The sequence below is a fragment of the Hirundo rustica genome, chromosome 21 (genome assembly GCF_015227805.2).
Source record: "Hirundo rustica isolate bHirRus1 chromosome 21, bHirRus1.pri.v3, whole genome shotgun sequence".
In the NCBI taxonomy this organism is placed as follows: domain Eukaryota; kingdom Metazoa; phylum Chordata; class Aves; order Passeriformes; family Hirundinidae; genus Hirundo; species Hirundo rustica.
The window spans coordinates 2,106,307-2,314,040 of NC_053470.1; the positions used below are offsets into that span (position 1 = coordinate 2,106,307).

The 207,734-nt window shown below is 48.6% G+C and overlaps 3 protein-coding genes across 9 annotated transcripts; all 3 read right to left on the reverse strand.

Annotated features, from left to right (window-relative positions):
* Nucleotides 1–7,878: 7,878 nt before the first annotated feature.
* On the reverse strand, nucleotides 7,879–21,069 carry RLIM (ring finger protein, LIM domain interacting). 5 transcript variants are annotated; one of them, XM_040084058.1, is made up of 4 exons: nucleotides 21,015–21,069; nucleotides 11,503–11,691; nucleotides 10,592–10,675; nucleotides 7,879–9,755 (listed from the first exon to the last, which is right to left on the reverse strand). In XM_040084058.1, the coding sequence occupies exons 2-4, from the start codon at nucleotides 11,669–11,671 to the stop codon at nucleotides 8,221–8,223; spliced, it is 1,788 nt and encodes a 595-aa protein (XP_039939992.1). In that variant the 5' UTR covers nucleotides 11,672–11,691; nucleotides 21,015–21,069; the 3' UTR covers nucleotides 7,879–8,220. The 5 variants fall into 5 exon arrangements, with proteins under 5 accessions (XP_039939992.1, XP_039939994.1, XP_039939995.1 ...); XM_040084060.2 differs by having other exon boundaries at nucleotides 21,022–21,058; XM_040084061.2 differs by lacking the exon at nucleotides 21,015–21,069 and adding an exon at nucleotides 20,446–20,465.
* Nucleotides 21,070–25,165: 4,096 nt separating this feature from the next.
* On the reverse strand, nucleotides 25,166–25,582 carry LOC120762056 (uracil phosphoribosyltransferase homolog). The gene has a single exon (XM_040084063.2). The coding sequence runs from the start codon at nucleotides 25,577–25,579 to the stop codon at nucleotides 25,310–25,312; it is 270 nt and encodes an 89-aa protein (XP_039939997.1). The 5' UTR covers nucleotides 25,580–25,582; the 3' UTR covers nucleotides 25,166–25,309.
* An 18,071-nt stretch (nucleotides 25,583–43,653) lies between these two features.
* NEXMIF (neurite extension and migration factor) lies at nucleotides 43,654–206,402 on the reverse strand. Of its 3 annotated transcripts, none has more exons than XM_040084263.2 (4): nucleotides 206,349–206,402; nucleotides 91,269–91,403; nucleotides 51,665–51,789; nucleotides 43,654–47,989 (listed from the first exon to the last, which is right to left on the reverse strand). In XM_040084263.2, the coding sequence occupies exons 3-4, from the start codon at nucleotides 51,738–51,740 to the stop codon at nucleotides 43,695–43,697; spliced, it is 4,371 nt and encodes a 1,456-aa protein (XP_039940197.1). In that variant the 5' UTR covers nucleotides 51,741–51,789; nucleotides 91,269–91,403; nucleotides 206,349–206,402; the 3' UTR covers nucleotides 43,654–43,694. The 3 variants fall into 3 exon arrangements, with proteins under 3 accessions (XP_039940197.1, XP_039940198.1, XP_058279257.1); XM_040084264.2 differs by lacking the exon at nucleotides 206,349–206,402 and adding an exon at nucleotides 205,593–205,681; XM_058423274.1 differs by lacking the exon at nucleotides 91,269–91,403 and having other exon boundaries at nucleotides 206,349–206,390.
* Between the last annotated feature and the right edge of the window lie 1,332 nt (nucleotides 206,403–207,734).

Sequence of the window (207,734 nt, forward strand, 5' to 3'; positions counted from 1 at the left end):
AGAAAAAGAAAGAACAAAGAAAGAAGAAAGAAGGAAAGAAGAAGGAAAAGAAAGGAAGAAAGGAAGGAAGGAAGGAAAGCAACCCCCCCATTTGCAAGCTCCTTTGAAGGGCTTGAAGGATGCACTGAGGAGTGGCAGGAGATTTTATTTATTAATTTTTTTTTTTCATCATCCCCGCGTTGAAATGCAAATCTTTCCCAGAGCCGTCGCTCCTCTGCCGTTATCCAAAGCAGCAATTTGGGAAAGACCCCTTCCCGGGGCTGCTCCAGGCACACCCGGGCTCGGCAGGGCGGACGCGCCGGGCTCTCCAGCGGTACCCGGCCCGGGGGAGGAGGACGCGCCCGCAGCGCTCCGCTCCGCTCCGCTCGGGATGCGCCGCTGTCCTCCGGGAACGGGGATTTAAAAACGCCGGCGAGAAACAGTCCTGAGAGCGGGGCAGGGCAAGGAGAGGCAGAGAGGGGTGAGATCTTAGGGAAACACGGCCCGGGGGAGCGGGGAAAGGAGAGCGAGGAGAGACACCCCAAAGCATCAGCATCCCCGGGGTGAGGGCAGAAATCCCCGGGGATGCAGGAGCGTGGATTGCCTTTGGAGTGCGAGCCCGTGCCGGCCCAGGCTCGGCGCTGCGCTGGCTTTAGCCGCGCTCTGTGCTTTGGCACAGCGCTAAACCCAATCAATCGCCTGCAGCCCGCCCTGGAAACACGAGCGGCGTCCGGGGGATTTTTGGGCAGGGTGGCGCAGAAAGCCCCTCCCGAGCCCCGTGTCCCTCCCCCGCCGCCCTGGCAGGCTCCAGCTATTGTTCTGGCACGCTGCTCTTCCGCCCAGCATCGCGATTCGGTGCCTCTGAATCTGTTCCCGTCTCATCTGGAGCATCGCTCAGGCCCCGGTGTACGTGGCCGAGGCCGCATCGCCCCAGCAGCGCCTGACGCCCTCCTGCCCGGCCCCACGGGACCCAGGCCGTGACCCCAGTCCCTCCTGGACCTGCTCTGCATCCTCACAACCGCCGGGTGGTTTGGCTCTCACCCGGTCTCTTCCTCCACCTGTGATGATGGTTAATCCCATTCAGATGAGCACAGTTCAAAAGCCTTTGTTTTTTGGGGTTTTTTTTCTCACCCTTCAGTGTTCTTTCAGTTAATTCCCCTCCTTTATCCCTTCCCATCCTCTGTCCTTTATCCCTTTCCATCTTTTCCACCCTCACCTTTCCCTCCTGGCCATGTCACACTTCCAGGGAAGATGGACAACCAGCACTGCTGGATGCCAGTTGGCAGTGAGGGGCACTTCCCAGCCCCTTCCATCCCATAAACATTTCAATTTATTTAGATGTGTCTTTGCAAACTAAAACACAACCATCCCAAAGGTGCCAGCAGCAAAGGCTGAGTAATTTCCAACTTTATTTAGGATTTATTTTGTTTAGTTTAGCAGTACCCAGAGAGATTAACCTATTTCTTCCACCGCATCTTTTCCAGCCCTTCACCTGCATGGTGAGCAGAGAACGATGCTCAGGGCAGGCACACACTGGTCCCACCTCCATTCCATATATCCCTGCTCTGGAGAGGAACCTTCTGGGCTCCTGAAATTAAGTTATTTCGAGGGTTTTACTCTTATAAACCCTCTGGTATCTCCAAACCCACTGGGCAGCCAAGGTCCGGCTCTGCAGACACAGGGCAAACCCTGGGGTTTGTGTCTGGAGAGGTGCCAGAAGTTGTTTCACTGCTCTGAAAGAGAAGATTAAAGATGTTACTAAAGCCAAGAAACCAAAGCAGGCACTTTGTCCTCCATGGCATTTTCTACAGGAAACAACAAGCAAAGCTGATGCTCCAGAGCTCAAACCCGCTGGCCTCACACTTTCAACCTGGAGAAATCACATTCTGCAAACGCACCCTGAGAAACCAAACCAGTGTAGACACATCCCTGCTGGACACCAGGGGCCAGGCTGGCTCCTCTCCTGGCTGTGCCGGGGTCACAGGGAACGTGCTGCCGCCCAGCATCCCCAACACCCCAACACCCAGGCACAAGGCACCTCCTTGCAAACATTCTCCTTGAAATCCCAGAACCCTGCTGGTGCGGGGTGCCAGAGCTCAAGGAACCCTCCACAAATGTGGGATGAAGTAATCGTTGTTGAGGGGACCTGACGCCTGGATTTTCACATGCTCGGCTTAGCAGGGGATTTATTCAGGGGCACTGTTGGAGCATGTGGCAGCAGCATCTCATTAGTGTCACAGACAATGCCCAGCCAGTCCAAGACTAAAAAGTAGGGTTATTTTTCCCTATGTAAATGTATTGTAAGAGTTTAGGGAGCCATGACACAGCTGAGTTTAGATTTATGATATTAATAGTCCCAGGACAGGTTCAATCACTCTTGAAACAGCTGGGAAGAGCAAGGAGGAGCAGCTAGCCTGCGCTGCTCTCCCCTTCTCTTTGCAAACACTCCATCCCACTGACAAGGGGTCAGAAAAGGGGAGAAGCCCCCCAAAGGATGGCTATTCCTGTCCCCCATCACTCTGGGATGCACAAGGTCACAAAACACAACCTTTCTCCTCCCACCCAGTAGCAGGAGCAGCAAAGCAGCTAAACATTCCCCTGAGAAGGTCTGGATGCGCCATGGAAATATATCCTGAAGGGAGGAGGTAAGACAACGTGAAAGGTTACACAGTTTAAGCACCAAGAGGGAGGAACAAGGTTATATAAAGTTTTACAGGTCAGGACAAAGACCTCAAATATATTAAAGAAAATAAACAGAGGGATGAAGTCAGCCGCACGCGAGCGCCAAGGCTGCGCCAAAAGAGCGCCAGGGCTCTTTAAGAAATTCGGGGGTTGATCAAGAGTTTTTGAGGAACAAATCCAGGCTTACCCAAACAGGAGAGCCTGCAGGGAGATGAGGGGCTGGAGATAGCTACCAGGCAAAGAGGTCCAGATACACAAAGTGTGGGAGTCCCTTCACTGAAATCCACGCAAACACCTGTGTTAAACACCCAGTTTCAGACTGAACTGAACACTCAAAGATCAAGAAGCATGTGGGAATGAATAAAAAACCCCTTTATCCAAGAGCTCTCCCTATGGAGAGTGAAGCTGACTCCATGCATCCCCCGAGCTCACAGCTTCTCCTTGCTGGAGAAGAGCATCCCTTGCAGTGCTGAGGAGCATCAGCCCAGCCGGGACACTGAGCCCCTGCCCTGGCACCCCAAATGTCCTTTTTCAGGGACACAACACCTTCCTGGCCCTTCTTTTGCACCAATGCCATTGTGCTGCTCTCCGAGGAGCTGGACTAGGGGAGGGAAGCATGGATAATAAATACAGCTTCCCACACCCTAATAACTTCCTTCCCCCTCCAGAAAGTGTTTGCACATACCTCGGCTGCTAATTTTAGGATGGAGCTTTAAGCCACATGTGAGATTCTCCCAGAATCCTGGCTGGATTTGCAGGGAGACTCAGTCCTGACTGCTCTGAACGGAGCCCTGGTTCTGATGGGCACCTGGAGTCACAGCTTTTCCTTGGAAAATAAAGATGCTGCTTTTGTATCCTACATTAGCCACTGCCAGATATACAAAGTCTGGGACATAGAGGGATTTATTTCTTCAGTTTCTGTCCTAACGCAATAAATTCTTCCGAGAAGTTAATTCTGTACCATTCCAGCTCCTTCCTTTCTGCCCCAAGGGGAAAGGAGTAAACAAATTCCTACCACATCCATGTACTCCAGCGCATTCCCACCGTAAGAATAAACCCAAGGAGTGATGATCGAGCACAAAATGAACGCTTCATGCATTTTATTGAGTCTATTTAAATTTGCATTATAACACCTTACATAGGGAACAAACTCCTCCTAAACGTTAGCTGACAAACCTGGTCAAACTGTGCCCAACAACCTCTGTGTACCAGTTTGTATTAAACAAGTCCAGTATAAACAAATGTAAAGCACTGTACAAAAAAAAAAAAAAAAAAAAAAAAAAAAAAAAGTGTCACATTCACAGTGGAATTCAGGGCTTCCCAACCAACAGGCTTCCCAGCAGAGTGAAATACAAAAAGGGGCTCAAATATTGTAGCCAAAGGCAATAAAACCAGATATAAATCAAATAAATTCAGTGGTATGTTCCCCCGTAAGAAAAAGGAGATACAGTCTATCTGAGAGATTGGGAAGCTCTGGAATAACAGATGCAAACCTCTTTTTTTAGCACACCATTACTTATTTGTACTTTGGGTACGTTACCATTAATTGTGTCTCTTCAGCCTCCTGCTTCCCCCCCAAGCCGAGGGTAAACAAAAAGCCTACTGTACATGAGGGCTGGAAATATTTCTGAAGTTGTTCTAAATTCCCTCCATGTGGCTCCGAGCCAACCTTCATCCAAAGCTCCTCCTCCTGGGAGAAGGCAGAGGAGCAGGCAGACATTTCTGACAGCTGGGCTCCTCCTCGGCTCCTCGCCTGCTCACACAGAGACCCTTTCCCAAACTCCCACGCACACAACCATCCCAAATTCAGGGTGAGACCAGGGATGGAGGCTTGTGAAGGTGTGACGGTTCAGAACCCCGCTCAGCCAAACCTGCACCTCTCTTCTCACCCCCGCATTCTCCATCCCCTCACTGGCAGGAGGAGACCGCTGGGTCACGGATCCACCCGGGAAAAGGGGCCCGTGGAGTCCCACATTTGCATAACCCGGACAAGTGACAGGAAACTGGGATGCCACTCATTATGGGCCATTGTGCCAGCTCTGGTGGGAAATCCCTCCGTCTGCAAGTGGACACAATGGACAATTACGGCTCCTTCAGACCCGGAGGATGTTGTGTCCTGCAGCTGCCGTGCCCGCGCGGCAGCGCTTCCTACAAAAGGCCTTTAAAATTCCCTGATTTCTATGCATGAAATACCTACCTCATGAAATCGTTTGGAAAACAACACAAACGCCTCCAAGTTTTCCGCAAAAAAAAAAACCAACAACAACCCGGGTTTGTTCGAAGAAATAAAAAATATGAAAGGGAAATCCAACCAGCGCCAGGAATTCAATCTTTTCACAAAACCCCAAATAATAAAAAAACTTAAAGTGAGTACCCGAAGTCTGTGTTTGGCTCACAACGTGAATTAAAATACGAACTAACAGCAGCTCGTAACTAACGTAATTATTAAAACTGTGTGTTTGTCACAAGGCTTTGGCCTTGCTGTGGGCAGGGGTCTGTCCGGTCAGAAAGGAACGAAGCTCACGCACCAGGAATTCGGATATTTGGGGAAAAGCCCCACGGTAACCAACGTCGGGCAATGGCCAGGAGAACCCTCCGGAAGCAGCAGCCAAGGCGGCGGTGCCGCGGGGAACGCGGCTGGCGCTGAAGGCAGGTCCCACACGGTGGCACTGTCACCCAGGCCACAGCGCACGGGGCTCCCTCCGCCTCCCCAAAGCCACCATTCCTGCCAGGCCGGCCCGGGAACGAGCCCAAACGCGCCCTTTTAACCCTTCATAACCCTCCAGGCACGAGTGAGGATGCTGCATCCCTCCGGAAACACAAAAATAATAAAAATAAAAATAATTTTTAAAAAGGAGGGGAGAGCTAAATGCACGTGTTCACTATCAAAATAATTCATGAAATGTAAATTAGTCTAATTATGAAAGCGGTTCACATTTTGTAAGCAACTGAAATGTTAATATTGGCTTTTCCTAACTCCAATCTAAATTTAGATAAATAGAAATTTAATTACCCTAATTAACTGAGCTTACATAAAGAAGATTTTGCCGCAGACAACGAGCCCCCAGCCCCTTTAGCACACTCAGCGCTGCGAAAGGCAGAGAAAACCACGGAGAATGCTCAACATCTCCCAAACTGAGATTAAATTATTTGTTCTTGGTATCGTTTGGGAAACCTCCAAGATTTTATTAGTTGCTCTTGTTACAGAAAGATAAAACGTTAAGACATGCTATAAGCTACAACAAAACTGTGAGGGCGGTTCGAACAAGGTGGAAATTCCATGGAAAAGGTGGGGTGACAGGCACCACAGCCATGCTTAGCGTGGGTTTGGGATAATGGGATCCCTTCCTGATGGTCACCAGCTCTAGCCTGGGATGATCACCTCTGTCTTTCATCATCTGACACCGTACTCATGTAGAGAGAAGGTTTTTTTCCTCCTAATTCTACGCTCTGTAAGTCTGGAAGTCGCAGCTGAGAGCGAGTATTTGCTCTGCAAAATTCAGAAGTGTTATTTTGCCCTGAAATTTTGGCACAGAGAAACCCAGCACCCAGAACCAACAGCCAACTCCAATTTTACAGGGATGGAAAGGAAAAAAAACCAAACCCATGAGCTGACTGATTGTTCTGTTCCCAAAGAACCCTCGTGTTCCCTCTGCCATGATGGCACAGCCCACCAGGAAGAGAGCTCAGCAGCCACTCAGGGTTTCCCACTGAAACAACAGCACAAAATACACATGGAGAAAAAGAAATTAAAAAATTAATTTGGGGATGCTGTAGAATCCCGAACTAACTGATAAGATGTTAAAATGGCTTAGAGCAGCGATTATAGTTTACGTACCCACCACTATAAAACACCAAAAATGTGTTTTAATTAGGAAAAGAGATAGGGCAGCTTTGGTTTTGTCATCTGAGGAACAAGCAACATTTCCCATCCAGCCAGCAAGAGCAGCTCATAACCCTTCAAGAACTACTGCCCTGGAGTGGAAATAAAAGCCACTCTCCCCTTGCACATGTAAGCCAAGAAAAACCGCAAACCTTAGAGAGTAAAACAAAGAAGGGGTCACTGAGGGCGAAGGATGTTTCCCCACACACGCACTCCGATGAGAGCTGAGGTACGTGGGCCAATTCTCAACTGCAACGCAGACGTAATTTTAAAGGTAAATTCATTTTCCTTCTGCCCAATAGGAATATAAAGAGCTTGTTGGGTTTTTGCTGCTGTTTTCAAGGATCTGCTACACATTTCAGTGCACTCATTTTTAAAGGTAACCCAATAGGAAGGATGTGCCTCGCAGTTATTCCCTGTGGCAGCTGCACCTCAGGCTACCAACACCACACCACTCAACACATCCAGAGGTTACCAATACAGCCGAAGCTCGTGGAGAATTAAAAACCGGCCTGTCCATACTTGTTTGCTGAAGTTACAACGTTGCCTCAAAAATTGAGAGCAAAAGCTGATAGAAAAATTGGGCACAAACCTCAAGTGTAAGAGCCAGTACACACGGGTTTGTATTATTCCATAATTGCAACCGTACCAAGAAATAACCAGCCATTAGAACAGTTTCTAATTTTTATCTTTTTTTTTTTTTGGTGGCATTACTGAGCCAAAACACTGCAATTATAACATTTAATTTCCGGGTTTTTTTAAATGCAACTAAATGTCTAATCCAACTGTTTTTATGTTACAGTAGCTGTTCACATAAATAGTACAGATATGCACTGCTCTTGACAGGTACACAGTCACAAAAGCAGCTCTCTCGTGTTCAGTTTGCTCTCTGTGTGGTGGGGTCTGTATGAAAAGCATTCTTGATTTCCAAGCATGGTACAATTTTAATTCTTAATGCGTTAGTACAACAGCGCATTGGAAAAGTACTGAGCTCCTACAAAAAAAGCTTTACAATTTTAAAACGGATTTGTTTTTTTTTTGTTTTCCTTTATTTAAACAAGCATAGGCAATTCTTATATTTCCACAACAAGATAAATATCCCAATTACGCTAACAGCTCATCCTACAGCGTGCCATAGTGATGGGGAAAGGGCTAACATTAGTGTTATTTACACAGACATGTCCAATATTAACCCAGGAGGAAAATTAAAAGTATGTTCAAATGTGCAATTAAATTATTTTTTTCAGAGAGTTGGATTTCTTGCAAAAATTCCTCTGTGACTCATGGACACTGAGCTGGGATAACTTCTCAAAGAACTCCTCAGAAGCACAATCTTGAGGACAAACTGTTTATTGGACTGGGATGGCAAGGGCTAGGCAGGAGAAAGAACTGAATACTCTTCACAAAGAAAAAAAAAAAAAAAATTATTTTGAAGTGGGGAGATGTCTTTGGACAAGTGAAATTGAACACCCAAACCGACTAGAACTCGAAAAACCTAATTAAAGAAACTTTCCAATTCCCAAAGCTTGAATCCAGAGAAAATGCTTCAACGAGGGAAGATTCACTCCGAGTCATTACTATACATTGAGGTACCACTCAAAAAGTGGCCATAAAGGAAGTGACTTCTTTGCCCATCACTATCACACCAGCTGCCCGGCCATCGACTCAGCTCTCCTTTAGACAACGCTCTCTCTGTTCCCAGAAGCTAAGACTGCTCTGCGGCAGATGGGGCAGGTGGAGTTCTCCGACAGCCAGCGGTCGATGCAGTGCACGTGGTACTCGTGCGAGCACGGCAGCTTGCGGAGCTTGTTGCCCTCCGTGTACTCTGTGATGCACACGCTGCAGGTTTTCAGAGCGTCGCTCTCACCGAAATTCCTCATGGCTAGGTTGTCGATTTGTTCTTTGGTGAGTCCTCGCGGCTGGTCGTCGTCATCTTCGTTGAGTAGGAAAAACTGTGCAAGGCTAAGGAACGGTAGAGAACTGCTTTCTTCAAAAGTGACCGATCCCCTCATATTCCGGCCTTCCCGCCTGGCACCAGATGTTGAACTAGCCTCGTGCCCACCCTCGTACACCTCCCCTGAGCTAACATCTGCATTCTCACCGCCCGAGGTGCCCCCGCCTCCGCTCTGCGGCTCGGAGCTCTCCGCGTTCTGACTGGGAGCCGGCGCACCGGGATCTGCATCGCTATCGCTGTACATGAAATAGCTGAGCTCGCCGAAGCCCGTCATGATCTGCCTCAGCATGGTCTGGATGGCGACTGACGTGGTCTCGCTCAGGCCCGTGTTTAAGATCCTCCGGATGGGAATCCTGATGGTGCTGACGTAAGTTCTCACTCCGGCCCGCTCGGAGCGGGAGAAGGTGCGCCGGAAGCCTCCGCGCTCGCTCTCGTAGGTGACCGTGTTGTTGGGGGTCTGGGAGCGGGAGCGGGTCCTGTTGGCTATGCTGTCCCGCTGCCGGTACTCGCCCGGGCGAACTCTTCTCACCTGCAGGTCAAGCACTATGGTGGGAGGCCTCTGCCCAGGAGCCGTGGACTCGCTGGCGCCAGTGCTTTCCGAAGAACCTGCCGCTTGAGGAGCGGGCCTCGTTTCAGCGGGGGAAAACAGAACTGCATTTTCACTTGGCACCTCAGTCCCCACCGTGTGCTGCCTTAACGTCACGTGCTGCCTGGTTCTAGAGCTGCCCTCAGCCTCGCTCGCTGAGGACTGGTCAAGTGTTTGAGATGATGTGTTGTGATGAGACCTACGAGGGGCCTCACTCACTGCATTAATAGGTGACCTACTTCTATCAGTCCTAGCCCGCGTCCGCCGCTGCTCTGGACTCCTGCTCCTGGCTCTCCTCTGCCCTCTAGGAGGGGAAGCCTCCTCAGCCGTCAGCTCCTCCGCACTGCTCCTTTCTGATCCAGGCTGCCTTACAGATGGTGATTCAGACCTTGGAATTTCAGAGTCACTTTGGCTGTTTTCCAAATCCTCCCCATTGGAAGGCTCTACAGATGGCTCATTCTCAGTTTCTGGATTCGTGTTCCCATTATTACGGTTGACATTTATTTCCAAACTGAATCTGAAGTCTCCGCTATTCGGGTTAGTCCGGCTCACTGCTCTCCAGGACTGGTTTCCTCGCTGCCCACTTCGTGTCGTATTTCCCGTCTGTCGGACTGAATTAAGCCAGTCTATTATAGAATCTCCATTTGAAACATCTTCTGCGGACTCTGCACCTGTGAAAAAGACAGGGAACTACCAAAATTAGAGTACTGAGCTAATTTTGGAACCATCTTTTCCAAGAACATAATTACTTAGCTTAACAAGTGACAATTTAGAAGTGCTGAATCCTACCAAGTGCTACTGTGGTTTCACAGGCAGTGTGACAATTTTGTAACTACCAGAGCTCTTCTAAGGGAGCAGGAGTGGACATTGCTCTAATATGGACAGATAGGCTGCAGCCATCACAGAGCAAACAAGTAATCAAAAGAACACGCATTTTCTATCATAAGTAAATGGAAAGTCACATGTCAGGTGTCATACCGCATCAATATTCTGTGTTTTCCTTTCCAAACAATTAAGTGATCTATCGACCGTGAAACAGAGAATTAAGTTTGTCCTAAGCTTTAACCTGCAGAGCTTTATAGCAAATCTGTCTCACTGAAGAATGAACCCCAGTGGTCAGCTCTGAGCATCCCCCACCAATCTCTACAGAAGGGTGACTACAAAAACAATGCAGCATCTTTGGAAGGGAAGAATGGTGAATTAAAAAAGAGGGATCGCCAAAACGCATCCCAGAAGGGAGCAGAAAGAAAGGCAATCTCAAAAAAAACGAAATCAAAAAGAGAAATAAACCTAAACGAAACTTTATTTTGATAGAAGTAAGAGATGCGTTATGAACGAAATCTGTCCCGAACTGACCTCTGCAGCAGATACCAGACATAAGGTTCACTGAGTTTTGAAACAAAGCTCACCTTGCACCTGCCTAGGCTTAACTTGTTCCACTCCTGCACTCAAGTTAAGGTCCGTACGGGGTGCTAAAGTTAAGAGTTTTCACAAATACTGTATATACCTCTATTCTCATCACTGTTTTGCTGTGGCGGACCTTCTTTAACTTGGTGTAGCCTTCTCAGCAACTCTTCTTCAGTAATTTCACCTTAGAAAATAAGCAAAATTTTCCAAAAATATTTCCAAATCATATATGTATGGCAAGCATTAACAAAAGCTTCTAAAGAAGGTACAAGCCACTGCTCTGCTTGCGTTCTGTCTGATTAAATCCTGCCAAAATGGCACTGCCAAGCACGTTGCTAAGGGGAAGTTCAGACGCTTTAGCACTGTTGTCCCAAGTAAGTTTTCCTGAAGCTGAAATACCCAACATTTCCAGCCTATTCAAGAGAGATGTGCTCTCTGGTTCTGTAACCTCTACAAATGAGCAGCAATTTTTGTCATCCTACACCCATTTGAGTGTTCAGAGTGAAATATCTGAGGTTAACACTTCCACAAGAAGAAAAAGGTTTAAAATTACTTAAATCATGGTTTGAATTAGGTATCAACGTATAAAGAGGAAATTTAACAAGTTGATTGAGAGCTGACATCAAAATGCCCATGCAGAATCTCATACCAGACTACTTACCCCGGTTAGAAACTCCTAACCTCACCAGCACAAAATCTGCACACAGATGCTTAAAGGAGATTTTGTTGTCCATCTAAGGGTTCATAACTGGAACTGGGTCAAATCTGGGAGTTTCTGCCAAGCTGTGCAAACACCAGACTTTTGTATCTGATGAATCCACGCCATCCTACATCTCCACAAGTCAAGGGACCACTTGAATTTAACCATGCACAAATTAGCAAGAAGCTACTTCCTACCACAGAACAGGGCTGCAGCACACAGTTGGGTGAAAGGGCTTCAGGAGAAGAGAAAATGACACAAATTGCCTACAAGCAACTCTAGCAGGATGGACACAGGCAAGCATTACCTACCTGGTGTTCCTAGCAAATTGTTATCTCTCATAAGCCTGTAGTCCTCCTCACTCAGGTTGTTCACAAACTGATAAAAAGCTTCTTCTCGATCTAACCGATCCAGCTGGCTCTGACGTTGGGCTTCTGACTGATCAATACTTCCTTTATCACTAGAATCTGAGCTTTCCATCTTGATGAGTAGAAGAGTATCTAGAAGAGGAGAGAACAAAGCCTTCATCGAGAGCAGTGAAATACAGCGTGGAATTCAGGCACGTTTGCGATGCAGAGTGAAGTACAGGTTAAAGCAGTTCGCTAATGAAGCTTCAGTTAGGAGCAGGTTCACCAACACAGGGATCAAAAACAAAGCATGAACCTCCTCAAGAAGTAGAAACAAAACCGATGCCCATCATTGCCAAATGCTCAACAAAGCAGCAAGTCGAACACAGAATATAATCTGCCATAAGCCTTAGCCCATCTTTGCATCCACATAGTAGGTGACCATGATTATCTGCTTTTTGCATAAAATATTCCTAATATCACAACTGCCTCTCCAAGCAGCCTTACAGAAATTCTGTAGAAAGCATAAGCCATCCTTGATCACGCTCTCTGAGCACAGGATTATACGTTCCTTGCTTTTTCCTGCCTGCTACAGAAACACCCTCTTCACCATACAAGTGAATTTTAACAGAATGAAGTGGTTATGAAGAACTCAAATAAAGAAGATGCTGTGGAACCCTATGCACAAAAAAGGGAAAGGTTCTCATTCCCTCAAAAAACAAGAGTTTGTAAAATTAACTTTACAGTTTTACATCAAGAGAGGAATTTGCTTTCAAGTTTCAGCTTTTACTGCACTACTGATGTTGATGAGCAAATTTCCAAGACAAAACTCCAGCATATACCAAGTACATCACTGCTTTAAAGAGCTGTCTTCCAGGCTGCATATTTTTAAATATAACCTTCTCATATTGTTTTTCATTTGGATGAAATACTCGACAATGTCTCTCTTTCAAGGAAAACAATCGATGAATGCCGTGTCTGTATCTGATAAATATTATAAGGAACACATGCAAATGCAGGAGACATTCTGGCACTGGCTGTGCCATTCAAATACATCAAATGAAGATAAAATAACCACTTTCCTTGATCACTCTGCCTCACTATTTGCAGCACCAAGAATTTTCCTGTACAACTGGTAGAATCTAGTTACTCAGAGAGGTGATTAAGAAGCTAATCCTCTGCATGCTAAAAAGCTCTGCAATAACATTCCCCATCAGAAAACATTCCTTTCATTTAAACCATACTTCATGTGACACAGAAATACTGGAAGAATAAAGCTTTTCTGCATCTCACTGGAAAATTTCCAACACTTAGACATCTGTCTAGTGCAAAAAGCATCTTTTTTTGGTTTGTCAGCACAGCTGTCAAGTCAAGACTGCCCACAGTTTACATTAGTGCTTCTCCAGAAGAGCAGCACTGCACGATCTCCACAGGCACTTTATTTCAGCTGCTACAATGAAAATTAAAGTGCACCAACAACCTCGGTGTGTAGCACCAGAAAAATTCCACAGGAGAGGACATCCCGTTACTGCAGACTTGCAAATTATGAAACTGCTGTTCTGACCCTCTTTGTCTTCAGTTCTGATGCAGCAGAACTTTAATTTTAAGTTCATTATGTTAACTTATTGCCACTCGGTGCTACTGGTGCTGTTTGGTTCTTTGAAGTCCTGCCATTTTACCAATTACACCCTTTTTTTCACGAATCAGGAAGCAGCAGCAATTACCAGGGTCACTCCTGAGTCAGATGGGAGCCTATCAGCTTTCTGTGCATTTCTAAATCCCCGGTGCAATCCAAAGACTGCAGACTGGCATGTGACGCGTTGTGTTCTGTGACGTGTAAACACAGATAAATGACCCCATTCACGGGACAGTTGAGCAATAGTTTCTGCAGGTGTGTTCAGCTCTGACCGGGCTCACTTAGGAAATCTCTGTGCCCTACACATGCCAGACACGTATTTCTAATGAGAACACAGCTTCCATCAACTTTTTACAAGCTTTCTGAAGCAGAATTATTACTCCAAGTAGCATTACTTAAAGACATGCTGGAGAAGGTACTTTTAAAAGCAGCTCCCACTGGTTCTGGTAATATCTGAAGTCTCAAGTAGAATAAGAGACTTGCATCCAAACTAAAACCTTAAAAGATCCATCAGTTCTTTGGGAATATACATCAAACTCTAAGCAGCATTCCCTTTTTTTTGCAGTAACAATGACACAAAGTCAACAATGAGAAAATAAAGACAAGTAACAAGGAGCAGCACTAAGCTTTGTAAAATATTTTACCGCGAATGACTGCCATGGGATTTATTGACCTGGAAACACATGGAATGTCTTCAGAAAATGACAATATTAACATCTTTGTAAGCACTAGACTAATTCTTCAACAGCTTTTAAAAAAGAAAGATGCACTACGCAAACAAAACCTATCATTTGTTTACTACTTATTTACTACTTTCCTTTTAACTGAAATTTCCAGTGTTTGCAGGCACCTTGGCTATCTAATGCCTATGTGATTCAAAGATATATGCCTATTCCATTTCAGAAAATGAAGGGGCACCGTTCTTGGTCAGAGAAAAAAGGAGAGTCAAAACAAGTCAAACCTCCTTTTTACCAACAGGCTGACACACAGTTCACTAGGTGATTCTTTAGGAAATGTTTGGAATAAGTCAGTACTACTTATTAAAAGGAGGGTTTGCTCCTCTTTTCTTCTCCATCAGCTCCTATCCTCCCTTTTAACCATAAAATCAGCTAATGGTTAAGGCTGAATAGAGTTTACTGCTAAGAAAAAAGCCTCAGAGGTAGGATCTCGAATGAAGAATTTAATGTACATGAGGACTATCTCTGCTAGTGACAAACTGCTGTATTTCCTACTGCAAGCTACTAACAGGTTACACCAGTCCCCCATATCCTCATTTCAGGATCCCAGAAATGCTGTGAATCTCTATGGGATGTTTACACTGATGGAAATGCAGATGGCACAGAAACACAGCAACAACACGTTCTCCCTACCTGACTGCTGACAGCAAATGCGATGATAACTCTTCAAACCACAGCTCTGATATTAAAACCAGCAAATGAAAAACAGGGTTTCTACCCCAAGGCTGCTGCTGCTTTCTATCTCCTCCCTGTGCACTCAGCTCATTGTGCACATTGTCCAACATAAGCCTCACCTCCCAGCCTGCTGCAGAGCTCTCCACGGCCAGACTGAACTTACTGGAATGTTTACGCTGCTCCTGCCTCAGCATAGCTCCATAGAGCCCATCTGGCTGGACAGCAGGATTTCCACGGCGCTGCACAGAGAGGCAGAAACAACTTGAAAATCTGCCCCTGGGGATGCTGCTCTCAGCTCACACCCTGCAGACAATCAAGACTGGCTGAAGGAAGCTAGTAATACAGGGAAGCCTGATGAAGGAAAACCAACAGGTGTACTATTAGCTTACAACAAAATAACCAACATTTGGTTATCTAATAAGCAGGTACAGTTCAACTCTGCTTTTCTTTCTTCTAGTGTAAGGCTTTGTACTTATCCAAGCTAAAAGATTCAGAATTTCCTCCTGTAGTGTCCTTCCTTGTCAGCACTGAGTTGACACAGGGTGGGGAAGGTCACAATGACGAGCAGGAAGTTCAGATCTGCTGTTTATTGCAAACTTCAGCTGAGATACCCAGATATGAAAATCTCTTCATGGGGAAGTGAGGGGGTGACCACATAAAGACTGCACAAAGCAGAGAATCAGAGATAGGATAAACAATTTTCTCCTTTAACAAAAAAAAAGAAAACCAAAACCTTCAGCAGCTGAATATCCTGACAGAGTAACTACAGTGAATTCTTAATTGGTGTTCCCATCCTGCCACAAATCAGAAAAGTACCTTCCCTGCAGTTACGCTTCAACAACCTCAGAGATTTCTGAGCACAAATGACTGCCTGTCTCCCCACTGCTGCTCCAGACTGCAGTAAGCCCACAAAAGCTATTGTTTGTTACACTCTTTTATTCAAGAGGAAGTAATACTAAGTTTTTTTTGGATAGGGACGATTTAAGACTACTGGATATTCCCTCAATAGTGCAAAGTTATCATTCTTACTGCGTAAGAAATATTTTGTTTTCATGCCAGGTTGTGTGTAAACTAAATCCAGTCAGGAATGTGCTACTGCCTTCAATCTATTGGGACAGCATGCAGGGATAACATATGTGTGTCACCCAGTTACCTTCAACACTAACACAGCCTATCTCCACACTGCAGAGCACTTGTGGACTACAGGATTCTTCCCAGAGAAAGTACTAATGGACCATAATGCACAGTAATAAACCCCTAGTTCTTCCTCCTTCAGTAATGTGCAGTATCTCCTGACATTAGTTATCTGTATGGAACACCAAGACACTACCGTAGCCAGCATTCCTGTGGGTTTTTTTTGTATTTAAAAGAAATCCCATAAAACATTAGAACTCTCATTAAATCAGCTAGGGAGAACTTAGAAAATCTGACAAAGCCTGAAATCACTCACTGTCAGGGTTAAATGAAAGAGCGATTACCTTAAAATTAAAATCTTCATTAGATTCATGGGGCAAGCCTCAAATTTTAACAGGACAAGGCATGGAATTTAATTAAACTGAAAAAAAACCAACTCAGCTGATGAGTCAGGTGTGCAGCAGAACTCCCCCATGTCAGTGTTACCGGTATTTCAACCTCACCTGAGAATCTCTCGTGCCCTGTATGGCAGGAATGTTTCCTGAGTTACCTCACGTCCCAGCAACACAGTTAATACCTCTGGATAAACAAAAAAGTGGATGGCAGTGTGGGTGTTCCAGAGATGTCCTCAGCAGAAGGCCAGCTTCTCATTTATGATTCATACCCTCATCTTAATAAGCTACTTCAACCGGTAGAGCACCTTGCTTACTTGCAGTCTGCAGAGCTGATCAAACCCTTGGACTAAAGGAGTGACTGGATGGAAGCCAGACACACTGGTTTGTTTGCTTTGGGTTGTTAGAGGCTATTTTCCCTGCCCAGCTTGCAGTGAACATGCCTCAAAGACACTCCAGCTCAAGAGAAGCACAGCACAGCTGCGTGTCCAAGCGCTTTCCACGAACTGTGACTTCAGCAGCCCTGACGTGCCATGGCAGCACGGCCCCAGCCAGCCCTCGCTCCAATTCCGTGTCTCAAATGACACAGGAACAGCAGCTAGAACAGGCAGTCCTCTTACCCCGGCTCCTTCAAGCACAAACAAAACCCACTTCACACACAGCACTCATCCAACCCACTTCATTTTCCTAGAAGAATTCAGAGTTTAAGAACAGTTTCCATGCCAGTCAGTATCCAATTTCTCAATACTCAAAACTAGCTGGAAATAAGACATAAGAGAAACTACATTTTCATCGTAAATATTTCATCACTCAAATCTGCAAGCTCAAAAGCAGAAGCAAAATCTTTCCGTGAATCCCATCATTAAAGGAAAAAGACACCCTAAGACTGAAATGAAAGTTATCTATTTGCATTATACAGGGAGCTTCATTATGTCAAGTTTATTTGGCTTTCTCTTTTCGTGCAGGTGCACAAGTTTCCTTCTGTGATCACATTGAAGGCTTTGACACTACAGCTCCAACACACTCATCTCCATCTCAGAAACAGTAAAAAGGAACAAACTTTTCTAGTTTTCAAAATGCCATCATGAATTTTGGGATCTTCCCCTGTTATTCTGATTTTTTTTTATTTCCACCGGGATGAATAGCAGATTGAGGTTCTTACCAGATTTTTAATAAACCTACCACAAGTTTTAAAATCAAGAACTCCGTATGTCCTCTTTAACTCAAAAATTATCATGAAACATGCACCGCTCGTGGAAAGCTGGAAGGAAGTTTTGTGTTCTGTGGAAGTGTTCTATGAAAAGTGCTGTAAAATTTAAATGCCACTTTAACGAGGAGTGTTAAACATCAATTCAGCTTTTTCACCACCCCAATGTGTTTCAAAGCAAAGGCCCTCAAACAAGATGTCATTCTGAACATACATTTCAAACAATAGAAAACAAATGAATACTTTTGCAGAAGAGAGGCAGAAAGTTCCACAGAATAAAAAAAACCCAATAAACCAGAGAGGAAAAATACTTCAGCTGAACCAACTGTTGAGATAAAGAAGAGAAATTCTAACAACTCCTGATAAGTCAGAAAGAAGTGAGGAAATCAGGGCAGAGCTTAGCAATTCCAGAACACTGAGAGCATGTGGAACCAAGATGGAGCTCTGAAAATAAAATGTGGTAACAACTGCCAAAATGCCGGGCTTTGCCTTTTATCATCTGCACTTACTAAAATAACACTTTTCACATACAAGTAGAAAATAAAATGAAGATAACACTGCATTTGCCATCAAATTCATACAGCACAGAAGAGAAAGCTTGGTGTGTATGAGGTGCAGCAAGTTTCCAGCACTGCAGGCTCATGAAATGACGCCCTTTTTACCCAGAAATGAGCTTCCTGCTGGGTCAGCAGCAGAAGGACCACTCTGAACTCAAAAGAAGCTGCACACAAGTAACCAGTGCTGACCCTGAGAGGCAGCACTAGAACAGGACTGATGTCCAAGGACAAGTAGTTTTGACTCCTGAAGAAACACAAGCTGTGGTTAGTGAAAGCACTAAGCCGATCAACACTCACTGACTTTCAACTAAAAAAGAAAAACCCAGTTTAAATTCACTGCTGAATCTTGCTGTCTCCACACAACTGCTGCTACTGCAGGCACTGCTAACAGTAAAAGGGCAACAACCAGAGAATCACTGCAACCACAATCCACAGAGGAATTCCAATATGTGCGTTCCGATTCTTGTTGATATCTGGTGTCCAACAAACACAGAGGTGGGAAATAAAATGAAAGCAAATTTATTTGAATTTAAATAGGCATCTGTGCCACGAGAATTCCATTACTGATGCCATCCCAAGGCAGGGAAACTCCAGCATTTTAACAGGACTACGTGCACATACACCTTGCACATCGAGACCCAGAGTGCTCTGAGCACAAGATGATTTTAAATTACTGAACTAAGATAAAATGTGTGCTGGCTTTTCCAACGTTCCATAATCATCAGGTGGTTTTATGAGGATCCAGCCCTGCACACCTCCCTGAGTCAAAAGCTGAGGCTCAACACTGCGCAGCAGCCAAAAGCTCCTAACAAGTACCTCATTAATACAAACCTGAGCAGTCTGAAGGAGATGCAGGCTTGTGTTTATGATCTTACCTGCAGCCAGAGCCTGTGCAAAGGCAAACCAGTCCCTGGGATGCCCCTGGCTATCCCTACTCAGCACACTAAGCTCCTGACTAAGTTACGACACTGCTAAGCTCTTTACAAGTTTTGGGTTTGAGAAGAACAAGACTCTCATAAAGTATCTTGAAGATGGAAACGTTCACATTTGGTTTTATCCCTTCACGAATAATTTTTGCAAGCTCAGCAGCTGATAAATTTTCACCAAGACTGAGATTTAACCACAAAACCTTGGATAAACACCCAATAATCATGTCTGGATTCAAGTGCTTCAACACATGGAAACTGAAGTTCACTTAAAAAAAAAAGAACTGAGGACACTCCAGTAATGAGTTAAGCTACATTAGGCTGGACTTAAAAGCAATCTTTAGACTCAAGTATATGGAGTCATAATGTTATGTTACATTAGCTATGGTTGTTTAAAAAAAGTACTGCACTCCACTGCAACTGGAATCATTCTACTAGGATCAAGGGATTTATTTTGATATATTCTCACAGGGAAGAGGAATAAAGGAACAAGCAAAGCAGGTATACTGATACAGAGGTGTTATGAAAATATTTCCATCTAAGGATCACCCTATCCATTCCTCTAAAAAAACTCAGATACACATACTGGAGACAATACACTTGCAACACTCTTGTCCAGGAATTCAGTAATATGGAAAATAAATATGATGCAGATGGCAACCACTACAGGCTTGAAAAATAGTGGTGTGTGGTTATTTCAGCGACAAACATTTACCCAGTCAGAGCTGCTGATGAAGGGAACACTGCAGTTATTGTGTCTTAGTGGTCTAACATAACAAGAAACCCTCAATTTTATAATGTGTGGTGTGTTTTCCCTTCCCAGGACATAATTCTAAGCTATCATTATTTTAATTCCAAAATGGTAAACCTGTAGAGGGAACAGAGTCACTTTAAGTGCTGGGTGACCACTGTAACAAAACTAAATATCTGACCCTCAATTAAGATAATTAACTGCCCAAGAAGCAGCCAACTGTTTATTTGTTTTAGAAAGACTTGACAAGTCGCTGCAATTAAAATTCAGGGACAAATGAGTGTCAGAAGTTTGTTTGAATATTTGACAATTATTTTCAAGTTGAAATTACCCAATACTACCAATATGGAGAGGAAAATAAACGTGATGTGTGATTACACTATTGGGTATTATCAAGTTTGTATTCTTGTTTAGGAGCTTTGCTGTATCGAGGCTCCACCTTCCCAAGGAACAGCAAAATAATACTATTATTTTAAAAATTCAGGTTTTTTTGCTCTGAAACCACTTCTCAGGCTTCTACTGCACAGTAAAGTAAAGACGCAGAACAAATCTTATAAAAAAACCTTAACTGTCACTATATAGATATTTATATATATACACACACACATATATATACATATACACTCTGTTATACACAACCTGATATTGCTCCTCAATCAAAGCAGATCACTCAAGATAAACACATACATCCAGCTGGACTTGACAGGGGTTTTGACACAGAGAAACAGAAACCTTAAATGCCAAGAAACGGCATTAAAAGGGGCAGGGAAAAACTTGGACAGGAAGCTAAGGTGACAGAGCAAGGATGACGTGATTAATCGCGGAGAAACTCAGCACAGGAATAGCAAACACTACAGGTCTGAACAGGTCACAAGATGATCCAAAGCCTCACACAGCAGGATAGGAAGAGTTGTCCTTCCCTGTCTTCCACAACAAGGCTTCTTGCCTCAACTCACGGGAAGCACGGCCTGAAAATACAGCCCTGAAAAGCTACGATCCCTTCAGGCACTGAACTGTGGACGAGGCCCAGGCTAGCAGCTATAACCCTCTCCCTCCCTCCACCCCTCCCAAAAGGAGCTTGTTCCAATTCCTCCCCCAGCCCAGCCGGACACCCGGAGGGTGCCAGGCCCGCCTGCCCTCCCCGGGGGCAGCGCAAACCCAGCTCCAGTCCCTAGAGGAGGATCGGGGTCGCGGCGAGAGGCCCCGCCAGGAGAATCCCCGGGGTGACGGAGCGCGGCCCATCCGGGCACACCCGCGCTCGGACCGCCATCACCCACCCCCGCTCCCTCACGGCATCGCGGATGGAGCCTCCCGTGCCCCGCCGAGCCGCCCCGCCGGCCCCGAGCGGGGACTGAGGGGCCCCGCGCCCGCCCCGGGCGGAGGCCGCCGCCGCCTCCCCCGGGCCCGGGCCTCTCCCTTCCCCGGGCCATTTTGAGAGCCCGCCCCCGCCCCGGCGCTCACCGCTCACCGCCCGCCGCCGCCGCCGCCCGCCCGGCTGTGGGTGCGCCGCTGCCCGCGCCGCTCGGGGCTGGGTGCCGGCTGTCCGCGCTTCGCCCGTGCCGCTCCGCCGCCGCGCCGCCTCCTGCCCGCTCAGGCGGCCATTTTCTGCTCCATTGTTACCAAGGAACTGGGGGCCGGAAGCGGCCGCCGGCAGCCGGAAGTGGAGGCGCGCGCGGCCCCGCGCAGGCGCGGCCCGGGAGGGCAGCCCCGCCCAGCGCGCGCGGCCCCGGCCCTCAGGGGCCGCCGCCATTTTGGCGCGGGGCAAAGGCTGAGGGTGGGGCAGGGTGGGAGTGTGGCTGCTCCTCAGCTCGCCGCCCTCAGGGAATGTGGACGGCCCCGGGGGGTCAGCGGTGCCCGCCTGTGGTATGGCGCAGCGGGAGGGTCCGTGTCGCCGCGGTCTCCTAAGTGTGAGGTCGCTTTTTGTCACCTCAGGCAGAGGTGGTTCGGTGCAAGGCCCATGGTGGCCAACAGTCAAAAAAACCACAAATAAATATTGTCAGTACTGGCGTCTGTCGGTGAGGATGTTCACCTTCCTCTCCCTTCTAACCATGGACATTCCTTCCCCTCTAAACATGGGCATTCCTTTCCCTCCAAGCTTTAATTCCTCTACCTCTAACCATGGACATTCCTTCCCCTCTAGCTATGGCAGGGTTTCCCTCCTCACATGGCGATTACTACATACAGTTGGCATGCCCTATGAAAACTAAGATTCTCCTGTTTTCCGACGTGAGCCTTCATTAATTGAATGCCAGACTTCCCATGTTATGTAGGGTTAAGCACTTCCGCAGTTCTCCCCCTCACTGATGAAATTATCAAGGGCAGCTGAGTTTTCAAAGATCCCATTTTAATGCCCAAAATGTCATATCTTGCGAAGGTCTTGCAAGGAAGTAATCTTCATGATATCCAATACCTAGCGAAAAAACATATTCCTGAGGATTTACACCATTTCAGGAAGCCCATGAGACATCTTTGTTTTTCCTTTTGGTGTTTTATTATAAAAATAGCACTGTCAAGTTGAGGGGGGTGCTGCATTTAAGGTTGTAGAAATTGTTGAGTTTCTACTCAACAATACATGCCCAACTTCTAGTGTAAATGAAGTGTTTTTATAGATTCACACTTGAAATTTCTCCCGTCAGACTTGAGAACTCAAAGGCAAGCAACAGTGTTTGGATGAGAAAACAGGGCAGGGATGAGTACAGGGCGTATTTCTCATCAGTTTTACTTGCCACAGCCTGTGACCAGGAAAGGAGGATGCCAAAATCCTTAGTAATGGGGAGCAGGAAGGAGTCCCACTTTCATCTGGAGCAGGTGTAAGTTCCCAACTATATTTTTGTTCAAATAACCAGTGCGTGAAGCAACTGAGTTCATTACAGCTGCAGGACAGGTGATACTTGATACGCCACATAGGTGGAGTGATGGAGAGGTGATACCTAAGGCAGCATAAAACTTGCTTGCAGAATGTTCACCTTTTATGTTTTTAAAAGTAAATTGGGGTTGGGAGAGTGAGTTTAGATCAGACCAGTCCTTTGCATCATTGCTGAAGTTACAGTTATATTTACTGCAGGGTCAAACCATAAACGAACAGCTCCACTTTGACTGCTAAATGTGAGTAAAATTAAAAACAAAAACCTATGAAGAGTAATGTCACAAAACGATTTTGTTGTTCTAATGCACCAAAATATTTGTCATTGGGAAAAGTTGTCTTGCTCCTGACCCATAACAAATGGATGTTTATGTAGGCAATGCTCCAACCCCTAAAAATTCTAGTGGCTGGAGAAACTGTATCCCCCAAACAGAGACCCCGTGGCTGAGCGTGTGGGCACTCCTTCATATTTGACAGGCACCTTTGAAGCTGGCAAAAAATCCATTCCACTGTCAAATGTGGATAATTCAGGGAGCAGGTGATGGGCACACAATTGATCCAGTTTATCGTGGGAAGCCTTGTGCCCACGATTGATAAGGCAGCCGCCAGTGCTGCTGAGTATCGGCAATTAGCACAGCAGCAGGACATTCCTCAGTGTCACCTCAAAGGAAATCGGGGGCGAGGGGACTGATCATCCATGAAAGTGAATCCTGCCTTTTCTCCCCACCTTTTCTGGATGCCAGGCAAGGTCAGAGCAGGATAAACGTAGCTTTGTTTAGACACCAGTAACCTAAGCAGCAAAATATTAGGGATTATTGAGCAAACAGGAGGTGGAGCATATTCCATTTGGATAGAGGGATAAGATTGATGGTTTATGCTCCTGGAACAGCCTCCCGACGTCTGACACATCATTTTGTCTGTCTCTTTCCCCCTCAACAAAATACATTTACTTGATTAACCTTACCAAAAGTCTTTAAATAATCATCAAATGGCAAAGCAACAGAGGAATAAAACATTCTTGTTCATGCCTGTGGGTTGAGCTCCGACCCTTGAGGCAGACATTTGCCAGTTTGCTGGGAGATGAACACCTGTGAGGAGCAGAGATGGCAGCTGGATCCCGCTGTTTCGCACCTTCCTTAGCGGGAAAAGCTCGGAGCTGAGGTCCAGGGCACACAGCCAAGGAAAGGTCTCTCCCTTGGTGTGATTTGGTGGATTTATTTGCAAATGCCCTCACAGGGTCGATCAGGTACAGAATAAGCTCTGATTTTTCAAAACCACTTCATGGATTTCAGCATCTACTTGGCATTAATGACAATTAATGACCTGTGCGCACACATCTCCTTAACAGCTTTGACAAAATTAGGATCGGTGTAGCAGCATATTTCAAAAAGCTTGTAGGGAGAACTATATTTGCCTTGAGAACTTTGCAGTATAGGGAAAAATCCAAAATCTATAGCAAAAGCATGGTGTAATTCCTATGAAAGTGTTTTCTATTTGCTACTATATATATAGCAAAAGAGAATTGCAACACTTTTCCATGGTAAGTTTAATGTTGTTTCCTTCAATGAGGGTAAATAAATTTGCTTTAAATTCCCCAGGGTTTGAAAAACTGCTTATTAGGTATGCAGTGATAGATGGAAAAAAATATTGGTTTATTTTTTTTTTCTACAAAGATAATAAAATAACTTACTCACAATATAGCTAAGTAATAATCCAAGTGCAGTGAGGTGAGGAAATCTGAGTCTCTTAGGAGCTTCTAAACCTGAGCAAAAAAATTAAAAATAAAAGACCCACCAAACTCAGATCCTCGTATACTCAAAGCAGAGGCAGAGCCAGGAGTTGAGCGGGCAGATAAAGCCAGCTGGGTGGTGTAAATGCAGGAATTCTGGTTTTCCCCAGCTACCTGGGCTTAAAGCTGGGCTGCTGTTTACCTTTTAAATTGACTTCGTCTTTCTGTAGCTTCTGACAGAAAGTTACGTGCAAAGTCTGTGATAAATGCAGGATGTGTGAACTTCTGCTGAATATGCTTAATCCCAAATGATTTCTCCGGTGTTTACTGTCAGTACCTAGTTAGGTGCTATAAATCCAGTTGCACCTAAAAAATTCAGGCTACAGAAGATGAAGCAGTTAAAGCAGAGTGTGGCAATTTATACAACCCCAACATGGAGCTGCTTGTTCATGTCACCAGAGTGCTTTGTCACTGCACCTGAGCCCTGCTCAGGCCAGGACTAACCAAAGTCAAGTGGGAAAAAGTGAGGTTTTCTTTTTCTTTCCGGTTGTCAAAATTGTCCCAGGCTGCCCAAGAATATCCATGTGCACTTGAATTATGATTTTGTCCTTTCACCTCTGCAGGTATTAATCCAAGAAATGTCTCCTGATGAAGGAAATTCATCTCTATCTGGAAAAAGCCAACTCTGCCAGGTTTTAAGCACAGAAGCTGGTGGATTTTATTAAAACCCTGAGGCAAGAAAGCTCATCTAAAACAGACAAATGGAAATTAAAAGCTCCATAGGTAGGACAGAATAAAATCCTAGACTTGAAAAGTTACCTCATCTTGATGAACTCCTTACCATGCTTACCAGATAAACTTTTTTTTGGCTTTCACTTTATTCAATTTTAAAGTAATTTGCTTCTAGGATTATAACATTTGTCAAAAAGCATCTTTTAGTAGTGTGAGAAAACCACTCTTCGAGTCTTTTCTCATGGCAAAACTTAAAAAATTAAATTTATATCCAGTCTTAGTCTCAGCCATTCTCCCAAAAGCAGCCATGCCCAAACGATTTGCTCTGCATTCCCACCGGTGCAGCTGAGTAATGCGTGTCCTGGCACAGCCTGATCAATTCCCTCCTCTGTCACCTGTGTCCTGGCACAGCCTGAGAAATCCTCTCCTCTGTCACCTAAACCAAGCAGAAAACCCAATCAAAGCCCCTGAGATGTGGAAGTTTTCCTTCAGTGCAGGCACTTGGCGTTCAGAGGAGTCGGGCTGTCCGTGCTGCGGCCGCCACTCACTCAGGATCGGGTACATGAGCAGCACTTTCCTCCTGTAGATGTCAGGGGGGAACTTGGCGTAGTACACCTTGGCTCGCTGCGTCTCCTCGTCGCTCTGGATCAGGATTTTCCCGATGCGGATGGATCTGCAGCAGTCCCGCAGGCCCTGCTCCATGGCCTCCCCTGCAAGGAGCAGCACAGGCGCCACTGAGAAAGGGCTCGGGGAGAGGGGCTCAGGGAGAGGGGCAGTGCCAAAGGGGGAGTGCCAAAGGGGCAGTGCCAAAGGGATGGTCCCCAAAGGGATTGTCCCCAAATGGGTAATCCCAAAAGGACAGTGCCAAAGGGATGGTCCCCAAATGGGTAATCCCAAAGGAGCAGTGCCAAAGGGACAGTGCCAAAGGGACAGTGCCAAAGGGACAGACCCCAAAGGGACAGTGCCAAAGGGATGGTCCCCAAATGGGCAATCCCAAAGGAGCAGTGCCAAAGGGACAATGGCAAAAGGGATGGTCCCCAAATGGGTAATCCCAAATGGACAGTCCTAAAGGGACAGTGGCAAAGGGACAGTGCCAAAAGGATGGTCCCCAAAAGGACAGACCCCAAATAGACAGTCCCAAATGGACACACCCCAAATGGACAGTCCAAAGGGACAGTGCCACTCCTGTGCTGGTGAACAGTTCTAAGCATTTAAACACTTGAAGCTCTTCCCCTTTTTCCTGTTTCCAGCAAACCGAGTCTCCTCGGCGTTGCCGAGCCCCTGGGGTTGGTGTTCCCGCCCAGCTGTGCTGAGCTCTCACAGGAGAGAGCTGGAAAGCTCAGAAGGGGCGGGTGGGATCTGGGGACATCCCGGTGACAGAGGGTGGGGCAGAGCCCCAGGCCGCTGGATTTGACAGCGCAGATCCAAAGGTTTGCCCAGCACTGGGCAATTCCAGGGACTCTGCCCCCACGGAGCGTGGCTGGGGTGGGGCCCTGGCTCTGGGCACGAGTGGGGAACAGGGGAGGGCACCTGGGCCCTCCCAGGGAACAGCTGCAGGGAAGAGGCCACAGGAGATCTGCTCCAGCCATTTGTCTCCTTAAAGGTCAATGGGAGATATTCCTGGACATTCTGGTAGCAAGGATACCTAAGAAAAAAATAACAAAATAAATAATAAAGCAATAAATAATTTCAAGAAATACTGTAACATTATGAAAAGCAGGCTTTGTCCTGTTAACCAAATATTCTCCTTAATACCATAGTTTACAGTAGTAGTGCTGTTAGAAGAAACCTTCAGCCAGTAAGGGACCAGACCTTGTCTTTCACTGTACTTTGATTGAGAAAGAGGAATGGTGTGTCAATATGACAAATATTAATTGGACTGAAAACCAACTGATAGGTCTCCAAGTGTAATTGTAAGCAGAACACTGAGCACGTCAGAGCTTCTCTCCTGCTGGATCTTGACCCCACAGCGCTTAATGTGTGATCGTTGACCTGCAAAAAAATGCCAAATCATTACTGGTGATCTGCAGCTGCACAGAAGTGGGGCAGGTCGCCAATACCAAACCTAATCTGGATCACTTAATGAGCTGAGTTTAAATAAACAACATGTTTTTTGTGCCACCAAATGTAAAGTTGTTAGCCTAAGAATAGAGCAGCAGCTGGACGAAGGGGTGGGTGACAAAGTCATGGAAAGCAGTGACTCAGATAAGGAATAATCAGCTGAAGATGAGCTCCTAATGAGATGCTCTGCCAAGGGGAGCTAATGCTTCCAAGGAACCACAAATCGAGGCACCAAGGAAGATAAGCGAGGTTTTATTACCTCTGTGTGGGCTCCAGGAAGTCTTCCTTGAGGGCTGGAAAACACACCTTGGTGAGAAAGCACCCAAGGAACACAGTTTGCTAAGAAATAAAAGGTGAAGGGACATTTTAAATGCAGTCTCTGGGAAGGCACATGATAGATTTAACCCTAAAGGGTGGTGAGGCCCTGGCACAGCCTGGAATTGGGATTGTTCAGGGCCAGGTTAGATGGGGCTTGGAGCAACCTGGGATGGTGGAAGGTGTCCCTGCCCTGGCAGGGGGTGGAATGGGATGATCTTTAAGGTCCCTTCAAACCCAAACCATTCTGGGATTCCATGACTTATCTGGCAGAGGGGTGTTTAGTAGCTGGACATCAATACAGGTCGCTGTGTATTTTTAGGACTAGGGAAAGCTGTCCCCTGGAACAGTCCACACACGGTTTGCCGACTGTGGCAGAGTGCCTGTCACTGGAGAATCACTGGAAATACTTACTGAGATCATTTTCTTTCCAAAAGAAACGCTCTGGTCTGAACAAGCATTAATTCAGAAGAATCCGGTGGCCTTCATTAGGCAGGAATTGGGAGCAGGTTATGAGAACAGCTCCTGCTAGATTTGTTCTGGATAAATACAGAAACCCTGTGGCTGCAGGCAGGGGCGAAGGGAGGGATGAACCAGGCAGCACAACCTGCACACTGCCTTGGCTGGGCTGCCTGTGTGCTCCCAGAGAGGTGAAAAGGCTATTTTTACCTAACCTATCTCCCACTCCCATATTCAACACTTCTTTTTTCTCTGCATTATTAACATTATCAGTGTGAATCCTGGCTGCTCTCAGCAGCACCAGCTGCAGGGCAGTCAGTGTTTGCAAACAGCCACCAAAACATGCCTCAGACAATCCATTGCCAAGCCTTTTGCTTTAACGCTGGTCTGTAAGAGCACCATCAGCCCCTGGGAAACTTAAACCCATTACAGAGCGAGAATGCAATCAAGCAGCATCAGCTTTATTGCAGTCCCTTGGCATTCGGAAATGTCAGGTGCCCACTGGGTCTTGTTGTTTAGGGGAAGCAAAGACTCTGGGCAGGCTTTATTGCTTCATTCATTTGTGTGGAGAAACCAGGATGGAGTTAAAATCCTTAAGTGAAAAATTCGGGGAAGAAAAAGTGGGAAACACAGAATGGGGCTGGAGGAAAAGAGAGATTTCCAAGATTTTTTTCTTATTCAGTGTTAATGGTCACCTTCTTCCTTACATCCAGAACAGAGTGCTGGTGGTCACTTACCACTCCTCATCTTGGGGTGTGATTTCTGACATCTGGTGTGCAGTCTGAGACTGTGTCGGTGACTGGGTACTGGTGCCTGGTTAATCCAAGGGATAGCAGCGGGGAGGGACCCGGAGCGCCTTCTGCCTGTTCTGTTTGGCAGCTGTTTCAACAGCAAATGCTAATTCCTCTCTCAATGTTTTGCTCTTTCTGGGAATTTAAAAATAACTTGCCTAATGAAGCAGTGCTGAGCAGCTCATATGTCCAGACAGATAGGAGTGATATGCTTCAGTTCAGAATGCAAAGTCGTCTGTGGTGGCAGTGCCTTTGAACAAGGCTCCCAAGGCCCTTTTTCAAATAATCCCAGGACAGGCTGAAATTAATGCTGGAAGAAATTCAGAGAAAGGGGGGGAGAATCACGTCAAAGAGCCTGGGACTTGGGAAGACATTTCTGGGTGAGCTGTAATCAGACCCATCCTATGACATCCCTTTAGCAGTGCCATTTAATTACTCCTTTACAGACAGGGTTTGATGTATGTGTGCTGTAGCAGGGACATCCAGAACATGAAAGAAAAACGTGGCACTTACTGAAGGCTTTTCAAAGATCAGTGGAGCTCCTTGTCCCTTGTTAGAGCAATGAGAAACTGAGCAGAGTGACAAAACTGCCTGTCCAAGAGCAGCCAGCAAAGCATGAGCAGAGACAGGCTATGGCAATTTTCAGCTTCTCCCTCAAAAACACCTTGTTTTGTTACACATCTTTGATTTTCCATCTCCTGGGCCGGGAGATCACCATCCTCGTGTAAGTTTACCCTGCAATGAGCTCACGTGCCTCAACAGGACCAGACACATGAGTGTGACTGGGATATGCAAAGAAATCACATGAGAGATGAGAGATTTTCGCAGAGCAGAGGGTTCCTCTGAGAGACCTCAGGGCTGAGCCAAGGCGGAGAATCAGGCGGAGAGCTCTCTCCCTGTTTATTTCTTAATTTTTATACATTTGCGGGTCTGGCTGAAGATTGGCTTTTGGAGTTTCCACCTCTCAGCCAACTGGCCAGACCAGCCGTCAATTACAATTGTTTTCAGGTTAGAAATATGCAAACAAAGGACAGAGAATGAAAAACAGAGGATTTTTTTTTTTTTGTTACATACGTGGGAAAAAGGTAGAAACTGTTCCTAATATTGTACAGTAGCTAAAAGGTCTGACTCCATTTTTATGAACAATCAAAAGGCTTTAAAAAACTCAGAAAAACCAGGGTGACACATGAGAACTATGAAGGGTGAACATCCATCAGGAGCTGGAGGAATGGTTACAAAAGGAGCTGGGCGCGATGTGCTGGGAGGCAAAATTGCTGTGGAAAAGCAGGCATGGGGGCCAGGGAGATACCTGGCTTCTTCCTTTGGGCCAGGACTGGGGTCAGAAAGTCTCTCCCTGCCCACTTGGAGCAGCCTTAGCCTCTTGCATTGATTTGCTACATTATTGTTTTCTTGATCTAAAATGAAATCATATGCAGTGCCATAATACTTTATCAGAGTATAAATGTTAGTCTTTCTAATATTTAAGTGATAAAATCCTATTTTTTTCCCCAGCTAGATGAATGATCATTACATTCTTCAAACCAACTCTTATTTTTCTTTAATTGCTTCTGATACCTTTGGCACTGTTGAGTGACAGGGTCTGCTCTCCACCCTTGGGGGCTGCTAGGGGGATCTCGGCAATGTCCCCATCTCCACAAGAGGAGATAACTGATCCTAAAACACTGGTGGTTTTATTTGGGGCAGAAAGGATGAGGAAGGTATCTGTCAGAAGATTTTTCTGCACTGAGATTCATGGTACAACCCTTTGTTAACCCTACAAAGACCCTAAGATCTGTATTGTATACAGCACGTCCATATGTTTTCATTGAACTGTTCTTAGAGTGCAATTCATCATTTCCCTCGGGTCCTGCATCAAATATGCCATGCTGCAAAAAGATGAAATGAAGCCAAGCCACAGGGATCATGTGTTACTTTGCTCTGTAGTCATGCCAGGGAAATGAAGGACTTCCACCACTGGGATTCAACTGCTAAAACCCAGGAGCTTCTGTCCCTCTGTACAGAATAATGTATTTCAGCATCATCCTTCATCCTTCAACCAAGAACGTGGCCTGTGTGATGTCCAGGGCAGTTCAGGCAATGGCACATTTCCTCTTTTTGTGCTGGAATCATAACCTAATTCTTAACTGTAGCCCTAAAATTAAACTGATGATTGCTCCCAGCTTGGTCACCCAGCCACTGTTCTCCTTAACCAACACGAGTCTCCACCTCAGCGTGTTCCCTGTAGGATTCCAGACTTCACAGGCTTGGCAGTAATTGGGAGATCTGCACCTTTCTGTTCTCAAATCCCAACCCTAACGTCAAACCACCTTGGCCAGAGCTGTGCAGTGACTGTCTCACTCACACCAGGAGCTCTTGGATTCAGTCAGAAGAGTGACTTTTCAGCTCTTGGTTTCCACCATCTTGGCGTCATAACCCCAGCAGAAAATGGAAGCATCTCAGAGTGGTCCTGCCAGGCACCCACCTTGGAACAGCACCAGGGCACAGCAGGTGCCTCAAGCCCAGGATCCAGACCATGTCCTCAAGGGACTTGGGGTGATGCTGAATCCCTCTGGGCACAGGGGCAGCTCCAGGCACTGCTGGACTGGTTCCCCTCACTGAACACCACACCAGGGGCTCATTTCAGCGAGAAAGATCCTAAATAATCTCCACAGCCAATGCCAGCATTTTGCAGCGTTATCTGATGGGAGATGAAGGAGGGATACATTCCTTAAAAATAATCCTCCTGGTGGTAAACAATGTGATTAAGAAGGCTGCCTAATTCTCCCCCTCGGTATTAAACTGCCCTGCTTATCCCTGGCTGCAGCTCTGCCCCTGTCCCTGCCCTGGCCTGTGTCCCCTCCTCTGCTGCAGCAGGGGCTGGTGTCACATAGCCCTGTTTTAGCAGCTGCCTGCTGTAAAAATGTGCCCTTATCTCTCAGACTGCAGTTTATGCTCAGTCTCTTTATTTCCCTTCATGTAATCATCAGACATTTCTGCGTTTTGTCGTGATAAATACCAGACTGTTGAATCGCTGGGGCTGCCAAGAATTGCATCTCAACATAGCACAAATAGAGCTGCTATTTTTTGCTTTCATTCCTTCCTTTAGTTTAACATTTATTCCTGCTATTGTTGTCCTTAGGAGGATAAAGAAGGCCACATCTCACTAGCCAGTTGCTCCAAATACATTAGATTAAAGATTAAATAACAGGATAACCGAAGGCTATGAAGACTATATTAATACATTGAGATAGTCAAGCAAAGATGTGATAATGTGCTATTCATTATACAGGTGCGCCAGTGCTCACTACAGGATAAAATTAGATTGACTCATCTGCAGGTCATGTACCTTCTGCAGCTCAGAAGCGGCAGAGCTTTGCTTCTCTGCGCTGAGACAGGAGTACGTCAGGCGCAGCCCTGCCTTGCACACAGAGGTGTCTGTGCTCACACCACACCGCACAGGACAGGCCACCAAGGATCCTGGTCACCACGGCTCAGGACATTTTTCCCATTCCCGCTCTTTAAATGCCGTAGGTTTCTCTTTCCCCTGCTCTCAGAGGAGAGAAGATGCGCGACACGCAAAGAGATCCTGGTGCTGGGCGCCTCCCTGAAGGGGTGATACCGAGAGGCAAACTCAGCTCACACAAACAATCACTGCCAGGCAGAACAGGCAGCGTGGCTCCGTGTTCCCTGTTTTCCTTGATATCCACATCCCAGCTTGCAGCCACCCTTCTTGAGGCACGTCTGCCACACACCTGAACTGTAAAACGCCTCTTGCTCCTGAGAGCGTTAAGTACTTTTCTCTCAGCGAGTGGATTTGCTGTCTGGAACTGCCTTTATTGCCACTCACCCCTCTCGTTATTTCCATTAAAATGCTGGAAGCCTAATACTGCATAATCATGTCGTCTGAGATCTCAAAATGAAATCAGAGGGTAAAGAAAAAAGAGGTGCAGGTATAGACAAGAAGTGGAAGCGTCTCTTACGCTTCTTGTGGAAAACAAAGAGATGCAAGATGTAAAGTCCCACAGAAAGTCGCTTGTGTTTGTTAAAGGGATCAATAAGTGCCTGCGCTGTCGTTTTGGCTGCCTGGGTTATCTCCCTGGGCGGCTCATCTGCAGGAAATGCTCTCAGATGGGTGTCCTGTAGGTGTATCAGCTGGCTGGTCTCTCTGGATAACAATCACTTCCCCTTCTGCATTTTAAGATGGCTCAATATATAAACTTTAAAAGAAAAATCCACTTAGGAGTTGTGATACCCTGTGGCATCACACAAAAAGATAAAAAAAACCCATTCCATTTTAGCACTGTCAAGAAAAGGAACTCCATCCCACCAAAAACCAGCACACTGTCCCAGTCCTGGGATGGGGAAGGCTCTTCAGTGACAGCAGATGCTACTGGAGAAAAAGAAACCCAGACACACTTGCATTGCATTGAACTTGTTGGAGCTTGATATTTTTGGAATCCTTTTTTTTTTTTTTTTTTTTTTTTTTCCTCTCAATTAAATGAAATTTGTCACAGAGTTCAAAAGTTATGGAAATGGTCCAAAAGACAGGCTGGTGATGCAATTGCAGCAACTCTATTTTCTTGGCAAATCAACTTAAATCCCCTAATGACTGGAGAAATGATGCCACAGCCCATTAGTTGGTGGCCACTTACATTCCAAGGTCGCTGTCACTGATGAGAGGGAGAGGATGGCTGAATCCTTCCTTTCTCATAATTAAAGCTCGCGAGCTGGAGACTCATTTCTAATGTGCCCCTTTCTATTGATCTGTAATGCCACTTCAGAGATTCTAACTAATAATATTAGATTTTCATCAACTCAGATTTGGTAGTGGATGTTGCTTTCAGCTGAAAGAATGGAGTTAACGGCCTCTTTCCTTTTTCCTATTTATATTTTAACTGCATTGTGTGAGAATAATGTAACACCTTCATTCAGACAGAATTAGTCACTGACTTTATGTCGAAATCTTCAGCTTGTAGTAATCTCACCCACATTCAGCCAAGCAGGTAAGCACATACTGAAGTCTACAATTAAAATCCTTAATTAATTCCTTAAATTAAGCACATACTTAAATGCTTTGCTAAAGAGGGATATAATCTTCGGCATGCTCAAGATAAAGTGAATGTTTAAGTGCTTTATTGAACCAGTGCTTTTGCTGCAACACGAGGTACATTTGCCAAGCGAAAGCTCCTCCTGTAGGTGTAATTCCATAAAAACTGGGGGGGGTGGGGGAGCCTGTGGGCATTTATCAACATAAACCACATGGCACCTGTCCTGACAGATCACCCCTGGAATGTTGGGAGGTGTAAGAAACCTCTGGGATGGGATGTTGGCAGTGGATCAGCTGTGCTGAACAAAGGACAGGCCCAGCTTGGATGGCTGCTGGGGTCTGCATGGCTGAGATTTTGGGCGGGTTTGGGCTCTGTGTTGACTTTGTGGAGGTTAAATGTATTTCTGAGTTTAAAATATATTTAAGAGAAGCACTTACAAATACCCCCCACCAAGAAATTCCCATTTTTCCCCCTACTGACTTCCTTGCATGAAGAGACACAAATACATCCACAATTTATGTCATTACCTGCCACCTTCTAGAGGCCTCCAGCCTGCCAGTGCTGCAGGTGTTCTAAACTATCCTGTGGAATTGTCTGCAAAATTCTGTTGCTACTTTGGGACGTGATGAAGGCCACTGACCAACCCCAGAGACACTGAGGAAAGGCTGGTGTCACCCAGGGCAGGTTTGTCCCCAGCCCAGTGACAGCAGCTCCCACTGGCAGCACAGAGAAGCTGGTGATATTGAATTACATCCCAATTAAAACCTGCCTCTGCCTTCACTCACAAGGAGAAGCCACATGTGCAGAGACATGGATGACGGTTCATCCAGAAGCTACAAGTGTTTTAATTATATGTGCTTTGGCATACTATAATACAGTAGATAAACACAACCCCATTTAACAGGTCCTTTCTATAGCATTACTCTGGTGGATGAAGGCTCTCTTGTTTAATTGTGGTTTTGGTACCACTCAAGCCAAACGTGGACCGGCCAGCGTGGGGTTGTGTCAGCACCTGAGGAAGCACAAGATTGAACAGGGTCCCCAAAATGAGTTTTTGAGCAACATAACCCTGATTATAGAGGAAACGTGCAATAATAGCCCAGAGAAACAGCAGACTTCCAGTTTGTTCCAAACCCCGTCCAACCTGGCCTTGAACACTTCCAGGGACGGGGCATCCACAGCTTCTCTGGGCAAACCTGTGCCAGGGCCTCGCCACCCTCAGTGTAAAAAATTTCTTCCCTACATTTAGTCTGAATCTACCTTCTTTCAGTTAAAACCATTGCCCCAACTCCTGCGGCAACAGGATCTGCTATAAAGTCTCTCCCCAAGACTCGCACTAAGGAGCTGGAACTCTTTCCAGCCCATGGGTCACGGGATTGATCCCACACAGGACAGACCTGATGGTTTTGGTGGCCGTGGGCCTGGCCCAGCCCTCTCTGTGTTTTATTTACTGGAGAGCTTCTGGTGCCAGATTAAGCTCAGCCCCTCTCAAAGCTGAGCTGCTGATGGGCTTCCCTGGACCATGGCCCTTCTCCAGCCCTGCCCTGGGCTCCCGGCACCGGGATCCACACGACCACTGGAAGCACCAAAATCCCTCCTGTGCCCCAAATTCCACTCATCTGAAACCCCTCTGTGAACACAGGCAGCTCATAGAGCTACCAGCTCTGCTTTTGGAGATTATTTCCCAGCCCCCTGCCGCAGGATCCAGTTGCTGAACACAGTGTTCATGTCCTGCTTCCTGCTGGCCGGGCTGGGAATGCCCCAGCCTGAATTAATGCCGCCCTCCTTCACTGCTCCTATCAAGTGCTAATAAAAGAATTGTTTTAAAACAACTAAGCTTTGAACCTTTTCCACGAGAAATGAAAGACAGTGGCATTTCACTGCACACACCTGCTCCTTCCCAGTCTGGGAGCGTGCGGGACAGGGACCTGCCCAGGGACAGCGGGCTGGGAAGAGGCTCTGCTCCCTCCGAGCAAGCCCAGCCCCACCTCTGCACCCACAGAAGGCGGAACCTGAACTCTGGGTTGACGTGGTGAAGTTTCCATTTCTCGATTAAAAGCAGCCCCACTGTACAGCAGAGGTGATCCAAGCCTTTTTCCCCGCTTTTCCCCATCCACAGCCGCACCTCTGTTCCTGATGTGCTTCACACTAACGAGCGTCAGCCCAATTAGGCTGGGCCTGGAGTGCCCTGGGAGGGGGCAGCCAGACAGACCCTCATCTAGAGCAGTGAGTTGGGTAAAGAAACGATTCCTAATATTCAATAAATGGCAGTTTTAATTTCTTCTTCATACATGATCTTAAAATGAGATTTTTAATTTTTTTTATTTATTCCATAAACAATATAACAAAACTCAGCAAGTTAACAATATGACGTTTTCACCATACAGAGTCAGTCACAAATATTTAAAACCTTTGCAACAAGAACAACAAAACCCAAAATATTACAAGAATAATTTACAAGAGGATCTATAAAACAGCAAAGCGCTCACAAATTTTCCAGTTTCCTTTACACAATATCACTACACTCTTTCACAACATTTCTTTTTATTACAAAATTCCCAACAAAAGTTTAATTTTTTTCTTTGTATTTTGGTTTTTAAAACCAGAAACTCTTAAGTATACATCCTTTTATTAACACCCGAAGGTGCAAAAAAAGGGAAACCTCACACATACAAACACTTCACAGCACTTTTCTAAGAAAAATATACACTTACAAAATATTTTACAAATTGGCACACTTAAAAATATACAAGATTTTGTAGGCGTCTTAGAGTGATCCTTAAGAATTATACTTCAATTGACTCTACAGAATATTTATAAAGCTTATTCTAAAAGAAAAAAGGCAAATCATTTCCAAACATGTTAAAATTGCAGTGTAAAATGTGGAACAGAAATGGATATGTTACATTCATAAAAAGGGCCATTTAATAGTTCTTAAATGCTCAAGGGGGGGAATAAAAGTTTTCTTTAGCACCATAAAACAGGAGCAACTTCCTAACGAGGTGCCTCTAGTTCTATGGAAGGGAACTCAAGGAGCAGTACATTCACATCTCTGGAGGCAGCAGTCGAAGTGCCCGGCCGGTGCCGGGGCAGCGGAACAGAGCAGCTCCTTGGATTTCTACCCTGCTTCCCACCGGGAGTAAGAGACAAAAGGAGTTTCACTGGTACCTTGGTTTTGTGTGTGTGTGTGTGGTTTAGTCTAGGTTTAAGTCTTCCCTTTGTGCTTTAGAAATGGACGTCTGTCTGTCTGTCTGTCTGTCTAGCTAGCGAAGGGTAGTGAAAAGACCAATTTCATTTCTCGTTTCCTTTTGCACCAAGTGTTTAAAGGCTCAGTAAACGTGTCTGGCAACCCAAGCGTCCTGCGAGATGGAGGGAATCCTCCTGCTTCAGATCCCAATTCCCTTAGATGGCTGTTACTCCACTGTCATTAGTGTCACTTGTTTACCTGAGAAACAGATTTGAAAAGCCTTGCTTCTACCACAGACATTGTACTTGGTTTATTTTATATATAATTTTTTCTTTTTTTTTTTTCCTTTTTTTCTTTTTTTTCTTTTTTTTTTTTTGTTTTTTTTTTTTTTGCATTATTTCACACGCTGAAGAGATAAAGAGGCACATTCTCCAATAGATGTCAGCGGTTTGAACCATGCAACCTCCACTGGACCCCCTGGGAGCTGCACAGGCAAAGTCCAACACACCAAATCGAGAAAGTAAAGACCCAGGGCCTGATCCTGCACCAACCCAAGTCCACGCACCTGATCCTCTTCCCACTTACACTGACTTCAAGGGAGTTTTTCTTGGGACTTGACATCACTGGCTGGGAAAGCACTTGGAGCACGGGAGCCCCCGGGAGTGAGCTCCCAACTAAGTGCTTTGCTAGATCAGCAGCTTAGGGAAAGAACACGGTCCAGCAGCTAAAGGATGACAATGCTTAAAACATCTTTATTTTGGTTCCTGGCTTGTTTGGGACATAATGCCGAAAAAATTGACAGCGATCCTGATTTTTTTAAAAGAGCAAACGGTGCAGCAATGGCTTCTCCAAGCAATCACCAGCCAGCCTTGGCTTCTCCTCTCCGACCTGACCCAGCCTCAGCAGGACAGCACAGCATGGCAAGGACAGCCCTGTGGTGGCCCCTGCCCTCTTCTTTTTCCTCTTCCTCCCAAAATGCCTGGCTACCTCTGATCCACAAGTCATTATTCCCAAGAATTTATTTTATGTTATTTTCAAAAACATCCACCCTCCTCTCCTATGCAAAAAAAAAAAAAAAAAAAAAAGCAAGATGTAAACCTGGTAAGATTTATTCTGTAATAAAAACCCTAAAGGTTTTTATTGGATCCCCATCACTGATGTTTTTCCATTTACAAAACCTCTAAATGCAATCTATGGCCATGGGCTGGGTTGGCTCATGCTGGGTTGCTGCAAGATCGCTTTCTGCAGGACATCTGTCCTGTTCCTGTGCCATGGGAGACCTGTGCTCCTGTGGCAGAGCAGCAAGAACCACCTTGCCCTGTGTAATTCTCCTCTCAAACGGATTTTACAACCTTTGGAAGTGGCCAGTCCCTGCTTTCTAACGCCAGTGTCAATTCTAAGTCCCCTAGATTGTGGTGACACCGAGGCTCAGCAGCACTGCTGGCACCATCCTCCATCCTGCACCGGAGTAGGAGTGAAAAGAGATGAAGCAGAAAAGACATCTTAGGGGATGCTGCAGAATAAACATCTTTTTGTGGCTTGGCTTCATTGCTCCCAAGAGCCAAACAAGCTCCTGGAGCCCAACAATAAGATGCAAGAGGAGGATGGAAGTTGCACTGGGACTGGGCCGAGGTGGGAGCCAGCACAAGCAGGGGCAGGGATGGGTGGGACCCACATCCCAGTCCTCCCACAGCTGTGAGCAGTGCCATGAAAAACAAAAATGCAAACGGAGAACAAGAGCTTGTATGGTGAGGGATGAGGCAAAGGTGGGAAGTGAAAACCTTGAGGTAGTGATAGGCAGGTGGAGATGAATCCTAGGGAAGTAAAGTACCGGCTCTTCAACGAGTTAATCAACAGGATCCCCTGGGAAACTGCCCTCAGGGAGGAGGGAGCAGAACAGAGCTGGCAGATCCTTCAGGATGCTTTTGACAGAGAGCAAGAGCTCTCGATCCCCAGGTGTAAGAAATCAGGCAAGGAAGGCAAGAGACTGGCACGGCTGAGTCGTGACCTGCTGGTGAGGCTGAAGGGCAAGAGGAGATGCACAGACAGCAGGAGCAGGGACAGGTAACCTGGGATACTGCCAGGCTGTTCAGGGCTGGGATGAGGAAGGCCAAGGTGCAGATGGAGCTGAACGTGGCAAGAGACATAAAGAATAACAGGGGCCTCTACAGGTGCGTCAGAATGAAAAGGAAGGGTCAAAGCAGGTGTGACACAATTGGCAGACTGGTCGAAATGGTTGAGAAGGTTGAGGCAACCTCTCCTTCCATCTCCCTTGGGTGGTGGAACCACAGGACAGGGACTGGAGGAGTCAAGTCCCTCCCACTGTAGGAGAAAATCAAGTCTGTGACCACCTGAGGAACCTGAACAAACCTAAGACTATGGAACCTGATGAGATGCATCCCAGAGCCCAGAGGGAACTGGCTGATGGAGCTGCCAAGTCACTCTCCACAGTATCTGAAAAGTCCTGGCAGTCAGGTGAAGTCTTGGATGGCTGGGAAAACAAAAACATTGAACCACTGCCCTGTCAGCCTCCCCTCTGTGCCTGGGAACACCATGGACCAGACCCTCCTAGAAACTCTGCTGGGGCTCATGGAGGACAGGGAGGTGACTCAGCACAGCTTCACCAAGGGCAGGTCCTGCCCGGCCAGCCCAGTGACTGCATCCATGGACAAGGGAAGGTGTCGTTTGTCTGGACCTCTGTAAAGCCTTTGACACAGTCCCCCACACCTTTCCAAACTGGAGAGAGATTTGAAGGATGGACAGTTCAGCAGATGAGGAACTGGTTGGACAGTCACATCCAGAGGGTAGTGGTCAACAGCTCACTGCCCAAGAGGACATCAGTGCTGTCCCTCAGGGGTCTGTACTGGGACCAGCACTGTGCAGCATCTTCACCAGTGACGCAGCCACTGGGATCCAGCCCCCTCAGGAGGTCTGCAGAGGACCCCGAGGGGTGAGGTTAGCACACCTGAGGGACAGGGTGACATCCACAGGGACATGGACAAGCTTGAGAAGTGGGCCCAGGGGAACCTCGTAACGTTCAACAAGGCCAAACGCGATGTGCTGCACTAGGATGGGGCGATCCCTGGGATCCACAGGCTGGGGAATGAAGGGATTTAGAGCAGACCTGCCGAGAAGGACTCGAGAAAGAAATTTTTTATGAGGGTGGTGAAATGCTGGTTCACAGGTTGCCCAGAGAGGTGGTGACTGTCTCATCCCTGGAAACATCCAAGGTCAGGTCAGACAGGGCTCTGAGCAGCCTGGTCTAATAGAAGATGTCCCTGCTTTTTGCAGGGGAGTTGGACTAGATGACCTTCAAAGGTTCCTTCCCACCCAAATACTCTATAAAGATCAAAAGGGAGGAGGGGAATTGGTTGGCTCAAGGCAGTTTCTGATTTTTGGGGTCAAGCATCAGAATGATTTTTTTTCCAACACAGGGAAGGGGCAGTGCCACACAGTGATGGACCCAGGCTCTTGAACATCTCCCAGTCAGAGATTTTTGGAGGAAATGGGATGATCCCCAAAGATGTCAGCAACTGGAATAGTAGAAGGACTGAAGGAGAGCAACAAGGCAGCTGGAATTGTGATTAACACCAACTCTGAAACACCCAGCTGGGCATTCATGGATAAAACAATCAATATGTTTTATGCCTGATCTTCATGCCCTATTGCACATTCCTCAAATGCAATAATATTGCTATCCCATCCAGTACAAGGGGTTTTATTACGAGTCCCATATATTCATAACATTAAGCATAAGGAGCACAGTGCAGGCCAGGTGAAATGTGCTTTCAAACGTTGGTTCTGGGTCAGAAAGGAGGTCTGTGCCACATCCCAGCCCTGGCCTGAGCTGTCTCTGTAAGAGCAGCAGCCAGAACATCCACAGGAAGGGAGCTGCCAGCCCCTCTCCTGCAGCACGTGGGGGGAATGCTGAAAAACTGGGATACGCCAACACCACAGCAGTGGTTGGAGCTTGGAGGATCTGATGAGCCTGTGAACAGAAAAGAGAGCTGCTGGGGAAGCGGGGAGAGCGGTGGTGGCTGCAGCCAGCCCAGAGCCCAGGGATGGAGCCCTACCACAGCTCTTGCCTCCAGAGTGAATCCTGAGCATCTTCTGGATCTCCCTCCTGGAGCCAGAGCTGGGGTGGGACGCTGCATGCCATAGAGCACCAGGGACCACTCATCCAGAGCAACTCACTCTGGGCAATGCCAGCATTTATTCCGTGAAAAAATGAACTTACAGGATGTTTTTTTAAATTACTATTTTTTTTTTCCTCAGAGTTCGTCCTTTCATCTATTAAATAGAAAACGATGCAACTACCGAGCTGTTCTCTCTGGGATCGCAGAGCCGAGCCAAGCTGCACCCCAAGATCTTTAAGAACTGAAAACAAGATTCTAAACTAACACTCTGCATCTCCACTTTAAGTGATCGCTATGCTTTTCTGCTGAATTAACTTCAACCAATTCTGCTGCTTTGCCCGGCGCGTGGGTGGGAAAAAAACCAACTTGTGAGGAAACCTGAGCCCAGCCCTGCCCTCTGTGTGACACCACGTCTGTGCCTGTGGCCGTATCAGCAACGTGATCCGTCCACTGCTACAACGGCTCCTCTTCCTCACCGCCTGCTATTGCATAAGGGGTCCAGGCCTCGCATCCCTCTGCTCCCAATTGCTCCCAGGGCTCTTGCATATCAAGGTTTTTCATGAGAAATCAGCAGCAAAACGCACAGGCTCTCAGTTGCACAAGGAAAATAGATCTTTGTTGGGTTCGTTATTCTCGTGGAGGGCGAGGGTGTGGTGAGGAGGGTTACAAATAAGGCCTTTTGAGGATACATTTAGCATTCAATACTTAAACGCTGTCTTAATAAAGTCCAGTCATGATCCGGCCCTGATCGGTGAGATCACAAATAGCTCCGTTGGCTGTATTTGTTTCATGAACTGAATCAAAGAAAAGGTTCGGAGTTGTATTTTAAATGAATGACTCTGCTTTTGAAAGTTCAAACTATATTGGCATCGCAAGGTTAGACATGGAGGAAACACCAAAGCTATGATGGGAGAGCGCTTCCGACAGGCTCTGCATCGAAAATGTTTAAGAAACTATTCAAAGGAAAAGTGAATAGCACTCAATGTATGAAATGTATTAGTTCTGTTTTTATACCTATTTCAGAATTTATCCCAGGTTCTTATAAAATATATAAAACTGAGATACAAAGAATTAGCAATGTAACTTTGCATTTCAAATGATCTTCAGCTACAGGTTTTGCTTTAAGAAAACAGACACTTGAAAAGCAGCTGTTCTGTAGTCTCTAGATGCAGACACTTGAGTTCCTGGCAAACTTACCGTCAGTGGTTTTCTGAACTCCTCCACCATTGCAACTCTCTCCTATAATGAAACTCAACATTTCACCATTAAGTTTTTTCTGCTCGTGGTTTCAAAGAGAGGACGTTACCATTTCCCAGCATTGGTTTCAAAGTTCCTTTTTTTTTTTTTTTTTTTTTCTCCCCCCCTTTTTTTTTTCCTTTTTTTTTTTTTTTTTTTCTTTTCTTTTTTTCCCTTTGTGAGCTTTAAACCACAGGGTGAATCCATGAAATGAGGTAAGTAAATTTGGCACATTTTTAGTCATGTCCATAAAACTTTTGGTAAGTTGTATCAGTGAACAATATCGTTTTTCATCGTGAGTTACAGGTGCTTTCGAAGGGGGGTGGTTAGTACTTAACAACTGGAATGTTTCTAGTAAAACCAAAAGGCATAGCTGCAGAAAACACTCACAACCCAATGTTGATAGAGAAGTAAAAATATATACAATACAGTCACTTGTTCATAGTTTGGCACAATTTTTTTGTTGTTGTGGGTAATAGTGCATAAACTACTGTACAACAGTATGACTTTTAAAACAGTCTTTCACAGAGAATACCAGATTAGGTTTGCTTTCAAATAATAAAATTCCCACAATTTTCAAACTCTTCAATTCAGCACTTACATTTCAACAGACCACAAGGCAGATTTCGAAAAAGAACCGACGGGGGGAAAAAAAAAAGAAAAAAACAACGGGGGAAAAAAAAAAAAAAAAAAAAAAAAAGGTAAGAAAAGAACCAAACATCAACCGTCTTTCTAGAAAAGGGAGTCTCTTCTTCAAATACAGGAAAACCCAAAAATGCTGTTTCTGCTTTAAGAAGAATGGAGTCTGATTCCCTGCAGGAAAAAATCAAACATTTGATGCCATCTTAGTTAGCTCGTCTGGAGTCACCACGACGGAGCGAACGCGCTAAAGGCGGGCGGGTAGAGAAGATGCAGCTTTAGATGATGCAGGTTAGGAGACACAACAGCAGAGGGGGCCAGAAAGCACTCAAAAATTGCCACGTGAAGCTCAATTAGGAACGAGTTCTCATTTGCAAAGTAAAGAGCCTTTAGGTTTTGAGATCTTGGCTTTTGGATGCAGAACCTCTTTTTTTTTTTTTTTTTGTGGTTTATTTTTTACAAAATGTTCCCAAAAAAAAAAAAAAAAAAAAAAGTCTTTCCTCGTCAAAATCATTAAAAAGAGCATGAAATCATGTTTGTTTTATTTTTTTAAAGTTTTTTGTTTTTGTTTTTCCCCCAATAAATAAGTAATTAAAAACTGAAGAAGCCAAACAGCAGAAAAGAGTAGCCTTGTTAGTTTTTTTAACCCCAGCCAAGCCAGAAAATCGGTCATTCTTTTAGGTAGCTTGCAAGTCAGAAGTATTTTCATGCATTTAAAAATAATAGAATTAAAAAAAACCCCAAACAAACAAACAAAAAAAGAAACCAACCCCAAAACCAAAACCAACCAAAACTGTAAAAGGGGAATGTCTTTTTTTTTTTTTTTTTTTTTTTTTTTTTCCTTTTTTCATGCAAACTTTTGCTTTCAGGAAGGAAAAACTGAGGAACAGCGGGCCTAGCAGGTGGGAGGGAGGTTAGGGGCATTCCAGCCAGTTTGGTGCAGCATTACCTCAGTTTCTCAAAAGCAGCTGTCACGGGTGGGTCCTTGTGGGGCTGTTCGCGGTCCGTCCGCTTGATTTTACAGTTCTCATCCCTCAGTGATTTCGAACTGGATTTATGACGGTAGAGTTTTTTATGGGTAGGTCCATTATTGCCTAAAGTGCTCAGGTTACTATAGTTTTTATCAAAAAAGGGAGCGTGAATGTCCGTGGTGAAGCCGGTGGAGCAGTTGGGGCGACCGGAGTCGCAGCTCACGGCTTTGCTGTTTTTGCTCGAGCCCTTGTTGTTCGACTTGTGGTTCTTCGCCGCCCCCGGAGAGCCACCGTTCGCCTTCTTCTTCGACTCTTGGGACGTCCCTGCCAAAATTTTAAGAGTTTTCAATTTCAGGCTGTTGGACTCCGGCGACCGGAATATGTCTGGAACGCTGTTGTGGCCGACGGGCCCCCACAAGGGCTCGATGGAGGCCATCATAAACCTCTGGACATCGGCCATTCCCGACGCGATGTTGGACAGGATGTTGGAAGGTTCCTCGAACTCCCTCTGGTCGTCGTCCAGGAGGCTGGTGGCGTTGCCCAGGCTGGCTTCCGACCAGCCCGTGCCCCCCTCTTTTCCCAGCGCCCACTCTCCAGAGAGCCCGTTGTGCTTGCCCAGCTTCACCCCTGCCGGGATGCAGTGCTGAGTGCCCTCGGCCACGCCTTTGGTGGCCGTGGCCACGGTGCCCAGCTGAGTGACCGCCCTGCCACCAACAGCCGGAGCCTTCTCGCCGTTGACTCCTGCTGCGCTTTTCCCTTTCCTGGTGGATTTGGGTGCCTGCCTGGAGTTTTTCCCTTGCGGCTTATCGGTTCCTTTGTTGGTTTTGGGTGATTTTTTCCGGGTGGCTTTCTGGGAAGAGCTTTGGTTTGTACCCACATTCTTGCTGGATGAACTTTTCCTCTTCGATTTTGACACTTTGCTATTGGTGCTAATTTGACCAGATGGCTCATTAAATGTTGACAAGCATGGACTCTTTTCGAGAAGGCTGACAGAATCTTCATCGTTGAACATATGGAACTGGAACTGGTGATTATTTAAAGCAAACCCATTATCTGCCTGATCCTCGGTCTGCAGGACCCCACAGTTCCACTTGACCTTCTCGGAGCTGTTGAGGGAGGCCTGGGGGCTCTCCTGAAAGCCCTTCAGGGTGCCCAGAGGCTTGGCATCAGAGCCAGCTATCTGCGGGGACAGGTTGGGAGTGTCTGGAGGGGACATCTCCGAAAGCGATGACTGGCGGAACCTATCAGGCGTGAAGTTGGAAATGTCTAAAAGGTCCGTGGACTCCTTCAAAGGGGTGATTTCATCTATGCTCTGCTGGATCACTAGCTTGGGACTGCAGTGGGCCAAGAAATCATCATTAATATCATCCTCGCCGTCCTTTTCACAAGACTTTAAACTTAAAGAACTGTAATTGCTAGAACTAACTGACAATGAACCCACTGAATCAAAACTAATGAGCCTGCCATCATCCGTATTGAGTGTACCTCGTTGGAAATGAAAGCGCCCCTCTCCATTATTGAAATGACATGACTGGTAAGAATCATCAGACTGCACTTGTTGGCTATCCGGCATGTAATTTTTTTGGTATAGCAATTTGCCGCTATTCAGATTGACTTGAGCGTATCCAGAGGTGGGGAGGCCATCCGTGCCCGGGGCAAACTCGCTCGGCATTCCGGCCGCCTCCGGCACGTCCCTGGGGAAGTCCTGCCGCTCGCTGCCCTTGCTGGCCGGCCACACGCTGCCGAAGCCGCCCTGCTCCATCTCCAAGTGGCCGGGCGACTGCTGCAGCTCCGACTCGGAGGGTGGGGAGAGCACGCAGCTCTGCGCCGGCTGCAGGGACGGGAAGGGCTTTTCCGGCGGGACGATGCTGGGGAGCGGGTGCTGCTGCTGCTGCTGCTGCTGCTGCTGCTGCTCGGAGGCGTGCTGGGCAAAGTACGGGATACCGGGGTTGCTCGACAGATCCGAAGCATCTAACAACGTCTGCAGATACCCTCCGGGGATCAGGGGTACATTGGCGGTGATATTAGCAGATGGCAGAGGCTTGTCTGAAGAGGAGGTGGATGGTAGGAAAGGAGAATTTTTAGCAACCTTATCCTCGTGGCACTCTGGGAGATGGGAGCTGTCTGAAGCACAGGGACTGTTTTCGTCCTTCAGACGCGCTGCAGAGTCCGGGTTTTCCAGGGCTGGGGAGTCCTCTGCCGTACTGGCGGCAGCTTTGATCTTCTTGCACTTCAACCTGGCTTCACTTTTGAATTTGATTCTGCGGAGCACTTTCCGCTCTGTCCCCTTGTGCTCCCGCTCCTGCGGTTTGCATTTCACGGCGATGCCCGCGATGTCGTGGACGTGTAATCCGTTGGCACAGCTGGGGGTGGCGATGGCTAACGCCGGCAGCCCTTTCAGGCCTACGTCCTCCTTACTGCTGCAAGGCTGCTTGTGATCAGAGGAGCAAGAGCCCAGCTTGTTCACTGATTGCTCGATGGCTTTAATTCTTTGAATCCGATGCCTGTTTGCTAGCTTGCATTTTCGCTTCCGTGGGTGAGGGAGGAACGAAGCATCTGAGCCGTTAAGATAGAAATTCTGCTTGTGGTAGAGAGACGATCTGAGCAAATCCAGCCGGCTCTGCTGCCTCTCCTGCCAGAAGCCCTTCAGTGGGGCCAGCTTCTTGTATTTGCTGAGCAGCTCCTCGTTCAGAGTAACAGTTGTCTCGTTGGCATCCACTTTGCTGAGCTTCACCAGCATATGCTTCTCCCCTTTAAACCTGTTAATGATGATGTACTTGATGATCACGGGGGGCTCCTTGCGAGAGACTTTTCGCCGTTTCTTGGGGCACCACTCGTCGTCGTCCTCCTCCTTGGGCCCGTCCGGGAGCCACTCCTTCTTGTCCAGGATCTTCTCGTTCTCGATGGAGTCCACATCGTACAGGTAGTCGTCGCTGTATCGCACTTTCCTCTTCGCCCGCAACCCGTAGTTCTGCTGGATGAAGGAGCCGGAGTGGTCCCGGGCCAGGTACCGGCTGCAGTCCTTGATATCGCGCAGCACGTCGTAGGAGGACTCCGTGCAAGTGCTGTCGTCGCTGAACTCCCCGGAGTCCTCTGTGGAATTCACCGAGTCCAAGAAGTGGCTCCTCTTGGAGCCCATGTACTGCACCATCTCTGTGCTGTTGCAGGATTTATTTAAGGCAGCTTTCTCCTCCTCCTCACCGTCCTCTTCCTCGCCATCCTCCTCCTCCTCCCCCCAGATGATGCCTTCCTCGGACTTGAATTGAGAAGGGTCAGTGGCACCGCTGGGCCCCCTTTTCAGGGTGCTCCTGCTGTCCCTTTTGGTGCAGTTGCTGAACACGCTGGGGAAGAAGTTGAACTGGGCGTCCTCTTGCAGGGTGGTGGTCTTCTCCCGCACGTTGTCCTGGAAAGATTCGTATCTGATCTTTAGGGAGCAGACGTCGCTTCCCAAGGTGGAATCGTCATCGTCGAACATGTAATTGTCCACGTCTTCCTCAGAAAACAGATTTACAGAAAGCTCATTTTTGGAGCAGAGGTCAAGCAGCTCAATTTTACTTTCACTAATGAAAGATTCAAAATAGCCCCATTCCTGGTTGGGATTTGTTAGTAAAGGTTCCTCACCATTGCATTTGTCTAATAGTAATCCCTCGTAATAATTTTTCTGAGTGGGGTCCTCTGAATCACTGTCAGATTTTTCTGCATCTCTTTTGTCCGCTGCCCTCGATTTATGCATAGGGAAGCTTAAAAGCTGGTCTGAAAGCAGTTGATCCCCATATCTCATGGTTTCTCCTGTGCTCATGCAGTGAATCCCTATATCAGAGACCGAACAGGTGTCATAATCCCTATTTATATCCCCCACTTTCAAGCTTATTCCCGGCTCCGCATCAATGCCGTCCTTGGATTCAATAAAGCAGCCCAGACAGGTCCGGCTGGGCTGCATCAGGCAGTCTCCCGTCAGCGCCGACATCCCCCCGGGCTCCATCATGCTGAAAGGAGCCTTCTCGCAGTCGCCCGGCAGCGACCAGGAGCTCATGCCCTTGGTCACGCAGGACGTGAGGGAGATGGCGTGGGCGGAGGAGTCGTCCGAGGCGTGCTCGGGGACATCCGTGAGACGCAGCGGCGACGGGGGGCTCAGCAGGCAGGGCTTCTTGGCCGTCAGGGCGCGGTGGCACGCGGGGCCCTCCCTGGGAGCCGCGCTCAGCGCCGGGAACGGCGCCGCTGCCTCGGCGGCGCTGCAGGGCCTCTCATCGCCGTCCAGGGCGTGCGACTCTGCGGGGACGGGGGAAAGGTAGAGGAAGAGAAAAGACAGAGGGGTTACCGCTTTTTTAACCGCCCTGGTAGGTCTCAGGCTCGCCAACCCCGCTCCCCTTCTCCCAGGGGTTGGTGGTGCCTTTTCCCAGGTGCTCCTTTGGGAAGCCCTTCCCAGCAGTCCTTCCCTGCTGGATCCAGTTAACGTGGTGATTGATGCGCGTGGAAGGCGGAGGTAAACACGCTGCTCCCTGCAGCCAGCTGGAAGAGGTACAAGAGCACGTTTAAAACACGCAGCCCATCCGCTCTTCCCTCCTCATATCCATACGGTTACCTGGAAACTGCCTCTCAAACCTCACAATGTTATTAAAAAAAAAAAAAACAAACAACAAAACAAGCCTAATAAAAATGTTCTCATTAACATTGAAAAAAATTAACAGGAAAATAAGATTCTTAAAGAAATAAAGCACCACCCCAACCCCGCGGGGTCTGAGCTTGCACACACCTGAGCTGTTTTACTGCTCCGGAGTCGGGGAGTGATGGCTGATTTTAAAAACCCAGCAGTCTTTTTGTCACTGTCCACGCCAAGGGAAGGCAGAAGATAGCACAGAGTTTAAAGCAATTATTGTTAGAATTATTGTGGGGTTTGCCATTCTTTCCTAATCACTAAAAACGCTTTTTTAGTCATGTAAGGATTTTTTTAAACCTAAGGATTTTTTTAGTTTTACCTCGTCGCGCTTCTTTTATGGCAGAATAAAGTTATGAATGTACTTTTATCTGACTCCTGGCTCAACGGACGGTATGACCCTTGAAATTTAAATACGATGTCTTTTCATCCATGAACACGCTCTGATATCTCTGTATTAAAAAAAAAATATATATTCCAGTGAGTGCATTCATCCCAGCCAGAGAGCTCTGCCGACTCGGAGCCTGGTGCTTTTGTCACGGCTCAGGTCTTTCCTTTTTGGTGGCTCCACTGAAGGCGGAGGGGCGAGAGCCGAAGCTTTCCAAGGAGGGACAAGTGCTTTAAAACACAACTGGAGCACCGGGATGTGGCATTAAATGGGGCATGCAAAGGGATTTATTTGGCTGCTGCGACGCTCCGCGAGTGCTGTTATTCCGAACTGAGAGGAAGGCGAGTCTCCTGCATCCTTGGCAGCCTGGGGAGGGGAGGTTTGTGCTGGGTACCACCGGCACGATGGAAAACCCCCCAGGTGGGGAGGACGGAAAAGAACAGGATGCCATGGAAGGAGAGGGGAGCAGGAGGTCAAAGCCCCCCTAATTTCATCCCAAACGCTCCCATAAGTTTTGTGCTACAGGGGCCTTAGGGATGGAGCCGTCAAAAAGCACAAAGTGCAGCTGGAGCCTCACGGCGCTGCCAAGACTTTAAACCTTTTCCCAAAGACTCCCTAACTCCAAGCAGAAGAGCAGTGCAGTGCCTGCCATCATCATCAACATGAACGACTTGGAGAAGGCCAGACTGGCTTGCTTGAAAATGGTTAAAAAAAGAAAATAAATAAAAAAGCTGATTTTTTGAGTCCCTCCCACCAGTCTTCAGATCAGAAATGCAGAGGTGGTATTTTTTTCCTTAAGCACCAAAACAGATTAACCAGTGCAGTTCCACTTCAGAAGTAAAATAAAATAAAAATCAGCTTGGAGCTGACAGGAAGCATGGAAAATTTCAGGATAAAAGAAGAATGTCTGTGAATGCTGTAAGACTCAAAGATGGGGGAGGCAGAAAACTGAAATTCAATCTCAAAAGCTGCATTCAACAGGCCAAGCTGCTATTATATAAAATAAACTGTCTCTGGGCGTTTCTTTAGGTTTATAGTTGTGTGAGTGAACTTAGCTCTTGTGAAATACAAGTGCCAAAACCTGATTTTCTGTGGCTCTGTATCAGCCTAAAATCAGGCCTGTGTTCAACTGATGCTCCAAGGGAATACAGTTCACACGGAAAATGCTGGAGAAGCAAAACCCCTTTTCCCAGTTTCCCTCAGCATCCACCCGACAGCACATGGGCAAGGGGAGGTGGCAGCTTCCAGAGCTTCGTGCTGGCTCCTGGCCTTGGATTCAGCACAACTCCCACACACCAGCGTTCAAACGGAAAGTTTAAACTGACAGAGGGGAGGCTGGGATGGGATGTGGGGAAGGAATTCTTGGCTCTGAGGGTGGGCAGGCCCTGGCACAGGGTGCCCAGAGAAGCTGTGGCTGCCCATGGATCCCTGGCAGTGCCCAGGGTTGGATGGAGCTGGGAGCAACCTGGGACAGTGGGAGGTGTCCCTGCCCATGGCAGGGGGTGGCACTGGATGGGCTTTGAGGTCTCTTCTCATTTAAAGCACTCTATAGTTTTATGTTTAATTAAAGCACTTTTTAAGCCCTGTTTAACTGAATTCCATGGAAGTGGTATGAGGTCCTAAAAATTCCCTCCTTACTGATCAGGGCAGCGCTGATTTTGTTGTCCACTGGATCAGACAAAGGGACCACGACTACAGAATCCTTTTGCAGCTCATGAGCTGCAGCTTTACCCTGTGTAGTCAGGAAGAAGATGGAAGGAGATGGGCTGACAGGGACAGATACCTCCCAAAATACGTCCCAGGGGCAGGTGTGAACATGTGCCTCACCTGCCACCAGCACGAGCTGTGGGGTCCTCACGGGCACCCACGTGACCGGAGCTGCTCCAAGGTTTTGGTCAAGAAAAAGAACATTTGCCTTTACCACCTTGTTCAGAGCTGACAGAAAGATCTGAGCATATGTCAGAGGACCAAGTCCTTGATACCCAACAGGATCAAATTTATACAGAGATAAAATCTATCTATGTATCTATCTCAAGATTTATGGGCCAGTACAAAATGTAAGAAGCCATGAAATCAAACACAAAACACACTGAAGAATGAAGGCATCAGGCTGTGCTTGCCCTCTGCATTTACTGTGGCCAGAGATTGCAGTCCAAACGACCTCAGAAAATGCTCGGAGGCTTATTTATTTCAATCAGGCTTTCAGACAGCTGAGCACTGTTACTCCTAATTAGTTATTCTGAAAGCAAATATAGAATCGATGAAATAGATGCAAAGTTGGGCATTTTGGGAGGCTGCTGCAAGGGGCTGCTCCTTCCCCACCCATGTTGGTGGCTCCCAGGAACACGACCTGTCTGTGCAGAAATGGGACTACAGGATAGAAAATCCATGTGCTGGGTGATGGGACACAGGCAAGAACGAGCTCACAAATCCAACCTTCCCTTCCCACTAATCCTGGTTTCTTTCTCCTACCCAACCTCAAATTTTCCCCCAGTTCGTAGGGACTAAGCATCCTTCAGCCAAATTTTGCTAATATTGGCTGATGGGATCATAATGTTAAGAGAGGGAAAGATTCCCAATAGACAGAGGGGCTACAAAGTCCTGGATGATTTTTTCCCCCCCTCCAAGAAACCAAACCAAAACCTCTAATTCAAACTGCAAATGCACATAAACATTTCCAGCCATGCCCATGCACAGGTAAAAGCAGCTCTTGTTAAGGCCTAAAAAGGTGTGGATTTATGGCTGGCATGATTCCTGTGCAGAGAACACCCATTTACTCCCCTGCTCCACACTGCAGAGATACCCAGAAACTGCTAATATTAAATGCACAAAAGGGATTAGGAAAACAAGTTGGCTTCCAAGTTGTCGCTGCTCCCTCATGTACCATAATTAAGTTCCTTACCATTTTCTTTCACCCCATTAATCAGGATAGTTTCTTGGTCTTCTGAGGCACAATCCTGCTCTTGTTGGTCATCCATCAATTTAACCTCTTTCTGTTCACTCCATGCCCCACTGCATCTGGCCAACCTGCACATTTCCAGAAACACAACCACAGTCAGTGCAATCCCCAGGATCAGCTCAAGGAACCGTGAATAAAAAATAACAACAATACAACACCCCCACACAGCCTCACACGCTGCCTGCATCCTCCTTAAGAGGACAAATCCAATTTATTTAGCTTCTCAGCCTGTCACTTTTCCACTCCAAAAGCCAAGTCCCATGTTCTTTCAGCAAGGTGAAAATGTTGTCTACCAGCATTTCCTTCCCCAAATCCTGCTCTGGGAGGTGGAGAGGTGCTTGGCACCTCTGCTGGACCCTCCCCATCACCCAAAATTGCTGTGCAAAAGCACATTAGTGATGTCCAGCCAGGAAAAGCCCATCCGTCTCCAGATGGATCAGTGCAGAGGTGAAGGAGAGGATTCATCCCAGCTCGTCAACAGCAGCTCTGCGATGGGGCTGGAATAAAATGCAGATACTGGAGTGACAGCTGCTCACCCTCACTATCAGCCACTGCCCTTCCAAGCATGGGCAGGCATGAAAAACTTCCCCAAAAAGCAGTTTTTTGTGGAAAAGTATCCCCAGTCCCACTGTTCACCACGAGAGCTCCATCCTTGGCAGCCCCAGGCCCCCAGGACTGCCCCTGCCGAGTGAAGCTCCACCTGCAGTCCAGGCTGGGCTTGGTGGGGCTTCACCAGAGCCAAGAACCTGAGGTGAGGCTCCAGCCCAGACCTTCTCCCTTCCTCCCCTGAGGTCCCCTCACCCTTCAAAGCCACCACCTGACTACGGAGAGGGACCAGGAGCAGGAGCAGCAGAGTGATGCAGCTGAAACCCGGGCATGGGGGGCACTGGAGAACCCTCACCAGTGCTCCTGACTGACAGAATTTCACTTCTTGGACTGCGAATTCGAGTCAAAATCTATTTTGTGCCCTTCTGGCAACTCAATCTCAATTTTTTCTCTCTCACAGAACAGGTACCAGATTGCAGCATTGGTTTAGGTGTTTTTCTGGGTTTGGAGGTGTTTTTTTTTTTTTTTGTTTGGCTTTTTACTTTTCACATCAACATTTGTCAGTGTCTGCTGTTCCCACAGCGCTCACTGCCCTGGGGTTCAGCAGCCAAACTTCATTCATATTCAGATTTGCAGTGGAGTCCTCTTAATTAACGTGAAATCTGTACAACCGCCTTAGTAAGTGAAACCTTCACCCAACTTAAAGATGTTGTGACACCGAGAGGAAGATAAGAATAACAAGCATCAGTAACTCCGTTCCTTTGCATATTTAGAGGAATATTTAACTAACCCCGAGAGTTTTCCTTTGATGCAAATCCCCGTCTCAAAGCTCTCCAACGCCAGGCGGTTTGCTGTGGTAATGCCCCTCTCCTGCCAGCACCCTCCCCACACCCCGAGCTCCCTCTGTGGCCTTTCATCGCTGACACCTGGGAGCAGGAGAGACTCCGAGAGCCAGAGCAGAGATCAGAGTCATTTCTCCATGAAGGAGATTAATGCCTGAGTGTGGAAGGTGCTCTGCATCCGCCGCTGACAGGCTACAGCTTCGTGCCTCCTTGCTACCTCCTGCCTGTTAGATGCGCCTCAATTAACAGAAGTATCAAGGAATTAAGCTTTTAGAGTATCTATTAATGAAAATACTAATAAAATGTCGTCAGCCTCGGGAGAGCCAGAGGGGTCTCAGGACAACAGGGAACCACCACCGGGCCGGTGTGGCTGCTGGGGAGGGGGCTGAGGTGTCCCAGGATGGTTTGGGTGGGAAGGGACATCAAAGCCCAGCCAGTGCCAGCCCTCCACAGCTTCCACCACCATCCCCAGGCTGCTCCAAGCCTGGTCCGTGAGGAAGAAGTCCATCTTTCCCTGATTCTGATGGATACTCAAGGGCCAGCCCTCATGGAGAGAGCAGGGAACAGACGGGGGGCAAGCAATGAGCACAGAGACAGCCAAGCAAACAGGCACAGAGGGGGAGTTTACAGACCTTTCACCTCCCAGCATTATGGGTTTTTTGGGATGTGTGTGCACAAGGGGGAGGGAAGCACACCGGGGACGTTCCCAGTGGATGAGATCTGAAGGCTGGAGAAGACAATGGAAGACAATGAAATGCAACAACAAAGGGGATGTGCTTGGGGACAACTCTTTTCCTCCACTGCAGCGACCCAGAGAGCAGAGCTGAGCTCCAGAAAGCAGCTGGAAAGAACTGAGGAGGGTCCAGATGGGGGATCTTCTGCCAGGGTCAGACAGAGATGAAGTACAAATGCGACAGACAATTCAAATTTGCTGAGACCTGCTGAACCTTTGGGACCAGGGTGACCAGGAAAGGCGAGACCCCAAAAGGGACGGGGAGAAACTGCAGCAACTGGGAAAGAAAAGCTGACAAAGGGGCTGGACGTGATGCAGAACAGGAAGGGACAGAAGGCTGGGGATAACAAAGAGGAGGAGAACAGCTGGGTCCCAGGCAGGAAAAACTTAACCAGGAGAGATCTGGGGGATAAAGACGGTGCCCAGAGAATGGCTGGGTAGCAGGAGAGCACAGAACATGAGAGTCATCTGCAGACTGAGGTATAACAGGGAGAGAATACAGATTTCAGATGGTGCCGGGCCATTGAAGAGAGGCACGGCTGGGGTCACGCTATTATCAAGAGCTGGCAGGAAGAAAATCAGGCACCAGCTTGAAGTTTATGAACCTGACCGGAGCCAGAGTGGATGGAGGAAGAGGATGGCGGATGAAGGATGAACTCCAGGCCTCTGGAGGAGGAGGACGGGGGCACAGCGGGGCTGGCTGTGCTTCAAGGACAGGCACAGCACGTTCAGACACAGGCAAGAATTCAGAAGCACTTCTGCTGATTGCACCGTGGACTTCAGGGCATCGGCCTGCTAAGATCACAGCTGGCACCACAGAAAGTCACTGGCTAGCAAGGAGATGGAGCAATAGAGAGCAAGCAGTGGAGCTGAACAATAATCCAAGCAGTTTCAAGCTCAAGATGGACAAATTAATGGACAGAAGGACAGGATGCAGAGCTGTGGTAGCAATGCACAGGGCTCAGTGACCTGGAGAAACCTTTCAGCCCTATGGCTCAGGTCAGGTGAAAGACTGCGAGTGCCTCTAAAAACCCTCAGCGTCACAGCTGAGGAAATCCCCCATTCCTAACAATTCCTGTCAATTTTCCTATTTCTAGTGCTAACAGGGCCATACAAAACCTGCCAGTGACCAGCCCACGAGCACATGTCTGGGAGAACACATACACAGCACCACAATGGACCCTCTGCCCCAAACCTCCTGCTGCCTTCGAGCAGGTCCTTCAGCCCAGGGCGCCAAGAAACCCAGAAGACCCTTCTGCTGTCTCTTAAAACACCTCCAGAGACACTCAAGAGGTTTTATGGGTGTTGGTGTTGCTGGAGTAGACATGCTGGAGAATGATGTCCCAGCGGAGGCCCCACCAGCTCCCTCTGCTCCCGAGACAGAGCAACATCCTGGTGGAATGTCCCTTCACCAGTTCCTTGGAGTAAAACCAGATTATTTCTCGTTCTAGAAATTCCTAGAATCGCAGAATCCCAGTACAAACAGGGCTGGAAGGAACCCTTGAACAGAGAAGGGAACACCCAAACTGCAAAGCTAAAAATCCTGAACACATTCCCTCACCCACCTCCAGTCACATAAATGATGGACCTGCTGTCCACTTAAGCCCACCCAAACATTTGGATTTAAACCATGTTCCTGTTAACACTCATTTTACAAAGACAAAAGGGGAAATGCCATCCTTTTATACAACCAAAAAAAAAAAAAAAAAAAAAAAAAGAAAAAAAAGCTTCCTTGTCAGCCAGAAAACGCCCATTTCCCCCCAGACTGGTGCAGCTCTTCTGAATGGATTCATTCACGCTGTCAGAGGTGCCATGGGGAGATGCCATCCCCTTCAGCCTCTCCAGCTCCACAGATCCCCAGCTGCCAGACCAAGGAGGAATTGTGACAGTTCCTGGAGGTTTCCTCCATGGAAGAGGCACAATTCCACAACTTGTGGAGAGGTTTTCTCCCCCTGAGGACTCCCTGCAGACTCTGCTTTGGGAAGCAGCAAGGATTTGGCTCGTGGCATTTCCTAAGAGGATCAGGGATGGTCACAGCGATGCCCCGGATGCACTTACAGGGGATAAAGCAAACGAGAGTTGGTCATGATTGCCACAGAAACCAGTGCTTGGCCACTTAAATCTATGCATTTACACCTCTATATGATCTATAAATACAGATATTTATCCACTGCTGGTTGGACATCACCCCATTCATATTTCCTGGGTACCACCAGTACACCATAGAGCTCAATACTCTCTGCCCAGGCAGAGGAGGGGGGGAAAAAAATTCTACCAGGTAAAAATAAGAATCAGCCCATGAGCCTGACTGAAAGCCCAGCTGCAGACGTGGGAATTCTGTGAGGCGGACAAGATTCTGAGCTGCTGATGGCTGTTCTGCAATTAAAGTTGCAAGAGGGCTTCATCCTCAAGCTGAATGAACAAAAGGTCACTCACACCCAGACAAAACCCAGCGTGCCAGATCCTATTTGCACACAGCTTCCACACCCTGAGTGTTGTAGCTCATGAGGGAAGAGGGAGTATCCAAAGTGAAGGAGAATTTTTTTATGGAGAAGTGGGGGAAGAAGGCCAAGAAAGTGAAGAAGAAAAAGAAGAAGAAGAAAAAGAAGAAGAAGAAGAAGAAGAAGAAGGAGGAGAAGGAGAAGGAGAAGGAGAAGGAGAAGGAGAAGGAGAAGGAGAAGGAGAAGGTGAAGGAGAAGGAGAAGGAGAAGGAGAAGGAGAAGGAGAAGGAGTGGCTTTTTTTTTCCTGCAGAATTGTGAATAAGTGCAGGTGTTCTATATATGCAGTTGTATCTTTCACAAAAAAGAGCTTTAGAGAAATTAATTACATGTCAGCGCCTCTGACAGGTCTTTTAAGAATTGTGATACTTTTGAATGAAAACATTATATACTTAAAAAGAAATACCATGTAAATGTCTCTGAGATATTTACAGTCAGTGGAGTAATAGTAGGAGAGGATTCAGCTCTCCCCGTGCACGGGGGATGCTGAACACACCGTGCTCCTCCTACCCATGTCTCCTGCCTGTGCAGGACCCCAGCAACTGCTGCAGCAGCTCAGAGCAGAGCTCAGGGCCAGGGACTGGCTGGGAACAGAACCCAGGCTCTCCCCAAAACGCTGAGCCACCTCTCTCTCCATCCCTGAGCACCCAGCTCCTCTCAGCAACAAGGGCATCACACACCTCTCCTCCTGTGCTGGGCACCTGGACCTCTGAGCCAGGTGATTTTCTGCTTGGTTGGTTTTTTCTTGGCTTCTTTCCCCCTTTTTTTTTCCTCTTTAGTCCCACAGCAGGACAGAGGACAGAACTTCCCATGGAGAGATTGTGGTGAGGCAGCACCAGAAGCCACAGCAATGCCAGGCTGGTCGTTCACTGACCTGAGGGATGCTGTTTTCCTACCAGGTCCTGGAATTCCCTCATCCTTTTCATTCCAGGGATGCCATTTGATCCTTGTTTTTCACTAAAATTTCATAACTGGGGGATGAAGTGCTCAAAATTTTCACTTGCCAGCAAATGAGGGTGCATTTTAATACTAACAGCTCTTCTCTCAGAAAAGCTGTTTCCATGAACTGACAATTCTACCGAGGCTAAAAGTCTCTGATTTTTGCCCAGGATATGGAAAAAATGCAAAGCACCTGAGGGTTTCCAGATCTGAGAGGGTCAGAAAGGTGAAGTTCTAAGGAAAGGTACAGTCTGAAAACATCCTCCCACCACCAAGTGCTGCTCCACTCCACAAAAGGGATGTTGGACTTGAGGGTTCTGGTTTCGAAGCTGTTTTCCCAGGAAAACCTCACAAGGAAATTGCATCTCCCAGCAGTTCCCTGGGCTCTTCCTATCATTGATGCTGAGCACACCGGAGAAAAGGGAAGGAGAAATAGGAAACAAAGAAGGGTTTTGTGGGCCAATCCCAGCAGTGAGACATCTGAAACCCCGCAAGAAGGTGAGGCCTGCCAGAGCCAACGTTAGCTGAGAATAGGTTCAGGTATAAATACAGATAAAAGCCTCCAATTAGGAATAAATCCGGGGGGGAAATAAAGTTGATTTAAAGAAAAGGAGCTTGCAGAGAAAATGGAGAACACAAAAACCATGAAAAGAGGAAACAATTTCAGAACTGGTGCGTTCCCAGAAGGTGTAAAGGATGGATGAGTTGTTAATATTCATAGCAAGCCTCCACTTTTCCTCAGCTGAAAGCAGATGCAACAATTACTGCAGAGCCCAAGCCCCAACTCCAGCAGACCCCCAGATATGATATTAAGAACAGGCAATTTAAAGCCAGCTCTCAAATAAATGACAGTTTCTGACCTTACTCTGGGAGGACATAAGGTGTGAGTGTTTCAAGGCCTGTCACAAACAACTTTAAGGCAAAAGGAAGGAAGTGAACAAAATTACAGCCTTCCTGACAAAGCACATGTTAAATACCAAAGGAGCTTTCTCTGTAAATGTATTCTCAGACATCAAGAGCAGCAGCGTATCACAAAGGGAAAAAGGTGGCAATTAAAATCCTGGAGGAGCTGAAACGCATGAGGGAACGTCTGAAATGTGGAGGGCTTCAGCATAATACTGTCCCGGGTTAGGGGAGGCAGAGCTGCCAAAGCCCAGGGAGGAGAGCTCCAAAACGCAAAGCAAGGACGGGAAGAGTCAGGGGAGAATCACTGGAGGGGAGGGGAAGCCCGTGGGGAAATGGAGAACAGAGAGACTGAGAAAATGGAAGGGGAAAGGATGGGCCAGGGCCACAAACAGAGGTTGCTGGCCTCAGATGAGCACAGCTCCACCCCACGTCCCCACAGACAGCCATCAAGAACCTGAGAAAACCTCGATGATTCAAGGAAGGAAGAATTAAATGTCCCATTTCACCAAATGTGGGATGAATTTGCACGTGGGGCCGGGTAGATACTCCCCTGGGAACAAGGAGGGTGAGGAAATGCTGGAACCCGGGCGGGCCACATGAGGGTTGCAGTGAGTGCACCCCATTTTGAGGACAAAAAGCATGAAGAGAATTCCTGCCTACCAAGAGCAAGGGAGGGTGATTAAGAAGAGTCGCTGGGGTTTTTTTGGTCATCCTCTCATATTTTACAGAAGTGGAAGGAAATGAAGCGATAATTAGTGTCAGCAGCTGCATAGTTTTGAAAAGCACTGGCAAGCCAGGGGGAGATTTTCATCTCCTGAAAATGAGTAAGAACACAAACTTTGGTTCAGCTGTGATGGACGGAAGTAAAAACATTCCTAATTAACAGAATCACAGAATGGCTTGGATTGGAAAGGACGTTAAAGCCCATTCCACCCCTGCCATGGCAGGGACACCTCCCACTGTCCCAGGCTGCTCCAGCCCCAGTGTCCAACCTGCCCTTGGGCACTGCCAGGGATCCAGGGGCAGCCACAGCTGCTCTGGGCACCCTGTGCCAGGGCCTCAACACCTTCCCAGGGCAGTTTTTCCTCTTCATTCCTCATCTGAATCTCCCCTCTGGCAGTTTAACCTCCCCTTGTCCTGTCTGTCTGTCTGGAAAGCCTCTCTCCATCTTTTTTCAAAGCTCCCTTTAAGTAGCAAAGATGTCCAAAGACAACCAGTGATGTTGGTTTTTGCCTTTCCTCCTTAAAAGCAACACTATTCCAAAGATGTCATTTTTCACTCCATCTCTGGATATAAAGTTTAGATAAATCAGAGATGTTAAAGGCCTGGATATCTGAGGAAAGCAGAGTGGAATGATTAAAAACTCCAACTCTCATAAATCGGCAAAGGTTGAAAATTCAGCAGGATCACGAGGTATTAACCTCACAAAAACACCAGGACTCTCCAAAGCTGTCAGTCTGCTCTAAGAAAAGGTAATAAAGAATAATTTGGGATGGAGATTATTTGATGGGCAGAATTGCTTCATTTAAATGAACTTACTACCCAGATTCTCTTTCTGCTGCTGTGTTTGTGGCTCCATTGACAAACCAGAGTCTGAACAGCCCAACCAAACTCTTCCTGTGAACCTCCTCAGGAAACAGGAGAGGCCAAGGTCAAGTGCATTAAGATAACAGAAGCTGATGAAGGAAGGGGATGTTTCAGAGTCCCTCACACACTGGGTATTATGAAATAACTCAGCTGAAGAAGGGTGTGTAAAATTTTGTTCAGAGATACGGATCAATGCAGAGCCAAACCAGCACAAAGAGTTGGATTTCACAGGGACAGGATGAAGAAAAGTCTCGGTCCCAAATTTTGCCATATTGCCTCTTGCCCTACGAGAAATATTCTCTTCTTTTCCCTGTTAAAAAAAGAACACCAGGTTTAAAAAAAAAAAAAAAAAAAAGGAGGAAAAGAGGAAATTTTTTTCCTGTGTATATATTAAAGTTTGGACTAAGGAGGGTAATTAGGCTGGTGCCGGAGGAGGATGTGAAAGCTCATCAGGATATTTGCAGTAACCCTAGTGGGGTAAACATTTCTCTTTTCTAATATCTTCAAATTAGAAATTTTATAGAAGCAAAAAGGAACTTTAACAAATCTCGTTTGTCTCTTATTAGCAATTAGCTGACGTGGACTCCAGATAAAAAGTGTTAATTTCTAAAGCACACATGATTTTCATAAAAGCACAGACAGGAAACCAAACAGTGGAGTGCTTGGCTTAGGCACAGGAAGGAATTAAGCTGGAGCAAGGGGAGGAAGGGCTCATTCCTCCCATGGTTTACAGAAAGAACTGGTCAGGGAGCTGCTGTTCCCTTACTATGGGACAAGGAATCCCAGAATCCCAGAACTGTTTGGGTTGGAAGGGACTTCGGAGCACATCTTGTTCCCGTGAGCAGGGCCATGCCAAGTGCTAAATCCTGGGCCATCAGCTTCAAGATGCTAAAGACTGCCAGAAAAGAGGCAAGGGTGAGAAATCCCCCCCAAAAAAGGGCGATGCTCCACAGGGCTGTGGAGCACAAAATCCCCTTAGCCATTACATCCAAGTTTCTAGCCAGATCCTTTGAATATTCCTGAACGACTCCCAAGTTCCATGAGGATTTTTTCCTTTCTGTGTGCATATAAATGACTGCACTGACAGCAGATGGGCCCTTCCCTACGATTTCCTTTTTAAACTCCCAACTTCATGCAATTCCTGCGCATTCCTTGTGCTTGGAAAGGAACGCCTGCGCTCTCAGCTCCGGAGCACGAAGCTGGGGTTACTTCTGCTCGTTTTGTTTTGCTTTTAAAACCTCTAATTACACAAGCAGGCAGCAACTCTTAAATACATCATCACCATCACCATCATTTTTCCCTGAGACCACCTCGGTGCAGTGGCTCTGCCTGGCAAGGTGAGCCTGGAAGTGACCTACACTTAGGGAAAACGTGCAGCACCTACTGGCTTGGGTTTATTTTCCTGAGTAGTTTCCCGCAGCTGACACAGCTGGACCACGGATTTTACAGGTAAAACAGCTTCCCAGTCTCATCCCGGGATGTTCATCCCAAGGAGCGAATGCTTCTGACTGTAAAGGGAAATCAGGGGAGGTAGGAAAAGGAAATGATCAAAACACTTATCACACCGAGAAAAGAACTTATTAGGCCCGATAAGGAGCTGGAATTGATGACAATTATAAGATGCCATCCATTTTTAGCGAATAATTCAGAAAATGGATGAATTATTTGAAGAATAATATGTGATCATTTATTTAAAGACTTACACTAATGTATACGCTGGAGGAAGCGGAGCTGAGGCTGTAGGAACACTTTAACACGTTCCTGGGTGGTTCTTCCTTTCCACTCAAATGCAGAGATTTTATCAGCCCTGGATTTAGTTTTAGGGTTACAGGACCCCTGTAGAAAACACCAATCCATTTCCCAAGGTTGTTTTACACACAACCTACTTTTCCTCCACTTTCCTACTCACGTTTAAGAAATCCACCAACATTCTGCCTTTGAGAACTGGCTGATTTATTCCAAATTCCCAAACAACCCCACCCCCACTCCACAGGCCTTAGCAGATCACACAATTAGATGGAAACAACGCTTAAATCTAAAGCCACGTCTCTTAATTTTACTTGGGAGGATTTTGGGTTCCACCGAACGTCGGAGGCGATTTCTGAAGGCAAAATCCTGCAGGAAGAGAGATTGCATCTCCTAAGACATCAGTCCAAATCTCCACCCGTATCCAGGTAACAATCTGGAACGCTGATATTTAAGAGGAAAAATATCTGGACAGCTGCCCCAGCTCCCTGGGAAGCAATGTTTAGTTAAAGTCTTGGATATCACTGAAAGAAGACGTGGAGATGTCACACTGAGGCTGAAGCATTTTTTCAAGTGCTGAATTATTCACCCGTGAACCTCAGATGTGAAATCCAAATGCTCCGGTACTGCCCCGGCTTTAGACAATGGCTAATTCCTTTCTGTGCCACTGCGGGGTCTCTTCATCAGCTTTCTTTCATCTATAATCACAGCCAGGTCATGGATTATTAGTCATATTCAGCGCAGAATTCAAACCCTGCTACACCAATCAGTCGGGCCGGGACTCGCCCGGCGTTAACGCCGGAGGATCCCACTGCTCCTGGCACGGCCTCGCAGGGCACAGGGAGGGACAAACGCAGCAGCCAGCTGCCCAAGCCAAGAGGGGTGAAGCCCTGAGCTTGGAGAGGACACAGAACAACCTGGGGCTGCGGCGGATCTGCCCCAACATCCCACCCGCAGCATCGGGCACGGCACGGGAGGGCACAACTCGAGGCATGTTGGGGAGGATGAACCCAGGAAGCCCTATAAATATGACTGCTTAGATTCTGAGAATGTGAAACCTGTGAGATAGAATTGAGAGTAAGTTTTGATGTCTGAGATGTCCTAGCTACTGGATGCCTGCTAAAACAACCTATGTATGATTCATCCCACACATGTAACACCCCCTGAAGTGTCAAGTATCTGTAACCCCATTGGCACAACCCTGTTACAGCCCACCTCGAGACCCCTTATCAGGGGGCTGCGAGAGTGGGCCTGTCTCTTGTCTCTTTGTTCTCTTCTCCTTTGCTCCTCTCTCTTGCCTCTTGGAATTTCCTTATCTCTTTCTTCCCCCACCGTCCAAGGCCATGCCACAGCTGCGCCTGGCGGCTCCGAGCAAGGCCTCACGTCCCGTACAATAAACCTCTTCTTCTAAAACCTAACTTCAGAGATCTCTCGTCTACATTCATCCACACCGTCCTGGAGTCCTCAGCAGCAAGCAGGAAGGAGGCATTTCTACGGAGGCATGGTTTGGGCTGGAAGTGATCATAAAGCTCATCCCATTCCACCCCCTGCCAGGGGCAGGGACACCTGCCACCATCCCAGGCTGCTCCAAACCCCATCCAACATGGTCTTGGGCACCGCCAGGGATCCAGGGGCAGCCACAGCCTCTTTGGGAATTCCTTCTCAGCCCCTCACCACGTTCCCAGGGAACAGTTCCTTCCCAATCTCCCATCCAGCCCTGCCCTCTGGCAGTGGAAAGCCATTCCCTGTATCCTGCCCCTCCATCTCTTGTCCCCAGTCCCTCTCCAGCTCTCCTGGAGCCCCTTTTGGCCCTGGAAGGGGTCCTAAGGTCTCCCTGGAGCCTCCCCTTCTCCAGGTGAGCACCCCCAGCTCTCCCAAGCTGGCTCCAGAGCAGAGGAAGTCAATATGTTTCCCCTCCATGTGAACGTAGTGGGAAGAAAAAATCATAAAGACAGGCATTTATCAGCCTTTGCTGGAGGTGTTACTTTGCATATCAAGCCACGAGGATGCAATTGTTTCATTAGGACTTCACTGGTGTTTTTAACGTTTAATGAGTCTTGGAGAACAGAGGAAGAAAATACTACAGGCGCTGCCGCAGCCAAGATAAATAGGTAAACATCCCCTGCCTGACATCAGTTAATGCATCACAGCTCTGCTCACTTAGGGCAGCCATGAAATCAATTCTTCAGTAAAAATAAAAAAACCCTCATATCCAAATCTGCTCTCACAACGGGAGCGAGGCAAGGGACGATGCGACGGGAGGGAAACTTCGGCCTGGCTGGATGCTCCAGGCCTCTCTTTGTCTGCTCCTCATGCCAAGCCCTGCTGAGGGCTTGGCTTTCCACAAAATGAGGGTTTTGTCATTTTTCCTCAAAATAAACAATCTGGCTTTTTAAAAACTTTCCCAGGAGTCAGCAGAGATGTGTTCCCAGCCTCTCAAGGACGCTTCATTGTCAGTTCCAAAAGCACCCCAGATAAATTGAGAGCAGGGATGGAGCTGCTAAGAAAAAGTAAAAACAAACTAAAAAAACCCCAACCTCTCTTTAGCAAAGCTAAAAACCATTTAAAATCACTTCAAATCCCATCTGATTTCTGGCTATACATCTGAGCCTCCCGCTGTAAAGAGTAAGATCTCTACAGTCAAAACCCAACCGAAAACAGATTCATAAATGCCAGCTGAAGGATGAATTCGTGGTTTTGTATCAGTTCCCCTGGAAAACCGAGACCAGATAACGCACAGGATGCGCCTCGAGGATTTCCCCTTGGGTGGGCTTTGCTCATGTCCCCTCTGTCACACACCTGTGTCACCCTGACCCTCAGACAAATGCCAAGATTTAAGATGACCACCCTTGTGGAGGCCCTGGCTACGAGTCTGCCCAAGGGGCAGCACACCTCAGTTTCCAAGGGAAAGATGGATGTGATGGACGGGCACCCAGAGCCCCCCCAACCCAAAATCTCCACCTCCCCTAACAAGAACATTGGCTGCTATTCCTCCCAGAGCCCTGCAAACAGCAAGGAGAGGGGAAATACAAAGGAAGATGGAGCCCACGGGCTCTGGCTTGGCAGTAGAAACACCATCAGGGAGGAAGAGAGTCATGGATGTGGCTGAACGGTGCCATCTGGACCCTGTGGTGCTCCAGCTCCAGCAGCTGCTGCAAATGCTGCTGGCCCGAGCCGGGCAAAATCCAGCAAATTCCACCCTCAAAGTCAACGCCAGCGGACGATCAGGGCGCACAGTTATCATCTAGAAGACGAGACGGTCGCTCCTCTTCTAAACCTCACCTCTAAACCTCCTAAATCCCGCCCTGCTGCTGGGATAACAGGAGGTGGGAAGGGTGTGACCTCCGCATCCCGTGGCAGCACGAGGAGACACAGCCGCCTCCGAGGGATTTGACAAAATCCCTCATTGCCTTCTAGCCTCAACAGCCTTGTTCTCCACTCTGCAGTTAGAAGGGGTGCAAGGCAGGAGCTTGGGGATCCTGCGTGTCACAGAGGCACCTCAAATCCTGCTCAGGCTTTACAAACCATTCCGGGCTTTTTCGGGCAGCAGCCGCCGATTCCGCAGCAGCTTCCGTCTATTTTGGGCTCCAATTGATTGGCAATTTTGAAGAACGCGCTGCAAATTGCTCTGCTAATCACGGCAACTCCAGCCATGGAACTGTATTAAAATAACATCAGTGCTGAGACACAAAACTGAGATCAGCCAGGGAATGCTGAGCTCTGGAGCCATCATCCTGCCTGCCTGGAATGCTGCAGCCCCCCCCCAGCTTTTCCCTGCTCCGCAGTGATTCCAGATTCCAGATGGCTGCTCGCATCGATTCAACAAGAACAGCACTCAGGGTTTCGGTATTTTCAGGAAAGAGAGCGGTTCTGTGGTGGCCATGGCCCTTCCCAGGCCGCAGGTGCCCTCCCAACGCCACCCACATTGGCACGGATCACGCTGCAGCTCCGCGTCTCTGACGTGCTGAGTGTCAGCCACACCTGGGAAAGGCCATTCATCCAGCTGAAAAATAAGGGATCTCTCCGAGGAAATATCGACAGACACAGAAGAAGGAGATTTAAAATTCCTCTAATGCCAAGCTGTCTCTAAATCCTTTTAGTGGAGACAGGGAGAGACAGGGACAAGCGGGGGAAGGGTCTGCCTGGAGCACGTGGGTGCCACTGTCTGACCTCAAACCCTGCTCAGCTCTAAACCAACAGAGCCTTACCAAGCACCCTCTGTGTCCTAACAGCCTGCAAGGAGAGTCTGTGCCTCCACCCTCGGAGGTGAAGACGGATGGATCCCTCCCCTCTGCACCACAGGTGAGACCCCAGCACCTCCCACCACGGTCTGGAGAGCCTGGGGGCATCAACTCCCGCTCCAAGACGAGGAATCTCCCATCACGGAGACGCAACGGGACTGTGACACTGCGCTGCCTTATTTTCCAACCCATCACTTCAGATTTCTATTGAGATAAAATTAAAACTTTCCGTCGGATAAACCAAAAAAATCATCCTTCAAACTCCAAGCAGAGACAGAGCCGTGGTTGTTTGGGTTCAGTGTGTGGTGCAGAGGGCAGGGTCCTGCTTGGGAAGGGGCTGTGCTGCATCCATGAGGGAGAGACACCAGCAAATGTGGGGAAACAGATCCTCAGGAGGTGTGGATTAAGAATGTCCCAGCAGAAAAATCCAGCCTCCCGTGTGCCAAAGGGTTTTCCCACCACTGACTGTCCCAAAAAACCAATGAAGAGGGAAGGGGAACAATGCCCTCTCTGCTGGCTGGCAAACACAAAGGTGGAGATGGAAGGATAAATCACCCAGCTCCCCCTTCCACTGGTGAAATATCCTCCACAGCGGATGGAATCAAAGTCCATCGCCAAGTTCAAGAACGCGTTTAATGCAGATCTATTCATTTCAAGGAGTGCCTGCACAATGGAGAGCTTTCCCCTTCAAAAATTATTCCAAAACGCACGCCTGCTTTTCATTCTTCTGCGTCTTAACATTTAAAAAATACAGCATATTTGTAACGAAGGCACACGTTGTATAAGCCACAGCCTGCTCTAAAAAGTAGATTTCACAAAGACTTGTCACAGTACAGGGACAAGGACCACTTGTTGATAAATTACTTTCACTCCCAGAGTGGAAAAGTCATATTTGTACACACCGTAAGTGGTGCTATTGTTGAGCAATTTGATGGAAGTCCAGCAAAACACGCCGTGCAGGTTTTTATTTAACCTCATTTAAATCGAATTAACCAACAGGGATGGTGTCCAGGGACGAGGCAGAGTCCTGTGCATAAATGAGCCAAACGTATCACTGAGTGACATTCAGTCTTTCCTTCAACACCTCCAGGGATGGGGACTCCACCACCTCCCTGGGCAGCCCCTTCCAATTTCTGATCACCCTGACTGTCAATAATATTTTCCTAATGTCCAGCCTGAACCAGATTTGGAGCTTGGAACCAGATAAACTTCACAGTCCCTCCCAAACCCAAATCACTCCGTGATTCCATGATTTGCTGATGGAAAGATTTGGTACCACTTCAGGAGTGACACATGTGGATAAAAAAGGGAAATAATAACGAAATCCCTCTGACCATAAAGCCAGCGTGGGTACAGAGCTGGAAGTGAAGACATTCAAACCACAAAAGAGGCTTTTAAAATCAAAGTCAGGGTAAAAAGTGCATGAGGTAACTGCTGCCCAGGGAGAGGAGCTGGGGTTTGCTCCTCCTGAGCCCCAGGGAACCGTGCCAGGGAAATGCCACATCCACCCCACAATGAGGAAGTTCATTTGGAAGATTCACACTCCTGGAAATCAGCGCAGAGCTCCAGATCACGGAGATAACAGGCTGCCTAAAACTGACCTGGGATTTCATTAGAGCTGATAACGGTGGGAGAAAAACTCTTCCCAAATGTGCATTACAAATTCAGTCTGTAGAAACTCTTTCAAAGGTATCTCCGTTAAAGCAAATGATGTGCAGGCATTTGATTTGCAGAAAATCAGGGATTCTGCCTCGGGGAGCAGTGGCAGCAGCTGCAGCTGGTGGGCATTGGAGGCTGCAGGGAAAGTGGGGCTGAGCCTTTGCCAGGAGGGACAGAAAGGAACCAAAATCTTTGTCCTGGACCTCTAGTGAACTCTACCCACAAAATCCCAAAGCAGAATTGATCAAATTTCGTCTTTGCTGAAAAAAATACGGCTGGAACATGGGAGTTTGTGAACTCCAGCATGGAGGGTGACCATGGTGGGATGAGGAGTGGTGGGCAGTGGGCAGAGATGTGGTCACATGCAAGAAGTCACCGTCACTGCAGCTTTCCTGCTGATGCAGTGGAGATCATTTCCTGGCTGAAGGTGGTCTGGAGACACTGACACAGACATTAAGAAAACAGTTTGGGTTGGGAGGGACCTTAAAAATCATTCCATTCCACCCCCTGCTGTGGCAGGGACACCTCCCACTGTCCCAGGCTGCTCCAGCCCCAGTGTCCAGCCTGGCCTTGGGCACTGCCAGGGATCCAGGGGCAGCCACAGCTGCTCTGGGCACCCTGTGCCAGGGCCTCAACACCCTGCCAGGGAACAATTCCTGATTCCCAATCTCCCACCCATCCCTGCCCTCTGGCAGTGGAAGCCATTCCCTGTGTCCTGTCACTGCAGGCCCATGTTCCAAATCCCTCTCCAGCTCTCCTGGAGCCCATTTAGGCACTGGAAGGGGCTCTGAGCTCTCCCTGAGCCTTTCCTCACAGGATAGGAGTTACATCACTTCCATCACCTTTTTGGCCTCCTCTGGACTCGCTCCAGCAGCTCCAATGCCTTCCAGCGCTGGAGGCAGCTCTGCAGGTGGGAAATATCCACCCTTTGTCTTAGCAGGAGAGACGAGAGCAAAAACCCACCGAATGAACTCCAGGGCGGTGCATAAATTAAGTCCTAAACCAGTCCTCTAGCTGTGCCCATGGCTCTTGTTTAAGTAAAAGGCATTAGCACAGCATCTTAAAGTCACTCAGAGGATTCCTGGATATCACCCTGGCGAGGTGACGCCGCGAACGGCGCTGCAGGCAGAGTCTGTTCTCCTGCCCTGGATCTCCAAAACGGGGACTGGCATATCCAAGCCTATTTAAAGCGCAGGGGACAGGCTGCTCTCCCAGCAGGACAGGGCCTGCAGCGATCCAAAGCCACGGCTCTTGGCTCGCCACGCCGGAGAGGTTAATGGGGAAAGGTGCCGGATGGCGTCTCCCGGCCCGTTTGCTAAACCCACACGACATCCCTGCTAAAAACCTCTGAGCAGGAGCTGATAAATGGGCTGTGCTGAGCTCAGGGCTGCACAGCTCACGCTGCACCCCAAGAAGTGTGAGAGGTTTCAAAAAGAGCCAATTTCGCCTGGGCACGGCGAGGTAGAAGCTGTCAGTGCCCGAGTGAGAACGGGAGCTGTCGGCTCAGCCAGCCCCTGGCGCCGATTCCAAGGGCTGGGGCTCTGCTCTCAAAGGTTTATTTACAAGTTTGGCGGTATTTAAAAAACATTTTGGGGTTGGAGTGAGTCCAGAGAAGGGAAGGGAGCTGGGGAAGGGGCTGAGCCTGGAGAATAGGAGGCTCAGGGGGGATTCTGTGGCTCTGCACAGCTCCTGACAGGAAGGGACAGCCGGGGGGATTTGGGATCTGCTCCCAGGGAACAGGGACAGGAGGAGAGGGAACGGCCTCAGCCGGGGCCAGGGGAGCTCTACATTGGGTATTCAGGACAATTCCTTCATGGAAAGGGCTGTCCTGCCCTGGCATGAGCTGTCCAGGCCAGTGGTGGGATCATTGTCCCTGAAGGGATTTAAAAGCCGTGTGGATGTGGCACCTGGGGACATGGGGTCGTGGTGGCCTTGGCAGTGCTGTGGGAATGGTTGGGCTCAACGATCTGAGAGGGCTTTTCCTTCCTGAGCGATTCCATGGTTCTCTGATTTTATGGCTTCAAACAATGGTGCAAATTTGGTGCAGCTTAAGCACAGAAGAGGGAAGTTCAAACAAAATAGCTCTTTAATTGGCTCAGAGGGAACCTTGTGTCTGCACAACTCCCTGACAGGAGGGGACAGCCAGCAGGGATTTGGGATCTGCTCCCAGGGAACAGGGACAGGAGGAGAGGGAACGGCCTCAGGCTGGGCCAGGGGAGCCTCAGGGTGGAATATTGGGAACAATTCCTTCACCCAAAGGTTTGTCCAGCCCTGGCACAGGCTGTCCAGTGGTGGAGTCCCCATCCCTGGAAGGATGTAAAAGCCATGTGGATCCGGCACCTGGGGACAGGGGTGAGTGGAGGCCTTGGCAGTGCTGGGACAGTGCCTGGACCTGGCAGTCTCAAGAGGGATTTTCCAGCCTGAATGAGCCTGTGATTCCATGCTGTAGGAAAACCAGGGCTCTTCCAGTTTCAAGCAGCAACATGAGAGCTACAGCCTGCCTCACCCTTGGTTTAAAACAATTCATGGGATGGATTTAGGGCTTCTGCTTTGGGCTCATCCTCACCTGAAAAACATAAAGGTCTTGCCAGAGGAGTGACTTATCCCAGCAAGAATTAAGTGCTGTAGAAAAGAAGCAATTAAACCACTCACAGAGATTCAGTCCATAAAACATTTTCACCGCTATTTGTCTGGGAATAACTTGCTAGAAATGACAGACCCCACTTATGTGAAGCGGTGGGAATCCCCTGGGACAAGACACCCAGGCATCCTGCAGTGCTCTGATTCTGCACCCAACCCCAGCCAGGGCTCGCTACTCCCTGCTGATCTTTCCAACCCTAATGATTCTGTGAAAAAAAACCCCAGAAGGAAGGAAGGGAGCAACTGAAAAGCACAGCTCAAGGTGGAGACTTCCAAAGCTCACATCAGCTGAAGACATCTTTAAAATCTGAGAATATTAAACATTTCCTGGCCTTTTTTGTCCTAGTAGAGAGGCCTGTATCAAGGAGATAACCCATCACAAACTGCTCTGGTAGCTGGCCCAGAGAAGAGGGGCCAGGCTGGGGGTGCAGAGGATGCTCCCCATCCCTGAGCAGGGAGCTGCCACTCAAACACCTGGACAACAACCAAGCAGGGTGGGGAGGAACTGGGCAGAAACCTCTCCCAGTGGTGACTTTGGCTCCCCCACCCACCTTTCAGCTCCACACTGTCGCTCCAGGCGCAGCCGGGCTCCCCCAGGAATCCTCCCCGCTCGGTCAGCCCAGGGACAGGCAGGAAATTTCCATGTGCAAGCCCTCCAAGGTTTATCCAGTCCCGTTCCGTGCCTCAGTCTGCCAGATGACAAACGTCCTTGGCTCCCATTTACCTCAAGATGTGCTGAGAGCCTTTCAGAAATTAAACCTCTTTATTCCGAGGTAAATGACGCATGTTTTGCCGCACAATCTCGTTCCCTATTATCCCCCGTGCCCAGCACTGAATGCAGGTGTCACAGATGGTGCAACTCCATCCCACTAAAGGGTTTTCGCCCTCCTTTCTCGGAGCCAGGAATATTTTCTCTCAATAGCAACCAGATCTCTGGGTTGAATCGGCTCAGTCGTGTCAAGTCACTGCTGCAACTCCCCTGTCTACCAGCACAGATTTCTCTTACTGCTGCTTCTCCTGGCATGGATCTGCCAGTATTTCATTAGCAGATCCCTGATATCCCTTCTTTGGATAGGTGGGGAGGAAGATGCCAGCGTTCCCCTCACTCCTTGGGCCCGATTGTGGGAGGGAGGCGAAGCAGCACAGAATTTACACTCGAAGGATGCGGTCAATTTGGAACTCAAAGCGCTTCCACGGGTTTTTTTCACCTCGGTTAACAATCCAGCAGCACTGCAGAGGGGAAGGATTTTAAATGATCTAAATTTAGTGCTTCCAGCTCGCCCTGTGTGATCAGCTCTGACTGTTTGGTGTCTTTCCCAATGCTTGAGCTCCTGGAGCTGAGACCTGACAGTCTCACCTGAACCAAAGCCTGTGCCTGGCCCATCCAGCTGTAAAGGAATGCTTGAAAATACGAACCAAGTGTGACTTAGAAGCTCAAAAACCCAGCACACTCATAAAAGAAATCAGGATTTACTTTTTATATGGCGTGGTTTAAGCCAGTCTCACAATTTCTGAGCATTTAAGGATTCACCACGTTCCTTATCTTTTACCATTTATCCAGTCTGTCCATATTTTTTCCCTGAGTCCACCCTTACACATTCACAGCTGCTGCAGTCCCTGCTCTGATTTACCTGCATGATGTCACCATTGCATTAAACGGTGTTGATGGGCTTGGGACTGCATCGTTCCCCTCTTTTTACAGAGGTTCAAAAAAGGCAAAAAAACCAGTTCTGAATGGCAAATTAAACCTGACTTAAAATAGCAGGCAAAGAGCAGTTGTGTTTGGCACCAATTCCCCGTCAAAGGTCCCTTTAACGGGCACGAGCACCTCCTCACGTGACAAAGTAAAGGAAAACAGAAGATGTGCAAGAGATTCTTCTTGAAAATCTCACAACATGAAGATGCACGTCCATAAAAATACACCCCAGCAAGTTAGAATCTACTTTTTAAAACCACAGCCCTAAAATGGCTCAAATGGATGAAAAAAACATTTTTGGTTTTCTTTTTTTTTTTTTTTTTTTTTCTAAATTGCATCTGGGCTGACAGCTTGAACACTGAGCTGCAGCCTGTGAGACAGAAATACCAACTTGCTCGTACCAGCAGTGCTGCTCCCAGTCGCTGTAATGATCTTAATCAAAGAGTATTGTGACAAAAAAAGGAATTCTGCTCTGCCTGCCTTTGGCATATCCTAAATATCAGTGTCCACATCCCACATGATGCAGCTGGAAAAGAGAAATTCCCTCTGTGGCGAACCACAGAATGGTCTGGGATGGAAGGGACCTTAAAGATCATTTTGTTCCACCCCATCCATGGGCAGGAACACCTTCCACTGTCCCAAGGTGCTCCAACCCTGTCCAGCCTGGCCTTGGGCACTGCCAGGGGCAGCCACAGCTTCTCTGGCCTCACCACCCACAGAGAGAGAGGGATTTCTCCCTAATCTCCCATCCATCCCTGCCCTCTGCCAGTGGAAGCCATTCCCTGTGTCCTCTCCCTCCATCCCTGGCCCTCAGTCCCTCTCCAGCTGTCCTGGAGCCCCTTTAGGCACTGGAAAGGGCTGTGAGGCTTCCTTGGAGCCCTCTCCTCTCCAGGCTGGACCCTCCCAGCTCTCCCAGCCTGGCTCCAGAGCTGTGGCAGCATTCCCACAACTCCAGGCTATCCCTCTGTGCCCGGCAGGAAGCCAAGGGGACAAACGCCGCCTCTTGTCCCTCCCCTCCTGCCATCCCTGCCCCAGAACTGCTGTCGGGAGCGAGGGCTGCCCTGGGCAAAGGAGATGTCAAATATTCATTAACACCCCCCGACCTGGTGATTTCCAGAGCCAGGTGCTGGGTGGCCAGGTGGGATTCCCGTGGGATTCCCGTGCCCTGTGACACCAGGCGCCAGCAGCTCCACAGGCAAGATCATCCCAGCAGGAATGGCCCCACCTCAGCAGCATCCCAGGCACCAAAGCAACAACCTTCAGACGCTGCTGATGGTCCCTCAGGCGTTGTTAATTACTCAGCCCCAGGTGTTAATCCAGGTTTTAAAGAACCGTCTCAGCCTGGCAGATCCCCGCCCTGTTGTCACAAGGGACAACCCCGGGCAGGATCCAGCCCTGCAGAGCTCAGAGCCCCACAGGAGCCAGCTCACCCCTGCTGGGAAAATGTCACGCTCTGATCCGTGGCACAGCACAACAGGTGCTACGACACGGGCAGGGAAACGTGGGGAGGAGGAGGAGGAGGAGGAGGAGGAGGAGGAGAGCAACACCAACGGGAACAAACGCCTGGAGAGGGAAGGGAGATGCCCATTCAAACCCTGGGTCGGTTCCAAGGGAAGCTAAACGAGGTGAGGGAACAAACACCGTGCTCCTGCCTCCCCACCAACCGCCGGATGCAGAAATAGGTCCTGGAAGTTCAGATCACGAAAGCACGACGTGCAATACTATTCCTGCCACGCGCGGCCCCACGCGGCCACGGAGCTGCTGCAGGCAGTGTCGGGCACGCTGTGTCTGCAGCAGTGCTGGGAAGAGGCTTTCCCTCTGCCAGGTGGGCTGTGGAGGAAGAGCTGGAACGCCGTGTCTCCCGTGGGTGACAGCGCTGAAGCAGAAAATGTTTCCAAACCTCACAAGCCCCCAGGAATCTGTGCCACCGGGAAAAAGCCGGAGGAAGAGGGGTTTGAAGGCGGCCCGAGAGCTGGAAGTCTGGAATCTGGGGTTGAACCAAGGGAGAAGCCAGAGGAGAACCACGGGATCATCGAGCTTGGAAAATGACCTCCGGGATCGCCAAGTCCAGCCCTCGCCTGGACACCACCATGAGAAATAAAGACTATCATGAAGTGCCACAAACACTCGGTTTTTGGACACTTTCAGGGATGGGAACTCCACCACTGCCCTGGGCAGCCTGCCCCAATGATTGACCACTCTTCCAGTGAAGAAATTGTTCCCAATATCCAACCTGAGCCTCCCCTGGCCCAGGCTGAGGCCGTTCCCTCTCCTCCTGTCCCTGTTCCCTGGGAGCAGATCCCAAATCCCCCCGGCTGTCCCCTCCTGTCAGGAGTTGTGCAGAGACACAAGGTTCCCCCTGAGCCTCCTTTTCTCCAGGCTGAGCCCTTCCCCAGCTCCTTCAGCCTCTCCTGGTGCTCCAGCCCCTTCCCCAGCTCCATTCCCTTCTCTCCAGCCCCTCCATGTCCTCCTTGTCCTGAGGAGAGGATCCACGGCAGAAGCGCTCCGTCCTGAAAAGCCTGGAACGCCGCTGCTAATAATAACAACCTCCAAAAGCCTGACCGTATTTATCCCGGGAAAAACAAAGAGCGAGCATCTGTCACCAGCCCTTGCTTGCCAAGATGCAGCCTCCAAAGTACTCCGTGAGTCCAGATGGGCAATTCTGGGCAAGCCTGGCCGGGGCAGCTCGAGTACGGGAGCCACACGTGTGCCACCAGCCTGGGCACGGTCCCCGCGTCCCCAACACCTCCTCTGCCAAAGCTGGAGCATCCCCTCGGGCTCTCCAAAGCCCTCAGGTGATGAGCCCGTGCATGCTGTGGCTGGGATCACAAGTCCCAACTTCAGCTGCTTGGGCCTGTTTTCCTAAAATTGTTTTTCACCAGGAAGAGCCTGTCTCGGCTGCACAAAGGCATTCCCAGAGTCCTGCTGGAGAATCCGTGATGAAAAGCAAGAGGAACCACAGAAATTCAGCTCCAGGCATCTCTACGCAGTTTAGATCATAGTAACAACTCTGTGGCTCCTGGGCAGTGTCTGTCACCTGTCCCATGGGCTGGTGACAGAGGTGGCTGAGACCGCAGTAAACCCACCTTGGATTTCCTCCCTACCAAGCCACAAACTCTCCATCACTTCCCAATTTTCTGCTGCTGCCTTTAAAGCTGACACACACCGTACGGACCAAGGGTGGCTTTCCTCCTGGGTGTTATTACTAAAATAATCACCACTGGCTGCAGCACTACTGGAAACAAATCAACATTTGCATTTCACTCCACAAAAGTGGCTTTCCTAGGCAGGAACGTTCCTACCCTTGCACCCTGCCTGTGTTTTGGGGAAGCAGAGCACAAACAGAAATAGGAATAAATGTTCACATGGAAACACAAGTAGATTTAGGTGCAGCTTCAGGCTTAAGAAAAGCACAACACAGATATGAGCAAAATAAACATTTCCTCTTTATTAGCTTCAATTAAAGAGCTATTTTGTTTGAACTTCCCTCTTCTGTGCTTAAGCTGCACCAAATTTGCACCATTGTTTGAAGCCATAAAATCAGAGAACCATGGAATCGCTCAGGAAGGAAAAGCCCTCTCAGATCTTTGAGCCCAACCATTCCCACAGCACTGCCAAGGCCACCACGACCCCATGTCCCCAGGTGCCACATCCACACAGCTTTTAAATCCCTTCAGGGACAGTGATCCCACCACTGGCCTGGACAGCTCATGCCAGGGCAGGACAGCCCTTTCCATGAAGGAATTGTCCTGAATATCCAATCTAAACCTCCCCTGGCCCAGGCTGAGGCTGTTCCCTCTCCTCCTGTCCCTGTTCCCTGGGAGCAGATCCCAAATCCCCCCCGGCTGTCCCCTCCTGTCAGGAGTTGTGCAGAGACATAAGGTTCCTCCTGAGCCTCCTTTTCTCCAGGCTGAGCCCCTTCCCAGCTCCCTCAGCTGTGTGAATGGGAAAGAAACCACTGGGAAAGGAACCAAACCTGGAAGTGGGACCGGTGGATATTCACTGTCCACATCCACCGGTGGCGGAAAGAGAACTGAATTTAAAGCTCCTTCTATATAAACAGTGCGATGCCACAGGGGCCACGCTGAGCAGGGATGGGAAGAGCTGACAAAATTCCCCCCCAAAATTCCCTCTTTCCACCACGTGCTGGGCAAAGGGCAAGGCTCACTGGGGCAATCCCTGTGGATGAAGATCCTGATGTTAAACCAGGAGGCAGCACTGCCCTGCACTCCCTGACCCCGAGACACACGGGCATCACTCCTCACCACCCCAGGGCTCAGCAGCACGTCTGGGTGAGCTTCTGCCAACAGGGAAACACCAGGAATGGTGATGATAATGACAATGATGAGGAGGGAAAAGAGTAGGGATGATGATGGTAATGGCAGTAACAACATAACAACAATTACCCCACGAATTTCCTTAAGGTGCCATTAATTTTTTACGACTTCTAAATACGTAATATAAATAAATATGCAATAGATATATAGTGTGTGCTATATATCAAATAAATAAATATATGTACTACATAATACCATAAATACTTTTAATTTTAAAAGCCCCATGCACGTAACTGCCTAACTAACTAAATTTGAAATGCTGCCTCCGAGCCTTTTTGGCCAGGAAGGGACGGATGCACCCAGGGGCGAGGCGCTGCCGATGGGTGCAGCGTGTACCAGGGGCTGGGGGGCTGAGAGGGCTCCAGCAGGGATGGCTCTGGCACATCCAGGGCCTCTGCCCATGTGCAGAGCCAGAGCCAGGATCCAAACCCATCCCTGTCCTGCTGCCAGCCCCCAGTAACTCCGCTGAGACTGGAATCGCTGAGCTCTCACTGCTAAAAACCCCTTCTGAACGTGCTGGAGTGTCTTACATAAGACGGCAATAAACTGGCACCGAAAAAGAAAGCGAGTAATTACACTACTGCCTTGTAAGCTTTGATTCTGTGCTATTTGGGAACAATCTGAGGATTTTTCTTTTTTTTTTTTTTTTGTTAGGCTTATGAGGATAATGCCGAGAGCAGCAAAGGTTTGGAGGTGGGGTGTCCAGCTTTCAAGCTCCCATGTAAAACGCAGGTTTCCTTAGAATCTCACAGCCTGACAGGCACCACCAGAGAGAAGCAGGAGACATTTCTGCCCTCTCCTAGCAGCTTATGTATTATTCCTTAAAAAAAAAAAAAAAAATGAAAAAGGAAAAGAAAAGAAAAACTTTCAGAGAAATGTGGCGCCTTTATTCCCTTGTGTTGTTTAAACCGTTTTTCAAGGCACTGCACAATGAGCTTTCTTCGGGAAGTAGAACAGGAGCTTTTCCTCAGACCACAGTAAAGCGCTTACAGCTTCAGTGCCTCGAGAAGGCGGTGGATAAAATAAAAAATAAAAAATAAAAAATAAAAAAAAAAGGGAGAAGAAACTAAAAGGAAGAGAGAATGAATGGGGAACTTGAATCAGGAAGAAAGAGAGGCGGGGGGGAAAGAAGGAAGAGGCATCAAATGCAGGGATAATTGCAAAGCACCACCACACTCCTGGCCAGGGAAAAAAAGGAATTGTAGATGAACCGTGAGCATGACAAAGAATCCCTTCAACAAGTTGTTTTTTATCACAACTTTGCTGCTCTACAGCTACACTGCAACCAGGAGAAATTGCATCATGTCAACAGCAAGTTTATAGAGATAAACTGACTGGAGCAGGGGAAAGATGCTGCAGTCACTTGTGCTTCCCTGCCAGGCTGCAATGAATTCCCTGAGAACAGCACACACAGGGCATGAGAACCAAAACACACCCCTGAAAGGGGCAGCTCCAAAATATCCCTGGAGGAAACCTCCCAAAAATCATCCCAGCCAATCCCCTGGCTCTGTGAGCAGGGGCATCTTTCACTAGATCGGGTTACTCAAAGCCAAAACCTTTTGTTGAGGCTCAGACTGGATTTCAGGAGAAATTTCTTTGCCCAAAGGGCTGTCCAGCCCAGGCAGTGGAGGAGCCCCCATCCCTGGAGGGATTTAACAGCCCTTTGGATGTGGCACCTGGGGACACAGGTGGCCCTGGCAGTGCTGAGGGAGCGGCTGGACTCCGCCTGAGAGGCTTTTCCCACCCTGAACAATTCTGTGATTCTGTTCTGTGACTCGCAGCCTGTCTCTGCTCCTTCCCCAGGAGCACTGGAGGGCTTCTCCTGCTCCCATCCCCGGGCTCCATTCCATGCCCTCCTCGCCAGCCTCTCCTTCCACCGCAGCCCCGAGAACGGCTGCTGGCTTAAATGCAAATAGCGCACACGCAGGCACGGGAGCTTTTTTTAAATTCTGAAAGCTGAGACTTCTAAGTTTATCTCAGAAGGACACTGGAAAGATGAATAGAGAGAAATTATGCAGAGAAAGAGAAAATATTCAAAGAGTGGAATTATGTATGCATAATTGCCTGGCTCCCTGGGGTGCACGGGCGAGTACACCAAGTCACTTTGTGAAATCATTCCCCACAACTCCTGTATCCTAATTATAGTGCAGTAAGTGGGGAGAAGCTAATTTTTAAACAGTCCTGATGGGGTAACTGGAAGAACCATGAGGATGCTGTTTAACCCCTCGCATACTGAGAGGCTTCAAGCAAAGAAGCCAGCACAGGAGAAATAAATGAAATGCTGGGGAAGCCAAAGCGTCGTTCTGTGGTTGATCTAAAGGTGCTCAGCAGGAGAGCCAAGCAAGCACAAGCCTTCAGGTTAGAGGAGAAAAAAAAGGGCAGACCTGAAGAAATAGGCCAAAATTAAAAAAAATAACACCAGTAAACACGACCTCTGCCCAGACTTCAAAGGAGACTGGAGGCAGCATTATGGTGTGTCTGTGTCCCTCTGCCCTGCACAGCAAATTCTCAGCCAAAAGCTAAGTCCTAAGTATGCCTGTGCAGGAACCTCTTTATCCATGCAGAAAATGCAATCACAGCTGCCTGGCACCTCAGCACATTCCCCACTGCAGCACAAATACCTGGAGCAAAAAGAGCCCCATTTAACACTCCCTGGAATCTTGGCTGGCACGGGAAGGACCTGGTTCCGGCAGGGATCTGCTGCTCCAGCTCCTTATGAACCTCTCACAGGTCACAGACATCGATGAGACAGCAAGGAAGGACAAAACTGGGCGGTTTTCCTGCATTATCTTATATATTACAGGAAAATAAAAGGAAAATAAAAGGACATCCCTGCCCTCAAGGTGTGCCAGGGGAGGTTTAGGTGGGATAACAGGGAAAATTTCTTCCCCCAAAGGGTTGTCCAGTGGTGGAGCCCCCATGGCTGGAGGGATTTAACAGGTGTGTGGATGTGGCACTTGGGGACATGGGTCAGAGGTAGCCTTGGCAGTGCTGGAGGAATGGCTGGACTCAAAGATCTTAAAGGGCTTTTCCAACCAAAATAACTCCACGACCCAACTCAGGCTCTCACACCGTCCTGAGGCTTCAGCTAATGCAGAAATCAGCCATCAAAGGCCTTTTATTCTCACCATGCTCGAGTTTAAGCCAACCAAAACCACTCTTGGAAGTCCCCCTAAACTCAGACATTTTTACTAAATTCCCTTTAAATTTCTCAGCCCGGTAATGTTTGTTCTCGTTCATTCCAAACCCCTTCAACTGTTCCAATTAGCATTGTTTTTCCCCTATCGGAACAGATGCAGGCACACAGTATTAAAAAAGAAAAAAAAAAAAAAAAAAAATACACCATTTAACCATCCTAGACAGACAAAGAGTGATTCTGTCCCTCAGCCATGCCTTGCACAATACCACTAAAAGCATGAAAACACCACTTAGGACTCCCAGGGACGCGGCACATGCGCGGGGCTGTGGCTGCTGCAGCCCTCTGAGTGCAAAACACCTGGATTCCAACATCTGCTGCCAAGGGAGAGAGAGGGGAAAAGCAAAGGCTTTCACTCCAGGTTGCATTATTTTGAATCCCCAGGGTGTTTGGGCTTTTGTATTTGTACCAGGCCGTTTTGAGGGGAGGGACCCCTGGAGATGGATCCCCTTCAGGGAAGCTCTCAGCCTGGAAAAGGGAGGCAGGGCTCCTCTCCGAGAAAAGCCACCTCCGAAATTTTATAGATAACCACAGGATTTAAGACCAGAAGACCATTTAGGAGGACCTCCTACAAAAAAATAAGCAATTAAATCTTCCCCAGTCACCTCTTTGTTGAGGGCAGTTCTTTGTTCGGAGGAGGATTTCCAGAAAGCTGTGCTCGACTTCCAGCCTTGAGCTCAGATCTCAGCACGTGAGGAACTCTCAAGTGCAGTCTTACAAATGATGAGCTCTGCCAAGTCCACATTAATACCTAACCCTCATGCTCGGAAAATTATATATTCTACTCAAATTGAACAGTTTTTTCTCTTTTTTTGGCCAAAGTAATAGACACAATTTTGCTACTTAATCTTCTCCTATTGTCTCAAGCTCACTCAAATTACAGCCATTTGAACTGTGATCTGAGCTCCCCTGTGCTCAAGGAACTAATTAGACCAAGGACAGTCAAACTTCCCAACTTCCTGAATACTAAATTCCTTGTCTGGCCAAGAGCCACAGGATGAGCACTTGGTGGAAAGAGGGAAGAGCAGAAGCAGGTCCCAGGTGAGTGATGGCCCCAGGGACATCCCTGTGCCTCCCTGTCAGCTCCAAGGCAGGGGAACAACCACCAGGAGCTGACAAAAAAATCACTACTGAGTGATGAGGAAGAGACAGTTCATGTTTTCTCTATTTCCTTGGAAAGAAATGTTCTGCTCTGTCTGAAAAAGAAAAGAGGAAAAACCTGAGAGAGAGCCTCAGAACACTGTTCTTTGGGGCACTTGTCCCAGAAGAGGAGATTCCGGTTTACAATCTCATTTTGGGGTGGGATTCCATCTCTCTCCTTGGAAAACCTCAACGAGGAGCACCCAGTTTGCCCGAGGTGAGAGGCCCCTCAGGTGAGGGGTTTTGGGCTGTACCTCGTGTCACTCCCTGTCCTGTCCTCTCCTCTCCAGCAAGGGCAGGATGACACCGCCGATCAAACCTCAGCAGATCTGGGGTGCAATCTGGATGTGGCACACCAGGTCAGTGCTGTAAAACACGGGCACACAACGTTGTCCAGGCAAATTTCCTTCTCTTTTTCTTGGGAGAAGAGAGGGAATCAGGCTCCAGGGGTAATAGCATTTCAAAACAGGTGTAAAGGAACAATTTGAGGACGAGAAGAAGGGCTGGGACCACAACATGTTGGCAGCAGCGGCGCATCTCCAGCTCCAATCTGGCCCCAGAGCAGGAGCAAACCAAGGATTTCCTGATGGAAGGTTCATTGCTGAGCCTGGTTTGAGGTGACACAGGCACCAGCAGCACAGATACCTCCTGCCTGCCTGACAGGACAACAGGAATGACAACACCCAGGCAGAAACTGAAATTGCTGTCTGAACTAAAATGTGCAAATAAATTTGCGCCGCTGCTGGTGGGTTCTCTGGGTGAGCTTCGGGGCTGTCAGTAAGACTCACAGAATTGCTTGGGTTGGCAGGGACCTTTGAAGAACATCTGATTCCATCCACACCTTCCACTGTCCCAGGCTGCTCCAAGCCCGAATGACCAACCTGGCCTTGGAACACTCCCAGGGATCCAGGGGCAGCCTCAGCAGCTCTAGGCCAGGGCCTCACCCCCATTAACCCCACTAATTTCATATAATCATTGTTATAAGTGAAAAGAAGCAGCCTGTACAGATGTCACGACACAGACAAATGTACTGGATGCAGCAGCACCGTGTGACAGGGTGGAGGAGGCACAACAGGCAGGGAGGTCACAGGGGAGGGCACCCTGAGGCTTCCCAAGATGTGTCTGCTGTCCTTTCACACCATCACCTCCCGCAGGCAAGTTGCTAGAGAAGAGTTCAGGGAGGATCTGCAGGCACGGAAAATATTCCTGCAGGAGCTCGTTCGAACCGCTTTGGGTGTAACACAAGAGGAAACTCCTAAGTGTTGGGAAGGCGCAGCCAGGCAACCCCAGGACATGCAAGGGGTGTTCCTGGGGCAGAGACTGCAGGACAAGGGCAGGAAGGAGGAATCCCGGGAGAAAACTGAATTCAGGCAGATTTCCACAGGGATTTGCAAAGTGGCTAAGAGGAGTGAGGCGGAGCTGGGTCCTGGGCACCTCCTGGGGGGAGAAGATCACCTTGGGCTGGGCGATGGGGACCCCACAAGGAAGATCCAAGCAAGTCCCACCCCGAGCCAGCCTCTCAGCAGCACCAAAGCAGCCCCAGAGGAACAGAGAGCTCGTGCCACTTTTCCACCCTCAGGGCTTCAACTGGGTGCAGATGATCTTATGACAAGATCGATGGATCCTGATATAGCAGCACTCGAGAGGAACGCTGCTGCAGAAGGGCTCTTGTGAGAGGATCGCGAGCCAAGAGGAGTTTGGAGGGACGGATGGTGAATGAGGAACAATGGAACATCACCGGCTGCTGGGAGCACTGAGTACAAACACACCTTTTCGGGGTGACACTCGAAACTACCTGCAAAACCATGTCTTACTTCCAAGCCTTCCTTCCACAGCTTTTTGGCTGCGTTCGGACGTGTCTGATACAGGGAGCTCCTGAGTCACTGGCTCAGAGTGCTCCTGCAGCCCCAGGCAGAGGCATCTGCACCTCTGTAGGTCAGCACATCTCCTCAGCTCCAGGGAGGTGAGCATGGGCTCAGCTCCTGCCTGCAATCCCCAGGTGCTTTGGAGGGATGTGCTCCAAAACCCCGGGCATCGTCACCATCCCGCTGTGGACCTGCTGTACGCCGGGGTGCTCAGTTAAACACCTCCAAAACACCACAGCTCCACAGCTCCCAGCTGCCCCTGCTTAGACCACAACCACATCAGCAGGAAAACAATAATCCTGGCGCCTCGAAGCTGCCAGAGCACGGCTCAGCACGGCAGCACGAGCACCAGAGCTCTCGCCTCAGAGGGGCTGGTGGCACATGGCGCAGAGAGAATCCTAATCCCTGCAAAGCCAGGAGGAGCTGAGGCACACCAAGGCATCCTTTGAGCAGGATACACCACCTAGGACACAGATCCACAGATGGAAAACAGCTCCTTCAGGGACCTGACTCCTGTAACCACATCAGCTTTAATTTTTACACTGACTTAAATAAAACAAACAAACGAAAAAACCCCCACACACAAACACACGCATAAAACTGGGAATCTTGCCCCATCCCTCGTTCCAGGTAAAATCACACGAAAGCTCCAGCTCCGGCTGGCGCAGTGGCCAGGATCAGGAAGGGGAGGGAATGTTTATGAAATGGTTTTAACCAATTCAATTTTGAGGCAATTTGTGCGCAGCGGCAGAGGCAGCCCTGACTGCAGCAAACAGGGAGCAGGCTGGATCAATGGCAGGGTGGAGGTGGGGGCAGGAAAGCAGGAGCAGCAGACTGTGGCATTGAGGCTAATGGCTTTGGAGGGATTTATTCCATGAGAAACGCGGCTCCGAGGCACACGGGGTCTGCGCCGGGAGTACGGCAGCGCCTCGGAGGGACAGCCCCCAACTCCAGGGAGGATCAATACCAAACACCCCAGGAAAAGCAGGAAACTTCTCCTCTTACAAGAATAAATAAATGACAATTAATGGATCCAATCAGGCTGTCTGCAAAACCCCAAAATTCTGCTGAATCCCTCCCCACCCCAGCCAGCAAGGTAAAAGCTCCAGCACTGCGCCCAGCTGTGCTCCTGGGACAGCCACTCCTCACATCCACACCCCAACCCTGCCACCTCACCCCAAACAAAACCCTGCTGCCACAACCGGCGATGGGCTCCTCATTCTCTGTACCAACAAGGGAAAACACACGGAAAAATTTCCAACCCCTTCCCCAGCTTGGTCCTCAGCAGCAAAGCTTCACCTGGAGACACCATTTCCCCTCTCCCTGGTGGCCTCCACCCGTGCTTTGGATGAGCATTCAAGGAGCGGACAGCGGGAGCTGGTTTGGGGATGGAACAGAGGGAAGCGGCTTTGCGGACCCCGGTTTTGACAAATGAGGGGAGGAACGGCCTCTGATGGCTCCTGCGGCGCGGGATCAGCAGCTCTGGATCCCTGCGCCGACAGAATTTGCTGGGAATTGCTCCTGATGGTGTTTGCAGCCCAAGGATAACGCGCTGCTCTTTCCACATCCCACTATCTCCATGCCCAAGCACATATGGTCTGGCTAAATCAGAAGCCTTGGAAAGGCTGTCAACAAGACTAGAGGAAGGTGGGCATCTGTGCAGAAGCATATGTACGTCCCAGCACTGCACTGTGAGCACGGAGAGGATGCCCAGAATCCCACCAAAACCTGCCTGGGTCCAGCACAACTGGACCAGGGACACTGTGGCTGCCACTTCCCTTTGTGCAAACCCATCCTTCTGCTTCCAAGGAGCCTCCTGCCAGCAGATCTGAGATGTTCCCTACTCTGGTCCAACATTTCGGGGCATTGCTGCTCCAGCCCTCGTTTACAGACCCACTCATGTGTTTGCTTCAAAGTCTCGTGTGTTTGCTTTATGTTCATCTGTGAAAATCTCCCCCACGGTACTAAAGGCAGTGGAATAATCTACTATTCCAACCCGCATTCCTCAGAGAATTCTGCAGTTAAAAAAAAAAAAAAAAGAAGAAAAGAAAGAAAAGAAAAATGAAAAAAAAAAAAAGGGAAAAAAAACCTGGTTGAATTTGATTAAACCTTTGGAATCCCTCCAATATTTCCAGTTATTCCATCTGTAGAAACACTCTACTGGCACTTGGCACGCTCAGAGCTTTAACTGCCTTCTAAATCAGCAGCAGTTCTGCCTAACAATTTGGCATTTGCACAGTGCCTTGTAAATCACCCACCTTACATCTCTGGGTACGAGGACCGAACCCTCCAAAAAGCCCATTACTGCCTGAGAGAAATTCTTCAGGAAGAAAATAACCTTCTTACGGGCTCGTCTCTTGACAAAAAATCGGGGGACACTGGCATTCGGTGGGCATGGTACCGACACCGAGGCTCCTGGCGCTACTATGGCAGTGAAATGAAACCCAACGCAGCCAGCTGGTTGCTACACTGCTGTTAAAGCTCCCTTTCTGTTTGTGACCTTTCTGGAACTCTCCAAAAGGCACTCATCTGTACCAAATCCACCCAGGATCAAGGGTTGATGCGAGGTGAAGGTGTTGGCGTCCTGGTCCTCCCGGCGGGCACCACGGAGGGATCGATTACGATTCCGTCGGCCGGGATTTGTTCGGTTGTTTTGGGTTTTGGGGGGATTTTTTTGTTTTGTTTTGTTCTGTTTTTGGGGGTTTTTTGGGTTTTGTTTTTTTTTTTTTTGGAAGTCTGGAACCAGGCTCGGAACGGCTGCAGCTCCAAATCAAGCCACAAAGCAGCAGGAAAGCACTCAGCGATATCAGCAGCGATTTGTGCATTTCTTGCAAACAAAGAGCAGAGAAGGTCGGCGCTGTTACCTCCCTGCTTCCACCTCTTTTGTCTTCCCAAATCGTTGGAGGCTAAAAACCTCCCCTTCCCAAACTGCTCCTGGCTCCAAGCTCTTCTGAAAACCCTACCCTGTTATCTTTAGCCACACCTGACCCTTTTCTGCCTCCCCATCGACAAAGTGTAAGAAAATCATCCATTTAAGCACTACGCTCCTGCCTTGCCCCTCGCCTGTGCCTCAGATGTTGTTTCCTCCGAGTCCTTCCCAGCATGGATTTGGGCTCTGAAGTGTACAGGGGGAGATATAAAAACAAAGAAGAAGAGGACAAGGCAAAAAAGAAAAGGAACGCGTGGAGTTAACTCTCCTCCTCCTGCCCTTTGCTTCTAAAATCTCCCTGATTTTCACACGTGCTGCGACCCTGCAGCATCAGAAACCTCAGGGTCACCTGAGGACTTTGTGACGGTCACTGGGCCACGCAGGGTGACCACTTGGAACCTGCCAGCAGGACAGAGTTCAGGGCTTTGTGACTAAAAAGGGCTGGCCACCAGAGCCGGGGCTGGGAGGGAATTTCTGACTGGTTTTGCAGGTGGAGATCCAACACGAAGAGTTGAAGCGCTCTGGGCCTGTCCCACTGTGAGAGGCAGTGACTCCAGCTGGTTAAATCATTAATACTCTTCAGGAATCAGTGGCTTAATTGATGTTTCTCATGCCAGCATTTTAAAAAAGTGCATTTTGTCCATCCTTTTGTACCCTTTGCTCTTGCCCTGCTTGGTGTCTTCCCTCTTCTGACTCCAAGGAGGAATAATTTCCCTCCTCGGCTGCACTAAGAGCAGTGAGCACCCACAGCGTCCTTCACCCATTTTTAATCAGCTCATCGAGCAGAGCAAGGTCCCGTCCTACATCCACCTCGTATCGGCAGGATCCTGTGCCACATCCGTAAGCCTGGGATTTGGGTTCCCCAGTAAACAGCTGAACCCAGGAGCAGGTGGGGACTGGGTGTCACTGGGACACCCAAGGATGCTCCCCCAGCTTGTCCCTCCTCCAGTGCTGCCCTGGATGAGGTGCAGGGGCTCCAGCAGTGCCCTGGCACGAGGGGCTGGAGAGGAGAAAGGATCCTCGCTGGGAGCTATGGAGAGGGAGATCTGAGCTCAGCTAAGTGCTCCCCACCAGGGCTGGGAGAGCAGCGGGTTTGTGGCCACTGGGCTCTGCACACGAGGAGAATGTCTGCTCCCTCGCAGCCCAAACCCCTAAAAATAATAACTGAGAGAGCCTGAGCTGTGCCTGCAGCCAGCGATGCATACGAGATGACGGCCTGCTCAACACGAGAGCAAAAGGGCAAATGAATCACATTACACTCCATGAATAAAAACAGAGCCTTAATGCACAGGGACTTAATGATTCCATTCTGGATGCAGCAGGCAGCCTGGCCTCGTTTGCAGAGGTGCTGAGCATCCCCAGCTCAGCTCCTGGGGACAGCCAGGACCCTGAACCCTGCCGAGACCCATCCACCCTGAGGAAACCCTGGCGGGGAGGCTTGGCCTGAGCTCTGGGAAGTGAAAAGCTCTCAGCAGCTGGCCTGGGCTGAAGATCTCCAATCTCAACCTGCTGCACCCAAATCCATCCCTGGGAAGGTGGGATTAGGGCTTGCAGATCTGTTAGAACTGCGCTTTCGTTCTGTGCAAAGTGAAGAGGAACCACCACGATGGTGCCCCTGGAGCAGAGAGAGTCCTGCACCCCCTGGGATGTTCTCACTGGCACCAGGAGGCAAGCACAGTGTTTTCCCAGCCCACCTTGGCACATTCCCTGCGCACAAGTGGAAAGGGACGGTGGTACGAGGCACCCGAAATGGAGAAAACAGCATTTCCGAATGAAATCGGAAATTTCACCTCCTTAGCCAGGTGCTCACGGAGCAGTTACGGAAAAGCACACGATGGAGAGGTGGCAGAATAAATCCCACTGTTGTGGCATCATTGGGAAGGGGCTTCTGCACAGCACAGCACACAGGCAGAGTGGGAATCACCTCCACTCGCACCCTGCTGGGGTGCTGAACACTCCAACGCCCCTTTCTGGGCTCTCTATGGCATTTAAACCCAGTCCTGTTCCCATTTCGTTTGGTAAACCTTGCTGTTCTCTCCTGAACGTCCCCCTGCAAGGGTGGGATTTCCCACAGCAGCTCCAGTGTCACATCCCTGTCACATCCAACACGCAGGCAGTTTGGGCTGCACCCCGGGCTGGCAGCAGCCTCCTTGGGAGGGACTGAAAATCCTCCACACCTTCACTGTTTTCCTACATCTGCTTGGAAAATCCAGCCCAGGACAACCTCCCCCAAACAACATCAGTCCCCTGGCAAACAGAAGCAAGTCAAAGGCAAACTATTTATTGCCAAACCTTCTTCCTTCGTTGTAAAATACTGCTTAATTTTATCCCTCAGGCATCTATTATCTCATAGCCCGTATTATTTTTCCAGCTATTACTGCTTGATTTTCCCCATCCAAAAAAAAGTCCGTACAGACACCAGCCAATTTCCGTCTTGGCGGGATTGTTTAGGAGAAACAAGCAGCTGTTTCACTGGGGTCCTAAAGAACTGATGGGGAATCAATGCCTCTCCTTTCTTTGTCCACGAGAAAGCTTGGAGGAAAGTCACATGTCCTCTGCCACCAGCACTGTCACCCTGCCAGGGGACACTCTCTGATCAGGGGGGACCCTGCAGAGCGAGGAGAAGCTGGGGGATCCACCAGAGCCCTCATTTACAACCCCACACTGTGGTGGAAATAAAGGTGAGCGTAATTTTTGTTTGTTTGTTTTTTAAAACCCGTGGCTAACGGAAGCTGCCTGGGCTGCTTCTGTTTCCCATTTCTGATAGGATTTGTTTTACCTCTTGCTGGTTTGGTGGGGTTTTTTCACCAGCAAAGCTTCTGTGGGGGCTCAAACTTATTTCACAGAATGCCAACACTGGCCATGCAGGTAAACACAGCACATTCTCCAGGCACAAAGTCCACGACCCGTGTTTTATGGAGACTTTGGAGAAGTGATTACCAGTGTCAAGCAGGATCCAACACAACTGACAGTGGTGGAGGTTTGCAGGAGAGCCCCCAGGAAGCCATCTCTGCTTCCCAGACTAGCAGGGGGCAGATAAAGGATGGCAAACAAGCTTAGAAGCCCTCTCCAAACAAAAATGGTTGAGGCAATTAAGAAATAGACAAAATTGCAAAATATTGTAAAGGCACACACGGAACGAGCAAGTGGCAGAATCCGTGAACGTCCAGGTGTGTCTGTGGGGGTGAGGTGGACAGAGGCAGGAGCCCATCTGGCCTGCATTCCCAGCAGCATTTTCCATGCAGGGGTGTGTCACAGAAACACGGAATATCCTGAGCTGGAAGGGATTAACAAAATGATTGAATGCAGCTCCTGGCCCTGCATAGGACACAATCCAATCCTGTCCCGTGGAGCGATATCCCAGAGCTCGTGGAGCTCTGGCAGCCTTGGGACCATTCCCTGGGGGAAGAAGAACCTTTCCTGATCTCCAGCCGAACCCTCCCTGACACAGCTCCAGCCATTCCCTGGGTGCTGCATTTCAGCCTAATTCCAGTTTGGGTTGAACATCTGCTGAGCCACTGCTTGACACCCTTTTCCCTTCTTGATGGCAGCACTGGGATTCTGGGTGCTTGTGGAGTTGACTTTTTGTGTCACCAAGCACCTGCACATCCAAGGGCTCCCTGCTGAGTGGGATTGGTGATAATGGGAGGAATGGGAAAACATTTCTTAGGGACCATGGAAGAGCCTCGATGGGCTCAGCATGTGGCTGAAGGACAGAGCATCCCCCAAATCCTCCTTCACTTTAACACTTTACTGCTGCTCCTGCAAAAAAGGCATTTTCCTTTCCCATCCTGGCTTTAGATGTTCAATTAAAACAGCAGCTCCCAAAGCAATGGGAAGCATCAGAGCCTTGCTCCAGCCTTGTGTCCAGTGGGTGTTCCCAGAGCAAACAGGAACTGCAAGGAAAGGCTGGATGGCAATGAGTCAGGGAAGCAGAAAGGCGTGAAACCAGGATGAATGGGAAGGCAATAAACCCGCAGTATTTCACTGGGGGACTCAGCTCCTGGATCACCTCCATCCATCAGCACGAGCAGAGCCAGGCAGGGCTGTGCTCACACAGGCACAGGAGGGGCTGTGGCAAGGGCTGAGGGCATCCACCACCTCCAGCACCTCGGAATCCCCTCCAGAACTACGGGAAAAACACTCCAGCTTCTACCAGCTGGGAGAAAAAGTGATGGGGCAAATCCCATGAGCAGGAAAAGGAGCAATCCGGGAAAGGATTGATGGAGGTTGCAGCAGTGGAACTGTCCTGCTCAGGGATTCTGCCCAGGGAGGAGGAAAAGGGCTCACCCGTCCCAGGTCTGACCCGCTGCAGGAAAGGGAAGCTGAGAAATGTGTTTAAAAAGGGAAGCTGTACCCTGCAAAAATCTGAGAAACAATTCAAAGAATCGAATCAGAAAAAGGTCACCCCTAAAAACTCCCGGTGTCCCTTCATCCTCAATTTCTCCTGGAAGCACAAAGCATGGCAGCCTCTTTTTGGGACCAAGATGGGAAAGCTCCCCTCCCTCTTTATCTACAAAGAAATCACAAAAACATCACCAGCAAACAGTGGATGGGAACTACCTCAGTGCTTCATTTTTCGGAGCTCTAGTCCATTTCTGAAAGAGTCAATTCTTTTTCAGAAGGATCTTGACAGGTTCCTGCACCCCCCGCCATCGCTGCCCATCTCTTGCTCCAGAGATCCAGCCACAGATTCACAGCAAAAGCAGCCATGCACAAGCTTTGCCTGCACAGCAGGCTCCTGGCATTTCACAGAGAGCTGGCACCTCCCAAAACACAGAGCTCTCCTCAGTGACCTACAGCTCGGACACAGGCTGGGGCAGCCCACCCCGGCTGGGAGTAAATCCCACCACTCTCTCCCCAAAAAGAAGCAAATTCCCCGTTAGAGCCACAGCAAACTCAGGCAATCAGCGAGAAGCAAGCTTTTTAAAGAGATATAACCCAGGGTTTCTGTGTTGAAACACACACCACAGATGGTGGAGCAGACGAGGATTAATTCATGAATCATATTTCTTAAACGATACAATCTCTCTTTTCACTTCCATACTTTCCCTTTTTGACTCAGAAGCAGGGATTTAAGATGCCCTTCCCAGATATGAATTTTGCATGAAGAAACATTGCAGGGGTAAAAAAAAACAAAACCAAAAAACAAACCCAAACCAAAAAAAAACCCCCCAACAAACCCACAACAGCGATAAACCAGAAAACCCCAGATGTTTAAAGAGAAGCTCTCAAATGCAAGCGAAGGCATATCCTGTCCATCTACACGAGAACACGTGTGGAAATACAATATATGCAAGCAGAGAGCTGGGAATGGGGTGGGAAAACCAACTCCCCCCCTTTTGGAGCTCACTAATGCTTCAGCCGGGGTTCTGAATTTCACAAAAGCTGATTTTCTATCTCCTCCTATCTCATTCGCCACGCTGGCAGCAAAAGGAAAGCCTGAAGGCAAACATTTCCAGGGAGAGGCCTCCTCGCTCTGCCAGGCAGCTTGTGCCTCCTCCAGCCCCCAGCACCGCTTCCCTTCGGAAAATCCAGGCACGGGCACCGCCAGGTTGCTCTCCAGGAAAAGCTCAGGGAGCTGAGGGACTGCGGAGAGCAGGAGCAAGGCAAAACATCCTGCCCCACGCACACCGCTCCCCAGCCCAGCTGAGAGGGGTTTGAAGAGGGGCAGAGAGAAGGAAATGACACAAGAGCTCTTCAGCAGCGGGAGGCTCCGATATCCCGGCTCCCTCTGGGCTGGGGAGCTCCTCCAGACCAGCCAAAGCCAGGCCAGCCTGTGCAGAGCCTCTGCTCCCAGCCAGGCAGGAGCACACACGGATCCAGGGCGAGCAGAACCAGCACCAGCGCTCCAAACTGCCCCTCCCGGGCGCTTTCTCACCTTTCTTTGATCAGCAAAGCAGCATTTCAGTCATATTTTTTTCCCCTCTTTGCACGCAGAGCAGCTGTGTGTGCGCTTAACAGCTTCTTTACACAGTCTTGCACTTCCTACTGTAGCTTTACACACGGAGTGAGAGTGGAAAAAAAAAAAAAAAAAGTCACTTACCCCTCAATTATTTCAACCTTTCCCTGCTCTGTGCGTGACGTGGGCTTCTCTTTTGGTTACTATTTCCAGATTTGGTCTTTGGGTAGGTGAATGGAAGAGGAGAATGACAGGAGTTGTATCTGATGACGATGGAGACTGCAAAATAAAGAGAAGCCTTTTCAGCGCCGAGCAGTGCTCCCCTATACGTACGGATCAGATTATATCAAATTAAATTAGTGACACCTACATAAATGCTTCCTACTGTTTTTATGCACACATACAAATATCACAACTGTCAAGGAGAATGCGGCTGTCAGCGATACGGCAGGGGGGAAAAAAAGAGCAATTTCTAAAATGGAAGGGAAAAAAAGGGAAAATCCGGGCTAACAACCAGCGTTTGAGCAGCAGCAGAGGGGCTGCTGCTGGCCTGCAGGAGGGCCAGGAGGCAGCTGGAGCTGCCACAGGAGCACTGGAAAGGGCTGGAGCAGGGGACAGCATGGAAGGCGCACGGGTAGAGAAACTGCAACAACAACAACACCCCTCCCAAAAGGCTCCTCTGCTTCCCAAAATACCACATCAGCTCGTGAGAAAGCGAGGAAGGAGCCGAGAGCTTCAGGAAACACAATCCCCCTATCCCCTGGAAGGACCCCTAGCACGGGAAGGAATTAATAACGTGGTCATCATAGCAGCAAGTGCCCCCTGCTAAAAACCAGATTAATCTCCCACCATCTGCTTTAATAGCAGAATTTCTGCTAAGTGGTTTTCCCCTCCACAGCCCCACATATCCACGTAAACAGACAAACAAACCATTTGGCTCCCCGCAGTCCCGGGGAACGCAGCTGCTCCGAGCAGGGCTCGCTGCCTGACACCGCGCCAGGGTTGAATTCCTGCCACCCCATTTACTCCTACACCTCTCCCCACACCAAACCCGTGCCCTGCTCCTCTGCAGACCCCCCAAATCGCTGCCCACCAAACATGGCAGCCCGGGATCCTTAAAACATCCTCTGACTGCGGCCGAGAAAAACAAGGAAGGCGAGGAACGAGAGGAACGGATTTCCACGCCGTTGTTTTCCTCGTGGCAATTCTTCCATCCTCTGTATGCAGCTGGCACCTCCAGCACCGTGAGGCCCAGCCCAAACACTGAAAACATGCACCCCCCCAAAAAAAAAGCATATTTACAAAATCTCTTCGAAGATGCCACGGCAGGCAGCGGAAAAAAAACCAACCCCCTGAGTCAAGGAGATTGTCTGCTTGGTTGGAAAAACACAAAGGTCACTGCAAGGAGTATATAAAAATACATGCTAACATCGAAGAGGTATAAACATAACACTAAATAACGCTTTTTATACCCAGCTCAGCATTTAACACTTGCCCAGAGGCCTTTGATAAATCCCAGGTGCCTGAACAAAGCAAGGAAGCTTTCTCACTGCTATTTAGCAAAACAGGGAAAGTAAAGCACAAGAGAATAAAACTGTTCAAGACATCAAGGACCGAGTCAGAAAGAAAACAGCCAGGTCTCCACATCCAGCTCTTCCATTGCCAAATGCCCTGCCAGGCTGCTGGATGGAAATAGAAAAACTATTGTTAGCCCCAAGCCATGCAGACTCATTGACATTTATTTTAGTGCTATAAAATATATTTTTAAATACTTGAAGAAATAATCTGGAGGAAGCACTAAAAGCTCCGAGCGTATTTTCAGTATGTCCCAGCTTTTCCAGGGAGATTTGAGACCACCTGGAAAGACAGCGACTGTCTCGGGAATGTCAGGACATACAATTCCCTGCCCTTGCTTCTGCTCCCGGGTTGTTCAGTGAGAGGGAAATCTAAAAACAAAGTTGATTTTAATTACTCGTGGACAGCAGAATCCCCGGAGTATCGTTTCCCACGTGTTTTTAATGAGTGTGGGTGTTTATATGCACGTAACACTTGGAATAACATAGAGGAACCTGATGCCTGTTGGGGTCACCTCCTGGCCGGCAGAAACCCTTCAGCAGGGACAAATCCTGGTGTGCACCTTCCCCGGAGCCCCAGGTCCCGACACCTGATCCCAAAAGTCCACGGAGACAAAGCATGTCGGAGTTAGCAGGGGCATCTCCCCATCCTGGAGAAGAGCAGCAGCCCCATCGACCCTCCAGCTCTTTGGGGCTGGTTGAGAGGAGCTGTGCTTATTCCAGAGGCACCCAAGAGCACATCCAGAGAAAACCGTGGTGTGGGAGAAGAGGTTCAACCAAGAACGGGATCCAGAGGCACACACAGAGCACAGCGCCCCGTTTCTGCCACGCCCAAACGCCTCGAGCAGATGGAGGATCCATTTTATCTTAAATAAACACTTCAAAACTCAACTCCTGTTTTCCATCTGACCCAGCCAGCCTCGGATAAAATAAAATGGGAGGAGCCAGGGACGGAGAAGAAACAGTTCTCTCCCTTCTCCTTGTCAAAATGTTATTGGAGATTTTGCATTTCTCAGACTCCCCATGATTTTGGACAGGTCTTTGATTTAATCAGAGTTTTGGTGGGGGAAACAAAGGACCAAGATCATCTGTGCAGCTCCAGAGCAGGTTCAGTCGATGTCCACTGGGATTTGCCATGCCAAGCTGGGGGACAACACGTTCCCCAGCACGGAGAGGGCAGCCTGGCACAGGGCACCGGCCACGGGATGGCACAGCAGAACTGGAGGAGCCAGTGCTCCAGGATTTCAAGGCACTGGTTTTCCCCCGGAGCTCAGCAGATGGCAGCAGCCTGGGCGCCCGTCCCTCAACAAAATCTGCACGAGCTGCACCAGGCACCAAGTTCAAAGTCAAAAGGAACATTTGCTCTACAAGAAAACACAGTGCCAACGACCCCTGACAAATTGCAGCTGCTGGAAGAGTCGGCTCGGAGCACAGCAGCGTTTCTCAGCCCCGGCGTTACTGCGCGCTCCGTGCGGAACGCGTGAGCGCCAACGCAGGCGCGGCCACGGTTTGTGTTTCACTACAAATTACAGAGCAGCACCGCAGACCTGGAGAGGCAGCTCTGCTCTTCCCTGCGTCGCTCCCCTCCTGTTTTGATGTCCCGTTAAACTCCTTCCCATTTGGCTGCTTTATTTCGGCTCCTCGCTGCATAAAATCGTTCCGCGAGCGCCGAAGCCGAATAAATAACGGCAAAAACTTTCCCTGCAAAAAACTCCAAGAGCTGTTATGTAAAGCAGGGAGGGGATCAGCAGATAGAGACAACTCAGAGGCAACCTGAGGGTTGGGATTCTGTGTCAGCTCGACACACAGGGGAAATAACCCTTTAATCCAGTGCAGTGTATTTCATTTACTGTAGTGTTATCCAGTTCGAAGATGTTATGAAAGGAATCCCTGGAGAGACTTAAGACTTCAAAACCAGCCTGAGTTTGAACTTAATTCCACTGTTGCAAAAGGCTGGAGCTGTGGAAGATGACCTTTTCCATACCTTGGATGCCAGGAGCCATCCTGCCTCATAATGTCACGCCAAATTAGAATATTCTCTTTTTGTTTTACTCGGGATTTTGTTTTGTCTTTTCTTTTTAATTAAAAGCACCTGTCACTGTTAATGAAACGAGGGGAAAGAGAAGAAAAAAATATGAGTAACACAAAAAAACCCCTAAAGCTGGTGGTGTCCAGAGAGATGGAGAGAGTCAAAAAGCTGGGTGATTAACAGAGGAACTTTTACCTCCCCGTGAGATCACCAGAACCCAAAGGCTCACCAGTGCCACCTCCTTGCTGCTCATCACCTGAACAAAACAAAGGGATGCTCCCCACGCACACCCCTCAAATCCCACCGGCAGCAGGGCCTTGGGTGGTCTCTTCTCCAACAGGAAATGAGAGGGAAAATACTTTTGAAGTGCAAATCCCAAAGTTGTTCAGGTCTTGCCAAGGTTATCCTGAATTAAAGTTCAGAAATACTCGAAAAAAACCAACCCACAAATCCACGTCGGTGAAAGAGAAGCTGGTGGAACCCCAGGGATGAAGGTGTGTGGTCTCATCTTTCACCAGCTGCAGGAGCTTCACTACCCAGGGGGTATTTTTAAGGAACCCTGCAGGAATTCACTGAACAAGTCATGGAAATCCCAATTAAAGTTGTTCACTACTGTTAAGTGCCTCCGTGGACTTTCCTATTTGGAGGTGAACCATAAAAGGCCAGTTTTCACTAGCTGCATCTTCCAAGTCAGATTGTGAGTGCAATTAAATGTAAATTTGTATCTTCCAAAAATAGGGTTCCCCCACAAAATACTAAATTAATTACAAAATGTATTCCTAATGTGAAATTATTTAGCCTGTTAAAGCGGTACAAACAGCTTTATTGGATCATTAATGGTTAGAAATGTTCAGTCAGCACAGTTGGAAAAAATGTAAACTAAATATGTCAAGGATAAGTTGCTTTCTCCTCTCACTATTTTTTTAATGTCTTATTTCATGGTAGATAACTGAAAAATCTTTTTACCTGACTTAGTAAGAGGCTCATTTACTCATGCAAATTGAAAATCAAGTGTCATAATACACTGAAATTATAAAAACATATCAAAAAGGAGTTAGTGAGACACTAAATTTAGCTCCTAATGGAGTTCAAGCTGTCTTATACCGTTGTATGTTAATGGGAAGAGCTCTGCTGGTCTGTAAACATCAGAGCAGAGCTCAGCAACCGTCCCACGTGCCCGGGGTTTCTGGAGAAGTCCTCTGGGTTTCCAGCCCTCCACACCTGAGGAAATCTAAAGGAAAACTCAAGATTTTGATCCCAGCCAAGGCGAGGAATACACCCAGCATTAAATAAATTAAAATCAATCGCTCTGAGCTCTGGGCAAGCACCAGGTTCTGCAGAGCCACATCCCAAGCCCCAGTACCAGACCTGGGCTGATTTGCAGGCGTGATCCTCAACACCCACAGGGATTCTCCTAATCCATACAACATATTAGGGCTGAGGGAAGCACTGACTTTGTGGACTGGAAGATACTGATCAACACCAGGGCTTGGCTGGGAATCTGGGCAGATCCAAGTAACAAATTAAAGCGGTGCGTCTGAAACAACGGAAGCAATCCGGGTGCCAGGGCAGGAGCTGGATCCCAGCTGGATTTTTTTCCTTCACTCATTGACAGTCCAAGGACAGCACTAACATGAAGTCTTTGTGCTCTGGAACAATTTTATTCCAGGAGTAAGAACAAATGGTGCAAGAGAAGACAAAGGGAGGGGCAAGGTTCAGAGATGAGCAGTTCACCCAAGAGAGCTCCAATATCCATCAAAACCAAAGCACCTACTGGGCAGGGTGGGAAAAATAACCTCTGCAGAGAAATTGGCTCAAGATACAGGCAGGCAACTTCTAAAAGGTGAAAATGTCCCTTTAACACCTTCCAGTGTCTAAAGGGGCTCCAGGAGAGCTGGACAGGGACTTGGGACATGGGCCTGGAGGGACAGGACACAGGGAATGGCTCCCACTGCCAGAGGGCAGGGCTGGATGGGAGATTGGGAATCAGGAATTGTTCCCTGGCAGGGTGTTGAGGCCCTGGCACAGGGTGCCCAGAGCAGCTGTGGCTGCCCCTGGATCTCTGGCAGTGCCCAAGGCCAGGTTGGACAGTGGGGTTGGAGCAGCCTGGGACGGTGGGAGGTGTCCCTGCCATGGCAGCAGTGGCACTGGGTGGGATTTAAGGTTCTTTTCAACCCAGCCCACTGTGGGATTCTCTGACACCCCTGCCCATGGGGGCAGGCTGGGGTTTGGGTCCCAGCCCAGCAGAACGAGGTGGCTGCAGCAGAGGGGATGGAGGAAGAGTCTGGCCTCATGCAGCCCTTCAGCTGCTCAAAAAAAACGGCCCAGCACACCTCAAAAGGAAGAAACAAATATTCCCAGTGCTTCCTGACCTGGCAGAGAATTGTGAAAATAAGGCCCTGTAAGGAGAAGAGGCGAGGGAACTAATGGGAAAACATCTCATTGCATTAAGGGCTGTGTTAAAGGTTTACAACGTCATCTCCAGACAAGTCTGCTGATATTCCTGAACCCTCATCGATCCACAGGTCAAACCAGGAAGGAAAAGTATCAGTTTTAGAAAATATCACTGGCTGAGATACAATAAACCTACCCTGTCCTTATGCACAGGTAAATAGAGACACCTTTCCACGTGAGAGCAAAATCTGGCTGTAACTACAAAATCCCTGACCTGTCCCTGTCTGTGAAACTCACAGGCTGATACAAGGAATTAGGGAGATGTCCTACATAACTGTTTTAATTAATTTGTGAAATTGTGCACCCTTCTTGGAGGCGGGCGACGCGGCCCTCTGCGCACCCTTGGATTGCCACCGCTCTCGATTTTATTTTTATCCCGAGTTCGATATGAATCAGGCTTCGCAAAAGACAAAACAACCCACTGTAATCATCCAGCATGCCAATTAAACTAAAATATACCCTGGAAATTAAAATTAAATGCCATATCCATGAAAAGCAGCAGACAGCTTCCTCAGAAACAACAAAAAAAAAGCCCATATTATAGGAACACGACCGTGGCAGCCCAAAATCGGCGCCAAAGCACTTACATAACTTACTACCAATCCTTCACATCTGCATACTGGAGGTCTTCATCAAACTGGGTATGTTTTTGCACGTTTATCATCAAGATTTATTGAAGTTGATTCCATAAATTTCATTGAGTTGTTCACTGCTGCTATTTGTTTCCAAGGCAACAGATGCACTTTGCCCAAGCCGCACAGTACATCACGATTGTGCAGAATTTGGGGGTCCCTGCCCCTGGTGCCACACAGCGCTGGCACCTCCCAACGCCAGCTTGGCAGTGCTGGCAATGAACAAATTTGGGGGGGCATTTCTGGAAAAAAAAATAACTCCTATTAGGGGAGAAAAATGTCAAATGAAGCAGGCAGGGAGCAGGCTGCTGGCGAGAAGGTGGGATCTGCGCAAAGCCCCCGCTCCCATCTCATTTACACCTCGGAGGGCTGGAGGTTGAGAAATCCATTTGCGGGTTCAGGAGGAGTTGGAAGGTTCTTTCTGCACAAAATAATGACAGAAAGTCGCCTTCCTGTCATCGTTGTGGAGAAAGGGACAACAGAAGGGGTGAGGGGAATGGAGGAGAGGAGGATTTACAAACACTGCACGAGCATCTCCCCACTGGCAGCACCCAGAGAACTTGCAAGCTTGGAAAAGTTCTGCTTGGGATAAGAAAACCCAAGCACCAACGGAGAGGAAGCGTTACTGCCTTCCATGCTATTTGAAAATTGCCATCAGTGCTGTCCTGGCCCCAGCAGTGCTGGAAAAGCTCAGGAGCACCTCTCCCTGTGCACCACAGCCCTGTGAACGCCTTGTAAATAAGTGGCAGTGACACAGGCGACCTCAGCTGCAGGAACTCAAAATTCAAATGCAGCAGACCAAGGCAAACCAGGTTGTGCTCCTGGAGACCCCTCCGGGAAAAACCTCCCACAAAAAGCCATTCCATCAGCATCTCTAAAAACAAAACCAATCTCGGGCACAGCGATGATGTTTCAACAGGACGCAGCATTTTTCCAAAGATAATGAAGATATTTTTGTTTATCTGCCATAAGCAAATATCTGAAGGAAGGAGTGGCTGCCAAACTCGGCACAGCAGTACAGACTGAACTGGGAACTTCATGGCGTGAGTCAGGGAAACCTGAAAACCATTCAGCTTCCAAAGCCAGCCGCTGGAGTGCCGTGTAGCTGCAGAGGAGACAGCCCCAATTACCCAGAGCACAGGGAGCTGCAATCCCTTCCCTTTCCCCCTTTCTTTTTTTTTTAAACAAAATTGCTCTTTGTTGGGCAGCACATTCCCTTGGATTCCCAGAGCGATCAAAAAAAGACAGCATCCCTGATGACAAAAGCCACTCGTTTTTCTGCTTTCAGCCTCGGAAACGTTAAAGGATTGTTTGCTTTCTAAGTGCAAGTCCACATTTAAGAGGAATAAAGAATTTCTCTGGCAGGCTGGATCAATGATGCAGCAAGCCAAGCATGCGACCTCCCGCAGGGAGCCTGGGTCCGGCGCTCCTGGAAACAATAAAATAACCTTACACTGCTCCTGATCGACTGCACAGTGTGGGGAAGGCGGGGGAAACTCACTCCTGACCCTGGACGCAACGAGCCACCCCCTTCAGCCGTAGGGACCGACGGCTTCCACCAACACCGCTACCATCAGGCATTTCATCCCCTTCTCCCCCTGGGCAGGCTGGCACCCACGATGCCAAGCCTGCTTTCAGAGCCCTGGCGGCGGCTGCAGCCCGTGGATCGCCCTCCTCTTCCAGGAATGATGCTGGAAACAGACGGCCCCTGCAGTCGGGCGACGGCTGAGGAACGTCCCACGCTGCCGAAAACATCGAATGTGAGGATATTCTCCAGCCAGCAGCACAAAAGCAGGGAAGGGTATAAATAGCCTTTGAGGAGGGTGTATAAATAGCTGTAGGTAACATTTGTATGCTATAAAAACCCTTCATTTTAGGCCCAGCTTCGCAAGAGCGAGTTTCCCTTCGCGGCACTTTGGAGACCGGCTTCCCCTCGCCTTGCAGTCAGCGCAGCAGGGAGAGGGCAGGGACTGCTGTGAATCCACTACTGCACCCCTGGAAGAACGGCAGGAGTGAAGTTCCCTTGGCGTTTAAGAGATCCTATCAAGGCCTATCCTAGCTTGAGGCCAAAAATCGGATCTGTTGGATCCTTCTGCGGGTGACAGGCGTGGGGCAGCGTGGGGCTGGAGGGGGGTGCTGATTTTCCTGTGCCTTCCTTCCACATAAAACACGAGCGATTACGTGGCCACGCGCGCATCTCACGCTCTCCCTCTCCAAAACAAACCCTACCTGCCCATGAAGCGGGAACGGGGAGCTGGCAGCTCCGGGCTGGGTGAGCACACAGCAGCGCCCGCACACCGCGCCACCCCTCCGCCTCCCTCCCACCCGCCAGGGCCACTCTTACCAACCAGCAGAGGATAAAAATGCTCTTCTAAAGGCCTTGTTTTCCTCCCAGGCTCCCTGCTGGGGGTTCACACAGCCAAAGGATTGGGAATTTCACATGCTGACCGGCTCAGCTCGGCTGTCCCCCTCTCCTGTGCCGCAGCACCAGCACCCCCAAAGATGCTCCAGCCCAAAACCCCATCTCTCCCAACACTCCCCCCTCGCTTCTCCCCGTGACGAAGCAGTGTCCTGGCACACCCACACAGCCACGCTCCCACCCTCACACCCCTCTCACAATCCCCCCTGAGGGCACAGAGAAGCCAGGCGGGGAGCAGCCCCCTCCCGCGCCGCCTCCCTGGGAAGCCGGGGCTGGAGAACAAGGCTCGGCGACGAGCGCTGGCGCTGCTCGCCCGCCACCCGGTGAGCGGCTCCCCGCGGCGTGCAGGTGGCTCCTTCGATTCCTGATTACTTGTCAGCCTTCCTTGGGGCTGGCAGCGTGCCTGGGTCAAACTCCGCAGCCAGAGGGTCACCCCGCGGAACAGCCGCCGCGGAGACGCGCTGGCAGCTCGGGCGGGAAGGGCGCGGCTGCGCGCCGGGCCGCCGGAATTCTGGAAACTTCGATTTCGGGATCTTAGTATGCACCAATATATGGAGCAAGATGGAGGATTTGGGTGTTGCCTGAGTCCTTCACCTTCCTCTCCCTGGGTTTGGGTGGTTTTCTGTAATTGGGTGGAAAAGGCTTGCATTGCGGGCTTTGCGTGGTCATTATTGGGTCAGAAATATAAATAATACAGGTGTTACCTCGTTATTGGGTAATTAGCACCTAAATAACCCTGGAAAGAGTTAGAGGGATCAATTTTGCACCTCGTTAACTAGAGGTACTGCAGAACCCACGGCTTGTGAGGCTCTAGCATAGACAAGAATTAATAAATGGATATCCAAGTCCAAACTCAAAAACTGCATCTCTCATATTCCAATCTCAGCTTCGGCAGCGGCTGAAAAGAAGCCAAAACCCCGACACCGGGTCACCCCATGGAGGATTGGCACACATTGTCCCAAATGCCTCCCCAGGGAGGGCTCCTCACCAACGTGATGCCTCAGCCAAAACCTGGCACAGCACGAGAGCTGCAGAGAGGAGCTATTCAAAAAATTCCCTGCTGAATTTGTCCACCAATTCACCGAGGCCAAAATGTCGTGTCAGAAGATGTTTTAGCAGAAATCACCCCAGGAAAACACACCGGGAATGTCCTGGAAACCCCAGACATTCAGTGCAGCTCACAGCATCATCCTGGGCCCAGGACCCTGCTGTGTCCACCTCCCACCAAGCATCATCTCCCAAACTTCCAGGGAGCAAAAATCACTGCAGCAAAACCATCCAAGGGTGTGGAGCAAAACCATCCAAGGGTGTGGAGCACCACAAAAAGGCACAAGTGTGTGGACAAGCCTGTACAAAGCAAAGAAAGCAGCCTGTCAAATCCACAGCTCCACGGGCTGGTAACAGCAGCTCTCCCAGTCCCATGTTCTTCAATAAAGCTGGGAAGCACAGGACCCCACTGGAGAATCCCAGCACGCTCCAGATCAGGCAGACAGCTGGGTCATTTGGCCTTTTTTAACTCTGCCCAAGCCCTGCTTTAATTCGTTTTGGGCACAGGATGTTTCCCAGTCTGGATTTGACCCTTCAGCTGAAGCTCTCCTTGTGTTTGAGTGCCTATACCAGCAGGGACTGTGCACATTTGTGGGAGAATGAAGGAGCTCATTCAGGGCTTTGGTGAGATGAAAGGCAAAACCTTAATTAAAATGAGTTTTAAAGCCCATCAAGATTTTTCTTTTTTTTTTTTTTTTTTTAAATCTTATTCAGATTAGCAGCCATCCTAAGTCCCACTTGGACTGTAAAAGTGCAGCTTCCCTTCTGCCTTTGTGGGCTTTGCACACAAAGCCCTCAAGACACCACACCCCACACCAACCTCAGAAAACAGAAACGGGGGGAAAGCACACCTGACAGTAACTAAAATCACACAGACTTCTCCAAGAACACAAGTAATGCCCTCATTTTGTAAAAAACTTCCTTCCACCCAACCCAGCCCATGAGGAGCGCTGCTGGGAGCGCATCTCTACTCACAGAGGGCCCAACAGCTTTCCTTCTTCATAGAATCATGGAATGGTTTGGGTGGGAAAGGACCCAGGAGATCATCCAGCCTCACCCCCTGCCATGGCAGGGACACCTTCCACCACCCCAGGCTGCTCCAAGCCCGGTGTCCAACCTGGCCTTGGCACTGCCAGGGATCCAGGGGCAGCCACAGCTGCTCTGGGCACCCTGTGCCAGGGCCTCAACACCCTCCCAAGGAAGAAAAGGCTGGTTCACACAAGGATGTGGATGATAAGGACATTCATTCCCCTGTGCATTCTCCAGAGCCAGCAGACACTGAGAGGAGCAACTTTGAGCAATTCCAACCACTCAGACATGAGTTCTCATCTCCGCACAGGGAACTTTGTCCCAGGGCAAAAGCAGAAGTGGGGCAAGGACACATTTCCGCAACAGGCTGATTTTTAAAGAAAAATCCCAAAGATCCACAGAACCTCTGCGTGCTCACAACACTCACAGGTGAATCCTGACAGCGACAGAGCAATGAGTGATCAACAGCGCATGAGAAATGCAATTTAACATCAGCTCCCCAATCCCTGACTCTGCTTCCACCACTGTTTGTGATCCCCAGGCATCCCCCAGCACCTCCAGGAGAGAATTTTTTGAGGAGGAACATTTTTTGAGAGGAACATCTGCAGAGCTACAGCCACAGTCTCACACAAACGTGTTTTACAATGAGGAGCAAGCGCAGAGAGAGTCGCCCCACAGTAATTCCAACCAACAAAAGATAAAAATCCTTCCTGCATCAGAGGTTTCTCCAGTAACACCAGTCCTGACCTTCCAGTCACCCACCTGCCCTCCAGCCCCAGAGTACAGGATGGGATTTGGATGCTTGCTGTGATGTACAGCGAGGCAGGGAAGAGGAAAAACAGCATTTCCAGGCAAACCATTTGACAGATGCTCCGCAGCAGCCCCAGCCAGGGCATCACCTGCCTTGCATCCCAGGTACCATCAGTTTGATATCGAGTTGGCTTTAAGAAAAAGAAGAACCAAATTGATTTCTTGGGAGGATAAACTCACAGCTAAAGGGGAAAAAAAACTACAATTACACTTTTCAGCCATGAAAAGTAAATCAGATGGTGCTGAAATCCCAGCAGAAAACACAGATTAATTAAAGTCTGCACTTTCTAAATCTGTTATTCAACTAAACACAGCTGTTAAAAAAATGATGCCTTTGCTGTAATTTCCACGTACATTCATACCGCCGAAATACTGCAAAAAAACGTTATTAAGTGTGTTCAGTGGCTGCTGGAGTTGAACAAGAAAAGAAAGCACACATATATCTTTAATTATGACAAGGACTGCTTTCTTTAAAAGAAAAGATTTTACTTGGGAGCTCAAACGCTGCCTCCACGGATGGGGTGGAATTTATTCCAGCGGGAGGAGAGCAGGATTGGGACTTTGAGGTGGAGCAAACCAGCACCACCTCAGCAGGGTGAGAGTTCAGGGTGCTCCCTCCTGCTGCATCACCAGTCCATGCCCACGGCACGTGGCATCCGCCAGCCAGATCCCGGCTCTCCTTCTGGTGCAAACCCACTTGTACTTCCAAGCGCTTTTGGCCATCTGTCCGTCACAGGCAGCGCTTCCCAACTGCACTGATTTCATTAACCCTAATATATTTTAAGATCTTGCACAGATTAAAAAAAAAAAAAAAAACACAAAAACCAACAAACCCCAACCCGCCATCAGTGATTCTGCAGGGCCTCATCTAAAAGCTCACCAAGGCTCGGAGAGGCTCGTGCTGACCCCTGTGGATCCAGCTCTGCTTCCACACGGAGCCGACTCATTCTTCAGGAGACAGCACAGTCACCAGCCAGGGAAATCCTACAGGACACGCACCCCGGTCCCCCTGCACATCCCAGTCCCTGCCAGGCTCCGTGGGGGCTCTGGAAGGGCGAGGAAGAGCACGGAGCTGGCAGAGCACAGCCACACTGCCACCCTGCCAGGTGGGCACAACGCAACGCGCCCCAAACAAAAGCTTCCCTTCTTTTTTCCCCTCCTTTCCCTCCAAGTCACCATCAAGGCTCAAAAACGGAGAGCTCTTTGGAGACACTGGGAAACTGAGTGGGACCTAAAGGCACTCTGCAATTCAGCCCAGTCAGGAGAAGCTTCCTTCCCAGCCCCACCAGAGCCGTGCCACACCTAGGGAGGAGAAAGCAACGCTTGAACCTCGCCTCCTCTGCAAGGGGGAGAAAGCACGGGAGAGCCCTCGCCGCCTCCCAACGCCTCTGAAATCATTCCAGCTCGAAATATAACGAGGGTGATCTAATACAGTCATATATTAATGCTGGCAAGAGCTCCTCGCCTTAATACCAGCCCGGAAAGCCTCCTGTAACGCAAACCTGCCGGTGCTGCAGGCCCTGGGGAGGTGACAGCAGTGCCGCCAACGCACACTCACAGGCGCTGACACCAGGGACACTCACCTGCCACCCTGGAGAAGGGAAAATCCAGCAGCTGGACTGCCAGTGCTGAGCCACAGCACCTCTGTGAGGCGTCAGCCACCGCTGTGGTCACCCAACAACACACAGCAGGGAGGGCAACCACTTACCACCATCCCCAAGTGCACTGAGTCCTTACTTACATTTAACCTCAACAAAAATGACCATCTTTTCATCCCCCCCCTTCTTTTTTTTTTTTTTTTTTTTTTTTTGGTTGGTTGGTTGGTTATTTTTGGATTTTTTTTTTTTTTTTTTTTTTTTTTTTTTTTTTTTTTTTTTTTTTGGAGGAACGCAAAATTGGACAGGAAAAAATACATTCAAATGCAAGGAGGCTGTAAAGAAAACCATTCTTAAGTCCAGGGAGACCCCTGAGTGTCCCCGCAGTCAGCTGTGTGGGACAAGGAATGTGTTGAATAAACTGGGCTAAGCAACTCCTCCCCAACCCTACGGAAAACGACACTTCTCAGAAGGTTTTACTGCTGCTGGCTTTTGCATGAAACACCTCACTGCATCGACTCCTTTTCCTAATGTACCCAAGCCCATCAGTCGTGCACCTTCTGAGAGTTCCCAAAATACGATCAGCTTGGAGAAAAAACAAACAATTAAAACCAAGGAAGTGTTGGTGAAAAAGAAGAGCTGCATTTTTCAGGGATGAGCAAGATGCACTGGTAGCCAAGTACTTCCTATATTCTTCCATTACAGGGTGAAGGTTTTAATAAAGTGCAATAAAAAAAGCTCACATTTTGATCTTTTCCCAGAGCTAGACATGGTTTAATTAGCTTGATCTCATTATGTAAACTGGAGAGGAAAAAAGAACACCATTAAAGCAATATCCCACTGGCAAATGAGACAACCTTGACATCAGCTATGATATTTTCTTGGAGAACTCTTCCCTGCCTTTGATGCAGCTTCCACACCTCTTCCTCACCACCAGATCATCATCCCACCTTTTCCAGCTGCCCTGCTCAATCCAGTGGCCTTTCTTGGTTTCTGCTTTCCCCCAAACTGCCTGGAAAATGCTATTAGGGGAGGAAAAAAAAAAATAAAATCCAGCTAGACGCTGTCTTGGTTGTATTTAGCCTGAGATCATTCAGCGTGCTCTTTAGAAAAGATCAACTGGAACTAAACGTTGCCATAATATACTCCATCTGTTAAAGTACATACTTTTGTAATAACACATTCAGAATTCAATAAGAAAAGCCAGAATTACAAACAAGGTGTCCATAATGAGCCTCAATATAATTATTAAAGCAGATAAAGTAAACCTGGGTTTCAATACAAGGAAGTTATTTGGACCTTAATGATAATGAAAAGTAAAAAAGCATCTGTAATTTCCGCTGAAATGTATTTCAGAAAGTCAACTAAGTGCACGTCACTTTGTTAAGACTATTCTTATTATTGTGTTTGCACTGACAGCAAAATGCTTCTTAGTTCCAGCTCCTGGGATATATAAAAATATGATTAGAGCACTATAACAATACAACAATGGATTAATTTGCCCAAGCATTACATTTGGATCTGAAAGACTTTGATAATTTATTTTACCAACTGAAAGGTGGTTATTTTGGGATCCTGGCTCAGAACTAAGTAGTTCAGTGCAGCATTTTGAAATTTTTTTTTTTTCTCTTTAATATTCCAGCACTGGCAACACTGTGAGGTTCCTGTGATTTTCTCCTTTTTGCCTCTAACCCTGAGCTTTTGTGCCAAGCCTTATCCTGGGATTTAGCTTGGGCTGCCTACTCCAAAGGGCACCACACATCCCACAGCCTGCAAAATAACCAGGCACTGGTGATTTATCTGGTAAAACTGCTACCCAAGGAACAGAAAATGATGGTTTTTTGGAGATGCTGAACAATGTTACCGACGACAGGCAAGGAGAGCATAGAGAACTAATCCATGTAGAACACTGAAGGTAACAAAGGTGGACCAAAAGCTGCTGGCCTGGAGGGCGGATGATATAAAGGAAAATAATTAACTCATCTGCTGAGTGTCAAGCAGAGCCATCCTCTACAATGGCAAGATTAGCATGGAATAATCACAGATTATCAGCAAATTCAGGTGCTCCCTCTCAAATTAGAAGGGGATCAGAAAGAAGTGGCCGTTTTGGCCGAAAACGGGGAGCAGAACCATGTTTTTTCAACAAAGTAAAGGCCCCAGGAGCTCAGCTATGGGGCTGTTCCAAAAGAAGTGGGTCTGCAGGAACAGCCCAAGGATCAGAAACAAAAAACAAGCCAGAAACACAACACCGTGTGACAGCACAGCTCTGACCCCAGGCTATCAAAATCAAGGAATCACAGGATCATTCAGGTTGGAAAATCCCGCTGGATTATCCAGTCCAGCCACGCCCCCAGCACTGCCAAGGCCACATCCACATGGCTTTTACATCCTTCCAGGGATGGGGACTCCACCTCTGCCCTGGGCAGCTGTGCCAGGGCTGGACAAACCTTTCCATGAAGAAATTTTCCCTGACATCCAACCTAAACCTCCCCTGGCACAACATGAGGCTGTTTTCTCTCATCCTTCCCTGTCCCATCCTGTCAGAGAGTTGTGCAGAGCCACAGGGTCCCCCCTGAGCCTCCTTTGCTCCAGCTGAGCCCCTCTCCCAGCTCTGGATTATTGTTTCAGGAATATCCTTAACTCTTAGGCAGTGAGATTTTAAGTGCAGCAAATTGCCCAAATCTTGCATGAGACTTTTTTTTTTTTTTTACCCTAAAGATTTTTAGGATGATTGAAATTTCCCTGCTATTCGTCTTCCTCCCTAACTCTAGTTATTTTGCAGTTAACTTTTATACTTATTTTTCCGGTTTTACAAACTAAAATTTGGTCGAGTATAACATGCCACATGCCCCTTTTCTCACCTGAAGAGTAAAACAGACCAAATTTTCCTTTTCTTTTTTTTTTTTTTTTTCTTTTCCCAGAAGAGAGGAAAAACAATAATGGGGTCAGGCCTCAGTGATGTGGCTCTTTAAAAGTGCCAGTGAAGTTTTCTGGAAGGTCTCATTCTCCAAGTTTTAATTAAAGTCATAAAGCTTATAAATGTCCTTTGTCAGATTTTCTTCCCTGGAGAGTTGGGGGCAGAAGCTCCTGGGTGAGGATTACAAACAGGACGTGCAATTGGCCTCTCCAAACGGGCACCAGGCAAGAAGGAGGGCTCTGAAAAGCCTGGAATTTTGTGAGGATTTCAGCAGCCTGAAATACTGCCTGGAATTCATATGTAGTTGTCTTGGGCTGCAATGCAAGGTGTAACCAGCAGTGTGGATTCTATTAGGATCTGTTGAAACCACCTGGGGAGGTGTTTTCCTCTTCTGTGACCCACTCCTCCTGACTCTGGGGAGGAGGGATCTTCTGTCCATGGCCAGCTGTTAATCCAGGTGTGTCACTGCTCTTTATCCCTTCCAGGACCCATCCTCCCTGCAGGGATCTCTGCTGTTCCTGGGCCATCCAGGCTCACTGCAGGGCTGAGACAATTCCATCATCCATGGGGAGATGCTGCACCCAGGGGAGGAGCCCGGCATTCCCAGCTGGATCACAGCTGGCATTGGGAACAGCAGCACAGGCTGTGTGCACGGGATTGCCAGAGGAACACCGGAGCCATCTCAGCACCACTGGAGCTTCTACAGGATCATCTCTGCTCCAACAGAACCACACCTGGCACTGCAGGAGGACTGGACTGGGCTGTGACCAACACCCTGACCAACAGCGTGTCAGGCTGTGTTCTGACTCTGACAGGGTTTTCTTTTCTGTGAGTTTGGTTTTTTCTACTACTACATTTTTATTTTTAATATTCTTGGTAAAGAACAGTTATTCCTATTCCCATATCATTGCCTGAAAGCCCCTTAATTGCAAAATTATAATAATTCAGAGGGAGGGGGTTTACATTCTCCATTCCACAGGAAGCTCTGGCTTTTCCCTGGCAGATGCCTGAATTTCCAAACCAAGACAGTGTTACCCTGTTTTTTCTGAGCCTTTTGATTTTCTTAAATGGAGTCAGATCTTTTTAGTTATTGTACAATATTAAGAGCAGTCTTCTACCTTTTCCCACAGATGTAACATAAACAAATCCTTTGTTTTTCATTCTCTGTCCTTTGTTTGCATATTTCTAACCTGAAAACAAGTGTGACTGACAATTGGTCTGGCCACTGAGGCTGAGGGGTGGAAACCCCAAAAAGCCAATCTTCTGCTAGACCCACAAATGTATAAAAAGTAAGAAATAAACCAAGGGGCTCTCTTCTCTCGGCTCTCTCAGCTGTGAGCTGGTTCGGAAGGACCTCTGTGAAAATCTCTTGTCTGCGTGTGACTGCTTTGTGCGTCTCGGTGACAAGACAGAACTTTGGAAGGTGTCTGTCCCCTCCCCAGCCTACAGCAAGACTGATTCACAAGCCAGATCGTGGGACAGCACGGGTTTGGGAAAAGAAGAGGAGGATAAAGGGCAAATGGAGGCCTGTCTGTCTCCACACAGGGTCATCTTACAACTTTTCCTGCCCCGCTTTCCCTGCGGAACCACGTGAGCTTCCCATTCATTACTATCAGTGCCTTGGCAGGTTTGGATGATTGCCCAATGCTACTGTTGCCAGAAATCCAAAACATCGCAGGGGTGATTCATCTGATGCCTTGACAGCTCTGGAGCTGGGCTGGGGCTGGGGGGGGAGGCCCAAAAACCCAAATACCAGGATGGAGAGACCTCGAATCCTGCTGGAGCCACAAACAGCAAAACTCTATTCCACATGGATTCAGGCTGAGAAAGCTGGGGCTGGTCAGCCTGGAAAAGGCTCCAGGGAAACCTCACAGAGCCTTCCAGTATCTAAAGGGGCTGCAGGAGAGCTGGGGAGGAACTCTGCATCAGGAACTGGACTGACAAGAGAAGGAGTAATGGGATCAGACAGAAAGAGGGGAAATTCAGGTTAAATATTAGACAGAAACTCTTCCCTGTGAGGGTGTTGAGGCCCTGGCACAGGGTGCCCAGAGAAGCTGTGGCAGCCCCTGGATCCCTGAAAGTTTTCAAGGACGGGGCTTGGAGCAGCCTGGGACAGTAGAAGGTGTCACTGCCCCTGGCAGGGATGGAACAGGATGAGCTTTAAGGTCCCCTCTGACCCAAACCATTCCGTCATTTGACCGTGGCAAAGCCCTTCCCCCTTGACGCCGTTTAAGTCTTGTTTATACAGTGCTCGTTCATCCAAAGAGTTCACAACCGGAGAACAAGGGAGGCTTTGTACCACCTTGCTCTGCTATGTTAAAAATTGATTTAGCATAATGGCTTCAAAGAGATTTAAATCCAATTTTTTAAATCAAAGGAGGAACTGTACTGACTCATTCCACGGCAGCAGAAAGGAACCTGCTGAATTCTGAAAACGAAAGTCGCAGCCCTGAGCCTCTGTAAACACGCACACACACACAGAAAGTGATGAACCAAACAAACCCACAGCTTAATAAGCTGCTTTGTATTGAGTGCATCTGCTCTCCACATCTCCAAGAAGGGATTTTAGAACTCCAGAATGGTTTGGGTTGGAAGGGACCATAAAGATCGTGTAGTTCCAACCCCCCCGCCAAGGGCAGGGATGCCTTGCACTAGACCAGGATGTTCCATGCTAAATCATCATCATCATCATTTCCAGATTTTTTCCAGATGGTTTTCATCTGGAGAAGAGCAGGCAGCATCTGGGTTAGCCACAGCTTCTCAGGCAGCGTCATCCAGCTGTCCTGCTCATTGTGGGGTACTCATGGCTAAACAAACACGAGATCCTTTCTCCTCCAAGCATTTATCATCACTCAGGAGTCAGCTTTGCATTATTCAGTTCCATAAATGGCTTTCAGCATTAAACCTGATTTACAAAGAAGACAGCCCGTAAACAAACACAAATGGGCGAAATAAGATAAACTTGAGATAAAACAAATGCGCTCCGCACATGTTCTAAGAGCTCCAACATACAAACTACCTCCTTCAAGGAAAACACATTCCCTTTAATATCCTGGATATGCAGAAATAGCTGTAAAGCAAAAAATCCACACATTCAGAATCATTTATAGTGAGTATCTTTGATGGTGACGGCATCTCTTGAAGCAAACACAGCCACAGCTGACAGAGCCTGATTCCAGGCAGGACAGAGATGTTCTGCTGGCTGCAGACAGCCCGGCACTCATTAGATCTTTGAAACAAATTCTGCCTCATTTCTTACAAGCAGTACAGAAATCCTATCACTAATTCACACATAAACAAGCGATCTCAGCTTTAAAGAGCACCTGAAGCCCTGCACAGGCACGGAAGGAATTGTGGCTGTTCCAGCTTAAGTACTTACATAGATAAGGAGGGGTTTGGTGGGGTGGTTTAATTTTGTTTTCTTTCAGAGAGAAGATATTGACATTTTTCCCTGGCTTTCTGCTCAATTCAACACTTAACCTTGTTTATGCTACTGATTTCTCACCTAAATCAAGATCTCTGCGCTACTACACAGACATATTTTGTGTTTATCCTCAGTTCTCCAGCTCTACCAAAGCTATCCTACAAAATCCCCGTGGAAAGATAAGGGCTTGTCCCAGGGACACATTTAGGGGGATTTGGAGCCACAGAAGCAGGAGGTGTGGAGGAAGCCCTCATGTCACAGACATTATCCCAGCAAATGCTTTAGAGCTGGGAGCAATGAGGAGGAGGCAGTCACAAATTTCCCACTGAGAGAAGTGAGATTAAAGAAATGGCAGAGAATGGCACACCTGGGGCTGGTGGGGAGGAATCAGATCCGTGCCCTGAGCGAGGGTGCAAAAACAGGCAAAGCCCGGCCAAGCCCAGATCCCAGACAACAACGCTGAGACGCTTGAGACAAAGTGGGCAAAGTTCTCCACTCATCCCCTTTTCTTCTGGTGTCACTCCAAGCCCCCAGCCACAACAGGCACCAGGCACTGCTGACTTTGCATCCTCCTAACCCACCTGGAAAAATCCCCCTTCCCTTGGGATGGGGAGCACATCCCAGCACCACAGCAGCTCTGCTGGCTCAGGCACCCCCAGGCTCCGGGGACAGGCATCCCAAACGCAGCCAGCTCTGCCTGTGGGCCAGCACGTGCCACCAGAGTCATCCTCAGGAGCATGGGAGCTGTCCTGGTGTGGCTCAGATAGGGATTAGGGAAAGGGAAAAGGAAGGAAGAAATTGCTCCTTCTTCTCCCGCTGACATGTGAACCAAATGCAAACATCCCTTAATTAGCAACACCCTCCAAATCCCTGGCAGCTGCAGGTTTTGATGGGCATTTCATCTAATCCAGCAATTCTTTGCATGGAAAACAACCACCTTAGCCCCTGTTGGAAGATTATGGATTTCCATGGATTTCTGTGGGCGCTGAGTTAACTCCTGATGCTTCGAGCACCAGAGACATTCCCAGGGGGACACACAAACTGCCACAGCTCCAGCCCAACTCCAGAATTCCCTAACTGGGAGTAACACACCGGTACAGCCAGAAAAAAAAAAAAAAAAAGAAAAAAAGAAAAAACACCACATCCTTTTTTTCCCCTTTGAAAAACTGGGAGGAATATTTTGGAAATGCATCCATCTCTCCTCTGCTCTGTCACCATCATCACCACCATCGAGAACCTTCAGCGCACAGCAGCCGCTCTCACCTGGGCAAGGTTTTTGTCCCTTTTGTTGCTTTTATCTCACATGAAGTGAGAGGCAAAATGGTGAGCTCCTATTTCAAGGAGAAAAGGCTCCTTCCCAACTTCCACGCCCATGGGAAGGCTCCGTCCTGGGAGCTGCCACAGACCCAGGACAGCTGGAGATCCTGGCCCACCGCTCCTCAGGGATGGGGACCCGGGAAAAGGTAACTGCACTGAGAGGCGGCCTGGAGCAAGGAATTAATGCAAATGAAGAAAATGAATATTTAAATAAAACATTTATTAAGGACAGATTAACTCTGTCAATCACTCCTCACTTTTGTTTTGCTGCGTGCGCTTTCGGAGCGGCTGCACAAAAACCGGTTTCGGTTTTTCCAGGGTATATTTAGCTCTGTATTTAGAAGTGCAGCATCCTCCAAGATTTTTTTTTTTTTTTTTTTTTTAATATTAAAAATGAAGTGCATTTCCTTGCGCAAAGGAGTACAAATTGCTACTTAAACTTTCTTCTATTGTCTATTTGCCTGCAATTTCCACCTCATTTACAGCCTTTTTGTGTCTGCCCTTTTGTTTAGTTTTTACCTTTGACGTTCTCTTAATTTCTCTTCAGAGATACCTGACACCTTTACATTAAACTCACAATACCCATAATTCGGGAGGTTTTTGGAGAAAGGCTGCTCAGCTGCAGCAGCAGCTCCCAGCCAGGCTGAGAACCCCGGTGTCTGCCAGGAGGTTTGGAAAACTATTTCCAAAAGGAATTTTCATTTCTTGCCCCCAAAGTTTGTATGGAGAGGAAGCACTAGCATACTGCGGTGGGCTGACCTTGGCTGGACCCCAGGTGAGCACTCGTCCCTGCTGGATATGGGAGAGAAAATAGAAGATTTGTGGGTTGAGGTAAGGACTGGGAGAGATCACTCAGCAATTACTGTCATGGCCAAAACTTCAGGAAATAAATTTCCTTTATTACCAACTGAGTCAGAAATAAGAACTGCATCTGAAAAGCACTTTCCTCCCACTCCTCCTTCTTCCCAGACCTGGTTTCTCCAGCTCCTCACTCCTGGCAGCATGGAGGGACTGGAATGGGGGCTGTGGTCATCCCCAGGGATCCTGCAGCCGGACCAGGGGGCCAGCACAGGGCACCACGAACCAAAACTGCCCAAGCAACAAGGCAAAGACATCCCCTCACCTCCACAACTCCCCCCTCCTCCTCCTTCTCCTCCTCCCAGTTGTTTCTTACACTGACTGTTGTTTCTTACACATGTCCAGGGCCAGACCCCCGCTGATATTTGGGAAGCAGGAGCTCTGCAACCATCCAAGGGTCTCAGCCTCCTTCAGAACTGTCACAGATGGGAAGATCCAACCCCTCACCCACGCTGGGTGGACCCACTGGGGTGGGGACGCAATCCCACCTCAGGAACAATCCCACCAGCAGAGACCCCCCACTCACCTTCCCCACCTCAGTTAAATCCCATCCCCACCAGTGACTTAAATCCCACTGCCTCCTGCAGCCCCAGCCTCCCATCCACCACAGCAGGGGAGGGACAGGACCCACCGAGCTGGCCCCTGCCCAGGAGCAGCTTTTGCTTCCCAGCCATCCCTTCCCAAGGCTCCTCTGGGTCTGCAGGGGAAGCACCGCACCCATCTGCAGCTCCCTGCCCCCTCCCAGGCCCCCCAAACTGAACCCAGCCAAAGCGGGTTTTTTTTGGTTTTTTTTTGCTTCATCTTGGTCCTTTTCAATCTTGATTTCTTTTCAGCGAGTGTTCCAGTGCAGCACCGCTGATAACAATGGGGTTATAATATATTGCTGTTAGAAGAAATAATGAGAATCTCCTCCACCTCAGCATCTCCCGGAGCCCGCCGGGGCTGGAGTGGCTCTTCAGTGCACACCAGGGACAGGGCACACTCAGAATGGTTATTTTGAAAAGCACCGAGCCCATCACCCCAGCCCTCAGCAGATCAGTCATGCCCCTTCTGCTAATGCTTCCATTTTGTTTGCAGAATGAAGTGAAACGGGTTTGCCCCTAAATGTTTGCTCCCTGTCTCTCCAAGCACTCCTGTGCTCTTGTTTCCTCCCCTCCCGAACTCAAACCAGGCCAGCTGTTTGGTTTTGCTCCCCAGGCAGCACAATCTGCATATTTCCCTCTAATAAAGGAGAGGGGAAAGCAAAAAGGAAAAAAACCAACCCAACATTAAAACCCCAAAACTCAAACCCAAGGACAGTCGGGAACTGGCAATCTCCATCAAACATGCTGGCATGACAGTAACATAAAAAATAAAGGAAATAAAAAGATTCTTGGCCATAAAAATATGAATTGCCCAAAATTCTCACTGTCCCGAGGCTTCATAAAATTACAGAATGGTTTGGGTTGGGAGGGACCTTAAAAATCATCTTGATCCACCCCTGCCATGGGCAGGGACACCTCCCACTGTCCCAGGCTGCTCCAAGCCCCAATGTCCAACCTGGCTTTGGGCACTGCCAGGGATCCAGGGGCAGCCACAGCTGCTCTGGGCACCCTGTGCCAGGGCCTCAACACCTTCCCAGGGAACAATTCCTGATTCCCAATCTCCCATCCAGCCCTGCCCTCTGGCAGTGGGAGCCATTCCCTGTGTCCTGTCCCTCCAGCCCTCGTCCCCAGTCCCTCTCCAGCTCTTCCTGCCCGTTCCCAGCACCCACAGGAGCGAGGATGAAGCCCTGTGAGATGCCAGGAGCACGTTTTCCCCTCCTGCAAACACCACCCACCAGCGGCACCGCGGAGCGCCGGGTCGGAAACTCGGCGCGCGCTGAGATTTGATTTTCATCTACTTTGTTAAATTTCTGCTAATTGCTTTTAACGTACTTCCTCCTAAGCGCCTTCATAGCTTAATTCCTCCTGGGCATTCGCTCCCGGGTTTCAGTAAGTGCAGCAGGAAAATGAAATCTAACCACATGCTGGTGATGTAATCGCTCATGGCCGTTGGAGGAAACAGAGCAGAGGTGGGTTCTTTTGGGAGGGTTCGGGTTTTTTGGGACCAATGACCACCATCAGGTTTCGTACATCGATGGGAAGTGAGCAGAAAAAGCTGCAGTCCTATAAATACCACGAGGCTGGGTGTGATGTCATGCAGTCCGGTGTTTTATAATTGATTAGCGCACTGGGAAGCGCAGCAGAAGCAATCTGAAGTGAAAAAAGTTGGCTCAGAGTTTGCCCAGAGAAGCTGTGGCTGCTCCTGGATCCCTGGAAGTGTCCAAGGCCGGGCTGGACAGGGCTTGGAGCAGCCTGGGACAGTGAAAGGTGTCCCTCACTCCCTGGCAGAACGAGATGAGCTTTAAGGTCTCTCCAAACCCAAGCCATTCCAAGATTCCACGAAGTTTTGGTGAGAATTCACCTCTAAGCTCCCCGGTTTAGACTGAGAGAAGCTGTCACCACAAACCAAGAAACTTCAGCACATCTCCAGTCATCAGCAAGCTGCAGCCAGCAGGAATTAATGCATTAATGCTCCTTTACTCCCCAACAACAAGGCTGTAAGATCCATAACTCCCAAACAATATTATGCACAGCACATACTTTTCATCATTACGCATTAATAGATTTGGGAGTGAAAGTTGGAGGGGTGGTGTTACATGTCAAAATTAATTATAATGCCAATAAGCTGAAATTCAACAGGGAAGATCAGGTTGACTAAATTATTGTGTTGAGTTATCAGCACTGAAAAAAAAAAAATCAACTGCAAGAGGCTGTAGCCTTTGGCTGCAAATCCAAATGTAGATTGAAAAATAATGGGAAGTAAAAAAAAAAAACCTCCCCAGCCCAACCCATTGCAGAGGATTTGAAGTGACTGAGAGCAGTTCCAAGTCAGGCTGAATTTATCCAGGGTATAATTTTGCATTGCAGCTGCAGTAGAGTTCAATTGGCTCTTAACTTTTCATCACAGGGTGACTAAAATTTGGGACCAGCAGCCCACAGATGGTGTCAGCTCAGGTAAATCAGGCTGTTTGCTTCCTTTGCGCCGGAAAGCAAAGTCCAGCTCTACTCCTGTGAGACTTCCCCAGTGTCTTTCCAGATGAGGCACCACCAGCATCCCTAAGGACAATCAAAGGGAGACCATAAATTTCCCCCACGCTGAAAAGAGTTGGCAACTTCAGAAGAACACCATGATCAATAGAATGCTGTTGAAATAAAACTAAACAAAAATAAAACAACCAAACCCTACAAGCAGAGAACCTCCCCAAGCCCACAGCATTTAAGCATTTGCTGCTTTCCTAAGAGCTGAGTACTAAGAAAAATCTTATTTTGTACAAGGATGGGAACAAGCAAGTACCACATGGACATTTAATTCCTACAGAGCCAATTAAATGGGAACAATAAAATACAGTCTGAGTTAATGCTGGACAAAAGGATTAAGGAATGAGGGAGGACTTATTTATAAACATCCATATGAAAACCTGGTTAAGAAGAAGTAGGGGAATTAATAAAAGATAAAAAGGAATGATTCCAATATGGCTAAGAAGGGGAATTCCTTTATTAAATTTGTCTTCAAAAGTAAATTAAGGAAAGATGCCTGTGCTATCAGAGTGATGGTGAGTTTACAAAAATAGCTTCCACCGAAGGAGGGAAAAAGGGAGTATCTGGAAAAGGCAGACATGTGCCAAATCACTCAATCTGTGCAATTAACCAAGGAAATCAAGTGTTGTTATTTGCAAAGAATTAGTTTTTAAAAGGGAAATCTACCAAATCCCTTCAAAACATAAGGCTATAATACCTAAGTCTGGAAATTACTTAAATGGATGGATGCTATTAAGTTCTATTCCTAGCAAAAGAAAAGGGGGAACATTAAAAAAAAAAAAAAGTATCTGTTGCAGAGATCAGCTCAGCAAGCTGCAAGCAGAGTCTTGCAGAGAACACCTCGTCAGGCACAGTCACTTAGCACAAACTATTTATTTAAGGAATAGAAGAATGGAAATGCCACGTGGATTACAGGAGCATTTACCAGAGTCAATCCTAAAATGAAAAGCAGAAATCCTGCAAAAATCTGAGCAGCCTCAATTCTCCCAACTTTAGAGGGGATTAGGATTTCGCACCTGCAAGGCCAACTGGAAACAAAGAAGTTGGAGGAAACAGCCAAGGAATCACATGAATCTGCGTTAAGATTTAGTTTTAACAGCTTTGTCAATGATGTGGCAGAGGAAAGAATACAGTTTCTTGAGTTTCACCTACTGTACTGCAGGATTAGACAGGAAAAATAAAATACCAACAAAGGCAGCCTTGCTTTCACTGCCTGGGACATCCCGAATTTGGGAAGGTGCCTCACTTCACTCAGCACCACCTCGTGAACAGCACTCAAGAAATCTCCCTGCCCTCTCGAGGAGACCCTCCCAAAACTGCCAGATCTGAAGGAAGATGTCAAAATCGCACAAAGATTTTTTCCTTTTGAAGGAAACCAGAACCGAAACTGAGGCGGCATCACCAAACCACAGCCGCGCTCCAAGAAGGAGCTGTTGGGGATGCATCCACCCAAAGAGGGACCTGGAAAGGCAGAGACCAAGCAGCTGGAGACGAAATTGCAGGAGGATGTGGCAGCTAAAAGGACAGTTTGGTTTCAGAGGCAGAACACACACGTCTCACATAGCAGGATGTTCCAGTCTCCTCTCTCCACAGATGTAATTAATCCATAAATGGAATAATGTATTCACTTCTGGACACCTCATTACCAGAGGAAGACATTGACAAATCGAACAGAGTACAAAGAAAACAACGAAAAATGTTTAAAGGTTTGAAGGGAAAAATTTCTCTGGGAAGATCAAAAGATTTGAATGCGTCCGGCTCTAAGCAAGAGCACAGCTTAGTTGGACGAGATGTGCATCAATATGTGCTTGAAAGGTGTAAACATCAAGCAGAAAAACCAGCATGGAGCAGTTTTTAGCAGGAAAAAACGGAATTAAATTAATAAAAAAAAGAAAATTTAAGATGAAAATCTTGTTGCCCTATTAGGATGCACAGTTAGTCTCGAGGGATTGAGGTAAACATTTGCAAGGGAACCAGACAGGACAAACCCTTAATAAGTGTCCAGCAGCCAGGAGAGGCTTGGAACTTCCACGGTGATCTCTGACATCTCTTCCCCCTCTTATTTTAGACACTGATATAATCTAGTTGTGTACCTTATCTCAAGATCTGGACCAATTTAATGAATCAAAGTAACACCATATATGCACGGCTGCCCCAACCCAGACCACCACTGAAGGACCCAATCCAGTCATCCCTTGTTCCCTCCAAAACTGCAAAGACAGACAAAATGAGGGGGGAAAAAAAAGGGCTAGACCTGCTTTAAATAATCCAAAGAGCTCTTACAACCCCTCCTGCCAGGGCCACAAACCTTTCCCAAGCAAACACTGTCTCCAAGTCCATCAGACTTTGCCCAAGGAGATCCTGCCAGGTCAGATTAAGCCTCTGTGTGAGGACATGTTCAATAGTGACACATTCCTCCTCCTCTGCTCACCTCAGAGTGTACCAACTAACTGAAATCAACCTTCTATTGAAAGGAGATAATTAAAAAACCACATTAGGCCAGATGCAAGCCTACAGCACCGTCTAATGACTCCTGTCATCGGACTGACACTTGGTAGCTGTGCCCCATCCAACAAGTTGCTAGCTGAAGGACTAAACCATGGGATTTTCCATAAAAAGAGCCTTTCAGAGCAGGAAGCAGGGAAAAACCAAAAGCAAGCCAGCCAATTTGATAGGAAGCCCCACACCAAAAATCCCGGCGTCCATCCTCCCCTCTCCGCTCCAGCAGCAAGTCTCACCCCGGCAATACCTTTCCAGCGGCACATGGAGCTGCCAGGCTGGCCTTGGCATTTGCTTCTGCACTCAAGAGCACTGAGCACATGGGATTTATTTCCCTTTCCTAAGGGATGGCAGACAGCAGCTCCTCATCCAACCCGAGAACCAGAGCCTGGGGCTGAGCCGAGCCGCAGAGACACACGGAGCCATAAAACACCTCAGGATTCCTAGTCCCTTTTTATTTTTTTTTTTCCTTTCTTCCTTTTTTCTTAACTTTAGCAGAAGGTTAAACTTTAAAAGAAAGAAAACCTGCAAGCCAGGTCATGTAGAGGCTCTCTCCTGGCACCCACACGGGTGTTTATGGGTCACTGATGTGCCTCAGCCTGGGCTGCTGCACACTCCCTGCCCAGGGTCTCTCTTTTTCTCCCAATATTCTGAAGGAGAACAAGAGGAACCTCTGCAGAGGTTGGCAGCCTGTGCTGTCCAGGCACTGCCTCATCACCATGACAAAGGGAGGTTTGAACATCCTTCAGCAAATGTGATGGTTCCCATCTCGATTCCCACTGAAAACCTGGCACCGAGCGTCCCCAGCTCCTGATATCCTGTTTATTCCAGCAGAGGAACAGCAGCAAATACATTTTAGGGCCTTTTTTATTATTTACTGCGGTTTTTATTGGAATTGTCTGTATCTATAGGATTCCTCCCAGTCTCACAGCACTGCCACAGTCCCGTGCTCGCTGTCTGCAGCCCCTGTGGTAGCTCCCAATAAAGTAATGAACTTCTTTGATCAATTCTTCCCTCCCCAAAAACGCTACAAGGAGGGCTGGCAGGCTTTTACCGCGTGAAAATGTCGATGTTCGTTACTTGCTGAGGCAGGATTTCCAGCCACCCCGAGCCAGGCAGCTTGTTTCACACCTCCCCGTGTCAGGGGAACAGCGTTCCCCTCCGGAAGGCGCGTCCCAGACGCTGCAATAACGCAGACACAGATCTGTCAGACGCCAGGGATGCGACTCTGGCAGAGCTTCCCAGAGGGAAAGCATTTAGATCCTGACACAGAATGACCAGCTGAACAGCCCAGCCTGCTGCTCCCTGCAGCGTCCCTGCCCTGCAGCCCAGCATCACTGGAAACTCAGCAGGCGCAGGAGAGAGAACAACTGGGGAGAAAACCCTGAAAAGGAAGGGATTTTGGTGGCTGTGTGATGAAACTGTGGGCTAATATGCAAATGTGGGTGTTCTAAGGAAGCATCACCCAGCCCAAAGACAGGGCCAGCAAGAGCCAAGTGCTGAGGTTTGTCAGGAACACCCAGGGTTCCTGAATCCTCCATTCTTTGGCTAATGTGAACTTAATGCTGAGCTGTGATTAGATCTGCATTACCTTTGCTTGGGAGGTAACACCACGTGAGATGATCACACTCAAGAGGCCACTCTGCTGCTCCTCAGGGGCTCTGTGGGTTAGAGGGGCCTGGTTAACCTGCACACAGCACAGTGAGTGATGCCACTTGCACAGCAGCTCTCTGACTTCCCCCCCAGCCCTAATGCCCACGAGGGTTCTTTCAGCTTGGCTAATAATTCAGAAGAAACTTCAGCCAACGTCTTCAGCCATCTAGAGGGGTCTGCACCAGACAGGATTTCAGCAGGAAAGCAAACACACCCATCCTGCTCTCTTTTCTGCACGGATTCTGCCCCACCACACTTTCTGCTACCACGTGCATGTCAAGTCAGTCTCTACAAAAGCTCTGATTTCCTCCTGCACTGCACCCAGCATGAAGCTCAAGGGTGGTGAGAGCCCAGAGTTATTCCCCTGTTGCCAATGTCCAGCTCACAAACTGGGCCTCCACTCTGGGGCTAATTCCACCATCAATCCTTCAGTACAGCCCCACAGGGGCCACCTCCTTATCCACAAGATTTCCACAGCCACCTCCAGCTGTGTTTCAGGAGGTCCCACAGCCTCTCTGGACACTCCCCTGCCTCAAGCTTCACCTCTAAGAAGGATGAAAGGTCACACAGGTCACACTAAGACATGGCTGAGCTGGAAAAGGCTCCATTACGTGTGATCCAGGTGTTTCTGATGCCTTGGGCAGGCAGACCTGAAACAGAGACTGGACAGAGCCAGAGAATAAAGTAGATATTTACTGAAAGGCCTTTAGGGTACACCTTGGGCAGGACAAGAGCCTGGCCAGGGCTGCACCCAAGGTGGACCCAAAATGGGCACAAAATGGACAAATGGTCATGAGCTCTGACACTTTGATCAGTTTTGGTCCATTTGCACATTGGGGTTGAATTGTCCAATTCCAGCTCCAGGCTGTGAGGTCCCATCCTTCTTGTTCCTCCCTCCAGCCACTCTTATTTGTGCTTTTGGGCCTGAAAGTTGTCCCTGGTGTGCAGCAGGAACAGGATTTGTTTTGTCTCCCTCCTGTGTGAATAGAGCTTCCTAACACTTAACACGAGGCTCAGAGCTGCACCCCTGGGCAGCACAGAACCTGAAATCCACGGAAGCTGAAACTTAAGGTATCACTCCTTTCCAGGGCGATTTTAGGATCCTACAAAAGCTGTGTGAGGAAGGGGTTTCTGGGCTCCCAGGAAGGCAGCCCTGGGTGCTGCTCTCACACCCAGGCAGCGGGTGACACCCACACCCCACCAGCAAGCCCTCGTCCCCCCGAAGCTGCTTCTCACCCAAGGCGGGCTCGTGCCTCCATGTGAACACAGCCGACATCCTGACAAGCACAACAAGTCTGCCCCGGCTGCTAACAAGACTCTCTCTGCTTTTATTTTATTTTTTTTTTTTCCGACATCCTCTGCAAGGAACAACCAGGTTTCTCTGTATAAATTGTAGGTGCTAGAAAACAAGGTGTTGAAACGACTTCGATTACGCTGGAAGAATATCCTACTGTGTCCTTAGGGAAAAGAGAGAGGAGAGAAAACACATTCAAAAAAAAAAATAAAAAAAAAAAATTACTGGCTCCTGTATAAACCTGCTCTCACACTGGGGCAAGGTTTGAAAAGAAGAAACAAAAGATTTTTCTGCAAGTTCAGGGAGGAGGAAGGTGAGTCCAGCGAGCAGCTCCACTTTTCTACTCAGATCACCAGCAAAGCCACAAAGGAGAATCCCGGAGTGGTTTGGGACGGAAGGGACCTTGGAGATTGTCCAATTCCAGCTCCAGGCTGTGAGGTCCCATCCTTCTTGTTCCTCCCTCCAGCCACTCTTATTTGTGCTTTTGGGCCTGAAAGTTGTCCCTGGTGTGCAGCAGGAAAAGGATTTGTTTTGTCTCCCTCCTGTGTGAATAGAGCTTCCTAACACTTAACACGAGGCTCAGAGCTGCACCCCTGGGCAGCACAGAACCTGAAATACACAGAAGCTGAAACTTCCATGCCACAAAGGAGAATCCCAGAGTGGTTTGGGATGGAAGGGACCTTGGAGATCATCCTGTTCCACCCCTGCCATGGTCAGGGACACCTTCCACTGTCCCAGGCTGCTCCAAGCCCCAATGTCCAACCTGGCCTTGGGCACTGGCAGGGATCCAGGGGCAGCCACAGCTGCTCTGGGCACTCTCTCACCTACTCACAGGAGAGAATTCCTCCCCAGTCTCTCCACGCAGGCCCAGGCTGAGGCTGAGCTGTGCCGGGATGCTCTGCAGCTGGAGGGATCCGGGATGCAGCAGCAGGAATGGGAAGCTCCATGCTGTGGATGCACAGCCGCTCACACCCAGCACAACTCAAGCTGCCACGGGAAGAGGTCACTTCGTTTGGGGAAAAAAAAGAAATTTAAAAAATCCCCTAAATCAAACAATCTGAACATTTTGTTTTTCAAGTCCTTAATAAATTTTTGCCCTAAATTTTTTCGTGGAGCTTCACAGCTCCGCTTACAACAGCGCTTGTCACCCCATCGGGAAAAGACAGCAGGCATGGATTAATTTTTGAGGAAAGCTGCTTTCATGCCAATGCACTTGGCAATAGAGAATACAAGAAGAGCTATCCCAAAAATGCAGTATTTATGAGAGGAGTGGTTTCTAAAATTGTTTTTGCTATGGATACCAAGAAGCACCACCTGATTCCTGACTCCCCTTCCCGCACATGTTTTCCTGGGATTATTTTTAAGGTGACATCTATTTCACACAACTACAACCTCAAAGCAAAACAGTTCTAGCTGGACATCCAGCACGACCCATTTCCAAAAGTCACTGTGGAGACTTTGCAAATGGAAACTGCACTTTTATAACCACGGAAAAAATAAAACGCTGCCTGCAGAAACAGGAAGATTCTCTCGGTGTGGTTGCGGTTCTGAGATTTAATTATTTCAGCCCAGAACCGCAGGTATCAATGCTTCAGAGATAAAGAACAAACAAGGCAATTATTCCCAGAAGTCCTCCTTTTACCCCTCTAACAATCGCCAGGGTTACAAACGTGCCAAGGTCAGAGAACGTGTAATAAAGAAATTTATTTCCAATTGGAATGCACAGAAACCTTGCGCTATAATGGTGGAAGAGGAGCGGTGTGAAGCTCAGCAGCGCGGAGATTAATGCATGGCTAAAGATCATAAGGACTAGCACGGAGCCGTGTGTGAAATGACAAGGAATAAAAATTACCCAGCATCTTTCCGACCAACTCCAGCTCCTTCCCCCTCCGGATTCCCGCTGAGCCGCCCAGCCCGGAGCTCTGCTGTCCATTAACCACACTCCCTGTGCCCCTGGGATGGCTCCAGCATCTGCAGGGATGCTCTGGGGGCGAACTTCTGGGATTTGCCCTCTCCAGCGTGAATGGAGAGTAGAGGAGGGAAAAAAGCCATTTCTGGTGGCGGCTTGGAAAGGGCCTAAAAGCCACATAGAACAGGAGTGAAAGATGTTCAGTTCCCTGGATTTTTTCCTCAGCTGCATCATCCTGGGATTCCACAGGGAATATTTGTGGGCAGCCACCCCAGGCACACCACGAGGGCAGGGAAGAATTAAGCACCAAGCAAATCCTCCCTGGCCATCTACACGGATGACACAGGCAAACGTGACCGTCACGAGGACAGCAACAGACACACTTGGTAATTTAAAATCTCCTTAAAACCCCCTAGACGTTGTTTACTTGTTTAAAAGGAAGAAAAGCCAAACTGCAGACAGCTACCTTGTGCTTACACTGAGATTAAAACTACTCCTGCCCTATCTCCAACGCAGCAAGGCTCCAGCATCTTATCTTTCTGCAACAGCAAATCATGATATTTTCATACATCAGGGCAGGAAAAGTGTAATTGGGTCTAAAAACAGGGGAATACCCTATGTGGCCGGAAAAACCAGAGCCGCATCACGGCTACAGAAAATTGTTGACTGCTTACAGCCTAAAGTAAACTAAGAGGCATGAAGTGAAAATAATGATTTTTTAACAGTTTCAAGTTTTGTACTCTGGATTTCTTAAAAAACCCTGTAAAAATAGTAAGAGTTTTTCTTTCAAACAGATACGTTTCTGCGCTATTCAACCTGCAACAACAGCGCTTGACTCAGACTTTCCACGTGGTTCCCACTCCCTCTCAGCCAGAAGATTTGTGTCATCAAAGTTATACATTTGGGAAGTTTTTGAAAACAGCAAAACTGTTCACGTGCAATTTTATGTAAAATATGCATATTTAGGAGAACAAATATGGACCTGGTACAAAGCACAGACCCTATTTATAGAAAGTTTTGGGCAGGAATATCAGTTCTGCACTGGGCACTGCTGAGGAACCTCCAGTCCTGGGGGCAGCTCTGGAGAACATGGGGGGGCTGGAGAGTGTCCAGGGCAGGGAATGGAGCTGGGAAAGGGGCTGGAGCCCCAGGAGGGGCTGAGGGAGCTGGGAAAGGAGCTGGAGCTCCAGGAGAGGCTGAGGGAGCTGGGGAAGGAGCTGGAGCCCCAGGAGATGCTGAGGGAGCTGGGAAAGGAGATGGAGCCCCAGGAGAGGCTGAGGGAGCTGGGAAGGGAATGGAGCCCCAGGAGAGGCTGAGGGAGCTGGGGAAGGGAATGGAGCCCCAGGAGAGGCTGAGGGAGCTGGGGAAGGGGCTGGAGCACCAGGAGAGGCTGAGGGAGCTGTGGAAGGGGCTGGAGCACCAGGAGAGGCTGAGGGAGCTGGGGAAGGGGCTGGAGCCCCAGGAGAGGCTGAGGGAGCTGGGAAAGGGGCTGGAGCACCAGGAGAGGCTGAGGGAGCTGGGGAAGGGAATGGAGCCCCAGGAGATGCTGAGGGAGCTGGGAAAGGAGATGGAGCCCCAGGAGAGGCTGAGGGAGCTGGGAAGGGAATGGAGCCCCAGGAGAGGCTGAGGGAGCTGGGGAAGGGAATGGAGCCCCAGGAGAGGCTGAGGGAGCTGGGGAAGGGGCTGGAGCACCAGGAGAGGCTGAGGGAGCTGTGGAAGGGGCTGGAGCACCAGGAGAGGCTGAGGGAGCTGGGGAAGGGGCTGGAGCCCCAGGAGAGGCTGAGGGAGCTGGGAAGGGGCTCAGCCTGGAGAAAAGGAGGCTCAGGGGGGATTCTGTGTCTCTGCACAGCTCCTGACAGGAGGGGACAGCCGGGGGGGATTTGGGATCTGCTCCCAGGGAACAGGGACAGGAGGAGAGGGAACGGCCTCAGCCTGGGCCAGGGGAGGTTTAGATTGGATATTAGATAAAGTTTTTCACTGAAAGGATTGTCCATCCCTGGCACAGCTGCCCAGGGAAGTGGGGAGTCCCCATCCCTGGAGGGATTTCACAGAGATGCGGATGTGGCCCTTGGGGACGTGGGGCAGCGGTGGCACTTGGGACAGGGCTGCGGAACCAGTCGGATTTGACGATCCCAAAGGTCTTTTCCGATCTAAACAATTCAGTGATTCTGTGTTAAAGCACATTAAACATTATTTTAATCCTTCAACCCCCCAATCAGATGAGCACAGCTCGCTGCATTTTGTGGCTGGGCACGGATTCAGCCACGTATCAAACACGACTGAGAACAGCTCAGTCCGCATTTAGACGCGGATATCCGAGTTTCCAGTCCTTCCAGCCAGCACACACCCCCTGGAACCACGACACTGGACCTGATATTACACACACCACCCAAACACTTTTGCTCTCCTTTGCTAGAGACAGTCTGCTGGGCTGAGTCCTTCCAGCTGGTTTTTGTAAATGATAGGAGAAAGTGAGGGTGGGATCGTTTTGATTTGGCTGTGTGCATTACAACTTGCTCACTGGCACATGCATAGCATTATGGCATGTTCTCAACTTTTTTTAAAATTGCAAAGTCTGAATTTCTTGCAAAAAATTCCACCCATTGACTGCTCTGTGCTTGGCAGGGAAGGGAAAAGGAATAAATAGAGGATGCAGCATTTAGGTTAAGGGGAAAAAAAAAAATACTATCTTTGTTCCAAAGCATAACTTTACTAGAAAAATATTGCAAATTAAAAACACCCAAAATTAAATGGCAGTTCTGTGAGTTTGAACTTTGCCAGCCTTTTCCAGCACCTGCAGCCAGCTCCCAGAGGGATGGGGCTGCAGCAATCCCAGAGCCCAGCAATCCCAGAGCCTCACCAGGCACAACTCAGACACTCAACCCCACCAACAGCCCCCTCCAAGGGCTTTTCATACACAAGGAGCAAACTCAGACCAAAAAAAAAACCAAAAAAACCCAAACCCACAAGTTTTTAGTAATAAGGAAGGGAAAAAATGCTGCAGTTTGTCCTAGAGTGGAGAGCTCAGCCAAGTCTGTTGGGGTTTGTGCACGCTACAACTCTACAAGACAGGAGGCAAACCAGCAGTAGTGGCAAAGCCTTCCCAAAGGCACGAAGCTCTGGTTTTGGGTGGGAATCCAGCCTGGCTGGCAGCAGCAGGGAGCTCTCACCTCTCCCAGCAGCGCTGCCAGGCACGGCACGCTCACAGCAGGCACAGCCCCACCTCAGCGAGCACAGAACAAACCAGGGACAGACACAGAGCACGGGGGGATGCCTCCAAACTGAAAGGGAGGAGGTTGGCATCAGGTTTTGGGGAAAAAACTGTTCCTTGTGAGGGTGTTGAGGCCCTGGCACAGGGTGCCCAGAGCAGCTGTGGCTGCCCCTGGATCCCTGGCAGTGCCCAAGGCCAGGCTGGACATTGGCCTTGGAGCAGCCTGGGACAGTGGGAGGTGTCCCTGCCATGGCAGGGGTGGCTCTGGGTGACCTCTAAGGTCCCTTCCACACCACTGAACCATCTGTGAAGTGTGGGTGTGTCGAGGAGGACGAGGAGAGCTAAAAAAAAAAAAGGCATCAGCAAAGGATGTGCTGGACTGAGCCAGCGACCAAAACCAACCCATTCCTGGAGCCAGCGCCAAATCAAACCACTCCTGCCTCAGAGCTGGGGCACAGAACATGGGGTAACCCCCAGCGTGTGACTGCCAAGTGGCTCCTTGTCACATCAGTGTCACCAGCATCACAGCCCCCCGGGCAGGAGCCTCCAGCCCCACCGTGGCCCTTCCACGGGGTGATGCCGCCACCGCTCCCTGCAAAGTGGGAAGGTCACAGTGGGAATGCACCAGGGGCTGGCTGCAGCGCTGCAGGATGAAGAGCAGCACTTCACAGCCCTGCCTCAGCCAGACAGTCCCTGCTCCTTCCTTTCCCGGGGAGAGAGACTCACTCCTGACTGACTCTCTCTTATTACAGTGACAATTCTCCGCTTCTCCCCAGGGATCAGCTGCATGGAGCTCCCTCTCTCTCTCTCTCCCTGGTTTTTGTTGCAGCTGCTGTTAAATTGTGCTCACGGATCGATCCACGCCTGAAAAAACTTCAGGAAGCTCGTGCTCCTGGCTGAGCCCTGCCAGGGGAAGGACCAGCCACATCCTGCCAAAGGAAAGCTCCTTTGACAGCCTCTCCCAACCCACGGGACATTCCATGCAAGCTGCAGACCAGGAAGAGATCATGGGGTGGGAAAACAGGTGAAAAAACCCCGAATTCTCATCATTTTCTACCAGAATTGCTGTTTGTGCAGGGCTAATTTTGGGTGTGATGCCCTGGCCACGCACAACCACTCCAGGCACTGCTCATGAACCAGTATTTTCTGCTTAATTTTGTCTTTACAAACAGGCAAATACAAGAGACCATGGTTTAGGGCACTGATTTTCAGAGCTTAGATTGTACAGGACATTTTAAGGTGCACCGGTCCACGGGCATCACCACTGACCTCCTCAACCCTCTGCAAACGCTGCCAAGTGGAGAACAGCCTCACATCTGTGAGAGTGCCCCATCTGAGCCATCTCCACCCAGCCCTCGGCTTGCTGGGCTCCAGAGGGGCCAGGAGAGACCACCACAGTCCAGGGAACAACGAGGGAACCACGACGACCAAGCCTGGCCCAAAGGAAAGCCAAAGGATGCACAGAAATTAGCAGCACCAGCTCACAGCAAACTCTTCCCGGCATAAAGATTTACGCGCAGGCTGCTCAGAGGCGCTGCAGATTTTTTTTTCATCTGTTCCCACAGAAAGGCAGTCCCCGATAACAATAACAACAGTTCCAAACGGCCCTCCCCACCCTGGCTCCAGATGTACGCCAGCTCCTCCAGCTGCTGCACCGACAGCAGCATTTCCACCCCGCTCCACAGCCCTGGAAGGACAGAGACAAGAGACAAACCCAGCCCGCCTGAAGCCCTCCTTTCTTCAGCAAAATACCACCAGACACAGCTGACCCGCTGCTTCCAGCGGCGCCTGAATATCCGCGTTTATTTGCGCTTTCCGGAGGGGTTCCGAGCCCGCAGCCCCCCGCGGCACACACACAAAGGAGGGAGGACCACCACGGCTCCTCCAAAGAGAGCACAGCTCCCGAGGGCTGAGCCGGCGTGGCACAAAGGTCACGTCATTGCTGCAGTGGGGGAGAGCAGCTACGGGTTGAAATTATTTGGGGGATAAACGCCTCTGCCAATTCGTTGGTTTTTTTTTTTTTTTTCCTTTTTGTTCCGTAGGAAAATGTAAATTGGGTGCAAAAAAAATTAAAACAAACAGAAGAGGCCTAATTATTTATACAGGCATTTTAATCAAACAATGAATAGCACGCAGCAACCTTCTACATCAATTAATAAAGCCGGCTTCCGCAAAACAAAAGAGTTACACCATGTGCCCTAATTATAAAATCCAGCCTGGAGATGCTGCCTTTTTTTTTTTTTCTTTTTCTTCTCCCCCCCCCTCCTCCTATACACCTGGCTTAATATATCCCCACTGCATTCCTGAGCTGAGGACACTCGTTAGCCCCACTCTCTAGTTACAAATTCATTACTGTGCTGCATTTTTCCTCCTGCCTCTGACAGTAGGAGTGGTCACACTGCAGCACTCCAGGCAAACCAGCAGCTAATTGAAGGCAGGGGCTGGGGGGCGCTGAGAGGAGGGTCTGCCTCCTTCTCCCTGTGCAGGAGGCAGCTGCTTCCACTTAAGCCGAGCACATTTCAGCAGATGAGGATGAAGCAGGAGCGATGAGATGCCTGCATGGGGTTGCAGGGAGCCACCTCGGAGCGTTGTGGCACGAACAAAACGCGCTTCACGCGCTCCTCCACGTCCTGCCATGGGCTCCACCGCATCAAACACCGCTCACCGCCCGTCACACGTGTGACCAAACTGGCTAATGAGGAGCTGCCCCCTTCCTGACACGTCAGGGTTTGTGCCTCCTGAGAGCTCATCCATCAAAAACAGCTCCCTGCACATCCCAGAGGTTTTTGGGCTCAGCCCCACCAAGGGCTGGGCAGGAGCTGCAGCACCTCCAGCAGACAATCCCCAAGCACCAAGCACATTTTGTCCCCAAAATCCTTGCCCAGAAAAAAAGTACAAACCCCAGTTCCACTGGGTTTGGGGAGCAGGGGATGCTGCTTGTTGATTTTTAAGCAGCAGCAACAAAAGGCAACATATACATTGTCAGATCTATTTAGATTTAAGGCATTAACTGCAAGTTTTATGAATCCATCACCCCAAAACTTCTCCAAGGTTCAGCAACACGTGGTTTGACCCAGGGCATGTGGAAAGTGGGGCCACTGAGCCAGAAGAGACCTGGCACCGGGGTCATTCTGCCTTTTAAAAAGCACAGATGAAATAGCACTCCCCCCCATTCTCACCTAAACAAACACCCGAAAACTCACAAAGTGCCTCAATTCATGATTTCAAATTTCCCCCTGCAGGGGTGGGGAAGACACATGGGGCAAGAGTTTCCCAGGAGGGATGAGGAGGTAACAACCTGGGAAAATGGGGCAAGGAGCACACCTGAGCAGGGATGGCCGGGACGAGTGTCCCACCGTGTCCAGCCAGGCGTCACCAGCTCCGTGCCCACCCCAGGCAGGGAGGAAGCAGCAGCCCAACCCACGCTCACAGCAGCGGTACCAACCTCCAGGGAGCCAGATCCATCTCCTGGAAGCTCAGCCAGAGTTTCTGCTCCTCTCTGAGCCCATGAAACCTGTTGGCACTGCCAGGGCTCAGCAGCTTCTGCTCGACTAGGGCGAGCTGAAGGCTCTGGGCGCATCCGCTCGCCCAGCTGTACAAATGGGTTACGAGTACGGAGTGTTTTCAGGACTGCTTCTAAAAAGGACAGCTCATATTTTGTGTTCGGCGTTGCAGAACATCTAAAAATGGTGACGAAGTCAGAGCAGCATTTATCCACACAAACGGGGAAAATACGCCCGTGAAATAAATCGAAATAAGAGCGACAGATTTGCTTTTGTCTCTCTTAGCAGCATGAGGAAAGAGACTGATCAATTAATTTAAAAGAAAAATCGCGCTCAGTTAATAAATTTGGTCTAAATATTAATCTGGAGGAAGTGTTGCATGCTTTAGGAATTCGGGGAAGAGGACTTTAAAACCCAGAGCGTGCGTTTACACATTATGTTCCATTTCGCAACAGGTAGGACAGGCTGGTAAACAGCAACAAAAATGATGATTATTCTTGGCTGGCACCTCACAGAAACCATCCAGATTTACTTTGATTAAGTCCTTCATCCACAAGTCAGGCACTGGAGTGCCAATACTGCATGTGGTACTTTCCACAAGGCAGGAAAATACAAATATAGAAATGCAACTGCAATTGAAAGCCGTAAGAAAGAAAAAAAATAAACGGATCTTTGAAACACACCAAATGTAATCAGATACTATTGAACGTCAATTATTCTTTGTTACATTTAAAAAAATTTGTTAATGTGTATTTGATTCTCCCGGAGAACATCACTCAATTAGAAAGCTCTCCAAATTTCAGAACCGATGCTTCTGTGGAGTAAGTGAAAACATTCAGAAATGTACTTGTCAGTTCCTGTTGCATAATAGGCAAAGGAAAGCAAGTTGCACATTCAGTGCCTGCAATTCCAAATTACCAACATGAGTCACGGCTGGGGTTCGGGTGTACGGAGGAGCCCTGTGCCCTAACTCTGAGTTCCAGGGTTAAACAAGAGTGATTTCAACAGCCCTGGCACTGACAACAACAACAGCAGAGACACCGACAGAATACTGGAGAGAGGACAGAAAACATCCTCTCCTCCCTGTTACAGCTTGACATGGCAATTCCAAGGAATAGCGGGAAAGCAGGAGCAGCTCCCGAGTTGTTTGCTGCACACCCCAAATCTGGGGGTGCAACACAGGGATGTGCAAAGGGCACCTCTGAGACCCCCTGTCCTGTCCAGAGAATGGTCCAAAGAGCTGCTCAGATGCCACCAGAGAAGAGATGGAGAACCTCTGCTGTGAGGAAAGGCTGAGGGAGTTGGGATGGTTCAGCCTGAAGAAAAGACCTTTCCAGTGCCTAAAGGGAATCCAGGAGAGCTGGAGAGGGACTGGGGACGAGGGCTGGAGGGACAGGACACAGGGAATGGCTCCCAGTGCCAGAGGGCAGGGCTGGATGGGAGACTGGGAATCAGGAATTGTTCCCTGGCAGGGTGTTGAGGCCCTGGCACAGGGTGCCCAGAGCAGCTGTGGCTGTCCCTGGATCCCTGGCAGTGCCCAAGGCCAGGTTGGACACTGGGCTTGGAGCAGTCTGGGACAGTGGGAGGTGTCCCTGCCATGGCAGGGGGTGGCACTGGATGATCTTTAAGGTCCCTTCCAACCCAAACCATTCTGTGATCCTCTGATTAAAAGCCAAGACAGCAGTGATGAGTTTCGGGTTCATTCTACCACTGCAGGATTGCACAGATTTGCAGTCACCAATGCAGAAACCTCAGTATCAGCAGCACAAAAAACCTTTCCTTATTTCTTCCCATCCCCTCAAAGTCCTCTTCAGAAGGAGAGGACACTGAAGAGCATCTCTGTTAGCCAGGGAAATATTAACACATAATCACTGTTAGATTGTACAACCTGACACCAACCTTTTCTCCTCCTCTAGACCCTGGAACCAGCTCTCTAATAACAAAATTTATGAGAGTCCTTTAACAACTCTTGTAATGATTCACTTAAAAAAGAAAATAAATCATTTTTTATTGCAGTTCCCTGCCTCTTTAGGAAGATACAGCATCCTGACAAATAAAATGTACCTACTGAACAACAAGACCTTAGCTGTGACATTGTGAGCAGTGAAATAACACTTGGAGAATAGATGTATTCCAGAACCAAATATCCCCAGGGAGCTTGGATGTTAAAAGCAACAGCACTTGCAATTTTGGGTACACACATCTGAAATGTCCTTCTAGGCTACACCACAAATTTCACAGGTGAGAAAAACAAGGAGGGGGAAAAAAGCCCCCAAAACCTAAGTGCACACCAGAAATGCGCTTCAGAGAGGAGAGATGCTGCAAACAGGGCTGCTTCCTCAGCAAGCAGCAGGACTTCCCCTCTTTGTGATTTACAGATACTTAAAAACAAGTAGGTTAATGAAGCAACAATACACTGACTGCAGAGTGCTGATTAATACAAACTTCCCAGCACTGTGATCCATGAGCCAATTCAGCACCAGGGCAATGTCCAAGCTGTTTGCCTGGGCTTATTAAGGAAAAAAAAATTAAAAAATTAAAAAGCTTTGAAAAAGCAACAGGGGCAGCATTTATTTGGCGTTAACTAAATAAAATAATTCCTAAGAAATAACTGCCTGCGTCTCCACTGTATGGGGACTAAAACCCCATAGTTTACAGAATTCTACTTTCCATTTTGCATGTTGAGCTTGGCTTGCTCCAGTATTTTCACCTGTAGATTTTTAATAGTTTAATTTAGAGGAAGTTTGGCCCAACCAAGCTTATCTGCAGTGAAATCATCACGGCTCTAAATGTGCCTCTGGAACTCTGCCTCAGTTTCCTCTTCTCTAAGGTAAAGGGAACACCCCTGGGCTGGGGATTAACCACAAACACGCTTGGGAAGCCTCTTCAGCACCTGGGAAAGATGAAATTTCTCTGTCAGGAAGCACAGGAGCATCCCCTCCTCACCCAGAGGACCAGGAGCCCACCTGCCACCAGCAGTTGACAACAAGCCCTCTCACAGTGTCCCCACCAGAACCACCTGGAGATGGGCTTCAAAGAAAATGAGATGCACGAGCATCTTCAAGTTCTTCAAGGGTGTTTTTTTTTTAGGGCGCAGTGATGACTTTGGGAGACTCTGGAACATCACACAGCCAGGAGCAGTGCAGGGACACGTCACCTCAGCTGCTGGCACGGGCTCAGAAGGGCCAAACTTGTGCTACACACAAACAACCCAAAAATCCCTTCCCAGAGCTGCAGAACACCTGAAGCTGCGCCCTCCCAGCCTCAATATGCTGCTGGAGGAGAAAAACCACCCCAGCTCCTGTCACCACTCCAACAGCTCAGACATCCCAAGCACTGCGGTTCTTGCAGTGAACCACAGCAGCAACATTTCATGGTTTGCTTTTTTTTTTCTTTCCCCACAACAACAACAAAAAACCACGAACTTGCACATTGTTATTTCTATCTGTCACCTACAATGAAGATTTCCTGAGCCCCACAGGAAAAAAAAAAAGGGACAGGATTGAAAGGGGAGCCTGGAGCGGGGTGAGACCAAACCAGGTGGTTTTTTTTGAAGCAGCTTTTCCATCTCGGGTGAGGGCGTAGCCGGGCTCAGAAGTGAGCTGCACCGCACGATGGCTGTTCAGCAGTCAATGATACACTACTGGAGGTCTCAACCCAGTTCTCAGTGAACAAATGGCTGTGTAAAAATAGCCATTACCTAAGACGACCATTTTCATTCCAGGACAAAAGAACGTCGGGCTGGAAATTGCAGAATTAATCCCTTGAGTCTGCGACCCACCACAACGTCTCGTGTTTAATTTGCAATAGGGGGAAAAAAAAAAAAAATAAATCACATTGCGGTGACCGAGAACAAAGGACACAAAATAGGAATTAATTTTAATATTAACTACCACCGAAACAAAGGGCAAATTGCACCCTCCCCTAAAAGGAGGTTCCAGGGAGACCTGAGAGCTCCTTGCAGTGACTAAAGGAGCTCCAAGAGAGCTGGAGAGGGATTTTGGACAAGGGATGCAGGGACAGGACAAGGGGGAATAGCTTCCCACTGCCAGAGGGCAGGGCTGGATGGGAGATTGGGAAGGAATTGCTCCCTGGGAGGGTGGTGAGGCCCTGGCACAGGGTGCCCATCCCTGCGAGTGTCCAAGGCCAGGCTGGATGAGGCTTGGAGCAGCAAAGGCACTCTGGTTGGAAACAATGGGCCACCTAAAATAACAGTCCAGGTGTTCCCTTCCTCCCAGCCTGCTCCACACCCTCGCTCTTCATGCTAAAACTTGCCAAATTTATGCCAGCAACACCCTGACTGTTCAAATCCTGAGGAAGGGCTGTGCTGGGCCGGAAACGAAAAGCTACAAATCAACCTTCAGGAGAGCACCACAGGATGGAAGGGCCATTCAGACAATCAGAGCACTCATTTTTTGTGACTAATATTGTTAAAAGGAGGAGGCGATCAGCAGCAGGTTAGAACCAAACACGGCAGCTGGTTCCCAGTGACCGACCAGGGCGAGCAGGGGTAACTGCTCCATGAAGCTGCGGCGTCTGCCGGAGGGATTCCCCCAAACACACCCCAAAGAGTGAAGGTGGAGAAGGCCAAGTTAGTGATGATCAGAATGACAGTCAGCTTCTTCCTGTGTAAAAACAGCTCCTGAGTGATGCCAGCAGCAATTATTGCCCCTTCACCATCCCCGGCTCCCGAGAGCCACGTCCACTCTCCTTTCTCACCAACTGTCCCTCCCTCCAGCGCCACCAACCCCAAAATCAAGCTGCTGCACACGAGGGATTAAAAGGAGAAAAAAATGATATTCAAATGATCACAGTAATGAAAACTCAGTGAACCCGTTTTTTCAGGTTCACGGAGAACCTTTTAGGCACGGGCCCCAACGCCGGGGTCACGCCGCGCACGTCGGGCTGCAGGTGGCAGCTGCATCCTGCCATCGCTGGAGTGCATTAAAACCATCTGAGCACGCTCCTGTGCTCCCTGCATATCGCTGAGTACTCAGGGAAGAGCTGGCAAAGGTCAGCCCTAAAAGTTTACCTCCCAGTCAGTGCTGATTCAGAAAGGAAAAGCCAGCAGATGCTGGACGAGCAACGTGAACGCGCTCGCACGGGGTTTCAGAGCAGTCGGGGAAAGAGAACGTCCCTGGGGGGTTTCTCTGGATTTCGTGTTTAGCATCGTGCACATTGATTAAAAGCAGTCACTGGTGCAGGTATGTAACAACACAATGTTGGGTTAACACATGGGCAGCAGCTCCAAACACCTCTGGGGTGCCCAACCCCATCCCAGGGTAACAACAGAGCCCTGGACAGGGAGATCCGCCCTCAGCACAGCTTTTAGGATGTCTTCAGGACAGTGTTTCAACGCAAACCCTTCTAGACCTGCTGCCTCGACCCCGTTTTCCTAGCTGCAAGCCTGATGTGTGTCTTACAGAGGTCTCCCAGCTCCCAGAGGAAGCAGTGGTAGTTTGGAATGGAGAACGCTTGCGAGCTTTTAAGGCCCAACGAGCGGCTGCTAAAAGAAATGAGGGGCCAGACACCAAAAGATAACTGCTGTGCATTTTGACTTGAAAATCCTGGTAAATGCTGTGTTTAGCCCAGTTGCAGTGGAGTGTCTGCTGCAGGAAGAGGGCAGGAGGAAGCCCTGAAGGCAGAAACACAGCTGGAGGAACCGATGCCACCTGGGATGGGGGACACGGCCGCACTGCTCCTGAGGACACACCTTCCTCCTTCCCTGCTGCCCCTCAGGAACTTCCAGCCAAGAGGCCGAACACCCTCAGCTCCCTGGCAGAGCCTCACAAATGCTCACATTTACTCAGCTCCCCCTTGATTTATAAATCTGCCTCTTGCAAAGCCCCATTTCCCATGCCCGGCATTCCAATTTGCTATCGCCATCTTGAAAACCCACAACTAAAAACTCTCATTTTTTTTTTTCAACACCGCCCAAGCGCCGAGCCACGGAGGAGCTCAAAAACCGCAACCACGGAGGTCTTTTTAAAAAAAATAATAATTTAAAAAAAAATATTTAGAAACTCCACAAAGCCTTTCTGGCTGCTGCACAGCAACGGGAAAAGCACTCAGTAAATCTGACCGCTGGGCAAGGGCCAGCATTCCCTGAGAACCTGGCTGGCAGCAGCACTTCCACAGGTTCTCCACCACCAGCGCCGCTTGAATCTGCTTTTTTAGCTACCCAGAGATGTGACATCAGCCTTTGCTGGCAAAACAGGCTCCGAAAAAAACCAACAACAACAAGCCCAAGTGACGCCGAGCTGCAGCTGTGTGCGGACGTGGAAAGGTGCAATTCAGCAGAGCCTGGGCTTGGACAGGGGACGCCTCTGGAAAGAGTGATAAGTAAAAAAAGACCCCAGGCCTACTTAGAAATGAGAAAGCCTAGATAAAGCAGTAAAAATTTAATAAGATTGCCGTACCCCACTTCTTTTTTTTTATTCTCTCCTTCCACCCCACTTCTCTCCACCTATTTCAGGGACTGTCACTCAGTCCCACACAAGGGAGCCATCTCCACTGTGTCTTTTGTAGGGGAGGAGAAGCTCAACATTTTGCCTGCGTGGCCCCAGGTATTTTTCTGGCACACCAAAACCAGAGCCCTGTACAAAACCAGCTGGCAAATACCCACAAGGAGCAAAAAAACCCACTGGATAACAGAAAAGAGGCAGCCACACTGCTCACACACACAGCATAAATCTGATTTACATGGTGTATAAAACCAATCTAACAGCAAAGGGGGAAACGAGCCCTGTCTCCACATGATTTTGGGGGTGTTTGTAGCACCCACACGCCATTTTCCAAATTTTTCTCTGGAGAGAAACTGAGGCAGAGTGCTCAGGGATACAGATTTTGTCACTTCCATCTGTGTTTAGCCTGTTTCTCCCCTCCTCTGTGACTCACCAGAAAAAAATGGAAGTAGAGGAAACTGCTCAGAGATGAAGCTGAAAAGCAAACACAGAGGGAAAAAGGGATGACTTCACGCTACGGAGTCCGAGCAGCCCGGTGATGCTGCAGATCAGCTGCTCCCAAAATGCACCCTGGTGGCATTGCCTGTCCATCTCCAGGCAGGAAGATCCCAGGGGACAGGGTGGGCTGCACGCACTGCTTAGAGAGGTCTGCATGAGCCTCTAAATGCCAGCCCAGGATTTTTACATGGAGCCTCCAGGCACAAAATGTCCTGAGGACAAGTGGTTAAAAAAGGCAGCGAGGGTCAATCACTGAAACATTAGGCTTGTGGCTACCTCTGTACTCAATTTCACTACTATTTCTCTTCTCTCCACAGTCAAATCCTGCTATTTACTCCCACCTACGTACCATCAGGCAGATGGGAGACACTCAGCATAATTCTTCACTCTGATCCCTCCCCGTGTCCCTCCAAAACCTGATTTGGTTTCCTATGCACCAAGACAAAAATCGTATTAAACCGCAGGAGGAAAAAAAACAACAACAACAAAAAAACAACCCACAAAAACCCACAACCAACCAGCAACGCTACACACAGGATTTGCATCTGATCCCGCATTTCCTTCACAGCCACTGCGTCTGTTTCGCAGATTTCCAGCGTGGCAGGACTTTCATCCCCTCCCTCTGCACAGCCACTGCTTGTCTTGCAGGGTGAGATTGAAGTAGACAAGTGTGAAAGAATCATATAGGGCTCAACATCATTAGGCTCACCCTGAAAGCACAAGAGTTGACAGGTCTGAGGAAGCAACTTCGGATTTTCCCCTGGGGCTCAGATTTGGGAGCTGGGAGGTTGGGGAGAGAAAGGAAGATCCTGGAAAAATAAAGCCAGGGAGGCTGGGTGTTTGTCATCGTCTCTGCAATCCTGGGGGAGCCGTGAGGCTACCAAGATGTCAGAAATTATGAGGGATTAAATAGCTCTGAAAAGCCTCGAGTTAAACCTCAACCCAAACTGCGAAAACACAATAAAAGTTCAGCCTGATAGAGGTGCTGCGCTGGGCGAAACATTAACACTTTTACACTTGAAAGTTGTGAAAAGAGTCAGGATCACCGTGCTTAAAATGTATCAGTCAGACGAGAGCTGATTTCAGGACAGAGCATCCTGCACATACATAAAAGAAAGTACTCGAATAGGCGTCATAACACAAACATCCATTTATTTTCTGCCAAATAAGATCAGTGCTCTCTCTCCACAAAATAATGCTCCCTGCAAAATGCTGGAGCTCAGCTTGCTCCTTTTTTTTTTTTTTTTCTTACAGAAAGAAAGCTCACCAAATCAAATGGCCCCAGATATTTCAGTTATTAAAACAGGCTCAGTTGCACACTTCAGGGCGTTTGTCCTTAATTCAGACTGCTGGGTTTACACAAAATAAAACATAAAATACCCTCAACCTTAGAGGCTGGCAGATCAGCTCTGCCTAAAAACTCAGCCAGGCTTTCCACAACTGAATCAATGGCTAAATTAAGATCCTGCCCACTGAAAAAAATCCTGTGCTTTAAAACTTGGGTTAATCATTACCTCACCATCATTCCAGGTAATCTTCAGGGGCTTGTGGATGGATATGGGAGCTGCAGCTTGAAACAATATTGGTGGGGGCTCGGTTTGGGGTGGTTTTAAATTTATTTTATGTGTGGAAATAAGTGTGAAGCACTGCAGATCAAGTCATCAGTGCTGATGGCCGTCAAGATCGGGATCAAGTCTGATGGCCATAAACCAGGCAGGGACATTTTGTAGCCCTCAAGGCCTTTGAGTCTGCCTTGTTCAGAAAACAACACAACAGCTCCATCCAGACAGCGCAGAGAGAAAAGGGCACCAAGACAGCCAAAGTGGAGGGAGATAAACAACTTGATTTATCAGCATGGTCACCCCAAAAGCAACCAATGTGCATCCCAACAGCTCAGAAACAAGGTGAGAGACAAAGAGCCAACTCAGGGAGTTGCGTAAAAAGTCCCCCTTCATTTTGGGGAGGCTGCTTCGTGACTTTTTAAATGAATACACCTGGCACACAGCTTGCAATGGGAATATACACTCATTAATTTCCAGACCAGTGTCAGCTTTCCAGGTACCAGCTCGTCCCACAACAACGGCTGTAACTGAATACAAACCCTCCCGGTCACTGCTCTGCCCGGGGTATTGGACAGCACTGAGGAATAAAAGGCAGAATGAATATTTCAAGGGGCTGCAGGCACCAGAAGTAATGGATGGGGATGAGAACTGAGCAGCTCCTGAGCTGAGCTGCTCCACGGCACAAGGTGGGCTGGCTTTCAAAGGCCATGACCAGCCAAAATTTCCAGCCATGGCATTCCCATTTATACCCTACCCAGGTGAGATATTTCATCTGCTTGGTTTCCAGGCATTCAGCACTTCTGAAATCACTCTTCCCCATCACACGTGGGTGCACGAACACCGACTCTCCTAAAAAATTTGGTTTCTCTTCCCCTGACTCAACTGCAACAAGGGGGAAGTTCCTTCAGCTGTAATCCCACAGTTCCTAAAGTTGTTGGGAGGGGCTGATTGAGGTCTCCTCTTCGTAATTTACTGATCTCTGATATCCCCCAGAACCGATTTAACAAGTCCTGCTTGTTAAAGGGAAAACCAGGCAGGCAGAAACTCTTCCTGCTATTCAGGTGCTTGCCAGAAAACTCAGCTGCAAAATATTTCTGTGCAGCACCGAAAGCCTCTCCCGAAACCTTTCATGTGTCTCTCTACACGTCAAGCTCCCTCTCTTCTTCCTTTTATCTTCATATTTAGATAATTCTCACTAAAAGCGAGGTGGTCGTTCTTGTGAAATTACCATAACATCTCTTGATGGACTTTTAAGATCTCTGCTGCTTGTTACACAGCGCTGCGATGTGTTTTGCCAAGAAGCGAGACATTGTTTATTCTTGTATTAGGGAGACAAAGTGTTTCCCACTTAAAGGTTTCGTCTCTCCTAAAAACCCAGCGCAGCAGAAAGAGTGGCAGAGCTGGAGGGAGGAGGCTCCTGATGGCACCGGAATTTCAATTCCATTGATTAGCCAGCATCGCTGGAGTAAGGAGATTTAATGCCCAGCCCGGTGTAAATTGGATTCCAATTGCTGTCCCTGTGTAAAAAGGGGGTCTCACATAAAGGATTAAACGCAGGCCAAGGGTGCACAATGAACCCACTGGCTCATTCACAATCAGCTTTGTGTACTCATTAGAAAAGGGAGCTAATCACCCCAGTTTGTGCTGGTTTCAGAGCTGCCAGCACAAAAGGCTGTGACCTCCCACTGCGAGTCAAAGACAAAATATCCCACTTTCTCCCATGTACCAAAACCTCTCATTTTGTGCCTCTAAAATTCAACCTTCTGATGGACCCACAATAAAAATTAGCTATGGTCAGCAAGACTCAGCTACCCCTAAAATCCCAATTATGTTGCTTAATATAGGGGGTGAATTAGGGAAACTGAACATGTGTCCAGTAAGGAGTCTTCCAGTGACCTAGTTCTGTCCCAGTGTGTGGCTTGCTTGTAAATGTGATCAGAGCATGTGCAATGCAACAAAGCCCAGAGATTTCCTAAGCGATCTCCCAGGTAATCAAAAATCACGTTTTAAGCAGCACATGGAAGCGTATTCCCGCATCTGTTAGTCCGGCACAGGAAAGCACAAGAGTCAAACCAAAAGTCGTAAGGAACTGAAAACGGGAAACTTTGCTGCGAGTGCAGTTTTGGAACAAAGTGCTGTGCAAGGGGGAGTGTTTTGTTCCCCCGCAGCCCCTCGGGTCCTACAAGCAGCTGCTTGAACAGAAAAAGTACCCCAAGGCTGGACAGCAGCCCTGTGTCAAATTCACAGCCCAGAGGTCGGGGTGATGGGCACCTCCACACACCAATGGGTGCTGGAACCCTCTGCACATCTCCCTGGCGTGAAACAACATCCCAGCCCCTCAAAAATGGGGTGACTCCCACTCTGAGGTCACCCCCACAGCCTCCCCTGGGGTGACAGCCCCCAGGCTCTACCTTGAGACCCCACCTTGCTGATGTCCACCGTTCTCCACACTTTTGGCCACCGCGGCTCTGCCAGCAGAGCTGCAGCCGCTGCCCCTCCCGTTCAGCGCCCTGGAACAGCTCCGTGCCGCTGCCGGGAGATGCGGCATCAGCACCGCGGCCGCGGATTTTTAGCACAACAAACGTTTTGTCCTTTTGGAGATGAGTTAATTGCCCTGCTTCCTCTTCCTCCTGCTCCGTCTCCCAGCTGTCCTGTCCCTCCCACGGCCCAGGACGTGTCACAGGCAGCAGGGAGGGTGTCACCCACCAGCTCAGGAAAATGCCATGGGCACTTCCAAAGCATCTCCCTGGCTGGGAGGGAGCTGCTCCACGTGTCCATGTGTCCTCTCACCGTGACACAGGTATCAATAAACACCACAGGGACACTGCTGACCACTTCTGATGCTGGAGTAACCCAAGAGGCAATAGTCCAGCACACATTCTCACAGAATCCACCCCAAACTCTGCACAGTGTCACAGACACCAAAACCCCCGCAGGCAATGAACTCTACCCACTTCATGAGGATTTCAGGGAAAAATATACTATAATAACAGTCAGGGGTCAAGAAAGGTTCAGCTTGACCTAGCACAATGTTAAATTATCCTGTGCCTAGAAAATATAAGCCTTGTTTCCAATTTCTCTTCTACTACAGAAAGCCTCACATGAAAACTCCCAGCGTCCATTTCCAGATCGGGAGAACAAAGTTTGAAATCCCGAGCAGTCTGAGGAGGTAGGACCCAGGATCACAACACGCCTTCACTGTGCACTGCTGCTCTCCCACAGAACCAAGGGCAGCAACTCCTGGTCCTCTTGCAAAGGAAATGAGCCCGACGCAGCCACCACAGCACACCACAGCACTTCTGCGAGAACAACCAGGCACACCACGGACCTGCCTACACAAGCAGTGAGAGCAGAAGTGAGTGGTTAATGCACTTTTCCCTTCTTACACCCTTCCCAAGCCGGTGTAAAACCACAGGCAGGCACAACCACCCCCGCTGTGTGTGTCCTCACAACAGGCTCCCAGCCCGGGGCTGCGGGACACATCACTGCTGGCCCACGGAGGGGAAAGCAGGTCAAGAAAACTGCAGAAATGCAGAGAAAAAGGTCAGAATGGCAATTTTCATATTATCTACAGCACAACTGTTTTTTTTTTTTTTTTCCTCAACAGAGGATGTCTAATAGTTTGGAGGAAATCGGTCGACCTTTAAGAAGGAACGATTCTGGAGGAAGACAATCCAAAAAAACACGCCGAAGGACCGCTCTTGTCGGTTGGGGAACAATTTCTCTGTCCACAGGGACCTCTGTCAGGCAAATAAAATCTTCTGTCAGCAGCTGCACACAGAACCTCCAGTGCTGCAGGATAAAATCTGATTGTGCGCACATCTGAGGAGATGGTATCTATTCACTGCCTATTGGCACACAGTGCGCTGGGTAAAAACAGTTTAAACTAAAATCTCATTCTCCCCTTCAGAAAAAGAAGGAAAGAAAAGCTGTAGGCCTATGGCAGCAACTCCAGTCCAGATGTCTCTCTCTGCTGATTTTTATGTAAGTAGCAAGTGTTTTATTAAATTATAATCTATTGGCAATAACAAGGCAGAACACTCTGGATGATTTTCAGTGTCACCAAACGGGACTATTTTTTAGGATGTATAAGAAAAAGCCAAATCCAAACGGCACACAAAACTCACAGAGCATTAAAATTACCCCCTGATATTTTAGACTGAACAATCCCCCAAGAGTCAGTGAAAAAAAAACCCACAAATTTCTGTTGTTATTGGAATCGCATCACATGCACCGAGGTTCAAGTCACTGTGTCATAATAATATTAGCAATAATATTCACTGGTTTATTGTCCTGGGAAATCAGCGCTTAGCAGCTTGACATTTCACTAACACGACGCCCTTACGACGGGCTGAAGCGCTTGAAAAATTCCACCTCACATTTCTGCCACTCAGCCAACACCCTGCGACCAGCACACGAATCTCTGAGCTCCTCCATCAATATATTCACAAGATTCTCCCACCAAGATGATAATACTCAATCTGCACTTATTTTCCAGATGATCAACCGGACTTCTGCACGCCTTACAACCTGGCCTTTGGCATTCTCAGCAAGAGCAGCATTAGGTCCAATGATCATTATCTCCATGACTTCAATTTTCCTCTCAGCCTCTCGCAATCTCAAACCAGAGCCTTCCAACTCCTTATCCACTGCAGCATGAATAGCAGCTCGCTTTTCTATAATGTCTGCCAAGCACTCAGCGAGCCCGGCACCGCTTGATAAGCCGAATCCGTGCCTCCTGACAGTAGGGAGCTGGGAGCAGCCAAGCCTGACCCTCCCAGCCAGAAGGAAGTTTGAAAGTGAAATGGCAGGGCCTCGGAGCGGCCACTCTGCCTCGTTTTTTCCTCCACAGCTCCTGTGAGCGCACCGTGCCCGACGTCCCGTTCCTGGGGTCACACCACCAGCTCCTACAAGCTGCCCACATCCGCAATCCACCAACCATCCACCCTTGGGTTGCACCAGCAGCGTGTCAGGTTGTGTTTTGACTCTGTCAGCGTTTTCTTCCTTTTTTGTACTACTACATTTCTATTTTTAACATTCCTAGTAAAGAACTGTTATTCCTATTCCCATATCTTTGCCTGAAAGCCCCCTAATTTCAAAATTATAATAATTTGGAGGGAGGGGGGGTTACATTCTCCATTCCAAGGGATGCTCCAGCTTCCCCGGTAGACAACTGTCTTTTCCAAACCAGGACAAAGGTCCATGCAGATTTATGGCAGCTTAGCTGGAGGAATAAGCTTCCCATTCCTAAATATTGGATTATATTCCAATTGCAGAGGTAAAAATGGCACGGCAAACAAGGGGGACAACTGTGTGACCTGGCTTTCAGAGTCCCAAGAGGTGAGAGAAGGGCCCCAGGCATGAGTCCCTTCCCCAGAGCCCCAACACCGCCATCCTTCCTTCTCCCGAGGTCTCCAGACACGCCAATTCCAGATGCACAGACCAGGTGAGCTCCTTCCTGCCTCACAGAGAGTTAGGGAAAAAAGCTACCTGGGTGTAAAAAGCACATGGCACCTTCCTTACAGAAATATCCTCACTGGTTTCCCTTCTGTGGGTTAATTGGGATCCCCATGTCAGCGTTTGGGAGCAGCAGAGTTCCCACTGCAGCTCTCCATGGATCAGCCTTACTCCCAGTGCCAAGGCTGATCTCTTCTTACTGATTTAAACCCACCCTGCTTTTTTTTCAGGGATCTATGAAGAATCAGTTGTGGGCTACGAAAAGAAATTCTATAAAATAGAGATTTTTTTGGTTGGGATGGGAGGGAATGGGGGATGGAGAAGGAGAGAAGCTAGAAAAGACATTAGCTCTCTTAAAAAATCAAAATATAGACAGCTACAATTTGATTCTTCCATCACCTGAAGAATTCAAACAGCACCAAACTGCACACACTCGAGAAAATTATCACCTGAAGGACTCCAAGAGAATATCTGACAGACAAAACCTCCTCTGCTCTGAGCTGCAGGCTCTTCCACGAGGGAACAAAGCGGAATCACAGAATCTTAAAGGTTGGAAAATCCCTCCAAGACCACCAAATCCAACCACACCCCAGCACTGCCAAGGCCACCACCAAACTGTGTCCCCAAGAGCCACATCCCGGGTTTTTGGACCCTTCCAGACACTGTGATTCCACCCCTGCCCTGGGCAGCCTGTCCCAGTGGGAAGCAGACGGGGCTGGAGGACAAGGAACGGTGCTCGTGTTTGGATTTGAAAGTGAGAACTTGGAGAGTTGGGAAAGAAGGGCTGGGGAAGGAAGGGAGGGCTCTGAGAGCCACTTCTGGAGATGGGAACAACGAGTGGAGGGCATGGGGGTGAAGCAGCCCAGACTGACAGGAGATGCTGCTTCCCCCAGCAAGCCCCCGGCAGAAGAGAGCAGAACCCAGCAGCTCCACTTTAGATTTGTTATTTCCCTCTTTAAGAGCTACATAAACATTCTGATTAATAATAATGGACCTGTTAGTGCTTCCACCATCCCCAAAGGGAGCAAAATCAGGTTTGGCATTTGCAATTAAGACTGCTAAAGCAGGAGTTATCAAGTGTCATGTTAGAGAATGGAGGGCTTGATCCTGGGCAGCGCCGAGCGCTCCCAGCATCGCTCAGCGGAACCATCAAAGCGCCTATTAATTTTTGTTTAATACACCTAAATTCATCCTGTGGCTAAAGGATGCGCTCAAGCCACGTGGCTGGGTCACAGCAGAGAGAGGCAGGGAGAAAATCCTTCCCCTGGGAGAACTCAACCTGGCTGAGAACATGAGGAGCAGGAGGCAGCAGGTGGCCCAGCACGGATCACATCCCAAATCCTCCACAGGATCTGCTCCCTGCTCAGGTGGGCACGGGGCACAGAAGGAAATCAGGGTCAGACAGAACCCATTAGGCTCCAAGGGTCCATTCCTGAATTGTCCCCTTAAGGACTCCAATGCATTTGTTGCCGGAGCCTGTGGATGTCTCATCCTATTTACATAATATATGACCTAATTTTGTGTTCACTGAGTATTTAATTACAGCCGATTGAATACAAAAATGACTCAAAATACTCCCAGCACTAATAATTAATGCTTTAATTGTGTTTTCTTCGTGGGGTTGGGGGGTTTTTTTTGCCTCGCATGCAGCACTTAAATAATTTGAGCGCATATCAAAAAAAACCCATTAAATAAAAAAAATGCACTGCTCCTCCTGGAACCAGGTTGGAAGGGACCAGTGCTTGTTTAACGGGGTGGCCCCCCCTTTTTCTCCACAGACACAGGGGTTCTGTATTTCACACTCCCGCTACCAGAATTAATAATTCCAGCCCATTTTGCCAACTAGAACCTCTGTCAGTTCACTCACCCGACTCCATCCCTCCGGGACGGGGCCGTGTCAAGGCGTGCAGCATCATCTGCTGCCTCTGGCAGAGCCGAGGCACAACTGTGCTGAAAGGAATCTGAGCACAGCTGCTGGGCCACCGCTCTCCCAGCGCCAGGACAAAGTGCCTCTGTGAGGAACACCAACCACTCATCGGGATTTTCGAGGTATTTAATAAGGCTCGCCTCAATAAGCGTGTATCTCCATCCCAGGCAGGGCTGGAAATCCCCACCCCATTGCCAAGTGTTTGCAGCAAATCCAATCCTGACCATTTCTCAGGGCACAGCTTTGCAATATTGTTACTTCAGCTCATCAAAAGGCTTTGGAATGACCATTTAATTAAGCCAGTTCAAAACATTTCACACTTCAGACAGCGACAGATTTAAAGAAAATAAATAAAAACTGAAAAACAGCAGAAGGCCTAGTAACTGCAGGACTGTCCACATACTTTAGACTGAAAGGGTTTACATGTTCTAAACACTTCATGAATTATGTGTACTGAACCTATAAGGAACAAACCCATCAAAGAATCATTACCACAGTGTACTGGAGCAGCAGCAGTCCTCCTGCAGCACATCCAGGAGTACTCTCCGTGTTTGCTTCCCTGGGAATGACTCAGATAATGATAGCAAGTGGCAAATTAAATCATACCAGCGCTATCTGAGAGCTGCAATCCTTTATAATTAGGGGGCTTTGTTTGTTTAGGGAAAAAAACAAAAAAATCACATCTATAAAAAGCTTATCTCAGGGATAAGGGACCATTGTTTTTAGACTGTATTTTAATAATGCCAGCCTTTAAAAAATACCAAACAAGCCAAAAACAAACTCTAAAAGATCTTCTAAGGGTTATTATAAATAAAACAAAACATTAGCCTGTAAACCTCTGTTTCTGCAGAGCCAAGAAATGCTCAATATGTTAATACCACACTAAGTTAGACCATTTGTTTTCACCTTGAATCATATTAATTTTTCTCTCCAAAAACTTAGTTTATTAGAATAATAATCTCCTCCTGCTGATTCTTTTGCTGAAACAATAATTCTGTTATTACACGGCCATACTACACACCAAGAAAGCAGAGTGCTGTAGAAAAGTCTTTTAGCTTTTGAGATCAATACAAATTATTATGCTCAGCATTTCTCTCTCCAGGTACTTACACCACGCTCAGCACCTTGGTATCCCAGCTCAATACAAGAAGAGAAAAAACTTGTTCACAACGCAGCATATTTAATCTTCAAGTGCTCGACAAGCACCAGCCAATATCCAGAACTCCCTGGTGGCTGCTCTGATGGAGCAGCTCGGGTTCAGAGGCTGAGCAGAGAGAAGGGCTGGGTGCCTAGGACAGGGTTTGGGCAGGAATTGGGCTCACCTGGTCCAAGAACCCCCAGGTGTGGCAGCTCCCGAAATCTGCAGGCACCTGAGCCCAAGGGGCTGAGTCCAAAGCTTCCTTCACATCCCTCCAGCTCTGTGCCCCTCACCTCTCTGGATATAAAGAATTGTCCTCTCTGTCCTTTCCTGCCTGGAAGGTTGCTCCAGATTCTCCAGGCTTTAAAAGATCACCTTGTCCAGTGCCAAACCCTTCTGTGCAGTCTGTATTTAACCCAAATTCAGGGCTCCACTCAGGGATCCAGGCACTTAAAAATAAGATGCTGCAAGAGCCAAGTCTTCTATTAAATTTAATCCCAAGCAACCTCTGACATCAGAGCCACAGTGACTAATCCAGCAATGATCAGTGAATGGCTTTGCTCCACAGTCAGTTCAATCATGAGGAAAAAAGGCTGGAAACAACCTCAGGATCTGGGTCTTGTGGAAACCTGGTGCACACCACCCACACAGCCCCTGGGAGGGATGGCTGCGTAATCACTCAGTGGCTTTTTGTTCAAATACAAGAAATCCAGGGGAACCGGCGCTGGGGTGACTCTGTCATGGACAGAGAATCCACGGCAGCAGTGGCATTTGGATCTGCTTTTGCTGTCATTTCCCGAGGTACGAGGTAGGTCCCCCTCACCTGGGGCCTGGGAAACTTCAATGCAGAATAAAGATCAACACTGCCCATAAATACTGTTTAATGAATCACTCTTATTGTTTCTAACGCCTCAGATTAGGTTTGGTTTCGTTTTTAAATGGAAATTAGGCCTTCATCAACCTTGAATGCTTGTTCTTGATCTACCAGTTACATATATTATCTAATCCATCCTTGCTGGGCTTTGGTGAGGATTGCTTGAATACCTCCTGGAAATTAACAGCCCTTGGTAATCACTAATCTTGATTAATAAACACAGCCCCAACCAATATCTAATCTGACTTCTAACCACAGAGATCCTAAATAAACTTATGTTTTGTAAGAGTCCAGAACACGCTGGGGGTGAGAGTGAATCTGGAGAAGTTACTCTAAGTACTTGCTTCACTTTTTATTTACTACCTAGTGGCATTCAGTTCTTAATCAGCCATTTTTCTAGGAAGGTTTTATTTATTTTAATAGCAAACACACAACACAAGTCCATATATTCATCTGCTTTAGTCCCTGTTTAACTCCTGCTGACCACAGCTTAGGACTGGAGCTTGGACACAGTTTTTTCTCACTAGAACAGCTTTGAAACTTCCCAACCTCTGTGATTATAAGGTCCACAAACACTTCCAGGAAAGGAATAAATGGGGTATTACCTGAATCATTATATCCACAAGTTAACCACAGAAGGACAGCTCAGAAGAGAGTGGTTAAAAAGAAGGAATTTGTAATCTCCAACAGGGGTTTGATGGTTGCACATCCCCCTGCTTCCTCCTGTCCAGACCTGGGCTCTCCATGTAGGAGAAGCTGAGGGGAAGAAGAAGAAAAAAGAAAGCTTCCTTTGTCTTCAACAGATTTTCTAGTTTCTGTTTAGTATTTCAATGAAATATTTACCTTCCTTGTACTTTCTGCTTTAATTATTCATTACTGAAATCAGTTTAAAGAGCTGCCACGCTCTTAAACGAAGTTCTGAAAACGGTACCTTGGAGCTCCCCATTTATTGTGGTTTAGTGACTTTCATCTCAAGTCTGCTCCGACAAAAAAACTCATTCCAGGCACCACACGAGGAGCTCCTCTAAGGGCTGCCTACAAATCACACGCTGAGGCAGCAGTTGGCTCGTTCTGCCCCTGCAGGATGGTGAAAAGCCACCCCTGTTACCCTGGTTTTTCTGAGCCTTTTGATTTTCTTAAATGGAGTCAGATCTTTTTAGTTATTGTACAATATTAAGAGCAGTCTTCTGCCTTTCCCACAGATGTAACATAAACAAATCCTTTGTTTTTCATTCTCTGTCCTTTGTTTGCGTATTTCTAACCTGAAAACAATTGTAACTGACAATTGGTCTGGCCACTGAGGCTGAGGGGTGGAAACCCCAAAAAGCCAATCTTCTGCTAGACCAACAAATGTATAAAAAGTAAAAAAAATAAACAAAGGGGTCTCTTCTCTCTGCTCTCTCAGCTGGGAGCTGGATCAGAAGAACCTCTGCGAAAATCTCTTGTCTGTGTGTGACTGCTTTGTGCGTCTCGGTGACACATCCCTGTGTCTGACTGCAGGGATTAAACACCCCGGGGGGACGTGGGAGGGTTTGGTGCCACTCTGGGTCCACCACACAAGTGGCACAGGCGATCAACATCCAACTTTAAAGGCAAAAGGTAAGGAAAAAGGAGGACGGAGAATACTGAGCTGGCTTCGTGGCAGCAGGTGACACAGCTGGGAGCCACGGACAGGGAGGTTCCTCCACCCACAGCCAGCTTCACACAGGTCCCTGTGCGAGAGGTCAGCAGCACATGAAACACCCAGACAGGGCTGCAGAGGGTTTGCAGATAAACAAGAAGAGAACAGCCACAGTTTAAGTTCACCCGGTGCCTTTTCACAGCAAGACGTGTCTGTGGACAACCCAAAACCTTGCTGGCACCGGCAGGGCCTAACAATAAAACTCCTGCCTAAAACTTCTCAGTTTGTCTTCGCAAGGAGAACCAGAGCTGTCATCACCTCACCTTCGCTAACCCAGGGCAGCTTTCAGAGGCGAAGTCCCTGCAAATGGTGCAGCTTTTGACAAATTACCGTGGTCAGACCAGCCTGGAGGTCCCTGTCACCTGCCAGCACGTCTGAAAATGTGTTCCCTGGTCTCTCCTGAAGCGCAGCTCGTGGCAATGGTGACGCTGAGTCCCAGGTGCTGGTGCAAGCACCGAACACAGAGATGATTTCAGCTGGCAGTCCAACTCGATATCACTCTAAAGGGAGAGGGGAATAGAAAGAGGCAGACTACACTGGTCAGTGTGACAGTCATTTGTCATCAGCTGAACTGTTGTCAGGTCTGGGGCACTTCATTTTCTTCACTTCTTCAGCACCGCAGCGGCGGAGACGATTGAGAACAATCCCGCGGTGTCGGCGCCGCTCCGGAGAAAGCTCCCAGGAGGGAAAGCAAGATGTTTATTGGAGCACCTGAGGAAGGGAGCTACAGGGGCTGGCAGCGCAGGCTCGAGGTGGGTTCTTGTCAAAATCACACAGAACCATCTGGGCCGGAAGGGACTTCAGGATTCCTTGGGCAGGGACAGCTCCCACTGCCCCTGGCTGCTCCAACCCCAGTGTCCAACCTGGCCTTGGGCACTGCCAGGAACAGCCACAGCTGCTCTGGGCACCCTGTGCCAGGGCCTGCCCACCCTGCCAGGGAACAATTCCTGCCCAATCTCCCATCCAGCCCTGCCCTCTGGCAGTGGGAAACCATTCCCCTTTTCTTTTATCGCTGCATGTCATTGTAAAAAGCCCCTTTCCAAAATACGCTGCTGTTATTTCATGAACAGTAGATACGATGTAAAATCAGACCCTGAGAGTAATTACGAGGTTCAGGATAATGCTACTATTATTTCTGGTGCTCAGTTTCTCTATCTGGTGTCTAATGCATCTCAGAAGCTCATTATTAATCACCAAAAAAAAAAAAAAAAAAAAAAAAGTCTCTATCTAATTCACGAACTGTGAATACTAAATACTTTCAGACTGTGTTTTGTTTGTTGTTGTTGCTTTTTGAAGAACTCAAAATTTTCAAAACATCTAGAGGGCTCCTAAGGAATAGCATAAAACAAATACTTTGCATTTTCAAAATTAAAATTCTGGAAGAGGCTCTAAACCTAACACCAAACACTTATGCAACTTGAATTTTAACCATCTTCACATCCTTAATCTTCATCATGTTTAGTACATTACATTTCTTTGACAACTAATCAATCAAAGGCATCATACCTTCTGTAAAGCTGCCAATTTAGTGTCATTTTGCCCTCTCTCAACGACGATTTATTTTCTACAGAAACTTCCTTGTTTATTTTATATATGTATAATTTATATATATAAAAATACAGCGGAACGAGGAGAAGGCGGGGGGAGGGAATAAGAAAAGCGAAGCAGCCGACACGATATCGCGCCGCTCAGGACTGTCAAGAAGAAACCCACGGCTTTCCACGGGATCCACAAATCCTCTCATCAACAAATCACACCCAGGACATCCCCACGGCTCGGTGTCCAACAAGGAACGGCAAAGAACCGGCTCTAAAAGGACTCCGAAGCTCTGGAAAGAGGCCACGGAGGAGCCAGCAGCAGTAATGAGCTGTGCTGAATGGAGAGAGGAGCAGTTTTCACAGCTCTGGCACAGGGGATGCTCGTGAAACGCGGTCTGGTGGCTGTGCCTCCGCCAGGAGAGCGCCGCCGAAAATAAAACCCGAGCGCGTCGCTGTTTGTCCAACGGCCTGACGCAGACGTCAGGAAAGATAAAGGGAGAGAGGGGAAAAGAGATCAGCGTTAAATACTGACAGAGGAAACGGCACAGGGCTGCTCGGGGAAATGGCAGCTTCCAAAATCACAGCGAATCTCCCCCCACAACAGGGGAGCGGGAAATCAAGGGATGCCCACCCAGGGCAGACGTCTCCAGGGGAATTCTGCAGAGGGAAGGCAGATCCTTCTGTCAGGTTCTGCTCTCCCTAAGAGCACGGGGGCTTTCAGAAAGAGATTGATTTCCTAAACGGGAACAACACCGCAGCCTAATTCCATTATTTTCAAGGGAGCTGAATTTGAAAGGTCTATTCAGGTGTGATGGCACCTTCTGGGAAAAGGCGGTGAGGAATCAATTCTATAAACCACGGCGATGGAGGCCACTTTAAAAAAAAAAAAAACAACAGAAACAATCAAATCTTTCACAACAATTCAAAGAACCACCCCCTAAAGCATCTGAGAGCCACAAGAGCAGATTGTCCTTGCAGCAGCACACCTGGCCCCATCCCTGTCTGCTCCCAGATCCTGGGAATCCACAGCTGCTTCCTACAAGCTTTCAGGATGCTCCTGGGAGCGGATTTTCCCCAAAACAACCTCAGGCTGAGGAATACAGACCCAGGGCTTGCTCTGGCTGAGTGGCCTGGGGGAATGGGGCAGGGCCATCATCCCTACAGAGCCTTGGAAAGGGCAAGGAGCCGGAGAAGAAAAGGCTGGAACATCACTGGAAGCCAGGGATGCCAACACTGACTGGTAGCGGACAGAAAGATGTATCCAGCCCACCAGCCTCCCCCTCAGCGTTAAAGCAAACCCATCCCACACCACAGCACTGCTCCCAGCCAGCCTCAGGAAGAACCCAAGGATTTCAGATGTGAGGCTGAATGACAGACTCGGAGAGGAGGGGAAGGGGAAGCTCCCGCCTGCAGGAAAGGCTCACAGGTGCCCTTAAACTCACCAGCAGAAACCTGCTAACGGGAAGAGAAGAAAATTCGAAATTCAAACACCCAGTCAGGGAGGGCAGCTGGGCACGCAGCAGCCTCCCAGCTGGTAGGATACTGGTTTTAATGGTTATTCATGGATTTTACCAAAACTCTGTGGTCACCTTGGCGGTCCCTGAGATCCGGGTGGGCTGCACAGCGACCTTTCCACACCGCCCGTGATTTGCCGAACTAACAGCTCCTCATGCTGCTTTTGAATACGTATCAAATGACTTTTGAGCTGCCACTCAAGTCTTAAAAGCTTCTTGCAACCCACCCTAGAGCCAGCTGCAATTGGGTGTGCTGGGCACAGAAAACCTGCAACACTGCGAGCCCTCAAGATAACAACTTCTGCCTAAATTTTACTGCACTGGCACCTAGGAAATAAAATTAAGTGGTCCAAGGTCCCAGTAGGCCCTAAAAGGCCCACAGGTACCTCCCATCTTATTTCCATAAGTTGTACCCAACACCTGGTGTTCAGAAGCTCTTGTACTTCCATTTCCTCTCTCTGAGACTTCAATAATTCAATTATTCCCTTACACTGTGCAAACTGAGACATAAAACTTTGCCCCAAAACTATAAAGGATCTATTTCTATGCAATAAGATGTATCAGAGTCCAGATTTCTTTATTTTCCCCCGGTTCTGATCATGTTTCAGGGGTTCTTGGGAACATCACAAACAGCAACTCCTCTGCTCCACAACCCAAAAACCAAGCCAAGGAGACACCCATGGCTGGGCAACTCTGCCTTGTCCTGCCTGTCCCACCTTAGGGAGGCTGGCCAAGCCTGGAAGGAACTGGTGTTAGCTGTGAAAGCATCAGTGAGGAATATCCCAGAGCTGGACACCAGCGAGGGGAAGGGAAACTATCAGATATTAAGCACCCAATGAGGAAATGCAGATATATATTTATCAGCTCGCACTCGCCACCCTCTATCTAGCCCCTGTAGCTCGGGAAGCACTTTAATCTGGCATCTGTTGAAAGGTGTAAGACAACACTGCTCCCACTGCCGAGGTCCTGGGCCACTGTGCTGGCAGGTGACATGTCCCCACAGCTGCTCCTCCTTCCTCTGGCTCCAAAGAATCCTGTTTACTCCTCTCCTGTGCACCTCCAGGCAAAAATGGCCCTTTAGCTACTGTACATCTTATTTGTCCTTGCTTCTGCAGTAAGCACTCACATCAATGAGTGTTTAAAACACTGCAAAATTCAAAAGAAACTCCCCTAGGTGGTCTATGCATACAAATAAGTATATATTTTGCTTTTTTCATAAAAAGACACCCTGCAGGTTTCAAGCTCCTCTCACTGCAAGAGATATTCTCAGGCAACAATGCTGATTTGGTGTAAGCTGATCCGTATCACTGAATCCTGCCTTTGTTTTTGGCAGTCCCCTTTCAAGGTGACTAAATTAAAGTGGAAGCACAATTCCAGGCAGCCCAACAAGGGGCAAGGCTGTTTTGCAAAATCTAAAAGGCTAAATAAGACGAAGCAGACCTTCATGCTGAAGAATTAGCTCATTTAAAAAAAAAAAAAAGGGCACCGAGAATGTCAGTGGTCATGATGGAAACAGAATCCTGGAATGGTTTGGGATCGAAGGGACTTTGAACACCCTCTCCTTCCATCCCCTGCCATGGCAGGGACACCTCCCACTGCCCCAGGCTGCTCCAGCTCATGTCCAGCCTGGCCTTGGGCACTGCCAGGGATCCAGGGGCAGCCACAGCTGCTCTGGGCACCCTGTGCCAGGGCCTCACTTCCCTTATAGGGAACAATTCCTGCCCAATCTCCCATCCATTCCTGTCCTCGGCAGTGGGAACCCTTTCCCCCTTGTCTTGGCACTCCATGCCCTTTTCCAAAGTCCCTCTCCAGCTCTCTTGGAGCCCCTTTAGGCACTGAAGGAGGCTCTGAGGTCTCCTCAGTGCCCTCTCTCCTCCAGGTTGAACAACCCCGTACCAGAACTGGAAAAATTACACCAGAAGGTGAAACCAACACCAAAGCTCCTGACTTAGAACCCCTCACATTTAATGGTCAGAGCTTAAAAAGCTGCTTCCTCAGTGAACCTGATCTACACGAACACAACTGGTTCAGCTCAGTCCGAGCAATTCAGCCCAAAACATACAGCTTGTCACTAACCCCAGCCCCTCCAAAACCATTAGGCACAGCAGATATAAAGAGACAAATGGAGAAGATATCTAAGCTCGGTTTAAGTGTGGGAGCCTGAAATTGCGAAGAAAAAAATATTTGCTGTCTGCACCTGTGTGAAATTGAGATCAGGGCTGTAAGTGCTCTCAGCACCGTGCCCGCTGTGGCACCAATACACTAATCACCCAAGGGTTCAGCAGCCTCGTTAAAATGCATCAGCAAAGAGCACATTTCCTCATCTAACAGACTCCAAAAAGGAGCTGCTGCACCCTCCTTTTGCAGCAAAACCAGGGCTTGTCAATACGGGCAGCCGTGTGCAGCCTAAACCGAGATGTCAGCGAGCCCCATGTGAGCACTGGCCACAGGTGTGTGTGGGGGTGCCTGCAGTTCCAGGGGGGCTAAAGCACATTCTCAGCTTTTGCACAGAGGAAATCACCTCAGACAGAGCCATTCCTCACACATATCAAGGCTGGCCGTGGCACTCCAGCTCAGCACACACGAGCTTTTCAGTCTGGCTAAAAGCCACATCCCCGAAGTGAGCCGCTCTAAGGCAGCCCTGGCAGGTCACGGCTGGGAACTCACAGCACACGAACCCCAGCAGGAGAGCAGGAAGGCAAAATCTCCAGGTCCAACATCCACCATTCCTGCCAAGACCAATTCCTGCCGTGGGAGCTCCCGGACCTCTCTGCAGCCTCACCCTCCCTGCGCCAGTGACCCACCCTGCTCGCCTGTGCAGCTGGAGGGTGAAAGCAGGAGCACACCCCAGCCCAGCTGTGACTCAGGGAGCTGAGCCCTGACACACACAGAGCAGGGAACGTGCAGGTCAGGCTCTGCTCACAGAGCCACGGCAGCACTGCAGGGAGAGCCCGGGCAGGTGCTGCTGCCAGCCCTGCCAAGCCCACCAAACACACTCGAGGCCAGACTGCTGCACACTAAAATAGCTGCTGCATGAAAGGCACAGCCAGCTCTGCATATTCAAGATCAGAGCAGAGATAGATGATGAGATTCTCTGCGCTACGCACAAAAGCCAAAAATCACCAGTGCATTTGCAGTTCAATATTCGCCTAATCCCATCTTTATTTCTGGTGCATAAATGAAGCTCATTACAAATTATTTTCTTCAGAAAGCTACCAGCAACCCAAAATAATTTATGAATGTGCTGTTTGCATTTATACATCCTTGACACCCACAGCAAACATCAAAACAAGGAATTCAGTCAGTCACATTGGTTGTAATACACGACTCCGCTTTTCTCCGTGGATTCTGTCACAGCTACACCCATCGAGCTCCTTCAGCAGCATCTTTTATGTTATCAGGTGCACATACACACAGGGACACTTGTCCACTTTGTGGGGGCTCATTCTCAGCCCACCTTGCTTTCCTGCGTGAGCAAAGGCGTTTTGTGGCAATGCACACACGCCTATTGAATAATCATTGGTACAAAACAGACAGTAAAATGTTCTGACCCTGCTCTCTGTGTTGCTCCCCCCTCACTCTCACACTATACCGTTTGCCCACCAGCTGCAGTAAATGGTGAGATTCTGACGTGCAGGGACAAACCGGGGCTGGCAGCGAGTGCTGTCGGTGCAGGAATCACACAGCCTGTCCCACCAGAGAGACCTGGGGCACCTGCCAGCCCAGGACAGGGTGGTACAGAGTGCTACAGTGACCTGGAACATCTGCCAGCCCAGGACAGGGTGGTACAGAGTGCTACAGTGACCTGGAACATCTGCCAGCCCAGGACAGGGTGGTACAGAGTGCTACAGTGACCTGGAACATCTGCCAGCCCAGGACAGGGTGTTTCAGTGACCTGGAACATCTGCCAGCCCAGGTAGGGCTGGTAGAGGACAACACCCAGACCTGGAACATCTGACAGCCCAGGACAGGCTGGTACAGAGTGCTACAGTGAACCTGGAACATCTGCCAGCCCAGGTAGGGCTGGTACAGAGTGCTACTGTGACCTGGAACATCTGCCAGCCCAGGACAGGGTGCTGCAGCGACCTGGAACATCTGCCAGCCCAGGTAGGGCTGGTACAGGACAACACCCAGACCTGGAACATGTGCCAGCCCTGGACCGAGTGCTGCAGTGACCTGGAACATCTGCCAGCCCAGGTAGGGCTGGTACAGGGTGTTTTAGTGACCTGGAACATCTCCCAGCCCAGGGAGGGCTGGCACAGGATGCTGCCATCCCACCTGCCCCTCCTGCATCCAGAAGGCAAAGCTGATTTATCAGCACTTACTTTGCTTCCAGCATTTCCTTCCTTGAGCCCTTCAACAGGATACATATCTCAACAAACAAATTCAGGGACAGGATTCCCTTTTTTTTTTTTTTTTTTTTTTTTTTTTAAATTACTACGACTGTAAGAGCACACACCACACCCATGACCACATCAGTACACAGAGCAAGGACGGGGTGAGCGCTGCCGGACGTGCAAGGGCTGCACACCTGGCCCAGGGACACCGGTGGCACGTGGCCAGGTGGCTGCTCGGGGCGTGGGCGCTCTGTGAGTGCCTGGAGCAGCCCGGGTGGCCCTGGCACGGCCGGTGCCCAGCGGGCAGGGGGGATTTGTTCAGCCCCCAAAGCCTTGCCAGGCACTGAACCTCGGCACTGAACAACACAAGGGAGTGATGGACAGCAAAGCCGTGGCTGGTGAGAGCTGAGCAGACACAGGAGACGCTGGGCAGGAGGGAGGGATGCCAGAGAAGCCCCCACAGCTCCTTCTCCTCGGGCATGTGCTGCAGGAGAAGCCCTGGGATGAGAGGAGGGGGCTCAGGTGAAGCTGGAGTGGGGCGAGATTCCAGCTCTGCTGCCTCTGGCCAGCCTGGAGGACACTTCTGGTCCAGTGGAAGGCGTCCCATGGCAGAGGGTGGGATGAGATGAGCTTTAAAGCCCCCTCTAACCCAAACCAGCCTGGATTCCATTAAGTTTTTCCAGCAAAACCACCCCCAGGGCTCCCAAGAGCTCCCAGACGTGCAGAGCCCGGCTCTCCCGTGTCCCCAAGCACACCCCACACGTTTGGATCTGCAGGATCCAACCTGACCACCCCAGAGAAAGCCACCACCGCAGCCCGAGAGCACCACTGCTCCCTTTCTTCCTCAGGCCTTTGTGTTTGCAAGAACCAGACACAAAGAGGGACTCTTATTATCAGCTCTGCACTGAACACACACACACACACACACACAGAGCCCTCCTGATTGCACACACCAGGTAAAATCAAGCGTCAGGAATTTTCCTCAAAAGCTGAGTTAACCTCACTCCGTCAGCCAATAGCTCTTTTCCTCCTAAGTCCTTGAGCAGCAGTTATTTTATACCAAATTCAATGTTTGGTCTTTGTAGTATGGAAATTCAGATGGAGAAAAAAAAAAAAAAAAAGAGAAAAAAAAAAAAACCCAAAAAGAGAGAGAATACTACATTTAACACATTTGGAAATACAATTAATCAAGTACAACTCCACGAATGAGCCTCTGCCCCCAAAATAAAAAAAAAAATAATAAAAAAGGAGGAAAAAAACCAAACCAAAACAACAACAACAAAACCCTAGAGTGCAAATTTAGGAACTGAGAATGAAGCTTGGAAATTTGCCACTAATGGAGAAGAACGGATATGGCTTATGAAATAACCCCACCGTTTCTGTGTATAATCATTATTTTCAGTTTGGCCTCCCTAAATTAAATCGGTTTTAATCTTTCCTGCTAAACTGGCACAACGTTGACTCCAGCTTTTGGGTGTCCATTTGTTCTACCACATGACATCACGAGATGCCTGCCAATAACAGAGAGATGCCTAAAAGCCTTGAAATTCTTGGCTTGGGGACTCCAGGTTTTCTGAGAACTGTTAATTTACTTTGGCTTAAATCCTAGATTTTGGCTCCACTTGAGAAAAGTATTTCGCACACAGTAATTAAACTTGTAGTGGACAACACTGAAGCAATAGGGGACGAGCTGCAAAGACAGGATGTTGTCTAGGCACGTTTTTCTGAGCTTTCTCTTCTTGCAGCCATGAGAAGAAAGCACTGAAGGACCACTAACACAGTTTAAGTTCTAATTAGAGGAATCAAGGAAGAAGGAATGGCATTTGTCAGACAAAACTTTATATGTAATTACAAAATTGGAGAAAGCCAAGCTGTCAATTGGAAAACAAACTCAGACCATGGAAAATTCAGAACAGGAACCAGCAGAAGTGAAATTACTTATCCCAAAGGAACGTTTCCTGGGCTCTGAGCAGCATCCTCGTGCTGGTGCACAACAGGAGAAGCTTCACCTCTCTCACCTGCACGGGGATTCTCCTTGAAAACATAATAAAACCAGGGGCCAGCACAAAGACAGTGCCCTGACCCTCAAAACCATCCGGGACACAGGCCCTTGGCTGCTCCTTAATGGGAATTTGGCTGTGTTTCCCTGCCCTGCTCGTGGAGCAGGAGAACAGAAACGGCACAAGACTGCAAGTTCAAATACATCACAGAATAGTCTGCAAAAATAGCTGGGCCTCGTAAGAAATATCCTTCTCCATGGAAACCACCAGACGCTCCCAATTCTGGCAGACTGGAGCAAACGGGTCCGTATCATTAAAGGAAACGTCTGTGCATTTGGGCTTTCTCTAACTCTAACCTTCAGCAAGAGAGGAGCGATTGCTGGTGTCCAGCACGGGTCAGCTGAACTCGCCAGAGCCTTCCCTCTCCTCCTGCAGGGATATGAAATTCCCCAGGGACAGAAGGATGGGCGGGGGGGTGGTTTTGCTTTGCAGCTCTCTGCGGCTCTTTTAATTACACATCCGCAACGGAGAGAAGCGGGGAACAAAAAAAGAACCCCCGGGGTTTTCAAGCACCTGTCCACGCAGAATCAGGCACCTCCACGTGTTTTGGCGTGGAACGAGGCAAAGCAGCGCTCCTGCGACGCGCTGATAAACGCCGTGCCTAGATTTCAGCATCTGCGCATTCCAAACCTCTCGCACTGGAGCGAGCGCAAGATAAGCCATTACTATTCTCTCCCTCACCCAAAACAGTTTCCACTTTGGATGCCAGGTGGGGAACTATAGATTAATTAACTCCCAACTGGCGCTGATGGGATAATTACGGTCTCCTGTCTCTGGATTTCACTATTTCCAGCTGAACTGCCACACCAAAAAGCAAATCCTAACCATGAACCTCCACTTCGCCGCCGATTCCCAATAGGGCACTGACCCCTTACCTGTGGAGGCTGGGATTCACAATTCAGGAGAACTTAATAGAATATTTTTAAAGAAATAAAAGCGCTGCTGCCTCAAAACATGAAAGGGCTGGGCTACAAAGGAGCACTCATATAGAGAGCAATTATATTTTTGATATCTAATGGTTCTGCCTCAGGAAGCAAGAGCTGGCTAGCATCAAACTGTATAAAAGAAAGGATTATGGGCTCATGAAAAAAGAATGCCATTTTGATTTGAAACCCAGCAAAGCATAGTGCAGATTTGTTATTTTAACTCACAGTGCTTAATTCCTATAACAAGCCTGAATGCCGTTAAGGACGAAAAATACACGAAATACTTGTGGTACAAGACACTAAAAGTGACCTCGGTTCTCATCGGTGGCTCTGAGCGTGCCATTCTCTGCTTCCTGGAGCTGCACTGCACCTGCACAATGCATCTGGGCTACACAAGGCTGCAGCAGGAAAAATTAAAACCAAAAAAATTCAAACTCATTTCCAAGAATCAGCTTCTCCCCCAGCTTTTCCCAGGTTATGGTAACTCGCAGGCAAAGGAGCCCAAAACCTCCTCCTGATTCCCCAACCACCACCAAAAGCAGCTCCCACTTGGTTTCTGTGATTTCATTCAGGGCCCACAGGTGCCACAGCCGAGTTTTTAAAAGAAATTCTCAGCATTTAATCCCCAGCACCGGCAATCATCATCACGGGTGAAATACACAGAATTTGCACAAAAAGAGAAAGATTTCGTTCTTCCTCAATTCATGAAATTAAAGGATAATCCCCAATTATTCAGAATACTTTTGTAGTCTGGTATCTCAATTTGCCTTTTACTTTTAGAGTGGGGTTTTGGGTGGGTTTTTTTGTGGGTTTCTTTTGAAGTCACTCACGTCCAGAGGATTTAGAAATTATGCAAAACGGGGTGCCGCTCCCTGTTTTAAAGAAATGGGTGTGCTCAGTGCACCTCGTTCCGTAAAGCAGCATGCAGCATGAGCAAATAAACAGACAGAAATATGTTCTTGCTGCATTAGCCCGTTCAAAAGTGAAAAAATCCAGAAAGGTTTCTCACAAGCGGACGTGGACGTGATTTCTGCAGCACCCGCACCACCGTCACGGCAAACTGACACTGGGCAAACACGGGAGGGAAGATGGAAAATGGAAAATGGAAAATGGAAAATGGAAAATGGAAAAGGGGCCAAGGCACAGCACAGGAGCGTAGAACTGAATCTGTGCTCAAGTGTGGTGATTTGGGATTCCTGGCAGCGTCCAGGGCCAGGCTGGACGGGGTCTGGAGCACCCTGGGATAGTGGAAGGTGTCCCTGCCCATGGCTTTAAGGTTCTTTCCAACCCAAACCATTGGAGTGCAATATTTTTCCTGCTCAAACAATCACCTCAAAGCAGGTTTGAAACTTCCTGGTAACCTCTAGATAAAGACACTGGAAGATAAATGAATAGACTGTAATGGTTAACAATGGTTATTAACCTTTTGACAGAACTGATAATCCATTCACACAAGTTCCTCTGCTTGTCAAAAAGACCCAGTCCCACAATGTGCACCTGTTATTGCTCAGGAAGGGAGAAGGATCACCTCCTGTCACATGCCAAACCACTCCACTGCCCCCCAAAAATCCCATCTTCATCTGCCCACTCACAGGCTTCCCCAAAGTCCCATCTCCTCCACGCTTAACGAAAGCTGTGCAGGCACACTCATGGAGAAGATTTACTCACGGAGAAGATTTACTCATGGAGAAGATTTACTCACAGAGAAGATTTCTGTGGGAAAACTGGGGAATGGTGTCAGTGATGGAGTAAGAAGTGTTCTGGGGAGAGCTGTACCAGGAAATGCTGCTCGCTTTCTGCTGGGAAATGACAGCTGTGTTTCCTCTGCTGACGTCTCTTTCCATGGCCATCACTTTCTCATAAACCCTCCTGAAAACCCAGTCCCTGAAACTTTACAGCAAATTATCCAAAGGGGAGAACCGAGGGAATGTCAAATTATTATGTTAAAAAATAAAATTCAATATTCTGAGAAACAACTGATCCCAAACCCACCTAAATAACTCCACTTTTCTCTCCCTTTCCTTATCTCATGCATCAGCTCCCAAGCCCAGAGGCTGCTGCAGATCACAGGATGCATTTGTGTATTTTGAGGGTGCAGGTGACTTTTTTTTTTTTTTTTGACTAATTCCACCTGGATCAGTAAAACAAAACGAGCATCTGAGTAAGATCTGCGTGCCTCAACGTGCTCCTTCAAGAATACTCCTATAAAAAACAGCCAAACCAAAACTGTTTTCAAAGATTACCCTTTAAGTAAAAGTCCCGGGTTTATTTTTCCTGGATCAATTAAAAAAAAAAAAAAAAATTTATAAGGGTTTTTATGACTCTTTTGATATTTATAAGAGCCGTTTAGAAGGGAATATAAAAACCCCACTGACTATTCAGGAAAATAAAATTTTATACAAAAAAAAAGAGCTGTCAGAAGCCTTGGCTAGTTAAAAAAAACTTGCTAATTCCTGTAAATCACAGTAAGCTTAAATTTTGAGTGAAGCCACTGCAGGTACACAAGGGCAAAACTGTAGTTCTCGTCTTAATGTCTCTCAAACAATCAGATCCAGACAGAAGAAAGAAAATTCACTGCTTTCAAGCGATGAAGTATGTTTCTGGACGGCTACAAATTAATATAAAATTATTTAAATATGAAATCTGACGACAAAAGGCTGACGGAGGACAAGCACTGCACCAGGCAAATTCGGATTTTCAGCCTCTGAAGACTTTGTGCACTCACCCCATCCTTCCAGGGGTCTCTACAGCTTCAAGCAGTGGCAAAACATCAAGGGAGTACAAAGATCCACAGAAACACGAGGCTCTGCCTCTGCTTGCTGCCAGCCAGGGCTCCATCAGGATGAGCTCCATGGAAGCTTGGGCAGGACCCACTCCTCTCCCCCAGGAGATGCATTTCATCTGGGACAACACGTGCTAGAGGCACCCATCAGCACACAAACGCCCTTTTTGGTTTCTACAGCTCAGGAAGCTTCACAGCTCACGGAAAGGAAGCATCTCGGATGTTTTTATACTGTTTAAAGCCTCGGTACAGCAGCGCCACAGCTCGAAATCGCTGGTGCCACACCGTGAGAGGCTTGTACCAAGATGTTGGAGTCCAGGGCATTCCTCTGGCTGCCCTGGAGGGTCAGAGACCTGGACAGGGGGGTCTGGGACCCTGGCACAGAGCCCAGAGGGACACTGGCTTTGATCCCAGTCCATGGGAAAGGCTTCCTGCACTGCGGGAAGGATTGCAGGCCACAAGAGTGTGAAAGTTTGGAGTTTAGCTCATCACAGGGTGATAAAACAGTAGATTTGGGTTTTTAGCACTGAAGTGAATGAGCAAGATGGAGGATTTGGGACGTTGTCTCCTGCTTCTTCTTTCTTCTTCCCTCACTCCATTTTCAGCAGTGATGGTGGCACAAAGTAGTTTAAAGAGATTGGGTCAAAGTAGAGATGACCTGTTTAGTATAAGTGATAGGTATTGGCAAGTAATGATAAATAAAGAACACGTAGCAATTAGTATAAAAGGTAACGACAGCCCAGTGCGGGAGGAGTCGAGGAGTTGGAGTCGAGGAGTCGCCAGATGCCCGAGCAGCTGCACAGACCTTAGCTGGGCACTGAGAAAATTGTAAGATAAGAAACAATAAACAAAGCGCGCAACCTTGAAAATCAGAACCTGAAGACTCCGTCTCTTTCTTGCGTTTAGCTCAAAGCTTTGCAAAAGGCAAAAAGACTCTAAAACCACCTGAATCTCAGAGAAAAAAACCAACACCAAGTGGCCTCTGCTCCACCACCTGCCCTTCCCCACATGAGCTTGTCTTGGGCTGCAATGCAAGGTGTAACCAGCAGTGTGGGTTCTATTATCATCTATTGAAACCTCCTGGGGCGGTGTTTTCACTGTAACCCACTCCTCATAACTCTGCTCTGGAGGGGCTGGGTGTGTTCTGTCCATGGCCAGCTGTTAATCCAGGTGTGTCATTGTTCTTTATCCCTTCCAGGACCCATCCTCCCTGCAGGGATCTCTGCTGTTCCTGGGCCATCCAGGCTCACTGCAGGGCTGAGACAATTCCATCATCCATGGGGAGATGCTGCACCCAGGGGAGGAGCCCGGCATTCCCAGCTGGATCACAGCTGGCATTGGGAACAGCAGCACAGGCTGTGTGCACGGGATTGCCAGAGGAACACCGGAGCCATCTCAGCACCACTGGAGCTTCTACAGGATCATCTCTGCTCCAACAGAACCACACCTGGCACTGCAGGAGGACTGGATTGGGCTGCTCCAACACCCTGACCAACAGCGTGTCAGGATGTGTTCTGACTCTGTCAGGGTTTTCTTTTGTTCGTTTACTTTTTTGTACTACACATTTTATTTTTAATATTCCTAGTAAAGAACTGTTATTCCTATTCCCATATCTTTGCCTGAAAGCCCCTGAATTTCAAAATTACAGTAATTCAGAGGGAGAGGGTTTACATTCTCCATCCCACGGGAAGCTCTGGCTTTTCCTTGGCAGACACCTGAATTTCCAAACCAGGACAGGCTCCATCTAGTTTGCTTTTCTGGGGAAGAGGGAAACACCTCAGGAACACCTTCCAATCCTCACCACAAAGCCTCTAGCTCGCCTTCCACTGACCTGTATTTGCAAACCTGCGTGCAAAACATCTTTTCCCTCATTTTAATTTAATTTAATTGAGAAGCAGGTGCCTGCTGCAGTCCCGCAGGGCACGTTTATATCCTCCTGCTGACGCTACAGAGGTTCCCTGCCATTCCTGCTGCATGAGCCAAGCTGCCTCTGCCCAGCCAGACAGGGACAGCCACCAGCTCTTCCCAGCACATGTTGGTTATCCCAGTTGGATCCCAGTTTGATCCCAGTTCAATAAAGCCCCAGGTTCTGGTCATGCTTCCCCCTGCCTTCCTCCCTGTCCCAGGATTTGGGCTCATCTCGAGGTTTCCAGCTGGGAAAAATGGGAATTTTGGGTGGGAGAACGGGAGTTTCTGTAAGGAAAAAGGGAGATTTGGGGTGGAAAAGAAAGGAGCTGGGGTGAGGAAATGGGAATTTGGGCTGGAAAACTGAAATTTGTGGAAGAAAATGGGAGTAACCTGAGGCTCCCCCTTAAGAGATCCCCCATAAGAGCAGCTCAGATGATGATTCTGTGATCACAGGAAAAAGGAAGGATACATAGCCACCTCCTTGCCCAGGTGGCAGCTCCCAGCGGCAAAGGCTTCCCCAGGGTAATTCCAGCTGTTCCAGGTGCCTGGAGCAGAGCTGTGCCCCAGGGTGGTGGCCATGGGCTGCTGGGGCTCAGCTGAGCTGCAGTAACTGCTTTATTCATGACCAGACCCCTTGCAGGGATCACGACAAGCTTTAGCTGGTCATACATGGCTTGCAGATTTCCAACACAGAGAATGAAAGCCACAGTGGCAAAAAAAAAAGCCTCAGTGGGAGTGACACACAGTTTGTACCAAGGAGGGCAAAACAGGGCAGGGAGGAGCACGGGGAGAATTTGTTCTTGTAAGGAGAAAGGAGAGGCAACCCAACAGGCCTGGGCTCCCTTCCATCACATCACGCTCTGGTTTACACCTCCTGACACCCAGAACAAGGCAAAGTGCACCAAAAGGACACAATGCAAGGACCTCCAGCCATTCCATATCCAATTTTAACAGATCTGAAACCCTCTGAAGTCAAAGCAAGTATTCCCCTGAACTCTATGTGCCTTTGGCTTCTGTCTTTTCCGTTTGTCATTTTCTTTTCTACAAGCATTGAAGTCGAGAATATTCATACTCATCCTGTCCACTCCTCAGGAGGGTGGGGAGATGTTCGGTGCCAAAGGTATAATCAAGTGCTCAGATAAGCTTACAGGTTTAAAGCCAGACATCAGTAATAGAAGCAATCACGGCCATCAAACTACTAGGAAGAGCAGTAATGGGATTATCTGTCAACACAAACAAAAGGATAAATACAAGCAAACCCAGCAGTCCCTGAAACCTAATTCTCATGTTAATCTGAGACTATGGCAGGAAGACTGAAGAACCCGAAGATCAAATAAAAAGTTATTGATGGTAAAATTCTTGCCTTAAACAAAGTAGGTGTTTGTGGTTTAGGGTAACCGTGTGTATGGCACCAGCTGGTTAAGGACAAAAACGGCACCATCCCAAAGGAGCAGCAAACAAGGGACACAAAGGGAATTTCCTCTTCCAGGACAGGGCTTGGAGCAAGCAAGGACCTGCTCATGGCATGGGGTTGGAACGAGACCCCATTCCCTGTCTCCCTGCACCCCGAAGGGAGGAGGTAGAGCTGGGAAGAAGGGAGAGGCGGGGGACAGGTGTTTTGAAGGTCTTATTTCACTTCTCATTATCCTGCTTTGGCTTTGTTAGGAATAAACTCAGTGAGTATCTCTAATTCAAGCCTGCTTGGCCTGTGGTGGTATTTGGTGAGTGATCCCTCCTGGACCTTATCTCAGCTCCTGAACCCTTCATTCCATTTTCTCTCCCTTCTCCAGCTGCAGCGGGGAGTGCGAGACAGGCTTTGGTGGATCAACCCACTCCATCTCCCTTCACCACATTCAACCAGCAGGAAAAAATAATGAAATCACAAGCCAGCTGAAGGCAAACACACCGTGGCATTCGAACCCCCTCTCACTCGGCCAGCTGTACGGCTGTGATCACAGCCAGAGCTGAAACCCCCTCTGCCAGAGCTCTGCACCAGGCAGGGCAGCAGCGCAGCCCTGAGCCCCATCCCTGAGCTGTCCCTGCCGCCTGCTGCCCTCCTCACACCTGCACTTTACAGCACGGCATCACCTGCCTCAGCCTCTTAAACATGGAAGCAGCTGGAAGTTGTGTCTGGCAGGAAGAGTGCCCCTGGGCTTTTGCCTTGCGCTTGTGCACACGTGAACACGCGTGCGCCGCCACGAACGCGCGTTAACATCGCAGACCCGGCAGGAGCCTGGGCACGGGGAGGGAGCCAGCCCTGCTTTCCTCCTTCCCACTCCCCCACTGCACACCCTGCCAGCTGCCCTCTTACCTCCGCTGCGTTCAGCACAGCTGCCGAGGCTCCGTCCAGGTGAAAGCTTTGCGGCACGACACAGAGCATCCGCCCCGCTCCCCTGGCACTCCGATTACCGGCGTCACCCGAGCCCACCGAGCAGAGCAGGTGAGGAACAGGGGCCCAGGGGCAGGAAGAGGCTGTGGCAGCTGGTAGTTCATTTGGTGGCACCCGACTTCTGCTCCAGTTACAGCACTGGGGGACAGGCAGAGCTGCTCCCACCTGGATGAGCGATCCCAGAGCCGGCTCATTCCCAGGGGCTGCACCCTCGGATTGCTGCGGTCAATGAAGAGATCCTCATTTATTTAATAGGCGGGGATCAGGCCCTGCTTGCACAAAAAGCCACAAAACCGGCAGCACAGGCACTGGGAAGGCTCAGAGAGATACCTGCCTGTGTCTGGTATAAAAAGGAGTTATTTCCCTGACCCTACTCTGACACTCCAGACGCTCTCTCCCCACAGCAGGATTTCAGATGCACACACGTTTTTAGGAATCTGTTCCCTCCCCTTTTTTTACACGAGTGCCTCAAGTCCACGCTGCTCTCCGTGTGACAGGCACAGCTCCAAGCTCCCAAGGCAGGGGATATGAGACACCAGAAGGCTCCATATGCATTTTTCATCTTCTTACGCAACCGAAACCGTGCCCCAGCGCACATGGCTGAGGAGATTTTCTGCAAGCAGTCCAGCCATCCACCTAACGCTTACTTAATGGGAGTGTTTTCAGAAAAACACTACAAGAATTTTCAAATAGAAACAATTAGCGTTCACAGTAATTTGCATCTACTTTCCCCCATTTCTAAAGCAGCAGGCTCTGTGTTAATATTAACCCCTGCTTGCTCCTCAAAGCCCAGTGCAGGGGAGTGAGCCACACAACTCCCATTAGAGACCACAGGAACAATTCAGTTCAGTGGGGGAAAGATTACACGGCAGCGCTTGAAACTTTGGGGGACGAGCCTTTGTTTTTAAGCATCCTGCGTGTCAGCAGAATGAGCAGCTTCCATCACACCGCAGCTATTTTCGCCAGGGTTCCATTTCCTAATCCATCCTCCCGTGCGTCCAGGGACTAGCGATGGATTTACATGTGCAGCGTTCACTAAATCGCTCCCCCATCACCTAAGCTGCCCTGAACTCACGATGGGCTGAGACCAGAGCAGCCAAACTCCTCCAGAGGCTCAAAACCTCCCTGAGCCTGCGGTGCAGAGCAGGAGGGAAAGGTTTCATGAGCCAGAAACTTTGATGTAGGCTCACTTTCGAAAGCCAGCTATCCCGTGAACATTTACACCTCGGAAATCATGAATTAGGCTGGGAAGTCTGGGTTTTCCACAGCATGGAACAGCAGGTTCTGCCTGGAAGAGGAAGGTGAGTGCCTGGCTCAGACATGCCTGCAGACACCTCGTGGTTTGGGACCAAGGTGGGTCTGTCCCTGGGCCAGGCACCACTCCCTGTGCCCACGTGATGCAGAGCAAGGTGAGAGGATGGGGACAAGAGGAAGCCCAGGATAATTCCCACGAAACAAGGCTGTATTTGCAAAGGTGCCCGAGAGAGTTACGGCTCAATCAACACGAGACGAGCCAACTCCATGAGGCAAAGAAGAAAAGGAGCAGCTTCTTATTAAAACACAGCAGCTTTTTTGCTGTCTAGCACAGAGCTCCAAAACAGAGCAGGTTTGTGGGGTTTTTTTTTTTTCCTCCCTCCTCTTCTAAAACCCTGAAGAATTCCATGTAAAGTAAGTCCAAGTTTAAAGACTCCACATCTGACAGCATCTAAGCAGAGCCCACTTGAGCAGCGCAGTGCTGTCCCCTGTGTACACACGCTGCTATTCACTCTTTAAGAGATCACAAACTCCTTTTCCTGCAGGACCTCTGCCTCCTCCAGCTCGCTGGTTTGATGGGAAGCAGCAAGCGATGCAGAACAAACGGGAGAAGTCTTGTCAATCTCTGTCTGATCCAGGAACGAGTTCTGTTGGCAGGGCAGATGTGGATTTACGCCCCTGGTACTGAAATACCTGAGCTCTGTAAACAAGATGGTTGGTGTGCAGGGAGGAGTCATCCAAGGAGCATCTTGGATCCTTCAGAGGATGCTCTGGATTATCCCTGGTGGCCTGGGTGTGACACTACTCCCCATCTACAGGGAGCTACGCAAACAGAAGGGACACACAGAGTCAACAGAAGCCTCTCTTCTCCCTGGTGCCACATGACAGCACCCAGAGAAATGGTTGGAGCTGCGTCAGGGCAGGTTTGGGTTGGAGATCAGGAAAGGTTCCTCATCCAGAGAGTGCTGGCACTGCTCAGACTCCCCAGGGAATGGGCACAGTCCTGAGGCTGCCAGAGCTCCAGGAGCCTTTGGTCAGTCAGGGTGGGATCGTTGGGGTGTCTGTGCATGGCCAGGGGTTGGACTGGAGGATCCTTATGGATCCCTTCCAACCCAGGATATTCTATGATTCCATGACATATTTAGTCTTTTAAACCATTTCAATATAAACAGTAGAACAAAGGGATTTCCAAGAGATCCTCTTTGCAAAACATCTTCTTTTAATGTAGGTGTTGAAGGGCTTTTTGGGTAAGAAGGCTTTTGTTTGGTTTTTTAGGGATGAAGAAGTTGAAATACCATTCCATCACTAAATTACCAAAACGTGTCTGGCATCAGTAAGACACAAAACAGACTGAACAACGAAAGTCCCACGTCAGCAACTCCTGAGCAAGGTAAATGCAGCAGATCTGAGCTGGTGATAAATGAATCCCAGGGCACAGGCTGCTGACCACACACTGCAAGACACCCCACGCCTTCTGCTCCCCAGGATCACCTCAGAGCCTGCAAGGCACGGTATAACTCCAAAAACCTCAAATGATGCAAGGGTGCACAAGGAAAAGGGTGTGTTTTATCATCATCCAGGCAGCTGATCACAGGAACAGAGTGACACAGCTCCTGGGGCAGGAGCCTGCAGAGCACCAACACGTCCTGCGTATTTTGACGTGACTATTTCCTCCACACAAAAATAAATACAGTTAAAGGCAAACCTCAGGGAAAGGTAAAACTAAATATCACATCAGGCTTTGCAAACACCTCTCTTTGCCTATTCATTAAGCCATATCCCGTAGTAGCTACAATGCCAGGGAGATGAGGGTGCTGAGTGTGTTTGCATTTCCCAGACACAAAGCTCAGAATGAAAAGCCACTCTGAAAGCCACACCACGCTCTCCTGATTTTCCTGGGAGCTCAATTAAAGATCTGCTCAACCTGCCTCCATACAAAATTCAGCAGCCTGCAGGACTTTGAAATGCTTTATACCCTGGTGTGGAACAGCCACTGGATCATTAATACTCGACTTCAATGTAAATGTTTAAAAACCATGCAAGAGTTGAAAATGAGATCTGTCTCCGCCAGTTTGGTTTGTACACTGGGGAAAGTCACATCTTAAGAACTCCAAACTGCCAGCAGCAGGTACATGCAGCACACCAGAGAACAGCACTGCAGAGGGTGATGCTCAGGCAGGGAAACAGCAGAAAGCCTTGGCTGAACCCAGGAGATCCAGGCCCGGGGTGGGCTCCAGAATGAAATCCAGAGCACAAGGATATTTGTAAAAACCAGGAAATTGTCACTCCCACAAAAACCTCCTTCGGAAACTACCTTCCGAAGGTAGTGCAATTCAGCTGCTGATACCTGGCTTTTTCCTGGCTGGTGCGGCGCTGATGGCTCCGCTCACACCGGGAGCTGACACATTCCCAAGCACAGGAAACACAAAGGAAGCAGAGATCTTGTCCATCACCTGGAGATAAAACAGTCATCCCAAGCTTGTCTCCTCAGGCTCTGGCTCACTGCAGCAGCTAAGCACATGCTTGGAAGTGCTTGCTAAATAAATCACGAAATGCATACATCCAGAACGGTTCTCCTGGAACTTTGGGAACAGAAAGATCCCAAGCAGCTAGAACACTTCCAAAACCAAATTTCAAATAACGATTTATCCTCATGATATGCCTTTAATTTATGCCTGAATTATTCACCTCTTTTTTTTTTTGCAGATGAGGATCTGTAAGGAAAGGCTAAGGAACACTTTTCTGGGAACCCAAGTCCTCTGCTGCAAGGTGTTGAGACTGTTCACGCACCTCCGAAATTCTAAGGAAAGGGAGGAAAAAAAGGTAATATAATCTGACACAGATTAAATGTCACCACATATCCATGGGAATGTCTAAAGAGCACCTCACAGTGCGAGGTGTACACGTGCAAAAAGGAGTCTGAAGTCTTTGTCAGAGTAGCTTGGAGTCTATGATGTATTAGGAGAGGAAAAAGTGTTTAGCAAACAGGAACAGCATCTCCAGTGAGTCCTGAAACAAGATCTCTCCATAGGAGCTTATGGACAAGCATAGCTGGAAGGTAAATAACTAGGAAAAATGATGACAGTGAGGGACAAGGCAGAGGAAAAGACAAAGAGCTCTGGAGTGAGGACAAGGAGAGGAGCAAGACAGCCAGTGATCCCAGCTTCTCCCTCCCCACACCTCTCCTGCCCGCCCCAGAACAACCCAACACCCACTTCTGCCTGCACCTTGGGATGCTCCTTTTTTCCTTTCTAAACCCCTGTGTCCCCAGAGCAGCCAGCGTGCCCCCAGCACCTCCCCCGGAGCCGGGACAAGGACGCAGCCAGAGCGCGCTGGGGAAGCGCCCGCGCCCGGAGCGAGCCCTGCACGGATCCGCGGGCAGCGCTGCGCGCCTGGGATGCGCTAACCCCGAAACAGCGAATGCAAAGCCAATTCCCTCCTTCCCCTCTCTCTCTCCACAAGGTAAGTGCAGGCCTAGGAATGTTTATCCGGGACAGCTCCGCGTGTTTGGAGGCAGAAGGATGGGTTTGCCCGCCTCGTTCCCGAGATGTGAACCGGGAGAGCCAAAGCAGGGGAATCTGCGCTGTTTCTCCAAGGACTGATGGGGAGGAAACGGCGGCGCAGTTTGTAAAGGTCAGAGCCTGTGCAATCATACATTTTGCATGGGTGAAAGTCACTTCTGTGACAGAGGGAACAAAGGAGTGACAGGAAGGTGGAACAGCGGTGGCAACACTTCAGCATCCCAGGTAAAAAGGCAAATTGCTGCTCTCCCATTTGCATGTGTTTGGGAAGGTGATTTCAAAAGCAACTTTTATATTTTCATGGATTAATCCCTCATTTTCTTTCCTTACACAATTTGTTTAGAAAAATCTCCTGAAAGCATATTCTAGATGTCAAATACTGTATAAGCCACAACGGAAAATAAAGGCTTAGGCAAAAATATATACTGCAAACATCACCTTTTTCATTTGGTTGAAGTCATTTACTCCAGTAACACTGTCATGCTGAGAAAATGATCTTTTGTCTATAACTGCTACACTGCTATTAAGCATTTTAGCACGTAAGTATGATATTTTTCTTCTTTAGTCTGTAGCTCTGCTTGGATAGGTGTGGGGGAAAACAAAATCAGTACTTAAGCTTGGATAGGAAGTTTGAAAAACAAACACGACAATCAACAAGGAGATGGTTGTTTACACTGCAGAGAGAGAATTAAAACAGCATTTAAGCAGAAGCACAAAGGGCTGCCCCGTGACAAAGTCAGTGATGCCACACCTACAGCTTGTACCACGGGTCACTCACTGAACAAAAAGAGCTTCTTAGGAAAAATGAAACAAGAATTTGCCCCAGCAAACCCTTGCCTGGGGATGCTGATGAAGTAAGAGGTACCAAAGCATGGATGTCCTTATTTACATATCACCCTTATCAAACCAAACAACTCTACGCTTGTTTTTTCACTTAAAAGAGAATCCAGAAAAACTTGAAGATCTGAACAAAAAGAAAGTTCAAGAGGATGCCCACAGCCATGCTCAGCAGCCAGAGCAGGGGAGGGAGCAGGGAAGGGAGGAGGAGCAAGAGGCCACATCCTTCCCTTTGCCGTCCTGAGGCGCAAAGACTTCTCCAACGCGACAGATTTTTAAGAAGCTATCACACATTCATAACACTAATTGATTTTCATAGAGAAGAGAGCAGATGAGGTCTCTTTGGGAACTGCCTGCTACATTTCTGCTTGAAAGGAGATCGCTGCTGGTGTGCCTCCGCTCCTTCATAAAAAATTTAATTAACAATATCTCCAAGAACGAAGGCGCGGCGAGGTCCCCAGCTATCATGTGACTGCCGGGCGCTCCGATGCACCACGGCAAATTAAACCTGAGCAAACAACACCTGGCGCACGTGACAGCCCGGGCAGGATCCCCAGCAGCAGCAGGGATGTGCTGGGAAACGGGAAAAGGACACAAAGGGCCAGAGAGAGAGACGCCAGCAGCCAGCCTGCCACGGGCAGCTGGCGCTCCTCAGTGCCTCTCCGGACGGCCGCACGTTTCCATCCGCCACCCGCCACGGAGCGAAACGTTCACCAGGCCACGGCTCCTGCTGCTGATCCTGGTGGATCTAGGTGCCAGGAGAGCTGGCGGGCACAGAGGGACGGCCCTGCGAGCGGAGTGTCCCAGCACTGCCACCCCGGAATGGCACCGGGAATAGAATGGCGCCGGGTCGCGCGTCCCATCTGGCACGGCCACGGAGGGGAGAAGACAAAACCGGATTTCTCTTCCCTCCATCACCGCTGCCACCCTCGCTGCCTTGCCCTGGAGGGGCTCTCATCCTCGCAGGATTTGTTCCTTCCACAGGCTGAAAGCGGAGAGCGGGGGGAGAAAGATCTGAAAATAGCCATGTCCAGCGCTGTGAGCAGATCACCACGCTGTCCCTGCACACGGACTCCGGGCTCACACGCAGCACATGGGCGCACGTAGCTGAAAATTCCCCCAAGTGCACAGCAATTAATGCTGATTTACAGCAGCGGTGTGGCCAGCAGGGCTGGGGAAGTGATCATTTCCCCGTGCTGGGCACTGCTGAGGGAGCTCCAGTCCTGGGGGCAGTTCTGCGCCCCTCAGGACAAGAGGGACATTGAGGGGCTGGAACATGTCCAGAGAAGGGAATGGAGCTGGGAAAGGGGCTGAGCCTGGAGAAAAGGAGGCTCAGGAGGAACCTTGTGGCTCTGCACAACTCCCTGACAGGAGGGGACAGCCGGGGGATCGGGCTGTGCTCCCAGGGAACAGGGACAGGAGGAGAGGGAACAGCTGCAAGTTGCACCAGGAGAAGTTTACACCGGATATTAGGAACACATTTTTCCCAGAAAGGGTTGCAAAGCATTGGAACAGGCTGCCCAGGGAAGCGGAGGTGCCACCATCCCTGGAATCTTTGAAAAAACGCGTGGATGTCGCACTGGAGCTCATAGCTTAGTGGTAAACCTGGTGGTGCTGCTGGGTTGGCAGCTGGACTTGATGATCTGAGAGGTCTTTTCCAACCTTAAACACTTCCAGGATGGGCAGCAGGCAGCGCCTGTGCTGTGCTCTGACTCCCTGTTTTATCCTTTAAAAACCTGCACCAGGCAGGGCCTGTGCTGTGCTCTGACTCCCTGTTTTACCCTTTAAAAACCTGCACCAGGCAGTGCCTGTGCTGTGCTGATTCCCTGTTTTATCATTTAAAAACCTGCACCAGGCAGTGCCTGTGCTGTGCTCTGACTCCCTGTTTTATCCTTTAAAAACCTGCACCAGGCAGGGCCTGTGCTGTGCTCTGACTCCCTGTTTTACCCTTTAAAAACCTGCACCAGGCAGTGCCTGTGCTGTGCTCTGACTCCCTGTTTTATCCTTTAAAAACCTGCACCAGGCAGTGCCTGTGCTGTGCTGATTCCCTGTTTTATCATTTAAAAACCTGCACCAGGCAGCGCCTGTGCTGTGCTCTGACTCCCTGTTTTACCCTTTAAAAACCTGCACCAGGCAGGGCCTGTGCTGTGCTCTGACTCCCTGTTTTACCCTTTAAAAACCTGCACCAGGCAGTGCCTGTGCTGTGCTCTGACTCCCTGTTTTATCCTTTAAAAACCTGCACCAGGCAGCGCCTGTGCTGTGCTCTGACTCCCTGTTTTATCCTTTAAAAACTTGCACCGTTGCAGACGTGATGCCAATACACTTGATGTATTATCTATAATGTCAAAATTGAAAAGGTTAATCACCACTATTAGTCAGTGAAAACGAGGCAGGATTATCACTGGAATGACAAGGCTGGCAGCGGGAGCAGGGGAAGGGAGGGAGGGCAGGCACACGTGGGACCTGCCCAAAGCACGGCTCCTCCGCCCTGGCATCACCCACGGCAGGGGCAGAGGCTAAAGGGTCTCCACCAAACAAAGATCACACCAAAAGCACAAAAATGTGAGGAATTACAAAGCACTTGGTTTTACTCCTTACGGCAATTTTTAGTTCTCCAAGCGAGCTTTCATTTTTCCCACCTGCCAAAACTCTGGTGATGCTGTGCCGAGGGCCACAAAGCTGGCAGAGGTGGCTGTGCCCAGGGAAGGGGTTTTGAAGCAGGGTTAGACCCAGATAAGGCAGCAGACACCCCTGTGCCATCCCACACGGCCCCATCCCTGTCCCATAAGCTCACTGGGGATTCCCAGTCCAGCCCCAGCACGGAGCTGAGCCACCTGGAGTCACCTCCCAGGGAACTGCTCTCCGAGCTCGGGTAGATTTATCCTTAAGGACGAGCTGCAGGCTCCAGCAATGCTCCAGCTCCTTTGAAAGGAAGGCCGGGGGAGGGAAGGGAACATTACAAACACTCAGTACCCACCTCACCCATCTCCAGCATTATCTTCTTCTTCAGCAGTTTAAAAACAAAACAAAACCAAACCAAACCACCAAACCAGCACCACTAATGGGATGCGAGCAGAACTATTTTTACACAGGTTTTCCAAAAGCCCTGTCAAGCCAGAGATGTGGGAAAGAGGAACTCCAGGGCATCCTGCTGCTTTACTCCTGTTGGGAAAACACCAAGGGAAAATCACCACCGGGAAAAGACAACGCTGCCCTGTTTCCAGAGGAAAGGAAAGGACCAGCAGGAGGATGCACCTGACCCAGGTTCGCATGGGAAAAGCCCCCAGGTTCCAAGAGTTCTGGGATAGGATCATTTTTGCTGGGATAACAAACAGGACTGCTGTAGGAAAAATTAGAAAAGGTGACGCTAAGTTGTTGGATATTTGAAAATTAGACCAAGACGATTTTGGCAGGGAGGCCAAAAGATAAAATTAAACCATGGCATTTAATTGCTGTGATAGCTGTACATCAACAAGACCCACAGACACCCAATGCAGCATTTCCATACATTTAGAAACTTGTTAATCCTAGGTTTATCCTTAAACCTAAGGATAAAGGTTTGATGCTGAAAGCCAGCATCAAAAAAGCAGAGCCCTGGATCTACTCTGGGATCTGCTTTCCAAAACAAACCAAGTGTTAATATGAAGGTTTTAATGCTTACATAAAAACAAAAACGAGATTATTCCTTGAAGTTGTTGATTGCTGATGTCTTTGTAGGGTGGGAGACACTAAGAAGTGACTTATTTAAAAAAACCCAACACAAGTGTTCATAAACATACCTATAGACTATTTAAAAAAAAAACCCCCTGTTTATTGTGAGATTATAGGCCATTTTACGTTCATAAAAACGGGCTTTACTTTCACCATTTTCATGCAAACAACACTGTCTTGGTGATTTTTTTAAAACAGATTTAAACTTGAAAAGACCAAGTATTAACATTAATCATTAAAATTTGAGTTCTGTGTAACAAGCAGCTGCAGCAACTATTTTCCTGTCTTTTTATTTATTAAATAGAGCAGTCCAGTGGTAAGGGAGGCATGCAAATACAGAATGAAATATTTATGCTTGGCAAAGTATCTCTGAGAATTAAAAAAAAAATTAAACTTTGAGAAGTGCAGGGAGATGATTAAGATAGCGCTCAAACCCAGACAGGTAGTGCTAGCAATGGGGTAAAAAAATCCTCACATGGATGGAGAAGAGTCAGTCTGGCTTGCAATTCATCATTTGAGAGGTTTGGCTTTGAAATCTGGGCAAAAGCTTGGCGAAGATAAACTGATGTCAAAAAGCCACACATCCAATAACTACACCAAGTATTTTGCCTCTGCCTTTTTCTGGGGGGGCGGGGAAAAAAAGCAAAAAAACCACCCCAAAATGACAACAAAACCCAAACCACAACAACAACAAGAAATCCAAACAAAAGCCCAACCACGCAGAGAAAACCGGGGGGGAAAAAGAAAAATTAAAAAAAAAAAAAAAGAAAAAAACCTGCAACATAAAAAACCAACCACAACACCGGGTGGGGGGTGAACCGTATGTTTGCAGGCGGTGCTGGGGGATGGAAATCCAGCCACGAAGGAGTTAAGAGACGCTCTAAAAGTATCTCACCCTGCTATGCTGCGAATTTGCCGGGATCTCGGGGAACGGGGTGATTCTGACACGCCATATGTTCTGCAAACGCCGCGACAACAACGCGAGCGGGGCTGCGCGCAAACCAATCCACCTTGGCTGCCGAAAAATCCGCCCTGGGTACCGAAAAACCCACCTTGGGTACCGATAAACCCACCTTGGCTGCCGAAAAATCCACCCTGCCTGCCGAAAAACCCACCTTGGGTACCGATAAACCCACCTTGGCTGCCGAAAAATCCACCCTGGGTACCGAAAAACCCACCTTGGGTACCGATAAACCCACCTTGGCTGCCAAAAAATCCACCCTGGCTACCGAAAAACCCACCTTGGGTACCGATAAACCCACCTCGGCTGCCGAAAAATCCACCCTGGCTGCCGAAAAACCCACCTTGGGTACCGATAAACCCACCTCGGCTGCCGAAAAATCCACCCTGGGTACCGATAAACCCACCTTGGGTACCAACATACCCACCTTGGCTGCCGAAAAACCCACCTTGGGTACCAATATACCCACCTTGGCTGCCGAAAAATCCACCCAGGCCACTGAAAAACCCACCTTGGGTACTGAAAAATCCACCCTGGCCACTGAAAAACCCACCTTGAGTACCGATAAACCCACCTTGGCTGCCGAAAAATCCACCTTGGCTATCAACAAACCCACCCTGGCCGCTGAAAAACCCACCTTGGCTAACAACAAAGCCACCTTGGCCACCGATAAACCCACCTTGGGTACTGACAAACCCACCTTGGCTAACAACAAAGCCACCTTGGCCACCGATAAACCCACCTTGGGTACTGACAAACCCACCTTGGCTAACAACAAAGACACCTTGGCTACTGACAAACCCACCTTGGCCACCGATAAATCCACCTTGGCTGCCGATAAATCCACCCTGGCCACCGATAAACCCACCTTGGCTACTGACAAATACACCTTGGCTAACAACAAACCCACCCTGGCTACCAATAAATCCACCTTGGCTACCAACAAACCCACCTTGGCTATCAACAAACCCACCTTGGCTGCTGGATTTCCCGGCAGGGACGGGGAACCCAGCAAACCCCACTGTGGAACGCACCCCACACCCCAGCAGGTGTTTCCATACATGGAAAGGGGTAGGAGTCACCCCTCGCTGTTCTTATAGGGTAAAAGGACCCAGAAACTTCTTTGCTCTCCTGGCAGCAATCGGCTCGGTGCCAAGACAAAACCACTGACAGGTCTCTTTAGCTGTTCCTCAGATAAGGAGCTGTCCTCTATTGGGCTGTTTGCCAAAAAACCCCACCCAAATCGGTCAATACTTCAAGGAGAGCACAAGGCTTCCCAGCGCATTTTCGGGGTGTTGCAGCAGGTGTGTGGGGCCTGTCCCGACACTCTGAGCAGCTTTGTTCTTTTGTTTTTGTATTACTTTCGTCTTTTATTAAAAGCTTTTTGCTTTTACAAGCCACACTCCACCGTGCCGTCCCGCAAAGTTACCTAAGCCATTTTCTGTGAGGTGCCCGACACCCCCAGAGGTATTGAACCCTCGCAGAGCTAAGTACATCTGGCTCTTGGAGAAATTCTTGGGGAAATTCAATGCCCCACCTGCCCTCCTGAGCCCAGCCTGGCTGTGCTGGGGGTGCCAGGGCTGTCCCCAGGTTTTGCCACCCGCCCCAGCAGCCGCTGCAGCATCCTCTGCATCGCCTTCCCCGGACGCGGCTTCTCCGTCGCGCACGGCTGGGAAAACTTTGGGAGGGCTGCAGAAAGGACAGGCACGGCGCTGCAGCCCGTGCCAAGCACTGCAGAGCTCCCAGAGGGTGAAATGCTGGAGATACCCCCGGGAATGTTTGGGTCTGGGTTGTTCCCCCTCCCCAGGGCGCTGCTCCCAGCCCCAGAGCAGATGCCAAGGGAGGCACAGAGGCACAGGATGCGCTGAGCTGGAAGGGACGCACAGGGAGCGCAGAATCACGGAATATTCTGAGCTGGAAGGGACCCACCAAGATCATGGAAGCCAGCTCCTGGCCCTGCACAGCGCCATCCCCAAGAGTCAAGGCAGATGCACTTTTATTACACTCATGTATCAGTGTAAATCCAGAATTCTGGTGTTGCACATCTCCATTTGGCGCAGATGCGACGCTGGGCCAGCCCTTGGGTTTCTTTTTGCCCTGGGCAGCACAGAACTTTCCGCTCTGAGCAACATCACTGTCACCATCAAGTCACTTATTTTACAGCCACAAAAGAAGTTTCTAGGTGTGTGGAACTTCTTTTTTGTCCCTGGTTTTCCGCGAGGGAAAACTGGCTGCTGCACTAATTTCAGTGTTGTACTAATAAATGCAGACAAAAATATCTTAGAGAGAAAAAAAAAAGAGAACCCCCCAAACCAGAATCAGTAAGTAACACATCATGGCACCACAGTGCACATCTAAGATCTGGTGAACTAATCCCTTCAAGAATTTCCACATCAGGAATTCATTATTGATGAAAAACACATAAAGGATATAATGGTTTAATTTCAATGTTTATACTGCATGACAGTATCTGGACAAGATAATAAAATAAAAGGCCAATCAGAGTTTTAAATCTATGACAATTTACAGGACTTGGAAATTAATTTCACATCTTGCTGTCAGAGTTTCCCCCCAAAGAATTTACAAACAATATTTTTTCTAACACGAAACCTTTGTTCCCTACTACAGCTACGTGAAAAAATCCATATATAAAAGGGAAAAACTCTTTGAACGTACTTGTATCAGTATCTTCACAAAAATAGCTGAGGAAAAATACAAGGACTCTGATGATCTTTTCTCAGGATTGCTTATTTTAAATGCTACTTGCAGCACTGGGAGGTAAAAAAGCCTTCTTACAAACAACAAATTTTGAAGGTGATGACATCCCTTTGCAAACAGTAGCTGCTGCCAACAACTAGCCACACTTTTTATTTTTTTTCTCCCCCTCTACCATACCTACACTTTTAAGGAACACTCTTTTTAATTAGAGCGAGAACACACGAAATGGGAGCCCACAGGACTGCAGCCTAAAAGCCACATGCCCATCTTTGCTGACTAGAAAGTTGATTTTTTTTCATTATCAAAAAAAAAAAAAAAAAGAAAAAAAAAAAAAGAAAACCCAAAAAACCAAAACCAAAACAAACAAAAAAACCCCTACCACAAAACCACAAACCAACCTCACCACAGGACCCAAACCCAAACCTCAACCAACCAAACCAAACGACCCCCAAACCCTTCCATCAGCTCTCCCCTAGCATTTAGAACGTAATGGAAAGAAGACAGGAACACAATAAACTCCAATTTCGAATTCAACCTCTGCCTGCACCTCTCAGCCCGAGCAACCCATGCTGAAAGCATTAGCAGGGAATCAATTACCGGCATTTAAAACAATTTGTACAACCTCAGCTGCAAAAATCCTGCAATGCATTTCTCACCGAGGTGCACCCAAGTATGGTAAACGTAAAAGCAAACATCCAGCCGAATGTCAAAACGTTCATTCCAGGGTGCTCGAAATGCTTTTTATGCTAAATTATCACATGCAAATATAGGCAATATGACATTTCTTGAGGTGAAAGAGCAGGGGGGAAGCTAAAAGAGGACGGTTACTTGCAATTGGGCTTCTCTTGCCAAATTTGACGCATTTGATTTTTAGAACCAACACAGCCTCCGAGATGAGTGTCTAAAGCTCACGTCTCAATATGCTGCATATTCAGTACAAAAATTAATTAAGAGATTACCCACTGAAGGTCACACACACACATCAACAAGGACTGGAAACAATTTTGCGGCGGGAGGGAAAAAAAAATAAAAATATGCAAAGCTTAAACCCGAAAGAAAATAAATTGTGGTGCTGAAGAGCAAAAAAGAGCTGTGCTGATTTCAGACACCACCTCAACCAAAAAACCATCACCATCCAACTCCTTGGGTGCGCTCGCGCACCTGGCAGAGACCTGGCAGAAAGTTGGGAAGTCTGAGCGCTCCAGGGTTTGGATGAGGTGTGGAAAACTGCCCTGGGAAGAGGATGAAGAGGAGGAGGAGGAGGAGGAGGAGGAGGGCAGGCTGAGGATGTCCCAGGTTTGTTGGAGGCAGAGCTGGTGGCCGGGGATGGCGGGAGGCCGTGGCAGCAGCTGCTGCACGCCCTCAGCACGGCTCCTCACTCCAACTGTTTATCAGATCCGAGCAGCACTGCGGCATCCAGGAGCGGGGATGTGCTGTTTTGTTCACATTTTTAATGTGCCATCTTGCAGTAGATGCTTGCACAGCAGAGTAAATACAGTCTCTATATATACCCTGCGTGGGCGGCGGGGGTTATTTCTGACTGTCTTCATTACGCTTCATTGCCAATTTGAATGTAAAAAAAAAAAAAAAAAATTAAAAAAAAAAAATATATAAAAAAAAATATAAAAAAAAAACCCCAACAATTCTCCAAAGTGATTTCAGTCTGATTTTTATAATTATTTCCAGAACCTTTTCATTATGCAATTTTGAATACTTATTGAAAGCTTTCTCTCTCTCTTGCAAAGTTACCCTTGATGCAAGTCAAGCAAACCAGACAAGCTAAAGCTTCTCCCTCTTCCTGCTTTATTAATAAACACAGACATGAATGACATTCACAGTGTTTAGCCCGGAGAACAGTTTAATAATAATGCTGCATCTCGCTTTATGGGGAGGGAGCTAAAAAGGAAACTCAAAGGCTAATAGGTACAAATATTGTGCTTCAATTGCAATAAAAAATAGCGCTGAACTGTAAAAATGTAACTGATAGCAGCAATCTCAAAGATGTGGGTTCTGGTAACCCTCAAGCTAAAGCCGATTAGGTTTTGTTACATGGGTCCTTTGTGTGTTTTTGTGCTGCTGTATCAGTTAAATTGACCTCTACAGGCATGTGTGGTGCTTTTATCCTTTAATGGCTTCCCATTCCAAACCTAACTTGGGCTAGAAAAACCAAATAAATTTAAAAAAAAAAAAAAAAAATCCCCCCCTTCCACCTATGAGAGGGAGATCTCTGCAAGGGAACACCTTGCGCTAAAATCCCGGGAATGCCAAGCGATTAGCACGATGGCAGCGGGATGTGAGAGCTGTCAGGTGGGATGCTGGGGCTCCAAAATGGAATTACAGTCAGAGATGCCCAGCCCCAGCCTGCAGCAAGTCAGGAATGAGCATTTCCCAGGGGGACACGCGATCTGCAGAGCAACACCAAGGAAAAAAAAGATTCCCAGACTTTCCTTACATTCGATAATTGCCTGTAAAAGCCTGTAATCAGCTCTACAAATAAAAACCAGCAACTCGAAATATAAGTCCAACCACTGTATTTCCTCGCTGGGGCAATAATGCAAGCAGCTGGCTCCAGCCTCTTGCTCTGTGTGATGATTTTGAAAAAAGCAGAGACCTCAGGAGTTTATTTAAGAGAAATCTTTTGCATTTGATGATGTGAAGGAGCCCAACCAGCATGTCCAAGCAGAACAAGCCTCCTCGGCTGGAACAGGGAGCAGCTGCCACCAAAGACAGGCTCCAAAAAGAAACCAAAAAAAAGAAAAAAAGGGAGGAGAAAGACAGATGGGAAAATTGGTTCAAAATTTCCTCATGTTGAAACAACTTTATTTGCCCTCTTAGAACAGCCCAACCTCAGGGAAGCGTCACCGAGTCGCTAAAAGGGGAGTTTTAGCCACGTTCTAAATATGTGTATTTTTCTGGAGCTTCAAGGAGGCAGAATTAGTCAATTTGGCTACAGGCCATGAGACATAATTAGTTATGTGAAGTATGTTTAAATATGTAACTACAACTGCTAATAGGAGTGCCCAGCCCCATAAATACGCAGTGATATGATGGGAGAGCAGCTGGGCACAGGCAAAACGCCGGAGACGCTCCCAGAGGAATTGCCACCTCTTCAGGAAGAGGACTCAGAAATTACAGCTCTAAATAACGACACGCAGTGCTGAAACCAGGAAGGAAGGAGAGGGAGATGGTCCATCTTTAGAGCACGTGCGACATCGGGGGAAAAAGACAGTTTGGGACTTGGGAGAAGAAAAGCGGGAGGAATCTGCTCGCGGAGGAACAGCGCGTTTCCTGCCTTCGGGAAATTCAGGGGTCACTGGAGATACAACAGCCAGCACCTGGAACCCCTGAAAACCTCCCAGATACAACAGCCACCAGCCCAAAGCCCCAGAAAACCTCCCAGACACCGCTGAGCAGTAACAAACCTGCAAGATATTAAAATAAAAGAATGGTGTATTAAGCGATGTGGTAACCGCAATTTGTCATTTAGCACCGTGAATCTATGGATTTTAATGACAGGGTCTCATTTACATTTAACAATCAGTGTACTAGAACATTTCTTGGGAACTGGGGGTATTTTCTTGTCTCAGTAGGAATATATAGAAATTTCTTCTTGATTAACAACAGACTAAAGGAGTTTTGCCCTGAAATCTCAGTCCCTTGGTTTCTCTCTGGAGCTGGATGAATATCAGCATACCAAATTGCAATCCTGACAAGAAAGCTCACCAAAATTCAGCTGTTTGTAATAATTATGTATTTAAGAATTCTTCCACAAGAATAACATTATAAAGCACCTTTCATTTTATTGTTCATCTGTATCGCACATCTGCTTTAAAAAACACTAGCAGCATATCTTGTTCTTAATGATACATTTTGGATGTGACTTTCAAAAGCATTTACAGCAACTCAGGAGCATAAATCCCACTGATACTCCACAGTATTTATGCCCTTAATGCCTGTAGCCATTACTGAAAATCTCATTCTTTTCCAGAGCTTTGGAGATATTCCAGAGGTCGTACATGTAGTAAGAAATGGCAAGTGTCAGAAGGTATTTTGTATTTTACAGAAATGCTCTGCAGCTTTGGGACAGGCATCAAGAATACTGAATACATGTACTTTAAACAGTAATGGGGAGTTTAGGAAGCAGGGAAAGGCTCCAGTCAAATTTAGCCAGTGAGTTTGGGGATAAGGTTGCTCTCTGTTGCATCCAATCCAGTAAAAGCGGGATTCTGGTCCTTTTTCATTCCACTGGAACATGGGGTTTATTCCACTGGAAGACGGATCTGCAATGTAACTGCACTGTTACACACCGACCACCACAAACCACAAATGTCTTCTGCCACTCTGACAACAACCAAAACTTCAGGCCTCCATTACAGCTAAATTAAAACTGCCGAGCAGTTCAATTAGGCCATTTAAAATGCATATTTTTGGGCAAGTCCTAATTAGCTTTCAGCAAGCAGAGGAAGCCCCAGCCTTGATTAACAACCTCATTTACTCCTAGACACTCCTGCAGAGCCCGGTGATCGCTGCCTGCACCCACCACTGGAGATCACAAGTTGGCGAGCAACTGCGGAAAATATTAAGTTGCAAGCACACGTGGGATTTTCCATGGACCAGACAACCAGAGAATCACAATGGCCTGGGCTGGAAGGGATGTTAAAGCTCATCTCTTTCCATACAAATGGACAGGGAAACCCTCCACTATCCCAGGTAGCTCAGAGCTCCATCAGACCTGGCCTTGGACACTTCTAGGGATGGGCCAGACCAGTTTGCAGTGGCTCTTGTAGCTGCCACTGCTTCAGGTCTTCCCAGAACATAAATAAATAAACAATAAATGAAATCAACACAAAGCATGGGTGAACATCCACCAGCTCCTGTCACCAACAGGGAACCCTGCACTGAATGGGTCAATGGGAGAACAGGAGGATTTTTTGCTCTGCAGCCTGATTGTCATCACTGACATCCTTGGGAACTGGGAGTTTACAGCACCTTTACACACCTGGACCACGACTTCCCACTCTCAGTTTAACCTTCCATGAAAAAAAAAAGGATTAAAAACACTTGCTAATGAACACCACCAGTAAGCAGCAGGGCCAGAGTTGCTTCTGAAGCAGAGCTAAATTTGATGGATACCAAGAGCGTTTAGCACTTGTACACAATCACACAGCCACAATGTGTCTGTGGCAACCTTCCACGTACTACAAAAAGAAATTTTATGAAAAAATGTTCACAGGAGTTTGTTCACAACAGACTTGGGAGCTGTATTGTTATTCTATCATCAACTGAGAAGCAAGAATAAAATAGAAACTTCCCAGTGAACACAAAGAAAAAATTACACTCCAAACATCTGTTTACAAATCTTAGAATGAAGCTTTTTACAAAGCCTTATCTTTTAATTACCTCCTGCCCCCTTCCACGCCATCCCTTTTGGCTTGCTGATTTAATTTCTTGGACATTTTGGCACTTAGGAGTTCGACTACATCACTCGGTTCAACCAACGACAAACTCCGGGTGGCTGCGAGATGAACGACCGTAATGAGTTTTGTATTTTAAATATACATAGACCAACATTACAGGCTACTGTATTCTGCAGAAGGGTCCTGCAAGCAGTCAATCAGTCCTGCAAGAGCTCTGTGTGAGCGGCTGCTTGGCTCCTCCTGCCTGGTGGCTGCCAGCCCCTGGCCAGCTCACACCTCCCTGCTCCCTGTGACCATCTGCAGCTTGAGATGCGGCCTCCCTGCCAGGAACACAAAGGAGAGGAGGCAGGGGAAGCCGGGGAGACAAATCAAACAGCTAGGCAGTGCCCGAGCTTTCCTGCCAGCACCATTCCAGGCCAGCGTGATCACCCAGCTCCCTGCAGACTGCTGCTCCTGCAGTCCCGGCACAGCGCCGGATCGCTGCTCCCAGGCTGTGCCATTCCACCAGCATCATCATCATCACCATCATCATCACCACTGCTGCTCCCAGGGCTCTGCCATTCCACCATCATCCTCATCATCACCACTGCTGCTCCCAGAGCTCTGCCATTCCACCATCATCATTATCATCATCACTGCTGCTCCCAGGCTGTGCCATTCCACCATCATCATCATCATCACCACTGCTGCTCCCAAAGCTCTGCCATTCCACCATCATCATCATCACCACTGCTGCTCCCAGGGCTCTGCCATTCCACCATCATCCTCATCATCACCACTGCTGCTCCCAAAGCCCTGCCATTCCACCATCATCATCATCATCATCACTGCTGCTCCCAAAGCTCTGCCATTCCACCATCATCATCATCACCACTGCTGCTCCCAGGCTGTGCCATTCCACCATCATCATCATCATCATCATCACCACTGCTGCTCCCAAAGCTCTGCCATTCCATCATCATCATCACCACTCCTGCTCCCAGAGCTCTGCCATTCCACCATCATCATCATCATCATCACCACTGCTGCTCCCAAAGCTCTGCCATTCCACCATCATCATCATCATCATCACTGCTGCTCCCAGGGCTCTGCCATTCCACCATCATCATCATCATCACCACTGCAGCTCCCAAAGCTCTGCCATTCCACCATCATCATCATCACTGCTGCTCCTGGGGCTCTGCCATTCCACCCTCAGCACTGCTGACAGCAGCTCTGCTGCCTGGGCACCCCCTGACCCGCCAGATGGTGACTCCTGTTCCACAACACTCAGCAGACACCATGGCCAAAGCGTGCTCCAGAGCAGGGCTGTGTTTTTTGGAGATGGCGGTGTGATGTTCCCTGCAGCTCCAGCTTTCCCTTAGGCACAGCTATCATCCCAAATATTTTTGCTGGACTACTTTTCTGCCCTGGAGGGCTGGAAAGAAGACAGGAACAGCAGCCCAGCTGGAGAAGACGAGTGGTATTCCTCCTGCCCCAAGACAAGCATTAGCCGCCACCTCACAGCAGCCAACAAGTCCCACCCAGGACTGGGCTCTCCCCAGAGCCAGAGACCTGGCAAGTGACTCCTAGGCCTGACTGGGATTGCTGATCTGGTATTAAACAAGCTCTGCATCATTTCCATATGACCTTGATTCCTCCTCTTACAGCCCTGTTCCTGGACATACTGCAGATACACGATGAAACCCTCTCAAGAGAACACACTGAGTTGTCGAATCAAGACTCAGAACAGACTCGCTGCAAATACACTGTTCAACTCACTTAATCCTTAATTAGGTTTCGTTTTTTTTTTAATGCAAACCTTCAACAATTAGCTCAGGAGAAACTGTAAAAGCAGAAGCCAGGCCACCAAGGACATCTCCCACACACATCTCTCTGCTGGAGGGGCTGCACCATTATTGCCCAGCTCCAGCAGCCCAGCACGGGTGTGGATGCCCCAGTTGGACAGCACTCGTACAACCCCAGCCTGTAAAACCCACACACCTCTCCAAAGCGCTCTACTCCCTGCAAAACACTTGCCTGCCATGACTCCTGCACACAAAGGGAACTATCCACAGAACTGACACCTGCTTTGAACCAGGAAATAATCTTATCTCCCTAATGTCTGATCTACAAATGAGGTCTTCATTGTTTTCATTGTACACACTGTTTACAGGCGGTTTCATAAAACTCACCACTAACAAGCCATCTCCATAATTAATTGAAGTAGGTGGGAACCAGAGTAAGGATTAGAGAGAGGTTTTATCAGCTTAACTCAGAGGTGTCCTCCTGAAGTCACACACCTTCCATGTGCTGCTGCAGCCCTGGGGAACAGGGAGCACTTGGCATTTTGGCACTTCCACTTTGGTCTCCGTATTCATTCATCTGCACGCAGACCAGGCAGCCACTGGTGGGAATTAGCAAAGGTCTGAGCTTTAACTCAAAATCTGAGCTTTAAATGGTGACTTTTAAACCTCTCCTACAACGTTTTGACTTAGTAAAAGCCAAACAGAACTTCTTAGATAATATGTACGAGCACTAGGAACAACAGCTTTAAATAAATAAATAAATAAATAAATCATGATTTAGGACTAAACCCTCTAGATTATCATTATTTAATACCTTGACTGTGCATTTCCTGCTCTGACAGGATCAACTCCAACCCAAGTCAGACAGCTCCATCACCAGCACGCACAGCCTGTGTGTCTGCCATGGGGGGGGACTAACAATGAAGATGGAAATATTCATTTTATTCCTTTCAAACTAAAACCCATAAGAAGCGAGCTCAACTGAATACTAAGTGATGTAGTTGGTTTAGCCTCTGCCTGCCTTTTTTTTTCCCCTCCCGAACTCCAAGATGTTCAACCAGGTACAACATGGAAGCAACCCCCGCAGCTGCAGAAACACTGAAGGCAATTTCCAAACGTGCTGCTCTGCTTTCACCACGCTCACACCACACCAGCAGCCACTTCTAGAACTGCTCCAGGCCCACTGAGACCTCCCCTCAATTCTGTAGCAACCAGACTCCTAAAGATGGGCAGGAGCTCATATTCACTTTTCCCGAAGCATCTGTCTGAAAAGGGCGGATTTTAACTGTGTTATTTACAACTAACAACGTTATAACCCATAAAAGTCTGAGTTTATAGGTTTCTTTCCTGCAGTAACGTTTATCTGACAAAAATTTTGCAGACCACAGGTTTACAGAGCAGGGACACCTGGTCTCCAATTTAGTCTGAGGTCCAATTAAGTGGCAGGCAGAGGTCCTGGTGCTCATCCTCCTCACTCCTCCCTCTCAGCCATCTAAAAATTCAAATCTCCTCCCCCTACTTTACCTTTATCTCTTATTTTATTAATGTTACTGAAACTGCAGTCAGCTTGTATGCATTTATCTGAAATTCCTTTCCATTGAGGGTCCATGAAATCGTCTTTATAACCCTTACAACTTGTTTAAGCTCAAAAGTCACTCTCAGTCTGCAAAGAAAAATTGGAAAACAAACTGAACCACCTCAGTTCCCATTCAGTTCCAGAGAGAAGCCTCCTTCTGCTCTTGCAAAACAGAAACTAAAACAGGATAGCTCTGGATGTTTAAGGCCACCGTGCTCTCTAGATAAATTAAAAAATAATGAAACCCAAGGTTTTGAAAGAACAGCAAGAACTGTAAAGAAGCTTCCGTTAACCTTGGATAAATACTGGAAACACACAGAAATAGTGGATGAGTAAGAAACTGCAAACCATCTCCTACTTAGCAAACTTCAAACAGTTTCCTGAAGACATTTCAAGAAAACACAAAGCTAGCTTTGTTAAAATGAGCCAACGGCAACGCTGCCACAGCCAGCCTGGGCAGGGCAGCAAACCACGGATACCTGGAGCTTTTTTCACTCCTGATAACCAAACCCTGCCCAAACCCAGCCAGCTCAGGAGGAACTGGCACAAACCACCAAACCCAGCAGCTTTTAGCGCTCCTGTTGCTTCCCCAGGCACAGGGAGCTCAGCACACCTCGAGATCACACGGAGGCACTCTCACAGCATCAGGGCTGATGGACAGCTCTGTATTTACTCAGAGATAACACCTGCCTCTCACAGGATTACTTTAGCACCTACTATAATGTGTTTAAATGAGATGTAGGTCTACAGGCACCTGAATTTGCTTTTTGATATATTTACTAAAATGCTGGCAGGCTTGATGCATGCTTTGCAGAGGCCTATTTTTTAAAATAGAGGAATTACACCTTTTTCTTACTTAAAAGTTTCTAAAATATTAGGCTAGACAGAGATCCAATTCCAAGCTTTAAACTGCCTGATAGACCTTGACAACAGGGCTGGCTTTTATGCATCATCCTGTAATGCAATAAATTTCGCTTGAAACATCTTCACCTGTGCACCAGGACATGTCACTGGGCTACAGAAAACCTGACATGAAAATAAAAATAAATTAATAAATTAGCTGCTCAGAGAACAACTGTCTTATGGCCAGAGAAGCGCACTTCCTATGAGAGACTCAAACAGATAATCTTATTTTAGTTTATTGAAAGGTAATTTAAGTAAGGAATAATTATGAAGTACAACTAATCAGGCCGCAGGTAATTTAAGACTGGAGACAAAGGTATGAGAGCTGATAGCCACAGTCCTCCAATTTCAGACTGGAAATGCAGTTAATGAAAAGCTGAGATTTTAACCTGAAGTTAATGTTCTACCTCGAACGATGGCACAGGAAGTTTCGAAGGCGTAACCCGAGCGCCCAATAATAGAACACAAACAGAAGAACCGAGCCTTTCCTAATTTTTAACGCCTGCGTTTCTGCGTGCCTGCTTTTCTGAAACCACATGGCGACCTGCTTCTCGGAGAAACCTCTCCTCCTTTTCCCAGCTGACGTTGTTTGCCAACCTTCCTTTCCATTGTTTGGCACCGTAATTCCCCCTCTTTTGCTTCCGCCCTCTCTGCCGATGGCATCCATAAAAACCCCCTGAACCCTCCTCCTTCTCTTTTCCCAGCCCTCCCCTCACAGAGGTTTTTTTTGTTCGCGCACAAACGCGTGAATCAACCCGATGATGCGGCCGCTTCCCATGGGGGAGCATCAGCAGCATCCAGCAGGGATTTGGGAACGCGCGTTTCCACCCCGCGGCGCGTCCCTCGTCCCTGTTCCCGGGCCCGTGGACGGTGCCCGCACCTGGGAGCAGGGTGTGACGTGCAGGGAGCTGCCAGCGCCAGCCCTACACGCTGCCCATGGGTGCTCCCAGCCTAGCGGCACGGGCTGTGCTCCTGGGAAAGGAAAAGCGGCATTTTCCACAAAGCACAGCCTCTCCTCTGCAGGATACAGCCTCTCTGCGTGTATCTGCTAACAACATCTCAGTATTTCTCCACCCCCTCCCCATGTTCCTCCTTTTTGTCAAGCTCTCCAGCATTTGTTCTGGGATCTAATTAAGGTCCCTTATCACCACGGCAAGAGGGGGGCAAGGTCTAACAAAACAGCATTAATGAACCGATTGTTTTCACTGGGCACATACAGAGTTCTAATCCCCAAGATTGGAACATATCTACACTTGGAAAAAAAAAAAAAAAAAAAGATTAAATCTAAAGGAGTCCGTGTTGTTTACATTTTTGCAAGACTTGAACTAGAAGCCCTGTATTGCTGGCATAATCCAACATCACCTCAGAACTTATTTTTAACGGGAGTTTTATCCTGATTAGGACAGGCAGCTTCATTTTGCCTCCTCTTCTGAGCGTATGCAGAAGTCTCGCTCCTACCATCTGACTCTCCTTCAAAGGGATCAGCTTCCCGTAAACTTCATTAGTTAGATGCCATTTTATAGGTAATTCAGAACCTCTTCCCACCTTTCTGGGTTATTAAATCTATTAACATCCCAGGATATTGTTATGTAAGTACTGCTCATCTCCATTATGCAGCAGAATGAGACGAGTGCGATTAGAACCAAGTTTGCCTTGTTTCAGCTCATTCCCTGTGTGAACTCAGGTACCAGAAGCCAAGAAAACCTTCAGGGGATGCGGCTTTGATACTGAAGGGAAAGAACCAAAGGAGAACCAAAGAAGTCCACTTGAGGAAAGAAACGTGGGCTTCAGGTGAGAGTTGTAAGGGAGAAGGTGCCGTGTTTCCTTGCCCTGCAAGAGCAAATTCCTCACTCCTCCCAGCATTTGTGTCCTTGTTCCCTCCCTTCATCTTCAATCCAACCTCCAGTAACATCCAAGGATTTTAATGCCACTTACAGTCAACCCCCCTTGGATGGATTCCCTCCAAGAAATGTCTCATTTAAAGGCTACAGAAAGTGTTCCTCTTAACTCTACCCCCTCCTGCCACTGGCTCCCTTGGTCGCCTTTTGAAAAAAAACTGCTAGAAGAGGTTAATTTTTGGACAAGAAATCACTCCTGGCCACAAGTAATCGGCAAAACTAGAATAGAATATTTCACTAGAATAGAAGTCTTGAAAATAGAATCCTGAACCTTTCAATTAAGCGTAAGAAGTCCTCTATGTCACCTAAAGGGGAAGAAGTTTTACAGCCCAAACTTTGAAGGTTGCCTCCAGTTCCCATACTGTGTAATAAGGTACTGAAAATCTGACTCTCCAGTACAGGATAAAATGCAACATTTACAAAGCAGGATGCAGAATGGAAGAGCCATGGGACACGACACACAAGCAACAGGAAAAATGCAGGGAGGAAACTCCAGCAGGGGAGGAACTAAACTTCTTTTTACTAGAAGAAATCAAAAAGTATTTTTAAAGCAGTAACTGAGAGACTTCTTCAACACACTTTTCAAACTTTAACTGATTTTCAGGACGCTCCTGGGAAGCAAACACATCCATATTTAATAATCCCATTAAACAAGTGAGGTGGATAGGACAGAAGAGTGATGGCACCATTATAGGGCCAAGAGAAAAGTCAACGTTGGCTCAGTGACACCTCCTGTGTATTTTAAATGCAAACCTATTTCCCTTGTGCACTGTTCTGCTGTCATCACACATTTTGGAAAATAAAAGCCAATGCCAGACAGGGGGACAGCAACTTTAGCCCACTGCTCCACATCCCATCTACCTGAAAAAATCCCTGCCTGCCCAGCTTGGTCACCTGCCCTTCTGGATAACAAAGTGTCTTCTGGTGGGAGTCCTTGTGCTCAGAAAAGCATCGCACAATGCAAACAGAGCTCGTCACACGGGCTTGGCTCTCCCATCCTCTCTGCAACAAAGATCCCAACAGCAATCCCAACGATTTTTATCCCAAGGATAAAAAACCTCCCAAGGTGCAACAGCTGAGAATTTTTTCAGTAAATGCACAAGTGCAGGCAGCATGGGACAACAAGACCGTAAGGGATGGCTGCTGAGAACACAACCACTTGTTGCTGCGTGAAAAGTAACACATCCAAACCAGAGTTTGTCTTGTCCTTTGCTCCCACGTTTGTGGTCCCACTGGCCTCAGCAAGCACTTGTTACACCACACAGGTTTTGAACAGGGTTCATTAAGACAAAGTTTGCTGAGGAACCAGCACTGCCAGAAACAGGCTGGATGTTAGAGCCTTCAGGTCTTCTGGCTCCCACATGCACAAGGCACCTCCCTGAAGACAGAAACACAGAACTACATTCAGAATTAAGCAGGAGGCTGACAAAATAAAGGAAAACTTGGCTGGGTTGCAATGAGCTGCAGCAGCCCACCTTTCTGAGCTCCAGTCCTGCCTAAAACGCTGAGGGCTTTGTAGAACCATTTAGGATGGAGAAGACCTCCAAGATCATCAAGTCCAACCATTAACCCAGCACTGCCAAGCCCACCACGAAGCCGCATCCCCAAGTGCAACATTTTGGAGGCTGACGCCAGTAACGTTTCCTGCATGAGAGTGCTAAACCTGATTTTATTTCAGGCACAACTGCAATGAAACTACTTCTTATTACAACACATAATTAGTGGGCTAACTTTCCAAAATAAAAATGGCCATGGAATTCAGAACCAGGCTATTCTTCTACCAACCAGTAATTTTATTGCTCAAGCTCGCCCCAAATATAAAACCACTTACATTGACAAATGCCACGGAATCACAACTCTGACCTATTGGGTAAATAAAGTCAATGTGATTTAAAATGATTCAAAGGGCTGGCAGCTGGACTCCATGATCCTTGTGGGTCCCTTCCGACCCAGGGTATTCTATACTTCTATAAAATTCCAGAAATCCTGTGCTCACGCAGACTCCCTACCCTGCACATACATTCAGAAACGAAATACATTATCTGGAGGTAGTAAACACATTTGTAAAGGGTGTCACTTATCCCTGTCAACAGCGCTGATGAATAACACTGTTAACATGGATCAGATCGCCCACCAACTACAGTCACAGTCTTTCCCTGTCCAAGAGCCACGCAACTTCTCCAATTAGCTGCTCAGAACTAATTGTCAGATGCAATTTTCAGTCAGCAGTTTCTTCTCCTCCCTTAAGGTGCTCCTTTTGCAGGCATTGCCCGCAGCATCAGCTTGGCTCAGCCACCTCCCTCCCTCCCTCCCCTATCCCAGACCTAATCTCTCCTCACAGCTTTTGAGCACAGCTCTTCCCGGCAGCTGACATTTAAATAAGCTCTGTATTGACTTTCCTCTGCTGTACCTCGAGTCCTCCTTGTTTTCCTTATGTTCATATTCCAACTCTGCTGCTCTGCAGCTCCTTCCGAAGGTAATGGAAGCGGAGCTGGACTGATAATCAATAAATACCTTCACCCTGCAATTCCTCAGAGGCTGAGCTCAGGAGGAGATTTCCCCTCTCTTCCCATGCATATTCACTATTCCAGATAAACTTTTAAAAGGCAGGAAAAGGTTCTTTCCCAAATCTGCAGCATGTTTCTGACGACGCTAAGCCTGTGAACTTTCCTTTAACTCGCATTAAACCGATACAACTTTTAATTAAAAAAGTAATTTTGAAAAATTGCTTGTGCGGTGCGGAAGGTGATGTTCAGACAGCATCACTGATCCCTGGAGTTCTGCAGCCTTGAGTTTAATAAACTGAATTTTCAAAAGTAAACACAGCTTGCATCAGCACGAACCTTCTATTTTAGCCTCGTATTTTCCATCATTGCCTTGCTTAGCCAGAAGAGGATGCTTTCAGAGCACCCCGCACTCAACACTGGACTGGAAAAGGAGAAAATTCCCAGCCCCAGGAGCTGTGTCCACCTGCCAGGTGAGGAAGCCTTGGAGCAAGGGAGGAGGGTGAGACATCTCCTCCCCCAGCCAGGAGCTGAGGAATGAACTCACAGCCCACCTTCTTGGTGAAGGAAATCCCAGACACAAGGACTGCCCTAAAATTTACACCTGAGCCTCACACAGCAGCTCCTGCCTCCTCCAACTGTAATTCAGGATTTATTTTGCCTAATTTGCTATTTCCTGTAGGAGGTGATCCAGCAAGGGGGAGGGGGCACAGGGCAGAACAAAAGCAAAATAAAAACCAACCCCAAATGTCTTGCCCTAGGCAGGAACAAGTCAAAAACACTCTCAAGTTTCATTCTGTTTGTTTTTAGAGCTGTTCACCTGGTGGTTTTTTGGTTTTTTTCTTTTCAAGTTCTTTTAGAACAATCATTTGAATTATCTTTACTCCACAACTTCAAAAATATGCTCCATGACAGTGGGTGTCATTTCTCCCTTTCCTCTCCTCTCTCCCCCTTATCAATTTATCCCAATTATCCCACTGCCACAGGCTCAAGCGAGGGCAGGGAAGCCAAGATTCTTGGGTTCATTTCCCACCTGCAGGTCATTAATTTCCCTGTAGAGCAGGGAGAAGTGGGCTGTGCAGCTTTATCCCTGTTTATAAAACAAATACTCCGAGAATCCAGGCACGCTGCGCTGATCCGAAACACCAGGCATTCAGTTATTATCCATAAATAAATATAAATACAGCATCTACCCTGTTCACTCTTATCTGCATTTCTACTATTTTAGAACTTCTAATGTTGTTAGAAATGCCAAAAGGAGATGATTTCATGTTCTCATGCCTATTCCACCAGGAAATGGTGGGCCTGAATGCAATTTTTTCCTTCTGCTAAAACTGTACTTCTAACTGTATTTTCTCAGTCAAAGCTTCGTAAGAAAGCAGCTTTAAAGGTGTTGGTTGCAGCTGCAGTGAAATAAACACTTAAACATTCAGTACTACCCATGCTGAGAGAGGTATTTCATCTTCACATCCTTTAACTCCCAGCACCACCAGTGATTATCCCGTAAAACTTAATTCTGGAGAGCGTTTTATTAAATATGCATTTGGATTTGGTCTCAGCTCCGTAAAATATTTAATCGTGTGCCTAAGCATTACCTACCCCACCAAGTTTGGATTTTAGGCCGGCTGGTAACACACACAACAATCTCCAGAAGATAAAACACGTTCATTCTTTATCTGAAGAGCTCCACTCCGCAGATCAGCCTCTCAGAGATGTGCCAGCTCCAGCTCTAACTAGCTCTTCACACTTTTTTAAAGACTAATAGGCTCCACATATTCATCTCCAAAGGGTATAAATTCCCTTCCTCTCTTTCCCTTTTAAATATGTCAGGCACCATCACAAAAAAAAAGAAAAAAAAAAAAAAAAAAATCTGTGCCACAGTTATGCAACAAGCAGCATGATAGCCATTAAACTGCACTTTATAGAGTGTGGGCTGAATTAAAAAATAAAACAACAAAAAAGAAACAGGAGAAAAAAGTTTAAAAGTTCACATTTAAACCTTGAGATCAGGGAGGGTTTCAGCACCAGCACTCTTCTCCCTTGCTTATTCTAGACTCTTTATTTTGCTCATGGCTATTAATGGCAGCCTGGATATACATGCCATGAACTGCAAAAATGGATTGAATCTGGCTGGAAAGGGCTTAAACGTTCAGTAAGAAGATGAAGAACCCCAGAAGTGATTTTAGTATGTGTGTACATTTTGGCAGTGTATTCCAACGGCACTGTATATTCTTTTCTTGCAACACTCAGCAAGCCTTCTCTTTTCATAAATATAGGTCAACAGAGCTAAACTCTGTTTTTTGCCTCAACCCCCACTTTAAATGCATAAAAAATTAGATTTTTAGGGAGCAGAATGAAAGCAACGGTGCATTTCATGCTATTATATACCCAGCCAAGGATCCCAAAGGGTTTGTTTGGGCTTTAAAAAAACAAAACAAAAACCCTTGGCATTTGTCAGCTTAAAACCATTTTTCTTTGGTCTTTGCACAACCATCCTTTCCAGATTTGAATAAATAACATCAAACAAACTATTCTGACTTCCATTCACCATGCAATGCACAGAAGTTGTTCAAGGACAGAGGGAGCAGAGTGTGAAGCATTCGCCCCCAGCAGACCTGGAGATGCTCATCCCAACCCCTCTGCTCCCCTCTTGTTATTTAGATTTAAGCAGCCTTCTGTTGCCCCAGAAAGAAATGATTCCAACAGCCACAGATAACAAGTTTAGCAGCCACCACCACAGGGTACGGCTGTACCCAGAAATGCGGGCAGGGGGATGAAGGGATTAACAAAAGAACAAAAATGCTGATTAAACTCCGAGCCGCACATCGAGTTTTCAACCTGACCCCGGCAAATGTGGGAGTGATTTAACACGGCCCCTTCTGCCACTGCCCAGGCCTAAATGAATAACAGAATATAGGACAATATCCTTAAATATAATTACGTATTATATAGATGCAGTATCTTTTTTATATATTGTTTAAATATTGCAATACCCTTAAACTGCCTTTTGCTTTAACATCAGCCCAATGAACGCAGCGTGAGAACTCATAAATTATATTGCCAGCTGCAGATTTGAGGTATTTTATGTTTAGTGCTCGTTGCAATGGGGAACAAAACCCTCCTGCTTTCACGTGAGGTTTAAGGCACAAGACAGTCACCAAGCATTTCTGGTGCAGTATTTGGACTCCACCATGCACAAACTCACTGATCACAACGCAGATGAAGACTCTCCCGTACCACACCAGGCCAAAAAGCCTCCAAACACAATTTAAGCAGCATTTTCCTCTTCTCCCCATCACTTTCACCGAAATGCCCCACCAGCACTCCCTTCCTCCACTCCTGCTCCTGGCTCTTTGAGGTCCTTCTGGTTTTAGTCTCAAGGCACTCATTTCACCCAACAGCCCCCCCAGACCACCTGCAGCGGTTGAAAAGTTAATCCCAGATGCTTCCAAGCTCCCCCTGAACCAACCTTTAGGCAGTCTTGGACTCGTCCTAGTGAGGAATCCGGCAGGGAGAATGTGCACAGAGAGGTGAACACCACAAACAAGGGAGGATGTAATTTATAGGGGAAAAAAAACACTAAAAAAAAAACCCTAAAAAAAAAAAAAAAAAAAAAAAAAAAAAAAAAAAAAAAAGGATACCGGGGGTTTGCTTAACACATGAATTGGAACCTGTAATTCCATTCACAAAGGAATTCCACACAAAAGCAACCACATCACGGCCATCAAGTCACTAACGAGCTCCAGCTCTGCATCACAACCAATGCCCATCCTTCCTGCGGAGCCACAAACGCTTCCAAAAGGGAGAAATCAGCACCAGACCCTGCTGATGATTAAGCACCAGATTTTACACACCCTGTGCAGAAGAGGAGGGAATTGTAAAGCAGCACGTGGTTCTTAGCTCAACACCGCACAGGGATATAAACTACAACCTGAAGGTAAATCCTGAAACACAACTCCGCGCTGCCCAAAACAGCCATAAACCGTGATGCTGAGCGATCAAGCCGATCAAAAAATTCAAACCAGAAACTCCTGTGGAAACGCAGTGGCCTGCCCAGCCTCCCATCCACCTGCCAAAAGTCTGTCACTGCTGATGGGGCACCCTTCAAACGCAGCAAGCGAGGAGAGAGCACGAATTAACCAAAGGAACAGCGACAACACACAAAACTCCTCTTCCCGCAGCGCAAAGTCTCTCCATCAAACCAGAAGCTAACCAGACAAATAAGACAATGAAGTCAGTGAAGGTTCCTGGGTCAGGACCAAGGATTTGTTCTGTGGGGGGTTTGGGCTGAGGGGGTTCTCTGTGTTTGCCATGCCCGGCTGGGCTAACACCACATCCACCCATGGGCTAGGAAGGGTCCGAAACCACCGTTATCCATCAGCCCGTGTCAGAGCCAGCTGAATTCCTGCACCAGCTGGCGAGGAATGCTCCATCCACCTCCCCATGGGTCTCACACGCACGGACAGGTGATCTGGATACAGGAGATTTTCTCAGAGGCAGGCATAAACAAACCGTGGGGAATTATTGTGCGCTGCTCCCCGCAGATCGGGGTTTGCTCGTCTGGTTGAACGCGAGCTGAGAGATTGTGGGGCAGCAGCACCTTCCCTTCTGATCTTCCCAAAAATTCCACCCGTTTTGCCACGTTAAAGGCACAGCTGAAGTTAACCTGCCTATGCAACGTTAGCAGTAACGTTAAACAAGAAACCCCACTTCTTTAGCTACAACTTCTTGTAGCTCAAATCATCGCACTCCCCAACAGTTCTCTTCATGCAAATGAGAACAGTGACCACCCTGCAAAAGGCAATTTTCATTTTCCCCCTCGAGGTTCAGAGAGAGCCAAGATTGCTAATTGCTCCATCCCCTGGAGCAATATGAAGTAAGACCCAGCATCCATCTGTATTACCACAGAAATACCGGCATGACCCTTAAATTCACATTCAGAGATTCATTTTAACATGACCTCACGAGGCTACCAGGAAAAAAAAATAAAAAAAATGCTGCTTGCTGGCCAAACAGACACCAGATTCCTTCTGTAGTGGTTAAATTCCCAGCCACCCTCCTCGTTCCCATGAAGCACTTAAGTATTTCTCAGAAGTTACTCAACAACTGTGAAGGTCAAGTATTGTCCTGACTGGCCGGCGACAAACAAATCCACCTTTCATATCCACCTGAGCTCCAGCCACTGAGTAAAACACCAGCCAGGGGGGGAAAAGGACAGAAAATTTGGAGCAAAGGCTCCACACCTGCTCTCCAGAGTTCAGCTGATGCTTGCAGAGGGTTTAGCTGACCCAGGCAGGGACCTGAAAATTGGGGCCAATACAGTGGATAGGAAAGAACTATTTTTTTTTTCCTTGTGTAAAGCTCATAGTTTCAGCTAAAATACAAAAAAAAAAATTAAAAAAAAGAGCTTCAGTGGCACTTCTGAAGAATAAAAAAAAAAAATAAAAAAAGCTTTGGAAGCTTTAGATTTGAAGCTTCACAAGCTTCTTATGAAAAATGCAAGCTTTGAAAAACTTCTGAAGAATTAATATTCTTACTTTGGGCTCTTCTACTGCCAACGGACTACGGATGCTGTAACTAATAAAAAATAATTAATGCCAATAAACAGGCCCTTCATGAGGCTTCAGCTTCTCTCCTCCATCAAAGACTCAACTCATTCATTGGGACATTGTACAGGAAACGAAAATTCACCCACAGAACTTGTCTTTTCTCCGTTTGGTTCCTCTGTGCTGTAACTCACAATTAAAATCCTCCCAAGTGCAAGGAAGGCAATCTGATTTTTTTTTTTTTTAAGTAAGGACACAGCTCCTAAAGCTCGTGGCAGAGACCTGACCTGGAATGGAACTGGGAAAGATTTTGTGCCCCAGCCCTCCCGAGAGCCCAGGGCTCGCGCAGGGAATGAAACAACCAAGAAATTTCTCAGGAGTGCTCCAAGCCTCCATCCAAGGCACTCCTGAGGGTCTGGCCACGTCCTGCAAGATTCACAAGAGCTCGTTCTCCTGATCAGCTCCATCCAAGTGCCCAAACACCCTCAAATATGTGCCAGACTCATTGCATCAGCCACCTCCTCAGCAGCTTCAGCGCGTCAGGAAAAGGACAGTGACGACGCTGGGTTTTAGTGTGTGAGGAGCTCCTTACCCCAGGGGAGAGCAGAGGCAGAAAACCAGGTTATTTTAGGAATCCTGACACTCCTCTCTCCAAGGGCTTCAGCGGAGCAGCAGGGAACAGCTCCAGACACCAGCAGGGAACGCCACAAAGCAGGAAGGGACCTTCACACCAAACCCACCACGAGAAATCCCTTCTGCACGACAGAAACACCGCAGGAGCAAGAGGAGGAAGCTGATAAATTGGCAAAAAAGCTCCTAGCTGGTGTCAGGGCCAGGCCTGCAAGCGGTGCTGCTCCTGCCAGCCTCGGTGACACCCCAGTGGCACCACACCACCACTCAGGGTGACAGCAGAACCAGACAGAGGCACTCGTGGCCCCATGCCTGAGGAAAACAACAGCTCCTGGCAGAGACAGAGATCACAGTCCTGGCAGTGACAATCCAGAAAGGTGTTAAACTGGTGGGGTAAATGAGTTAGCTGGGATCCAAGCGGGAGCAGGGCCGGCAGACTGTGGATCCACCTCCCCAGCAGGGAGCAACACCAGTAAATCAAGACAAGGAGACTGACCAGAAACTTCTATTGACACATCCACCCAGATTGTGAAGATGCAGGGCAAAACAAAGATGTAAGAGATCAGTGAAAGGCAACAATTAGCCAGCAGAATTTTCCATCGAGACAAGAGCTTGGATAAATTAAGCAAATCTGTTATCTCGTAGTCAAAAGCTCTTTTAAAGGCAAACAAGACTGCAAACACACAAGCTCAGATTGCTGGGCATAAATCACCTTCTGAATGCTGAAGGGTTAGAAGGAAACTCTGCCCAGGGACAACGTCTCCAGCGCTGCCCACTCCCAGATCCCTGCGCAGCTCCTCCAGCCCAGCTGGCACAGACCCTGCCTGTGACTGGAGGGCACTGGGCCACGTCCCTGGGTTATTCACGGGGCTGACGCAGCAATGCAGATATCACCCGTGTCACTCTTTGGAGACTGCATAATCATAGCTCAGCCCATGCCAGAGCAACATGAGCAACACCTTCTGTACAGAAGAAATTCTCAAGATTCAAAGTTTTAACACAAGCTAACAAACGCCAGGGATGAAAGAAATCCTGGGATAAAAGATCTCCATGACACCTGCTTTGAGCAAAAAGACATTGCTACAGAAATATCACAGACCTGCTGGTCTAGAGCCTTTGCTTCATGTCATTCCCCAGACGTCAATTTGCAAGAGAGGCACACAAAAGCAGCATTACACAGATTACATGCTACTGCCCTGAACCGCAAACAAAATCCACCCGGCGCTACCAGCGCGGTCCAGAGCACCACGGCACCAAAGCCACTTCCCCTGGCTGTTCCCAGGACCAGCTTGCTGAGGATAAGGGCTCCACACTCATCTGCAGAACCGACAGCTCCTCCTGCAAACTTGGCTCTGGCTCGGCTTTCCCAGACACTCCCCGGTCCCCCTCGTGCCCGCAGGCAGGCCAGCAGCGCTGCCAACCCCCCGGCACTGGCAGCAGGACAGGCTTCATCCTCAATTCCTGCATCCCCCACGCCTGGATGCTCAAAGCGGTTCGCCACCTCCAGCATCTGTAAGTTCACCGCTTTCTACGCGACGCAACGCGCGGCAATTATTTAGTGTCCGCTCGTAAGGGCACCCGGGAGCCCTCAAATCGAAACAGCAAAATGCTGAGAGCCCACCACATCCAGGTAAGAAATCAGGTGTGTCCCTGTTCTAGAAGGGCCCAGACCCCTGCCAGGTGACGCTGCGGGTGTGTACGGCCAGCTCAGAGAAAAGAGGGAAGAGCAAGGTACCAACAAAACACGGTTTGCTCCGTTTTATGCCGCATGCCTCATTTACTCACTGCTGGCAGCTTCCGCAAAATCAGGCTCGTCAAGCACCTGACTGTATACACAGGTAATGATTATAAAGCCAACTCAAGCGGGGCTAAAAGTACACAAAGATCTAGCATAAAAATAAAAGAAGTGCAATCCTCTCCCAGGTGGAAAACAGGACTTTGAAACGTTAAACGGGTGGATTACGTAACAATTATTTTGCTCCCAACTCTCAGAAAATATATATATTTTTAAATACCCTCGCAGATCAAAAGCTGTCATTACTGAGCAGCAATGGCAATTTTGCTCTGGTAAACAGTCAGGCTACACATCTCTCTCAGGGCCAAACACAAACTCAGCAACATCAAAGAGCTCCCACACAAGGACCAGGGCAAGGCCTGGAGCATCCATGGCTCTCCTCCCTGGATTCTGCCCAGGGAAAAGATTATTTCCTAACGCTGCTTTTTGTTTGCAACGGGGCATAAACTTCAAGGGGACGGTTCACTGCCGTGCTGGGGGAAAGCAGCACGGTGGGGTTGCTGCTACAATGGAAAAGCTTTAATATCCAAAAAATGCACCTCGCATCGATGGTTGGGTCCCACACCCAGGACACAACCTGAGCCAGACCCCTTTGTTCGGGAACGCTCTCTCCCCAAGCCTGGGGCCTTCTTGGTCCTGCAAAGCACATTTGAGTCTTTTCACACGTTTCTTTGCCGAGCCAGGGAAAAGATACACACGTGACCCATCTCAAAAACATCCACGAGGCCTCACCATCTCCAAAGAGAAGGACACCGCCAAGCCACTGTCCCCACACGGGCGTACTCCCTGTTCCAACCACGGAAGTTAAAACCCACTGGCCACGACCCCTTCCCTTTTTTCCCAATGTGAAAGAGACTCCTCAGCATTCAGAGCTCAGCCTTCAAGTGGGCTGCCAGAGCCTCGCCTCCAAAAGGCAACAAGCAAACACAAAAAGGAAAAACAAACGCACAGAAATCCCCCCCCTTCCCGCCCCCAAAGCTGAGCCGAGGGCGAGGAGCAGAGAGGGAAAAGGGGACGAGGCACACGGGGAAGGCGGCCGGGTGCTCCCCTTTTCTGCCTCCCTTTTATTCCTGCTGAGTGTAGTAACACTTGAACTGGCTCTCTTTATTTGCAGCCGGATACGCGCTTTCAAAGATACTGTACCGCTGTGTAGGCCAAGCAGGGACTCTCTTTCTTCCCTTGGTTAGGGCTTTTGGGAAAATAATTATTCACCAGAACTGCCATCGTGAACAGAGCAAGCTAAATCAATGTAGCTTTGTATGGGCCATTGCCACTGCAAAGCAAATACTCCATCAAGACATGGATCAGTGAGAATTTTATCACTAGGAATCCTTATGCATATCTTTGTGTATTTTTAATATCCACCTTATCCCTCCCCACGCTCCCGCACCCCACCCTCCCCACGGATTTGTCTTGTGTCACTGGCAGCTGCGGGGCTCGGCCGTGAGATTCACATCAGTAAAAACGTCTTAAATACACGGGTTGATTCTCCTTAAAAAAAATTATAATAAAGCATTGGTGCAGAGCAGATTTATTCACTGAACAGGTTGATTTATTTAACAGACTTGACATACATCAAAACCTACTATAGGCTTACATAATTGTTATCCATTTAGCAGGTCTGGTTCTTTTGTCAAGTATTTGTTTTTCAAAAGTGATTCACTAAAGACTGCTGCCTGCTGCACAGCTCACATACCTTAACAAATGCAGTCTTGCATGGGGTATTAGCTGGAGCGACTTTAAATTGCATCCTACCTGCTTGAGCGCTGCCGCTATTTATTAGCCTCTGTATTATTCCTTCACTAAACCGCAAGCACCAAATAAATAAATAAATAAATTTTAAAAAAATAAAAATAAAATTCCAAGCGGCAAAGCGAGAGGCAGGAGCGTGTGTAGCGGCACACGGAGCCCCGCCGGCAGCAGCGTGCGCCGCGGGCTCGGTGTTACCGCAGTACCACGCCGCTCCAGCGATGCCAGCAGGTACGGCCGAGTACCAGGATGTTGATGGCTGCACAGAGGTTTCGGGGCCGGCGCGGGGCAGGGGGGACGAGCAAAGCGCCGGGCGGAAACGGGGGAGGAGGGGGGAAAAAAAAAAAAAAAAATAAACCTCCGGGAGGATTTAAGGACCGCGGAGCCGTTTTGTTTTCCCGCAAGAGGCTCATTGAGGCCTCGGCTCGCACAGGCGCACCGCTCCCTCCGGCCTCACGCATCCACCCACGGATCCCCCGTATCGCACCCATCCTGCGCGGCTCCCCAGCGGGAGGAGGAACGCGGCGGAGCATCGCCCCCGGCAACCCGATCGCCTCGGCGTTCACCGCCCGTCCCTCACGGCTTGTTTGGGTTCATCCATCACGCCGTGCATCGCTCGCTCGCCTCGGAGCCGAGGAAGGATTTCGTTCCCCGCACCGCCCCCCCCCCCCCCCCCCCGCCGCCTCGCTCCAGCATCCTCCTCGCACACACACACACCGGGCGCATCCCGCGGCTCGGGGATGGCAGCGCCCGGGTGCCGACCGCACGGACCCGGCGCTCCGCCGCCCGCCAGACAGATGGTTAATTACATTCACAGCCGCATTTTGCGCTGGGATAGAGTTTCAGACAATGAGCCAGTTTTATTTGATTAGCCAGTTCTCTAGTTTAATGCGCGCGGTGACAGCTACTCCCAGGGCTAGGGCTTTTTTTTTTTTTTTTTTCCTTAAATAAAAATCCCATCCCCCCCCCCCTTCCTTCATTATGTTTTTGTTCTGGCCGCGGCTGAAGTAAGCGCGGCCCCCGCGGCCGCCGGGGGGCCCGGCGGGGCGGCGCCCCCGCCCCGCGCTGCACCTGCCCGCGGGAGGGGGACACACGGCGCCAAGTTGCCGCCGCCCCCCGTCACCTCAGACCACCCTGGCACACGCACACACCCCGCAACTTCCCCGCAGGCCTCCGCGCAGGCCGGCGCTGCCATCAGCATCCCCTCCTCCTCCTCCTCCTCCTCCTCCTCCTCCCCCGCTGCCCCCGCGCTGTGCCGGCTCGGGAAGGGGGCCGTGCGCGGCACGAAGCTCCGCCGCGGCGGGACTCACCTCGGCTCGGAGCCCGCGATGGAGCGGGGGTCCCCCCGCCCGCCGGGCGCTGCCGGTGCTGCGGCTCAGCGCTGCTCCATGCGCCCGGGGCCCGGCGCGCGCAGGTGGACGCGCCCGCCCCCGGCCCCCGCCTCCCGCCGCCGGCCCCCGCCCCTTCCCCCGCCGCCGCCGCCGCCGCCGCCGCCCCACGGACGGGCCCCCCGGCCCCGCGCTCCCTGCGCAGGGACGGGCGGAGGGCGGGAGGGAGGATGGGGGGCGGCGGCTCCCGCCTCGCCCCGCCGCCGCTGCCGCCTCCTCCTCCTCCTCGCCGCCGCCCCCCCCCCAGGCCTGCGCCCATTCAGGAGGTGCCGGGCAGCGCCGCCGCTGCCATTGTTCGCTGGGAGCGGGACCGGCGCCCGCCCGCTGCCCGCACCGGCCGTAAAGGGAGCGCGGCCGCCGGGCCCGGGCAGGTGCCGAACCCCCCCAGGGCTGCGGGGAAACGGAACGTGGGCGCTGGGAAGGGTCGGGGAGAAGGAAGGAAGGAAGGACAGGCCGGGCCGGGCCGGCGGGGAGGGGACAATGGGGCCGGGGCCGAGCCGGTGTCACCCCCCCGCGCACGGCTCGGCCGGAGCCCGGCACTGGAACTCGCTCCCGGCGCTGTCCATCCGGCTTAATTCTGTATGGTGGGTATGGGAACCACCTTAGGGCTCGCAGCAGCTATTCTGCCTCATTTTCATGCTCGCGTTATTAATAACAGCGTCTAAAACTATGGTTTACCTTCAGATGCCCATTACCGGGAAGAGGCTGCCTCATCTCAGGATGGCTGAGGACTTGCCGAGATGCCAGGCACGCAGAGGGAAGGCAGGGACGCACCAGACGCTGCTTTTTGCCGAGCAGGAGGGCGACAAACAGTCAAGGCAGGAGCCAACATCTCCAGAGTGTGGGAGCTGGTAATATCCTCCCCTTCTCGCAGGACCCCCACCCCAGCCCTTGCTCTCTGTGCCACCCCCACATGTGTTGCACCGTGGCCGGAGTTTCTGCACTGGGGACTGGAGGAAACTTCTGTTATTTCATGTCCTGAATCAACAGAAGGGTTTAGCAAATAGAAGGCAAACCAGACACACCTATTTAGGTTTATTTAAGTTCACTGTGATATTTAAAAGAGGTTTCTAGTCCTGCTTTTTCATCTTAAACAACACGTGCAGTCTAAAAATTGATTCGCTAATTCTGTGGCTAAACTGCTAAAGTATCAAGCACTTTAGTCCTTGTTCCCACAGCATCAGAGACCCCCATCCACACAGTAATAAAACAGGAACATATGACAACATATGGGATGCTCTCTGAGTTCAGAGCACTTTACACATGAACCTTCAGCACTGCGAAATAAGGAACTAATCTCATTTTTTCGTCATTAACAGCAGTACCCAGGACGTGCCATACATCACATGTGAATAAATTATTCATTCCCACTGTGTCAGGGCACACACTTGAAGGGGTGTAGGAACTGAGACCAGCAGTAAATGATTTGACCAAGGCCACAGAGTGAGGTGGTGTCATAGTTACTGGGAAGTAGCACTTCCCAGTCCTGTCCCAAGTGATGGTTTTCCTCACCAGCCTCACCACACTGCTGTGGGAATCACACACTTTAGTCCCTGTACCTTTGCATGTTTGTAACGCTGCATTTTGTTTCGCTACCCTGTCATTTTCTTGGCAGAAAGATTGGAGTAATATAAATAAGTAATTAATCAGGGTCAGGTGAGATGGTGACAGCACACCTGGCAGTGCTCACTAAAATAAACACACAGGTGGAGGGTGGTCATGAACTGCTTTCTAAATGAGCCGGGGGCAGGTTTTGCCCTCAGCAACCTCACACGGGGGCTGTGCCCTTCAAAAGCACCACCAAAGGCACACAAGTACATTTGGCAGCTCTTCTGCTGAGGCACCTCCCAGGGCAGGAATAAGTGGCCAGAAGCACCTGGTCAGACCCACCCAGCTGCTGCCTTTGGGAAGGTGCCACACTGGAGCTGTGTGCTGGAGGTGATGGCAATCACCTGAGTATAATCAGCAAGGTAAGATTAGAGGTAAACCTGGGGGGGGCCTTGGTGGAGATTAAAAGACCCATTCAATTAAGCGAGCCTTGCACCTGGATCCAGTTCAGAAAGA

What these genes read in the sequence shown, in the direction of transcription:
- LOC120762056 (XM_040084063.2), bottom strand. Translation starts at nt 25,579, where the DNA reads ATGGAGCAGGGCCTGCGGGACTGCTGCAGATCCATCCGCATCGGGAAA.
- NEXMIF (XM_040084263.2), bottom strand. Translation starts at nt 51,740, where the DNA reads ATGGATGACCAACAAGAGCAGGATTGTGCCTCAGAAGACCAAGAAACT. An exon ending in TAATGGGGTGAAAGAAAATG is followed by an intron (nt 47,990 to 51,664) that starts GTAAGGAACTTA and finishes CCGTCCCCGCAG; the next exon opens with AGTCGCACGCCCTGGACGGC.
- RLIM (XM_040084058.1), bottom strand. Translation starts at nt 11,671, where the DNA reads ATGGAAAGCTCAGATTCTAGTGATAAAGGAAGTATTGATCAGTCAGAA. An exon ending in CAATTTGCTAGGAACACCAG is followed by an intron (nt 10,676 to 11,502) that starts GTAGGTAATGCT and finishes TTATTTTCTAAG; the next exon opens with GTGAAATTACTGAAGAAGAG. An exon ending in AAACAGTGATGAGAATAGAG is followed by an intron (nt 9,756 to 10,591) that starts GTATATACAGTA and finishes TCTTTTTCACAG; the next exon opens with GTGCAGAGTCCGCAGAAGAT.